The sequence below is a fragment of the Rhamphochromis sp. 'chilingali' genome (assembly GCF_963969265.1).
Source record: "Rhamphochromis sp. 'chilingali' genome assembly, chromosome: 15".
Classification (NCBI taxonomy): Eukaryota; Metazoa; Chordata; class Actinopteri; order Cichliformes; family Cichlidae; genus Rhamphochromis; species Rhamphochromis sp. 'chilingali'.
Window position 1 is genome coordinate 30,131,816 of NC_137942.1, and position 269,824 is coordinate 30,401,639.

At 39.5% G+C, this 269,824-nt stretch overlaps 7 protein-coding genes across 9 annotated transcripts; 3 read left to right on the forward strand and 4 right to left on the reverse strand.

Annotated features, from left to right (window-relative positions):
* Nucleotides 1-52,062: 52,062 nt before the first annotated feature.
* On the reverse strand, nt 52,063-115,083 carry LOC308411803 (uncharacterized protein; the record flags this gene model as incomplete). The annotated part of the gene is made up of 4 exons (XM_080905829.1): nt 52,063-53,000; nt 71,693-71,903; nt 114,590-114,816; nt 114,939-115,083. The coding sequence occupies 4 exons, from the start codon at nt 115,081-115,083 to the stop codon at nt 52,537-52,539; spliced, it is 1,047 nt and encodes a 348-aa protein (XP_080761955.1). The 3' UTR covers nt 52,063-52,536.
* Nucleotides 115,084-129,130: 14,047 nt separating this feature from the next.
* cbx1a (chromobox homolog 1a (HP1 beta homolog Drosophila)) lies at nt 129,131-136,191 on the forward strand. The gene is made up of 5 exons (XM_080905560.1): nt 129,131-129,376; nt 131,412-131,646; nt 131,999-132,170; nt 133,920-134,014; nt 135,760-136,191. The coding sequence occupies exons 3-5, from the start codon at nt 132,060-132,062 to the stop codon at nt 135,908-135,910; spliced, it is 357 nt and encodes a 118-aa protein (XP_080761686.1). The 5' UTR covers nt 129,131-129,376; nt 131,412-131,646; nt 131,999-132,059; the 3' UTR covers nt 135,911-136,191.
* A 1,398-nt stretch (nt 136,192-137,589) lies between these two features.
* On the reverse strand, nt 137,590-152,730 carry nfe2l1a (nfe2 like bZIP transcription factor 1a). Of its 2 annotated transcripts, none has more exons than XM_080905559.1 (8): nt 152,638-152,730; nt 150,584-150,953; nt 149,886-150,068; nt 145,466-145,528; nt 145,230-145,367; nt 144,965-145,109; nt 143,933-144,253; nt 137,590-143,784 (listed from the first exon to the last, which is right to left on the reverse strand). In XM_080905559.1, the coding sequence occupies exons 2-8, from the start codon at nt 150,857-150,859 to the stop codon at nt 142,841-142,843; spliced, it is 2,070 nt and encodes a 689-aa protein (XP_080761685.1). In that variant the 5' UTR covers nt 150,860-150,953; nt 152,638-152,730; the 3' UTR covers nt 137,590-142,840. The 2 variants fall into 2 exon arrangements, with proteins under 2 accessions (XP_080761685.1, XP_080761684.1); XM_080905558.1 differs by having other exon boundaries at nt 143,933-144,565.
* Nucleotides 152,731-153,828: 1,098 nt separating this feature from the next.
* Nucleotides 153,829-159,640, reverse strand: praf2 (PRA1 domain family, member 2). The gene is made up of 3 exons (XM_080905779.1): nt 159,438-159,640; nt 157,604-157,821; nt 153,829-156,326 (listed from the first exon to the last, which is right to left on the reverse strand). Exons 1-3 carry the CDS (start codon nt 159,614-159,616, stop codon nt 156,187-156,189), a joined length of 537 nt encoding a protein of 178 aa, XP_080761905.1. The 5' UTR covers nt 159,617-159,640; the 3' UTR covers nt 153,829-156,186.
* A 3,542-nt stretch (nt 159,641-163,182) lies between these two features.
* Nucleotides 163,183-178,237, forward strand: copz2 (COPI coat complex subunit zeta 2). 2 transcript variants are annotated; one of them, XR_013974552.1, is made up of 10 exons: nt 163,183-163,315; nt 170,582-170,650; nt 171,605-171,689; nt 172,408-172,499; nt 174,211-174,266; nt 174,878-174,955; nt 175,165-175,216; nt 175,465-175,573; nt 176,154-176,192; nt 177,854-178,237. XR_013974552.1 is itself a non-coding variant. In XM_080906530.1 (9 exons), exons 1-9 carry the CDS (start codon nt 163,298-163,300, stop codon nt 177,899-177,901), a joined length of 537 nt encoding a protein of 178 aa, XP_080762656.1. In that variant the 5' UTR covers nt 163,183-163,297; the 3' UTR covers nt 177,902-178,237. The 2 variants fall into 2 exon arrangements, 1 of the variants encoding a protein (XP_080762656.1); XM_080906530.1 differs by lacking the exon at nt 175,465-175,573.
* A 42,450-nt stretch (nt 178,238-220,687) lies between these two features.
* Nucleotides 220,688-222,052, reverse strand: LOC308411560 (uncharacterized protein). The gene is made up of 2 exons (XM_080905498.1): nt 221,587-222,052; nt 220,688-221,465 (listed from the first exon to the last, which is right to left on the reverse strand). Exons 1-2 carry the CDS (start codon nt 221,860-221,862, stop codon nt 221,433-221,435), a joined length of 309 nt encoding a protein of 102 aa, XP_080761624.1. The 5' UTR covers nt 221,863-222,052; the 3' UTR covers nt 220,688-221,432.
* A 46,103-nt stretch (nt 222,053-268,155) lies between these two features.
* On the forward strand, nt 268,156-268,506 carry prr15la (proline rich 15 like a; the record flags this gene model as incomplete). Its single annotated transcript, XM_080905830.1, has 1 exon — nt 268,156-268,506. The coding sequence occupies one exon, from the start codon at nt 268,156-268,158 to the stop codon at nt 268,504-268,506; it is 351 nt and encodes a 116-aa protein (XP_080761956.1).
* Nucleotides 268,507-269,824: the final 1,318 nt, after the last annotated feature.

The window sequence follows — 269,824 nt, forward strand, 5'->3', positions numbered from 1 at the left end:
TGTATGGCAACAACAAAACAGTGGTAGGTTTGTGGTAGGAGTGAGAGAAGAGTTCAAGGTTGGGTGGTATTACATCAGTCAGCTGCTATGACCCCCTTGTTTGCAGAGGTGATAGACAGTTTGATGGATGAGATTTAGCCAGGAGTCTTTTTGGACTATGATATTTCTAGATGACATTGTGATCCGTAGTGAGAGTAGAGAGCACCTGTAGAGGTGGAGGAATGCTCTACGGAAATAAGTAATGAATGCAAGTAGATGCAAAACAGAATACATGTGTGTGAATGAGAGGAGACAGGTGGAAAGCCAAAGATGCAAGGAGTAGAAATAGTGATGGATATATATAAATCTACATATCTCAGGTAGAGCAAAAGAGGAAGACCACCGAGGAGACTCATCGATGTGTTGAAGAAGGACATGTAGAGGGTTGGTGTGACAGAAAAGGTTCAGGCAGATCATATGGTGTAGGGACCCCTAAAGGGAGCAGCACACTTATTGTCAGTGTTGGTCAAGTTACTTGAAAAAAAGTAATTAGTAACTAATTACTGATTACTTCCCCAAAAAAGTAATCCCGTTACTTTACTGATTACTTATTTTCAAAAGTAATTAATTACTTAGTTACTTTTTAAAAACACGATTTACAACCTGAATAGGTAATAAAGCGATAGATCTTTCAGCCCAATTCTACTTTTTCTGCATAATCCATCATACAAAATGTAATCAAATGGAAAAGTCTCTTTTTTTTAACTTGTTTTATCAGTTTTAATCTTTTAACTTTATGCTTCAAGTCACCATTCTCTGACTTGAAGAAATTAGTTTAACATTTAAACCTATTTTCTGCACATTCCAGCACATAAAATAAAATATTTTTTGTGTTTACACTCAGTCTTTCAAATAGATGCAAGTAAAACACAGCAGAAAATAAATAAAGTCGAAGACTAGCGGTCCTGTTGCTCTATTTTCACCTGTAAAGCAGGAGTGGGGTAGGCAGAGGTTTACCCTGGTGCAGGTGAGCCGCAGCGGTCAGTTGAAGAATCCACGAGTTTCTCTGTGAATTTCCCATTAAGTCGTTGCGCACTAGGTGCTTGTTTAGGTTTTTTTTTCCGCTGTAAAAATTTCTTCCCACGCACAATGGACGCTAATGTTTTTGTCACTTTTTATGGAATCAAACTCAAAGTAAGGTCATTCTCCGGTTCCAATACCTTCTTGTTTTTTCTTTGCCGCACAAAAAAGTTATGTACAAAACAAAAGGAGAACAATGCCGGTCCGTGCAAAGACAGGCTCAACGAAAAGACAAAGAAAAGATACGAGGAAAAAATCAAAGGAGTGAAAGAGTCAGACCCTTACGAGCACACAGAGTGGACAAAAGACGTTAGCGTGCTGCCCAACTTTCACCACGCTCATATTTATAATTATACGGTTCTTGGAGTGAGTGCATACACTCGTGAAGTTTGGTAACTTCAGGTCACTGCAACAAGCCCAGGAACAGTTTACCGACGGATGGGTACAGGACCTTGAAATGCACCGTGTAGAACGAAAGACCATCGTACGTATCATAAGTTTACCAGTCTCACAAATCGTCGTCATAAATACACTGTGGGCGATCGTGGCTCAAGAGTTGGGAGCTCGCCTTGTAATCGGAAGGTTGCTGGTTCGAGCCCTGGCTTGGACAGTCTCGGTCGTTGTGTCCTTGGGCAAGACACTTCACCCGTTGCCTACTAGTGGTGGTCAGAGGGCCCGGTGGCGCCAGTGTCCGGCAGCCTCGCCTCTGTCAGTGTGCCCCAGGGTGGCTGTGGCTACAATGTAGCTTGCCATCACCAGTGTGTGAATGGGTGGATGACTGGATATGTAAAGCGCTATATAAATACAGGCCATTTACCATTTACATTCGTTAACCGTTTATTAATATAACCTTTGAGCTCAACGGTAATTAATTAGTAGTGGAAATAATTTCTGGTAGCATCACAGAAATGTAGCAGTGACAATAATACTGTATGCTGTAATCGCACTGGGCAATTAGTGATACAAAACAACTGTTTTATCCTGTGAATAAAAGTATATGTTTTTGTCAATGTACCATGGTAATAACAGAAGCGAAACACAATATTGTGTCAGGACAATTCACTATTTATGCACAATAAACAAAGGAGCATAGCGCGACAATTTCTGTTCAGCGCCAGACTTGCTTGTAACCTATATCACCAATTATGTTAAGAAAAATGACGTATTAACTACTACAAAACTCTGACCTTTGTGGGAATGCTTGGAGCAGACTAACATGTGAGCTGGAGTGTTCTGAGACGTTTATTATTATTAAACGTCTCAGAATTTGGTATATCCAGACCATCTGTCGGCTCTTACTTCAGAAACATGGCTTAAAAAATTTCTCTTCAACGACGTAATCCGATAAAAAAAACTATCTCTTTGCCCGTCGGCTTCCCGTGGCTGTCATGCGACCGGCTATTGAAGTTAATAATACAACAGCTTCTTGCCATTTTTTGTGTTTCTTTTTATCGCTGTGTAACTGAGTTCAATTGAAAGCCTGCGTGCGCTAGTACCTCTTGCCACAAGTTACCAGAATCTTTTGCGGTTTTACCTCTGAATGACGTCACATTTTCAATCTTTATCCTGGTGGGCTGGTCTCTAGTCAAAATGCCCGGGCCGATTTTTTGTCCCAGTCCAGCCTTGTACCTGGCAATTACCTTTTAAGAGCAGAGAGCATACTTGCTTAAAAATATACTGGTGGCAGGGGTGGGGGCCAAAGCCTAAAGACCCTACCCCCAACACCCCTAACCCCGCAAACCCCCTGATCACAAACAATGTAGTAATAGAATATAGAATTTATCATTAAGACGTTTATGATTATAGTGAGTTAACAAACAGTAGACACAATACACACATTGAAATACTGTACTGCTTTAAATTTTAATAAAGTATTACTATTTTCTGCTTCAAGGCATTACTTTTGAGATTATTATACATATTAGAAAATATAGCATAATGATAATACTAGTTATTGTAAACTTTACAAACCACCCAGCAGTATGTAAAGTCAAATTATAAAATACAAGTGTTTTGTTTTTGTTACTCGTCATTGTAACTAGCTGTTAATGTTGTGCTAACAATAACGGTTAGCTATGTTAGATACGTTAGCCGTTGGCGTTAACGCAATTCAGTATCCGGTATACGGAACTGTTTTCCTAACAAAACCACTGTTATAATTAAGTGAAGGTGCTCCCAACTATTTTGAACCTTTGGCCTCTAAAATATGTGGTTCAATTGCGCGCTGGGTACATAACGTAATGTCGGCTAGACCGATATTAAAATTTATAATATTGTTAAAGTCACTAAAATGGCGCCTGAAGCCTGTTGTGACATGAGCTGTGTCTGCTGTAGAAACTCAGAAATTCAGTAGAGCTGAGCCTTACATTAAATACTCACATCAGCCTGTACTTTGAATTCTGTATGAGCTATGCATAAGTGTTTTGAATGAATAGAAATGTGACACATGAGAAGGTGTGTCTTTGACTGTTCCTGTATAACTTATCTTCGGACTAGTTAACAAATTATGCTCCGGTCATTTGATGTTACCAAGATGGATGTCCTTTTGCAATATAGTTACATTTTCTTTGTACATTTCATTTATCCACCATCATACATTAAGCCAGACCTCCCAAAGTGTGGGGCCCGCCCCCTAGGGGGGGCGCAGAGCCATTGCAAGGAGGGAGCGGTATGAAAAGAAAAAAAGAAAAAAAAAGGCTTGGACACTGCTAGCATAATGGACAGGTTTTTGACAGGGCGCCCACACAAATGCAAAGCAGGAGATGAAGCATCGCTGAATATGTTTCCAAACCAACTTCATTCTAAGCCAAAGACTAGAAAATATGGTGAAGCAAATCTTCCCTTTGGTTTCACCTGCACAAGTGCCAAGGTAGGTCTCCCTGCAGGATTGGTTTTCCCTTCGTCGGGAGCACGTGCTGGGCTCTTCAAATCACGGACAAACAGAATCCCACACACTTGTTTTTTAGTTCACAAACACTTCTTGTAATGACTAACTACTGATGACATTTTGGAGATGTTAGCTCTTTATAGAGTAAAGTTACAGTGGGATACAAATAATATCAGGCTGATCCTGCCACAATTTGTTCCCCCGGTTCAAATCCCGGACAAACAGTAATTGTTTATGTTTTTAAACCCATTTTGCACAGAGAGGCATTTTTTGAAAAATGTATTGATAGCAATGTTGAATATTATTACACAGGAAAAAAACAACTACACGTAAAATAATTACACCGTGACGCCTCTGCCTTTGTAAATAGAGGGACATTAACTGCGTGTGTGTATGTAAGTGTGTAAACCTGCAGATAGAGACAAAATACTGTTAATCTGAATATCTGGCATTCTGCAATTCATCTCATGTAAACAATAACGTGGCGCATAGCGTAACGTGAAAAAAGGCACATACCTTTCACGTTGCGTGACCAACTCTGTATTCCTTGTCCACACATAAATGCAAAAAAGGAGTTTTAAAAAATCTCTGTTCTCAGTGATTCGAAACGCCGTTTACATGTGGACGAAAGGTCCAAACACATAGAAACACCTGCGTTTTCAAAAATACCCGTGTAGGTGTGGACGTAGTGTAAAAGAGTTAGTAGTTTATTTTCATACTACCTGTAATTTCTTGCAGATTAATTTATTGTGTGTGTGTGTGGGGGGGGGGGGGGGGGGGGGGCGCGAACATTTTTGTTGTAAAACAAAGGGGGGCCTGGCAAAAAGAGTTTGGGAATCACTGCATTAAGCCAAGAAGAGGTCATTATACTAACAAGAGGTATCAACACTGGGCCAAAGTTCAGCACGTGGTTAAAGTTTGTAATCCAGCCGGGGTGTAAATATCACTCAGCAGCCAGTCGCAGAGATGAAGCAGGTAGCATCAACACATAAATCTACTCTACCCGGCTTAAATCACAAGACCACCTCTGACCGAAAAGCTGTAAATTTTTCTTGTTTGCACAAATTAATTCAGATTCACACTAATTCTTTTCACAGCTCCAACAAAATGAGGAAGAGGAGGGAGAAAACAATTAGATTGAATTACAATTTGATGGAAGTCAAGGACACGGAGAAGGATGCTTAGGATGAGGAGGAAGAGAAGCAGCAGGAGCATCTTTAGGGATCTCTATGATGTCATTGAGGTTTGTTTCATTAATATTGTCCTCTCACAAAGAAAGATGACTTGTTTTAGTTCATCTACTTCCTGTATTAAATAGTGATTTGCAAAATGTTGTGGAAAACCACAGAGCAGGCACATATAGGGCATCTGCAGGTCAATGAACATCAAATCTCTCAGAGTATTATACTTTTAGTCTTAAGAACATATGTTGTATATTTATCATATTTAATTAAACAATACATGTATTAATTGTTGTGTTATCTATAGATATAGTATTTATATATATTTATTTATAGTATAGTAAAATGTTTAATTGTACTGTTTAAATGACTAATATGTGACATGTATGCTGGGCTCGTATTTATTTTACCCTACTCAAATTCAATTTATGTTACATTTTATTTTGAAAGATTTAAAATGGTTCTTTAAAGAACCATTGTTTGAAAAGTTCTTTGTGGCACCAAAAAGGTTCTTCTAAAGAACCACTTTTGGTGCCAGTTGGCACCTTTATTTTTCTGAGTGTATGTAGCACTAGTCAGTAATTTCACCCATGTTATATAATTTAAGTGAGAAACAGTACAAAGAATATTCAGTCCCCAGATACATAAAGGCAACACCATTCACCATTGAAGTGACAAAAAATTTGCACTGAAATAAATCGTTCTGTATTTTGTGTCTGATCTTGGTAAGGTCAGAGGACCTCCTCCACATCACCTGAAATGTTTCCCTAGCAGGCCAAGCAGGTGGGGGAAATAAAACATCTGCAATTGTGACTCCATCCCTGCATTCATCAGCCATTCTCGAGAGTAGTGGCACATGGTTGTAGGGATTGTGTTTATATGCTTTCCAGCACCATGCTGAAAAGAATTCTTCTATTGGAGTTAGAAATGGGAAATATGATGGAGGGGACAGCACTACCAAATATGGCGTGTAGGCGAACGAGTCATAGAAAACAGCAGCCTGGTGGAAACTTCACTCGATTAGAGTTGCACTTGATATGGGATCAAGACATACCTGTTTCGTCCTCAGCTGGTGTTTATGCAGTACAAGGTTGATTTTAGATTTTAGGCTAACACTGTAAAGGTTTTCAGAATGAATAGTGTTTAGTAAACTTCTAGCCTCTGCAGCCTTTCTGTTCTGTGAAAAGTAGGACGCACATTTTACTGTATAGCTGTGTCAATTTAAGACAAAACATTATACATAATAGGGTATGTCCTGAAAACAAAGTTATGGTATGTACTGTAACTACTTTACAGTACATACCATACAGTACTGTACAACTTTTCATATCCTTTTGATATTGTCATATTCTTTTGTCTAAATATTTAGATAACTTAGGCTACTGTGAAGCTGTTCAAATTTGGCTGTACTTACCACCCAGTGTCAGTCATGATTAGGCCAAGACTGATTACATCGTCCACCATGTATTCAGTCCACACAGTGACAGATACTCATTTCACAAGATGTATTTCCTTTTTTTTAAAAAAGCTTGCTTTTGCCTTCCCCTTCCTGTTCCTTCATTCCCTCCTCCTCATCTTTGTCCTGGATGGCGTCACCTCCTGCTGAGCATCCTCTTACACTAAGCATTCACTGCCTGCTCATCCTCCTCCTCTTGTTGTCTAACAATTCTATGAGTCTCTTGAGGCATCTATTATACTCTGGCACATGATTGAATTGTTCTTACAATTGAGTTTGAGGAAGTGCAACATGAGTGAAACTAACTGGTAATCAGTGAGTTGGTTTTTGGAAGCCAGGGTTTCTATAGGTGAATAAAGTGTGCTAAATGATGCAATTTGTGCCTATGTTTTGAAAAAAAAAGTTGTTTAAAATGGCATTCGAATTAAACCAATTACACTGTGCAGCAGATAGAGAGAGAGAGAGAGAGAGAGAGAGAGAGAGAGAGAGAGAGAGAAGAAAACCAACAAAATTTGTTTGTCAGACTCATTTCCATATCATGATTAATATGAGAGGCCACTGTTATGCTCTCAGTAGTTTTCCAGGCACTCTTTTACTGAAAGGCATCTGGTTATCCCACGGTGCACGTTAATGACTCATAGGTTAGAACTGGGTGGAGTACTGTTAACCACAAAGGAGAGCACATGTTTGTGTGTGATTGACAGGTGAATGGAGGTATGAGTTTACCCCCTGCTTAATTTTCCCACTTCTTTTTATACATAACCCATCATGTGCTCCATTTTCTGCCTTTTCCCTCTCCTTATCCTCTATCCATTTATCCACTTCTTTCACGTATCCATCTGTCTCTGGAGTCTCAGATTTAAGCTAAATAAAATATTAGTTCTGTATGCGCTAATTGAGAGTCTGGGCTTATGGAAATAAAAAGAAAAAACATATTACATAGCATTCATAGAAAGTTGGAAGCTTGATTTCCAGCTTTTTGTCCCTTCCACACACACAGTAGAAATGCTAATGTTGACAGACTGATGTTATGTCAGAGATAATAGAGGCATTAATACTTCTCTAAATACTGCTCAACTCTCACTGTTCAAGCAGAATGTGGCAAACCATACTGTTCATCAGATATTATTTCAGTGTCTGATGTATCAGAATAGGACAACTTTTCATGTAGCCTCTCCTGATATACAATTGACTGAAACGTCACTATGAACCTTTCATGACCCTATTTTGACTGTGAAGTGCCCTTGCCTTGATACCCTGGCCACCTCCCCGTTCCCCCTACACAAAACACTCCTCTGAGAGTGGTGATCTGTTATAGCCAACACACATATTTATCTGCAGTTCCAAATGCAGCTCAAATGGGAGAAAAAGGAAATGCTAATATATTGTGTTCATTTCCTCTTTTTCATCATCTATATCCAATCTAGAGACTTTCCTACCCCGAGAATATCTAAATATTCTTCCACAAACAACCTATTTAAAGGACCTACTTGCATGCTGTTGTTTTTATATCTATAAGCTATGTTTTGGTTTGGATGGGACCTCTAGCAATTGTGCAAAAGTCCATGTGAAATGTGCATTGATGTCACTTTTTGTATTACCCATGCAATTTGTTTTAATATATTTCAGAGTGTTTATATTAATATTAACCAAGGTCTATTATACACATTTCCTCCTAATGTGGACTTTTTTCTGCTAAAAACCACTTTTATATCTTGTTACAGGTTTCTATATGTCGAACTGAAGGAAGAAAGAATTTAGTTGCAAGGCTTCCTCTGATCTCTGACTTACACTATTTTGTTAATCAAAAAGTTGATCCACAGTTTGGTTGATTAAATATTTTTATAGGTTTATTTGTAAAGGATCAAACTCAGTTCAGGGTAATTTCCATCTCCAACCCCCTGGCAGTTCACAGTTTAACTATCCACACAGTGACAAATACTCATTACACAAAGTATACAAATAAGATATGACATGTAATGCAAAATTATACAGGACAGCGAGTAATTTGATCTTGAAGGGTAAATCTCAGATGACATGTTTGTTGAGTGGAAAAAACTAAAGTACATGCAGCTTTAAAGGCTGTGCAAATTGATACTGTAGGTACTCTGTAGGTATGATGCTAAGTAAATTCAGATTAAACTGCTGCAAAAATAGCTCAAATAAATGGCTATATGTTTGTCTTCTTCTTTATTTTGAGCAGTTCTAAAAGATTCCTTTTTTTAACATTATCATTAGGTTTTACCTTTACATGTATTTTCTTGGCAATTTAAATATGATACCAGACATCTTTTGTTGCTGATAAAGGTTACACAAAAACAGAAATAAATGCAGAGCCACATTCATCGATGGTTGTTTGCATATTTAATTTCTTGGATTTTTGTTACTTACCAAAACGAAGTATGCCTCAGGCATACTTAGTTTTCAGCTCTTGTCATCTATTATTATTTTGTTATCATTATTTATTATTATATACATTTATTCAGATATAGCAATAGTATCTTTATGATAATTTTTATACCACCACTATCAGAAATTAAATAATCTGATGTCATGATAAACTAAAACAATTCATTATGTAATGTGTGTTAGAGTAATGCATTTGTATTCATTTAAATCTGTAGAACATATAAACATTTTAAGAGGTATTTCTGATAACAATGACCCATATTTTTGCCAAGAAAACAAAACTTTCAAAATGACTGGAGCATGTGATCTGAACTTGCTATGACCTGCTTACATTACCATGACCGTCTTTTGAACCCACTGTGACATGAATGTAACCTCATCTTGTCCCCACTGTGACCTTCTGATCATTTCATAGTGAGATGAAAAGATTATCAAAGGCTCCTTCTTGTAAGAGTTGCACTATTCCCACCCACTATAACCTGCAGTCCAATCAGACATTTGGCAACCTGTGTGACTGAATGCTCTTTGATCCAAGCCCATATCCTGCATTTCCTCCCTCTGGTCACTGCAGGAACTGCCTCCTCTGACTTGTGACCTCTGCCACACCTGGTCTATGAGCTCACAGCTTCCTTAGTCCTTTGATCATGTTCTGATGTTTCATGTGAACACACTCTTGCCTTCAGGCCAGGAAACTAGTGATCCAGGTGTCTATGAGACAGAGATACACATAACTACTGAAAGTGTATATGTCCACATGTGTCTGTTTTTTAAGTTGATCAGTGAGAAGGTAAGCATTGCAACGTTTCACTGACATTTGGGGATATTAACATAGGGTCATTGTTTCTCACTCGTGATTGTGATTTGCCGGGAATTCAGACCAGACTAGTGCAACCAGTCTGCTACTTGCACATGCAAATACCTGTATGCACATGTAAGCTCCACCTATCACCTCTCTTAGAAAGTGTTAGAAAGGCACCAAAAAAATCTTCTCTGTCACACACAGACAATCCACACAAACCAAACACAGACACACACTCTCATAACAGCAAAAAGTGTGCATTTCCATGTATGTGCGCTGCTATTTTTAGGGGGTGTTTGTTCAGCTACAGGTACATAAATGTGGCACGTATGTGTGTATGTATTAGCCATCAGTGTGGTTTCTGTTAGACAGGATTAGCTGTTGCCATGACATTGCTACACATGGATGGATACCTGTCATGATGACATCATCATGCAATGCTCCTCCCTTTGGCACTCTAACATAAGAAACCCAAATAAACTGACCAATTGGATACCTCCTTTTTAAAATTTAATTTAATTTATTTTATTTGTTTTACATTGTTTTCTCTTTTATGTAATTATTCTTTTTGTTGTGTGTGTGTGGGGGTGGGGTGGGGTGGGGGACTCCTCCCACTCCAGCCCCTCCGAGGCCCTCTAGCTTGTCCCAATACTGCCCCCTGGTGTCTCGTCTGTGTGAGAACACACTTTTCAACACTGGTTCTCTGTTCTCTTCTTTTTTCTCTATCACTCGTTGTCTATTTAAATAAGGTTTCTTGTTACAATTACCTAATTTTTCCAGACCATGTTTCTGTCCTGGACCTTTTTTCTTTCTCTCCTTGTATTTTCTCTTCTTTCGACTTTTACCTTGTAATTCTTTTTTTTGTTTGTTTGTTTGTTTCTTCTCCTCAACTCTCTCCACGTTAGTTCACTCATTTCCTCTGTTCTACTAACCTCACCTCTCAAAGGTCACAGGGAGGTTGGAGTTAGAAGGGTTTACTGTGCCTTCCTCTCAGCTAATGACTGATCACTTCCTATTTAGAACACAGACAAAAATGAATGGTGTGTGTGTGTCTGTGTGTGTGTGTGTGTGTGTGTGTGAGAGAGAGAGAGAGAGAGAGAGAGTAAGTGAGCGAGAGAGAGAGACTGCAAGAAGGATGTGTGTTTCCAGGGGCAGACAGGTGTGTGTATGTATGGGGGAAAAAAAGACAAGGCCAGAAAAGGCAAGAACATAAAACAAAGAAATCAAGTAAAACAGAGCAGAACAAAGTAGATTAGAAACATTTGTTAATATTTATTGCCTTTATAGACAATAAAGGCAATAAAGAACCAAAAATACCACAAAAATCAATATCTAATAATTTGTGCATAGGTTTTTTTTTTAAACAACAGACAAAAATATAATTTTAAAAGAGTAGGTTGTTAGATAAAGACGGTAACATCACAATTTTAAAATCTGTTATAAAATCTCTACTTTTCAGCGGGTATGAGAAAAAGAGTTGTATGACTGCATTCTTTTTGAAAAAGCACCTTTAAGGTTTCCACTGTTTTATTTAGAATCTGGAGCCAGAGAATTTTTCCACTCTCATAAAGCTTATTTTTGTAAAGCCAATGTAAACAAATACATAATCTTTAGAGATGCATGTTTTATTGCATGTCAGGAGCTGTATAACATGTCCTAAATGGAGTAAAATATTTCTTACTTTGTCTGTATGTGTCTCGCATTGGATGTGATATTGCACATTCTGTTGGAAGGTGTTTCTATTATTTTCTTCACACATCCTACATTTTCACTGTACTGGAACTAGTCACATTAGTTTTTGTGGTATTTAGATTATTTGGATTGTATTCCTTATGGTTTTCTTTCACATGACTTATTCTATTAATTTTCCCTCATTGTAGTGAAACAAACAATGTTTCCAAAACTGAAGGCAATGAGATAAGCTCCTATCTTCATCCCAGTGTGACTGGAAAAAGATGTGGACAATATGTCCATAAGGCAGGTATACACTCATATGTGTGTGTGTCTGTATGTATGTGAGTGCTGTGTGGTGGTAAGAAAGCTCTGTTGCCCTCATGGTGACCCAGTTGCCTGTTCAAGTTCAGTTCAGGAGTTCATAACCATAATGACCTGTGTGTGTGTGTGTGTGTGTGTGTGTGTGTGTGTGTGTGTGTGTGTGTGTGTGTGTGTGTGTGTGTGTGTGTGTGTGTGTGTGTGTTTATTGCCATAAAATGAAAGGAAGAAGCAATTTTCCGACACTGACTTCAAAGGGAAATACGCACACACACACATACAGAGTTTAGACAAAGAGTGATGAGTGATATATTGTCATAGAGACATGTAGGAATGATGCTGCAGCATTGGAGCTGGATTTTTTATCAACAAAATAAAAATGACAAGCCTTTATGCAGCTGAGGATCAAAATGAAAAGACATAAATATCAGAAACACATTCAAGAAGTTGTATCCACTGAATTTCAAATAGTAATTTGAAAGAGCTCTTTAGTTTCAGTACACATAGGTGGTATAGAATATTTTATAGCTATATAAAAACAAAAATAATTTAAAAATGGAAACTAATTGTATTTCAGATATTTTTTATTTATCTAAATAAGTTTATGTACTAAGAATAATACTGAGAAAATTGAAGATAGAATAGAAGAGTATTAATAACTAGCAAATGTCATGTTATATTTTTACTGATTTTCAGTAATTATTCCAGGATATAAGGGGAATAATTCAATTTCAAATATTAATATTAAAATCAGTTAAAGACTCTTCTAATTGTAGCATTAAATTAGTAAAACCCGCTGCAGCACACTTGTAATATTAATGAAAATACTTATTAGAAGAACATAAGATTGATTAAAAATATAGTTAGAAAATAACAATGACAAATAAATGATAATAAACCATTAAGTACTCTTAACTGTAAATATTTATAACGTGTTAAAATAGTAATACTTGTTTTTATTTTTAGATTAGTTTTGATGGCTTAATTGTAATGAATTTTATGTGTATTAAGACTAACTCACATTTTGGCATGAAAACCAGAATTATTTTATCAACCTTGAGGTAATAGTAATGTCACAGAAGGTTGGGGGGGGGGGGGGGGGGGGGGGGGTGTTGTTTTTTGTTTTTGTTTTTTTTAACCTCAGTAAGATGGAAGCTTATAGGGATGGCGGCTGTAATAAAAAACTGTAAAAATGGTCAGGGAATCTGAGTCAATAAACATTAAAAAAGTAGCAGCAAAAAGTTAACCTTGCCTGTTATGGTAAAATTAATTAATTAATGACTGTTCTTAAAAATAATGTCATTACTGGGGGTTTATTTACTGCATTTTCGGTTTAAGTATTTATACTACTGCATTTATAATATTCTTATGAATGAGTATGAGTATGAGTATGAGCTTTTATCTTAATGTTTTGGTACTTATGTTATTTCAGAGCTTTGGCTTTAGCTGCTTATTATTATTTAAAATGAAAGCTAGACAATACCAGAGTGGTTGACTGGACTTAAATACTAGCAATAAATAAGCTGTTTTAATGTTTGAGCCTGTGGATTTAATTAATAGGCTTAATTGGCTTAAATATGCAATAACAAAAGATAAAAAGAATCCCAATTCTGCAATAACGCAATACTGAACTCACAAATACTGCTCGGCTGATGTCTTACTGAGAGAGAGAGAACGAGAGAGAGAGGGTTAAATCCAGTCTTCAATACAATAGTACAATGCCATAGACTGAGTGTGTATGTGTGTGTGCAGACAGCATGCAGAAGAATGTACACGTGCTTGCAGAGACCTTGGTGGAGATTGGTTTTCATCTGCATGCTTTTTATGTGTGTATACAGTACACACTTTAACCACCCTGGAGGTTGCCAGTCGGGGGGCTTGTGTACTTTATTCTTATAATGAGACCTGTACGTGTGTACGTGTGTGTGTATTGGTTCCATTCGGGCAGGTGACACTAAATTTGCTACTAAGTGATAGTAACAGATGGACCTCCTATTATGGTAATGTACACACAGACACACACATAGGCACAGTGAGCTGTATGGTAATGTGAACTCAGTTTCACCCGAAAATGCAGCATTTGACCCGACCGTGCACACTTCACTTCTCCTCCCTCTCCTTCATCTTCATCTTCGCCTTCTCCTCCTCTTCCTCCCCAAGCCTTTGTTTCTCCTCAGATCCTGCATAAAATGGCAACAAATCTGATGACAAGACATCCTATTGCTTCATTTTCTTCATTTAGACTGAGAACAGAGAGAGTGGGAGCATGCTTTATATTTAAAACTGAAGACAAAGAGTGAATCGGAAAGAAAGAACAAAGAGTCTCTGTCGCAGGTCAAGTTTGCCCTTTATCTTCATTGTCACAGGACCTATAGTTGACAGTCATAGATGTCAGTACAGTTGCTCTGAACTGCATTATCTCTAGTAGTCTTTATTTAATATGTAAGTAAGCTTTTGTAAGTCATTTGATGGATATTTATCTTTAATACTGAATAGTGCCAATAAATTAAATCACATAACTTTTATTTTTATTTTTTCTTTATTAATTGTACCATGGTCATTAGTTTGTTCTTTTCTTAATCATGAAGACAGATTTGTACTTTTCATCCACTTTATTTTACATTGAAGAAAACAATGCTTAAGTCGATCATACGTTAACTTTTCCAGTCGTTTCTCAGACTGAGGAATACAGTGTTAATTTAACACTGGTATCAGATCCATATCTGCAAACATCCATAGACAAGGTACAGGTATTGTATCGGGACTGGAAAAAATGAATTGGATGTACCCCATGAATGGTCATTCTGTAAACTGCTAAGAGTTAGAATTAGGTTCGCATCTTCCCCTTTATACAATATAAGAGAGACAGCAGAAGATTTTTAAGACCAAATTCCATGTAACAGACTATATTTTAAAGGTAACATTCTGTAGCTTCTGAAAGTAAGCTTGTTTAGCTTGAGAGTAAAATTCCACCCTACCCTAAGCGATTCACTGGTGACCTCGTGGATGTTTCAACATGAACAACTGGTAAACATTCATGTATGCAGAAATCCCTGGTTCCTATTAGAGAAAAACTGTTCCAGATTGATAAATGTCAGCACACTGAATTGTAGTTCATAGTTAATAAAATAGCTAACCCAAAGTCCAGTGTTCTCTGAAGTCTGGACTGTTTGGCCAAATTTTGCAGTGCACCATGCTGAATAAATGCACTCACAGAAAAACAAAAAAGAATGAACACATTGACAGTCATGAAATACTGATTAGAGAGGAAGAAACACCATAAACTAGATTTACACTTGACACTACCAGAATCATGCTATACACACATTTTGATTTAATGTTTTGGCATTTACATGGTGAAGCCCCCAACATATATTATACATCATAATGCATGTATATAGAGGGAGTTTAATCCCTCTACCATCACTGAGTGTTTAGTATCCACCAGGTCACTATCAACCTCTGTACTGAGGGGTAGAATTTCAGGTAAGTTAACCTCAGACCCCTTAATTTTGATTTTTCATGTATTTGGAAGTTTTTGACAAAAATATCAAAATTATGTTACTTCAGGTAATTCATTTATGTTTGAATGTGTCACAAAACTATATATAAGTCTATCAGTCCAAACTATGATACTACAGAATGTACTTTCATAATGTATACCGGAAGTTTTTCCAGGTCCAAAATACAGTCCTACAGTCCTACATGTGATTGTAGCTGATTTATATTTGTCTGTTTATAAGACCCTTTGTCTCTCTCTCTCTATCTGTGTGTGTGTGTGTGTGTGTGTGTGTGTGTGTGTGTGTGTGTGTGTGTGTGTGTGTGTGTGTGTGTGTGTGTACTCTATTTGCTTACTAACTTGCAAACTGGGAAATAGGTGGCAGATGCAAACAAACGTCTCTGCTGATTTGACTCCTCAGTCCAAACAGTCACACTGCTGAGAGAAACTTATTTGAATTGTGACAAGTTGTGCACCTGTTGGCGGGGCTCTAATAATAGTTTCTCTCCACATGAGGCACTAAATGTCAAAGTGTGGGAACATGAGGTGCTGACTCTTTTAAGATCTGTGTTAATAATTATGAAGAAAATAAGCAAAAAGAAGCCTCAGTTTCTCCAAAGAACACTGACTGAATAAAATACTGATTTACATTCGTACATTTCCACACATTTTCCCAACAGCTAGTCGCTGGCCAAGCTGCTTTGTTGCAGAAGCTGCAGTGAATCAAATTCACATGTTTGATCCTGTGTCATTATGACACCCACCTACAATTATGAAAGCTCAAAATTCAGGCAGGACCTGTCTGAAGTAAACAGAGAGGTAGGAAGCACTCCCAAAAATGAAAACACAGTTTGTGGGCTGACAAAAAATACAAAGAACTTGTGATGATGAAAATCACAAATTATATTTAACTGACAATGTTTGACAATATGATTAATAACTTAAGCTTAAGCAATAAACAATATACTACTTTGCTACAAATCATAGCAGGTCAAAACGCTTAGTTATTTCATTAAAGTATTAAAATCACCAGAACCAAAATAATAATAAAACAGATAGAGCTGGGTTTAAGGCTCATATAGCCACCAAAGTCCTGGTGCTGTATAATTTTGATCATTTTATTAGATTAGATTACACCAAAATTTTAGTACTTGGCTACATTTAGAAATGTTGCTTAATGTAGAAATTAATGATTAATGATTAAGTTCATGGATGAGCAGTTTCACAGACCAATTTTCAAAAGAGATGCAGTGAGAAGATTGCTGATAAACAAGGACGATCTCGAAGAACATTTGTTTTTTTTAAGGCGGATATTTTTCGAAGTCGCAAAAGTATGACGTCACAAGAAGGTGATTGGTTACTTGTAATGTGGACCCTGGAACAACATTTATTATGATGATGTGGGAACAACACCGACACGAGGATATCAGATCGTGCTGATAAACAATGTCTTCATATTTTTCTAGATTCTTTCCGTTATTAGTTATTAGTTTTTAGTTATTGATAGACTAAAGATGACTGTTTTTATATTTTAATAAACTTTTGCTTCATTGTGAAAAGCACATTATGAATATGTGTGCAGTTTAAATGTTTTAGTTGGTAATGAAAAATCAATTAAGGAAGTCTAAAAGTGTTTGAATGTATGGCACTATGTAAAATTCTTAAGCCGCATTTCATTTCTTTATTTCTTCATTGCAAAGTGCTAGACTTTCTTTTAATTTCTAAAAGTTTACACGTTTTCAGAGGAATGGTTTTGTTTGTTGTTTGTTTGTTGATAAAGTTGGTTAAGTCACTTAACAATGACTATAAATCATTTAATTATGAAAAAGGCACAGAACAGGGGCAGCATGGTGGTGAGCACTGTTACCTCACAGCAAGAAGGTCCTGAGTTCAATTCCATAATCTTTCTGAGTGGAGTTTACATGTTCTCTCCAGGTACTCTGGCTTGCTCCCAAAGTCATGCAGTTAGTGGGATTAGGTTAACTGGAAACTCTAAATTGCCCATAGGTGTGAGTGTGAATGGTTGTCTGTGTCTGTGTGTTAGCCCTGTGACAGACCGGTGACCTGTCCAGGGTATACCCTGCCTCACGCCTTAAGACAGCTGGGATAGGCTCCAGCACCCCTGAAAAGGATAAGCAGAAGAGATTGGATGCAAAGGCACAGAACATATGCATGTTGTACCAACGCGTAACAAACACCTAAGAAAAGAACAAGATTGAAATTGTAGATTTAGGAATTTGGTTACCAGCAACCTGTTGCAAAGCATATCATTTTTGCCAATTTATTAACTATAAAAACTGTAACAATAACCATGGGCGTAACTTTGTGCTGAACATTGGGGCGGTCAAGATCTCTGTCTAAATAAATAAATAAATCTGGGTAAATTCCCAGATGATTAAACATGCAACTATTTTGCTGGTAATACCTGAAATGAGTAAAGAAAATCAACAGCCTATTTATGCAAGATAATTATTGGGGGGGATCATAACCCCCCTAACCCCCCTCGAAATTACGTCCCTGACGATAACACAGTTCATACCAAAATATTGACTTTGAAGCTCATTAGAATTATACAAATGTACTCTGTTTTTGCTTAATGTACTGCATTTCACTGTATTTTTGCATATTCTTCAATAGATGACCTATTTTTCATTCATAATTTTTCATTTTCCTAGCAGACTTTTGTAACTAGTTGAAGTTGAAGTTGGGGACTAAACTACTCTTCTTTGACTACTTCTCATTGTCCAACAACAGACAATAAAGATGCTACTTTTCAAACCCTAAAACTTCTGAATAAATAAATCTTATTAAAACTTTTATTTAGAATTTATTCAAATTGTGTATTTCTCTTTTTGGGTTGTGTTACCTCTGTGGCATACAGTGAACCTCAAAGATAACAGTAGTTTGCATTTACAATTTATACTGAGCTAGTAGTCCGAAGCTTTGAGAATTGTGGTACACCTGTCTCTTGCTTTGAATAAGAATGTATTTACAAGTGAACTGATGGACCGTGACATGCAAAACAAGATGTTTGAATTTCATCAGCATGTTAACATGGTGAGTGATTGCTAATGCCAAGAGTGCTGATTTGATAGTAGTGATTTTAATGATACATGACACTTTAGTCAAAATGACATGGAGGATTTCATTCAACAACAGATAAACAAAAACAATGGGACATATGATATGTGTGTGTGATTTGGGGGGGGGGGGGGGGGGGGGGCATAGTGAACAACAAAACAAAGAAGAGGAACTGAGAGAGAGGAACACCAAGATCAGTCTGCTGACCTCTGGCTGACCTCTGTGCAATTGACCCCGTTCGTCACTGTGGTGATTGTTGCAGGGGTCATGCCGGAGTCAGCGAGACATAATTCTGTTGGAAATCTGTGCACATGTTTCCTCACTCTCTCGTACACTTTCCTTTCTATTGTTTTAGTCTCTGAAAATGTTCACAAGCTGCAGCTTGTTACAATGCATGTGTGTGGTCTTGTGTGAGACTGGCAAATATGGACAAACAGTGAATATGAAGATACCACACATCTTCTCTATTTTTTGTTTCATTTTTTTCTGTATTAAGCCATTTTTCAAACACAGATGTACACCAAAATTATTTTTTGTAATTCTTATTCCATTGTATTAGTTGTATGAAATGTATGTACGTTACATGTGAAACTTTTTAAATCTTCTTAAATTATTTAAATCACTTAACAACAAAAATCAGCTAATGCATATGCATTTTCACAAAAAATGCCAATCTATTTTGACAAAGCTAAATATTGTCACAGCCTCTATAAAAAATCTTAGAAACATGGTGTCTAACCAGATAATTATGCTGGATGGCATTACCTTGACCTCCAGTAACATTGTAAGGAATCTCGCACTGATAAGGGAAACTTTTGACCTGTGAAATGACCCTTTTAATGTGAGTGTGCGCTTGAAACATAAAGAGCATCGCCTAAACTATACAATATAACAGGAAGTAAAGTGAAAGCGCGACTAAAAATAAACTAGCACAAACACAGCAAGAAAGAGACAGCAGGAGCACAGAAACAAAGAACAGAGCCTGAGAATCATTACAAAGACTGTGAAATGGTTTTGAATGTTTCCTCAGAAGTTTATTACTCCAGTCAATTATATGAGTACTCATAACTCATTATATACATGAGTTATGAGTAGTAAGTGATTTAATAATTACCAAAAACTTGATTTATATTCAAAAATTGAAGTCTTTTTTTAAACCACTTATCTAATATCTAGGGTCACGGGTGAGCTAAAGCCTATCCCAGCAGATCTAACGCTCAGTTCATTTTTGCATTTGCACCTACTGCAAATTTATAATCACCTGTTAACCTAACGTGTGTGTGGAAGCCAGAGCAGCTGAGGAGAACCCACCTAGGCACAACAAGAACATGCAAATGCCGAAAGCCCCAGCCGACCAGTAGATCTTAAAACAGAATCTTTCTGCTGTAAGGACAAATGTGTGTATCAATCTAAGACAAACCTTACACTGTTTATGGTTCTGAACTAAACTTTGCTCAGGAAATTTTCACATTCTAGGCTCTTACAGCAATAACACAACACTATTACCATCATAAACATCAATTAGTCCTCATAAATGGCAGTGAGCAACATCCTGCTGACACCTAACGCACACAAGTTATTACCATCCAACGTACCCTGCATGGCTAGGAGTGGTCGAACAGGAGACCTAATTGCATTTAATGGACGATGCCATGCAGACATTCAGCCACTGTCTGATGGATAGCAACGTGTAAATAGAAGAAGAAGAAGCAAACTCCTGCACTAACTACATCCATATATTGAAACACACAAAATAAAATAAGAGCATGGCAAGAACATGAATTTAGGCAGTCATAAGCTTTAACGTGACCCTTGGTGTTTAATAACTTTTTTAAATAATTCTGAATGCGTGTTCTCACATGTGAGTGGTAAATTTAGGGAAGAAATACAACAAATGAAAGAAATAACTACAATGAATCACGCATAGAGAGGGGTGGAGTTGATATTAAACTCTCTCTCAGAATCTTTTCAATATTTTAGATGCCAAACCTACTTTTGTTTTTTATGGAAAATGTAATTATATTATTGTGTATAGTATTATACACTAGGGAACGTGTGTATATGTGTGTCAGGGTTGGAGAAATACAGTCGAGTGAGTTACAAATAATACAACACAAATATTAACTGTAGGCCAAACTTAGTCATGCAAACAACACAAGTTTAAGGTCATTTACCACAATCTAAAATATTAGACAATACAATTACATACTGTGCGCTGATTAAGTTGCATTAAAGTGCAGTATAGCTGTAATATTAACATATACTATGCTGTAAAGTGGAATAGGAAAATGATTTGAATGAACCAGAACACTCACACAGAGGGGGCTGTAAATTATATCGCCCTATGCACAGATGGTGTGTCTGTGTGTCTGCATGTGTGTTTGTATGCCCGTGTCTCCTTGATTTACAGCCTCTGACATGTTAGGAGGAGAAGGAAATTGAAGTCTAAAACCAGAAACCATCAATCCATATGCATACACGTGCACACACACACACAAACACACACATAAACATACAGACAAACACAGAGCAGCTGTTGCTCTAATTAGCTTTGCCCTGCTGAACACACTAATCACCATTACCTGGCTCTGTCTGCTAATTCAAAGATCAATTTAATTTTATGGATTCTTTATTGGAAATATAATTCACAGAATATACCACCTCTGTGCTCTGATTGACAGATTTTACCACCTGTTAGTGGATTACAAATTTCCATGGATTCAATTATATATTTGTCAGTTTTGATTTGTCTCTTATTTCCAAGAGAGGGACTCTTAGTATTTCATTAAAGTTTACATGAAATTTGATATGACATACCTGTGAAACTGGATTTTATAAAGTTTAGAATTTACATTTTTTGTTTGTTTATTTGTTTTTTCAGTACTGTATCAGTCCTAAAAATAATGGAGTCAGTCTTTTTTAAAAAGACTAAGGACTGAAATAAAATGGTATGAATGAACTGAACTGGTACTGGTAATACTACCAATATAGTTAAGAAGATGTAAAGCAGTTCTTGATCTATCAACCACAAATTCCACTTTGTTCGCCAACTGCTATAGACACCCATGGTATAATTCAACAAATTTGAACAATCGAAACTGCATTTCAGCATGATGATTTTTATAAATATCATGCTTCAGCAGTGTAGAATTCTATATAAAGTTTGGAAATGGATTTTTTTTAAACAAGAGCCTTCTTTTAAGGCCCACTTTGAAAGACAGCAAAATGTGAAACTTTATGGACATTAAATACATAAATAAACATAAATCAGCCCTTTATAATGCATCATGTACTGGACCAATTTCCAGGGCTGAAAAATGATTATATTAAAGCTACACTTCTTCTAAGGTAAGTAAATTCAGTAGGAAAAAAAACATACAACTTCAACAAAAACATATTGGCAGGATGCTAGCAAGCAAGGCATATGTGGAGCACTATAACCAAGTGACTGGCATAGTATACAGGAAGATCAGTGACAAGTATGGTCTAGAAGTCCCGACGTCAAAATGGGAGATGCCCCCTAGGGTGGTTGAGAATAACCGAGCTAAGATCTTGTGGGACTTCCGGGTACAGACAGACATACTGTTGATGTTGACACAGTAGTGGTGGACGAGCAGAGGAAGAAGGCCGTAGTGATAGATGTAGCTATATAAAGTGACAGAAATATCAAGAAGAAGGAATATGTAAACCTTACAAATATCCAGGGTTGAGAGAGGAGCTGGAGAAGATCCATATGGTGAACATATTCGGAGCAGTTGTCTCGGTCCACAAGAACTGTCCAGGACCCTCAATCTCCCAGGTCTATGCTAGAGGCCTCCAGTAAAGACCAGCTGCAGGTGAGTGGGGATGTCTGAATAAGCAGGTGTGCTGACATGGGTTTTTGTTTTGATAGCTACCTGATTGCATTACATATTGCTAGATATTCCTTAAGACATTATTGATCATTTTCTTTTTGTATATATCTTAATATATTATTTTTCTGTTTATTTCATTTTTATTATTTTCTTCACAGCAACTTTTCGGACTTACCTGAGAAACTATTGGTTTTAGATAATTTATTTATGAACTCCTTGACCTAAATAAGATGTGGTTGGATGTTACTGTCATGAGTTGTGGTCATGTGGTCAATCACGGGTGACTTAAGATGACACTGCCCTGTGTTTATTGTCTGATGAAGAGCAGGTGTGCTAGAAGCATCACACACCTCTTGCAATAAATAAGGTAAATTGGAGTTCTGCACTCTGCGAACTGTTAGACCCTTTTCAAGAACATTATGATGTCAGAGCAATATCTTTCAAAGATGGGGTGATATAAAACATCAGTCATTTTATTTTATTGGAGATTTGTGTAACATTTTGTAAAATAGTGTGACCTCTGTGTTCAAATTTGGATTAGTTCATCCTATCTAGGTGAAGGTTTCTGCCAGATTTTTAAACTGCCTGCACCAGTCCAAACCCCTTATTTGACATTAAAAAGCTACCGCCTGACTGTCCTGTGTCACATTTGCAACTGCATACAATCTGATTGTGATAGTTGCCACTGAGACAGTTTGATTAATCAGAAATATCTAACTTGTGCAGGTTTGTGATTCAAAGCTTTGAGCATGGTGCAAACGTTCTGGCTCTGTCAAAGTGACATTAAATTTATTAATACAAGGATTAGTCAGAGTTCAGCAGAAATGTTGTCTGCACATAGTGCAGGTTGACTTAACGCACATATTTCAAATTTATACAGTGGAGCAGTTTACACGCCTCCTTTGGATGAATCCTGAGCTTCACCTGAGCCCCAGAGTTTTCCAGAAAACAGCTTTTTCAACCTGCATGACCACACACAATCCTCTGGAATTACTATCTTAGAATGTCTGTCATTATTGAAATTAAATAGCTTTATTTTTGTTTAGAAATTACCATCGTTTTAGTACTCAGCAACATTTTCACTCATGTTGGCGAATTTTTATGATTCCAGCTTCTTTTTTTTAATATCTTGTAGTAAATCTTAACTTTGGTATCATATGAATTTAAAGTGATCCTGACCTTTAGTCCACCTAGATGGCCACTAAACAGGAGAAAACTTGTATAAATAAAAGGACAGTGAACTTCTACCAAGCTTCCTCTAACATTTAGGCAAATTGAATTGAACAGAGCAGGACAGGCCCCACAGATTTGCTGCAATTAATCTCATAAAATCACTTTAAGTAACCACACTTTGGGAGCAGTGCCCAGTGGCTAAGCTGCAAAAACTGCTTGCTGCTTGAGCTATATACATGCAGGTTCACATTTGAGCACAGTGTTGTAAAATGTTGTTCAGCTATAGCAATCGGTTTGGTTATACCTAGAGCACGGAGAAGGAGAAAGCATCTCTTTTTTGAAAAAGCCAAAAAGGTCAGTTGATTTAACGACCAATGATTCACTGTATTAATCGTTGCCAACATTATACTGATTTCTTGAGCTGTATACTCTGTCCGCTCCTGGGTCAGCATCTACAGGGTGGGCCATTTATATGGATACACCGTAATAAAATGGGAATGGTTGGTGATATTAAAGTCCTGTTTGTGGCACATTAGTATATGTGAGGGGGCAAACTCCTCAAGATGGGTGGTGGCCATGGTGGCCATTTAGAAGTCGGCCATCTTGGATACAACTTTTGTTTTTTCAATAGGAAGAGGGCCATGTGACACATCAAACTTATTGGTAATGTCACAAGAAAAACAATGGTGTACTTGGTTTCAATGTTGAGTTATTTACAAGTTTCTCTTTGTTCACAGCCATTGACATGTCGAAGAGATTAACACGTGAGGAGCCGATCGAAATTGTGTTGATATCTGGTGAACGCAGTAACCGGGTCATTGCAACAGATTTCAATGCAAGACACCCTACGAGACCACCCATCTCCCATGCTACAGTTGCTTGCTAAGTTTTGTGAAACTGGTTCAGGGTTGGATCTGCCAAAATGTGGACGCAAGAAAACTGTCACTATTGAAGAAACATCAGTGGCTGTCCTAGCTTCATTCAGCAAGAGCCCACAGCGTAGCACTCGCTGCATGTCGCTGGAGAGTGGCATTAGTCGAACATCCCTTCGGTGGATATTAGCTACTCACAAATGGCACCCTCACAAACTCCAGCTACTGCAGCATCTCAACGAGGATGACCCAGATCGGCGCACAGAATTTGCAGAATGGGCAAAACAAAAATTGGAACAGGACCCTCAGTTCACGCAGAAGATTTTGTTCAATGATGAGGCAAACTTTTATGTGAATGGTGAAGTTAACAAACAAAACCACCGCTACTGGTCTGACACTAACCCACATTGGATGGATCCCTCCAAGACTGTTGGAACAACAAAAGTGATGGTTTGGTGTGGTATATGGGGTACAACGATAGTGGGTCCATTCTTCATCAGACTTTTATCTTTGGGGTCATCTGAAGGCAATTGTCTATGGTGTGAAGATACGAGATGTGCTGCACCTGAAACTATGGATACTGGATGCCTGTGCTGGCATTTCTCCTGTGGTGTTGCTATCAGTGTGTGAAGAGTGGGAGAAGAGGGTTGCATTGACAATCCAACACAATGGGCAGCACTTTGAACACATTTTATAAGTGGTCAGAAACTTGTAAATAACTCATGAAAGAATAAAGTTGCGTTGAAACCAAGCACACCATTGTTTTTCTTGTGACATTACCAATAAGTTTGATGTGTCACATGGCCCTCTTCCTATTGAAAAAACAAAAGTTGTATCCAAGATGGCCGACTTCTAAATGACCACCATGGTCACCACCCATCTTGAGGAGTTTGCCCCCTCACATATACTAATGTGCCACAAACAGGACTTTAATATCACCAACCATTCCCATGTTATTACGGTGTATCCATATAAATGGCCCACCCTGTACTTTTTCATTATTAGTTTTTGGGCTACTCTGCTTTCCCTTTTTTCTTGCTACTCCTGCCAAAAAGTCAGCATCAAAGGAGCCAGAAAAACAATTTGCTGCTGTAAATCTTTGCAGGACCAAGCATTTCAGTAGTAACTGTCAAAAGCTTTGGAAGAACAGTGTTTTTCTAGGCTACCACCATAACTTGAAGTCATATCCATGGCCAGGTTTTAGAAAACGGTGCTCAGGGTTACAGATAATGAGGTCATGTTGTTTTGTCATATGTAGCTCTATAAACTTTCTAGGAAAAGGCCAACCACAGAGAAAGAGAAAGGGTTAAAAAGAAGAAAAAAAAATCAAGAGTTGAAAAGTTCAACTCTCCTCTTGGGCAATAAACGACTGGTACTGACACACATTCTTTATCATATCGTTGTCCGCTCTTTCTCTCTGTATTCATTTTCATCTGAGCTTGACCTTTTTTAACTTTACCCTTAAATTCCTTCAATTATCTCTTTCTCTCTCCTTCTTTCTTTGTGGAAAACACGTCCTTTGTTTCTTCAATCTGTGCAGCAGGCAGCATATTGAAAGGAGCTGGATCCTATTAAATACACATCACCTTCACTGTGTGTGTGTGTGTGTGTGTGTGTGTGTGTGTGTGTGTGTGTGTGTGTGTGTGTGTGTGTGTGTGTGTGTGTGTGTGTGTGTGTGTGTGTGTGTGTTGTCACACATACTATGTATTTATAGCACATACACATCTGTGTATGTGTGTCTGGTTGTGTGCGTCATGTGCTTGTGTTTGCTGCAGAGCAATGATGCATTCAGAGGCTGGTTCATCACGAGGTCAGACACACACACACACACACACACACACACACACACACACACACACACACACACACACACACACTGAGTGGCTACAGAGATAGATGTATGGCAGTCTGAGGCTCCCTGCTGCTTTGATAGGAAAATATATGGTGCTGAAGTAACCATGGTAACACACATGCACGCACACATGCAGAAATGCACACTTGTTCATGTATTAATTCACATAAATATATGTTGCTTTTCATAAAACTCTGATTTATTTAAAATGGTTTAAGACTGTGAATTAACACACACACACATTCAATCACATGTTTTTTGTCTTTTCACACACAACATGTCTGATACTATAAACAGAAATAATAATGAGTGAATCTATATGAAATTTTTTTGTCTGGTGTAAAGCTGGTGTATTTTCTGTTCAGTGGTGTTAATTTGAACGGATAATCTTGTGCTAACGGTGTTGTGAGTGTGTACAGTAGAAGCTCTAATAATGGGGAGGTATATATCTGCAGGCCAGAGGCAATAAAATTCTCTCCTTGATGTATAATGTATATAGTATCTGTATAACAAGGTCTACTGGCATACGTTCATGCATATTTGATTTTCAATAAAATTCAATCATCTATCAATTCAAAATAGTTATAACATATGTGTGTGTTACTAAATCTCTGATGTACATGGTAATATCAGTCTCTAGTTTTAATTTCTATATTTCATTTATAAATTAGGTCATTTGACTTATAATAAACCATAATAAAGATAATAATAATGCCTGAAGATGTGCTTGAACAACAAACTACATATATTATATACTATAGCACCATTTTATACATATACACAAAGTACATGTATGTAAAATAATATATGGAACAGCAAAATATCCTGCAACTTTTTTATCATTAATGCTTGTATGTAATTAGTAGATATTTTTTTCCATTTACCCCTTTCAACAAAACTGTACTTGTAATTTTTAATCTCACCCCTTGAAATATGGATTGTACAATATTTTGTATTCATTTATAAAAAATGCATATCTTTACTTTTGTTTCTTCTTTTTGTTTGTAGCATGAGTCTGTGGAGTGCGGTCCCCCCACTTCCTGAACGTACAGGCAGTAAATACAAAGAATGTATATATGAAGATGTAGTAGATAAGGAAAAAGAGGAGAAAAAATCGGTCATAGCGGACTCGAATCAGCAAAGTATATGGTGTGATAAAAAAAAACAGGAAGAAAATGAAACAGAAGAATCAAGAGAGATGAGCTGGAAATAAAAAAAGAGAGGAGGAATGTGAAAACAAGGTGATGAATTGTCTTCAGAAGAGGGCAGTAAAAGAGGAGAATGAAAAAGGGACATCTGAAATGGCAAGAAGTATTTAAGAGGAAAAAATTATGCAAGAGAAAGATGAATACATTTAATACAAAATATAAACATAAAAAAACTGTTTCATTTTGATTTTAACCTGGGAAGCTTCTTTATAAAAATCGATCAACTGGCACCTTGCAGTCTTAATATAATATTATTATATTTTATAACATATTATTATGATTATTATTGTTATTATTCAAATACATATAAAATATTGATACTATTATAATAAAAAATCAGTTGTTGTTTTTTAAATAAATCTTATATTAGAAAATACTGAATCTCTGTTGAATATCTGTTTTGAGGTAAGCTGTAGTGCAAAGCTTATTACACATAACTAAAATAAAACTTAAAACTGAAGGTGTGATTTGTAAATTGTATGATTCAAACAACATAAACCAATTTAAAAATAATAATAATAATTTTCACTTTGCAACCGTCGTAAAAAGGACAGGCCACAGTTAAACTGAGTTGGTGATTGTAAATGTACCTATCAGTTTCTCAAAAAGGACCTGCTGGTAGCTTTACATTTTTCTGCTCTTTGTGCTAATTAAATTTACCAGTTGCTGACTGTGACTCTTTATTAATCAGACAAGTACAGAACTTGCATGCCTCGTTCTTACCAAGAAAGCCTACAAGTTATATGCCATTACTGAGAAGATTGTAATGACATACATTTTACAATCAAATGTATATTTTGGTATGTTGCACCACATCGATACGTCAGTTCTATGGCAATAGATTAATATATGTTTGTGTGGGATTTTTTGACATTTGACAGTGAATACCAAGCTCAGCTATTTCAACCAACCATACATTGACTTGTACAAATCCCAGCTTCTCTGCTCTCCACCAGCATGTAACCTCTGTCTGACCTTTGCTCTGTGGATGACTGCAGATCAGCATTGACCTCAGGTCGACCTCTGACCCCAACTCCCTCATGACTGTAATCTCTGTACAGCTCCGTGTGTTTGTGTATACAAAGCACACATAGACTTCTACTGATTTCTACTACAGCCATATTAAATAAGACTCTACTGAACTCTACCAATCCAACCTAGAGTATCATGTGTCCCAAAACGCAGCACATTTCCTGTCCAACATCTGCACCCCATAAACACCCCGACGTGTGTGTGTGTGTGTCTCAAAGTCTTTGATTGTGTGAGTGTGTATACACAGGTCTCACTGTGGATTACTCTCAATATATCATCCTGTGTAAGTGTGTGTGTGTGTGTGTGTGTGTGTGTGTGTGTGTGTGTGTGTGTGTGTGTGTGTGTGTGTGTGTGTGTGTGCGTGTGCGTGTGCATGTGTGTGTGTGTGTGTTCTCCTAGTGAATGAATATTCCTCATCTATAGTCTCGGACAAACACTTGAATGATAGGAATATCCAAGCCGCTCTAAATGTATTTTCACAGAGTGTGTGTGTGTGTGTGTGTGTGTGTGTGTGTGTGTGTGTGTGTGTGTGTGTGTGTGTGTGTGTGTGTGTGTGTGTGTGTGTGTGTGTGTGTGTGTGTGTGTGTGCAGCCGTTCACTCATCCTCTCCTTCCACATTCCTGCTGAGCAGAGCAGAGGTCACTGCCAGGACAAGTCAGTGTGTGTGCATGTGGGGCCTCCTCTGTCCAGGATGAAGGATGGAGGGAGGGAGGTGAAGGAGAGGTGAGAGGGTGACATGGAAGGGGTCAGCTTGCAGTCAAATACAAACACCTCCTCTCACTGTCTATTCTTCCTCATCCCCCTCCCTTTTCTTCTGTCTTTTTCTCCTCTTTTCCTTCACTCTTTCCTCTTTTTTCTATAAGCTCACTTTAGCTTTGTCAAATCTATTTCATTTCATTGCTCTTCTTCCTCTGCCAGTTTTTTGGAACATACAACACACTGTCTGAAGGCTATTTTTAGCTGCAGGAAGTTTAGAAGAGACATATTTGCTCGAATGTATCTAATCTGATGATCTGGTTGTGTTTGTTTCACAAAAACACACACTCATGTACGCATACACATATGCCCATGGAGCACCGACCCAGAATGTGACCCTGAAGAGTAATGGATAAAAAATGAGAGTGACCTCTGACCTTCTCCTTCTGTCTCTCTTCCTTCCTTCTCTTCTTTTTCCCTTCCCTCCTCCATCTACAGCAGACCCCATTTCCTCAATCCTTTTAGTTGCCCTTCATCCTTCTCATCTTTTAAAAAGGGCTTTTCTCTTCTAGGCGTTTTACGCTTGTTTTACACTTTGTTTTATTTTATTTATGAAGGTCCTTTCTGCATGTTTATAAACACACAGAAGTATTTTTTCCATATACTGGATAGTCACAGGAGTTTTCAGAGATATTTGTAATATGCAGGTATGACAAAAAGATTTTGATAATAGTCCCTCTATTGTCAGTTTTTAGTTGCTGGTATACATATATTATGCTACATTTGTAAAAAATAAATATATAAATATTATGCAACAACATTATTTAGTCTATAATATTTCTAAATTAATTCCTTGTGGCTGTAGACCTACATTGTTAACAGGTTTCCATGGAACCTTTAACAGCTCTATAGGGCAGAGCTAAACCATAGATCCACAGTTCAGTGATTTATTCACACTTGCAGGAAATACAAGAAACAACTATGATTCAGGACACAGGTAACACAATGTCACAGAGGCACTACCATTAGCCAAACACTCTGAAATCAGACAGGAGGTGATGGGCCAACATGGGCAATTACAAGAGATGACAAGAGGATGATAACTAAATGAAGAAATAAGTCCTCCACAGAGTACAGTCCTTCATTCCAAAGTACTGTGTGAATGTGTAAGCTAACCAAACCACAGATATGTAAAGCATTAGTGGTTTTCACCTGACTTTAGTCAGTTAACCATAGCTCAGAAGGTGGCATGGCTGCTTTTTGATAATCACTAGTAACATGGGCACTGTGGTGAAGAAGGTGAACCTGAAAGGCTTTCATTTATTAGTTAAATACATTTACAAGTAACTGAAATGGTTGGCCCTTTGCTTTTAATACAGTGGATGCTGAAAGCAAAGCCATGTGATCATGTCCAAGCATGGCCAGCTAGTAGGAGACCCTGAACATAAAGAGATTATCAGGAACAACTGAGCTTCATCTTAGAATATGGTTTACCTTTCTCGTCTTTCTGCCACTGTTATCCTCCTCAAGAAAATGTGTACATGGATGGATGAATTTCATTGGTCAGGTTTTCACCTTTGCACACTATATTTCCAAACCAAGCGAAGGTTAAGGATCACCCATACACAAACAGTAGAGTTTCACTCTCTGTCTATCTCTGTGCCCTTCTTTCCTCATCATTTAGATGGAGTCTTGTCTGCTGCTCTGCTTCATTACGCACTCATCAATATTTCAGAGACCCTCTCACACATTCATCACAGGATGAGAACTCGTTAAGGTGGAAACTCCTCCTCTTTATTATTCTACCCTCTAATTAAAGTTTTCTGCCTCCCTCTCTGTTTGTCTTTGTCGCTCTGTCTTCCGTCTCATACTTGAATGTTTTGCCTGAGTGGTAAATTAAAAGTTTGGGCATAGCATGCAGTTGTGAACACAGGAGGCACAATGTCTGTGCTTGTCTCTTCAAGTTCACTCTTCTTCAGAGAGTGAGTGAGCTAACAGCAGGGCCACCTGTTGTTCGACAGCTGAACTGCAGCTTATGTTGGGTTTTTCCTCCCTAGTTAGTAGCCTTCAGCCGCAAAAGGTTGGTGTGGTATTTTTGTCACCATGCTTGGCGGGCAGGCAGGCAGCATGGACACCTAAGTTTGTGAGAACAAGTTTCAAATTGATACCATAGATGTATCTGTGAAAACTCTATGAAAAATCTGAGAGAAGTTCAAGTCACAATGACCTCAGCTTCAAGATCAGGGGTCAGAGGTCAAGTTTTCTGAAAAACCTTTTGAATGTGATCATTCCACAAGGATGTCATCTAAAAAATTTTAAATTGATACCATAGCTGAATCTACTAAAAATACTCAACGACCTTGACCTCAAGGTTAGGTTGGTCAGAGGTCAGGTTTTCTGAAAATCAGAATGCAAATACTTAGGAACAATGGGACATAATTGATACTACAGGTGCATCTACTAGGAGGCTGAGGGATACCACTGGCCACCACCAGGATTTTTTCTTAATGTGTTGGCTCAATTTTTAAATTATTTCACATCTGGAAATCTGGACAAATAAAAAAGTACAACTGTCTACAATTTGAACACATTTTGGTCAATAACAATTTAACTCAAAATATGATAGAACACTAACTTTTTCACCTTTGGACATGAAACTGAAGTCTCTAGTCACTGGATGTCTTCTTAACAATGTAATGTAGCCAGCTAGTTGGCCTTTACTCTAAGGCCACGTGTGACTAAACCCAATATTTGTAATGTTTATTGGCTTTCAGTGCAGAGAAGCAACCTTGTTCAGACCTTCACTGATAGTGCTGACACACAAAAATTGGACTTATGGAGGAGGCGCACTTAGCTGCCCCATTCAGATCGATTATCTTCAGATTATAAGTGGTGGTGCAGTGCAGCTGCAGATCTGGAGCCAGGTTGAAATGAGCTGATTGAGATTCCAGGGAGGGTCCATTGATCCAATCCAGTGCATCAGAGTGAGGTAGCAGGCTGCAAAGCCAAGGTCAGAGGTCACAAGGTAAAGAAGCAAAAATGTTCAGATAGTCAGAAGGCAGTGAGAGAGAAGAAGAAGAGGGCAAAACAGTTGATGGGGCAGTTTTATACAGTTCATTATATTGTATTAACTTTTGATGAGCTTTAAGACAGGCTTATTGGAATTTAGATTTCCTGGAAGTAAATGTATAAACATAGAAACATTAGGTTAAATTAATTCTTTGAATGTTTTGTGTATGTATTGCATGTTATTAGATGTTGTTGTTAGATGGATTTTCTTGAGGTCCTCCTACTTCTTCCAACAATCCTAAGACATTCAATAGAGCAGGACCTGTTACCCTGTTAACCAGGAAAAATGACCCTTTTAAACACAGACTGTGTATAAAAGTATCCCCCATTAGTTTCTAGACTTCTCGTGTTAAAGCTTTGTCAAAACTTGGACCCCTGCTATGTACAAAAAATTTTTAATTGCACAAAAAGACAAGAGTGCCATGGTAAAGTGGAAATTGCATATATGAAAGAAACACCTGATTATGCTGATAACACAACTTCAGTTCCTTGCAAGCATCTGCACAGACAGCATGCTAACGCTAAGTTTAAAGCTGGGTGAATGCTGACCTCAGCCATGTTCATCTTTCAGAAACAGAATCACTGTGGCGATCGCTTTAAAGTATCTTGGTGCTGTCGGCTTTGTATTCTACTAAGAGAGTGTTTGTGAAATACTAAAAGAGAGATAATATTTGTGTTCTGATTAGGATAGGGATTTGTGTTAGTGAGTAGGACTGTAGGCTATAGGTTTACATTATTAAGTGGTAAAGGGACTGGTTTATAGCGTTTTTTCTACTCTACCTTACCACTCAAAGGGCTTTACTTGTCTGCTTAGCTTCCAAGATCAGTCGAGATCGGGCATGCTCCGATTGGTATGGCCCTAAGTTAATTAGACAATGAGTTCTAGGTCATTTTACAGAGTAACATGAAAGTAATGTAACGAGAAAAGTGTTCTGTGTAATATGTGTAATAGTTACTTTTTGTGAGTAATGATCCCCTCACAACAAAGCAGGAAATATACCTCCAACATGCCAAACATTTGACTTACAACACAGAGTTAACCTGCACAAATGTAATGTCTTTGATATGCTGCTTAGAGATGGTGACACTCAGAGCTAAGCCAATGAGAACCCAGTGAGATTTGTAATTGCTTAATCCTGGTCAATTCCAATACCTATGCTATTTTTTTGAAGTCAGAAATGGCCACATATGGATAAGAGGGTGGAGAGTTCATTTTATTTAAATGTTTGCAATCTCAGTTACCATGTCACATGGGTAGTCACAGACAGATAATGTCTCCTAACTGGTGGTAACACAATAAAAAACAATAATAGATTTTCTCTTATTGAAAGTAAAGCACACATTTATTAGCTGGTCGGTAACACAACAGGTAATTCCATGACAAATCCTTGAAAAAAAAAGATCACTTCAGTGGCTGGAGTTAACTACAGCTTTTGATCAAAGCAGTCAGACACCTAATTTTAACCCTTAGGATCACCAAACAAGTGATTTCTGTAGCGGCTGACTTGTGTTTTAAACTAGCTTTAAGCAATGTTGGGGTTGTGAAAGTAATGTGTCACACATTACTTGTTAGTTTTCTTAAAAAGTAATGCATATATTACTCAAGTACAGTAATTAAGCAACATAAGTAATTTGTTACACTACTCATCACATTACTTTCTGGTTACTCTGTAAAATAACCTGAAACACACCAACACAGATCAATATCCTACTAAATAACCCAAATTATAGGCAAGGAGGACAAAACTAATGTGAACACTTTGTGTAAAAATAAAAAAAAAACTTGCAAAACAAGAAGCTTCCAAATTCACACTTCCACTGCACACAGACAAACTGCATAAACATACTCACTCAGAAATAAAAACGATAACAAAATAACGCTGGAAACCGATAAAAACCCTGAAAACCATACATTTCACACCTGAGCCTCAACTCTTGCGGCCCGGTACCAAACGACTCACGGACTGGTACCGGTCCGAGGCCCGGGGATTGGGGACCGCTGCTCTACAGTAATGAAGTAAAATGTGTAAATAGAAGGCTGCAAGTTCAAGAGTGTAAGTGCATACAATGTAAAGCTGAATGGAACAGACTAATTAGAGCTGTTGGAAGACCAGTTCAGTATCTTGAAATATTTTTCAAAATATCTTTATTTAAATCTGAGAATAGCTGACTTGACTTTCTGTGATTTTGCAGCCCCATCCTGAAATAGCATGATTTTCCCTGATAACTGTACTATTACTGAAAAACCTGTGGCCAAAACACTAATGGTGAGCCTTCAAAATCTTTTATTTACAGTCTGTGGTCTGGAAGCACTGTTTACCATCCCAGTGGTAAAACACTGTTGAGACAACATCATGGTAATAAAAGTTTTACTTATATAGCACATGTCATTACATGAACACTCAATGTGCTTAACAAAGAAAATGAAGAAGCATTAAAAAATAAGTGTTGAGCACTTTGGGTGCTCAGTCAGAGTAGAAAAGCACCACATGAGTACCGAGGGGAGCTGTAGCTTAAGAACTTGAGCAGGTCAACTACTAATCAGAAGGCTGGTGGTTGGATCCCTGTCTGCTCCCATGTGCATGCCAAGATACTAACCCCAAACTGCTCTCCAATGAATCCCTTGGAATATAAATGTGCATGAATGTTAGATAGAAAGCACTTAAACACAGAAAAAAGTGCTTGTGTGACGGGGTGACTGAGGCCAGTTGTATAAAGTGCTTTGAGTACTCAAGTAGAGTAAAAAAGCGCTATAGAGGAACCAGTCCGTTAACCATTTGTGTTAATTTGGGTGCTTTTTGTTTGTTTGTTTTTTTTTCAGATGCAGTGACAAGAAAACTGGTCAGATGCAATAAAACTGAATGGAGCTACAGAGTAACTTGAATTTTAAAAAAGACACATCTGGAGAAAAATTAAAGTCCCAATTCAACTGAAGAAGATGAAGAGAATTAGCAGAAAGGTTGGTATTTGAAGAGGTTTGTATAGTTTCTGAATGTGCTGCAGTTGCTAGCTGTTTCTTTGCCATGTTTAGTTGTCCCTGAAGCAAGACAAGTGTTTATCTGCTTGATATTTATGATTTATCAAACCATTCAGTGAGCCTTCACGGTGTCCAGATGAGGACACTGTCAACCTGAAAGAAGACAGACAAAGTCAATCACATTTAAGAAGTCTGTGTAGATTTGCAATGGCTCTTCTCTTTAGTGAAACATGTAGACTTAAGGCCACGTTGTAGGGGTCAAGGGCACTTGCCATAGATAAGATAAGATAACCTTTATTAGTCCCACACGTAGGAAATTTGTTTTGTCACAACAGGAAGTGGACAGTGCAAAAGTTATATAGCAAAAATTTGAATACAATAAGAATAAAATAAAATACTATATACAGTAGAATGAACTAGAATAAAATATACAATAAGATAAAAATAGAATACAAATTCTATATACAACTGAGTAAAAATACAACTTTGTCATTAAAGAGTATTGCAAGAGTTGTTCAAAAAAAAAACCTAGTAAATGAAATTAAGGGAACATTTTGCAATTTCCCCCTAAAAACTCTTCCATCTGAGCAAGTCAAAACCCAAAATTAACTGTCCCGAAATCTTGCTGGATGTTAAGAGAATAAGGATCCAGGTTGGGCTGAGTGTGAGAAATGCAACAACAATGCAAGTGAGGTAATGACACGAGTATTTTAGCTAAATAATCATCAGATTAAATGCTTTAATAAGCCAGCCTTTCAATATTTTCATCCTAGCAAAAAGCATATGACCATCACAGTCATAAAAGTGTCAGAATGCCTATTTTAGGTTCTGAATAAAGCAACTCTCTCTAGAACACTCATTTGTATCTGAATAGTATCAGTCAACTCAGCAAGTTAACTGAAAAAGTAATTGCCCCATACTGATTTTGATGTTTGTTGGAAAACAGTGTTAAATATGAAGTTCAAAGGTACAGGATTTAGGCTAAAGCTTCATGTCCTCTCTAGTTTTTAAGCACTACTAAAGGGAAACTTTAATCATACTAAAAGAAATTCAGATTGTTATCAAGTTATTTAAGGTCCCATGTTTACTAAAATATGCCGTAAGAATAAAATATTAACTAGAAACAATCTAGACAAAGACAAGGTCCAGAACTAAAAACTACTTATGTCCTTTTTTTATAACTTCCACAGTAAATCAACACATTAAGCGAAAAAGGTGAAGGAGACAATTACCAAGACATGTCGTTCCGTAGAGACAGACAGGAGGCTGGAAGCTAATTACTGCTAACATTACTGCTTTTTAAATGTGGCAGAAGCTGCAAGTGCTCACTAACCTTTTATGGCCTCAGCAGAAATTCAAAGTGCCCTGTTTGAGTGTGAAAGAAAGCAGAGAGAGGAGATTTTTAACAAGATGGAGAAAGATCGAGATGGATGTAATTATTGTGGCTGTTACTGCCTTTTAAAAGCGCATTACGCCAAGTGTGATCAACTAAGTGTACACTTTCACTGCAGCCACTGTTGCGGTGTGTGTTTATGTGTATGAATTTTTGAGTTTTATGTGAGACAATACCTGCCTGCTCCCTACTAATCCAGTCACTTTTCTAATCAGTGCCTGTCTTCCTGAGTAAAATCATCAGTAATCTGCTTCTGTTCTGTGTTCCCTCAGGCAGGAACTCTGTAGACACATAAGCCATGGAAACAGACTAACAGTGAAAAGGTTTTTTGATTGTGAAGCTTCCTGAATAAATAAACTGACCTGGAAATATCTAAGGAGGAACACAATAAGAACAAAAGCTCTACTGTTTTCTTTTCTATCTCTCTATCAGACTCTGTGACACAAAAGTAAATGCAGACCATATATTCTCAATGAGGCTTGGAGTTGGACTAAACTAATTTGTATTCTCTCTAACTTACAAGAAACAAACTTGCAAGAATAAATAATTGTGGGCATTTAAGCTTGTGTCCTCTGCTGATTTAAGCCTTGTCCTGTGTATTGCAACTTTTTTTCAGCATTTAGTTTCCTTTTTTGGCAAGGATGATTCTCCTTTTTTTACTCTTTTCGTCAGTTCTCCACATTTCCTCGGTTTCCCCAAGGAACAGGTGTAAATTCTGTCTGTAATGAGCCACGTAGATGTTGCATGCCTTGAGACAGCATCTTCTACATCTACATACAAATAACAGCATCGGTGCACCTGTTGTCTGGATTCTGTGAGGTGCCGAAAGTTTCTGGGAAACGTTTCAGTGTTCCACTGATGTGTCCAAGGTCTTTTTTAAAGAATGGTTCAAACTCATACCTATTCAGATGGAACCCAGAGTTGCCCCAGTCAGTTTCCCAAATGCAATAGGACTGTTCCCAGCTAATGTGTTAACCTGCCAGTCATCCTCTGGTTGACTTAATCTGCTGATCTGGAGATCTCCAGAAGTGTAACCACATGTTTCTACCATGTAGTCCATAACTACTAAAGTAGTATCAGGTCAACAGGTCACCCAAGTGAGTCATGGCATTCAGGGAACCAACAAACAAACAAATAAAAATAAGGCGAAAAAACTACATATTAATTGATAAACATCACAAACTATTTATATCACTTTTTTTTTTTCAGAAACAAGGATAAGAATTACGATTAGACTTCAGCAAAAGAAGACAGAAAGACAACATAATCCACAAAAACAAACAAGTCACTGTATTTTCTATCCCTTTTTCAGCTTATAACCCTGTTACTGAGTCATCTGTTTCTTATGCACACACACACACACAATTTCTCTCTCTCTCTCTCTCTCTCCAAATGCAAATGGAGTAGCATGAGTTTATTTGTAGCCACGGTAACAACAACATCATCGTTAAGGGTCGCCACTGAGACGTTGGAGCTATAATGGCCAACAGTAGTCTGTCGTTGTGTGCTCACACACACACACACACACACACATATGTTGGATGAAAGCAGTGTGTAGTCCTTTCATTCAAATCCACTTTGCATTGATTTTGCAGTTTGAATATAAATGCAACAACTCTGTCTGTACCTCCATGGCTCCATCTAAATAAATCACACAAACACATTGTGTTTTGGACAAGTGGCTTGCCTGAGTGACGCCAGACATTTATGTGGACACACACACACTCAAACACACACACACTTATGGAGTGACGCCAGGCTGGTAGCAGTGTATTGGGTCAGTATTGAACCCAAACACTAAGTACCCTCACTTTGTCTCTTTACAAAGTGTATTCTTTGTGTATATGTGTGGGCATGTATACACGTACTATACGTTCAGTTTTAGTGTACCTATTGTCTGGGCCAGTTTTTCCATCTCATAGATGATATTAAAATTTTAGATTGTAATAGTATTAGCACTGCTTGTCCAACTGTGTGGCTGAAGTATGCTGTGCCTTTATTCTTAATCCTAACCCTGGGCAATCAGGGGACATAAAAAAGGTACAGAAAAAGATAACACTCTTTCTAAAAGCAATGTTCAACCCTAGGTTAGGTAGGGTTAGAAGGTTAGAATTAGAGTGGAAGGGTTAGATTAGAGTCATCATCAGTGATTACTTAGATCGTCAGTGACTCCACCCTAACCATAGGGACAATGTAATGAGCTTTTTATTAGTGTTCATTAGTGTAGCATCATACAGTCATATTAGAAGGCTGAAGAAAAACAGCTTATTTATTTGTGATTATTTATTGCAGAACTGATGTAGTGCTCTAAGTTAAGGGTACCTAATTTGAGGGTTGATCAAAAAGTTCAAGGAAGTAAAAATCAGCTTATATGATTTGCTTGATCTTTTTATTAAAATGTTCAAAGCTTTTTGGTTTTGGTTTGGTTTGTTTGTTGTTTGTTTTTTTCTCTGTCTCTGTCTCTTCCTCTACTTCTGTTCTTCCGACCTTAACCCCAGGAGATGTCATGACAGGCACAGATTTTAGTTGCTATTTGTTTGAACATTTATTTTCAAAACTTTTTTAAGTTATATTTGGGTATACTTAATATTATAAAAATTATAATAAATAATGGTTAAACAGCAAAAAATATTTTTTTAGGATTTTTATAAATGAGAATTTAACTTTATTTCATTCCAAAAAGTTAACATATATTGAATTTGTATTTGTATTTCGTGTAAGGTGCCAATCAATGTAAAGAAAAAAATAAAAACACAAAAACAAGTAAGGAATATACTTTTTTCTCACATGTCCATCACTCCTACTCTCGTCTGGATTATTTTTTGGTCAGCAGCTCACTGCTGAACGACATTTCAGACACTGAGATTCATCCTATAGCTGTCAGCGATCATGGTCCTGTATCTTTAACACTAATGCACAAGAATAATACTACGCCAAGAAAAATCTGGAGATTTAATATATCACTACTTAAAGATGAAGACTTTATTAAATATTTTAAAAAAGAGTGGACTTCATATTTGGACTATAATGACACTCCCGAAACATCAGCTTCTGTTCTATGGGAAGCAGGGAAAGCTGTGATGAGAGGTAAAATAATTTCTTTCTCATCACATAAAAAGAAAAAAGAAAACAAAAATATTCAGGAATTAGAAAAAAACATCAAATCACTAGAAGAAGCCTACGCGTCCCACCAAGATCAGGAAACATTGAACAAAATACGCAAAACAAAACTAGAATTAAATGAGATAATTGATAAAAAAACAAAATTCTTAGTACAAAGACTACGCCTACAAAATTATGAACATGGTAATAAATCCGGTCAATTTCTAGCAAACCAGCTAAAAATAAATAAAGAAAAAACAACTATATGTGCTGTTCAAGATTCATCTGGGAACACAATATATGATCCGATACAAATAAACAACATTTTCAGGGATTTCTATAAAACGTTGTATTCACCACAAATAAACCCATCTAAAAAAGAAATTGATCAGTTTTTGGACAACATAACTCTTCCAAAATTATTGGACACTCAAGCAATGGCACTGGATTCACCACTGACACCAGGTGAACTCCAGGAAGCTCTGATAAGTATGCCCAATAATAAGGCTCCAGGTCCAGACGGCTTTCCTGCAGAATTCTACAAAGAATTCTGGTCGATTCTAGCACCAGTTTTCTACAGAACGTTGTTGGAAATTAAAGAAAAGGGCAGACTTCCATCAAATATGAATTCTGCAAACATTAATCTCCTGCTAAAACCAGGCAAAGACCCTGTATATCCCTCAAGCTATCGTCCAATATCCCTTATAAACGTAGACCTTAAAATAATCTGCAAAGCTCTCTCAAAGAGACTGGAGAAAATAACCCCCCTCTTAATTCATCCTGACCAAACTGGTTTCATAAAAGGTAGGCACTCATCAACAAATACACGTAGATTACTTAATTTGATAGACTACTCATACAGTAAAAACCTAGAAACTACAATATTCTCTTTAGACGCAGAAAAAGCATTCGACAGAGTTAACTGGAAATTTCTATTTGCAACTTTACACAAATTTGGTTTTGGATCCTCTTTCATAAACTGGTTAAAAATATTATATAATTCCCCAACAGCTTGTGTTAGAACAAATGACCAGACATCCTCCAGCTTCTGTCTCTTGAGGGGCACCAGGCAGGGATGCCCACTCTCCCCTTCACTGTTTGCAATTTTTATTGAACCACTAGCAGCAGCAATTAGACAGAATTCAGTAATTAAGGGCATAAAATGCAAGAACGTGGAACATAAAATCAGCCTTTATGCGGATGATGTGTTACTCTTTCTCCAAAATTCACAAACCAATATCTCTGGGGTGATTGAATTGATAAACTCTTTTGCAAGAATATCAGATTACTCAATTAACTGGTCAAAATCTACAGTTCTACCGATTAATTGCTCCCTCCATAATTCCTCTTCTACACCACTGCAATCGGGAAATATAAAATATTTAGGTATTAATGTTTCTCCCAAGCTTGCAGATCTAACTAAATTAAACCATATCCCACTTTTAAAGAAGGTAGAAGATGATCTGGCTAGATGGAAATGTCTACCCATATCACTCATGGGAAGGGTTGCCGCTATAAAAATGATGGTCTTACCAAAAATAAATTATTTATTCTCAATGATCCCAACTAAACCGCCACAAGATTGGTTCAGATCACTAGATTCATGTATGTCCAAATTCCTTTGGAAAAATAAACCCCCACGTATAAGCTTAAAAACACTACAAAAGACCAAGGATAAAGGAGGACTAGAACTGCCTAACTTTCAGCACTACTTCTTAGCCAACAGGCTTCAGTTTATCTCAGGATGGCTAAAACATACCCTCTTAGATGAACCTTGGCTAGATGTAGAACAAGCACTTTGCAATAATCTAGAGATCTCAGACCTACCATTTATCAGCTCAAACATCCAACGACATGAATGCTTTAAAAGCATCAACATCAGCGCTTCTCTGACAGCATGGTGGGAGTTTCTAAAATTGACAGCGTCTTCATTAATCCCATGCAAACGTACACCTATCTGGAACAACCCTGACATATTACAAAACAATAATATGATAAACTTTTCAGATTGGAGTGGTAAAGGAATCAAATATTTAGAACATATACTAGAAGGAACAGAATTTATTTCATTTGACAGACTAGTTACACAATATGGGATCAACAAGAAAAGATTTTTAGAATATCAACAAATTAAATCCATAGTAAAAAAGAAATTTAAACCGGGTCAAGTTGAACTACAAACACCACCAAGTGTGGTTCAATTTCTTACTCTTAAAACCCCCAAATTACTATCCAAAATATACAGAATGCTTTCTAAAACAGATGAATCAATATCACTTCCTATTGCAAAATGGGAAGCGGATTTATCAGTTAACTTAGACCTAAACTTCTGGTCTCAGATTTGCTTAAAAACCTTTCATTTAATTAGAAATCCCAGTCTTCAATTAATTCAATACAAAATATTACATAGAGTGCACTATACAGGTCATCGGATGTTCAAGATGGGCTTTACGTCTACCAACAACTGCTCACACTGCAAACCAATTCACCGGACAATTATATCCACGCTCTTTGGTTCTGTCCACCAGTTCAGAAGTTTTGGCGCGAGATATGTGAAGACTTATCGAAGTGTCTGAAATGTAACATTCCAACTTCCCCCTTAGTGTGTTTGTTGGGCAGCTTAGATAATGTCACTTCAGAAAAGAATATCGCCCATATGGTTTTCACTGCCCTATGCATAGCCAAAAAAACAGTCCTCATGAACTGGAAAAATAAAAATAATCTTAATTCTAACCAATATAGAAATTATCTATTAGATTACATTAGTCTTGATACAGCCTCTGCCACCACATCAGATCAATTGCTCTGGGCTCCTTTGATCAGCTCCATCACCTAGTGGGGGTGGGGGGTCATAGTTTGGTCCCGCCTTCACTGTTGTGATTGGTGTGGGGGTAGGGACAGGCTTAGGGCGTCGGGGGGTTCCCCGGAGGCATTTTCCTTGGGGGGCTCAACCCGGGGTAGCGGTCATGTCCGGTTAGGGGCTCTGTTGGCTCTCAGGTGACGGTTTCCTCGCGGCTGCGTGCAGCGGGACTAGGGGAGGGTCTGTGCTGATGGACGTGGGTTACTGACCTGGTAGCCTGGCTGCCCCTGGGTGGGTCCGGGATGGGCGTGAGGTTCTGGTGGCGCTCCGTCTCTGGGCTGAGGTATTCAAGAAAAACCGGGCCTCGGGGGCTTGGGTCCTGGTTGGTGTGTTGCCGGGGTTGTGGGCGGGTGGGTGCATGGGGGCCCAGCCCTGGAGCAGGGTGCCGCCGGTGCATCGAGCCACCTGGGGGGCTCTTCAACTGGTGGGGAAGATTGTCACATCTTGCAGGAGCTTTCCTCTCCTCAGGGGCTCTCTCTACAGGAGGGGGAGATACAGGAGAGGTGGAGGAAGATCTCAGCCTGGGTGTTTATTGTCTTATGTAGTCTGGAAGAAGAGTGGATGGTGGGGTGGGTGCAGTTTTCTCTGTGGTGGGGTTGGGTGGACTGTCCTGGGCTCTGTGGGGCCGGGAGGTGCTGCTGCGCTGGGCCCCGGTCTGGATGGGCCTGGGCCCCCTTTCCCTGGTGGGTCGCGGAGTATGGGGGTGCCTACTGGGGTCAGCGGGGGAGCTGGCCCCAGGGAGGGGTCACTTGCCCCTCCCTTCCTTCCCTCCCCATCTCCAGCTGCCTCCCTCTTCCCGCTCCACCACAACCACCCACACATGCAGGAAATTTGGAGTAGGGGTATGTCACCAGGGTGCAGAGGAGGCCACCCCCCCCCCCCCCCCCCCCCTCCCCGTCCCCTTCTGGCTGCCTCTGCCTCAATTTTATCCCACAACTTAGACATTCACATTACTCACACTCTCATTACACATACATATAGGATCTTGGGGGTGGGCACGATACACGGGATCCAAAGTACCATCAGGGTGTACACCCCACCCCTGGCGTCGTTGCCCACCTCTCAATGTTAAATACACGTAGACATTGAGGGCCAGCAGGAGGGACCATGCGCTTGCCTGCTGCTCTCTGGCAGGTAGCTCCATGCCCTCCTGGGTTTTAAATGCACCTTAGAACACACATGCATCAACACTACAATGAGCGGGTGGAGGGAGGTTTGGAGTCTTCTCTCACCCCCATTCTTTGCGACCTGCTGGAGCGGGGGGGCTAGGAGGAGGAGTTGGCCGTCCGACTGCGGTCTGGAGTGTGGGGCCTCCCTGCTGCTGCGGAGTCGGGGCGGTCTGCCTCCCCCACCGCAGGGAAAAGGGTAACACCACCTGGGTCTGGGGGCAGTTCCCCCCCTCCAGGGGCAAGGGTACCTAGACCCGGGGCTTAGAGTACGCTTGGGGAGTGTGATTGTGTGTACAGCGTCTCTTTATGTCTGTCTCCACGTTGGTTGAGTGTGGAGTAAGTGTATATGAGAGCATGAGGGTGGGAATGGATGTTTGTATATGTGTGTGCCTGTATTTCTGTGTCTATATGTCAGGTTGGGTGTCAGGCGCCACCTCTCTGGGGACATCTTAGGCCCTCCAAGGTATGGAGGCCTATCTCCCCCTACCACCACTTCCCCTGCCAGTGGCGGACTCCCTCAGACATCGTGCGTTGGAGGTTCTTTGTGTCCGGGGATGGGCGTCCAGGTACACACCGGCTCACTCCTTGGCGGCCGCTTATCGGGGCCTGGAGCCTGGGGCTTGCTCGGGCCACTTCGGAGGTGGGGTGCCCCCGGCCTCTCGGCCTGGGGCTCGGTCACTCAGGCACGGCTGGCTGCCGGCGGAGCTCACGGGCGCGTCACTGCAACTCCCCCTGGTTTCTGCTCCGCGGCTGCTGGGTGAGCCCTCATCTGGGACTCTACTCAGCTCTTTCTGGGACAGTGGCGCGGCTGCCCCTCTGTTGGTCTTCCTTGGTCTCTTGTGTTCTGGGGGCCTCTGGATGTCTGGAGTTTTGATCTCCTCCATACCTGCTTCATGCCCTGGAGGACGGGGCTGTGGCCCCCCCACACCCTCTAGCAGATCATTACATGAAGGAACCTTTTAAAAAACAAAAAACAAACGCGTCCATGCTCACAGGTGTACACACGGGTGATCACACCCACAAACTACACCCTTTTTGGCTCCTACCTCAAAGCACACTGTGTTCTGTTGATCTTATGTGCTGCACAATAATGTTTAATATTTAGTATTTACTGTCATATTCCCATATATCATTGTGATGTTGTTTATTCTATTACTCTTGTTCTCTTCTGCTTGTTTTCTTTTTTCTTTCTCAGCAGGTGACCCAGGTGATTGATGTATGCTTTTTTTTTCTTTTTTTCTTCTTTTTTTTTCTTTTTCTGCTCATTCTGTTGGTTTTTGGTTTTTGCCCTTCTCCCCCGTCCCTCTTCTCAGCTGTTTCTCTTTCCCTCTTTCTTTCTCCCCTTCTTTCCCCCAGTCAAGTCTGTCCCATATTCAGTAAGTGAAAATAAAATAAACAATAAAAGGTGAATCAAATGGACCATTATGGCAAGGCTGGGATGGTCAATTTGGTAAAGTAAATCCGTTTGGCTCTTTTGCCATCAGAATTGTTGTCTAAAGGCAAAGAAAGATGCCCTACGGATTTACTTTACCAAATAGACCATCCCAGCCTTGCCGTAATGGTCTATTTGATTCACCTTTTATTGTTTATTTTATTTTATTTTCACTTGCTAAATACAGGACAGACTTGACTGGGGAAAAGAAAGGGGAGAAAGAAAGAGGGAAAGAAAAACAGCGGGGAAGAGGGACGGGGGATAAAGGGCAAAAAAAAAACCAACAAAATAAGCAGACAAAAAATACATATATCAATCACCTGGATCACCTGTTAAGAAAGAAAAAAGAGAAAACAAGCAATTCAATTTTCAATTCAATTCAATTTTATTTATCTAGCGCCAAATCACAACAAAAGTCACCTCAAGGCGTTTCATAGATAGAGAAAAACCTAACAATCATATGACCCCTTATGAGCAAGCACTTTGGCGACAGTGGGAAGAAAAAACTCCCTTTTAACAGGAAGAAACCTCCGGCCGAACCAGGCTCAGGGAGGGGCGGGGCCATCTGCTGCGACCGGTTGGGGTGAGAGAAGGAAGACAGGATAGAAGACATGCTGTGGAAGAGAGACAGAGGTTAATAACAGATATGATTCAATGCGAGAGGTCTATTAACACACAGTGAGTGAGAAAGGTGACTGGAAAGGAAAAACTCAATGCATCATGGGAATCCCTGGCAGCCAACGTCAGGGACCCTAACCCCTAACCCTAACCCTAACCCCTAAGCAGAAGAAAAAAAAAGAGCAACATAATAAACAACATCACGATGATCTATGGGAATATAACAGTAAATACTAAATATTAAACATTATTGTGCAGCACGTAAGATCGACAGCGCACAGTGTGCTTTGAGGTAGCAGCCAAAAAGGGTGTAGTTTGTGTGTGTGAGCATGAGCGCTTGTATTAAAAGGTTCCTTCATGTAATGATCTGCTAGAGGGTGTGGGGAGCCACAGCCCCATCCTCCAGGGCATGAAGCAGGTATGGAGGAGATCAAAACTCCAGACATCCAGAGGCCCTCAGAACACAAGAGACCAAGGAAGACCAACAGAGGGGCAGCCGTGCCACCATCCCAGAAAGAGCTGAGGAGAGTCCCAGATGAGGGGTCACTCAGCAGCCGCGGAGCAGAAGCCGGGGGGGTTGCAGTGACGTGCCTGTGAGCTCCGCCGGCAGCCAGCTGTGCCAGAGTGACCGAGCCCCAGGCCAAGAGGCTGAGGGCATCCCACCCCCGAAGTGGCCCGAGAGAGCCCCATGCTCCAGGCCCTGACAAGCAGCCACCAAGGAGTGAGCCAGTGTGTGCCTGGACGCCCATCCCCGGACACAAAGAACCACCAACGCACCGATGTCTGAGGGCGTCTGCCACTGGCAGGGGAAGTGGTGGGGGAGATAGGCCTCCATACCTGAGGTAGGCCTGAGATGTCCCTAGAGAGGTGACGTCTGATACCCAACCTGGCATATAGACACAGACAAACAGGCACACACAGATACAGACATCCATTCCCACCCTCATGCTTTCATATGAAAGCATGAATTATTTATTTTGTATTATTTATAACTTAATTTATTTGTAGTATTCTTCCTAGATTATGCATTGCGTTCTGCACAAACAACCTTTGTGATAATTTGTCAAATGCAGCATTTCATCTTTATGCAGATGATACAATTATTTATTGTTCATCCCCTTCAGTAGCACAAACCCTGCAATTTCTGCAGTCTGCCTTTGATGTCGTTCAGTCCCATTTAACTCAACTTAAGTTGGTGTTAAATCCAGAGAAATCCAAGTTCATGTTATTCTCAAATGGCAAAGAGTTGTTACGTCTCCTAAGATTAAAACAATTCAAGGATCTGAAATTGAAACGGTCACATCTTACAAGTATCTAGGGATCATTATATAGATCAGAATTTGTCATTTAAGACTCACATTCAAAGGCTTGTGTCGAAGTTAAAACTAAAACTAGGTTACTTTTTAGAAACCAATCCTGTTTCTCCCTCCAAGTGAGAAAACATTTGATTCGTGCAACCTTTTTACCTTTATTGGATTATGGTGACCTGCTTTTTATGAATGCACCTGCCCACTACCTAAAGAGGTTGGATACTGTGTACCATTGTGCTTTACGTTTTATTACTGGCTATGGAAATCATGTACATCATTGTTCTTTGTATGCTGCTGCTAAATGTCCATCTTTGCATATTCGCAGACTCTCCCATTGGTTGATCTTTATCTATAAATCTCTCCTTGGGCTGGTTCCATCTTATTTATGTGTTTATATGTGTAAAAACCACAACCAATACAACCTTCGTTCGAACAAAATCATACAATTGATTGTCCCAAAAATCAGAACAGAATTGGGGAAAAGCACTTTTAAATACGCTGCCCCTGCTTCCTGGAATAATCTGCAGAAGGAACTGAAATTATTAGAATTGGTTACCTTGGGAGAGTTTAGGTCTGTCTTAAAGGAACAAGAGAACAGCTCTTTTATTCAGTGTGATTGTTTTTAATGTACTCTTAATTTGATCTGTTATTGTATATTTTACACGTTTGTATGGGATATTGTATTTGTTTTAAATGTTATATACCTATGTGGTATGTGACTTTTGTTGCCATGATGCCAGGTCTCTGTTGGAAATGAGATTTTTAATCTCAATGAGATTTTTTACCTGGATAAATAAAGGATTAATAATAAAAATATGCAATTACTCAACACTCACCCAACGCCGAGACAGACATAAAGAGACACTGTACACACAATCACACTCCCTAAGTTTACTCTATACCCCAGGTCTAGGTACCCTTGCCCCTGGAGGGGGAAACTGCACCCAGACCCACGTAGTGTTACCCTTTTCCCTGGGGTGGAGAGAAGCAGGCTGGCCCGACTTGGCAGCAGCAGGGAGGCCACACATTCCAGACCCCAATCGGACGGCCAACTCCTCCTCCCAGCCCCCCCCCCCCCCCCCCCCCAACAGAGAATGGGGGTGTGTGAAGACTCCAAACCTCCCTCCGCCCACTCATATGTAGTGTTGATGCATGTGTGTTCTAAGGTGCAGGAGGGCATGGAGCTACCTGCCAGAGAGCAGCAGGTAAGCGCATAGCCCCTCCTAATAGCTGTCAATGTCTACGTGTATTTAAAATTGAGAGGTGGGCAACGACGCCAGGGGTGAGGTGTACACCCTGATGGTCTTTTGAATTCCGTGTAGCGTGCCCACCCCCAAGGTTATGTGTTATGAGAGTGTGAGTAATGTGAATGTCTAAGTTGTGGGATAAAATTGAGGCACAAGAAGCCAGAAGGGGACAGAGGGGGGGATGCCTCCCCTGCACCCTGGTGACACAATTTTACCCGAAGGCCCTGCATGTGTGGGTGATTGTGGTGGAGCGGGAAGAGGGAGGCAGCTGGAGATGGGGAGGGAAGGAAGGGAAGGGCAAGTGACCCCTCCCTGGGGCCAGCTCCCCCGCTGACCCCAGTAGGCACCCCCATACTCTGCAACCTGCCAGGGAAAGGGGGCCCAGGCCCATCTGGACCAGGGCCCAGTTCGGCAGCCCCGCCTGGTGATGGTGGTGGTAGTGACATTATCTAAGCTGCCCAACAAACACACTAAAGGGGAAGTTGGAATGTTACATTTTAGACACTTCGATAAGTCTTCACATATCTCACGCCAAACGCCAGAACCAAAGAGCGTGGATATATTTGTCCGGTGAATTGGTTTGGCAGTGTGAGCAGTTGTTGGTAGATGTAAAGCTCATCTTGAACATCCGATGACCTGTATAGTGCACTCTATGTAGTATTTTGTATTGAATTAATTGAAGACTGGGATTTCTAATTAAATGAAAGGTTTTTAAGCATATCTGAGACCAGAAGTTTTGGTCTAAGTTAACTGATAAATCCGCTTCCCATTTTGCAATAGGAAGTGATATTGATTCATCTGTTTTAGAAAGCATTCTGTATATTTTGGAAAGTAATTTTGGGGTTTTAAGAGTAAGAAATTGAACCACACTTGGTGGTGTTTGTAGTTCAACTTGACCCGGTTTAAATTTCTTTTTTACTATGGATTTAATTTGTTGATATTCTAAAAATCTTTTCTTGTTGATCCTTTATTGTGTAACTAGTCTGTCAAATGGAATATATTCTGTTCCTTCTAATATATGTTCTAAGTATATGATTCCTTTACCACTCCAATCTGGAAAGTTTATCATATTATTGTTTTGTAATATGTCAGGGTTGTTCCAGATAGGTGTACGTTTGCATGGGATTAATGAAGACTCCGTCAATTTTAGAAACTCCCACCATGCTGTCAGAGAAGAGCTGATGTTGATGCTTTGGAAATTATGGAAGGAGCAATTAATCGGGAGGACTGTAGATTTTGACCAGTTAATTGAGTAATCTGATATTCTGGCAAAAGAGTTTATCAATTCAATCACCCCAGAGATATTGGTTTGTGAGTTTTGGAGAAAAAGTAGCACATCATCCGCATAGAGGCTGATTTTATGTTCCACATTCTTGCATTTTATGCCCTTAGCTACTGAATTCTGTCTAATTGCTGCTGCTAGTGGTTCAATAAAAATTGCAAACAGTGAAGGGGAGAGTGGGCATCCCTGCCTGGTGCACCTCAGGAGAGAGAAGCTGGAGGATGTTTGGTCATTTGTTTTGACACAAGCTGTTGGGGAATTATATAATATTTTTAACCAGTTAATGAAAGAGGTTCCAAAACCAAATTTGTGTAAAGTTGGAGACAGAAATTTCCACTTAACTCTGTCAAATGCTTTTTCTGCGTCTAAAGAAAATATTGTAGTTTTCAAGGTTTGTACTGTATGAGTAGTCTATCAAATTAAGTAATCTACGTGTATTTGTTGATGAGTGCCTACCTTTTATGAAACCAGTTTGGTCAGGATGAATTAAGAGGAGGGTTATTTTCTCTAATCTCTTTGAAAGAGCTTTGCAGATATTTTAAGGTCTACATTTATAAGGGATATTGGATGATAGCTTGAGGGATATACAGGGTCTTTGCCTGGTTTTAGCAGGAGATTAATGTTTGCAGAATTCATATTTGATGGAAGTCTGCCCTTTTATTTGATTTTCAACAACGTTCTGTAAAAAACTGGTGCTAGAATCGTCCAGAATTCTTTGTAGAATTCTGCAGGAAAGCCGTCTGGACCTGGAGCCTTATTATTGGGCATGCTTATCAGGGCTTCCTGGAACTCACCTGGTGTCAGTGGGGAATCCAGTGCCATTGCTTGAGTGTCTGATAATTTTGGAAGAGTAATGTTGTCCAAAAACTGATCAATTTCGTTTTTAGATGGGTTTATTTGTGGTGAATACAACGTTTTATAGAAATCCCTGAAAATGTTGTTTATTTGTTTTGGGTCATATATTGTGTTCCCAGATGAATCTTGAACAGCACATATAGTTGTTTTTTTCTTTATTTATTTTTAGCTGGTTTGCTAGAAATTGACCGGATTTATTACCATGTTCATAATTTCGTAAGCGTAGTCTTTATACTAAGAATTCTGTTTTTTTTTTTATCAATTATCTAGTTTTGTTTTGCGTATTTTGTTCAATGTTTCCTGATCTTGGTGGGACACATAGGCTTCTTCTAGGGATTTGATGTTTTTTTCTAATTCCTGAATATTTTTGTTTTCTTCTTTCTTTTTATGTGATGAGAAAGAAATTATTTTACCTCTCATCACAGCTCTCCCTGCTTCCCGTAGAACAGAAGCTGATGTTCCGGGAGCATCATTATAGTCTAAATATAGACTTCATCTTTAGGCAGTGATGTATTAAATCTCCAGTTTTTACTTGGCATAGTATTATTCTTGTGCATTAGTGTTAGAGATACAGGAGCATGATCGCTGACATCTATAGGGTGAATCTCAGTGTCTGAAATGTCGCTCAGCAGTGAGCTGCTGACCAAAAAATAATCCAGACGAGAGTAGGAGTGATGAACATGTGAGAAAAAAGTATATTCCTGACTGTTGGGGTGAAGGGAGCGCCATGCATCGCAAAGACCAAAGTCGCTCATATACTGTTTGATTATATTTGTGGACTGCCAATTACGCTGAGTTCCTGCTGTATTGAGCCTATCCATGTCTTCATTTAGTCCAAGGTTGAGGTCGCCTCCAAGAACAAGTGTGCCATCTAAGTGTTCAGAGAGTGCACTGAAAAAACCGTGAAAGAATGAGGGATCACCAACATTTGGACCATATACACTTACAATACATAGCTTTTTATCAAGTATAGATAGTTTAATGATTAAGAATCTGCCCTCTGGATCTATAACTGTATCGAGTACTGTGGAATTAATATTTTTACGTATTAAAATTGCTACTCCCCTTTGTCTAGAATTCTAACAGGCTGAGAACACATTAGGAAACTCAGGTGTTTTAAGTTCATTCAAACCTCTAAGAGGTCTGTGGGTCTCTTGTAAAAGGACAACATCTGCCTGTAGTTTTTTGAGTTGGTTAAATATTTTTAACCTCTTTTTTCTGGAGCCAGCTCCATTTATATTCCATGTAACAAACCTTAGTGCGCCCATAGATGTCTGTGTATAACTAGGGATGTATGCTGTGTGTGTCGCTTAGACAGGTGGAGAGAATACGTCACTTGTTCGTAAATAAAGAGAAGGAGAGAGAGAAAAAAAATGTGTGGCGAGATGCTCCCTGAGTTTGACTATGTGTGTGCATATTTACTAATATGAGTATGCTTGGCTTAAGTGTGTGTATCCTGTACGTCTGTGTGCGTTGTCTGACTGATGTAAAGTGCTGCCGTTGAGTGCATGATTGTGCATGATCGTGCTGTGCATATAATGTCGAAATAAAGGATGTTGTTTGTGGATGAGTCTGGAAGCAGGTGATCGAAGCAGTGAAAGAAAGTAAAAAAGAAAGAAACCAAGGACAAGGGTGTGTCAGGGCTCGTGTGCGGAGGCGAGGAAGGGATGACCCACATGCAGGACTCGTGGTGCAGAACGAGGTTTATTGAATATGTAGACAACAGATGATAGGATGGATGGATGGCTGGCTGGACTTAGCGGACTGGTAGACTGGTAGACTGGCTGGCTAACTGACTGACTGACTGGACTGAACACACGACAGAAACAACATCATCAATGACCCGACACTGAATGGGTAGAACAGAGGGCTTAAATACACAGACTGGTGATAATGATGATAATGAGAGACCGGTGAGTACACAGCTGAACATAATGAACTAATGATAATGGGAAGAGGACTGAACATAATACACACAGACCAAGGCTAACACAATAAAACAGGAAGTGGAACAGGCAGTAGGTAAACAGTGAATGTGAACTGAAAACACTGGGTCACCGACCCAGGAACCCTTACAGGGTGAGCAGCATAAAAACAAGAGGGGGGCGAGAAGAAAAAAAAACAGAAACATTCCAATTAAATCACTGACGGAGAGTGACGGTGTTAATTCTGCTATGAAATCACACTTAAGATGCGATTTGATACTGGTAAGTTAAACAGATGTGAATGCAAGTTAGTGTGAGTGGATAGTGAAAGGGTGTAGCGGATTCTTATCTGGTCTGAAGTTAATACAGCCATGGAGTGATGTCGGGGTCGTGGTGAAGCTGTCCATCCACGTACAGCCGGTCCACAGAGGACCGGGAAGAGGACCCTGCATCGTTCCAGGATCTCTTTGGGGAACTGGTCGTTTACGTTGAAGTCCGTTCCTTTTAATTCCCTGCCGCGACTTTTCACCTGTTCCTTTTGTTTGAAGTGGCCGAATTTGGCCACAATAGGACGTGGTCTCCCGGTCGCAGCCCGCATGGGGCTGATGCGATGCACTGTATCAACGGCGATGTTCTTCACCGTGTCCTCCAGCAGCTTCAGGTGGGTTTTGATGAAGCTTTTCACCGTCTCCGCGTCTTCTCCAGCGGCTTCTGGAATACCAGAAAATACAAGATTATCACGCATGCCACGAGCTTGTAGATCAATAACTGTCTTTTATTTTTTTTATTTTCTCTATTTAGCTGGGTAACATTGTCTGTGAGACATTTCACTGACTCCCTTAGCGTGGCATTTTCAGCAGCGAGCGTTTCCACCTGCTGCTGGGTGAACTCCAGGGATTCTCGGAAGGATTTAAATTCCCGGTGAAGAATCTCCACCAAGGACAGCCTTGCATCGAAACTGGACAATCGTTTGTCGATTGACTCCAGTATGTTGGCAATATCTTTGCCGGCTGCCGATGTTGTGCCGGGGGAATCTGCCTGGTGACATCTTTTCGACGACGGCGTCTCAGATTTGGCCGGGGAAGATGCACTCTGAGCCTTTTTCATTACGAGATCCTGGAAGCACTGATCAATGCAATCTTGGAGAGCCTCTAAACCAGGGGTCGGCAGCCCTAGGAACGCGTGCCACAGTTGGCACGCGAAGGGTTAACTGATGGCACGGCCATATAGCTGGACTGGCCATCGGGCATACCAGGCATTTGCTCGGTGGCCCGATGATTTTTATTTTTTTTGTAATGGTATAAACAATGAAAGGTGTTGGATTGGCCAGATGCTGGCCGGTGTGTAAAAATAACTCAGTTGTTTGGTGGTGGCATCGCGGAGCTTCCACAGATTCAGTAAAATTAACAATTGGTGGAGGCCAGCACGTTGATGAGGGAGATCGGAGGCAGGACGAAGAGAGACCCGAGGCGGCCGCCGGTCTGAGCATCAGGTGAACTGAACTTCAGGTAAGAAGTTATAACCTGCAGTCTTTCTGGGTCAGATATAAACCAAGTTTAGGTGGAGTTTATTTTCGTTGTGCTGACTTTTTACAGTCAGTTACAATAACTCGTACTGCTACTAGCTAGCATGAGGGAGTTTCTATACAGCTGGGTGGGTGCTTTGATGTTACTGATGTTGAACTTTATTTAATTCATAAGGTTAGTTAGTAGAGTTGCCAACCGTCCTGTAAAAAGACGGAATCCTCCCGCATTCAGAGAAATTATTACACGTTTTGTGTTGAGCTGAGAGGGGACACAGTTTGTCCCGGACTTCAGCTAGAATGAAAAAGACACAAAGGTGGAGTTATTCTTTTTCTTTGCGGCACAGCTGCCTCTTCTTCTCTCATTCTCTCCCCTCCCTCTCCTGTTGCTACTTTAATCGTAAAACTGATCAATGATCAGCTGATCGGCTTTTCTCTCTTGTTTGTTTATCGCCCACTTTTTTGCGCGAGAAAGAGGAAACCGCACTAAACAACAGCAGCATGTTTAAGTTTGATCAGCTGTTGTTAGAATTTATTTAATATTAATTTCTAGTATCAGCTGAGGTTTGCTGGAGCCACAGCTGTAAAAGCTGCTGGTCATGATGTCGGTTTGGATATGTGGTGAGAAGGAAACATGAAGATGAAACCAGGAGATGTCCTTACTGAATCATCAGAGCTGAACAGGTGATGGTGAAACAGGTTTACCCTTTAGGTGACATGAATGAGTTGAAGGGAAGTTATGAACTGTTTCTGAGAGACTAATATCACCAATATCATTTTCTGGTGGATCTAGCAAAGTTTTGCCAGGGGGGCCAGGTGGGGCATTAACAGGGAAAGGGGGGCACAAAGAAATACTTTCTTATTTGCATTTAAAATGTCTTGTTATTATTAAATAATTATCTGAAGCTTGCAACCAAAGTTTTTATGTGATGTAAAATGTATAGAAATCATACATATACCAACAAGACTGTACATCACTGTCACAACAGCGTTTGTTTTCATTCAAAGGCTTTATGGCTTTAATACCTGGTCGGCCAGTCTTATGCCCAGGCTGTTTTTTTGTCCCAGTCCAGCCCTGGGCACAACACACAGTGAATTAATCTGAGAAGGTGCATCAAAAAATAAATGGCCACGCCAGCGGTGCGCATCGCAAATCAGCTCGCATAGACACATTAGTTGTGCCTCTTCTTAATGATGGTATCTTAACTAACAACCCCAACTACCAGATTCAACTTGTAATTGGCTAAAAATAACTTAGCCTACTGGTGAGAGGGACGTTGTTAGCTTTCCACATTCCGACACTTCAAAAGCTTCAGTCCGCTCAGCACAGCATCAGCACCACGGAGATACATGGATACATCCGTAGACTCGAGACACAATGCATTTTTGGACTTTCAGGTGTATGGAACAATGTTTTATTTTCTGATCAAACCAGAAATCTTTAATGAGCAGCTAGATTTGTCTGGCATTAACTGGCTGAGTTAATGCCAGTTAATGCAACATCGAAGCAGCTGGAATCCACAGCTGTGCGTTTTCATGGAGCTTGCATTTTCACCTGCTGGACATCACTACCTGACAAGTTTAACTGTCTTCAGAACATTGCAGAGGCCTTATTGACAGTATTTGACTCTACATATCTGTGTGAGCAGATTTTCTCTCACATGAGTGTCCTCATTTTCTGTTGTACAGTCCATTTGCCGTTATGGAGTTCTTGTTATGGATAAAAAGTGTATTTTTTTGTTTCAAAATAGCTGATAACTATTCGCTGATAGCTGCCAACATCTGCGAACAAATATAATTCTAGAAAGTGGTTCTATATAGTGTGTAACTGTTAATATAGAGCGTTATAAAATTTATTGCTAATGCAATCATATGGCACACTGACCTCTGAGGAAATTTTAATTGGCACTCGCCATCAGAAAGGTTGCCTACCCCTGCTCTAAACTCTCCCCGTTGTTCTCCAGGGTGTTGGAGATGATTTAAACAAATATTGTTAGTTATAAGACAATTGATAAGTGTATTTGGTAATACTGAAGCTTAAAGGAATTTGTTCAATTCTAAACTACCATTCGCTTTAATTTTCCGCCAAAATCTCCGGGGTCTGACATCAGTTACAACATGAGTCACTTACCTTGTCCGTCACTTCCCATTTTACAGCTTTTCCTAATGATAAAGGCAGTCACAATGGCCATTACCACACCAAAGTAATTAAGTAATAGATAAAAAATTGAATGACAGAAAAGTTTCCTCTATTTACTATAGAAATGTTTGTTTTTACAATGGGTCCACAATTTAAAAAAAAAACTATTATTTTCTTTGAATTATTTAAAGTCTTCTACTTTATAATTACAGAAGAGCCTGGCATTGAGCTACCAGAATCTTTCACGTTATTAAGCACATTTATTTGTTAGAATTTACGCCAAAAGAGTTGTGCTGACAGATATCTTTTTTTTTTTAATATAGCTGCATTTCTTTATCAGATAGAAAAACAATGTAAAATAAATTTGACATCTCTGCACTAAGACATCTGCTCTTCAGTTTCTCTGGTAATTATATTTATTTTAAACCCATTTTTTGTTTAACTAAAATAAAAACCCATTTTTGTCTAACTGAAATAACTAAAATTACCATCTCACTTAGCAAAGTGGTGCAGGATTGCTTGGGAAATATAAGGTGCCTTACCCATTACTATGAACGTTCATTCCCTGTACAACCATGGCAATTTCTTGCCAATATGAAGCTTAGAATTAGCTTAGGAGAAGTTGCTGCTCCAAGTGGAGGAATTTAAGTATCTCGGGGTCTTGTTCATGAGAGATGGAAGCGGGGAACAGAATGACTGATGGATTAGTACCAGGACTGCAGTGATGTGGACACTGCACCAGTCTGTTGTTGTGAAGAGCTCTGGGTAGTTACTGAGATTGCAGATACAACCAAATTGAGTTTTCACTGAAAGGTTGTTGGCCTCTACTTTAGAGATGAGGATGAAGAGTTCAGTCATTTCAAAGGAGCTCAGAGTGAAAGGCATCTGACAAAGATGAATCCTGGGTGCCTCTTGGGTTCCAGGTGGGCATGGATGACTGTAGCTCAGGAGGTAGAGTAGGTCATCTGATAATTAGAAGGTTAGTGGTTTGATCCCAGGCTGCATGCCAAATATCCTTGGGCAAATATCCTCACTTAGTTGCTCTGACACATTCATTCCAGTTTGAATGAGTGTGAATCTTCGGCTACGTCTACACTAGCCCGGATAGATTTGAAAACGGCGTTTTCGTCTAAAAATGCTCCGCATCCACACAAGCGTTTTGAAAGAGTTGCGCGTCCACACTAAAACGGCCAAAAACACTGACGTTGCAGTTCCGCATATGCGTGAAACGCAAAACGACTCGACCTGTGTCATTTCCCTCTGTCGTTTATTTACATTATGAATCTTTGAAACGTGGCAGCGAAATGGCAAGACCAAGCACCGAATTCTTGGTTTAAGTGGTCACATGACTGCATCATATGACCAATACGCGTCATAGTTTTTGAGTGTCCACACTGCGACGGGACAGCTCCGTTTTGAAATGTATGCGTTTTCGAGAGCGTCTTCAAAACGCTGCGTTTTTCCTTGAGGAAAACGCCGTCTCAGTGTGGACGGGAGGCCAAAACGGAGAGAAAACGATGCGTTTTCAAACGAAAATTACAGTGGGGCAAAAAAGTATTTAGTCAGCCACCGATTGTGCAAGTTCCCCCACCTAAAATGATGACAGAGGTCAGTAATTTGCACCAGAGGTACACTTCAACTGTGAGAGACAGAATGTGAAAAAAAAATCCATGAATTCACATGGTAGGATTTGTAAAGAATTTATTCGTAAATTAGGGTGGAAAATAAGTATTTGGTTAATAACAAAAATACAACTCAATACTTTGTAACATAACCTTTGTTGGCAATAACAGAGGTCAAACGTTTACTATAGGTCTTTACCAGGTTTGCACACACAGTAGCTGGTATTTTGGCCCATTCCTCCATGCAGATCTTCTCGAGAGCAGTGATGTTTTGGGGCTGTCGCCGAGCAACACGGACTTTCAACTCCCACCACAGATTTTCTATGGGGTTGAGGTCTGGAGACTGGCTAGGCCACTCCAGGACTTTCAAATGCTTCTTACGGAGCCACTCCTTTGTTGCCCGGGCGGTGTGTTTTGGATCATTGTCATGTTGGAAGACCCAGCCTCGTTTCATCTTCAAAGTTCTCACTGATGGAAGGAGGTTTTGGCTCAAAATCTCACGATACATGGCCCCATTCATTCTGTCCTTAACACAGATCAGTCGTCCTGTCCCTTTGGCAGAAAAACAGCCCCATAGCATGATGTTTCCACCCCCATGCTTCACAGTAGGTATGGTGTTCTTGGAATGCAACTCAGTATTCGTCTTCCTCCAAACACGACGAGTTGAGTTTATACCAAAAAGTTCTACTTTGGTTTCATCTGACCATATGACATTCTCCCAATCCTCTGCTGTATCATCCATGTGCTCTCTGGCAAATTTCAGACGGGCCTGGACATGCACTGGCTTCAGCAGCGGAACACATCTGGCACTGCGGGATTTGATTCCCTGCCGTTGTAGTGTGTTACTGATGGTGACCTTTGTTACTTTGGTCCCAGCTCTCTGCAGGTCATTCACCAGGTCCCCCCGTGTGGTTCTGGGATCTTTGCTCACCGTTCTCATGATCATTTTGACCCCACGGGATGAGATCTTGCGTGGAGCCCCAGATCGAGGGAGATTATCAGTGGTCTTGTATGTCTTCCATTTTCTGATGATTGCTCCCACAGTTGATTTTTTCACACCAAGCTGCTTGCCTATTGTAGATTCACTCTTCCCAGTCTGGTGCAGGTCTACAATACTTTTCCTGGTGTCCTTCGAAAGCTCTTTGGTCTTGGCCATGGCGGAGTTTGGAGTCTGACTGTTTGAGGCTGTGGACAGGTGTCTTTTGTACAGATGACAGGTGCCATTCATACAGGTAACGAGTGGGGGACAGAAAAGCTTCTTACGGAAGACGTTACAGGTCTGTGAGAGCCAGAGATTTTCCTTGTTTGAGGTGACCAAATACTTATTTTCCACCCTGATTTACGAATAAATTCTTTACAAATCCTACCATGTGAATTCATGGATTTTTTTTTCACATTCTGTCTCTCACAGTTGAAGTGTACCTCTGGTGCAAATTACTGACCTCTGTCATCATTTTAAGTGGGGGAACTTGCACAATCGGTGGCTGACTAAATACTTTTATGCCCCACTGTAGTGTGGATGCAGCCTTAGAAAAATATTTAAAAAGTGCTAGTATGAACAGGTGAATGAGCCATGTTTTTTAAAGGCTTTGAGTGCTCATGTAGTGTTGAAAACTGTTATATAGGAACCAGTTCATTAACCATTTAAAGTGTCATGGAGGAGGAGGCCCCATAACAAACACAAGACTTGTTGGAGAGAGGTAGGTCTGTGCTTCTCTGGTTAGCCTGCTGCACTTGCGACCAGATGAGTAGAAGAAAATGGATGGATAGAGTTACAAATCTAACAAATGTTTAAATTTAACAAAGCTAACAAAGTTAGCTAGCCAGTGTTTACTCATAACAGGGCCACCCAATTGTCTAAATATGGTTAGGTTTGTTTAAAAAAGATTACCAAACATCTACAAACCAATCAGTGACAATCTATGTGGTTGACATGAAAACGGTTTGGCTGTTTCCCTTAAGTTAAAAACATCTATACATGTTTATATGTATCTGCTAGTTTTAAGATTGCACTTATACTTCACCATTACTTATTCAGCTGTTTTACCTGCATTAATTATTCAACTCAACTTCATTAATTATTGGATTGTTAAATGTCGTGTTTTTTAATGTCTCCTATTCCCAAGTTATTCCAGGGTCATCACATCAATTTAAAACAGTGTTATAAACCTCTTTGTCTCAAATTGTTAAGCTTTAATTACATAAAAACATCCTAAAACATTTTTAAAATTGATTATTATGACTGATTAGTTTGAAAATGAATAATTGATCTTGTTCACATTAACAGAGGTTGACCTTGCAAAATAACTGTAATATAGGTAGCATACTTTATAATGAGGTAAAACTTCAAAGAACACAAAATAGTACAATAGAACTGCACATTTCACTGCAATTAAAGACGTTGTGCAGGTGACCTCATTGTGAACTTAAGCTGCACACTGATGGAGTGATAGAAGGAGTAAAAGAGAGGGAAACCGACTTAGACTGCAGGACGCCAGTGTCTCCATTCTTCTCACACACTCTGTCTACTGTGTGTGCATCTGTGAGAGTGTGTAGCCGGGTAGATTAAGAGGGTCAGAGGTCAGACATTATCAGACACACTCCTCCTATGTACAGTATATAACTCCTCACCTCCTGAGATTTTTACTTGTCCTCTTTTCCCTTATAACTTTGAATGGCTTCTTTCCATATCTGTATCATCGCCCTTTTATCCAAAGGTAATCATCTGCAGAGAAATGGTTTATTTGAAGAGTTTCAGTCAGGTATCAGAGCTCATCACAGTACAGAAGCAGTTTTAGTGAAGGATACAAATTATCTTCTTATGGCCTCTGACATGGGACTCATCTCTGCACTTGTCTTCCTAGACCTCAGTGCAGTGTTTTATACTGTTGACCATAATATTTTATTACAGCAATTAGAGCATTCTGCAGGTATTAAAGGTCCTACATGGCAGTGGTTTGAATCATATCTTCCAATAGACTCCAGTTTGCTCATATAAATAGAGAGTCCTCTTAATGCACTGAGGTTATTTATGGAGTTCCACAGGGTTCTGTACTAGGACCAGTTCTGTTATACATGCTTCCCTTAGACAGTATCAGTATCCCTTAGACCCTCGAGCTGTGGGTGGACAATAAACTGGACTGGTCATGCAACACAGAGCACCTGTATAAAAAAGCCCTGAGCCGACTGTACTTCCTCAGGAGGCTGAGGTCTTTTAACATCTGCAGGAAGCTCCTGAGGATGTTTTACCAGTCAGTGGTTGCTGGAGTACTTTTCTATGCTGTGGTGTGCTGGGGGAGCAGCATAGCAAAGAAGGACTCATCCAGGCTGGAGAAACTGATCAGGAAGGCTAGCTCTGTGGTCGGCATGAAGCTGGACACTCTGGTGACAGTGGCAGAGAAAAGGACACTAAAAAATCTGCTGGACATTATGAACAATGCTGGGCATCCTCTGCACACGGCCATTAACAACCAGAAGAGTCTGTTCAGTGACAGGTTGCTTCTCCCCAAGACAAGAACCAACAGACTTAAAAACTCCTTTGTCCCACACGCCATCAAACTGTTTAACTCCTCTCTGGAGGAGAGGGAGGGGAAACAGGTGGACAAAGGAGGGGGGAACAACTAAGCTGTAGTGCCTCTTCACTTCACTGTGCAATACCTTTTGTGCAATACTTTTGTTAATAGTCAACGGTGCAATAGACTCCATACTTGAAATGTGCAATTCACTTGTATTTTTATTTTTATTCCTATTTATTCTATTTATCCCCTTCGTATATTTTATTTATATATGTCTCTGCATTTATGTGTGTGTGTGTGTGTGTGTGTGTGTGTGTGTGTGTGTGTGTGTGTGTGTGTGTGTGTGTGTGTGTGTGTGTGTGTGTGTATAATATTCTGTAACTGTAACTTCTGTCGGTGCTGTGCTTTTGGAAACCGAATTTCCCAGAGGAACCCACCTGAGGGATTAATAAAGTTTTATCTTATCTTATCTTATCTTATCATTAGAAGGTTTAGCATACATTGTCAGCTGATTTCCAACTTTATCTATACATGAAGCCAAATGACACAAACCCATTTGGGTTTTCTTTTGTGCTTTTCTGCTTCTAAGGTTCATATAAAACTGAGGTTTTTGTTCTCGGCACTAAAAATCATGGAAATGTGGAGTCTAACCAGACGCTTACTTTGGATGTTGTGAGGGGCCTGACAGCAGTGACAGGAGAACTGTGTCATCAGCATATTTAACCAGGTGACAGTTGGGCTGTGTGGATCTGCAGTCATCAGTGTAGAGGATGAAGAGCAGGGGGGAGAGCACACAGCCCTGGGGGTAGCCAGTGGAGGTGGAACGGAGACCGGAAAGAGTATACTTATAGTACTTATAGTACTGTATCGCCCAATTAGAGCCAACATGTTCTCATCCCAAAACGTAACATACCCACCCTATGTGACAAATCGTCAGTATGTTAAGCTTTCAAAAACATGAAAACCATTTGGAATGAATCTAGTCATCTACATTTATTTTATTTTCTCATCTCATCATCATTGCTTTGGAAAACACTATCTAAATACGGCTGTGGTTAAGGTTAAGGTTATGGTTATGGTTAGCATTAAGGTTAGGGTTAGGACTGGAATACACAGCTGGAATGTGTGTTACCGCCAGGAGTGTCATTCTATTGGATTATATCCACAATCCAGCGAGTATCATAGGGACATGGAAGGCTACCTTTTGCTTTACTATGAGACACCTCAGGACGTGACAAATCTTTGGTATGTTACGTGTTGGGAATTAGAATGGTCTGATTAGAGCACTTCACTCTGAGATTGCAGGCTTACATTTGGTTACAGCTTCAAGGGCCCTCTTCTGTGGAACCAGCTCCCAGTTTGGATTTGGAAGACAGACACTATCTCTACTTTTAAGATTATTCTCAAAACCTTCTTTGTTGATAAAACATATAGTTGGGGCTGGATCAGGTTTCCCTGAATCCTCCCTTAGTTACTCTGCACTAGGTCTAGGCTGATGGTACTTCCTAAGATGCACGATTGTCTCTTTTTCACTCACTGTGTTTATATGCAACTCCGCAATTAATCATTATTTATTATTCATCTCTGGCTCTCTCATCGCAAGCAACCAGCATATGTCACAAATCAGCTAATGTGATTGTGTTCGTCACGGGGTATGGCACTAATAAGCTGATGCCACAAGTTTTCAATGGGGTTGAGGTCAGAACTACAGTCAGCCCATTTCATCCTCTCCACTGACAAATTCTGAAGGTAGTCTCTGATAAACACTACTCTGTGGGGGTGAGCGTTGTCGTCTTGGAAGATACAGTTCGGTCCCAGAATATGCAGATATAGGATTGCCACTGGTTGCAGAATCATATCGATATTTCTCCATTGAGATTGCCTCCAACGATGGCAACCATTGGCTGTGTGAAGTCTGTTTCGGATTGCCTGGGTAGAGAGCCATCAGCCATGTTGTCTTGCAAACCTTGACTTCAAATCTGTAAATGATAGTTTTTTCTGGTGTTGTCTTCTTGGGATGCCCACTTTGCAGCCCCTTTATATTTGGGGTGGCTGTAGCTCAGGTGGCAGAGCAGGTCAGCCACTAATCAGAAGGTCGGTGGTTCGATCCCAGGCTGCCTCCTGGCTGCATGCCAAATATCCTTGGGCAAGATACTAACCCCATGTTTGCCTACTGGTGGTGGTCAGAGGGCCCGGTGGCGCCAGTGTCCGGCAGCCTCGCCTCTGTCAGTGCGCCCCAGGGCAGCTGTGGCTACAATGTAGCTTGCCATTGCCAGTGTGTGAATGTGTGTGTGAATGGGTGAATGACTGAATGTAGTGTAAAGCGCTTTGGGGTCCTTAGGGACTAGAAAAGCGCTATAAAAATGCAGGCCATTTACCATTTATATGGAACTTGGCCTTCAGTTTAGAGGTGATACCTGGGCATAATGCTGCAACATGGTTTTACAAAACACCTGCTTGAAGTTGTCCTGTGAAACTTTTCTTCACTCAAAATAATTTTCTCCTCAAAATGCAACATTTGCACTTGCAGTTTTTTTATTTGTGCTCAGAATAGAGACACAAAAATAATGCCATATGAAACAGGCTCAGATCAGTCAAATGTGGCATGCTTAGAACAGACACCAACTGACCACTGTAACAGGCTTCATGCTCACAGGTGCTGCTAATCAGGCACCAGTCAGGCACCTGATTGTGAGCAGCGAGGATACAAGAATTAGCTGAAAAAGAGTTTACCATTGGCAGAGAAGATTTTCATTTTTCACTGAAGTGCCAACATGCAGAGTTAGGTTTTTCATTATGTATGTGGGCACAACTCTCATACTCCACTCTGCTGCTCAACCCCAAAATCTGTGACCATTTAAGAGGTAATAAATAGGCTTTTAAACTGCATGACATTTACTGACAACAAAGAAATAATCAACACAAAAAATGCCTTAATTTTTTGTGCTAAGTTTACATAACATAATGGGTACTAAGTATTTGCCAACCCAAGACATCCTGTTTAGTAAGCGTCTTGTATAACTGTACATGTGTAATGTACAGACCTACCTATGTGCTAATAAGTAGCAGACAAATCAAATGCTATAATTTTACTCATCATTTGTTAACGCCAGTATTGGGCAAGTTACTTTGAAAAAGTAATTAATTATAGTTCCTGGTTACTTCTTCAAAAAAGTAACTGAGTTAGTAACTGAGTTACCAGATTCTAAAAGTAATTACTTTGCATTAAATAAAATGATTAACCCTCTGGGGTCCAGAGTATAATTGGCCATTTTTAACTACTTTTGATTTTACCTCTACGTTTCACCTTTAAAAACTATTTAATTTGCCTTGTATCATCCTTTCCTGCACAACCTCACCAGTCTGAATTTACAGTTATGTTTTCATTTTGACATACTGTATTAACACAATTGATTTAAAATCAGACAAAAAACATAAAATCAGAGTAGAAAAAGTTATATTTTTTACTGTAACAACCACAAACATGTTTATTGAATCATATTTCATAACTTTAAATGCAAATATAAATTGTCAATTTTAAAATCATATGCACAAGTTTTGCAAACAACAGAGTTATTTGGAGCCATTTACCTTTTACCCTTTTACCAGATCCCTCAGGTCATCTGGATCCGGTCTTTTATCAGTTCCCAGAGTCAGAACCAGACACGGAGAAGCTGCATTCAGCTTTTATGCTCCTTATATCTGGAACAAACTCCCAGAAAGCCTCAGATCAGCTGAAACGCTCAGTTTATTTAGATCCAGGTTGAAGACTCACCTGTTCTCAGCTGCATTTGAATAAAGCACCAAATCCACACTTTTAAGCTTAAATTTCAAAACTTACATTTAACTACTGATTTTATCTATTGTTCTGATTTTATCTGTTTTGATTTTATATACTGTTTTGTTTGTTTGTTTGTTTGTTAATTAGTTAGTTTGTTTGTTTGCTTGTTTTAAATCGGGCTTTTTATTTGTTTTTGTTTCTAATGTCTCTGTAAAGCACTTTGAATCACCTTGTTGTTGAATTGTGCTATACAAATAAACTTGCCTTGCCTTGCCTTGCCTTTAAAAAAAAAAACAACATTTCAAACTATTTACATAACAATCCGGTGTTCTGCATTGAACACTCAAAAAGTAATTTCTGTCCGGTATAAAGGAGAACATCACAAGCCTGATACCTGCAGGTCTGACAGCAGGAGGTGTATCATTTTTCCACCAACACGAAAGGGGTGTTTTTTGTTTTGTTTTTTCATTTCTTGGTCATAAGCAGAGAGTGCTTGCTAGCGCTATCCTTAGACAATAAACGTGACGAAACTATTCAGGAAAAAAAAACGCCTGTTTGCTGAAAAATAGTAACGCGACCGCACTGCATTTTATTGTTAGTAACGGTAACGGCGTTGTAACGATAGAAATAGTAATTAGTTAGATTACTCGTTACTGAAAAAAGTAACGCCATTAGTAACGCCGTTATTCCCATCACTGGTTAGCACAAACATTGTCACAATGTAAAGCTACCAAAGGTACGAAATATTATGTTCCAAATGCATAAACACGGTCATGAAATCCAAATAAGAGAGAGACCCATCAGACAGGTGTCCAAAACTGCCAGTCAGCAAACCTTTTGACAACAGTGGCCACATCCCACTAACACTATGCAAACAGATTATTTTGTTTGTTTGTGTGTTTGTTATTTAGTTGTTATAATAAATTGAAACGGTCAATATAAATCTTTCCTCTTCTCTCTTTAAACTTGTTCTAAAATATCTTAGCTTTTTTCATCTTGAAACAGGTAAAATTCTGACATAAATATTACAACAAAATGCTTAAAACTATTACAGTTTCTACAGCATATGATTTCTAAATTAAAAATATAAGTCAAAGTCCTCAGTCCTGCAAATGAAGACAGGATCTAACACTGGAGCACCTCAAATATTTACAAAAATATCTACAAGAATCAAGTGTCAATTGCAAGACAATAAACTGCTTTAATCCAGGATTTAAAAAAGGAAAGGACCAGTGAGCTTTTAAAATGAACTACAAAAAAAGTATCAGGAATTTACTGTTATGAGCCCATATCAGTGAATTCCTTCTAGCTGTTATTTATTTAATCACATTCTATAATAGCTTGTTATTGTAAAAGAATGCATTTGTGTGCCTGTGCATGTGCATGTGTGTGTGTGTGTGCATGTGTGTGTGTGCTAATGCTCAGCCATATTCACATTATAAACACATACAATTTTACATCTCTTCAAATATTTTGGGATCCCTTAAAGGTCCCTAAGATGCAGGCTGCCAGGGACATCCAGAAATACACCCGCTTGAAACACCCTAAAATATTGAGGCTTAGTTTTTAATGGAGCGTACAGCACTGTATATGATAGAGAGAGAGTGGAGGGATGAATCTGGTGATTTTACGATGGAGGACTATAAATGTGTCAGCTGTAAATTGTTTTGGAGATGCTCCCGATCTCAAAGGCAGCTACAGAAGAGATAAATCTACACACACACACACACACACACACACACACACACACACACACACACACACACACACACACACCACACACACACATACACACACACACAAATGTACACCCAAATACAAACAGAAACTATTATGACCTTTTACCTTCCTTGGAAATACTGATATTTTTCCATGACTTTTTCAAGAGCATGCTTCTCTCAAGCACTTTCTTTCTAGTTTACATGAACATTTCCTCTGTTGTTAAATAACTGGCTTGTCAGTCAGAGTGAGATCAGTTTCTCCTCTGCCCTGCTTACGGTTGTAGGTATCTATCTTTACTTACCACCCATTCTTAATTTTGATTAGGTAACTAGAGATAAGTGACATATACTGTATGAAGGCAGTGAAAAAAAATAGTGAAAAAAAAATAGTTTTTACTTTTAGAGGTGGAATGCTATATCCATGTACAAAGCACGTGTACCTTTGTAGTTTGTACCTTACAGAAACGTAAGCCCCTCATGACGAATTTGCACCTTAGTTTTATAGTATTAAAGTTCATATTTTATCTCACTTCTTTTTGTATTCTTCTGAACATAGTGTACTGAGTTTTGTTGCTTAAACTCTAGACGAAACAGTCTGGATATGAACCATTCACTCATTAGTAAGATATTAAGCTTTTTAATCTTTTCAAGGGCGCACTATCTTGAGATCCAATAATTAGCCCTAAGAGACAGATTTGTGTCGACTGTAGCTGGTACAGGTATGGACCTTTAGTGTACGCCTGTGTGTGTGATATTGAATATCCACAGAAATAATCTGAAGCAATTACCTGATTTTAACTGACTGCTGTTGAATAAGACATTCTAAAAATTCCCGCAGACATTATTTCTTATATTTATATCGTGGTATATGCAGACATGGATGCTCCAAAATTAGCAGTACTTTCCTTTTCTCCACTGCTATTCATCAGTGCAAGCAATATAATGGTGGTTGGCTGGTGTAATTGTCCCTGGGTAAAAAGTGACAAGTATACATTTATTCAAAATTGCTCAAATGTCTGTCAACTCTCATCAACCTTGAAAAGAAATGCCAAGAACTGAATAGATTCGCTTTTATGCTGAAATTTAAAGCTGTGTTACTGGAACTTTGGCTGTAGCTGGGACTTAAAACAAAATGCATACATCATTTATAAAGATAAAAAATATACACATTCTTTTTATACCACATGGCTCAGATTATTCAAACTATGTTTGAATAACAAATTAAAGTTTAAAATTTAAAAATACTATGAAAGGAGATATTTTTTTCTGTTATTTTCCTGCACAAGTAACAAAATGCTAATTGTTTTTGTTTACAACTGGGGTCTTCTACAGTTGAAGACCCCAGTTGTAGAGAATGTCTCTTACTTGGGTAAACCTCAGTTTCCTCTCTTAGGAGCTGAAAATAGTGATCAACCTCACACATGTCAACGTGTAGATGAATATGCAGGATGATTAGGTCAGGTTTCAAGTTAATCCACCTTAAGTGCCATTCCAGGTGGTTATTGTGCTTGTCTTCAGCAAACATATAATGTGCAATCGTCACCAGGTTTGCAACAAGCCTGTCATGCTACAAAAAATGGCCTATACAGCTAGATTTTTAAAGTTAAGCGACATCTAGTGGTCATATAAATGTGTGTGTACAAAAGTGTGACGAAATCTGTTCTGTCATAATGGAAAAATACCGTCTCATGGTAGTTAGTGAAATACAACATTTTAGGAAGAAAGGGAATATCTTTTGGAAGAAAGGTGTTTATCCCTTCAAAATTTAGAACTGGAGAAATGAAACAAAGGACAATGGAAGCTGTTGTTTTGGCCGGACATATTAATTTCACTCTTCATGATGGTAAATTAGACTGACAGACACTCTGTAATGACAGAGACTGAGTTTCATTACATGAAGGTATAACAAGAATACAGCTCACGTGTAACAAATGAGATTCAAGCTGGTGGGTGTAGACCCAAAGTCGGTAAGGTTTGATGACCACGGGAAAAATATAAAATTAAATTAAGCTAATTGAAAATGAGGTTTCATGGAAACTTAACAATAGTTTACTGATCCTTCTGTGCTGATCTTTCTTAAACAGAAGTTCAGCTTTGATAAATTTGGTTATGACTGTGGGGTGTGGGACATGAATTTCTTATGGCTTCCGAAGTGAGGCATAGCAAAAAAGACTGAGAAAGAATCACTAATGGCAGTTTTAAGGGATTGATAGTAGTTAATTTGGTAAATACGACTGCTTTGAAAGTTGCTTGTGTTCTCCATATGCTATTGTACCAGATCAGGTGTTTGTTGTTCATTTGCCTATACTGAATGCCAATTATAGTTGTTTCTTTTCTGATCCTATATTTGCAACCTAAATTAGATCCTATTCTCCTAAAATTAAAATGATGCTAAGCATTTCTAATGTATTATAGGTTCAAAAAACCCCTACCAATTTTACCCAATTGGTAGGGGGTTGCTAGGCGATATGATGATGCCATAATATCTGAAATAGATAAAAACCTATAAGGACCTAATGTGCACCTATGTGCCCGCTTTTTGTTTTTGTTTTTTTGTTGTTGTTTTTTTTTTTTGGGGGGGGGGGGGGGGGGGTGCTTGTGTTTTGTTGACAGAAATTTCCATTATTAGCCACATTACAAATGCTCTACAATATACTTGTAAATGATATGAGATACAAATAATTTTATAAAAATTACTGAATATTACTGCAGATGCAGAAGACAGTATTTCACTACTGGTAGCTATATTTACAACTAGAATTTGAAAATGAATTTGTTCTGAAAGCACACATTAGTTTTGATGTATTTACTGCACTGTTTGCTGCACAAGGCAACAAATTGCCCATAGAAAAACATATTTTTTCTCCTGTATGGAGTCAAATGTAGGAAATGGAGTCAAATTTTGGAGATTGTTGTACTGTAAGTGTGACCGAAAAGCTCTTAGAGTGCTTCAGCTGATCTACAATAATCCCAAGAACTCATTGCTGCACTGCTGATTTAATCACCGCTATTGTCACCATAGAATTAGCAGTGGACAACAACATGGGATGGTAGGATGACATAATGCTTCTCCTGACCTGTTCTGTAACATATCTAGCACTCCTGAATTTGTTTTGTCTCTTTGGATAAACGAGTATAATAGATAGATAGATAGATAGATAGATAGATAGATAGATAGATAGATAGATAGATAGATAGATAGATAGATAGATAGATAGATAGATAGATAGATAGATAGATAGATAGATAGATAGATAGATAGATAGATAGATAGATAGATAGATAGATAGATAGATAGATAGATAGATATTGCAGGTAAAAGGGGTAGGATCGTGTGTGAGTGAAAGCAACCATGATGGCCATAGTGTACATGGGTGATGTCAGAGTGCCTCCAAGTGGCCATACAGGAGGCTGTATGAGTGTTGGCCTTCTACCCTTTACATCACAGGATGTTTGTCTTTTTTTGTTTTTGTCCCTAATAGTTTTCTTTACTATATTACTACCACTTCTAATACTTTTATACTGCACTAATAATAATAATAATATCAAGAATCATAATAATAGTGAATCTGTATGATATTTAATGAATTTACTAGACACACTGATCATTTTGTCTTTTTTGTCTTGATGAGAAATATTTTATCCAGATTTATGTTACATTAACTTTTTATCTGGTTAATGTTATTGATATAACAATTTTAGGGAAAAATTTTACTGTTGCTATTATAAGTTATCCAACTCAGTTTTCTGTGTGTAACATGCATTTCTATTGTGCACATTTGTTTACATTTGATAGTGGTATTACACATTATGATCTACACACATATTATCATATATATAGCTTTACATTTTGTGCTAATATGTAGCGATCTATATTTATTATAAAATGAGAAAAAAATTTGTTACATGGTAATATTCAGTGATATAAGGGGTTTTTTCACAGGTTCATTAAAGGTAATATGTGTAGTGGAGTGGCAAATTATTATTATTTCTGAAAGAGTAGAGGAGGAAAAAGTAAAGCATAAGAAAAAAAAAGTCAAATTACCTACATAAATATATTATTTCATATTATTTAGAGTAATGGCAATTGCTAATGGTACTTTTAATTGTTTTTAACATTTTTATTTCCTTAACGCACTTAATTGCAATACAGTTCCACTTTTTATCACATTTCTGTAAAATTATTATGCATTTCAAGCATGAAATAATGCAAAATTACAAAAATGCTTTATAATAATTACCAATTGAAATAGCAAGGTACCTACTGTTATTTTAGCTTCATTTATTTGGATATTTAAACATTAAACTTTTAGGAATATAATTACAACACTATTAATATATGTAATATTTCTGTAATTACAATATTGAGTCCCTTGAGATTATGAATTTAGGCCCCTATGATTTGTTTTAATATATAAATGGTACTTTTTCATTTTAGATTATATATATTTTATATTATATGTTTATTCTATAATGTATTAGTATGAATCAGTGTAAATCATGAAAAAAAGAAAAAAGTCCTGTCCTAAAAAGAAATACTTCTTATGAAGAACTCATGTTGGAAAAAACTATATGTGACATACAGAAATATAATGTCACAAAAAATGTATAAATATAATAAGTAATACTGTCATGATCCTGGGTCCTTTTGACCCAGCGTTTTGTGTTTTCTCTTCGCGATTTTGGTTCTGTTCTTCCTCTGGTTAGTGTTTACTCTGTTCTGCCCGTGTGTTCCTGTATCTAGTCCGCGTTTCTTAGTTTGTGTCCTTTCATGTGTAAGTTCCTGTTTTATTGTGAAGGTCGGTGTCTTATGTGAGTGTTTTCAGTTTGCCTCCCTAGTCTCGTCATGTTAATTACTCCCAGCTGTGTTCCCACCTGTATGTAATCCCCCTGTGTTCTCTGAGTGTATTTAAGTTGTGTCTTCTGTCATAGTAGTTGCTGGTTCGTCTGTGTTGTTTCCCCTCGGTCTCCCTGTATGTATTTCCCCGGACCTCCCTGCACCGTCATTCCTGGTTTGTGTTGTTAGTTTACCCAGTTTAGGTTTCGGTTTCATGTTCACACCCCGTTGCTGTTTGTACCCACTGCTGTAAATAAACACTCACCTGCACCAGAGCTGCCGCCTTTTGGGTCCTTACTACAAATCCACACGGCTTGCCCCGCAGACCGTGACAGAACGAACCAGCCACCATGGACCCAGCGGCAGTCAATCCGTCCGAGGAGCTCCAGGATGACATCGGCTACAATGTGGAGATGCTCCTCGGGCTGTGGCTGGAGAATCCTCCGTACGAGCTTCGCCGCGCCGTGGAAGGTCGGCTACAACGTCTCTTTTCCGGCCTGCCATGGCTACTGAATTCACTTCCTCCGACCATACAGGCTTTTCTCCGGCACACACCTCACCTTCTCTCAGCCACTCCTGCCTCGCTGCCCGACTCGCCGGATGTGATCTTGCCCGGCCCGTCGGAGCCGTCTGCGGGGAGGAAACGCCGATCGCGCCGCAAGCGCGCCACCCCACAGCCGGACGTTCGGGCTTCTAAATCGCCGGCTGTGGTGAGTGAGGACTCTTTTTCATTTTCAGACTGCATGACTGTTCATTCAGGGGCTGCGTTTTGTGTGGCGGATGTCAACGCGAGCTGCTTATCGCCTGTGCAGCTACCGGCAGCCCGGTTAGCTCCCCCGCAGCCATTCTCAGCTCAGTTAGCTCCCCCGCAGCCAGTGCTCCTCTCAGCTCAGTCTCCTGTGCCTCCTTCAGCTCAGTCTCCTGTGCCTCCTTCAGCTCAGTCTCCTGTGCCTCCTTCAGCTCAGTCTCCTGTGCCTCCTTCAGCTCAGTCTCCTGTGCCTCCTTCAGCTCAGTCTCCTGTGCCTCCTTCAGCTCAGTCTCCTGTGCCTCCTTCAGTTCAGTCTCCTGTGCCTCCTTCAGTTCAGTCTCCTGTGCCTCCTTCAGTTCAGTCTCCTGTGCCTCCTTCAGTTCAGTCTCCTGTGCCTCCTTCAGTTCAGTCTCCTGTGCCTCCTTCAGTTCAGTCTCCTGTGCCTCCTTCAGTTCAGTCTCCTGTGCCTCCTTCAGTTCAGTCTCCTGTGCCTCCTTCAGTTCAGTCTCCTGTGCCTCCTTCAGTTCAGTCTCCTGTGCCTCCTTCAGTTCAGTCTCCAGTGCCACCCTCAGTTCAGTCTCCAGTAGCTCCAGTGCCGCCTGTAGCGCAGGCCCCAGTAGCTCCAGTGCCGCCTGTAGCGCAGGCCCCAGTAGCTCCAGTGCCGCCTGTAGCGCAGGCCCCAGTATCTCCAGTGCCCCCGCTACCCGTAGCTCTGGCTCCAGCAGTACCGGTTCCACTCATTCACTCCATGCAGGGAGAAAATTTAAGGTCCAGTCAGGGAGTTTCTCGCGCTTTAGCTGCTTCAGGCACCGTTCTGCACTCCAGGGCTTCCCCAGAGGCTAGGTCTCAGTCCCCAGCTGATTCTGGACCCCTGAAGATTAAGCAGCCCTCAGAGAACAACTCCATGTCAGTGCTGTCTGAGCAGGGCCAGTGCTCAGCACAGCACCCATTGCCTTCATGTCTGCCAGAGGACTCCATGCCTGTTGGCTTTGTGATGGCTTCTGCTGGAGGGTCCAAGGGGCCCGTCCAGCCTTCGTCTCGTGTCTCCGCTGGAGGGTCCGAGGGACCGCTCCGGCCTTCGTCCCGTGTCTCTGCTGGAGGGTCCGAGGGACCGCTCCGGCCTTTGTTTCCTGTTTCCGCTGGAGGGTCCGAGGGACCGCTCCGGCCTTTGTTTCCTGTTTCCGCTGGAGAGTCCGAGGGACCGCTCCGGCCGTTGTCTCCAGTCTCCGCTGGGGGGCCCGAGGAGCCCGTTCAGCCACCTGTCTCAGCTGGAGGGCCCGAGGAGCCCGTCCAGCCACCTGCTGCAGCTTCATCATCATCCTCGCCAGCTGCAGCATCATCATCATCCTCACCGGCTGCAGCAGCATCATCATCCTCGCCGGCTGCAGCATCATCATCAGCCTCGTCTGGTCCAGCCTCAGAGCCTTCAGCCTCGTCTGGTCCAGCCTCAGAGCCTTCATCCTCGTCTGGTCCAGCTTCATCCGAGTCTTCATCCTCGCCTGGTCCAGCTTCATCCGAGTCTTCATCCTCGCCTGGTCCAGCCTCATCCGAGTCTTCATCCTCGCCTGGTCCAGCCTCATCCGAGTCTTCATCCTCGCCTGGTCCAGCCTCTGCAACCTCGCCTGGTCCGGATCACCATCGCCTGAGTGGCCGCCGTTGCCTTCCGCACGGCCGGCCCCCGGACCGCCATCGCCTGAGTGGCCGCCGTTGCCTTCCGCACGGCCGGCCCCCTGAACTGTTTGGACTCCTGTGCTGTCGGCCCCCTGGCCGGCCCCCTGAACTGTTTTGGACTCCTGTGCTGTCGGCCCCCTGAACTCTTCTGTTTTGGACTCTGTTTTTTCCTGTGTTCTGGTGTGCTTCGTTTCTTTTGGTTTTGGGCTCGTTTTTTGTTTTTGTCTTTTGGCCTTCTGGTGCTCCGGTTTTGTTTTGCTTCGTGCCCTCCTTCCTGGGCCCCCGCCGCCCGCCCTGGTCGGGTTGTTTTCTGTTTTTTATGGCTGTTTTGTTTCTTGTTGGGCTGTCTGGGGCCAGCCTTTGAGGGGGGGGTACTGTCATGATCCTGGGTCCTTTTGACCCAGCGTTTTGTATTTTCTCTTCGCGATTTTGGTTCTGTTCTTCCTCTGGTTAGTGTTTACTCTGTTCTGCCCGTGTGTTCCTGTATCTAGTCCGCGTTTCTTAGTTTGTGTCCTTTCATGTGTAAGTTCCTGTTTTATTGTGAAGGTCGGTGTCTTATGTGAGTGTTTTCAGTTTGCCTCCCTAGTCTCGTCATGTTAATTACTCCCAGCTGTGTTCCCACCTGTATGTAATCCCCCTGTGTTCTCTGAGTGTATTTAAGTTGTGTCTTCTGTCATAGTAGTTGCTGGTTCGTCTGTGTTGTTTCCCCTCGGTCTCCCTGTATGTATTTCCCTGGACCTCCCTGCACCGTCATTCCTGGTTTGTGTTGTTAGTTTACCCAGTTTCGGTTTCATGTTCACACCCCGTTGCTGTTTGTACCCACTGCTGTAAATAAACACTCACCTGCACCAGAGCTGCCGCCTTTTGGGTCCTTACTACAAATCCACACGGCTTGCCCCGCAGACCGTGACAAATACAATGACACAGTCAAAGAGAAACTGCATTGAAAGCGCATGCTAAGGTGGTTTTCCACACTGGAATCTCCACGGTGCTGCTGGAACTCAGCTTTATCTTGTCTCTTTTTTTAAAGATTTTGAACCTTGCCTTATTTTTCATTCTTGTATTTATTCACCTACATCTACTAACACCATTTTGAAAGCCTACAGTCAGAGGTTCTTCTCTTCAGTACAGCATATTAGTAATAAGACCTGGACGTAATATTGCACTGACAGCGGTGGCAAGCAGTATGAATAAGAGATTCTTGTGAATTTAATATGCACACCATATTATTATTGATGTTGTTCTTGTCTGCACTATATTTCTTCCTTTCTGTATTTTAACTGGTGGAGGTTACAAGCATTACTTTGACTTTAGCTCCATACAAAACATGTGTTTGACATGTGTATATTTGTAAGATTTTTTTGTGTGTTGTCATACTTCTACTGTGGTTTCTTGTATGTTTTACATAACTTTTCAGCTCCTGATTTGGTCAAATGACAAACATAACAAGCAACAAAATAACTCGTAAGTTGAGGCTGTAGTTCAGTGGTTTGAGATGTTACAAACCTCACACATTAAAATACTGCAATCAGTAGATACCTTGAGTCTTTGGTAAGAACCCACAAGATGGACGCAAATTTGGTACATGTAAAAACGTTTTGAGACCTTTTGATCACATATAGAACCCAAAACCTATATATAGGCCCCGATAGATTTGACACATTTCTCATATAATGAACTGATATAATAAATATATTTATATTTTGTACTGAAGCTCAATTAATGTCATATTTATAACTTGTCTCAAAACTAAAGATAGTCAATAACAAAGACAGTCAGTTATTTAAAGAACAGGGATTCTCAGACAAGTTCCAGACACTCAGTCAGTGTAAGTCACTCAGCCTTAATACAGGTTAAACTCTTTGTCAAACATTTCCTCTGTAGAACATCTCTGCAAAGGCTTAAAGCTTTCATTTTCTCACCACATAGTGTTTCCTTTTTTCACATTTCCATATCTATCCCATCAGAAAAGAGGAGGAAAGCCATCCATTAGTGGACAAGTTGTAATTGTCATGAGGCTTACTGTACAGAGAGATGGGCCTTTTGGAAATAAAATAAAATCCTGCTTAATTAATGGTGACATTAATCATGGTTTAGCCCAACTGGCTAAGAGGTGCTTCATTCCCTGTCTGATTTATGGGCAGGACATGAGAGAGGGACGGAAGTTAAAGTGATGACACAGTAAGAGAAGGAGACTAAGAGAAAGTAATAAGAGATATTAATAGGAATTACAGTTGTTGCCTTTAGAAGGTTATATTTTGCTATGCCTTGTTTTTGTTTTGGGGCTTTTGAATCAATAAAAACAAAAATTATGTCATGGTTTATCAAATAGATTTGCCAATTTTTAAACATCCCTTGGCTGTCAAGTTACCATGTAATAATTTATGTTTAGGGAGGCTTTATCACACTGGGGCTTGTGTTTTTAATATGAAGACCTAAAAATGGCTTATTGCTGCATAACTAAGGGAGGATTCAGGGTCACCAGATCCAGTCCTAACTATATGCTTTATTGAAAAGGAAAGTTTGAGGTCTAATCTTAAAAGTAGAGAACGTGTCTGTCTTCCAATTCCAAACTTGACTTAGAAGCCAGTATGGGAGAAATATGCTCTTTCTTATTAGTCCCTGTTAGCACTCTTACTGTAGCATTTTTCAAGGAGTTTTGAGGAAATCCTGATAGTAATGAATTACAAAAGTCCAGCCTAGAAGTAAGGCAAGGCAAGGCAAGGCAAGGCAAATTTATTTGTATAGCACAATTCAACAACAAGGTGATTCAAAGTGCTTTACAGAGACATTAGAAACAAAAACATATAAAAAGCATGATTTAAAATTGATTAATTCAAGCAAACAAACAAACTAACTAAACACACACATTTCACACCTGTTCGCGCGATCTGAACCCTTATCGTAAGGGGAGCTACCAGTCCTTCTGTGGACGAGCTACTTTCTATTTTAAATTCCCTGAATTTAAAATAGAGTAATAAAGTATACTCTATTTAACTCTATAATAATAAGTAATAAATACATGAACTAGTTCTTCAGCATCACTCTGAGACAGGAGGTTTCTAATTATAGAAAAAAATGGAAGAAAGCAATACAACATTTTTTTTGCACATTGAAGGATATATCCTTTTCAAAAACAACTCCAAAATTCCTCACAGTGTTACTAGCAGCCAAGGTATGCCATTCAGAGTAAGCATCTGGTTAGACACCATAATTCTAAGAATTTTAAGACTGCAAGATTTTGAAGTTTTATTTGAATTTAGAAGCAGAAAATTAGTGGTCATCCAGGTCTTTTCACTTTAAGAGATTCCTGCAACTAAAGTGTGTTATCTGGCTTCATGGATATATAAAGTTGGGTATCATCCGTATAGCAGTGAAAATGTGCTCAGGCCTTCTAATGATACTACCAAAGGAAAGCATGTATAATGTAAACAGAATTGGTCCTAGCACGCAACCCTGTGGAACTCCATAATTAACCTTAGTGCTCCATTAGTCTCCTTAAACTCTCTATTTACATAAAAAAGTTGGAGTCTATTGGACAAATATGATTCAAGCTGCTGCACAGCAGTACCTTTAAGACTTATTGCATGCTCTAATTGCTGTAATAAAATATTATGGTCAACAGTATAAAATGCTGCACTGAGGTCTAGGAGGACAAGCACAGAGATGAGTCCACTGTCAGAGGCCATAAGAAGATCATTTGTAACCTTCACTAAAGCTGTACTAGTGTAGTGAGTTCTGAAACCTGACTCTTCAAATAAAGCATCCTATAATTAATTGATTCATAACCACAACATAATTCATCTCATCTCTTTTATTGGTGAAGAAATTCATGAAGTCATTATTGGTTAAGGTTAAGGGAAGGCTTGTTTTTTTTTGTCAGCTTGGAGTGCTGTTCAGCAACTTAGAGTTGTTTTTATTTTCTACAGTCAGTGGTGAATATTAAGATGTTCTATGTTTTGGGGGCGGGGGGGGGGGGGGGGGTTCAAGCAACAAACTGTTTTTCCAGGCTAAGTGAAGATCTTCTAAATTAGTGAGACACCATTTCCTCTCCAGCTTACGAGTTACCTGCTTTAGAGTGCGTGTTTGAGAATTTTACCAGTGAGTCAAGTACATCTGATTTAAGGCTTTCTTTTTCAAAGGAGCCACAGTAACCACGTAGTCATACGCAGTGAAGATGTAATAATATTAACAAGATAATTGATGTATGTGGGAGTAGAGTTAAGGCAGCTGCTCTGCTCTGCAGTGGACCAGTGCCAATGTCAGTTCAATTTTGACTTTGTTAAAAACAAAATGTTGCCATCACACAGCAGCAGTAATTCTCAACTTGTCATTTTGATCTTACATCAGCTTAGACCCATCAATGCTTAGTGTGTCTGTGTCTCCCCAACAAGTTCAAATGGCAATCATGTGTGTGTGTGTGTGTGTGTGTGTGTGTGTGTGTGTGTGTGTTGTTTTTGTATAAAAGCTTTACTGCATAGACACTGTGATCACAATATGCAGTAGTGGCATTGGGAAAACATACGAAAAACATACGATTGCACATAGCCAATTAAATAGAAATAAAGCAACAGAGGCAAAAAAAAATGAAATAGAATTTACTAAATTTAGCACACAAGTTATTAGACACAATAAAATCGGTAACGCAGATTTATGAAAGATAATTTTCTTGTCACTGCAATGTGTTTTGATATAGGTCAACATCTTCTGGACCAGAACTTCAGAGTCTTTTTATTTATTTATTTATTTAGGACAGTGCATGTTAATGAACATAAATGTAAAAAAAAAAATGACATGAATGTAAACATGCCAGATTATAGCCAAAGGCTAATTTCCATCTGTTGTCCTTAAACATAACGTCTTCTGTATTGTTTTACTTTACACTGAGAGAGAAAGAGCAGGACAGAGCCAAGTCTGGACATGACATTCCCATTCCTCATGTACATATTGTGTAATATCTAATTTTTAAAATTCCACAGCACACAGGAGAATTGGTTAAGTGTATTTATCTCATTAGTAAACTCATTAAACTCATTAAAACTTTTTTAAACACTTTTTTAAGACTTCAAGACTTCTTTTCTGTACAAACTTTTCTGTGTATTGCGAAAACACAGTAGCCTTGATCAAGTTAATTTGAAGCTATAAATGTTATCTGTTGTTTCTTTAATAATATTGAAACATGAAATATAACTTTGTGTTTACAATTGTAAAGAAATAGCAGCAGCCACAGCTGCATGTCCTTTGAAGCCAGAGTGTCTATGATTGTCCTTTTCTGGAAGACAGCAAAGGTCAGAGGTTACACGTCTATAAGGAAAGACTAGGTTTTTTTTTTCACTTTAAGAGACTAAAAGACTTAATGTAACTTAAAATGCTGCTTAACATGATTTAATCTGCTGGGATGCTCTGTAAATACTAAATAAAAACAGAAAAAAATGATGAACAAATCTCATAAACCTACATATTATACACAATAGACCATGATTATGTTATTGGCAGCATAATGTGACAAATAATGAGCCTGCCAACCACAAAAAAAATGACATGATGCATTTTTGGCGATTGTGTCTCAAGAGTTGGCAGTTTGTCTTGTAATCAGAAGGTTGCTGGTTCGAGCCCCGGCTCGGACAGTCTCGGTCACTGTGTCCTTGGGCAAGACACTTCACCCGTTGCCTACTGGTGGTGGTCAGAGGGCCTGGTGGCGCCAGTGTCCGGCAGCCTCGCTTCTGTCAGTGCGCCCCAGGGTGGCTGTGGCTACAATGTAGCTTGCCATCACCAGTGTGTGAATGTGTGTGTGAATTGGTGGATGACTGAATGCAGTGTAAAGCGCTTTGGGGTCCTTAGGGACTAAGTAAAGCGCTATACAAATACAGGCCATTTTTACCATTTTGTAAGTACATGGATTTTAACATCAAATGAAACACTGCTCCATCAAAATCAAAGTGTTATTATTATTATTATTATTATTATTATTATTATTATATTAAAATAAACGTTTTGATGTATGCTCAATCATCCAGGTAAGTAAATCCCCAAAGTTTGATTATGTTCTGCGTTTTCAGTGGGAGAAACGTTTCGTCACTCATCCAAGTGACTTCTTCAGTCTCAGCTGACTGCAGGTTTCCCCAATCTTATAAACAGTACATTTGCATAATGACTGAAACTAGCACCACTGAAGGAACAATGGGCTGGGAGGTCAGTTCCTTGATCATTAATATGCAAATTCTCATGACCATTGATCAACAACCACTGATCAAAGCTCACTGGTTTCACTTTACAGGTGTGCCTGTCAGGGTTCATTTGTGGAACTTCTTGCCTTCTTAATGGGGTTGAGACCATCAGTTGTGTTGTGCAGAAGTCAGGTTAGTGCACAGCTAACAGACCTATTTGACAACTGTTAGAATTCATATTATGGCAAAAACCATTAGCTAAAGAGAAACAACAGTCCATCACTACGACTGAAGGTCAGTCAGTCCGGAACATCGCTAACTTTGATTGTGTCCCCAAAAACCATGAAGCGCTACGATGAAAATGGCTCACATGAGGACCGCCCCAGGAAAGTAAGACCAGGAGTCAACTCTGTTGCTGAGGATAAATTCATCCGAGTCACCAGCCTCAGAAATCTCAAGTTAACAGATTAGAGCCCAGATAAATGGCACACAGAGTTCCAGCAGCAGTTACATCTCTACATCAACTGATCAGAGGACACTGTGTGAATCAGGCCTTTATGGTTGAATAGCTGCTAAGAAACCACGACTAAGGAAAAGCAACAAGCAGAAGAGATTTGTTTAGGCTGAGAAACACAAGGAATGGACATTAGACCAGTGGAAATCTGTGCTTTGGTCTGATGAGTCCAAATTTGAGATTTTTGGTTCTACCCACCATTGTCTTCATGTCATGCCTTAAGGAAACATTGCAGACACTGAGGACAGCTAAAAGTACCTGGGAATTCCACAGGCAAATGAAGAGGCTACCCACTATCAGCAAATATGGGAAAAACAAGATCCGGGAAATCAGTATCTTCACCCTGCTGGTGATCAGGTACCTTGCTTGGATAATAAGCTGGCAAAAGGAGAAGATAGAAGCCATAGACATCAAGAAATAAAAGCTCCTTACCATGCATGGGGGGTTTCACCAGTCAAGCACCCTGAGAATGTACATTAAGCAGAAGGAAGAAGGCCAAAGACTAATGAGTGTCAGAACCACTATCCAGGAATAAACAATAAATATCCACGAATAAGATTGCCATCAGGTAGATAGCTACAACTGGTCATTTGCTCAGTGAATACCTCAGGCAGCACAAACCTAAGAAAGAAGAGTAGCAAGAAAAGGAACCATTATCGAAGGACAGGCCACTGCATGGCGTCTGCCACCAGAAAAGAGAAGTGGCTGACACTGAGAAATCCTGCCAGTGGTTGGACAAAGCTGGACTGAAATACAGCACAAAAGTGCTAATCATGGCAGCACAGGAATAAGTGGCTCCAGCAGATCCCAGGACAATATCAGAGATCTCTGTCCAGAAGAACGTAATCCAAGGAACAGGACCTCAAATCTCACTACCATTTTGGGGTAGAGAGTTTAGAGATTTAGAGATTTAAAAGGTGACATCATCAAAATTTGAATTAAGTTATATAGTATCTTGTACTATTGTATTTTATACTCAGATTTGGCCTGGAAGTACTTAAAAGACTCATTAAGTCATATGAAGATGAAAGCAAAGACTTGTGATCTTCTTCTAATAAAATTCATTATATGACCTTTTTATATGTGAGTGGTTCAGGTGCAGTCTGTAGTCTGAACTGATGTGTATTTGAAAGAGAGGCACACAGAGACAGACATGTTTGTGGTAGGAAGAAAATCAAATTACATAAAGACGTTTACACACATACACACACACACACACACACACACACACACACACACACACACACGCAGACTTAGCAGATGTCAGTTGTATCTCCCATCCCGCAGGCAGAGATGAAGTGCTGTTTCTGTGGATGCATGAATGTGTATGATCATTTGTCTCCCTCCAGCTAGTGAGCAAGCCGTCCAAAACACAACCTGCTGTTTGGACAATACACCCTGATGGCTGGCTGTAAAAGTGTGTGTGTGTGTGTGTGTGTGCGTGCGTGCGTGCGTGCGTGCGTGCGTGCGTGTGTGTGTGTGTGTGTGTGTGTGTGTTTAATTGTCTCTGAGTTTGAGGTTTACAAAACCATAGCTCTTCTTGTTTCATCTGTCCAAACAGTCATTTTTGCCATAGATTGCTGATAGTGTGTTTTCTTGAATTTCAGAGTTTCTGATTCACATAAATTCATGTTTGTATGAGGAGAGAGGTTTGAATATTGTGTTAGATGTGTTGTGTACATGAAAAAAATGCACTTTTTGGTGAATTCTGGGCTGGCACACAACAGCAAACACACCACAGTTCCAACTGTTTCTGCTGAACAGAAGAACAGACCAGAACCGGTCGCAGTGCAGAACTGTATTAACAGTTTTGCACTGAGGAATTAACTTTTTGGTACATAACCCTCTGATTGTTGAAAAATGGTTAGCATGTTCCTGGTCTTGGTCCTCACCTGACCTGCTACCTTTGGGTCACCGAAAAAGAAGACAAGCATTTTTGTTTTCTGCAATTTTGAGGTTTATGGAGAAATCATAGAGCACACAATTGGATTAGTGTATGATATCAAAGACATATCATACACTTTATACTTTAAACAGTTCAGACTACTTCATACTAAAAAGCATGCATAAGGTATTAAATAATATTTCATATCTCAAGCATTTTTTTATTTGATTGACTTTTTCCAACTAACTTATGGCATCAAGCACAAAACCAAAGTTAAGAAATTTAGAAGCTGCTGATGATTAATTGCATCATTTACAAAGTCTAAGTAAATGATTAACATGTCTTTAGATACATATTTATGCATATACAGAATAAGAGATTATTTTTGTGAGTGTGTTAACAGGTCTTATAATTCATGTTTAATTCTGGCAGTGACTAGTTTTTAATTAAGTACTTCATCTATACCTTAAAAAGTATTTATAATTGACAGATGTGTAGACATGATTCAGCTTAGACCTTGGCAGATTAGTGTCTTTGTGGTGCAGGTTCTCTTCAGGTACTCTTTCTTCCTCCCACATTTAAAAGATATGCCGTTAGTGGGCTAACAGGTTAATTGGTGATTCTAAATTCTCCATAGGTATAAAAGTGAGTGTGAATGGTTGTTTGTCTCTGTGTTAAGCTGTCAATATACCAGTCATTTAAACCTCAGCTTTAGCTGCTGCAGTATTCTCCTGAGCAATAGATGTCGCCATTCAGACAATAACACATGAAACACGCTGAGGAGAATGAGGAGAAGAAGCCAAACCAGAAGCCAAAACTTTGTCAAGGGTTTTTTGTTTTTGTTTTGTTTTTTTGCAAAATTCTTTCCACAAACTTGAATTTTCAAAAATAAAAGAAACTGGTGTTTAGGGACTGGTGTCTTTAACCCAGCCACGGTGGCCACAGACTCTAAGGAGCTACTAATCGAAATCTGAATCTCTGATGATTTTAAAAATAAGCTTAAGCTTTAACAAATACACAGTTATGAGGAGAAAAAACTGAGAAAAAAGTATTGCTATGTAATTGAGTTAAAAAGAGATCATGATGGAATCATAAATAGTCACATTTATGTGATTGAGCTAATGATAAATCCTGTAGAAGTAAAATAGCACAAACTGAATGAAACATGAAGGAAAATATACTGATATTTAACTGAATATTCATATGTGATGGAGTTTGTGATAAATCCTATTAAAATACAAAATAGAAAAGAAGTTTGAATTTAGTTTTAAATCATGTTGAAATAAGGGAGAGAGAGAAATGATGAGAACCTGGGTGACTGGGTGTCAAAATAGGTGAGGCCAAATGTCATCTCAAAAGATGTGAAATCAAGAAAGATAAAAAGAGGAACCAGATGTAAAGATTTTGTGCAAACGAGATAAGTTGTTCATGCCTTTTTCGCCTGCGAGTACAGAGAATTGGATCTAAGCTGGGCTGCAGCAATCTATTATTTTAGTAATAGAGTAATCTAATCTATCTAACTCAAAGAATACCATCCCTGCAGTCAAGCACGGAGGAAGAAACATTATTCTATGTGTTGTTTTTCTGCTAAAGGTACAGGATGACCTGACTGCATTGAGAGGTCAATTGACAGGGCCATGTATGTTAAAATCTTGTGTGAGAACCCTCTTCACTGAGCCAGAGCTCTGAAGATGGGTTCTCTATGGGTGTTTCATCATGACTATAATCAAAAACATACAGACAAGGCATTATAGGAGTGGCTAAAGAAGAGTCAGACTAAGGTCATGGAGAATCCTAGCCACTATCAAGACCTCAATACTATTTTTCTAAAGAGCTTTCTTTCTAATGCTGATATTCCAATAAATGGATCAGAGAGCAACTTGGGGTTCAGTATGTTGCCCAAAGATACTGTAGCAGCCAGTAACTGAGCCACAAACCCAAACAAAAGCATAAATGAGTACAAGTATGTAAAATTAGTATGTTTATGTAAAATAAGTATGTAAAAACAAAGATACAGTAAATAAACAATCTTTCATAACTTTATATTGGATTATATATTGTAATTTCTGCTGTCACACAGTCTCCCAAAACACATGGCACTGACTCAAGGCATAGCATTTGAGATCCACTGTTCTAGTCACATTTACAGGATTACAAAATCTAACTTTCCTTGAGCACCATATATATTCTATATTGAGTTTACTCGCAAACTGATAAAATGGCAATTTTATCTATTTAGAAAGGCATTTATGACAGGTGGAATGATGAATCACTTATGAAGTAACTGTATTTTTTTCTAACAATTGTTAATTATTGCACACTCATCTTTCAGCGCTACCTGGATATACTTAATATTCCTCTACCATTGCTACTGTTTAACATACATTTTAATTCTTTTATTAATTTCTGATTGGACAAAACAGAACCAGCCAATGTTTTGGATGACAACTTTTCTTTTTTTTACATTTGTCCTTGTTTTTTTCTGCCTCTCCTTCTTTCTGGTAATAAATAGTCTCTGCTGGTACCTTTGTCACTGTTATCTCTCCACTTCATCCACTACTCAGTGGGACCTCAGTCACTCGTTGCTCTCTCTCTCTCACTTTGTTTCCCTTCCGTGTAGTTTTGTTTGTTCATGCAGTCCTCCTCAGACTTAACCTCAGTTTTAACCTTTTGCTATCATCTGTATTATTTTTTTGGCATTCTTTTAGTTTTTTCTTTTGCTTCCATGTTTTAATCTCCTTTAAACTTACAATTTTTGACCACTGATTTTTTATTTGTATGTGTGCCTTACTTTCCTATTACCCTTTCTGTATTTCTTACTCATTTGTCAATTCTCTGCTTTTCTACCCATCCTTTCCCTGCCCATGTTAATGTCAGCTCAGAGGCGCAGTCTGGAACAGATAGCATCTCTATTGAATCTCCCTCCAAAGTGGCCTTGTCACACTTTTCTCTTTTATTCTCTCCTTTAATTGCATTTTTGTGTGTTTTCTTTGGCTTATGTTCTGTCTCCTGTACCCCCATCTTGTCTGAGTTCCACACCCTGTCACTATAAAACTGTCATGATGCTCATAGGGTGGCAGGGTGGGCCTCTCTTATTTCCTTTACCCCCTAAAAAACACACACTCAAATGACTAGAAAAATACTTTAGCCAACAGAAAACTAAACCAAGCATCAGGCCACCCAGAAAAGTTCAGCTTCACATTTAAATGTTTCTGTAATGTTCACAAGCAGCAAAACGGACTGCCTGTAGCGTAGTGTAACAGCAGCTTCGTGGAAAGTTCGAAGAAGCATTTTTCAAGGTATTAATATAAAATGGATATTACAAGCAAAGCAGTAGTCAAGACTGTTGCCTCACACCATGAAGTTCCTGGGGCCATCTGGCCAGGGCCTTTCTGTGGAGAGTTTACATTTCCAAGCTTTAAAGGTTTTTAATGGCATCCTCCAGGCTACAGATTCAGAGGCCTATTTGATCCTTTTTTTCTTAGACTTAACTGGTGTCTTTTCACACAGAGGACCATAATATTTTCTGTACATGGCTACACATGAAATGGTTCAGATCCTACTTGGCTTAGAGAACTATTTATGTTGGTGTCAATGATTTCAGATCTTTCTCAGCTCCAGTTTTTATTGTGGAGTTCTGCAGAGCTCAATACTTGGGCCTCTGCTATTTTTGTTGTATATGCTGCCCCTCAGTTCCATTCTTAGAAATCACAAACTTGCTTTTCATTGTTATGCAGATAATACTCACGTTTATGTGCCACTAAAACAGAAGAGGCTCAGGCTCATTTATTTTTATTCCTATATTCCACTGGTCAGTGGTTGCCGTTTTTAGAGTACTTTATAAATAAAGTTGGCACCCTTGGCTTGGCTTCTTATTTAAATCATAAGTCTTATTTAGATCTGCACACACACAGATAAGTGTTCTTTTCTATGCCATAGCATTTGTAACATAATATTCATACACATTGTTTTGTTTTGGGTTTTTGTTGTTGTTGATGTTTGTCATACAGTCACTCAATGAATCCCATCCCATGCAAAGAATCTACATAATGTGATCTATAGGGAATATCATTTTTGTGCTCTATATTCTACAAATATATGAAGTTAATAATAAGTTTTGTGGTCTGTTGAGACACTACGTAAATGATATTGTTAAATGTCTGTCTTTCTATATCTTTCTTTGCTACTGTGCTCAAAACCTCCATTTTCCCTAATCCCTTTGAGATTAAATCAGTCTGTCAATAAAGCAGATTTGAACAGAGCAGTTTAAAAAAGAGCAAAGAAAAAAAGCAATACTCAATCACTCAATGACCTAAGGTACCTGAAAGAGTCTCTTCCATTTCCTGCACACACATTGCATTGCACAGTTCCCAGAAAAGAGGTCACTCCTCAGTTAACACACTTCTTGACACATACAAACACAGACAACCTTTTGTGGCATCTTAACAAAACAGTTGTTGACTTTGTCTCACCTATTCTGAAAACACACATGAAAACAGATACACACACGCACACTGTTGAAGGAAATATAGCGAGCCCATGACAGAGAGAAAGAGAAAGATTTTTTTTCTTCCAGGAAATATAGATGTGTTTTCAATCTGATTGCTCATTCCTCCTGTCTCCTTTTCTCCCACCTTCACTCTACTTATCTCCTTGTCTCCTGCTCTCTGACAATATTTACTGATTTACTGCTTGTTTGCTCGGGTGTGTGCGTTTGTCGACCTGTGTGCATACCTCAATGAATTTGCAGTGTTGTGCACAATGAATAAAAATGTTTGGCAACAGAATGTAATAACTATGCACAAACACACTTCTGGACATGTTTGTGCGTGTGTGAATGTTCACTAGAGCAGTGCTGTTGCCCAGAGGTGCACCGTCACCTCTTAGATAGCCAACCAAGAAATTCATTTGCGTTTGTGTGTTAGCTTTGGGGTTAGTCATTAGCATTACATTGCCAAAGAGGAGGCACTGAAGCAAAGTAGCACACCTATATACGCATACACAAACACACACTTACACAAAGGTTTGCCCCCACCCTGCTTGATTTTCAACCCTGTCTTATTCCATTGTTGGTAAGACATTATGTAGCACAGACACCAAAACACAGATTAACCAAGGAGAGGCAGGTAGATATGGGTTTGGTTTAAGTTTATGTTACTATAATGATCACTCTATATTAAATACATAGTTGATATATTTTTATTTTACATTTTGATCGTACATTGTTAAAAGTGCATGCGGTATAGTTGTTTTACAGGTAAAACAATCTGATTAATGCATTCAAACAGAGAACTAAACCTTTTCATGATATCACAGTTTTAGTACATTACTATTATGACTTCTGCTGTTACTTTGTGCTTTGTAATGTTTTATACCACTTATTGTCTTTGTGGTCAGACTAGATTCCTCTGACTGTTTTGGGTTTTTTGTTTGTAAACAGGCAGACTGATAGCCATATTAATATAAAGTGATGCTCAATTGGCTGAAGTAATGTTGCATGGACAGCAACACTTTAAGTGATTGGACAATCAGTCATCCACTTCCAGCCTGGGGGGTGACAGTCTGTCTCCTCCCTCACACTGAAGGAAACGGGATTACATCATATTCTGTCCATCTGTCTGTTACTGTCCACTTATACATTCTGCTGACCTGACTCTAACTCTCAAGGTCAGTATGCACACAGAAAGGAGATGAAATTCCAGTACAGGTAAGCACAGATCACCAATCACATACCATCTACTGCTGGGTGTATTATGCACCCAAAAGTGTTGGTTTCACTAATCAGAGAAGAGAAAACTAAGTCAGAGAGGAATGTCAAGTCGTGTGTGTGTGTGTGTGTGTGTGTGTGTGTGTGTGTGTGTGTGTGTGTGTGTGTGTGTGTGTGTGTGTGTGTGTGTGTGTGCGCGCGTTGGGGGGGGGGCATTTCTGTAATGACCCAAGATTCACTTGGTTTTTATCATAACCCAGAAAAAGACATCGTTTGGTGTACACTACAAATGTTATGGATAGTGATTCATGACTGATGCCTGATGTTGGAATATTACTTTAAAATTTCCTGTCACTTTGTACAGTGTACATTTCTAAAATTCTGGCTTCAGCCTTGACTGCCTTTGTAGTAGAGACCAGTACAACTAAATAAAGTTCTCTTTGCATCATTCCACACTACTTCACCATTGCCACATCAAACTCTAACAAGTTAATTAATGAATTTGTCACTCATCATTACTGTAATGACTTTGCACTTGAAGAACTAAAGTGATGTGTGAATGTCCATGACAGGGTTACTTTTGGGATCAAGTTTCATGTCAGGATGCATGTATAAGCAAACACATAGGTCTAATATACATGAAAAAACACATAAATAGACATAAGACATAATCTTTATCCAAATAAACACACCAAGTAAATCCTTATACAAACAAAGTTGTGTCATGCAAATTAATTTGCCAGCTATCTCATATCAGACTGTTGGAGAGAGAGGGGGCGAGAGTGATGGCTGGAAAGCCCAAGGGAAGAAAACACACCATTTTCCAGCTGATTAATTTTTCCAATTTCATCGAGATACGGCCATAACCTGCTTCAATTAAAACACCACTCTGGAGACAGACACTGTGTGTGTGTGTGTGTGTGTGTGTGTGTGTGTGTGTGTGTGTGTGTGTGTGTGTGTGTGTGTGTGTGTGTGTGTGTGTGTGTGTGTGTAGAGCTGATGGTTGTATTTTATTGAGTGGAAAATTGAATCAAATTGTTTCTTTCAAACAGTCTGTTATCCTCTTCTCAGTCTTTTCTCCTTCCCATCTTCTATTCCTCTTTCTGTTCCTCCTTCCTTCCTACTTTCCTGTATGACTTTATATTGTTCCATGTTTTTGTATCTTCATTTCTGGCTCTGATTGGTTCTTTCTTTCTGCAGAATAAAAACAATTTCTAAACAATAAATGCTGGAAGGCTGCGTCAGGTTAGCACAGCACAGATTTTTAGAGTATATCTCCAAAATGACTGTCAGTAATTTTAAATGTGAAAGAACCAACTGATTTTATTTTTTAATCAGTCAGTTCACGAAGAAGAATCCTGTTGCATGGTTTTCAGGTATTTGGAAAAAATGTGAATGATCCATATAATTAGAATATTATATCCATTCTAGGAGTGTGAAAACTATTGGTTTCCCCACATCTAAAACCACCTGGCTTCTGCACTGTCCTTTCAAACAGTTTGGCCAGAGTGCAGTTGTTTTGTTTTCATTTGTTTGTTTGTTATTAAACAGGCATCTGTGGATATCTGTACCAAATATTGTGGCAATCCAGCCATGTCTGTACAAATTTCACAGTAGCTGAGCAGCAGAGATATCAAACACAGATTTACTAAGGACCACACTGTACATGAGATTCGCTGTGGCATGACATATATGTGTATAAGTATATCACTATCACATAGTATTCTCCAATAAAGGATATACTGTAAATCTGTAATGTTGTTCTCTTCTACTAGATATATTTCACAGACTACAGTAAGATATTTTTTCTATATAATTTGTGAAGTGCTAAGTTATCCAGGTTATCTATGTTTCAAGGGACAAGAAATCGTTCCAGTTGTTGTTGGACCAGACGACCCACCATGATCGGTCAAAACAGCACAGATGGCCCACTTAAATATGTGCACATATGCATGCATTTAAAACAATGGCAATTCTGAATAGTACATGCAAAAAAAGAAGAGGAAAAAGAAGAATTACTCACATTATTTTCTGTTTAAAAATGCATTTCTAAGATTAATTATTTTTGTTGTTGGTGTTTTTGTTGGAATGGTATTTTTTTAAAAGCATGTATGCGAGCAGGACTTACAGGTGAGTAAGTAAGTTTTCTATGTCTTTCTCCTCTAATTCTACCCAAACAATCTGGCCCAACTAGCAGAAGTTTATAAAAAATGTTATACAACATCATCTTTGTAGGACATCTTAGTTGTGCAGCATGTGCAGAACATGATTAGGAGTAGCTAAGTACCATTAGCTTGGTTCAAAGCTGCATTTACAAACGCTACAGGTGCAACACACAGACACAGACATTTATCTGCTAATTAGTACTAAGTAGAAAACTGATAAACTAGAATTTCATTCACTAAAACTAAAGCTCTATATAAGTAAAATCCATTTAACAGTAAACACAGTATCTTGCGTTTATAATGCCTGCATCCAAGCAAGACACAGTCCTCAGTCTCCTCTCTCTCTCTCTCTCTCTCTCTCTCTCTCTCTCTCTCTCTCTCTCTTCTCTCTCATACCTCCTCACTGACAGCATCGTGAATCTTCATTAGGATATGAATAAAGGCATTCACACATTCATCCATACACCAAAGTAACTTTGAAGAAAGAGTAGTAGGACAGAAGGGAACTGAGGAACAGGAGAAGAAGGAAAAGAAGCAGGAAAGCTTAAACATGTTCCACAGATTAGGAATGAAGAGAAGATGGGGAAAGGAAGAATGAGAAAGGAGAGAGAGGAGGACTGTGGTTATGGAAGTTCATCATTTCCAGCACAGTAACATGTGTTTTCTACTTAAAAGACATTTTAACATTTAAACTGTTTCCTAAATTTAAAGTAATTTTACATCCAAAATATTTGTCATAATTGCTATATTGGACTTTTTTCTTAATTTTATTTGAAATAACATGTGAAACTAGACTTTTAAAAATATCTGAGTTGGTTGATCAAATCTCTTTCCCATATCCACTTCCCTCTCCCATGCTGAATTCCTGACTCCAATAAGAGAAAGTCCAGAAATATGGGAATTATTCTAATGTTATAAGTGGGTTTGGTTTCTTTATGGGATTTTGTTCTTTTCCCTGTGTCTTTTATTCCCTCAGTTTTTCTGCATTGTACAAGAACAAAATAATGGGACAAAAACAAGAATGGCAATATTGCACTACAAGATAAAAGATGTGACTTTTTCATTTTTGGAGGCCCAAAATTCTTGGCCTTCAGTTTTGATAACTGAAAAGCACGTTCTACTGTGTTGAGATCAAGTGACTGATTTGGCAATAAATTAAGACCGATAAATTTTCTTTCTAAAATTGAGCAGGGAGTATATCCCTGTAAATTTTAGAATTCACTCTGGTCTTGCTAGCAGCAGTCACTTTATCAATAAAAACTAGTGACCCAATTCCATTGGTAGTAACATGGCCTGCACTGTGTTTATGGTGGAGCCAATATCATCAACAAATGATGATCACAAGCTGTTTCTCACCACTAAATTCAGTTGGTTTAATTTGTCCACAGATTGTTTTCTTTACCAGAATTGAATGTTTTTTTGTGGTAAAATCTAATCTGACTTTCCTGTTCTTGAGCATGCCAATGGCTTGTACCTGGTTGTAAATCTTCAGTATTTGCATTCAATTACGTGTCTCTTGATTATAGACTTAGACAATGGCGCACCTACATCCTCAAGAGTGTACTTCATCCACTTTAGTTGTCTTCTAGGTCTTTTTCTCTTTGTCTTTATTTGAGTTTTCAGCGTAATGATTGTCTTTTTCATTTGTATCAACATCTCTGAACCTCATGTTGAGAGTGCAAGTGAACAACTACCAAATATTACTTCAACACTTAGAATAATCCATCCATCCATCCATCCATCCATCCATCCATTTTCTTCCGCTTATCCGGGTCCGGGTTGCGGGGGCAGCAGCCGAAGCAGAGAAGCCCAGACCTCCCTCTCCCCAGCCACCTCCTCCAGCTTATCCGGGGGAACACCAAGGCGTTCCCAAGCCAGCCGAGAGACATAATCTCTCCAGCGTGTCCTGGGTCTGCCCTGGGGCCTCCTCCCGGTGGAACATGCCCAGAAAACCTCACCCAGGAGGCGCCCAGGGGGCATCCTTGTCAGATGCCCGAACCACCTCAACTGGCTCCTTTCGATGTGGAGAAGCATCGAACTCCACTCTGAACCCCTCCCAAATGGCCGAACTTCTCACCCTATCTCAGAAGACCCCTATGAAAAGACCATAGAGGAAACAGTTCACCCTGCCCGGGATAGGGTTATCAGGGCCCCACCCTGGAGCCAGGTCCGGGGAGGGTGCCCGAGGGCGAGCATCTGGTGGTTGGGCCTTAATTCATGGGGCCCAGCGGGGCACAGACAAAAAAGGGACATGGGCCCATCTTCCTGCAGGCCCACCACCCACAGGAGGCACTGTAGGGGTTGGGTGCAATGTGAGTTGGGCAGTGGCCAGGAGCGGAGGCCCTGGCGTACCAATCCCTGACTACCAAAACTGAAAATTGGGGCATGGAATGTCACCTCTCTGGTGGGGAAGGAGCCTGAGCTAGTGCATGAGGTTGAGAGATACCGGCTAGATATAGTCGTGGCTCACCTCAACGCATGGCCTGTGCTCTGGAACCAGTCTCCTGGAGAGGGGCTGGACTCTGTCTCAGTCTGGAATTGCCCCTGGTGAGAGACGTCGGGCTGGGGTGGGTATCTTGGTATCCCCTCGGCTTGCTGCTGGTATGTTGGGGTTTCTCCAAGTGGACGAGAGGGTTTGTTCCCTTCGCCTTCGGGTCAGGGAACAGGTCCTGACTGTCATCTGTGCTTATGTGCCGAGTGGCAGTTCAGAGTACCCAGCCTTCTTTGAGTCCCTGAGTGGGGCACTGGAGGGTGCTCCTCCTGGGGACTCTGTTGTCCTACTGGGAGACTTCAATGCTCATATGGGCAACGACAGTGAGACCTGGAAGGGCGTGATTGGGAGGAACGGCCTCCTGGATCTGAACCCGAGCGGTGTTTTGTTATTGGACTTCTGTGCAAACCACAGTTTGGCTATAACGAACACCATGTTCAAACACAAGAGTGTCCATAATGCCACTTGCATGTGGCACCAGGACACTCTAGGCCACAGGTCGATGATCGATGTTGTAATTGTATCACCAGACCTGAGGCCATATGTTTTGGACACTCGGGTAAAGAGAGGGGTTGAGCTGTCAACTGATCACCACCTGGTGTTGAGTTGGATCAGGTGGCGAGGGAGGACGCTGGACACCCAAATGTACAGTGAGGGCGTGCTGGAAATGTCTAGCAGAGGCCCCGGTCCGCGAGTTCTTCAACGCACAGCTCCGGCAGAGCTTCAATAGCATTCTGGGGACTGGGGACATTGGACCATGTTCAGCACCTCCATTGCCGAAGCCGCTGCACGGAGCCGCGCCTCAAGGTAGTTGGTGCCTGTCATGGTGGTAACCCCCGAACCAAATTGTGGACACCTGAGGTGAGGGGAGCCACCAAGCTGAAGAAGGAGTCCCACCCGGCTTGGTTAGCCTGTGGGACTCCGGAGGCAGCTGATAGATGCCGACAGTCCAAGCACAATGCGGCGCGGGCGGTGGCTGAAGCAAAAACTTGGGTGTGGGAGGAGTTGGAGAGGCCATGGAAAAAGACTTTCGGACTGCCTCAAAGAGATTCTGGCAAACCGTCAGGCGACTCAGAGGGGAAAGCGGTAGAGCAGCACTCTACCTGCACTATACACAGTGCAGGTAGAGTGCTGCTGACTTCGACTGAGAAAATTGTCGGGCAGTGGAAGGAATACTTCGAGGACCTCCTCAATCCCACTGGCACGTCTTCCGTGGCGGAAGCAGAGTCTGGGGACGAAGGGGTTGACCCGCCAATCTCTGGGGGCAAGGTCACTGAGGCAGTTAAACACCTCGTCCGAGGTCCAAGAGAACAACTGGTCCCTGAATGCTATTGACACCCTTTTCTCAACGAGAAGTCTGGGCTCAGGTGAGCCTGAGTGTCCAGGTGGTACTTTCCCTGCCGGATACACGATGGACGGGTGGCAGAAATGGAGAATTGTGTGCCTGGCAGGGCTGTTGATCGAAGACGCTGAAGATATCTACCTATTCGGAACCTATCTACCTATTCAGAACCAATATAACAGGGTTCTTGCTGATCGGAGCTGGCTTGGCCCTGGCTTATCAAAGAATTAAGAAAGCGGAACTGGCTGTTCAAACCCCCACAAGGCTGCCCGCTGGGATTGAAATGATGGGACGAGGCATGAGTTCTCAGAATGGGCTTATTGAGTGCAGCATGGATAAGATCTTGGAGAAGCTCACGGCTGCCGTGAATACTCAGAATAAGACCTCTGAGCGCAAGTTGGATCACATCTTGGAGCAGCTCACTGCGGTCGTGAGTTCTCAGAATCTGCTCTTTGGGTACAAGAATGACAAGACCACAGAGCGCAAGTTTGATAACATCATGGTTCGCGGCTCTCCAACGGGAGATTGAGAGACCAGTGTCGGACTGTTAAGAACAGCTTTGAAATTCTCATCAGTGGTTCGCACTAAAGAAAAAACCACCATTATAATGCGGCTATCCCTTCGGCGCCAGCTGCGGGCTCAAGGCTGGAGCTTAACTAAAACACCCTGATAACGACTGTGTTTAGACTGTTCTTCCCATTCTATGCAAGGTCACCTGGGTTGGCTGTAAGACTGTTTACTTAGCCTGACAGGGCGAAGGACTCTGTCTCAGCTGAACTCTGGACATGCACACACATACACATACAGACATATATATATGCACATGCTGATGTACACTCATCCCCCCCTCCCCCTCCAAACGCCTTTGACGCTTATTCCCTTCCGATGCTGACGGTGGATCAAGGAAACCAGCGCATAGGCTGCAGGCCCGGATGTACTGTCTCTCACCCTTTACCCATCCCTGTTGCTTGTCGTGTGTTTCTCTGGTGTATTAAGATTTTTTTTTTTCATGTGCTATGTGCAGAGGTGTTTTTTTTTTTCTGTTCTCAAACTGATCCCCCTATTGGAGCTCAGTCTGGGGGGAGGTTTTTTTTTCTCCTTATCTTTCATCATGTGGTGCATTTTCCATTGTTATACCTCTCTGACCTGTCTTCCCCATTTGATGTTTTTGTGTAATGTATGTATGGTCGAGGGTAAGATGGCGCCGCCATTGCGTGCAATAGGTCGGCAGCCTTAACATGAAATTTCCCCTTGTGGGACTAATAAAGGTATCTTATCTTATCTTATCTTATCCCTGGTGAAAACTTAAGGATAATCTTTGACTAAAATTTGAAATATGACAAACAAACCCATGTTGTAGTCAAGAGCAGGTTATCCCAACTGAGAACAATCTCCAAACTAAAACATTTGTTTAAATCTATCAGATCCAGAAGGTGTTGTGCTTGTTTTTGGTACATCTAGACTGCACTACTATAATGCACTGTAGACTGAAGTTATTAAATCTTGTCTTGCTCATTTACAGTTAGTCTAAATTGCTGCAACCTGATTACTGAATGGGACAAAACAGAAAAGACAGTTTGTGTTACTACAGCTGTGCACTGGCTCCCTATGCATTACAGTATCCAGTATAAAGTGAAGCTATTTGTATTTAAACCACAAATGGCCTTGCACCTGCATATAGACACGCTGCATCCACACACTATCATTAAGGTCTGCTTCCCAATCACTCTTGATCGTACCTGAAAGAGTGTCATGCTTTTGTTGTCACTCTGGAATGATCTCTCAACTGACTAAAGAGTGGTGATTGTCTTTAAATCTAAATACTCATACCATTTTGTCAGGCTTTTTGAGGTAGCTGATCCCTGGAACTGTGGCTTGTTGTGTGTGAATAGTGTAAATATGTTTAGTATGAACTGCTGTGAATTGTGATTTTTTTATTATTATTATTAATTCATTTTTAATGCGCTATATAAATAAAATTTATTTAGTTACTCACCTTGCTAAAAAAAACTCAATCGTTGTTGCATGGAAATCAGGGGAGATCAGGGGCATCAATCGTGCAATTATTTTCATCCTCTGAAAATAGGATATGTATAAAAATGGTCATAATTTCTGAAAACATTAAAGGAATACTTTTGTTAAACTCCTTGAATTAAAGCTGAGCATCGGTACCTCAATTGCATCTTGATTGGTTGACCTTACTTGGTTGTGTCACTATCCAAGCAATCCAGACATCTTCTCCTTCTTATGGCTACTTTCTCCAGCTTTAATATTTGAAGCAGCCCTAATCATTACTGTTATAGACCGTATTGCTCTGAGGCTAGGCTATTTTAACAACAAACACACAGTAAGGCAGCAAAGGGAAATAAGTCAATTTTTCATTTTTGTTCCTGCAGCAGTTCCCAGGATTGTTGATACTGTAAAAAAAAATACTATGTGTTTTCATATGGACTATGTATCTGTATTTATGCTCACAAAGCTATTTAATGGTATTTTCCTTGTGTGTGTGTGTGAGAGAGAGAGAGAGAGAGAGAGAGAGAGAGAGAGAGAGAGAGAGAGAGAGAGAGTATTTTTGCCTCCTGCTGTGCTGTAACTGTCTTTCTGGGAACAGGCTTATCCGGCATAGTCCCCCCTCTCAGGGTTCACAGCAGAGGTCAAAGGTGAAGTGTCAGAAAGGTCATTTCCTTCGTGATAATTCTCCGATTCAGACACAAGGGACATTTTTCACACTGTGAGAATCATGCAAAATCGTACACACCAGTGACTTGGCACAGTATGGGGGCAAGTAAGTATACATATCTATCTGTCTCCAGATACATATTTTCTTTGCTTTTGCTGCAGCAAGAACACTGACAGAGACTAGAAAGAGAGAGCATATGTCTACTGACTTCTCTTCATTGGATTCCTGTTAAATCCAGAATCAAATTTAAAATACATTTTGTCACATACGATCACTTAAATAACTGATTTCATAGCACAAAATCCACCCATTACTCACTCACTATGTATATATGTACCACTCTGCATTTATTCATTTGTTTTTTATTTAATCATTATTTAATAATAATAATACATATACATAAACATACACGTATACATTTATACATAATCAGGCTCTCTTCCAGCACATCTTTGTCCAGTCTTGCTTCCCTCACCCACAACCAATTGTGGTAGATGGCTGGCCCTCCTTGATCCTGGTTTTGCTCCTTGAGAGGTTTCTTCCTGTTAAAAGGGAGTTTTTCCTTCCCACTTATTTACATTATTTAATACCTTAATTAAGATTTAGTGTCTCTAATCACTTCTTCAAAATATCTTGATAAAGAAAATGCAAGCTGTCCTTCAAGTATGTTTTAAGTAAGTTTTAGTAGTTATAGTTTCATAGTTGTTGTTATTTTGTACTTTTGTTTTTGTTTTATTGTTCCTTTGTGAAACTTATTAGTGGTAGCCAACCATTGGAACCACAGTGACATTCGCTGGCTAAAAAAACAACAGTGGACGAGAGTGAGCAGGATATTCTACGAGCATAAATAGCAAAAAAAAACTTAAGGGAGGGAAAAAAATTAATCAACATACTAAGTTGGGACTAGATGCATTTTTATTTGAAATCTTTGAGGGTGATAGTGTCCAATTTTCAGCCTTTGCAGATAAAATATGTTTTGCTCGACTAAAATGAGGATTTGGTGAGTCAAATTGTTTTTTGTTGCTGTTAGATAGCATGCTATTCCCTTGTGTTCTTTACTAAATAAGCTGTTGAACACACTAATAGCTAAGATGACAGTAAGTGTATTTTATATTGGGTCATTTATTTTAGTCGACTCATGTTGATCAGAGATAGAGAACAGCAGCTATAATAAATCCAGGTTAACCCCTTAAGGAACTAATATAGGTTAACTTGTAGTTTAAACAAATCAGAATTTCAAACCTAAACTGGAAAGTGAGAGATTTTGTTTTATTTTCTTTTGTGTGTTTGTCTTCGTGTTTAATTTATTTCCTTCTGGGTTCTGGATACAACAACTAAGGTCCACTCAAAATTGTGTATTTCTGTGTCTTCCATTTTCCTTTCCATTGAATACAGCTTTAGCAGTGAATTTCATAGTGTCTGCCAACAACCTTCTGTTAGAGTTTTCGGTTTTACATTATTATTGAACTTTGTTTTTTTATATTATTTATCATTTCTAGTCTTTTGGTTTCTTTGTTAGAGTTCTCGGTCTATTGGTTTATGTCTCTGTGTTCCATAGTTGCTCTGTCTCCCCTGTCAGCTGTATCTCCTTGTGAAGTCCGCGTCTCTGTGTTATGTTTCCTGTTTTACTTTGAAAGTCCGTGTCTCATGTTAATGTATCTGGTTTTGCTTCCTTTCTCTCGTTAGCCCTGATTTGTCCCAGCTGTGTTTCCTTCCTGTCTCCCATTCCCTGATTGCTCCCTCTGTTTATTTAAGGCCTGTGTTTTCCTTTGTCAGTGTTGTGATTTCCCTCAGCCTATGCTGTGTGTTCTGTCTGGCTGCATGTGTAAGTTTATTTTGGTATTCTCAGTTTAGGTATGTTTGAGTTCACGTTTTTGCTTCTGCACATGGGGTCCACCATTCCTGCCTGCACACAGCTCATGACACCTTCAGCAAGCACTCAGATGGTTGACAGCTGGTTGTCAAATGGACATTAACTAGCCAAGGAATGTGTGGCCTGGGGTTATCAAGATTAATTATTTGATCCTTTGCTGAATTTGTAAGTTTTCGCACTTACAAAGAAATAAACAACCTCTAATATTATGGTAGTTTCATATTAATGGAAAGAGACAATAAAATCAGCTAAAAATTCTCCCACAGCAGCCTAGACTTATTGTAGAACAAGTAAACAAGGATTCATATGCTTTATCAAAGGGGAAACTTTTAACCCTTATCTTAAAAGTAGAGAGGGTTTCTGTCTCCCAAATCCAAACTGGAAGCTGGTTCCACAGAAGAGAAGCCTAAAAACTGAAAGGTCTGCCTCTCGTTCCACTTTGAAATACTCTAACAACCACAAGTAAGCCTGCAGTGTGAGAGCGAAGTGCTATATTTGGGTGATATGGTACTATGAGGCCTGTAAGATAAGATGGGCCTGATAATGTGTTTTGGTTGTTGTTGTTTTTTGGTTTGTTTGTTTTGCCAGTTAAGCATCCAATTTAGATTTGTCTGACCACAGAACAGGTTTCCACCTTTCCTCAGTCCTTTTTATGAGCTTGTTTCACCTTCACATACAGCTGCTTCTTTGTGCCTGGTTACAACTCATTCAGTGCTGATGGCACAATGACTTGCACTCACAGGCATGATTTCTGGAAGCATTTCTGACCTATGCAGTGAATTTTTTTTTTTTTTTTTTTTTTTTTTTTTTAACTACATACACAGCAATTTCTCCACATTCTCATAGTCTTTTGATGGTATTAAATACTGCAGATAATGAACTATTCAGTCTCCACAGCTGCTTCACAAATATTATAGAATAGTTAACTGTTCACTGGTAATTTTGAGACGATCCACAAAATCTAAACAAAAACAGATATTTATGAGACAGAGCTCTAAGGTAGCCACAGTATACATTTTAGAAAAGAGAACTTGTTTAAGAAAAGAGCTACACATGTGACTTTTCTATTCATTTGAGTACATAAGTAAATTTAGGCTTTGTGTTTTTGTCATATCTTGTTAAATGTGTTCCCAAGTTCCTAAACATTCATGCACACACACACAGAGCGCGAGACGGGCAGAAACGGACACACTCACACAGGGTCTGATTTATTCCTCATCTTGTTCCTATATTCCTTCACCTCCTTCCACTTTTCCTCCCTTTCAACCTTCTCTCCATGTGATCCACCCATCGATCCTCCTCCACAAAAATTCCTCCTCCACTGCCCCAACATCTTCTACCCATTCCTTCTGTGTGACCCTTTGACCAGAACCACACAGACAAGCATTTATGCAGCAAAAGCAACATTCATATTCTGATGATTAAGCTAAAGCTAGACTCCAACTGTACCTTATTTCCTTCCACAGAACAGAATTTAGTACTTGAGCTTGAATGTAATGTTTTAACATGATTTAATGGTCTTCATTTGTACATGAGTCTGTTTAATGTGGATGTGAAATTGGGGACTCTCCTCAGGGTGAGGGATGGACTCCTGGAGCTGGTTACATTGAATTACACTGAAACTATGCACTATATTGTTGTACTTTTTGTGCAAACACTAAAAAGGTTTAAGTGTTTACATTTTAAAAGTTCAAGCAATTACATGGCCACTTATATTGTGCAAAAAGTGATAATACTACAAAATGGGTAATGTTATTAAACTAATATTATTAATTACACTTCTTTACACTAAAAAGGAGCAGCATTGCCAGTAGCAGCATTCTGGTTAATCTAAGTCTACAGGAAGTGAAAGTAAGTCTATATGATGTCCTCTGAACTAATGGAAACATTACTATGTGTAGTGTTAATAGGCTCGCTGTTTGAGGTCTCATGGTGTTAGTGATATTAAGAGGCATAATTGAGTTGCTCAACAGACCGAGGACCAATCGGCATTCTGTGTGTCACCCTGCAGAGAGACAGGGAGACTGAGCGCCACACACAACGCACTCACACACACTAAGCCAATACATCAGGGTTAAACTGGCCTAACTCATTTTTCTGAAAAGGTCGTTGTTAAACCCTCAAGTCTCACCGAGATATTACTCTTATCATTTCTACTTGTCACATTTCTCTCTGCATGCAAGGCCTTTTATTTATTTATTTATTTATTTTTTTGTCCTCATTGTTTTTCTTTTGCAAAATATCTGTAATGTCAGTAACTGTGTGTGTGTGTGTGTGTGTGTGTGTGTGTGTGTGTGTTTATAAAAGTTGGTTACCAGTGCTGTGTGTTACACAAAATACATACCATGATAAATGTATTTAAATCTAAAGGGTTTAAATGAGTGAAATGAATGCCAGAATGATTTAAAAAAAGAAACACACAGGGGAGAGAGGAAAAGGGGGTTGAGCAGACAGGGATGGAGTAAAAGCAGGGGGGATGAGCTCAGCTGTGTTCTCATCTCATTTTCAATCTCAAACCAATTAATTGGGCTGAATTACTCTCACAGCGGACACACACACTACGTTCAGATTTTGTAACCTAAGGATAACGCGTGTGCTCGCTCTCCCACATGCACATGTACCATTTCCCATTTGAAGCACAAGATAAGCAAGTACACATGCACACACCCTGCTGTGAGCGCAGCAGCAGTCAGCACAGTCGGACATGAAATACTGTCCAGTAGCATCATCCATCTGCTGTGCTTACACCTCCTTCACCCTTTCTTCTTTTTCCCTCTCCCCTTCTCTATTTTTCTCTTCTCCATCATTACTCTCTTCTTCCTCTCATCACCACTGCTGTCAGTAAATTACATATTCCCTTTAAAAAATTGTCTTTGTAAAGTGGTGAACACAGATGGAAAAGACAAGAATAAAATTACACCATTACACTGAGCTCACATGTGAATTTTTCTCATTTTGAGGGAGGGAAATGTGACAGCAAAACAAAGTCTATCATCTTGTTTCCATAACAACACACTTAATTTGCCAAACTTGTTGGCTTTTTGTTGCCGAGTTTAAAACAAAAAAAAAAAAAGAAAAGAAAAGAAAAAGGGGTGCCTGTGGTCCCTCATAGCTATTACAGTTAAATTTGATTTGGATTTGCAGTCGGTATTTATTTTAAAAACAATCTTGAAGCAACTGTTGTCATTTGGCACTATATAAATAAAGTACAGGTAATATGTAGGTAACGCCATATTATCAGAAGAACATAATGAAAACCTTAATGGTTAGAAACCTTCTGTTAGTTATGTTGTGAAATCCTGAAATGTAATTTAAAAACAACGCATCTAATTCTTGTTCAAAAAAGAATAGCGCAACAAGATTTGCTGGAAATCCAAAAACTTGTTAGCCACAAAATATATTTTTTGTTTTCAGTATATGCAGTAATAATCTTAAATATCTAATAATGAATACATTAAATGTGCTTTTTATCATAACTTATTGTCATGTAGTTGCAACAACAACCTCTTTATAGTGTGTCATGGATTAAGTCAACCAGTGAGACAACCAACCAGATATTAGCTTGTTTCCTTTCTGTCAGAGGTGCAAGAATTCATCTTATTCATTGTACTTTTTTGAACCACCACAAATGGTTCTTATGAGGCATTGTGCTGCTAACAGAACTTCAGCTCTTTGCAAGCACCTGCACTAATAGCAATAACTAATAGCTAATGCAAAACTAGCCAAAACCCCAGAATACTACATGATATTGATATTATGATATTTTACTACCACTCACAAAAAAGAAAATACATCTGTAACACACGTCAGTGTTAATTCGCCAAGTAACATGTGGACACAGCTGTTAAATGTTCTACAGTGCGTATATTTCCATGTTGCCTTTTCAGGCTAGCTCACAACATTTCTTTATCACAACTGATCTTTGCACAGCTGTCTGCTCTCTCTAATAATAAATCCATAAACAACATAAGTGAACAAACAAGAAATGCTCAGTTCCTAATGGAAAGCTCCCAGCAGTCTCGGCCCATTCAAGCATAACTAAAAGTTTTAAACCTCATCTTAAAAGTACAGAGAGTGTCTGAATCCAACCTGAGAGCTGGTTCCACAAAAGAGGGGTCTGAAAGCTAAACCTCTACCTCCTGTTCTACTTTTAAATACCCTCTGACCCACAAATATAAGCCTGCAGTCTAAAAGCGAAGTGCTCTATTGTGGTGATATGGTACTATGAGGAGCTAGCTGGAGTCAGTCCCAGCTGTCACAGAAAGTTGGTAGCCAGAACAGTTTAATGGTCTATTACAAGGCCAACTTAGAGACACCATCATTCACACTCACATTCACCACTTTGAAAAATTTAGAATCACCAATTAACCTACTATGGTGGATGTCCTTGGAAGGAGGCCAGATTCTGCCAACCTGTCCAAAATCTGGCAGGTTATGAGCCAAACCTGCCTGCCTGCTGGGAGGTTTAGCACCAGCTGGGGCAGTTGTGGCTCAGGTGGTAAAGCGGGTCATCTGTAAATCGGAAGGTCCTTGGTTCCTCTTGTCGATGTGTCAAAGAATTGTTGGTCTGCTCAAAGCTGCCACAATGTATCCATCAGCATGTGAATGTCTGGAAATGTTGGATAAAAGTGCTTAGGTATAGCTAAAAGCACTCTGTGAATTTGAGAGTGTAAATGGGAACCCCCTTAACGCCTGGTGTGTCATATTTCATACACAAAATTTTTGTGGGGTTGTTTTTAGACTTTTACATCAGCATTGTGACTTTCCCCCTATAAAAACTAAATAAATTGCACAATACATTGTAAAATTGCACAGAAATATGCTAAATGTAGCGAATATGACACAATTCAAATATATATACATATTTTAGATTGTCAGAAGATTCAAAAAACATTTCATTTTCAAAAAAATTTAATTTTCAGGCAATTGTTTTAGGCTTTAAAGGGTTCGATGTTAAAATTGAATAAAAATGCACAATGTAGGTACCAGTCCATTTTACCAGCCAGCCCCTGCTGGTTTCTGGAATCAGAAGTCTCAGCATTAGTGTTTTGAAAACTGCCACTTGGTTCCTCTGAGTCAGAAGTGACCATATTTAGACTAAATAATGTTGTTAAGCTTTCCAGTAGTGCTAGCACACTTAAATAAAACTGTGCCCATATAATGCATGGGTGCAATGCACAGACACTTACATGCATCAGCTATTGAGAAAACAAATGAAGTTAAACTGAAGATACTTGAACGTGTTTGTGTTATTTCCTGATCCCATCTGGTGACAGAATAACTGACTAATCATTTAGTTTAGTTTTTTTTATTCAAAATTCATCAGCAACAGTGGGAAAGACATATAGAGTCACTGACCAAGTCCATATTGACTCAATGTGTATTTAGTCACTCTCTCTATTAGAGAGAGAAGTCCAGAGGGCAAAGGTGCCAGGCCACACTCCTCCTTAACATATATACACATAAAGAGGCTCTTCTCTGACCTCTGACCTGCTGACTTCCCGTTTGTCTCACTATCTCTGTTTGACCTTCTCTGTTCATTTTGCTCCCACACTTCCCACACTTCCACATCCTACAGTTCCACTTTTTATATCAAGACATGCTTCCACAAAGACAACGAAATAGGATCAGTCTTTTTATCTTGAAGCAAGCTGCCTGTTTCCTTAACATTCATATACTGAAAAAGTTAAATGGCTCCTGCTGTGGTTGTGCTGTTGCTTTAGAGATTGAATTTAAGTCTCTTGATCCTATAGAGTGAGCCTATGGATACTTCTACTCCGCTTAACAGAGCAGACATCTTGGCAACAACAAATAGGTGGAAATGACAAATAATCTGTATTTGAAGGCACTGATTTAATCTCCGTGTATTCAAGCTTTTACTGCATCAGTGGTACTTGTTTCCTTATCTGTTCCCTCACATACACACATTGACCAGCAAAATGGTAGTTACCGGTGGACATCTGACACACACGCGCACACACACTCTCTCTCTCTCTTCTGGCCCTGAGAAAAGTAACAGCAGCTACAGTGACCAGTCCAAGGGTCAGTCTGGGGTCACTATGTTACCAAGGTAACAGAGACAAGAGTTTCTCAGCAGTCAAACATCAGCAAGGTCAGTAAATGGTCAAATACCAAGACTGGATTAAATGTATGCACACACACAATATTAAAATATACTATTATCACAATATGAAACCTTAAACAAAAAAGTCTAACAAGTGTTAATTCATATAAAACCAGCCGGACAAATGGATGGATGATGGCTGAGCTCATTAACTCTAATGATTGTACCAAAATAAAATGTTAAAAGATTTGTAGAACTGGGACCTGGACGTGAGGTGTTCCAGACATGGCCCAATGGATGGACACCCCAGACCAAGAACACGCTGGATAAGTTACACAGAGGAGTCAAAAACAGGATGGATGGATGGTCTTAACTTCAAAGCAGAAACTCAAAACAGCAAAGACATGCTGTAAATAACTAAAGAAATGACTGCTGCTCAACAAAATGACTTCCAGTCTGAAACTAGTCCAGATTAACTAAAGTAAAATTTGGGATTTTTATGGGCAGCGTCTATAATTGCAAAACTTTAACTTGAAAAATAAATAAGTAAATGTACATAACGAAAAAAGTTTTACATTTTTAAATTACCTTTATTTAACAGATCAAACCCAGACCTATCTAACACCCAGTGGTATTGTATTTTTTTACATCCCATTACAATTTTCCTTAACCCTGTGAAGCCTGAACCATAAATTTTTGCTAGAAAATTTGGAACATTTCTTCTTTTTTAAATTTAATTGTGCAATTTATTCAGGTTTTTCAAGAAAACAAATATTCCACTGCTGATATGGAGGTCTTAAAAGCTCAAAGTATATTTGTATTAAATACACTTGGTGTTAATCAACAAGCACATACCAGTTCTACAGTCAGCCTGCTGATGTTGATATTAAAATCAGTTGCTCTAAAACAAAAATTACCCATATTGAGTTTCTACATATAACCAATGAAAGAACAGTAAATCCTGGAATAAGCCACAATTCTAGTGTTTTTAATGTATTTATTTATTTATCTGTATAATTCTATTGATTGATATATATTTTTAATTGTATTTCTTTCTTATTTCCAAAAATTGTTTGTTGTAATTACAAATACAACCAGGTGGTAAAACAAATTACCACCTGGTAAACAGCATTACCAATAATTTTACTATGCAGCCATGGGGGTCTTTTCTTTTTTCCTTGTTCCTCCCAACAAATCCCATCCTGATTGCAAAGATAATTTTTTTTAACAATATATTTAATGATATAGTCGTCAGGTAGTAACAGTAAAAATATTTGTAAGCATATATTTGGAGATTTAGAATATACTAAAATCACTTGTTCTTTTGAATCAAATTCTAAGCAATATTTTGCTCAATAAAGATAATAATAAACATTATAACCAGATATGATTACAGACTAACAGAAGTAAAGAATGTTGCAGTCATTTTTGTCCAGCAGGAGGCTCTGCCCACACATATAATGAATACTCAACAGTGACCTGGCCTTCAACTCTATGCCTCTGCAGAGGCATAGAGGGACCTGGCATTCAACCCTGACCTTTGCTCCTACCCCCTACCAACTAGTTCAGCCTGGGGTCAGCTTTCCTACACAAAACAGGTTCAGAGAGTGGGCAGTGGGCAGGTACTGTTGATCAGCTGCTGCTCTTGTTACAACTACTTTAGGCACTGGCAATTTATTTCCATCACATTAAGCCTAACACTTTAATAAGATAAAATACTGTTAAAGAGCACTACTACTGTATCTACCAAATACAGTAAAACTTCTTCTGACTGTCACTGTATAAATAGGAGAAACATTTAAAGATGAAGATGATGTCGGCCAAAAAGTCCCATCTCATTGATCTCATTTTTTTTGTGTAAATAAAGTTTGCATTTCCGAAGTCTATCACAGCTAGTCACTAGCTTCCAGTGAATATCAATTAGTAATTTTGTCAGGAACATTAGCCGTCATTTGGAGCTCTGTTTTTGGCCACTTTGCAAGTAAGCCATTCACTCATTTTAAGCCTGTTTTAGTTTTTACCCGACTGCTGATAAAAATATAATTTTAAGCATCACAGAAGAAAAAATAAATAAATATCAGATGTACTCTTCTGATGCCTAACCTTACAAACCATACTTTTAATCTTAAATAGCTGCAAAAATAGATTTTTTTTGTGTCCTTTTTTCCACATTTATGTGTGCATCTGCAGACTGCAAGTTTTCAGTTTCTGCTGCAAGAGTTTTAAAGCAGCCAAAATAAAACACTGCTGAAATATCACAATTCTACTTAATGAAAGTGAATTTATATAAAGACACTTTCTGTATCCCTTCTGTTATATAGAATATCTTAGGCCCAATTATTGTATTGGTCTCTATAACTATGGAAACGGTGTGTGTGTGTGTGTGTGTGTGTGTGTGTGTGTGTGTGTGTGTGTGTGTGTGTGTGTGTGTGTGTGTGTGTGTGTGTGTGTGTGTGTGTGTGTGTGTATAATTGAAAGTAAACTAAATCAAATTTTATCTTTTGGTTCACTGTTGAAAAACAAAAATGTAAATAAAAGCAAATGTTTGGTTACTCAGTAATAGCAGAAATAAAGCTGAATTTTAAGGAGGCTATTATTGGGATTCTGTGTGTATATCTCAATCTGCATATGTGTATTTCAGCCTGAGTGGAGGGTTGTTGTGAAAATTGGTCAATAGATTTGTGAATCTATACAGAGATTTGTGAATTTGTAGAGGAATCTGCAAATGTGTAGCCAAAGTTTCTGATCAGATTTGTGACTGTGTAAATAAATGTGTAAGCATGCATAGATAATAATGGCTGAAAAGTCTTTTTGCATGTGTGATTTTTGCTAAAAAAAAAAAAAAAAAAAAAAAAAAAAAACAGTACAATGCTTTGAATCCACTCTGAAATACGTTTTAAATTTCCATCTGAATATATACAATGATGGTATGATGTTTGTGGCATTACCTTTGATTATATAGAGTCATATAATGTCATAATGGCTCTGTGGAAATAAAGTTTTCATAATTTTCCCCTAAACATTTCTTTAACTTCTTCAAAAGTTAATTCTATTCACCTGAACGTTTTCAGTGGAAGAAACATTTCATCACTCATCCAAGTGACTTCTTTAGTCTCAGCTGACTGCAGGTTTCACCAACCTTATAAACAATACATTTTTATAATGACTGAAACCAGCCCACTGAAGGAACAATGGGCTGGGAGGTCAGTTCCTTCATCATAATTATGCAAATTCTCATGACCACTGATCAACAACCACTGATCAGAGACCACTGATCAATGGTCATGAGTACCATTCACAGAAATTTTGGGAATGGCTGCAATCACAGCATTGTAAGATGGCGAAAGGGTACATCTTTCTTTCACTTATGTGAGCATACATTTTTCATTTTGCATGGTAGGATACAGTTTATGAAGGACACTATATGGGGATCCAGAGATGTGCAGGCTCAATGCTAATCCAAATTACCTTTAATATCCGGGATTAGTTAGATATCAAATTCTCCAGTAGCTCCTATATAGTGAGGGGTTTTTTTGTTTGGTTTTGTTTGTTTGTTTGTTTTTTGTAGCTAACTACTTCAGCTAGCTCCTTTCTGGTAGTGGGTGCTGCTAGGTGAATCATGAACTATTCCCAGTTTCACATAACATTTTGTTTGGATTTTTATTTTCGGCGGGGGGGGGGGTTTGTTTGTTTGTTTATTACAAAGCTTTAATATAAGGTACTTATAGCTATAGTTCTTATAGGCCTGAGTACTTCAAGCATAATTACTGGTGGCATGTACTGAGCTTAAAGGACAGTATGAACCTGTGAGTGTGAGCTCATAGTTAATGAACCCTTGACTTACAGACAACTCTCCACACACATGGTGGCATACATTTACAGATCAATGCACTGAAGAAGGAATTAACTGAAAGCGTGGCTTTATTTGCAGCAGAGAAAAATATAAACAAAAGCAGAAAGCAATAAAGATTAAACTAACCAAACCTAAACTGGGAAGCAACTAAAAAACAAGTACAAAGAAACTAAAGACCTGAATACCTGAAACATGAAACCTAGAAGATGGAAACCTGGACCACGGAACCACAAGTGGAGATACGCAGATGATCCAACGACAGGCAAAGAAAGACAGAGGATTAAATACACCAAGGATAACAAGGGACAGCTGGAATTACTCAAACACAATGAGACAGGGAGGAAGTAAAACTAAACACACTGAACACTAGGGGAGGGACTATCAAAATAAAAGAAGAAACATGAGACATTCACAAAGATGCAGACTTGGCACTGTGACATGGAGACATGACTGACTATAAAGAGAGGGAATACGAAATACAGAGACAAGAGTAACTAAACGTGGAACACGGGGAAGGCACAGTGACAGAAAACTAAAGAACTATAAATATAACACGAACAGACAACAATAAAGATATCCAACAAATCCAAGAATATAACTTAAACAGAATTATACATACTGGGTCACAGACACAGTACCGTGACAAATACATGATTGAGACACACACGCACACACGCACGGACAAATGGTTTTGCTGCAATTATAGCCTCATAAATTTCAAGCTTTGAACATTGGGAGGGTCTGAATGGCTTCTAAATGGGGTCAAACTGAGTTCAAAAGGTTGCATTTTTATGTACATAGACATATAAGTGAAGTGTGCATGTAAAAACAAAAATTGTCCTTTTTCTTTCTATCATGTGAGATGGTTGTGTGTTTCTGTCTGTTTGCTTTTTTGTTTTGTTTTTTTGTTGTTGCTTTTTTTAAAGAGAGAAAAAGCACTGCTTTAAAAATTTTATTGATATGTAATGACATTTGGAGTATGAACTGACATGATGAAAACTGATACCATAGTGATAACATATATGTTATGGTTAAAACTGTGGAAAGTTTGTAGTCCCGAGTGTTAAAAACATGCATTTACATTTTCATATTTAATCAAATACCCATTTCTCTAATGAGATTCAGCTAAAAGCACTGTGCTAAACAATCTTGTTTATATCACATTTTGTCAGATGAATCCACTTTACTTTTGGTAGATATTTTTAGTTGGTGATAGTCTTGTTAAATAAAATTTACATTGTTGTATGCTTCCTATGAGTAGTTAAACTGTCAAAAAATATTGCCAGCATTTTGCTCTCATCTTTGTTTGTTTCCATCTCTGTTTTTTCTTCTTTCACTGATCTTAAATAGTTCATTTTCTATGTTAATAATTTGAAGCATTATAGATTGGTTTTGTATTATTTTTGTTTTCAAAATATGTTATAGAGTCATTTATTGGTACAGAATGTAATTTAAATGTAGGTTTATGTCTCACCATTTTGAACAAAGGTTGTCTGTGAGTATTTGGGTACACACAAACAAATGTGCAGTTGCCCCAATTTTTCCTCATATAATTAATTCCAAACTTCATAGTGGGTAAAATTTCTGACCTTCATGATTAAAGATCTGTACTATAAACAGCAAAGTACCACAATTCCACACTCAAAGGACTGGGAAATTTTCCTGTTTATCATAATACAAGGAATAATTAAATGTCACTAAAGTAAAGGGGGTATTAAAGTGGAGTAACCCCTGCAAGTTGAACTTGTTTGTTCACAGAAATATGCTAACTGGTTTCTATTGTGTAGTGTAACGCAGGTCAACAACGGTTCAAATCTAGGTCAGATTGAGTCATAAAAGCCATACAAAGTTCATCTGCTGATTAGTCTGGTCAACTATATCACCACAATTGAATTTGTCTGCTTCCTAATTTTTTGTGCTCTTATAGTATGCTTGTTTTTTCCACTGAGAACAAGTTCATTCTCATCCAGAAGTGTATATAAAAATTAATAAATACACATTTCACAACTGTATTCTTGTTCAAATTATTGATGGTTACAGTGGATATTTGTGATACAAGGTATTCTATCCACAATTGTTATTATTCATCTCTAGCTCTCTACTACAGCTTGTCTCTTGTCCTGTCTCGGTCGCAGCAGATGGCCGCCCCTCCCTGAGCCTGGTTCTGCTGGAGGTTTCTTCCTGTTAAAAGAGAGTTTATCCTTTCCACTGTTGCCAAAGTGCTTGTTCATAAGGGGTCATCTGATTGTTCGGGTTTCTCTGTATTATTGTCGGGTCTTTACTTTACAATATCAAGCGCCTTGATGTGACTGTTGTTGTGATTTAGCACTATGAATGAAACTGAAAATAACTTCCTGGTGTGATTGCCCTGAGTGGCATATTGGCAGTGGTTACATACTGAAAGATCCTAGATAGATGCATGGATTTCCCAATGGGATTCTGGCTTCCTCCTGTGGTCCTAACATACATGGTAGGTTATTTGGGTGAGTGAACATCTTACCCAATGTAGCTAATGAGAAAATCAAAAGTGCTTGTAGGTTCTGTGTGTCACTTCTATAGAGCCTCATCCAATAGTTGGTTTAAGTCTGAAAAGTGGTTTCTATAGAAACCACTTTCCAGACTGAACATACTAACAACTATATAATAACCATATAATAACTATATAATAACTATATAATAATAATAACTATAACTACATAATTAATAACTATACACTGAACATACTAGCAACAGTATGTTACTGTTGTTAAACACAGAGTTACTGAAATACCAACTATAGTTGGTATTTCAGTAACTCTGTGTTTGCATGCATTTAGCTTCTCATAAGTAGTGTGTTTAATTGCTAGCCAGGTTTAAACCTATGAGGTCATCAGTGATGACCCCAAGGTGTGGGGGTGTGTGTGGGTGCGTGGGGGTGGGGGTGTGTGAGTGTGCATGTGCACTTCCTACAAGGTGTTTAATTCATTAATTCTGTAAATTCCTTTAGTTTGTTCTGTTGCTTTGGAAATGAAGATGGACAGGAACGGTTTCAGGCTTGCTATCATTGCACTGCATATGTCACACATGGGAAGGTGATGGAAGAGAAGAGAACCATAGTGGGTTCATCAGTAGGGCAATGACTTTCTTCCTATTCTCCATCACACACATACACCCTGGGGACATGCGACACAGCATGCTGCCATGCATTAAGGAGTGTGTATGTGTGCTTGTGAGTGTGCAGATATACCAAATGAGCACCTTCTGGTTGCTCCGGCTCAATGAGTGACTGTGAAGGGAAAGGTGTAAATAATAGAAAGAGAAGGAGACAGTAGAGTGGCTCCACTTACAATCCACAGACCAAATAGGTTCTTTTGAGATTAACCTCTTAACCAGGTCACTAGCGAAGACATAAAATTATGATTTGTAATTTAGCCACATGCTAAACAGGCATGCTTAGTTTTTTCTGGTTTGAGAAACTAGCAGATTTAACATTTCTAATTAACTGTCGTTCAACCATTTTGCCCATATGCATCTTCTATCAAGATATCACTTCATTCAATTCACTATGCCTTAACTACTTTACAGTTTCTTCAGTTAACTGAGGTTTGTGAGAATTATTTATGCATATGTGTCGTTTGGAGCCTGCCAAGGCATTTAAAAAATATTGAGCATCTTGAGCTTTTACATTTTCAGCCATTCTGTTGTTTGCTGGTGCACTTGACATTATTGTCCTGTTGCATGACCCAATTTTTGGTCTGGTTTTAGCAGTTACATGACCTCACATTGACTCTAAAATATTTTACTATACTGAGGAATTTATAGTCAGCTCAGTGACTGCAAAGGGCTCAGGTCCTGTTTACAAGACAAGCCCAAATTATTACCCCTAAACCACCATTATTGACAGTGGTATGAGTATGATGTGTATGGTTACATTCCCTAACTGTCAAAACTTGAGGGACTTGAGGCTAATAAAAAATGACTTTGAAAAAACAGATGCTTAGAGCAAACACTTGCAAACTTTTAAGGACTCCAATTTTTCAAAGTTTTTTTTTTTTTTTTTTTGCTGGCATCATCCCATTTTGATTAGAGGAGCTTTAATCAGAGTTTTCCATTCCAACATTACTGAAGTCAACAGTATTTCTTCTGTCTGGTTCATCTCAGTAAAGGAAGGTAAAGTGGTGAAGAACTAACTAACTGCTCTCCCTGTGCAGAGATTAGTAGGTTGGCAGGATATGATGACAGTTAGGATGTAGTGTGGAGGGACGTATGTAGTTGGTAGGCTGACATCAGTCACCAAAATTGAAAATTACAACCACAAGAAACAAGCTAAACTAAGGACTTCCAGTGAAGATGTTCCCAGGACTGCTTTAGATAGACAAAACTAATTTGTCTGCTGTTGAATAACTGTTATTTAAAGCCTTAACATATTTACCCTTATTTACAAAATATTTTTTCACAATTTTTTACTTTTACGATCTACATTTTAACAAATATTACTACTTCCTTCTTACTTACATATTCTAAGCAGGCTCATTACTTCGAAAATATTTCAACATTTAGAGGGAGAAAACATAACAGACAGGCAAATCCTATTGCAGTCAGAGATTATTCATAGCACTGTGCTCAGATTCAAATCACCTGCATCAATGTCCACAGTTTGTGGAAGCAACTGTAAATATGGGGAAGTTCACAGTAATGCACTGTGTTTGACTGAAAGCGGTTGTGGCATTCATTGTAATTAATATTAATTAATAGCTTGTCTATAGTGTTTGGCATCAGCAAAGGTGGCAGGACAACACAAGAGGCTTGGTCAGAGGCCAACAGGAGTGACACAGACCCTGTGGTGGGACCCAATGCAGACTTTTGTAGCAACCTGGATAAACAAAAGATCAGACTTTATTCTGGTGGAATACGGAGTCCTTGAAAAAGTCCAAAAGTCTCCAAAACACACACTCACAAAGCTGAACAAAACAGGGAGAACTGAACAGACTGAAATCACTGAATATTACAGATGATCTGACAATAAAGAAAGGAAGACAGTGTGATTGGGGCAGAGCGAAAACACTAATTTGTCTGCTGTTGAATAACTGTTAGTTTTCAGTTTGCAGTTTTCAGTTTTATTTGTCATATGCAAGTTAGCACAGGGTCAACATTGCAATGAAATGTGTTTGACGAGCAGCAGTCACTCAGCAGCATGATACAGTAGGAGAAAATATAATAAAAGAAAAGAAAATATTAAAGAAAATAGAAAAATAGTAAGGAGCCAAATATTAGAGAGACATGGTAAAAGAGAAAAGATGACTAAATATATATGTATCTATAAATATAAATATATGTACACTAGTGATTAAATAAGAAAATCTTGAAAAGAAATATGACGGGAGGGCAGATGGGATATTGCACAGGAATGAGCAGCAGAAAATTACAGTATTGCACTTTTTTAAATATAAATATCAATGACAATAAAGTGGAGTGACCAGTGCAGATTAAACAGAGTACTTGTGAAGCTGCAGGGTAGCTTCTGAGTGCTGTGTTGTGTGTGTTTAAGTGTTGTGGTTGAGGTGTTCTATGGCTTGGTGGTAAAAACTGTTTTTAAGTCTTGTAGTCCAAGCAGACAGGCTACTGTAACGTCTGCCAGATGGTAACAAGGAGAAGAGCTGATGTGCTGGGTGGCTGTGGTCCTTGATGATGCTGTGTGCTTTACGGAGGCATCGCTGGAGATAAATGTCCTGAATGGCAGGAAGCCTCGTGCCAGTGATGTGCTCTGCTGCCTTCACCACCCTCTGTAGTGATTTACGGCTGCTGGCAGAGCAGCGTCCGTACCAAACTGTGATGCAGCTCGTCAGCAAGCTCTCAATTGCACATCTGTAAAAATTTGAGGTGATGTTGGCATTCATGCTAAACTTCCTCAGCCTCCTCAGGAAGTAAAGCCGCTGGCGAGCTTTCCTGATAGCAGTGTCTGTGTGAAGGGTCCAGGAGAAGTCCTCAGTGATGTTGACTCCAAGGAATTTGAAGCTGCTGACCCTTTCGACCTTGACACCGTTGATGTGGATGGGCTGGTGTTCTCTGACTGGTCGTTTCCGGTAGTCCACTATCATCTCTCTAGTTTTGCTGATGTTGAGAGTCAGGTTATTTTCCAGGCACCACTCGTACAGCGCCATCACCTCCTCTCTATAGGCCGTCTCATCGTTGTCTGTGATGAGGCCTATGATGGTTGTGTCATCCGCAAACTTGATGATGATGTTGGACTCTTGTTTAGCAACACAGTCGTGTGTGAACAGGGAATATAGGAGGGGGCTAAGCACACAACCCTGTGGCGTACCTGTGTTTAGGATGAGTGATGATCCTAAACACAGGACCAGGTGTGCTTACCAACTCTCACCACTTGGGGCCTGTTTGTGAGGAAGTTTAGAATCCATCTGCAGATCGGTGTTCCCAGCCCAAGGTTGACGAGCTTCGTGGCAAGTTTTGAGGGGATGATGGTGTTAAATGCCGAGCTGTAGTCGATGAAGAGCATCCTTGCATATGTATTCCCTTTCTCCAGGTGAGTGAGGGTGGTGTGCGTTGCCAGGGCGATGGCATCCTCTGTGGCTCTGTTTGTCCGATAGGCAAACTGAAGAGGGTCCAGTGTGTCAGGGAGGGAGGAGCAGATACGACCTTTGACCAGCCGCTCCAGGCACTTCATGATGACGGATGTCAGTGCAACAGGACGGTAGTCATTCAGACAGGAGACCACTGATTTTTTGGGAACGGGAATGATGGTGGATGCTTTGAGGGACGTGGGGACCACTGACTGCCTCAGGGAGAGGTTGAAGATGTTGGTGAACACCTCTGCCAGCTCGTCTGCACACACTCTGAGTAGCCGGCCTGGGATGCCGTCTGGTCCTGGAGCTTTGTGAGGATTTACCTTTTTAAAGGTCCATCTCACAGCTTCTGTTTTCAGAGTTAGAGTTGCAGCCTCACTGTCCTCCTGAGGGTAGAGGATCTGCTATTATTATTATTTAAAGCCTTAACATATTTACCCTTATTTACAAAATATTTTTTCACAATTTTTTACTTTTACAATCTACATTTTAACAAATATTACTACTTCCTTCTTACTTACATATTCTAACCAGGCTCATTATTTTTAAAATATTTCAACATTTAGAGGGAGAAAACATAACAGACAGGCAGATCCTATTGCAGTCAGAGATTATTTATAGCACTGTGCTCAGATTCAAATCACCTGCATCAATGTCCACAGTTTGTGGAAGCAACTGTAAATATGGGGAAGTATAAGTCTTCTATGTAGAGAAGATGGAGTGGGAAAAGTTTGTTAATAACTCCTTTAGTACATCAGCAAGAAAACTTGGGATTGTCTTTGTTTGCCTTTCTGTATAAGTCACTGCTTGAGCCTAACATCTTAATCTTATTAATATTAGCATATAACCAGCTGTTGTTGTTTACCTGGGTTCTTGTCAGCTGTCTGGAGATGGGATGGGAATCTGCTGACAATAAGTAATTATAATTATATCTGTAATAATCAATGTTTTAATGTGTTAAGGTTAGGGTCGTCACCTTTGATGACTTAGACCTCGGAAGGTTTGTTGTCGTATATATGTGACTTTGGTTGGTTTGACTTCTTTTTTATTTAATGTCTAGAACTACCATGCACCATGCAAAAAAAAAGCTTTTGCTTTCCAAAACCTTTCAATGACCTCACTACCCTTTCTGCAAGAATTTGAGTAAGTCACACTCAAACAAAAATACCTTCTCCTAAAGCTAAACACATGGTGGCAAGCGTTTTGTCATGGTAATTTGAAAGACAGACACACACTTGGTTTCTTCTTTTCTCTGCCATTCTGAAAGCAATGAATGTCTTCACTAGATTGGAATCGGTGTGTGTGAGTATGTTCATTTTCTCTCTCTCTACAATTCCATTAGCTACTCTCTACTTATCTGTTTTTTTCCTGTATCTCCATCCATCCACTCTCAGGTCATTTTAAGGTTGGAAGGAAAACTGAGCTGCCTGCTTGCCACTGATGAAAATCTCTCATCCTCCCATCACTTGCTGTGTTTTCATCTTCACATGTATTTCCTGTGTTTCCTCTCCTCTTTGATCTCTGCACTTGTCAAAGCTTGATAAATGCATATGTACTGAATCTTCTCTTGCAGAGCTTACGCCATTCCAAAAGAGCTGCATTCAATATTTTTACTGGATTTTGCAAGTACAAATGTAAAAATAAAGACTGGTCTAGAAACACAGGCCCCAGAGAAAGCCTAAAAGCAAAACTGTTACGTTTATATATACATGGATCAAGCTTTTCCACTTATGAGCATTACAAAATATCAGATTCTTTGATTAAAAAGTCAGAGGCGCAAAATTATGTGCAAGGACAGGAAATCAGTTTAGTACAAAACTGAAGCTATATTTTAAGATTGAGTCTTGGTTAAATATTTGCTTATTTTAAAGATGTAAGTATTAATGTATTTCAGAATTTATGTATCGACTGCAATAATAAAGCTCGTTGAAAGATAACTCCCATTTCAGCCTCCACCTGGATTCTTGTCCATAGAAACTAACGCTAGGTTTGAATGTTTAAGTATTTTTCCTGGGGTTTTTTTAAGTATTACTTTCCTTGTCTTTCCAAATTGTTTTCCACCCTTGTGCTTGTCACTGATTGTGTTTATATCTTTTTACTCTTGTTTATAAGATGGTCTTTGTGTTTTGTCCACATGTCACCAGTACTAGTACTAGTATTCACTGGTGTGCTCCTCATTTGGGTTTTTGCCATTGCTGCTTTTAGTTTGCTTATCTAAAAAAACTAAACTAGCAAAGGCTGCTTGTATCTGAATTATTTTTCACCCTTAAGAATTGACTTTTATATTGTCACTTTTGCTTAGCCTTTTTACATAGACCAGTATGCAGGATAAAACAAAAACTTTTCCTAATGGGAAAAGTAGTGTCGGTGTGCTCGTAAAGTGGTGCCTTACCTTTATTATGTTCTAAAGGTTGAGTGTGGCTAAGGGGTTATAACAGGTTGACCTGCATGATAGCCAATTCAATGCTGTAGTCTCTTAGGAATGATAGATAAACAAATGGTTCCTTCAGCTGCCACCTTACATCTAAAAATTATGTGCAGTCAGCTGCAGGGTCGGGGTTCAGGAATTTCACAGTGTTGATTATTGAGATTTGCTTCATATCACCACTGCACCAGTCAGTATCAACTCTCTCTATCTCATGCTCGCACAGCATGTTAAGTGTTGCGGTGAACTGATGGTGCAGCTGATGTTTAGATGTATAACTCACCATTAATATTGATCATTTCTTTAGATGGTGCATATGTTCAGCTGAGTGTGTGCGTGCGTGTGTGTGCGCGCACGTGCGTGTGTGTGTGTGTGTGTGTGTGTGTGTGTGTGTGTGTGTGTGTGTGTGTGTGTGTGTGTGTGTGTGTGTGTGTGTAAGAATTCCAAGCGGTAGATTTGAAGAAAAGCAGCAGTGAAGTTTTGGTTTCCATGAAACTTGGGTTTATGATGTAGGCCGGTGAAGGTCAATCCTATGTCTAATTTTACTGTTATTAAATTATTAATTCTTGGTATTACTTTTTTTATCCTATTAAATAGGCTCTATGTGGGGAGTATACACAGTATCTATTCTTATCTAGTTGTATAAAGAGCTTTGAGTGCTCATGTACAGTAGAAAAGCAAGTCCATTAAGCTGTTTTCATTCTTCAACTCCCACCTCTGTCAGGATATTCAGACTAGGATACTGTCCCAAGTTTGCTCTTTCTCATGTGAAGCAAGAGCATGCAGGAGGCAGAACACAGACAGGTAACTCATTAGTTGACTACTTCTCACACCAAGAAGGTAGGTGAAAGGTCTTTTTTGTTTTGTTTTTTAATTGACAGAAACAGAAAATCTAATCTTATTTTATCAGACAAATCTGCCTACAGTCCCTTGACCTGAAATCCTGGACTGCAGCACTGCGCCCTCTGCTGCTTGAAAATAATATTTAACGGAAACTAGTCCCTTTTATTAGGTTTGGAGTGGTGCACAAGAATGTTGAATACAATTTTATTTTTTAAACATAATTACAATTATAATTACTGTTTTTGCTTTCATAACATTGTCAATAATAATAATAATAATAATAAATGTGTCCGTCTTCTAATTTTTGTATATTTGTACAGCAAAAAAATGAATTTAAAAGAACTGAAGACATACTTGCGTCAGTTGCTCTTGAATATTGTTATATTATAATGTGTACAAGCACATGTAAAAGGTGCGTGTGTGTGTGTGTGTGTGTGTGTGTGTGTGTGTGTGTGTGTGTGTGTGTGTGTGTGTGTGTGCATCTTATTTGTATATTTTTATATTATTTATATATATTTATATTCATTACAAGTAACCCTGAAATATTAAAAATAGCATTATTTTAATAATTAAAATAACATTCATATTCAAATGAATATCATGAATTATAAAATTAAAATACTTGTTTTTAAATATATTCTAATGAAAAGGTGTGTGCAGTAATTGCATAACATAATGGTAAATTAATAACAGAAAAACAAATAATTTAGGCAATTTATTTAGAGATGTAGGTTTTCTGGCATAGAATGAGTTGGTAACAGAAAATACAGAAAATAGTGAAAGATCGATGTTTCAGACGGAAGATTAAAATAAATAAATAAATAAATACATTCAGAATAGAAATAAATCTTTCTCCTGTAGCCAGGTTGCATATTTAAAATTATATCATATTGTGTTCACCAAATGACATTATATTTATGTATTTCCACACCATTTAGAGAGGTATTATATTACTTCATTTGGGTTCTTTTATGGTGTTGAAATCCCCTGCTGATGCTCTAGTGCTCTTACACACCAGCAGTCTGTGGTGTTCAACAGTTCCTGCAGTTATTTAGTGTTCAGCATTCTCCTTGACTTTATTACCTCAGAGCAGAGCTTCCCACGCATTCACTTATGTGTCACTACAGTTTTTCACTTCTACATTCAAACACACAAAGAGTAAACAGCTGTTGTATATTTGTAATGTTAATAAGGATCACTGCGGCTTGTGATATCTAACAAAAAGTTTCGCTTTCACGCTGGAGATCATTTACGCGAAGCCTCACAATGCCGACATCTGGTTGTTAGTACTGGCACTGCAGTCATAAAACATGACGAACATTATCTTTCAGTATAATTAAAATTAAATACATATTTTTTAAAGGACATGGGGAGAAATGAAATGAAATGTGTAATGAAATTATGTCTGTCCAAACTTCATATATATTTATATTCTTCCTATTGCTACATTTTTTTTCTTTACATTTTTTCAATTTTTACTCTTCTTAGCCTGTCTGAGACTAATTTGTTTCCTAGTCCAACAGTCAATGATATTTTAAGGAAGACCTCCTCCTTTTGGTTTTCTTTTTATATGACTGTGGGGATTTGTTTTGGGGGGGTTTCTTTTTTACTTTTTTGTTTGTTTTCATGCTTACCCCATCACTGTTTTGTATTGCTATTTTTAATTTTAGATTTTAATATGTTTCTAGATGTTTATCCTGTGACAAGATGTTTCCTCTAAAAGGCTTTAAATGTTTGTTAAAATGTTCATTTTAATAATAGTAGTAGTTGTTCTTCTTCTTCAAAACAAATACTAAAAGCTGCACCTTCATTGTTTTGCCACTAGATGTGGTAATTGTATAAGTTTAGCCAAATTTTAAACGTCAGGACTTTTATAAATACTTTTTGCAGCCACCAGTTGTCGTTTTCTGATGGAACTACAGTCATTATATGGCTGTTTCCATTTTTCTTATACTCAACAGAAGAACTGTGATATAAAGATGAACAGGCTCTTTATATTATTTGTCCTTCCGCTCTCTTCCACTTATTCAATTCAGGTTCGAGGTGGGTGAAGGGTGGGTGGAGCCTATTCCGGCTGCCATAGGGAGGGAGGGTGCGTCCTTGATAGCTTGCCAGTCATTCTGTTTCTCTGTGTTAACCCTGTGACAGACTGGCAACCCATCCAGGATTCACCATGGTCTGAGTTACTGGTACAAGAGCCAAGAGAGCAGCCTCACCCTAAAATCAGCAAGCTCTTTTAACTCCGGTCCTGCTCTTTCAGACTGGATTATGGGCTAAGAACGACAAAAATGCTTCATAGGACATGAGAGCTGGAAGGCAAGTTAATTCAAGAGAAATTGTAACGCACGTTAGTGTTCATTTTTGCCCAGCGTAACACGCACATTTCAGTGCTCACAGTCCTTTTATTTATACTATAACTTATTTGTACTGTCTGCTCCAAGCTTTCAGTTCTCCTGTAGACAACATTTTAACACATAGCTTTCTATGAATTGCCATCTTATTGCAGTGGAGGAGTTTGTGTCTCCCAGTGATCCCAGGAGCTATGTTGTTCCATGGCAGATTGATCCCAGGTGAAGGGCAAGACTGCAGTCGATTTACACTAACCTCCTGATAGAGTCTCTAGGGCGAGCATCTGGTGGGCCAAAAACACGACATGGGAACGTCTTCCTGTGAGTCCACCACCCACAGAAGTGGCCGTAAGGGGTTAAGTGCTTAGTGGATTGGGTGGCACTCAGAGGTGCAGGTCCTGATCCAGTTTGCAAAACAAGCTTGTAGTACACAGAATTTAACCTCACTGGTGGGGAAGGAGCCTGAGCTGGGAATGTGCAATGTTGACTTGGAGAAGGCATTCAACCAGGTTCCTCGGGGTATCTTGTGAAAAATGCATACATTTACCTTCATCCTGAGAACCAGGGATAGAAGACTAAAGAAGAACTACTTGTACCTGTAGAATGGAAAAGCTCCTGGGTTCTTTGAAGTCTCCAATATCTGGTGCACTCTGCAGGAGAAACATGTAGCTATATAAAGAGAAAGGAAACAGTCAGAGAAACTCTCCTTTTCAAATAATAACAGGAATACAGAAGGGAACGTTATTACGTTGTGTTTACTTAGTGCAAGCCAAGTGGGAACTTCTGGAGTTGAAAAATGATGCCTGCAAAGAAATACCAGAAACTGCAGTTTCTGTAAGCGAGTCAATCTCCATACACAAGTTACTGTTACTGCCATTACTACTTATGTCCTCTAAATCTTTTGTTTGTGCTGTTGGTACCATTTTGCATTAGATCACTTTTTTTTTTCTTTTTTTGTGAAAATAGCTTTATCCATCATCCATCCATCTTCTGCTGCTTTTCCGGGTCTGGATCGTGGGGCATACCCAAGCCACAAAGGAATGTAGTCCCTCCAGCCTGTCCTAGGTCTGCCCCAGGGCCTCACACCTGAATGACCAAACTCTTCACCCAAAACTCTTTACTAAGCTGCCAGAAATCTATTTACAGGCAGCTCATTATAACCACAAGGCTGGTCACATGGGATGTATTTAAACTCTGCATCGAATTCTAACCCAATTCTATTAGCCAGGTATCCAAGGAGATATGCATCACTGATGTAACTAGGCTTACCTTTGCATCCTTTACCATTAATGGAGGTTCTATTTAAACCTCATTGGACCATTTTACCATTATGTAACATGATATCCAGAAGCACTGCTTTTGCATTTCATCTCTGCCAAGAGCATGGCCAGGGATTGTTTGTTTTAGATAATCTCCAGAGTCAGCATCCTGAAAGAAACTGGTTTTGACCAGGGTTAACATTATGTCTTTGTCTTATGGCATCTGTCTATTATACACTGAGTAGCTGTACAAAAGAATGATAAATAATCAAAGTAGTCAACAAATAATTAATAAATATGTATGACTTATCACGTATAGGTATGGTTCTTAATGGTATGGCAAATGTTTTCCTAAAGTGAGGAGTGCTAACTAAGGGTAAATGTGCCCAGAAAAGCATCCATTGTTACCTAAAACAAAGAATTCAATTACTCTCAGCAAGCAAGGAAACACCTTCATTACAACATAGAACAGGATAAAGGACATAATAAATAAAACTGAACTGAATTAATGGTGGGACACACTACAATAAAACAGAGGAAAACCCCAACAATCAGACAACCCCCCATGAGCAAGCATTTGGTGACAGTGGGAAGGGAAAACTCCCTTTTAACAGGAGGAAACCTCCAGCAGAGCCAGGCACAGGGAGAGGCGGCCATTTGCCTCGACCGGTTGGGGGTGAGAGGAGGGAGACAGAAAAAAAGACACCAGGGTCACCTGATACAGCCCTAAGCTGTAACAAAAGGAAAAGTCTTAAGCCTAATATTCAAAGTAGAGAGGGTGTCTGTCTCCCAAATCCAAACTGCAGAAGAGCTTCCTGAAAGCTGAAAGCTCTGCCTCCCTTTATACTTTTAAACACCCAAGAAACTAAAAATAAGTCTGTAATCTGAAAGAAAAGTGCTCTGTTGGGGTCATATGGTGCGCATTAGATCTTTAAGTTAGGACAGGGCCTGATTATTCAAAATCTTGCATGTAAGAACAAGGATTTTGAATTCAATTCTTGATTTATAAGGCAGTCCTACATATTTGTTTAATATGCCAACGTGTTGAATGTGCACATTGAAGGACATAAGGTGGTCAAAAAGGACTCCAGGATTTCTCACAGTGTCATAGGTGAAAATTTCTCCATATTACTGTAAGCAAAAATAATACCATTCAGCATAAGTATGTATTTAGAAAGTGTCTGTTTCCTTATTTAACATCTTGCATTTATGCACCATGCATCAATAATACCTAGTGATGACCAGATGACACCACAGGAAGTCGTGAAGTTTCCTGTGTAATTGGTTCAGAAAAAGTGTAATTTCATGAGGCTTCAGACCCCCCCCCCCCCAGTCATAATCTTTGCTGTCATTTCAGCTGTTTATAGTGGCCTCTTGGGTGTCTTATAACAGTAACACTTGAACCACCTTCTATAACAGCGAGGCCTCAGACATGATCAGTGACATCACTCACCCTGAAAGAAACAGGCCACGATATGTGCTTTATAAAAACTTCCTGGATTTCTTGATACATGCTCCAAAGCTTCGGCACAGTACATCCCATCACTAATGATATCTAGTGATGGGTTAGAGGACACCTCACGGAGTGTGTGACACAGTTTCCCTTAATATTTTGACATTGTAGTGACATTGTTTTGATGTGTTTCTCGTAGCTAGATTTAAGAATCATTGTAGCAACCCAGATAAAGAGTGTGGAGAGGGTCAGAACTTCGTTCATTCATTCTGGCATCTGCACACCAAATGAGTGATGAATGATCCTGTTTACATAATCAGCTGATGATGAAGTGCTAACTGAATAAAAGAGAAAAATATTTATTTCAGATAATTTGATTATAACAAAAAAATAATAGGATTAAAAAATACAGTGTCCAATGCAAAATTTACAAAAATATGTTTTGCAAGCAAGTATAAGTGAAAAATTGAGATCAAAGTCAAAGTTTTGTTCAGGAAATGGGTGCTTGTGACAGTGGGAGTGCTTGTGTACTTGTGTGTGAGGGGAGAAAGTACGGTTTACACATTTTATTAATAATGAGAATTTTTTTGTAGCGTATTGTCACTGAGGCAATTTCAACTCTTAAAAAAAATTAAAGCCAATTTGTAGAAGTGTAGTAAGTGTGTTTTTGATTCTGTCAGTATTCTAAGGTATCCTGCCCTGTGACGGATATCACTGGATTCAATTATCGCAGTTGTATTAGAATTCATTCTGTTTTCCAAAACTTCCATATATACCTGCTGCCATAGATTAACTAAGAAAGAAGATGTCTGAAATGGGTGCTAATGGTAAATGTTGTGATGAAGGTCCAGGTTGTGCTTTTTCCAATCTTCTCCCAATAGCAATTGATGGGGTCAGCTCAGGGCTAACACATTTTATTGCTTCATTGACTTTAGATGAACTTAGAAAGAAAAGACTCTTGTATCTGGGGTCCAGCCAGGGCTGGACTGGGACAAAAAATTGGCCCGGGCATTTTGACTAGAGACCTGCCCACCAGGTATTATAGGAAAAACCATAAAGCCTTTGAATGAAAACAAACGCTGTTATCACAGTGATGTACACTGTCTTGTTGGTACATATGTATCAATCTAATAAACTTAAACCTACACCATCCTCCCTATTCTGGTATTCTAAACAGTACCCGAAAGTAGACTGCTTGGTCGAGTTAACCTCCTGAACTATCTACAACACATGGTGAAAACCTGAAATTAAGACAGAGAAGACTAGAGGTGAGACATGATAATTACTGATTACTGATGACAGATTGAGATATATTTTGATAAACCATTCATTTGCCACATCAATATGGCAGGGCAAAATATTTTTTCTAACATGGCAACCTTTAAAAAGTGAAAGGAGATAGAAAGACAGCTGAGAAAGAATAAAACTTAATTGACTTTTTGATGGCATTGTACACACAGTACTGGTACAGTATCTAGAAAATGTGGGAAAATACTGGCATCATATACAGTACTTACTTCTGAAGAAATTATGATGGGACCCTAAAAAAAATTACTATGTACAATAATGGATTTCTATATATTTTCGATCAGATGAAATCGTTTGTTGTAAGATTCAGATAATTATTTATTAAAAGTGAGACATTTCAAATGAGAATAAGAAAGAAAAGTATTTTATTTGTGCCCCCCTTTCTGTGTTAATGCCCTACCTGGGCCCCTGGCAAAACTTTGCTAGACCCGCCCCTGCACAGTTACCAGCTGTCAGCTACTTAGAAAAGGATCCTGGTGTTATTTCTCAGAAACAGTTCATAACTTCTCCATCACCTGTTCAGCTCTGATGATTCAGTAAGGACATCTCCTGGTTTCATCTTCATGTTTCCTTCTCACCAGATAACCAAACCGATATCATGACCAGCAGCTTTTACAGCTGTGGCTCCAGCAAACATCAGCTGATACTAGAAATTAATATTAAATAAATTCTAACAACAGCTGATCAAGCTTAAACATGCTGCTGCTGTTTAGCGCGACATCCACTGGTTTCTGGGCGATAAACAAACAAGAGAGAGAAACACTGATCAGCTGATCATTGATCAGTTTCATGATTGAAGAAGAAACAGGAGAGGGGGGGGGGGGGTGAGAATGAGAGGAGAAGAGGCAGCTGTGCAACAAAGACACAGAATAACTCCAGCTTTGTGTCTTTTTCATTGTAGCTGAAGTCTGGGACAAACTGTGTTCCTTTTCACCTCAATACGAAATGCACAATATTTTCTCTGAATACGAGACGATTCCGTTTTTTACGGGACGGTTGGCAACTCTAATAACTAACCTTATAAATAAAATAAGATAAAAACAAGTTCAACATCAATAATATCATAGCACCCGCCCAGCAGTATATAAACTCCGTCATGCTAGCTAGTACGCAGTACGAGTTATTGTAACTGACTGTAAAAAGTCAGCATAACGAAAATAAACTACACCTAAACTTGGTTTATATCTGACCCAGATAGACTGCAGGTCATAACTTCTTACCTGAAGTTCAGTTCACCGCCTCGGGTCTCTGCTCCTCCTGCCATTCCGTCATCCACCTGCCAGTGTGTTGCATCTGCAGGCTTCCACCACTTGCTAATGTTACTGAATCTGTGGAAGCTCCGCCATAGCCACTACCAAACAACTGAGTTATTTTTACACATCTCCCTTCATCTGGCCAATCCACCACCTTTCAGTGTTTATACCGTTACGGAAAAAAACGAAAGAAAAAGACCATCAGCCCATAAAAATGAAAAATCAACAAATGCCCGGTGGGCCGATGGCCAGTCCAGCTATGGGTCCAGCAGTGTTTCAAGTCCCGTCAAGCTGAATGGTTCCAGACTGCACAGTGTATCTGTGACTCTTCTATGAGTTTGTCATTGAGCTGTGTTGCAGTTTGTGTGAATACAGGTGAGGCATTTCGCTGAAATGCATTGTCCAGCATTTGTAGTATGGGAATGATCCATGAATCCTAAGGGTTTTTTTTTCTTAAGAGAACTCCACTGTAGCTTGATTTATAGGAGTGAGTATGCTGAGTGTTTTCCTCTAGGCAGTTCTGCAGGATTTTTTTTTTTTTTTTTACCATAGCTGCATCTCTCACAAACCTGCTCACAAACCTGCTCAACTCTAAGGATAAATTCTAGTAGACTCGCAGGTGTCAAAAGGCCCAAAAGCAATGATGAAATTATCAAATCAATTCAACTACTCGATTATTGAGAAAGAAAAAACACACACACACACACACACACACATATATATAAATTAGTGATGTGCGAATCATGAACGAATCATTCAATTTGAAAATCACTTTACTGACTCGTGAATCATGATTCACAAGCCCAACTGACTCACTGACTCATCCCTGTTGCTGTTAGCAAACTAATTTCATTAGTAGAAATATATCTAGCTGCTCTGAACTGGAAGAAAAACCCTGAGTAGAAAGCTCACATCAATATAATAGCTCCTCGGTTCACAGTAGCATCGCTCTGCAAACATGCTAACAGCACATTTGAGTTACTCACCCGCTCCCTTCCTGTGCTGAATCGTAGCCAGTGTTGGGGAGTAACGGAATACATGTACCGGCGTTACGTATTTAAAATACAAAATATGAGTAACTGTATTCTGTTACAGTTATCGTTTAAAAAGGTGATATTCAGAATACATTTACTTGTCGAATTAAAAAAGGATTACATGGCGGTCTTTTCCTGCTTCATATGTTAGGCTATGCCCTCTTTATTTTTGGTAATTCCACGCCAGTGGAAACCCAAACAAAACATGCAATAACAGGCTCTAATGCCTGGGTCTCAATCTTGCGGCCCAAGTCACCCCTACTTGTGGCCTGCATAAATGATGTGAAGAAATATTTTTTTTAATTATTATTAAAAAAATTATTTTAATGGGAAGGCAATAGGCAGAGTGTTGGCCCTAAGGAATGTAGCCTCATGGGCAGTGTAGTTTGTGGGGAGAATGGACTGCCATACCCGTTTATGTGTCTGTGAGAGTGAGGGAGGGAGAAAAAGGAGAGCCAAACAGTACGAGTTGTCACCAACCAGAAACGGGAGATGGAATCATGTAGATATAATAATAACCAGTGCAGCCAAAAAGAGTGCCTGACGAGCCCATTTGTAAGTAAGCTATTGAGACTCGACTGTACACTGTGTTCGTGTTTTCCTCCGAAACAATAAGTTCAGTTGGAGCAGCCTTTCAATGCCTCTCTCTGTCTCTCGTTAGCAAAGTTGACCAAGACAACAAAGTAAAGCTATTTTTTGGCTACGAGCCCAACACGAACCCGACGTATTAGCCAGAGGTCCCTTTACTACGTTTTGGAGCCGCGGACCTGTTTTATATACGCGCGCAATAGTTTTCTATATGAGATGACTGCAAAAAGTTCAATCTTTACCTAATGTCCATCCTATTGTTACTCATTTTATATTAAGATTTAAAAATCTTGTTGATATTTGTATGGCGAGTAACCTTCAATAATAGTAATAAATCACACAGCAATAGTACATCCATGTACTTGTAAAAAGCATGATAACATATTAAGTAATGAAAAGTATTCAGAATATGTTACTCTCATTGAGTAACGTAACAGAATAATTTACAAAATACATTTTGGGGCATGTATTCTGTAATCTGTAGTGGAATACATTTCAAAAGTAACCTTCCCAACACTGATCGTAGCATAAGCAAATCACTCACTCACTCCCCCCCCCCTCACAGCTTCTTCTTCTTCTTGGTTGGCAACCAATGTTAAGGAGCATTACCGCCCCCCTGGCACACAGCTCAGTGGACATTTAGATGAGAAAATATATATTTGACACATTTAAGGAAAATACTAATAAAATTAAATAAAGATAAATAAAATAAATGTTCCCTTTAGAAATATTTTTTTGCTCTTTTATGCTCTATAAAAATAGTTGTTTTTTCTTTTTCAATCACTCATCTTAGCAGTAGGATTTACATGAAAAGAGAAATAAATTAAGTTTGAGGGAAAATGTAAATTTTTTGCACTCTCTGGTCAACTGACTCAGTGACTCAAATGACTCAAAAAAACGATTCACTTTGGTGAGTGACTCATTCAAAGTCAGTAAAAATTTACCATCACTAATATATATACAGAGATGTGAAGAAGATAGATAGATAGATAGATAGATAGATAGATAGATAGATAGATAGATAGATAGATAGATAGATAGATAGATAGATAGATAGATAGATAGATAGATAGATAGATTCTTCACATCTCTGTAATAAATAACTTTACTGTGTCACCGATTACTCTGCAAAGGAAAGTTAGTCAACATCCAACGACACGTGTTATAAACGGGGAAGCTATCCATAGAAGCAAAAACATTTTTGTATGCTCTGCAAAGTCCAAGGGCATTGGCTCATTTTCGAAGCCTGTCTGAAGCGGATATGAGAGGAAATGCAGGTTTTAGCGTCACCACATTACATTCATTTTTATCTCCTTTGGGTTGCTTGGGTTGGTTATCGATAGTTTAGGCTGCATCAAAATGTTACTTAATCCACTGTGGTACTGTTCTGAACAAACGGTTTAAAAGAAGGCCAAGCTCTTATTTCAACTCCCATGCCTTGCTTGTAACGTTACCTACTGACGTAACATCCGGTGGTGCTGTTGGCGGGCAGAAGGTGGTCGTGCGGATTGTTAGCATCGAGGCAGAGGCTATTGTGTGACTCAGTAAGAAAGCACGTTGCAAATATCGTTCTCGAGCACGCTGCAAAGCCAGCTCATATTCTTGTGTTGCCACTGCCGTGCATCCAGTTTCTTTACTCGTCTGTTGGATACGGCTAAATCTCCCTCGGGCCTGCCATTAAGCCATACAACCGCCGCGAAGCTTTCTTTTCAAAGGTAAGGCTCGTGTTCGTTAGCATTTTGAGGCAAAACGTGCCCGCGATCTGCCTCCTGCCCTTCGCTTGCAGGAGGCAGATCGTCTGGCTAGTCTCCGTGCTCATGTTGTGAACTTTACATTTCTGGCGAGTCCAGTTCAAGTAAACCCAACTAGTCTGGAAATTATATTAGCATTCGTCCATTATTAAGCTAGTGCTGCGCAAGGAGCTCACGTCATGTGCATGCATAAGGGACAAACTGCGAGCCACACTCGTTGTCTTTGGCACTTGAAAATAGATTGGAAACACTGGTATTGTTGTATGTGTGATTACAAATTCATCATTGAATTTGTGTGTACAGGTTGTCGCAGTTTGCGTTTGCAGGTGGTGGCATGCTGCAAACTGCATTCATGGTGATACAGGCAACATGGAGGCGGGCGCTTTTCTTCGCTACCAAACCACCAGACTCGAGAAATTTAAACGGCGTATCATTTAGGATTTCGCGCTAGAAATTTGCTGCCGACTGAGGCTCATCTCATATCATTAGTCTTTTAAAGAGTGAATAGGAAAAACGTATTAGTTGACACGTATGTAGGCAGTGTGGTCATCGGCGTTTTACCGCCTCGGTGCATTCATCTTTGATGCTCGAAATCGCAGGGAAAGTTTAGCCTGCAGTATAGGCGAACAACCATTTGTTGCTTCAGCTGGAACCCCTGCATGCCATTAAACAGTGATTTGGTCAAGCCATTAAGCCATCAGCACCGTCCTCTCTTCCTGGCTAGTATTTACTGTATTATCCTATTTAGTATTTTCCTATTTGCCTATGTTGATTCCACAAAATTGGCCAACTAACACTCTCCAAACTTTATACCGTTTTCATAATTTGCATAATTCTTACGATCCCCCACTTTCTGTGTGCACATTGTGGAAGCAAGAATACTGGCAAAGTTCTGAGAACCCAGTTTTTAGTTTTATTTTGTTTTGGGAGTTTTTGTTTGTTTGTTTTTGCTCCAATGCATGCATTAAGAGCAGAACAATCCTTAAATGATCATGAACTAGGGTTAGGGAAGCTATACTTTAAACAGAAACATGTCAATGCACAAACAGGGCTAAGTAACATTTGAAAAGCTGGATGGAAACCTGCAGATGCAGTTAGTAGTGTTCCAGCTTATGGTACTGTCTAAGAATGCTGTCAATGTAGAAAAAAAACAGACTGAGTGATTGTCTGCAGTTTGGAAATGGACCAGTTCCGAAAAGTCCTGTAGCTGGTCATGTTTTAATGACCTGGGTGCTTGGAGGAATTTGTTTCTTGAGGGGGCTGGGATGAGAAGAAAAGAGAGGGGATCACATTCCTAACAAAGACTGTTTTCACCATTTGAGTTCACCTGTGACGCAAACTGGCTGAAAGAGACCTTGACTTTTTTTTTTTTTTTTTTTTCCTTTACCGTCAGTAAGGTTTAAATGAGAATGATCTAAATGTATTTTAGATAAGACATTTAGATGCAGGTAACCCCAACCTTTTAAACAGTACATTTGAATAATGAATGAAACTAGCACCACTGACCAGCAATGGGTCATATGTTTAATTTTTATGATTGTTAATGTGCAACTTGTTTAAGGTTGGAGAAACCTGCAGAATCAACTTCTTGGGATTTCCTTGCCTGGATGATTGAGCATGCATCAAGACAGTATGCAACATATAAGTGTAATCTATTGACCTGTAGAACGAGTTGTGGGGAAAAATAATTTGGTAGTGTAGAAGCATCATGCATTTTAACTGAGAATCATCTGCATGAACATTTGTTTTACCTGGAGACGGCCCTCTCACGCAAATTCTAGATGTTCAGTCTCTGCTAAACACATAGACCCACTTTTGTCATCTACAGGCTGACCAATTGCTGCTGATCAGATATGCGCTGTCAACATTTCATAGTTTTTGATCAAGGAGATAATGCAGACCACAAAGTAATATTTTGATGTCTTTTAATTGCAATGATACTTTTAACTTTCTAACCAGTTCATTATAACCTGTGCACTTTTCCTCCTGGGACCTTCAGAGGTTATCTTATCAGACGTCAAGCTGGCGACCCAAGCAGGAAAGAAGCCCAAGAAGGCAGAGGAGGAGGAGCAGCCTGCAGCAGCTCCACCACCAGCTGCAGGAGCAACAGCAGCCCCTGTAGCAGGAGCAGCTGAGGAGGAGGAAGAAGAGGAGTATGTGGTGGAAAAGGTTTTGGACCGCCGAGTGGTGAAGGGCAAAGTGGAGTTTCTGCTCAAATGGAAGGGCTTCTCAGAGTGAGTGCAAATGTATCTTTCATATTTTAGTTAGATTCTTTATTCTGACACATCTTTATCAAATGTAGTGACTAGTTGTGTTTAACTGTGTTCAATTGAAAAGTGAACTTTACAAAACTTTAACTTTTTAAAATTAAATGTCTGAGGTTTTGTTTTTTTAGCTTAACCAAATTTCAGCTTTTTTTTGTAGCTTTTATATTTGTCATGGTGACGTGCTCATTGAACAAGGCAATGGACTGAAAAATGTAAAAGAACTAGGGAATACAATTAGGAATTTTAGATTAAAGATTGATTTAATTTGAGCTAGAATATCTGCAAATCACATCTTTCCATCTGCACTCATGTTATCTAGTGAGGACAATACATGGGAGCCAGAAGAAAACTTGGACTGCCCCGACCTTATTGCTGAGTACATGCAGAAACACAAAGAGAAGGAAGAGAAAAAGAAGGAGAGCAAACGGAAAGCAGCCAGTGAAACCTCGGGAGATGGAGAAGAGCGAGGAAGCAAAAGAAAGAAGGAGGAGGTGAGAACCTCAGTAAAGAATCTGAGCAGTCAAGCTCCCCCCGCAAAAGTTGTTTGTGTTGTAAATCTCCCCACAGTTGCTTTAACCCTCCTGTTATGTCTGGGTCAAACTGACCCATTTTTAAAATCTTTAAAAAAATAGTTAAAAGGGTTTTTTGAGTATGGAACTTCTTGTACTTGGCTTAATGAGGGTAATCAACAAATAAAATAAAAATGGTTCATTTACGTATGTGCACCCCGAAGGCCCATTAGGCCCTAATGTCACAGTGGATGAAAGACTAGTGGCATTTCGAGCTCGCTGCCCATTCAGGCAATATATGCCTACCAAACCAGCCAAATATGGCATAAAAATCTGGGCAGCATGTGATGCAAACACTAGCTATGCATTGAACATGCATGCTGAAAAGCTGGGTGGAGGAGTCCCAGAGAAGAATCGGGGCACAAGGTCTCAGGGAGCACAGCATAACATGTGACAGTTTTTTCACAAGCTACAACTTGGGTCAGGAGCTTCTAAAGAGAAAGACTACAGTGCCACCTAAGGGGGGGTGGACAACTTGGACAAAGTCACAGTGTCCTACAGGACCAAGCGAATGACTGCACGCTGGCCACTGGTCATCTTTTACAACATGATTGATTGTCCGCCTATGACGCATTTGTCCTTTGGACGGAGATCTTTCCTGAGTGGTACATGTCAAAGCTGTACAAGAGGCGCATCTTTCTTGAGGAGCTGGGGAAGGCACTTGTGGTACCGCATATACAATGGAGGCAGCACATGCCAAGGACCCCACCTGCTGCAGCTACAGTGAGGGAGAGGGCTTCACCCATTACACCAGTGCTTGAGGTAAGTGTGTGTCTCTGTGAGAGTATGTTGTGTGTGTCTTGAGATCAGCAAAAAACATAGTAATCATCATCCTCTTCTTTCTAGATTGCTGCTGGTGGGAAGAAGCAGAGATGCCAGTTCTGCAAGCCATCTGATGATGTCAAGACAAGCATGACCTCTGTAAAAAGTGCAAAATTCATTTGCACAAAACATTCAGTGATGACATGTCCCTCATGTGCTGTGTAGACACATGCACCTGTTTCAGTTCCACCTATTAATTTTTGTGTATTTCTAGTTCTAAACATTGCATAGTGTTGCTGTCACAACATTGATGGTCTGTCACTAGTGTACTGTGGCGACTCAGACACACACACTGTCTTCATATTGCTAATCTCGTATTTTGATCCTTTCTGGATCTAAAACAGTGCTTAAATAAAGTTTACTTTCACTACAAATCCTTTTGAGTCATTAGTTTTGATTTTAAGTCAGCGGGTCAATTTAACCCAGAAGACATGTCACATGTTACTTTTTCTGCATCACTGCATAAAAAAGAGAAAAATAGAAATTGTAAAATAACTTTAAAATAATCAATTTCATGTAAAACTATTGATATATGTTGATCTTTCCAACATACATTAAGTTTTAAAATGTTTTTTATGAAAAACGAGTGAATTATCCTAATTGAACCGTGATCTGTGAGGGGTATACACCATTACACCAAATATTGATTGAAATGGTTAGTAATGGAGTTTATAATGAGATATAATCAATGTTTATTGGGAATTTTTTGTTTTCTGAGACTTTTGGATAAGTAAACATGCCCCAAACATCATTGGTAATCCTGAGAAACGGTTGCTTTAATGTCTATGGAGTGATGTCCCCTGCCTGCTTGTTTTCCTTACCTTTTGTCAAATGCCTTCCTGTGTCTAGGGTGAGAAGGCCAGAGGTTTTGGCAGAGGACTGCAGCCTGAGAGGATTATTGGAGCGACAGACTCGAGTGGAGAGCTGATGTTCCTTATGAAGTGGTAAGTTTTCATTGTCACAAACGTATCATAATGAATCCGTTATTTCTCCGCTCTGTCATTTGGAAGTTAGAAGTTATCCAAATTCAGCGAAAGGTCTTATAAATTCATAGATGCAAGTTATTTTTTCCTCTCACTCTGGATTCCAGAGTTTATTGTACTGTGTAACTGAGCACTTTATTAGGGAAACTGTGAGTTTTAATCAATTTAACTCAAAGAGCTTTTGGTAAAGCTCTTTTATGGGTTTTTTGTTACTCAAGGTTATTCATTTTACATTTTTGTTAATGATTAGAAAAGTGATTACCGTATTTCCCGGACTACAAAGCGCACCTAAATATTAGCCGCACAAGCTAAAATCAGGGGAAAATCCTGTTTTGTACATACATTAGCCGCACCTGACCAAAAGCCGCAGGTGTTTCAATGTTGACTTATCATATGTAAGAGAATATGCACAAAGGGAATTGTCAGGAAAGAGATGGCTGTTTGGAGACATCACTTTTATTAATATTTTGAAAAACAAGTTATGGGTACATATTTGCACATGTAGTACATAACAGTAGCCTACAGCACACCAGAAAAATAGATTCGGACTACCTTTTAGGCTCAGGTGCAGTGACACAGCTTTAACAAGAAGAAAAGTCAGTCATTCACCACCATCTTTCTCTTCTTCCTGCGCACTAAAACCACCAAAGTCCTCTTCTCCAGTGTCGGATACAAACAGGCTCAGGATGGCTTCGTCATCCACTCTTCTTCTCTCCTTCGTTGTCACTTTCAAAACCAAAGAAATCCTCATTGTCAGTGTCAGAGTCGAACACCCTCAGAAGGGCCGTGGCGGTGTCCTCCTCTCCATCATGCAGCAGTCCAGCCCTTCAAAATCCGTTGGTGATCGTGGATGTTTTCACACTTTTCCACGCTGTCAGAATCCACCGGTGGAGTTGGGCATAACTTGCTTTTTGGGCATAACTTGCAAGTTTATCGCCGCTCATCATCCACGCCTCCCGCTGAATGCGTAGCGCTACTTTGAAGTTTGTTTTTCGCGCTACTTCGTACGGCACTACGTTGCCTGGCGGACGGACATGTGACTAACATACCACTCTTGAACCCCGATCCTTCCGCCAGGCAACGTAGTGCCGTACAACAGCGGAACACACAAAACAAATCGTCTTACGATATGACAAAAATCATGGACAATCCATAGAAAAGCCGCACCTGACTAAAAGCCGCAGGGTTCAAAGCTTGTGCAAAAAGTAGCGGCTTATAGCCCGACATTTACGGTATTTGTTTGGAAATTCCAGGAAGTACAAATAAGCCTGCAGACTGAGAGGGAAGTGTTGTGAGGTCTAAGATATATTGGGTCCTGATCATTCAGGGCTGTTGAATGATTTTAGATTAAGAGAAGGATTTTAAGTGACAATATCCCATCTAGGTTATCTGTGTCTGGTGTGACTGGGTTGTTCCTGAGATTTTACAGCCAAATAAAATCATTTTGTTTTGCATGGATATGGACATTTACAAGAAAAGATCTGGCATTTTTGTCAATATTTAAGAAGTGTCTGTAGTGTAACCACATCTACAGAATAATATACAATGTATTTTCAGCACAGCATGCATGTACGCACCAGCTGTCAGAATATAGCTGAACAGGTGGGCCTATTAAAAAGGCCAGTGAGTCCATTGGCTATGGCTTCAAAATAAGAAGTTTGGTTCTTGACATTAATGAGATTTCTCTCTTCAATAAAACTCAACAGGAAAAACTCAGATGAGGCTGACCTTGTCCCAGCTAAGGAAGCAAACGTCAAATGTCCACAAGTGGTCATCTCTTTCTATGAGGAACGCCTCACATGGCACTCCTACCCCACAGAAGAAGAGGAGAAGAAAGAGGAAGACAAAAAAGACTAGATTTTTTGGGGGGTGCAAAGAAAAAAGGGAGGTGCAGGGCAGGAAATCAATTGTGCCCTGGTGAGGTGTCATCCAGGTTGGTCAGCTCTACCAGCAACTTTGGCAGCAAAAGCAATGAAAAATATCTGCCAATGTGGCTGACAGAGGGGGAATAAGAATTGTTTTCCTGCCCTGCAAGGAATTCTCAAAAGATGGTCCCACCTGTATCTTGGCTGAAAAATTTTTAATTATTTATTTTTACCATCTTTTTTTTTTTTTTTTTTTTTAAACAAGTATGCTTAACCCCCCCACTATGTTTACCAATATTCAACTGAAAACAGTGGAAATTATGAAATTTTCTCCTACACTTAGTGAAAAGTGGCAGCCAGCTGTCAGCTTACCTCTTTGCCTTGAAGCAAGCTCAAAATTTGGCTGTGATTTGTAAGTTTTTCTCCTCCAGTCACTGTTCCTTATTTCAGATATCTGTTTGAAGAGGGGGGAGGAGGGGAAAAAGAAGAGGGGGGGAGGTTGTAAAAGAAGATCACAAATTGTGACAGACAGGACAAAGTTTACTTCCTGCTTTGTCAGGATACAAAGGTGGGAAATTCTTTTGAATGGGGATGAAGTGAGGAGTGAAAGAATGGACAAACAATGTCCTTTCAGTGTCTGTTCTTTGTGCCACCCATTTTCTCATTATTGTTGATGTGGTCATTTTAATCTCATGCATCATTGACTGTTCATAGTGATAGGTTAGACTACATGAGGGGCCTTAATCATCCTACCAGCCAGCGTGGCAGCTACGGATGTCACAGTACAAGTGGACCAGGGAATTTCCACTATTCTGAGATGTGGATTTAATACCAGTCAATGTATTTTCACCAAAAAAAATGCAGTATAGTTGGACATTTTGACACTCAACTACTATGACAGTAGCTTCATGTTATAAGCTATGTGTTGGGATAAACAGGCTCTTGTTAGCCGCTAGTTTACAGACATTTCAAGTGGTAAAGGTTGTGTTAAATGTGAAGAGTGGAGTATGTTACCTGCTGTTAGTCGCTGGTTTTGAGTCCCAAACTGCAGCCAGTATTACCATGTTATACTTGGTTGTTTGGTTACCTAGTACTGTCTGGTGTGGTTATTATTTTAAACGAGCTGCTTGTGAACATTGTATGCAGTGTTTCCTGAAAGTTACTCTCTCCACTCTGTCTGTACTCAAAACTATTTTAGTGATACTAAAGCCCCTTTCAGATACATTCTGTCAAAGTTGTTACATTGTTACTAAAACATGGGTCACTGATACATACAGTTTCCAAGAGCCTTGTGTCTTGTATGCTAAGACTTCATGTTTTTTGACAATGTGCATAGACTTGAAGTGCTGCCAGGGTTGGAACATGTAACCTCTGCTGCGCACACTTGGTGAGTCGGATCTTTCTTCTGAATTTGTAAAAGGCGAAAGAGACTGAGACATGGGGGGACATTTTGGTCCCATCTATTCATGTGATCTTCAGACCTGTGCCCTGTTAGTCTCAGTCTGGTAATAGATAGGATTTTTTTTTTTTTTTCAGGAAAAAAGTGCATGTCTGGAAGGGGCCTAAGTTGAAAAAACTCACATCTTGAGCTCTCCTAAGAAGCTGTTCTGATTGGGCAAAACATTTAAGTGAACTAAGTCCACTGAAGGTCAGCTGCTTCTGTAGTCTTGGAAAGAACAGGAAAACGGCCATATGAACTGCTGAACTATAAAGGCAGCTTGTTAAGTTTGCTGCCACTTTGGCTGGTAGGTGGCGGTGTCTTCTGACTTGATAACAAACAAGTGGGTTTCACTGCTGTGGCAGATGGCTGAAAGTTTGTCAGATGATCTTTATTTCCACTAATTTGTTTTTATATCTTCACACACATTTACCTGTGTTTTGTAGGCTGTATTATTTGAGCTTGCACTGCCCGGGCAACACTTAACATACAGTATTCTTTCACATTCTTTGCTTGACACTTATTTTGGTGAATAAATTAGGATGTATCTTTAAAACTTTAGCATGCTGAGCAGAATCAGTTTAAAAATACTTGTCAAGTGTTCTGTGTTGAATGTAGCCCGGTTGTGTACATGTATGTATACTGTATTAAAGTTAGAACAGTAGCTGGCATATCTGGGTAAGCTGGTTCAAAACGGTTCATACTTCAGGTGGCGTTTTGCTGTGCCTGTTTTGTTTTTCGCTCCTTTTATTAGCCTTAGCCCTGACTGTCACATATGGAAGCCGTACAAGAGTACTTCATGCATACACAGACTGGGTAAAGGTTGCAACAGTTTCTTGCCTTTTAAATCAAACACAAGAGGCTAAACTAGTCTGGTTTAAGTTTTTACTGTGAAGTCCTGACACGTCCTGCATCCTGACTACTTCACCACTGACTGGAAGGAACTGAACTATTTGCACCCAGGTCTGCTACTTAGGTTTTCTCATCTTGTGTCAAACTTTTGTTGTTGTGTTTTTGTTTGTTTTTAGTGGATTAGCTTGTGTTGTCTTGTTGCATGTTCATTTTCCTTTGCTATGTTGGCATCATGGCTGATCTACTTTTAGCTGTTTTGAAAAAAATAAAAGGTTTTTGTTTTCTAATTATTTTGGGCTTTGGACTCTCAATTACTTTTTAAAGGTGCACACAAAGATGTATTACTCTGACCAGAAAAACTGCAAAAGCAGAATCTCCATACAGTTACCAACCAAGACACTTAAAATGTGTTCTTTTCTAGTAGCCACTTTTCTCAGTATTAGCAGATGCAGAATAAGAAAAGTAGTGGAGATGCTGAAATAAATATCCTGAGTTGTTAAGTGCAGATTAAGATTCTAGATTCTGTATAATCTAAGATAGGGATGTGTCTGTCTGCCATAACAAAACAAAAAGGTTTAAAAAAAAAAAAAAAAAAAAGCCTTTCAGGCAGGGTGTAGGCCAAAGCAACAGCTTATCTGCACCTAGCCTTCAACGCCTAAATACAGAGTTTAACCAACCACATTTGTTGAACTACTTCTAATGGCCGAATACTCAGGGGTTGCCACAATAGATCTTCTACCTCCATCTCACCCTAGCCGTAGCATCCTATGTCGATGTAGCATCTGCATGTCCTTCAACACATATTAAATCTTCTGTGTGGTTTTCCTCTGTCTGGCAGCTTCATATTCAACATAATTTGTTGAATATATTCACTATTCCTTTTCTACATGTGTCCAAGCCACTCAACCCTCTGACATACTCAATTCTAATCCTGTCCATCCGGGTATCTAACAATGAAAACCCTAGCATCCACTCTCCAGCTCTGCTTCCTGTCTTTTTATTTTGACCGGCACCAAACGATACCTTATAGCAAGTTTCACAACTGTCTTGTAAAGCTTCTTTTTCACGCTTGTTGTTGAAATAATTGAGATGAATGACATTAGATCATCAGAATTTTATCATCTGTTTATAATGTCTTAGAGGTCACATGCATGGAACAAAGAGCAGACAGATTAAAATTATTCCAGACATGTACTTAATGCATTGTGACGAAAGGAACAATATTTCACTTTTGGGAAAAAAGATTCTTTAAAAATTAATTCCATCCATCCATCTTCTTCCGCTTCATCCGGGGCCGGTCGTGGGGGCAGCAGCCTAAGCAGAGAAGCCCAGACCACATCCTCCCCAGCTACCTCCTCTAGCTTATCCAGGCGTTCCCAGGCCAGTCGAGAGATATAATCTCTCCAGCGTGTCCTGGGTCTGCCCCAGGGCCTCCTCCCGGTGGGACGTGCCCGGAACACCTCACCCAGGAGGCATCCTTGTGAAATGCCTGAACCACCTCAGCTGGCTCCTTTCGATGTGGAGGAGCAGCGACTCTACTCTGAGCCCCTCCCGGATGGCTGAACTTCTCACCCTATCTCTAAGGGAGAGGCCAGCCACCCTTCGGAGGAAGCTCATTTCCGCTGCTTGTATCCGCGATCTCGTTCTTTCGGTCACTACCCACAGCTCTTGGCCATAGGTAAGGGTAGGGATGTAGATCGACCAGTAAATTGAGAGCTTCGCTTTTACACTCAGCTCTCTCTTCACCACAACGGACCCGTGCAGCGTCGGCATCACTGCAACTCCAGCACCAATCCGTCTGTCGCTCTCCAGCTCCCTTCTCCCATCACTTGCAAACAAGACCCCGAGATACTCCCCACTTGGGGCAGGAACTCATCCCCGACCCGGAGTGGGCACTCCACCCTTTTCCGGCTGAGAACCATGGCCTCAGATTTGGAGGTGCTGATCCTCATTCCCGCTGCGAACCGTTCCAGTGAGAGCTGGAGGCCATCACCCGATGAAGCCAGCAGAACCACATCATCTGCGAAAAGCAGAGATGAGATTCTGAGGCCACCAAAGTGAAATTGAAAGCCCTTCGTCACCATTAATTCCACTATGCTTAAAGATATTTTTTTTTTATTTAAATCAGAAAACAGTAACAGTACATGTACACCGATTAGCTTGAAGTTCAAGTGTTCTAAAAGTCACACTGTTTCTCTGATAAACAGTTTACATTCGCCCATTCACAGTGTCTGAGTCCAGCAATGTTAGATCCACAAGTTTCACTAAGGATTGCCACTGCTTACTGATGGAAAACATCAGGATATCATGTAGTATTTAGATTTTACACTGTGTTTCTAAGTTTGAATTTGGAATAAAACCTGTTCTATACCTTTGTGCTACTAATTGTTTAGGGTCAATACACATTTCTTACAAACTCTATCCTTATTGTTACATATCATTGTGAATATACTATTAATATACCGGTACTAGAACCAAAAAGGATACATCTGGCAAAGGCTATATTTTCAGCATAACCAATAAATCAGTCCACTTCCTATATATTCATTTGGCGCAATTTGTGTAAATTTAGCAGTAGCCAGCTGTCTGCCTTTTCAAATTATGACTGCTCTAACACTCAACATTTTTAAAACATGTTTACTCCCTAGCTTTTAATTGTGACTGAGCTGTTTGGCTTTTGAGTCTTGTTTTCTATTTTTCTATATTCATTTATAGTTTTTTGTTTTTTGTTTTTTTTTTAGTTTGTACAGCACTTTAGTCAACTTGTGTTGTTGTTCAAATGTGCTCATAAATAAATTGATAAACAACTGTTTATCAGCAAGAAACTTTGGTTTGAACGGTGTGGTGATCTGGAGCCTTTCTGTGTGGAGCATTTTCTCTATCATATCAAGACTATCTCTCCACTCTATTACATATTCCATATGCACGGAGTGGAGAGATAGTCTCTCACTCAGAGAACCTTAAACTCAAAACTAGAAAAATGTAGAAGGACAAGTTATAACAGCAGATGATGCCACCTCTGAGAGTGCACGGATTCTTTAGTCTGCTTGGATAAAATTCAGTAGTGATAACATGACATTGCATTGTTCTGCAGAATTTAAAAGATAGTTTCCACTAAGAGCTTTCAATGAAATGGTGTTTATTAATATTGCTAGCATAATGTCAGCCATCCTCACCATTATTGCATTATCCTTCCATTTTAAGTGTTTGATTTTGGGGCGCACTAGCTGTAATGCAAGATTGCATCCTCTCAGCAATTTTTTTTCCTTAATAGTTGCCTGACATATATAACTGTAACAGCAGGGGAAAAAATACAGAATGAAACGTATACAGGTTATATATTCCAAATTCAATATTTCAGCATCAATGGCCAGAAACACAACACTGCTAGGCGCAAAGTAAAACTTTTATTTTTATTTTTTCATGTTTTTTATATTACAAAAAGTTAAGTTCCCATGTCCTTGAATACCAGCAAGCACATTGGGAATTAATAGAATACAAACAAGGCTTGTATGCAGGTTGGAAATTTCACCCTTTTTTTAAAATCAATTTCAAAAACAGGATTCTGATTATGTAGTTGTCTTACTGCATTTCTTTGACTTACAGGGATCACAGACAATGATTCTTTACATTGTGTGAAGCACTGAACGCCTGCCATGATAGTTGTATTTCCCAGTGTTTTAGACAATAGTATCAGCCAGCATGTCCATCTGGTTGCGTTAACAACTGAGCAAATCTCTGTTCATTTTCCTGGTTGTTTACATAGCAGTCCATCCGAATTGACACACATTCTGAACCAACAGTCCTGAAACATCAACAATATACAGTGCTGCTACCAGAATTTGTTCTCACATATAATTCTAAATCATGACACATGATGTTGCTAATATTTAATCTTTTTTTTGTTGGATATGTCCTATGAAATGCTACAACCTACTGATATAGCTTATTTAGCCAAAAAAAAAAGGTATATGCAATACCACAAAGCTTCCAATGTGCCTAGATCTGAAAATATACATCTGAATATTCTACCCTATGTCTTCAAGTTTTGGGAAATTAACTATGTTGTCCTGAGGGTACTGTGTGGGTACAGTGCAGTCTAGGAACTGAATATACCCAGGTTTGAGCCCCACAAATCCAAGTCTTCCCTGTGCAGGTTTCCTGTATCACTATAAACAACTCGTGTACGCTGGCTCATAGTCAGTGTAGTGTCAACGACTTTTGGGGTCTATTAGCTGATAGCAAGGATCAGGCCTTCTATCCGTTTTCTATACACTGGCTGTTGAACACAATATTTTTAAGCATAAGAAATTCTTAGGCATTAAACTAGCATTCTAGAATGCTGGTCCCGGGTTCGCTACCCACTTAAATAAAAACTCAAATTGCCCTGAAGCTTAACACAAGCCAGAATCAAGTCTTTTTCCATTTACTGCTCAACTTCCATTTTCCCAATCCATCAATCATGCCAACAAGTAAGGACCCTTAGGGAAACATGCTTGGTTCTTTGAGGTTTTGGACACTCAGGACTATTTGTTTAAAAATGACCCTGGGTTCCTTCCTCACCAACCTACCACCTTCATTTTTGTGGTCACACTTCCTTTTAAAGAACCTCTTTACATTTTTGATATCTCTTCACTTCTTCTTGTCCCTTTGACTCTGTTTTTTACTGTTTCTTCCATTAGGTTTAAAATGAAGCATGTACTCTGTAGCATCCATGGGACTCCCTTCCTCCCTTGTCAACCTGGAAAATACTTCCTTGTATAGCCTTTCCATATGGCGTCTAATTTCCTGCAGATTCCTTAGGGTTTCCCGTTTTTCTCTTAGTAGACGTGAACGGTGCCGCCTTAAAGAGGACACATCGTCCTCCAGGCCCAACAGCACATCTTGTTTCCTCTTCCTGCAGTTCTGGGCAGCTATCTTGTTCTTACCACGACGTCGTATGTCCTTGATAAGGGTAAGTTGCTCCTCACTGAGCTGGTAATTGGACAGTAGGCTATTAAACTCCTCCACTGGCAGATTAACAATTAGCTCATTGGAGAAAGGGATCTTCAGGGTTCGTGCACGGCACTCATCCTGACTCCAAATTTTGTTCTCTGAGATGGATCTAGAAAAGGACTGTGGGTAAGGTTTGACACTATCGTGTTGTCGAGTCGATTTAGCGTGTTTGGTAGGCATCTTGCCGAGGGGGATAGAACAGGCGGAGGACGAGGGCATGTTATACGTGTGATCATGGCCAATATGCTCCAGCCAGGAAAACCCATGAAACAGACTATGATCAGAATAGTCGACAGGAACAAGCTTATTTTCATGATTCTCTCCTCCTACTGCCCCCATGTCTTCCTCTTCAAGCTCTTCCTGCTTTATCATCATTACTGCTTCCACATCTGAACCAGCTAAGTCTTCCTCAGAATCTTCATCATCATCTTTGGAGAAGGAACTTCCCGTAGCTGAGACATAAAATGAAGAGGACGTTGACGAAGAGGAACAAGAGGAGGCCTCAGAAGTACATGGAGAAGCAAGGCTGTGGCTGAAGTCCAAGGATAGACCGGAGTCTGAATCTAGCTCACCCTCACAATCTAGGAAGATTAAGATAAAAGTAAGATCAAAGTAAGTTTCACAGTTTCATTATCTGCACTTTTTTTTATTTATCATGCTCTTCAAAGAACTGTACTGAACTGTAAGTGTTACAGATTTTGTAAATAAAATAGTTATGGTATTGCCTACCTGTGGAATTGCCATGATGATGTGTTGATGGTCGACCATGAGTTTCTATGACTGCAATCTTAGAGCCTAAGTGGTCATCATCACTGCCAATTTCCTGTTCTGCTAGTTCATGGTTGAAGCAGCTTTCATCTTCCAATCTGGCTGCCATCTCAGGACTGAATCCTTCCTCCAGAGCCTGGTCCAACAATCTAATTTCATCCAAAATGGCAGCATCCTCTAAAAGATCACTAAGTGGAACAGGAAGATCATCTTCATTGTCTTCATACCCCAGTAGGTGACTGGAAGGAGACCCCACAAGGTCTTGGGTCATAACATTTCCATCTAAAGGTAGGGTGGAATTGGAAGATTGAAAGTTAACATCAATGCCAGGACGATGTTCTGGTTCCATCCTACCCACATCAACTTGTGATAAAAAACTGATAATGTTATCTTCTTCCATTAGTTCCATGCTGAAGTCTTCTATAGGTTCTTCTGCAAGCAGATCTGTTTGGTCTGGAGGACTATTCAAGGGATGTCCATTAATGTTATTCATAGTGTCCCGTGTGTTTAATGCTGAGTTGTGGTCATCCAATTCTGCAGTAGGGGTTAATGGAAGCAGGACTGGCACAGACTCAGATTGAGGCTCTAATAAACCTGGAAAGATGGTGTGGGCATGGTGGCAAAAATATACATATATTATTTACAACAGGTTGTGGGTTTGGAACAAACATTCACAGAATTGTCTGTAAACAAGAAAAGCAAATTATGCCATATATTTAGAAAATGTCCGGATCTTATATAGTTTCTCTAGAGTTTTCTTAAGGGTTTTCCAAAGTTATTAGAACTTACAAATTCCTATCTGTAATCTTGACTATGAAAGTGATCAGTGTTTTGTATTATTTTTAAAAACCCAGACAAAATTTTGTTAAGTTGGGCTCAGTGTCCTAATTATTTTTTCTAAGCATCTACTGAAAAAGGTCCCAAGATATTTTTAAAAGCTGTGGAAACATAGACATAACATAAACAGCTATGGTTTATTATGAAATTAATTACCATGTTGCAAATGAGTCTCCTGATCAGCTTCTGTAACAGGATTGTCACAGCAGTTAGACATTGTTCCAGACACATTTCCTCGAAAGGTTCCAGATGGTCCTGAACTTAGATTGTGGTCTGATGATGCCATGTCCATGTCTGTGTTCTGGAGGGCAGAAATGAGAATTGTATCTAAATTTACTGTATCTTGATTTTTTAATTTTATCCCATAATTTTATCTCACTCTATTTAGTAAATATATTTTCATTTTTTTTCTCCTAGTCACCTCAGGTTCCATGATATTTAGCAAATCCTGCCAATGGAGCTCAAAATCCATGGAGGGATTATCAGTGGGGAACAGTAGAGAGTCTCTGTCTGAGGGCTGCCTCTCCAGGTCCCCCATTCCACCAACAACATCATTTAGCTGAGGTCAAAGCAACCAAAAGAAATTCTGAGCACTGTTAAACGTAAGGAAAGGATTAAAAACAAATGAGAAGAGAACAGACTATGGTGGCAACCTACCCATTGTTCCTCTGTGGAGGGGAAGGTCTCCTCCAATAACCTGAAACACTCCTGGAGGGAAGTCTAAAAAAAAAAAAAAAAAAAAGTGAGTTTAACCTATCGTTAATCTTTGCTGGATGACTAAGAAATCAGATACATCTTTATCTATAAATCTCTTCTTGGGCTGATTCCTGCTTATTTATGTGTTTATATGCGTAAAAACCACAACCAATACAGCCTTCATTTTCACAATATCATACAATTGATTGTCCCAAAAATCAGAGCAGAATTGGGGAAAAGGCTTTTAAATATGCTGCCCCTGCTTCCTGGAATAATCTGCAGAAGGAACTGAAATTATCAGAACTGGTTACCTTGGGGGAGTTTAAGTCCATCTTGAAGAACGAGAGAATAACTCTTTTACTCAATGTGATTGTTTTTAATATCGCTCTTAATTTGATCTGTTATTGTATATTTTTCACATGTTCGTACAGGATATTGTATTTGTTTTAATGTTATATACATATGTAGTACATGTATTTTGACATTTGTTACCATGATGCCAGGTCTCTCTTGGAAATGAGATTTTTAATCTCAATGAGATTTTACCTGGATAAATAAAGGACTAATAAAAAATAACCACATGGGTGCTTATTTTAGCTGACCTTCAGGGGTGGTCTGGATAGTGGTGTCTGTAGTTTATTAATCATGGTTAGCAAGAGATTGTGCACTTTCTGGATTGGTTACAAGATGCCCCACACCTGGATCCAGGAAAGCCTAGAACTGTACATCAGGACCTTCAGTTGTTTCATCAGGAACTCATGTGGCGAACCAACTTCAAGTCACTATCATGTGAGATCTACCAAGGAGATGCTCTGCATAGGCCTCAACCCCCTCAGTGAGATAAAGACTGGCTATGGATACTGACTACAGAATGGAGCAATTGTCAGCAGCCTCCTCTACATGGATGACATCAATCTGTATGCCAAGAGCAAACAAGACATTGATTCACTGACATACAGCCGTGACATTGGAATATCGTTCAGATGGTAAAGAGGAGAGGAAAGGCTGAGGGGATATATATATAAAACAAGATTTATTTTCACAGTCAAACCAGCAGTTTAGCAAACAATGTACATTAAACCAGGGGTGGGGAACTCCAGGCCTCAAGGGCCAGAAGTCTTGCAGGTTTTAGATGTCACCCGGGGTCAACACACCTGAATCAAATGATTAGTTCATCACCAGTCCTCTGGAGAACTTCAAGACATGTTGAGGAGGTAATTTAGCCATTTAAATCCGCAGTGCTGGATCAAGGATACATCTCAAACTTGCAGGACATCGGCCCTTGAAGCCTGAAGTTCCGCACCCCTGCATTAAATGAATATCTATCTCCCTGGTTGCCCACTTATATTCATTTCCAAAGATGGTAAACATTTTGTAAGAATTTACCACAAAAGTCAAACAGTAACATTTAATAAAAGATACATTATTTAATTACAATTACAAATCCAGCAACTACTGCTCACCAAAGGTTTCACACGTGTGCCAGTTATACTGGGTAATTTCCATACTGAAATCTGTCAGATGCATTTTCTGTTTTACCAGGCAACAAACAGACAGACTGGCTCAAAATATCTTCGACCTTCCTGACCTGGTTGGGGACTTTCGAGACAAACACAAGACCCCCAGCAGCTGGTCAGCTGAGACAAATATGTGGCTTTCAACATACAGAATATAAATCAAAGCTAGATTGCTGCTGCATGACAGGAGTTCAGCTTAGTGTCTCATTTTGCGCCCATATCATTCCATTCATCATAACTGCTAAATTGTTTTAGTTGTGACTATAGCAATGTAACTGATTTATTTACTTATTTATATGATCAGTTTCATCACTGCTCGCTACTCCTGTTTACTTCCTACCACAAGTGCAAGTTAAAACCTCATGCAATAATGTGCGTTTGTTTACAAGCATGACGGCTCATTGCTTGTGAATGTCTGAACTGCTGCTGTAAACAGGAGGGATTGCAAAACGGAGTAATGCCGATGTGTGTCAGTAAGCAATAAGTTAGTGATCAGGTTTCAAAACAAGCCAGACAGTCACAAGGCTGAAGGACACTAATAAGGCTTTCATTCTGTATGAGTGTGACTGTGTTTGTGTGTACGCTGGCTAGTTGATTCTGATAGCTGACATTATATTTGTTTTCATTTTGATGACGAGGGGATAGCTGTGTGTGTGTGTGTGTGTGTGTGTGTGTGTGTGTGTGTGTGTGTGTGTGTGTGTGTGTGTGTGTGTGTGTGTGTGTGTGTGTTTGTCCTGACTGGACATGCTGGCCAGCATGTGGGTTATTTTTATACTGTACATTCTGTTTGTTGGCATCGGTCACAGTGTTTTGTTTAGTCATAATTTAGTGTGTGTAACCCCGTCTATAGTGATGATTATTTAATCATACACTCATGGTGATCTTTCTATGTATTTTTCAAGAAACCCTTAACACTGTAAGCTGAGAGAGATGTGGTTGCCCTTTTACTGTTACAGTACTCAGATACTAAGACAGGTTATGTGAGTGTTTAATTCTGGTCAAAGCTTGACCAGGCATGTGAGAGCTGTTGCCATTATTAAATGGAACTAGCAGCAAGCAGTAACATGGAGTGAACTGTTCATCAGCACATTCGCTTACCTAAAATTAAAGTTAACATTTTGACACTACTACTATTATTTATGGCTCTGTTTCAATGTGGGATATTCATCCTTAGTTCACCTGCCTTGTTTCCCCAGTGGATTTGTAGATATGAACTGGAAGTAAACTATCAACATGGATTCAACAAGTCACACTGTGGAGCACCACACAGACCTATAGAGCCGCTTGTTTGTTTTTTCTTTTTTAAGATGTGACTATATTTGAACTACTAAATTATCCGTTAACGCTAGTAAGCTTAGTTAGCAAGCTTCATCCATAAATTGTAGGGGTGCAAAGCACAGACTCAGATCCCTCCATTTAGTCCTCAGTAACTGAGTCTATATCACACAACAAGTTATATTGTTTGCCATTAGCAAAAGGTACCAAAACAACAGAGACACTGGAGAAGTCCAATCAGCAGCTGCCTGGGTCTACACACCTGTCAATGAGGCCAGGCCCTAACTTCAAGCTTCAACAAATTCTCAAGGGGGAAATTCACTAGGAAAATATCTGAATAAATTAAGATTAAAATATAAATAAAACTCAAACTGTACAACTTGCAGTTATTCAGTATCTAGTACCATTAGTTGAACCAGTCGGTGGGCATTAAAAGAGTAGTGAGCAGTGTGCGTGACCCCAAAGACTCAAACAGTGTACTACAAGAAAAGAAGAAAAGCTACAGCTAACAGCAGGCTCTTGCTTTTATTCTTTCATGTGTTGCAACTGTACTGATTTTATTACTTCAGCTTCCTAGTGAGGTCATGTGCGGTGAGGTGAGGTTTCCTAGTGACTCATCAATCTCTGACTCATTCTCTCTCATGACATCAAGCTCAGTTTGGGTGACAGTCAACAAACAAAAACAGCTCTTTAGTCGACATCACTCGTTCATATAGTATATATGTAAATAATGGCCAGCGGTTTCTATTCATTCCAACATATCTACACTGATACTTCAGTGATAATATGGGTGGACCTACAGACTTGTAAAAATCTGTTGATATTTGACAAGAAGCAGCATTTTTATTTTCAGTGCAACCTAATGATTTGGTGGTCCCCTGTGGTTTGACATTTGTGGTTTTAAATCAAACTATTGAATGGATTGGACATATAAGCACGCTCACTCCGTTCTTCCTCCGCCTCAGTGCATATTGAGGTGTAAGACAGTGGTTATCGGGCATATGGTATCCTTTCACTTTCATGAACCAAAAATGGAACTTTCAGGGCCGTTTAACACAGCAGCTTGGCAGGTGTTATACACAGATGTTCTCTTGGTCTGCTCTCTTTCTTCACAAGAAAAAATTATTGACTCATCATCTCCACTCAGTTCACATCTATTTCTCCCTACTCCCAGCCCTATGAGTGCCAATATACCAATTAGAAAAGGCTTTAAACAGACAGAGCCAATTGTCAAGAAACAATTTCACAAACAGCTGTAAAAGCTGCATGTGAACAGGATTTTATCCTCTAGATAACACATTGTTATCTCAAGGATAAAGGTCAACCCTTGTAACTTAATTCTCTTTGGCCTAGTGTTAACTATTACAGCATAGACATCCCTGTATAAAGGCTGTGTGTTCTCTTATGGGACTGTTTATTGATGATTTTATCAGAGAACATGTAATAAACCTTTGCACACACTTGCACTTAACCTAGTTCAGACATAAGTCAAAATGGTTTTAGAGGAGCATGGCACATGAAGATGAAAATAAACAGAAGAAAAACCTATATTTGAATGTTGCAAATCACTCCATATAAAACTGCTGTACCTCTGTATCCTCTTTCTCCTCTTCATCCTCAAGTTCAGCTTGTGGCTCCGCAGGCAGAGCAGTCAACTCTCTCTCTATTTCAGCAGGAGTTCTTTCCAGCAAGGATGCCTGGTCTGGAGATCTTATGGGGAGGGGTTCTGGCTCCCGCTGGACCAGCCATGTCTCTAGTTCTGCATGTGGAACCTGTGGAGAAAGGTTCACAATTATATGAACTTTTCTCACAAGATCACAGGAGTCTTACCAAAAGCATTCATTTTGCTGTCCTACAATAAGCTGTATAGGATTAGAGTTAGGTGCACCGCTACTACTTTATGTAGAATTCTTTATATAGCATGCCCAAACAGAAATCTTACAATAGAAGATCAGATATGTGTAAAACACTCTGATTTGATCTGATCTTGTAGTTTCTGAAACTATGTTTGTTTAACGTGTGGGTAAAAATACACTTAAGCCTACTCCTGTGGTGACCTGGTGGATTTTAAGAGGTAAATGTTTCAGGTTTTTGTGCTAAGTCAGCGAAATCTGCTGCCCGCTGTAACTTGTTACTGAACAAACTCACATGACAGTTCTATCTATAATCATATCTAAGCATACTTTTAAACTGCTCCTTTAATCCTTAAAATTGCATGAACTTATAATTGGAATGCAAAGTATTGATGACTAAAGAGATAACGATTAAAACGAAAAACTTTTTTTACGTGTAGTCTGTCCAAAGAGCGCACCCAGCCCAGCAGCCTTTGTGCTGTGGAGAACCCATCTAGTTCTACATTTTTGGGGTGCAAGCCTTCCTCCAGGTGATTGCGGAGGTTGTGGAACTGTGTTTGGGTGAGGGCTGAGGTTGGACCCAGGATCATGTCATGCAAAGAGGAAGGCAGGTAGGGCTCCAGTTCCACGTCCACCCTCACGCCACAGAGACTCAGCAGGATGGCCATCTGGATAAGGCCTTCTGTAAAGTATTTCTTGAGGTGCAGCATTGTTTTGGCAGATGACAGTAGTTTTAGAAAAGCAGACTATAAAGCTTGATGTTGGTCACCACCGCTGTGGTGTCTCTTCTTTTGCGTGGTTCTCCTGCAAGAAGCAAAAAGAAGCTCTTTTAGGTTCTATTCTATATCGTGGCTCAATGGGAAAGTAAAGAAGATAGGAAAATACACCAATTCTCCATTGATCAGGGCCTAATCCGAAAAAGGCAATCTGGCAAATTTTAGATGTTGTTTCTTATTTAATCATTGCAAATAAATATATTAAATATATTTTAGTCCCTTCCATATGAAAATGTGTTGTAATTTGAGTGCAAAGCCCTGCAAAACTGTGATGCCCAGACAGTTTCTGTCCCATTTACAACTTCACAAAGTCTGATTCATTTTAACAGCTGTAACAAAGTTAGAACTTTCTTACTGCTACGCTCTAACCACTAGAATTACCCTTCGATTAGCCTATAATTGATGCTAGTACTACACCCCCCACCATTATGATGTTGATATTAACTCCAGCTATCAAATGTAATCTTCCACTGTCAGTGTAGCCTGCTTTAGAGCAGTTGAGCTCTGACAGTTAGTATGAGGAGATAAGGCAGGCACAGGGCAGGGCTGGCCTGTATCACTGCTCTCAGTAACTTTGACCTACTTCTAGAAAGTCTTTGGTAACCACCTGCCTGGCACACAACGCCTGTGTTACTCACTGCAGCCACATGATGTAACTACCAATGTTTGCCTGGAAAACCCCTCTCCATGTACTCCATCCAAGAATTGAGTTTACTTTTACTTCTGTGGTGATCTGTTTAGAGAAGGTGGTGTAGAACTCCTGACTGAGACAGTCATCTGGCATTGTACTTGGTACCTGGCAAACTAATACAGCCCTGCAAACTTCTCATTGTGGGAAGTATGATTAATAAACTCAGGGTTTCCTACGGAAAAGTTGTTAGCGCCCACAACTGTGAAAAAAGTGTGAACGCAAAGGAATTCAGTACTCTCTCTTACACACAGAAGAGCAGTAGCTAACTTTGATTTGTGGTCATAAGTGAGTGGATTTTAAATGAACAGGTAAAACAATATTAAATCATAACATTTTAGCCCCTTCTCAGTTTATCAAACAATTCTGTGTAATGTAAAAAGCAATTAGCGGAAAAAGAATGAAAAGCTAGAATTGAGGAATGTTGTTGTTATCTGATCAGTCTTCTCATCTTATGATCATAACCATAAGAATCAATTAAAGCGTATTAGGCTATTACCAAGTATCAAGTAATCATAATTCAGAAAAATGTTTCTCTGCTACTGGATTAATGTGTGTCTTTACTGGTCCGGCTGGCTCTTGTATATGTCAAATGTTAAATCTTACTTTGTAAAATACGATTGCATTTTACATGTATTATGTAACATTGCCTCTTGAAATTAGGCTTGGTTATAAATATGACGGGAATCTAGTCGGAGAGCCTGAGCAGCAGGTTGCACAGTGTTTTTATCCCCGATCATCCAGAACATCCTGATAACTGTGTTATCGCGGAGAAGCCGTTTATACATACACATGCATTTTATTTGTACCCTACAAAAAGAAACATAACACAACGAGAGCCTAACAGTGTAAGCACGTTAGTAGCGTACATTATACAGCATTACCGGGATACTGCTGTGACTCCACTGGCGACTCCCAAACACACCCTCACACAGAAGTATACAGACACAAAATAATATACAAAAGCACATCAAAGTAATTAATATATCGATAATAAGTGTGGGCATAAAAGATGCTGTCTTACCAGTCAGGTTTAGTGTGTGCTCAGGGTGTTTGTTGATCTCTCCTACACTACCGCAGCTTATGTTTCTGTTCACTAGAACTGCCCTGGAGGGTGGGACCTTTTTAAAGTAGCACCCTCGTGGTGACGTGTAATAAGCCCTCCCTAGGAAAAAAAAAACCCACTGGCGTGTGTGTTAGCATTTCCCTACTTAAGCTGGGGACTTCTTTTAAAAGAAATAAACAAAATATTGCTCACCAAGTAATGCCTGCGACAACAATAATACAGGCCGTGAAGTTTCCTCTCCGTTCACGCAAAGCTGACGGCAGATTTTGAAGACGTGTTACTTCGGTCTGTCGCAAACAGTTTACTATAATTTATTAGTGAATGTGAAATATAAGAACAGGCTGCTGGTCTCGTGATTTGTGTCTTTCTCCCAGCAATCAAAATAAGAATACAGGGACTAATAAGTAATTTTACTAACATATTTCTAAATATGATATTTTGAATATCACCAGCAGAGCATATCATATGGCTACATCCCTAACACCGAAAAATTTCCACTGTGTTTGTCTAGAATTAACACTGTAAAGTTAACAAGCGCAAAGAAACAGACCTGAAACTGAGCATTCAGGTTGTGCTCACTCTCTCGAGAAGGGTCACCAGAAATGCACAAAGAAATAAGAATTACATAAGTAAGAAAATATATAGATCATAAATCTCTGTCTGTTCTAAGGTGAATCACATTGTTTTCCATCATCTTGCAGCAAACAAGGAGTTTCCCCTGACCTATACAATGTCAAAGTGCCTCATAGTAGAGGCTCCCTACCTTCAGATGCTGCTCACAGGCCAAAAACACACAACTGCTACAGTGATTTCCCTGGGTGTCATGTCAGCTCTATAACCACAGCCGAGCACATTAAAGCCACAGATACAATGTAAGGACAGACCTAGGTTAAAATCTGCCTCTTTTTATAACATTTGGTGAAGTAAGATAGATTGATATAATTTCTTCTGTATTCTAACCTGCCAACTAGTTGACTGTGACCTCTGTCTGGCGTTCGCTGTCATACTTTTACTGTAAGATATTTACTTGGTACATCATTCTGACAAACCAAAGGTTCTTTGAAAATCTCTATATCATGTTTTTTTGCACATTAATTTAGTTGAATTTATTCCATTTTTGGCATTGCTTACTAGAAAATCAGCACAAACTGCAGTTTGACATTCTTTTTTATTTATAAAAAAATGCTATAAACATTCCAGGACATTGTTCAAGAAACACAATTCAAACATTAAGCTGATTTGAAGGCAACACTTCAGGATTTGTTACATTTTTATCGTCATTCAACAAACTTCTTTCAATTTACATTCTTGCAGCTCGGATTTAAGTGTCCAAAGTTATGTTGTGAAGCAGGGTCAGACCAACCATTAAGAGGTTTGGCTGATGGTTAAAAAAAAAGATTAGCAGAAGCATGACTTGTTCAGGATCTATAAGAATCACGATTGCTGTGTTTACCTGTACTAACAGAGATTTTCAAATCTGTAATGGCACATATACAACAGGGTAACAAGTTCTTTAAACATTAAAAAGTGCACACATAAACAAAATCTTATATTGTTTACTTCATAATGACTGGTTTAAAGAGAACAGTACTGGAGGAACCTTTTTGAAGCATTATTTGCAAACTTGCATTGAAATGAACAGAAGAAAAGTCACAAATAGGATTAAAATAATATATTCAGTCACAAGCGAGATCACTAAAGTCTATCAACATTTTCTCTACAGTCCAGAAAAATAGTGAAGAAGATTTTCAGACAGTCTGTGCTGAGACACATCAGTGTGGCTAGGAGAAAAGTGTACTGTTACCACAAATGCTCTTAAAGCAGGCAATGCATTTTATTTATGGTAACAAAACTTTATTAAGAAATTCTAAGAAAATTTTACTTTACTGATCTCCTCCTGAAATGGTTTAATCAGCTGTCAGCACTGAGAGACTGGGCAATCCCAGTGATAAGAAGATGTGGAATGTAATGGGGAGCTATGTGAGTAAAGCTTATTCTTCTTGAGAAAATAGATATAATAATTATTTTTAAATATTAATTTGTTTCTTTCATACACCTATTCTGCACTTACTGGTCCTCAAAGATTTCTACAATCAATCAGATTTATCCTGACCTCATTCTTCATATCACACCAAGATTTTCTTGTAGCACAACCCCATTTTTAGCACCAAAAACAGGAAACTGACTTATAAAAAATTTGGTTAATACAGGTTGGGTTACTACAATACCAAGGGTGTTTCAAGATTTTGGCTCTGCTTGTTGTATTAATACAAAATATCCATCTTATAAAGTCAATTTCTGTTGCTGCTTCCACAAAACCATATTAGCTTAAATGCTATAATGTTTATAGGTTACACTACATTTATTGCCTTGTTACAAATGGATTGATAGATAGTTTGTAATTTTGACTTCTAATGTCCCGTATTGGCAGGACAGTCAGATTTATTTGGACGTTACACTTCAGCTCTACCAAAGAATTGACATAAAATATGGAAGTAGCCACTCTAAAGTCGCTGATTGAATACACAAGTTCCACTGCGAAGCCTTAAGTTGAGGTTTTTGCCTGTGCAACCTAGATGTTTTAGTTTTTAGTACTAATAATACTATTATGTCAACGGGGAAAAGAAATAACTGAAAACAGTAGAGTACTAAAAATCAGGGAAAAATATATTTGAAGACATTTTTGAAGTTAACATTATACAATTGATTTGTAATTGTATGAGGAAAACATGGTTGGATTGATACTTGGGCGGTTAGATTCATTATTCAAAGTAAACAGGCTGGGCTGGTTTAACATGAATTCTGCTAATAATCTCATATGACAGCTTTTAGGAATAAGCTTTGTCATACTTTAGGATATGGAAATAAAAAGGATTACTTGGTATTCAGTGTGAGACAGGATGCAGCACAGTTTTTGTTCTGGTTCAGACGGTTGATTTGAAGAGTGCAGAGGACAAAATTAAATTGTGGCATCAGATCTCACAACAGAATAAAACCCACAAATCATGGTTTTGTTTCTTTCTTTTTTTTCTTTTCAAAATACATATTTTGATGTAAAAATAAATTTTCTAGATATTACACACTGGACGGATATAAATAAGCCACTTTGAGAGTGTATGTGTTTTTCTTTTTAAGTAATTTCCAGAAATATTTAGAGTTTATCAAGCTCTATGGAAATATCATCCACAGAAAGCTAAATACATGGTTACATCACTTCACATGTAGTGAATTGACAGACTTTGCAAAACAATGTGCTTAAAGTGCAAAGACAGACCAGAAATGACTTCATATCTGTTGACTTCTGAGACTATCACCTGTCAGTCATGCTGTTACTTCTGATTTTGATCAGTTAACAAACCAAATCACAACTTGACATTTTTTGGCTGACTCCCCCTCTCTCGCTATGGTAATGTTGTGATGCTCTGTTTTCTCTCCCTGCTATCGCCCACCTACATCTTCACCTTCATCTCTCCCCCCAATTGTCCACCATCATCTTCTTCATTCTGTTTAGGATCCTGCCTCCTGCTCCTGTCCCAAGGCCTCTAAAAGAATTCCCATTGGAGTCCTCTTCAAACCAATGCTTTCGAGTTTGTTTTCCAGCTTGTTCTTCAGACTGCGGAGCCTCACTGATGCATGGATGAGAACCACTGGAAAGAAGAGAGACAAGACTTTCTGTACAACAGAACTTTTCTGCTTCTTGTTTGAATAAGACCCACACACACTGCATTCAGACACACAATAAGTCCTCAACAAGTTCTGCAAACTATTTGCTTTCCTTCTTCTAGCTTCTGCTCAAATTCAGCAGCTGTCCATATTGACACCAAAAAACAATCATGTTATCTTTGGATGACCAGGCAGCTATTTTCTTATCTGTAACACATTACCTAATAATAAAGGCCTTTATTTTATAATAATATTTATAATTTTTCATGCTTCGATTTATGTTTGAACCTTATCTGTGTTTTCCCCAAACAAGCTGCTTTTTTGCAAATTTGTGCAAAAAAAGTTGATAACTTTGTGGTTCTGGCTAGAATTTTAAGTCTTTTTCTAGAGCGACAACCCAAAAATATGATGGCTCTACCCACAGCATAATTTCATAAGTTTGATTTTAGAACTTAAACTAACTTCCTAACAAACAAACCTATGGCCTGAGTTATAATTGCTATGAAAACCCAAGGACAAAGCAATAAGTGGTTCAGGAGAATCCAACAGAAACGTGAGGCTGTCATCTGCAAGAAGCCTTTACACGTCATACTATTTCCCTTTAATGCAATGAGAGAATTGTACAACCCAATAATGAATAACCATTAATTTACAACGTGTCCTTTTAATGTCTCATCTCTCTTTTTTTTTTATCCAGAATGCTCACCTGCAACTCCTCATTTATCCTATTTTGTATCAAAGCACAGGTACAAAAACTCAGTATATGTATAACTTCTCTCAATTTAAATATGAGCAAGAGACAGAGTCAAAACATCAACGTTTTTTACATTGCAACACCAAGACTGATCGGCAAACACCATATACAGAAGTAAAGATGGGGCTGTTATGCAGGCTATGATGCTATCTGCTCTACCACCTAGCTGTGGCTCAGTAGGTAGAGCTGGTCATCATGCATCAGGACTTTAATGCCTGGCTACTCCAGAAATGTCTTTTAAAAAGCAACTTGATAAACAACAATGAAGACAAATTTACTGATCGGTCAGACTAACTCACAAGTGTTGACTCCAGTGCTAATAAAGCAAACCAATGTATCACATGGCAGTGGTTTGGAAAGTCTTTAGAGATGTTGATTTATCAAAACCAAGCCCATGCACTTGTGAAAAGAATGCCTGCTTCACAGGTTCCCAAAACAGCCAAACTTTGTTTTCATAATCTGGTCAAATTTGCAGCATACGATTTAGTGTGTATTTTTCTGTCTTACTGAATATAGGGAAGGCTATCCCAAACAGAAATACGGCCACTCCTCCCAGCACTGATATGAAGAGGTAGCTAGCCACAAGAATGGCCAACATAGAGACTGTTGGGTGGTTTCTACGGAAACGGCGAATAGGAGCTTGGTTCTCTGCAGCCCAGACAAAGCCAGTGAACAACAAGGTGACCACCGTCATGCCAGTGAAAAGCTGGAAGGGCTCGAAATACCTGAGAGGAGACAGGAATAACTGTAAGTAATGGATATACATAATGAGACTAGCATCTTGACCTCCAAAGACCCGAACTCTTTCATGTCATGCATTTTCAATTTCTCTTTGCTATTTGGGCTGATTGGGACCTGATGACTGTAAAAATAAAGAATTACGTGATTTTTTTTTTTACCTGATTTTTGGTTCTGAAAAAAATGACATCCACATATGAAGAAATTAGTTTTAAATTTCGATAGAACAGTGGCAGTATAATATCCTCGTAAGTGGATATCAGGTCCTTGTAGAGCAAAATTTAGTATTTTGGTCCAGACAACCCAAAATGTGATGTCCACATATGTGGACGCCAGGTCCTAGGAGCTTAATGCTTAATAAGGAAAAAACAAGTATTACTGAGAGATTCTCTGTTGGTTCTGCCAGTCACTGAGAAATCAGCTGCTTAAACCCCGTTCACTCAGACCAAGAAACTGGTCAGTGATCCTGCTTTCTGGTACAGACCCCTGATCTGTCGTCTGCCTTTGTTATTTGGACTAACTGTAATGAACGTTGTCCTGATTCACTCTCTATGTTATTGTCATATACAGACTTTGGATATTACTAAGTGTACTATATAAAGTAACTCTACATGAATTCATTGAATATGTTAGCAGTCCTGTTGGAAACTAAATTCAAAGTTCAACAAAAACGTGGGTCTGAAAAACTGTCTACAGCAGATGAACAGTGTGTGCATTCAATGTCCTAAAGAAAGTAATTTGAGTTTCTTGAGGAAAAAAAAACAAAAACACAAACAGTGCTTTTCTTACATTCAGTGTAAATAATCTAAATTGTGGTGCATACCAGCAAGCCATATTGTGCCAGAAGAGAAACTACTACAAACTTCTTTCATCACCTTATGTACTTGTCACATAAGAAGATGATCTTGATTAGTCAAATTGAAACTGGATGATATGCCTCCAAGTCATCTGCGCCACTCCTTAAAGTTACAACTTGCATTTGAATCTTTTGGTTCAGTGTGGTCCAGAAGATTCTCCTAGTGCACGTTTATGGAGGCAGGAGGTCTGTCCACAATTAAAGTAATTAAACTTGAACCAATGTGGAGGTTGTTTGGTTTGATGTTTATTTCTAATACGCTTTTCATCCTTCCTATGAGCTCACTGTCCGGTCTCTAAAACTTGTTTGTTCCCAATTTGCTACTCTATAAAAACAAACAAAACAACACACACTCTTGGTGCACAACCTCAAATTTTGGGTTTAAGGATAGAACTGGAAGGAAATATGTTAGTTCTCGGACTGTGTGGCATTTCCTTTAACGTGCTGTAACAGATCGTTGAGATCAGCTGCCTTCTTCCATTCCCACGAGAAATGGAGGTTGGCAGATCTGACTAAGATGTTCATTACTCCAAATCTGTGTCTCGCTCTCGTGTGTGAAACTGTATGGCCAAGAGACGATGTCATGATCATGGAGCCTGTTCGTTTTGGCTGTTGCTGAAATGCAAGTCACTAAAAGGAGTTCAGCACAACCCTGCAAATTCATAAACTTTGCTGCTTACTAGAATGAGAGAGAGAATGGTCAGTGTGAGATGGGGGTGCTGACCACGTCAGAACAACGAAACCTACCCCACTATGAGCAGGAAGCCAAGCACGCACAGGAAATAATTGCTCTGGTAGTAAAGCAGGTTGTTAATGATGCGGTTATTCCAGCGGTCCAAGTTACGCACATCTGGCGTGGCGAACCGGGTCGAACACAGGAGGAAATCATCCAGACTCCGGAGGGGTGGCGGCTGCACGCCTGCCATCTTTTCTAAGCGATAAATACACGAGCTTTCCCAGAGTGCAACGGGGGACGAAGAAATGGGGAAGAACGCTCCAGAGCCGAACTGGCTCGAGCGCGCAATCCCTAATAGCGAGAATGCGCGCTCGTCCACGCAGTAGTTTGGGAACACTGAAGTATCCTTACTAATACCTCTTATTACCACTCACTTGTAGCCCGTTGTGTTTTGTACTCAGTCAATAAGTGGAGCATATTTTAGGATGTTAAAATGTTTTACATTAGTTAAACTGCCACGTTTGCCATTTTTATCAATTAGCACCTAGTTTCGACTGTATTCAGTAAAATCGATTATATTACACAGAGTCCACGCGTGGCACAGGAAAAAAAGTTTTGTTTTTTTTTTGAAAGGCACCCATAGTTGCTTTGTGATTTAATCTATTTAATATTTTTATTTTGTTTTCTCAATTTTATATAGTTACTGAAACTATAAAAATAAATTTGAGTATTCAGAAGAAGGGAATGGTTTTGGGGTTACCTATTCATGTTTTCAATCTTAATTTGTAAAACTAAACTTATGAAATAGATGTACCGTAAAATAAAATGTTTCTGTCCCTCCAGGTGTTGTCTTCAAAAATACTAACAAGTGATAATTATTTGACTTCAAGGTACAAACCTCTGGATACGTCCTATGATTTCTTTGAATGATACCTTTTGGACAGAGGATTTAGATAGTTCCACATATCAACAATAATATGGTAAATGGTAAATGGACTGGTTCTTATACAGCGCTTTTCTATATCTGAGCCCTCAAAGCGCTTTATGGTTCTGCCTCATCATTAATCTGAAAACACTATTTTCTCTCTTCCATTAATGCCGTTACAATTAATTTTATACTAGTGTTTCATCTCTCAACCAGCATCTAATTCTTTCAAACCTTTCCAAATAAATAGTCCCACTGGATCAAACCAAATTTGATCCAGTACAAATTAACCACAACAATTTTACAGATATTCTATTCTTTGTTGTTTTAAATTTCCAGGAGAGACCTTTGTCAGACCTTTGTCATTGATAGTGAGATTTGCTGGCTGAGGCAGCTGAAAAACTGACCACAAGCTATGACATTTTACAAAGTGAGACCTCTGTGGGAGGTGGATATGAAACAGTATACTTACATACCTTGCTCATACATACTGATCACTCTAGACCAGAAATGAATTTGAGATATGGTTGGAGTAATTCATATCTTTGCATTTATCACTCTTTACAAAGCGTGATAAATGCAGAGGAGGAGAGCATAATCTTTATTCTTTTCATGGCATTCTGAAGGAAGCATTGTGCTGCAAGCCATCACGAAAAAAGCTCGTAATTCTTCAAAGCCAGTCATAACAGACAAAGTGCTGTGCCAGTAATCGCCTTTTATTTAAAACATTCATGTATCAATGTGCAAAAACTAAGACATAACTGTTGAAATGGCTCTTTGGGTTGTTCTTCCTTTGTTTTGTATGTTCATCAAATGTGATTGTTTTTGTGTCAAATTTGGACTTTTTTTATATATCTATTTATTTATTTTAGTGTGTTGTGCGGTGCCGTTAATTGTACAGCTTGCTTAACCTCTTCACATCTACCAGGTCACCAGTGACCGATTTAGGTCTAAGATTACATCCTGCTGTGAGTATTCTGCGACCCTCTTATGGTCCTCCGTCCATCCTGCTTAGCTCCTTCCAGCTGTCTCAGGATCTCCTTAGGGTTGCAGTGGAGGGCTACAGAATGTGTGACCACTACTTCAAATGATGGGTCTGCCTTCATCACCTCAGGGTTGCTGCTTCACCATCTTCAGTTAGATACAGTCACATTCCCCACCATGTTCTCTACCAGTGAAAATTTCCTTTACTGGACAGCACCCAGACCTTGTCCACAGTGACATTGCCACCCCCACTACCCAATGCAGTTGAATGAGAACATGGATAGGACTAGTGGTAGTAACTTTTCCAAAAAGTACTTTATTGAAGTACAGTTTCAGTGTGCTTTTTCTATATATTTTTTCTGTATCTTACTCTACTTCTGTATCACTATATTCTTGATTCAAATGCTATACTTTGTGCTCCATACCATTATTTCTTTTAGTTAGTAATTTTTTATTTTGCTTGGTTATGAAGAATAATGCACAGATTAATTGAATCTTAAACAAATAAATAAATAAAACAACAAAACTTTCCTGCAGCAGACTGGAAGCCAGTCCAGAGTGAACAACGTCAGCTGGGATAGATTTGGGAAGTTAAAGTTGCATAAAATGTCATGTACAGGACATTTGTCTTCTACAGAACATAAAATAGATATTTGGGGCAAGCACAGAAGCAGCCAATATCAGGTCAACTGACAATCTGTGTGGATATTCATTCTTCACGCTCTGTATTTATTTTTATTCTAATGTGCAGATAAGTGTCAGGAATGAAAATCATGCATATTTTGAGCATTTAGAGGTTGAATCCTCGAATCTCTGCAATACAGGTATTGATAGCAACATTAGCACAGCTACTAGACATAATAGCTACTTTTATGGAGAAATACAGCAGGTTACAAAGTACCAGATTTCTGTAAAAATCAGTCCTTACATAATCCACAATAACAAACACTTGTTGCATTTTTATGTCATTGACAAAAAAAGAAATGTAGAACCTACATGGGGTTATTTGACCAAATCTGCAAAAGTATGGGGGATCAAACAAGAGACAGCAACACAGTGGTGACAACAAAGGCATGAGCTTGTGAACAGTATAGGCTGGTGGGATGCAAATGAAGTGACTATGGCTATATGCACTGCAGGATCCTAAGGTTGAGATGTCTCTGCAGGTAAGATCTGGGTACATAGCACTATATGAGAGAGGTTTGACTACCGTATAGATTTGACAGTATTTAATATAATCACCTACCCCCACTTAACATGATCAGTGCACTTCACATTTCAGCTGAATCATTCAAACAAAGAATTTGATTTTAGTAATGAATACGTTTTTCTAATAGAACACAAAAGAATAACCAATTACCTCTATAAAAGGTTTACAGTGTTTTTATTTGTGATCTTTCTCATTTTACAGGGAGAGCGGAACATGTAAAGCCTTGACTGTGATTTTCTTACACTGTAAAAATACAATGTTTGCTTTTCCAAATTCACCAGTCAGCTGTCATTATATTTCTACATCATAGCAGAAATGCACAAAGAACAGTTTCCACATCTAACTTGTTAAGATCTAAAAATACTTTCCACCAATCCCCCCCCCCCCCCCCGTGGAATATTCGTGACATCACCACACTAGGATTAGGAAAAGTATTGCAGTAAATAACTGGATCAAGGAATGATTTTACTGTAGATGTGGATCGAACTAGCATGTGCGGGGTGGTGTGTTTGACTGCCGCCTGCTACATGTGGCACATGAACTGCTCTTATCCAGAGTAGACTCCTTAAGAGCATCTCGACTTTTATCGTGAAAGGCTCAGACAGACAAGAAGTGGGAGGAGGGCGAAGCGTCGGGATCGCGCTTCACTCCTATGGTTCTATCCGGTTGGCTGCTGCGAGCGCGTGAGCGCGCCCGGGCGGCTCCGTAAAGAAGAGAAAGAAAAAAAATAAAAGCGCTGATCTCGGCGTGACAGCTCAGAGCTGTCCACGTCAACACACCGAGCAAGCGGAGCGACGGCAGCAGCAGCAGCAATGGATTCCACGTCTCCGGTGAGCCTCTCCGCCGTTTCACCAACTAGAACGGGAACCAGTGTGCTTTCATTTCCAGGTGGATGGGATATTAATGTGCTCGGCGGTTTATATATTTTGGTTAGCAGTGTGCGGGACATTTGTTGCACTATAGCAGTTAAGGTGTTCGGCAAGAAGGGGGGTGGTAGACAGGCGGGAGGGAGGCTGGGAGGGGGGCTTGGGTGCAGATTGTCCATAAAGCAGAAACAGCTTTTATTTTTAAGTTAATGCTAGTGGACTCGGACTGGAGCTGACTGTGGACACGCAGGCCTGGTAACTGTTTGTCACGAAGCTAAAGTCACACTTTTTCTTTCTATGTGTATGTCATATGTACAAATATTATTGCTGATGGTGCTGACAGCGCGACAACTTCTTACGTTGTGAAGTAAATTCCATTACCGTGGAGCGGCTGACCCACAGCTGTTACACACTTATCCACACAGAGTCCAGCGTGGAGCGCAACAGGATGGCGCTACACGGTAATCAAGCAAAGCTTCGGTTCCTGCACGGATCACGCGTGTAAAGCGGACACTGTAGTGTTTAATGGAACAAGCGGTATGGTTAAAGCCGGTCTGCGTATTTAAATGCCTGCGTGTGTTGAGCATATGTGGACTGACGTGTAGACCAGAGCAGGTGCCACGTCCACTGTTCTCTCTCTCGCTCGCTCGCTCCTCTTTTGCCCTGCGCACCATTTATTCACTCCCTCTCGCCCTCTCTCTCTCTCTGCGTGTGTGAGTGTAAGTTTCTCTTTCTCTCTCATCCGTGCTTCTCCAGAATACCTCTATCTGTCCTAATTCTTTCTTCTTGGTTTACTCTTTCTCGGCTCTTAAAAGTATGATCTTAGCCTGCTTATCATCGTTTTCCTTATAAAGGACCGTAAATTGCATCATTTTGCATACAAAACTAGTGATACTCCTACACAATGTTTTGCTTTGTTATATATTGTTGAACAATATGCAGCAAAGGCAAAAAGTAGCTTTCTTATGTAATTTTACTAAAGTATTTTAAAGAAACTTTGCATTTTACTGCATGTTACTGTAGAACTTTGGCATTTTTTACATACAAAATCCTTTATTGTCCCAACAGCCCCAACTCGAATATCTATAACAGGAGAAATCTACTTGATAATGAATGAATATCATATAATATAAGGGCTGTTACTTTCAATATACTTATCTATTTACACTTTTCTAGTCAGTAGTTTCTGTGTAAGTAGTCTGTGAGTGTTGAGTATTTTTACATTGTGGCTTTGCTACTCAAGTAATCACCATGTGTACTACAACAAAGTAACTTAATCTAAGTGAAAGATTCACATTTTCCATTCCTTTCTTTCAGCTCTAAATTGGCTGGAACAGCCACAGCACCAAATTGCTGCTTACATGTTTATAAGAGGAATACATTCATATATAGGACAGAAAGCAGGGATAATGTGTTTATTGATATCAGTGTACTATTTTTAGTTGTGTTACAACCATTTTCCACTGGCTAAATGTTCAGAGATCGTGGTTTATATTGATATTGATGTTTAAAGTAAGAATCTTCTACAATTAACTGGCTGATTTACAACTAAAAGTGAGCAATGGAAAAGTAATAGCAAAAGTCAAATATAAAAACATGTATCTCATGTATAAGGTAGGTCATGTAAAAATGCAACTCTTTAAAATACTACAGATGCCACTGGTTACTGCCCAAATGTTACTGGTATAGATGTTGGCCTACTGCATCCCCATCCATGCACTGATGGATATTTATCCAAATACTTTTGGATAAATGTAACTGTAACTACAATTCTAAATTGACATCCTAAATAAAGTAATATAAGTACATTATTCTGATAATACTCAGAACTGCATCGTCAGCGTATGATTCTTACAATGCCAGCTGTATAATTTGATTTACGTCTAGCTAATGTAAATTATCTGAGTAATTCTTTTACTTTTCTCTTACTTCTTCTCACCATCTTGCTCTTTCACTTCCGTTGAGATTTTTGATTATGCGTCTTTCTCAGACTCATTCTTTCTTTTTCCTGCCTCCCTGGTTTCATCTCTGCCCCTTCTTTCTTGTATGTGTCTTGCTCCTTTCTCATGCATTTGCATCTTAATAATAGGGTTACACCCCCTATTTACTATTGCATGTCTGTGAAATTAAAGTTACATTTACATGATCTGTTTTTAATCTGGCCTTTTCTGGTTCTTTTCTTTTGGATCACTGTTATTAAGTGGAGTCATTTAAAACAACTGATCCTTCAGAAAAAAAACCCCCACTATAAGTTGCACATTTAAAACACTGGGGGACATGGTTAACTCTCAATATCTACACAGGGGATTAAAAATATTAATTAAAAAAAAGGTCAAGTGAAATATTCAGCCAACAAATTCATTTCACATAGATGCTAAACCAGCTAAGTCTGTACTTGGTTAGCTAGCCCAATTTACTGGCCCAGACATGGTGAGAGCTGCTGTTGCTTCTCCATCTCCATCATCATTAGAGCTTTGCTTGTCAATGTACTAAAGGAGTTATTAATAACTCATGTTATCTTCTCAACATGTTGGCCAAGGTGGTTAGCAAGAGGAGACTAATCTATTACAATGATAAATCACTAAACCCCGTTTATTTGTTCATGCTAACTGTGCTTCCACACAAAGCGCAAGTTTTGCAGCTCAAAACTGATCTCAGAGATTTGAGACTGACATTGTAGTCCAAAAGGTGTAGATGAGCCACAAAATATTTTCAAAAGTTTAACATTATAACAGTGTACCAGAACAATTAAATTAAGAGGACAATAAAAGTATCAGCCACAGGGGTAAAATTTATAATCAGTATTGAACATCCGACAACCCTTCAGCAAAAAAGAAACATAATAGATCACCAAACTACGGAGCCCCTCTGATGACATGGTCCAAAAAATAAATAAATTGTGGCCACAAAATACTATTTCGTGGGCACAAAATGGGTATAACGTGCGCACGAAATGCTAATTTGTGGGCACAAAACACTTGACCGATAACCGTGATCCTTCCCAGGCCCTTGCAGTTGGTTGGCAATAAAATCTATCCCGGCGTCCAGGTCGTACTTACGTCTGTAAAGCAACTGGGCTCTCAATAATAATAATTGCTATATAACTTTTGCACTGTCCACTTCCTGCTGTGACAAAACAAATTTCCCACGTGTGGGACTAATAAAGGTTATCTTATCTTAATATCCTGTTTAAATGTCTCTCCGTAATAATGGTTCCTTGCAATGCCAGGATTTTCAAAATGCATTTGTAGCTCATTCCCAGCCTAAAATAAAACTCAATCATACTGTCTCTGTCCATGGTGTATAGGTTTAGCCTACTCTTATGCTTATGTCTCTACACAGCTGTCCAGGAATTGTATCAATATGATGTGCGCACGTTATCTATTTTGTTGCCACAAACGCATAATTCGTTGCCACGTTATACTCAATTCGTGCCCACAAATTAGCATTTCGTGCGTGCGTTATACCTATTTCGTGCCCTCGAAATAGTATTTTGTGGCCACAATTTATTTATATTTTGGACCATGTCATCAGAGGGGCTCCGTACCAAACAGCAAAGAGGTCATTGATAAAGTACAGTTCATTTTTTTTTATTAAAATCAATGTTTGACTTTAAAATGAGCCACATTTAGCATTTCCTTTATTACAGCATCAGCTAAAAATATCCTTTATTTTGCAAATTGTGTTCCTACCATGCAATCGCATGGCAAGATGCTGTAAATGGACCAAACTTCAGTCAGGAGAACTGAGATAACCCATCCACAATACGAGGTTAGTCATTAATTTACTGTTGCATGGGCTGGGCTGTAGTTACATCATAAGGTTTTAAAAACTGAGCTTTAAAATGTATAGTGGTAATAAAAACAGAGGCTGACAGTGATCACTGCCTTTTTTTAGGGGCTTGTTCAGATTAAATAGAACAAGATACAAAACATTAAAACATGTTAAAAACACAACAGCCTTAATAAACGCAGAGTAGTTTGGACCCAGAAGCAGGGTTGATACGTCATCACTTAAAGACCGGATACTTAGGGAGACAGTATTTGTCAAAGTAACATCCACATGAATGGCAGAACCCAATAGAACATTGAACAAAGCATCACACTGCCTTTGCCAGCTTGTCTTCTTCCCATAGTGCATCTTGGTTCCAGGTGTTCTTCAGGTAAGTGACATACATGCCATCCACTTGATGTGAAAAAAATTCAAAGATTTGGCAGACCAAGCTACCTTCATCCATCGCTCAAAGGTCCAATTCTGATATTCACATTCCAATTGTTGCCACATTCCACGGTGAATAGGGGTCAGCATGGCATCCTGAGTGTTCTGCGGCCATGATGCTCCAACTGTGTATTCTGAAACCTTTCTATCGGAATCTGCATTACATTTTTCAGCAGTTTGAGCTACAACAGCTTGTCTCTTGAATCCGACCACACAGACCAGCCTTCATTCCCCATGTGCATCAATGAGCCTTGGCCACCCATGACGTTGGTTCACCACTGTTCCTTCCTTGGACCACTTTTGAGTAGGGATGGGTATTGATAAGATTTTCACGATTCCGATTCCATTTTCGATTCTGTTTAACGATTCGATTCTTTATCAATTCTCTTATTGATTCTTTTTTAAAAAAGGAGAACACTAAAGTCAATTAGCTTAGAACTTTGTTTTATATCTTCCCTTTGAACAAGATAGAAATTTAGGAGTAGCATGGCCTTACAAACCCAACAGTGAGATCTTAAGAGATCCAGCCTATGGCTCTTCAATGGGGTGTCACAGGGTCCCCGGGGGAAAAAAAAACTGTAAAATAATAAAATAAATATTCTTCTGTAGGAATAACAAAGTATAACATAAATTATTCTGTAGCAATTACACAAGAATATCCAGTAATGTCCCTGCCTACAATTAAATACATTCACTTACCGAAAATCGGGGCATCTGCTGTGGCAAATGGGTGCAAGCCTTTTACCACAAACTTAGTCACTGCTCAAACTTAGTCACATTCGTCTATCCTGGCCTGAAAGGAGACGCTACCGGTAGACTGCAGCGAGAACTGCCAGCATCTGAGCCAGCCAGACTCTGTCTCATCATGGTCACTAAATGCACAGTAATAGCAGGTTTTGTAATAAGGCGGATCGCGCTAACATAATATGCACTGTTAGTTGATTATTTACCTGCCGCATTAACGGGAGAGGACGTGCAAACGTTACCGCTGCTGCTGGGTTGAGATTCACGAGTCCGGAGCGGAATTAAAATCACGACATTCATTTAAGGTCATCGCGTGTTTTGTGAGCAAATGCTTTTGCATATTCGCAGTGTTTCCTCCCTCAAATGAAATATCTACTTTGCAAGTATTGCAAGTTGCCCTGTTGTCATCCGTTCTCATAAAGTATAACCAAACTTTTGAGCGTTTAAGCCGCTTAGGCGCCGTTTCCTGCCAGGTAAATGACGCTCCACAACGTGGTGACGTCATTCGGGGCGACTGGAATCGATAAGGGAATCGTTTGCAAAAATGGCAAACAATTCCAAGGAATTGAAACAGTGGGAACCGGTTCTCAACAAGAACCGGTTTTCGATACCCATCCCTACTTTTGATACATATTGAAAACTATACACTGGGAACATCCAAGAAAGAGCTGCAGTATTGGAGATGCTCTGACAGTCATCTAGCCACCACAATTTGGCCCTTGCCAGACTCTCTGGTGGAACAGAGGCCATGATGAAGAGTTAATCAGTGTTATTCATATCACCAGTCAGTGATCATAATGTTATGCAATGTGGATATGAAAGACAGGGTCAGAGGCAGATTGCACCAGAAGTTTCAGTATTCAAATCTCTTTCCAAAATATGATTCTTCAGCTTGATATCTGTTAATGAGTTTAAGTTTGCTGTTTATCTAAACATAGACTGCACAATACTTAATAATGGCTGACATATTGCACCTGGACCCTTCAGCACTTAATAAAACTTACTAACTAGGTGACTGCTGAATGTACTCGTGCTTGTAGCCATTAGCAAACTAGCTAAGAACAGAGACATAAGCATATAGGATCTGTTCTCATGCCTGAAACTCATATTTGTTTAATTGGACAGTGGTACATTTGTCTCCTAGTAACTAATTCATAATTCAGTGGCATCTTTACCGGCTAAAACATGTTCTGAAGACCCAATGAAAACTATTTGATGTAACATTTTTTAATATAATATGTATTGGGCTATAGGTTGACATAACCTACACTCCATGATCAAAGATATTCTTTTTATACTTTAGAGTTTCTGGTTTCCTGGAAAAATATTGAGAACTCCTTCTGCACTTGGTAGCAAATAATAGTCTTTATTTTTATGGCCTTGCCTTGTGACTTGAGCTAGCTGCTAGCTTTCCTTCAGTCAGTTGTCAGCATACACCTCACGTGCACTTTGCTAATCAGAATGTTGTTAAGAGTAGGTATTTCTGCTGCATCTTCACCTGCTTCCAGGGTGTATGGAGAAAGGAAAAGAAAGGAGTAAAAAATAGTATTAAGAATGACCTCGTTACATGACAAATTAAAGTAAAAGACTTGCAGTACTTGTCATTGGTTATGTAGTGTTTACCTACAAATGCTATATGCTATAACTACAGTATGTTGGAGTATGTCCGTGTATGTTTACTCATCACTTAAAGTTCAGTCAGCATCAACATAACAAGAAACACGTTTGATCAAATGAAGGATAGACTGAGCCATCTACAGCTTTAGGACTCTGGTTATGTGAGCCTGGAATACTGGACTTTGGATGAGCTAAGTGTCTGGTCTAAGTTCTGTGATACACTCTGACTGTGAATCTGTGCTAGTCAGTGCATAACAGAACTTTGTCCCGGGTCTGAAAAATCATCGCAGGGATGGACAGATAGCTGTCTAGATGTGGATGCAGGAGAATGGAAAATGTATTAAGTAGAAATATGTGATAATTCCCAGAACTGGAAAACTGTAAAACAAACCAGGATAAACAACAAAGATTAAAACACTGAATAAACTGCAGCATAAATTGTAGAAACTGGTTGGACTGGGCAGCTTCAGTGTGTGTAAGTAGATGAGAGAGTATTTAAAAGAGGCTGCTGCTGCAATGCTCTTTTAAGTGTTATCCAGGTATGAGAGGAACAGATGTGACTGAAGCTATGCTATTATGTTCAAGATGTTTCCCCAAGATGACTCAGCGAAGCTAAAATATTTTCAATGTTCTTTCTGTTTATCGCTGCAGGAACCGTCCCTCTACACAGTTAAAGCAGTTTTTATTCTCGACAATGATGGAAACAGACTTTTGTCAAAGGTGAGTTCAATGTGGTCTTTACACAAGGGAAAAAATGGAAGCGCTTTAATATAAACTTTGTTTTGTATGACAAAAATATGAAAGGGAGTACTTTCATGAATAAGTCACAATATGGGACATAAGTTTTATATGACTTAAACATGAAATTTACATTGCACAATAAACAATAACCATTTACTACTGAGGGTAATTTAAATTTACTTCAAAGCCCTGTATCTGAATTTTTTGTACTTTTTTCTTGTAGAAAATGTAAACAGTATTTTGAGGAACACATTAATATATTTGTTAAGATGTGCCTTGATCAGCCTTATTGTTGTCTTATACATCTGCAATGTTTATTTCCGAACTGTTCCAAATAATTATTGCTGTACAATATTAGAAAGAGACCTCTGATGATTAAGAGCAGCACTTAGTGAGAGTAGGGTAGAAGAACGTCCTTTCTTCAAAGCACCTCAATCAGGACCACGATCAGTGAGAGACAGTCACCTGCTGTGTGTGTGTGTGTGTGGGGGGGGGAATGAAAAGCGAAGACAGAAAATAGGACAAGCGATGTCTGTAGAGTAAATATGAAACCAGTCAGTTAGCTTACCAACTAGCTTGGAAATTTCCAAACAAAACAAAATCTGAGTTTTCAGTGACTGATTCACAAATAACGACTGCCCTGATTATCACCAGCTGAGTTGTCTACCTACAGTCAGAAATAATAAGTGGCTATGGCCGAAGTAGATAAACCTGAGAAAAGATTTCTCAGCTTCAACTTGATTAAAGTAACTAACAGTGAGTGCAAAGGATGCCGCTGATATGTTTGTGTGGGTTAGGGGTGCATTTGATTGAGTTGATTTCATTGTTTGTAACAGTAAATACTAACTGGTAAAGTTTAACTATCAAGTTTAGAATTTATTAGCAACGCACTATGTAAGTAAACTGAGTCACTCATAAAAGTTCCTGTTTTAGTACTATGACCCAGAACTTTACCCCTCCATGAAGGAGCAGAAAACCTTTGAAAGGAATGTTTTTAACAAGACACACAAAGCAGACAGTAAGTTCCACTCTCTTCTGTTTTATGTAGATCTGTTCTGGTGTGTGATGCATGCGCCCCCACCCCCACCCGTCGCTCCCTCCCTTTGTATTGTGCTGAATGTTCACAGACGTCTCCAGTGTCCAGACTGTTACACACTCTCTTGTCACTTGTAACCTAAATCACTTTTTACATTGACCTGGTTTCCACCCGCCAAACCATGCTAGACCATTATTTGTGGCAGAACGCTGTAGTTGGTATTACCCTTGTAAAACTTTTGGGTTTTCATTCATTTGGATGAAAAACCTGACCTACCCATAAGCTTTTTTGTAGGATTCCAAGTTTCACCCAACTGATACCTGAGTCTCTACCCCTGGCCTCTTTAACACGTTGCCATTATCTCTCCTTTTGTCCTAATCTTCATTCCTTATTTTCTCCACTTCTGCTTTGTCTTTCTTCTCCCCTTTTATGTTTTATCTATCAGTTCCACTCCTTCCCAACATTCATTTGTATCATTTGTTTCTCCGACTCATCTCCTTCCTCTCTTTATATCAAGTTTCTGTCTAATTGCTTTTCTGTCACTCGTCTCTGCCTTCTTTCCCTCTCACCCCTTTGCTTGCCTGTCACTATATATTTGGCAGTTGTGTCACTGAATAAACTTTATTTTACACTTCTATATAGAAGCAAATTAATAAAGTCATGCTTATGCTAACCCTGTCACGTCTCATTCTCTATCTAGATGAAATAGCTTTTCTGGAAGGCATGACCATCGTGTACAAGAGCAGTATAGATCTTTTCTTCTACGTTGTGGGAAGTGCTCAGGAAAATGAGGTGAATTAAATTTTGTCTGCCAATAAAGTACATCTGCAGTAATAAAATTAAAATTCATTGTGAATATGTTACGTCAAGTTTATCTGCATATGTTTTAAAAGGAGCTCAGTCATTTTTGTTCAAATGTTTACTCACATAAGCGTGCTTTTATTTTTTTATTTATTTTTTTAAATTTTATTCTGCTTTGTATTCTGAAGGCAGAATGGCATGTGTTCCATGTCACCTGACGGTTTCTTGTTTCTTCTCAGCTCTTAAACAACAAATTCATCCAATATTATTTTTCACACAAATCACATAAGTTACAGTAGTAACCTCTTAACAAGAGTTAGGCTCATATCAATATTTTTTTATGGAATTCTCAGCTGTAGGCACACAAGACAGTTTAAAGGTAATTACTTGTTGTTTCTAAATTCAGTTGCCTGCTCTGGTGTCACAGAAAGGTTGCATTTCTTATGCAGCATTCTCAGAGTCAGATTAATGTTTCACTGACATTAAGACAAACAGGCAAAGAAAGCAAAAAGCAAAAAACCTTGAATAGGTCAGCATGTCCACTGGACACTGAGCCAAAGTAAGAATGAACATTTTAGGAATATAAGAAACAAAGACAGTGCTGGGGTTTTCTTTGCTCTGTTAGAACGTTGTTGGGGGTTATTTGAACTTTAATAATTCAGTGTTAGAAGTAAAATACTCCTTAAAGTTAATCAAATGAAGTCAATTGTCCAAATTTCTAGAAGACTATAAAATATTATATTATATTATACATATTATAATATTACATATATATTAATATTATATTATATTAATATTACTATATAATATAAAATAAGACTATAAAATATATTGTATTTTGTCTACAATATATTGTAGACAAAATACAATATATTTTATTGTATTATGTATTATAGAAATACATAAATATAATATCTATGTGTTTCTATAAATACTCTTTGGTGCAATGCAAAAAAAAAAAGTAAAGACGGAAAAAACTTGGAAAAAGTTGTGTGTTTATACACTACAATTGAAAACTTGGCGATACCTTCACATAATAATGATTTCTATTGTAAAATGCTAAAGATTATTTTCAAGGAAAAATAAGATACTCCATGAAATCTACTTAATTAGTCTAGTAATTGCTCTTCAAATTGAGGTGCTTCAGGGCAGTAACATTTACCATAAAGGTTCAGTTAGCTACAGTCTCTTTCATTTGTACAGCCTGTGGGATTTATGGATTTTTTTAAGCTATTTTCAGGGATTGTTCTATATGTTGCAGTTGTGTGGAGATTATTTTGGGTTACAGCTTGGTTGGAAAGTTTTAAACCTATAATGATTAATAAAAGAACACTTCTCATGAGCAGCATATTCACCGATATCACAGGTGTCGAAATCCAGGGCTCGAGGGCCGGTATCCTGCAGGTTAAATGGCTAAATGACCTCCTCAACATGTCTTGAAGTTCTCCAGAAGCCTGATAATGAACTAATCATTTGATTCAGGTGTGTTGACCCAGATTGAGATCTAAAACCTGCAGGACACCGGCCCTCGAGGCCTGGAGTTCGACACCTCTGACCTATATACTTTGCTAAGCTGGTATATGTTGAATGTGCAGTATTTAGCTTATTTAGGCCATGAAATCTAATTGATTCTGCTTTAACATCAATTTGCATTGATTTATATCTTTGTATCTCATATACTGACTTTTCTTTTTCTTGGTAGCTCATGCTGATGTCAGTACTTAACTGCCTGTTTGATTCCACCAGTCACATCCTCAGGTACCGTCTTCAAAAAAAAGTTTTTTGTTTTCAAGAAAAAACAAAAACTGCATAAGTGAGTGGTTTCATTGATATTTTGTAATGATGTTTAGAACAATACAGAGGTAATCAGAGCCCAAATAGAGAAATTCACAATCTTCTTTTTCAGACTTTTCTTCATGCAAATGAATTAGAGCTTTTGTCCTCCATGTAGCCTCAGTAGCATCAAAGTGTTATAATAAATAATGTGAAATATAAATAATTATATTTAATAAATAAATTAAACTAAATGACAAATAGTACTCCTTTTTCATTTTAACCTGTTAAAGCTCATATCAGAGTCCCTCACTGTTTATTGCAACATTAGTCAAACAATGATGGGTATGGTTACTATGGGAACCAATGCAATAGTAATGCAGTGTGTGAGTAACTGAGACTAAGGAGAGATTGAGCTATTGTGAGGGCAAAAAATAAAAATAAAGCAATAATGGGTTTTTAAAAAGCCAGAAATGTGAATACTTTAAGTTACTTAAGTTAGAGGAATAAAAACTTTAACTTAAAATGATGATGATCATATGAGATCCTAAGTAACGTGTCTAATGACGCGTGTAATTTTTTTATTTATCCTGCAGGAAAAATGTGGAGCGGAGGTGTTTATTGGAAAACATGGAAGGAGTGTTTCTTGTTGTGGATGAAATCATTGATGGGGGGTGAGAGAAAGAAAAGTTTATCCAACTAGAATAGTCAATATGAGTTCCTTTTGATCATTTTGCCTGATATTTATAGGCAAAATGATGATAGGTATTTCTATTATTAAAATAAAAAAATGTTTAGTATGTAAAATGCCATGATCCCATAAGCAATCCCAGTCCTGCTTATACAGAACTCTACCCTTATTGGTTGTTTTTCCTGTTGCCAGGGTGATTCTGGAGAGTGATCCACAGCAGGTCCTACAGAAAGTCAACTACAGGGTAAGATTTCTGTCAGTTATTCCCCAAAACCTATTGTATCAGTATAACCATTGGAAATTCAAACAGAAAACAAGTGTGTTAGATTGTAGAAATACAAATCAATGCAGGTGTTTGGTCTGATTAGAACAGCTACATCAAGATTTGCTGTAGCTCCCTTTAGCTTTTTTGACTTGCTTCTTGCCTTCTCTTCCCTGTTTTACTTTTCTTCCTGTCCTTCTCCCTCTCTCTCTTCTTCTGATTGGTGTCAGCTAATGTCAGAGCCAGCCTATGGCTTCGTCCTCTTTGATTACATCACCGGTAACCTAGAGGCACAAACAGACAGGAGCCAGCTGCTGTAGACAGACAGACAGACCGAGGGTGAGAGAGGAAGAAGGCCAATGTGAAAGATAGTGACGTGGAGAGAGAGAGAAAGAGTGAGTGAGTGAGAGAGTAAGAATGAATGGATGAGAAGGAGTAAGACTCAGTGAAGGGAGGAAGGAGGAATGGGCAAAACAGAAAAGGTAAATGCATGGTGGGAGAGCATGTGGACTAACATGTTATTTTTCTATACTTGATAACTATGACCTGCTGGTGGCGCTAGAGTAACACTGAAGACGTCATCCAAGTGAAAAGAGTTATTCTCTGGGAACTGTGTCAGTCAGATAATTAAAGTGAATGATTGCATACCAGATGGTGCTTGCCTTGAAGCTACACCACAAGCATGGCTACAAGCTCCACTATGAATTGTGACTGGTTGAACTGTTAACTAGCACTGTTTGAATGTCACTGGGTTATAGTGTGCTATTCTTTGTTCCACAGATCTAATGCACTGTGCGTGTGTGTGTGTGTGTGTGTGTGTGTGTGTGTGTGTGTGTGTGTGTGTGTGTGTGTGTGTGTGTGTGTGTGTGTGTGTGTGTGTGTGTGTATTTGACTTTTTTTCATGTCATTTTGATTACAGGCGGATGAGAACCCATTAACTGAACAAAGCGTGGCTCAGGTAATACACAAGCAAACAGACTCTGTGAATATCATTGCCAAAGCTATACACACAAACATGAAGGCATCACATGCATACACAAATGCAGTTCAATTCAGTTCAGTTTTATTTATATAGCACCAATTTGCAACAACAGTCTTTTCAAGGCAGTTTTAATTGTAAAGTCAATCCTTCAGTGGGTCGGAGCTGTTTTAGAGGCACTGGAAGGACATAAAGGCATTTAATAATGTCACCCCCAAAAAAGCTAATGCTCTATAACTGACACACCACAATGAAGAAAAGGAGGATAACCATTAGTGGCAGAAGAGGAGATTCTCTAGTTGACGTATCAATTGCTTACTGAGCAATTACAATTATGTTTTGAGCTATAACAGACAATGCCTGACCTCACATATTTCCAAAGTTTTAGTCACATGGTAAATGGACTGGTTCTTATATAGTGCTTTTCTGCAACTTGCCTCATTCACCCATTCATACAAGCATTTTAATGCTTTTTCTGCTAAAGTGCTTTATATCTGACATTCATTCATGCGCCGATTGATGCATCGGAGAGCAACTTGCGGTTAGTTTTTTGGCCGAGAATATTTGGCATGCACATTTATTATTTATCTTGATTGATGGACAGATGGAGGAGAGCTGAATACTAAACTCAGAGATCATGTCCACTCGTGTGTTTTCCCCATTTACTCAAATTAAAAGAGTTTTTGAAAAGATTATAAGCTATGAACGTTCATACCTTGGTTGACATTCTCATCTCATTTCCATTAGTTTCTAATTATGCTGCCTGTACATGATGATAGAAATTTGACAGCTTGTAGATCTTGACCAATGCAATGCTACTGACTAAACACAACTTGCGGTATATCTTGACTCTAACGTGCATCTAACGTTTTTACGTGATCAACACAATAGACGCGCTGCACATTAGGCTGCCTTTAAATGCCATACTGAATCAAGGGCCTTTAAATTTGAGCTTAGTGCGCCACCTGCTGGCCGATTTCTCACTGCTGTAATTTAACCTCTTCTAAGGACTGAAAAACAGTTAAAAGATAAACCAGTAAAGAACATACAAGAACAAGCTGTTGAAACATGTAGATTTTGAAAACATTAACCCACTGTATTTATTTAGTGGCAGTAGAACAAAGATGTGTTTTGTATTACGATTTTGTTGCGCTTTAACATGGTGGCATGACTTCACATGGTTGTGAGCATAAGCTCAGCCTGCCCTCTAGTGTTTAAACAGTCGTACTGTAGCACCATGCTTTACTGTGCAGGAGTTCTCAGTTATGTAAAGCATTAGAACCACTCTACCTTTACTAAACAGACTTGTATTCTACGGTAAGATACTTTTTGACATTATATTGTAATGTAAAGGGTAATACTGGACTGTGCTAAGGTTTCAAAAACTTCTGTAACACATATATGAGAGCAACAGAACGAGCAGTGTTATAACTAAGTTACTATAGTCTAAACCCAATCTTTTCCTAAAACGAACTATTTCTGATGCCTAAACCAAATACATATCAGAAGTTAGAATAAACACATTAAATGATATATGTGCATACTACACAAAGGTTGCATTTTCTGTTTGTTTATAAAGCAGTTGTCATTCATGTTTTGTTATTATATAACTTTCTTTCATTTTTTTTTTACTTTTGCAGGTTTTGCAGTCAGCCAAGGAGCAGATCAAATGGTCTATACTGAAATGACTGAAAACAAATCTGATTTTCCAAAAAGAATGTTTCCAGTCCCAAAGCTATTTTACAGGGCCAAACTGAAGGGATGGATGTTACATTTTTTTTCTATTGTGTGTGACAAGTATTTAATTCATTTGGGAGTAAACATAGCCCATATGTGGAGGTGCCATTTAGCAAGCCAAATGACACTTCTTATTTTATTATCATAAGTAATATGCAGGCAGCTATCCAGTACCTGAATTATCAAAAGAAGTGCAAGAGATTGGTGGAACAACATTGTTCTCAGTCCCACCGAACTGATCGTGGCTTCTGGGTTTCTTTGAAGAGTTATGCTCCCCCCCCCCCCCCCCCCCCTTTCACATTGTGTGTGTGTGTGTGTGTGTGTGTGTGTGTGTGTGTGTGTGTGTGTGTGTGTTTGACTGTGTCAACAATATTACAAAGCCAAATTAATTTCTATTACAACACTACAAGAATACAGAAGGTAATACTAAAAGTTTGTTGTATTGAGTTTCAATTGACTCGTTACACTCATGATTTCCATAATGCTTCTTTGAAGCCCAAAAGCAAATGCAGTTATGTTTTATGACACTAAGAAGGCACTGTGGTACAGATGCAGGAAATCTAATTTAAGGAAAGTCTGCACATGTGAATGAATTTTAGAACCAATGGGAGCTTAAAAAAGATAAAAATAAATAAATAAAAAAGTGCACAGGATCCTGTGGCCAGAGTTACAAAGAATATTGTCTATTCTACTGTTGTGATGATAATTAAAGATTTTAAAAGACATTACATGTTTTGTTAGTGGAGAGAAATATGGCCAAAGAGAAACTAATTATTATTTTTACATATGAATGTTGTTTTCTCTGTCTGCAAGAGAGATAATAAAACTATATTTGTCCTGGTTTCAGATGGTCTGCTTAGCCATTATATATTCTTGTACTTTTATTTTTACTTTCAATTAGTTCATCCCCGTGGATGCCGCATTTATTTGCGTTCAAAAGTGTCTAACATAATGAATATTAATAAGCACTCTAAAGGACTTTGTTTGTGTGGGCGTGGTCTGGAAAATTATTTGCAGAAATCAGGTGACGTCAGTTGGCACGTGGTTAAACTCACCGAGCCAATGGTTCGTTATGGGTTTATTTTCCGATATTATTGGCTGGCTGCCGCACACGCCTGCAACTCATTGGAGGGCACAAGAAATCAGACGAAAGCCTTAAATTTAAGGTACAAAGAGAAAATTAATGTTTTTATGTTATTACCAGATTATTTATTATTTTGGCTGAAATTGAATTATTATTGATATCCTGAAATAAAACTGAATAATACTTTTGAAATGAAGGTTGTCTTTTCTTGATTTTCACCAGTGTTTAATCGTAATATTTGATCGTAGACCTATTTGATGTATTACTTCATAGTTAATTATATTTAATGGTTTAAAGAGTAACAATGTATTTAAATAAGTCATGAAAAATATATTTCCATGCATTGTATTGTTATTTTTTGATTATTTATTAATTTAGTCGAAGAAAGAGGTAAATCCTTTATAACAGCATCAGTAAGATTCAGCGTGATAGCAGCTACTCTTATTTAATTGATCCTTGGTGAAGGTGCAGCCTGAAAATAGGTGGAATAAAAGTGCATGCAATCAAAAAAAATATTAGTATGGATGAAATATTAGTAGGAATTCGACCGAAAAATGTTTTCACCATATTGATCTTGGTCTGGCTGACATAGAGCGACAGAGAGCCATTGACTTTCACACCTACAGCCCATCTAGAATCGCCAAGTTACCTAATACATCTGACACGTCTGAATACTAGTTAAGAATGATTATTAATATCCATTGTACCACATGTGTAGAAACGAACATGGGGTCATAGAGATGAATTTTGGAATAGAACAGAAAAGCCCTTTATGGTTATTGTACATGTACAACGAAATTATGGGTGCTCCAGGCCAACTGTGCTTGAGTAAAAAATATGAATACTAAAGACATAAAGAATAAATAGGAAACAGAAAAATATATATACAGTCAAGAGGAATATATACAAAACAAGAGAAAGACAAAAAAAATGATAGAATGACAGCTTCTGACTCAGTTTTATTAATAATTAATTGTCCTCTCTTTATTGTCAAAATTGATGCGTTTAGCATGACATTGCTCTTCTATGGTTTGTTTCTGAAATATGGCAAAAGTGGGCATTAAAGGTCTGACTGAAATAGTGTCAGTCAAACAGATGTACATTATTGGACATATCAACAGATGTACGATAATATAGTATATATTATAACACAATATGGTACTTATTCTCTTTCACGAATGAATTTGAATGAGCCCCCATCCTTCTTTCCACAGATTGTAGTTTCTATATCACCTTGTTACATTATCCCACTTTAAATATTTTCTTTTTCTTTCTTTCTTTAACTTTCAGTGGGTCTTTCAGATCACTGTGGAGGAATTCTGGTCCATTCTTCTTTTCAGAATGTTTGTAATTCAGCCACACTGAAGGGTTTTCCAGCATCGGAAGTAAACTGTTTTTCACGCACTGTACATATATGAATAAAAATACAGTTAGAGGCATGAAAACTCACTTCTTGTCTATTTAGACAAGAAGTGAGTTTTTCATGCCAAATAACCCATTAACCATTTGGTTAATGGGTTATTTGGCATGCTGATACTCTTCTAACCTCATGAAGAATAAAAGGGGATCCGTTGAGTCATCTGCAGGTGCAAGATCAAATGGACCCATGACGCTTGCACTTCAGGCTAGGTAATTTATTATGATTAGGCAGATGACCCTGGCTAATAGTTCATTTTGTTCAAAAACTCTTTAACAATTTAGATTTCTGCTAATGTTCAAACCATGTTACACATGTCTGTGTCTCAAACAGATTTTCAGAAATCAGTTGTTGTATGAAATCATAATTCATATTTTGGAAACAGATACGTATCTCTTAACTTTGAAGCTTCAAGGATTTAAGATAGTGAAGGTAGCTAATTTTAAATACCTGAGGTCAAACATCCAAAGCAAAAGATTTTTCACAAGAGCGGTGAAGAAGAGAGTGCAGGTAGGCAGGAATGGGTGGAGACAAATGCCGGGTGAGATTGGAAATAGGCAGAGGGGAACAGGATGACATGACAATGAGCTAAGAACAACTGAGGGAGTAAATATAAATTGGGATGTGGCCAAAGTGGAAACACCTGTAAAAAACACAGAGCTGAACTAAATCTAATAATGAGACATAGGAAGTAAGTATAAACAAAGCACAAGCACAGATGACTAACAAAATAACTCATGAAGAACTAAACAAGGGGACATCACTGACAGATACTAAAGCATAGACGGGGAACACTTGGCGAGACGGTTTAAACTGAAAGAAGAAATATAATAAGCTCAATAAGTGGAACAAAAGCACAAAGCACAATTAATAAGAACGAGGACTATAACCACTTCACCAAATTCAAAAAGAAAAAGGAAATGACAAAACTCAAAACAGCAGGTCAACAACCCAGGGACCATCACGCACCATTTCCCATTCTCATACAGTTCCTGCAGCAGCTTAAGTTTGCCTGTTTGACAGAAGTGGGAAGTACAAATACTCTACAATATTACTGTACTTTAGTAGAATTTTCAGGTATTTTACTTGAGTATTTCTTTTTCTGACAACTTTTTACTTTTACTCCCTACATTTTTAAACAAATATCTGTACTTTCTACTCTTTGCATTTTCAAAACAGACTCATTAGTTTAGGTTCAGCAGTATCATCTATAGCGTTTATACACAGGAGTTAAAGTGACCGGAAGGAGTACTTCAAAACTCTAGCTAGTGCAAAAGAATAGGAGGAAGCATGAAAAGAATGACGATTTTTAAGTGTCAGGTAATTTCAAATTCAATGTCAGCTCAACAAACATCAGCAAACACACAAACTGTTTGTGTGCAGTTTGTCTCACAGTGTGTTGCAGCTAAAGATCCAGCTGTTGTATTTCACATCGAGAGAAAAGAGAGAGAGCTAACTTCACTCAGAGATGGAGAAAGATAAGAAAAACAGGAAGACGAGAGGTTAGATTTAAAGGTAAGGGCTGCTCAGGGGTGTTTGATGAACTGCAAATTTAAAGCCTACTTGTAATGTCTTAATTTTGATCACATATTGCATGTGTATATGATATGTGTCGAGGAATTATATATTTTCATGTTGTGAAGTATTCTGCAAAGCAAAGCTATACAAACTTTGTGTTATTCAGATGTTGCCTGAAAATACTGGGTAGTTTTGTTCAGGATAAACAGGTTAGTTTGCAGTACTGTGGTGAATTCACAGTAAAGTTCTGTGTTGGACTTGTGCACAGTGGCTTTGGTGCTCATGGTAAGATTTAGGTTATATTAAATGCAGAAATAAATTTGCATTTACAATGATGAATTCAGACTCAATCACTGAATTCCAGCTTTATACCAACCGCATACTGTATAGTATAAAGACTTTCAGTGCAGAGGATGGACATGAACCATCAAAGCTAGTGAAACTGCAGACATCTTGTTAAGTTTAGCTGTGTAAATCCACAAAGAGCAGCAGGTCAGTTGATCATAACGTGTACACTAAGAAAACCCACTGAAGCTCACATTAGAAATTATTGTAAGTTGTGATTCTTTTCTCCATGCTGAACCACTACACTGACCTTCGGGTTTCCCAACCTGCTGAATTCCACTTCAACGCCTGACTGATCTTATTTTACTGTTTATGTGTGGAGGTAAAGTCACCCTCTACAAATCAGGGGAAGATAAATATATATATATATAAAATATTTTTCACTGCATGTGTCCTAGACAACACACTTCAAGCTAAGTAAATTCATTAGAATTAGACTTTAAATTTGAACAATTTTTGTATTATCATGTACTAATATTATTTTATTATCATATTAACATATCCCAAGGTTCAGCTACCTTTGCACAAAAGCTGTTAGTAGAATTATCCATTAAGGAGCTACCTTTTACTTTCTTAATCTAAGTACATTTGAAAGCCTGTACTTTTTCCCTTTTACTTAAATAAAAACGTTGCTGCAGTACTTCAGCTTTTTATTGTTGAAGTACTGCAGCTATCTGTACATCTAGGTAAGTAAAGAAAGTCTGTGCTTTTGCCACCTCAGCTGCTGACAACACAAAATGAAGATGCGTTTTTCCAGAACCGAAAGCACTTTTGCATATAGGATCTGGCGACCCCTAAAGGCAGCAGTCACAAAAAAAAGATAGTGAAGTCTTCAAACTATTTACGCAGATGTGTTTTACAGATTGAAAAATATACTCAGAATACAGACAAATACACATATTTACAATACAAATTTATGAGTATCTATAGTGTCTATACACAGAGACTGGAACTCTTAGACTTTACACAAGTGTGCTCCTTTTATCTCATGTGATTCCTAACACAGGTGGCTGCAGGAGGGGTGATTACTTACAAGGGGTCTACAAAAGGTTTTTGCTAAGTTTTTACTAAGCTGTAAAAACACTATTACTATATACATTACTATATACAGTTTCATAGATAGATTGATTGATCTATGGGGGAACAGATTGATGATAAGAGCGGTCTGTGTGGGGTGTCTGTAGCTCAGGTAGGAGAGCAGGTCGCCTACTAACCGGAAGGTTGGTGGTTTGATCCCAGTCTCCTCCAGTCTGCATACCAAGATACTAACCCCATTAATGTTGAATGTTAGATAGATGCAGGTTGGTGAATGTACAATTTGTGTGAAGTTCAGATAGAGCAGAAAAGCTATATAAAAACTGGTCTATTTATTAAAAAAAAAAAGACAATGGAGAAGACTGTGAAAGAGTAAGTAGGGTGTTAAGGAGAGAAATGCAGAAGTATGGATGCTAACAGATTTTGCACAACACCGGGCATAAACCGGTCCGTGGCGCAAAAAAGGTTGGGGACCGCTAGATTACATCTTCTGCAGAAGGTGCAATCTGAAAGAGACAGAAGACTTCAAAGTTGCATCAGGGGAAAATATAGCTGTCTAACGTTGGATGGTAGTCTGTAATAAGACTTTAGAAATCAGAGAAAGCAAGTGAAGGCAGAGGCAAGAATTAAATAGTGAGAGTTCAACAAAGAAGAATGTTGCACAACATACAGATGCCGAAGCATGCTCTGGGAGTAGGGGGGGGGGGGGGGGGGGGGGACTGGAACAGTACAGATGTAGAAGGTGTTTGGTGTGTCCTCTGCACAGAGCAAAAATTCAGATGAAACTAACATTACTTTACTTGACCTTAAAAATCTTAGAAACTAGTTGTCTAACCAGATACTTACCCTGGATGGCATTACTTTTGTTCAGGATATGGCCGTCAGTGTGTATATTAAACAAATATGTATATATGTATGTAGCTGCTCTTCACACTCACATATGAGGTCTTGAATAATCAGGCCCCATCTCATCTTAAAGACCTCATAGTACCGTATCTCTACAACAGAGTGCTTTGCTCTCTTTGTTCTTTATATAGCACCAAATCAAAGCAACAGTTGCCTTAAGGTGCTTTATATGGTAATATATTTGACAAAGGATGGTGAATATGTCGCTGCCCAGCAGTTGGAAATGAGGAGCACCCCAGAGGAGATTCATGGATGTAGCGAAGGAGGACATACAGAGAGATGGTGTCACAGAACAGGATTCTAGCGATAGGATGAGATGGAGTCAAATGATATGCTGTCGTGACCCCTAAAGGGAACAGTCAAAAGACAAAGAAGACTTTTATCTAAACATAGTTGCAGTTTCAGAATGTGGAGGGATTTGTCCATCTCTTACCATCTCTTACTTACCATCTATCAATGTCTTGAGCCACTCCTTATTTCTTGATATTTTGTCAGGAAGGCAGCACGGTGGCACGGTGGTTAGCACTGTTGCCGCACAGCAAGAAGGTCCTCAGTTCAATTCCACCATCAGGCCGGGGTCTTTCTGTGTGGAGTTTGCATGTTCTCCCCGTGTTTGCGTGGGTTCTCTCCGGGTACTCCGGCTTCCTCCCACCGTCCAAAGACATGCAACTTGTGGGGATAGGTTAATTGGATAATCCAAATTGCCACTAGGTGTGAATGGTTGTCTGTCCCTGTGTGTTGGCCCCGCGACAGACTGGCGACCTGTCCAGGGTGTACCCTGCCTCTTGCCCTATGACAGCTGGGATAGGCTCCAGCGCCCCCCGCGACCCTGAAAAGGATAAGCGAATGGATGGATGGATGGATTTTGTCAGGAAACTAGGAAACAGGTTTATTGAAACATGGGCTAATATACTTAAAGGAGTAAGGCAAAACAGAGTTTGTACAATTCTGACAACCTTGAAAGTCAATATTTGGTATGATCATCTTTATTCTTTAACACAGCCTAAACAGTTTTATTTAAGCTTTCTTAGAATTTCTGTCAGTAGTTTTCTGGAATAGTTTTCCAGGGTTCTTTTCCATTTTCTCTTAGGACACACTACTTCAATAATATTGAGGTCTCTGCTGTGGGGAGGCAGATAATGATAATGTTCTATTGTGTGTTTTTCTACCCGTTAGGGATCACTGTCATACTGACAAATGAAGCTGTCACCAATCAGATGCTTTCCTGATGATATCGCATTATTGATCAAAATCTGATGGCACTTTTCTACATTGATATTTCCATCAATTTTGGCATGATCACCAACACCATTCACTGATAATTTGAATAATAATTTGAGTAATAGTCCCCTTGCCTAAGAAGCCCCACATCACCGGCCTGAATGACTACAGACCGGTGGCACTCACCCCAGTGGTAATGAAATGCTTTGAGAAGCTGCCCCGCAGCCTGGATCCACACCAGTTTGCCTACAGAGCAAACCGATCCACGGAAGACGCTGTAGCCACAGCACTCCATGCTGCATTAACTCACCTGGAAGAGCATGGTAGCTATGTGCGGATGCTCTTCGTGGATTACTGCTCAGCTTTTAACACCATCCTTCCACACAAACTGGTGGCCAAGCTACAAGACCTGGGGCTTCCATACAGCACCTGCATGTGGATCAATAGCTTCCTCTCGGGCCGTAGACAGAGAGTCAGAGTTGGCCATCACACATCCTCAGCCCTGAGTCTCAGCACTGGCTCACCCCAGGGCTGTGTGCTCAGTCCACTGCTCTACTCTCTCTACACACACGACTGCACTCCTCGCCACCACAGCAACATCTTTGTGAAATTTGCAGATGACACCACAGTGGTGGGGCTCATTTCCAAGGGAGACGAGTCTACGTACAGAGACGAGGTGGAGCAGCTGACGTCATGGTGTAAGGCCAATAACCTCCTCCTCAACACTTCAAAAACCAAAGAACTCATAATAGACTTCAGAAGGAAAAAGGCAGAGATCCAACCACTATTCATAAATGGGGACTGTGTAGAAAGGGTGGCAAGCTTCCGCTTCCTGGGAGTCAATATAGAGGAGAACCTTTCCTGGAGTGTGAACACCTCCGAGCTGCTGAAAAAGGCCCAACAGAGACTGTACTTCCTGAGAATTCTCAGGAGGAATAACATCACACAGAGACTGCTGGTGTCCTTCTACAGAGCCACCATTGAGAGTGTTCTAACTTACTGCATATGCATCTGGTACACTAGCTGCACAGGGGCTCAGAGGAAAGCACTCCAAGGGATCATTAACACCGCCCAAAAGATCACTGGCTGCCCTCTCCCCACACTGGAAGTTCTACACAACGCCCACTGTTTTAAAAAGGCCCAAAACATCATAAAAGACACCTCACATCCTGGCCACTCCCTGTTCGAACTGTTGCCCTCAGGCAGACGGTACAGGGCAATCAGAGCAAGGACTAATAGACTCAAACACAGCTGTTATCCAACTGCAATAACACATCTGAATACTACAAAAAAATGTCCATCACGCCACTCTTGTGTTAATCTATGCACGGTCTGAAGCATGTGTGTGGGAATGTATGTGAATGTTTTACTGTTATATCTTATTAGTATTTTAAGTATTCTATCTATTTTATTTATTGAATTTTATTGTTTTATTTATATTTTGATATTGCTAGGGATGATGCAATGATCGGGGACCATTCTTAATTTCGTTGTTCTCATGACAATGACAATAAAGTTTCTGATTCTGATTCTGAGTAAAAAATTTCCAATTTGGATTCATCACTCCACGAGATCCATTGCCACTGATTTTCATTTCAGTTCTTGTGTAATTTGCGTAACTTTTACTTGTTTACTGTCATTTTAACTTCCACTAAGGCGATTTCTAGCAACGCTTCAGTAACCAATAAATGAATAGTAGATGGAAGGCCCTAATGCATCTCTCAGGCCCTGTGTCAGGCTATTGCTGGAGTTTTTCCTGTTTCTTAAGGACATGTCTTTCAGATACCTTTCATTTGCTGTATATATTTTTATAGGTGTGCCACTTCTTGTTTTGCCCTCCACTTTTTAAGGACACGCTACACATCATGCTGAGATATAGTTTTTAGCTAATAGCTCTTTGGGAGTCACCTTGCTGATACAAAAACACAATTTTATGCCTGTCAAACTGTGTTAACTTTGAAACCTTTTGTAGAGTCAATTGAAGAAATTAGAACAAATTAAGTGTTTTTTGACAGGTTGCTAGTAACAAAGTGGCAAAAAATACAATTTAAAATTGGTTATCTGCTGCGTTGTCTGGTATAATATGTGTAGACACCAGATCACTTCATCCTTTAGGTTACGTTACGTTTGTTTTATGTCTGAATGATTCTATATAAGCAAAAAAAAAACATTCCTCTGAAAAAGCTGAACACAAGGATTGGACCGAAAATGAGTGGAAAAGTACCCAATGTCCAAAGAAAACCTTCTGAAAGCTGGAGAACTGTTGTTCAATATCACTTTAAAAATGATAAGAAGGTCTGGCTCCTTGGAAATAAAATGCAAAGAAATAAGGGGGTGGCTCAAGGCTTTTGCACAGCACTGTGTATCCAGTATGTAGTTTTCACTGTGACATTAAAGGTTCTTTAGCTGTTGATCAGTGTGAAAAAGGCCACATTAAAGTAAATGTGAATGACCTTTTATGTGCTTATGCATGCATAAACACATAAAAGTCATTCACATTTGCTCTAGAGAGCCAGTTTTGTGACAGCTGACACTGAGATGAGATGCAGTGCACTTCAGCAATACAAAGAGATGGAAAATATACTCTACTGTTAAAGGGTGAGAAGGCTGTAATGTAATGAATGTGTTCTGAATTTATTCTAACTTGACAGGGAAAAAAAACATGATCAACATCATCATCCTGTCTCTCAGGATGGTCTGGCTCTTATTACAGCAGGTGTTTACATACAGAAGGGGAGCTGCCTTTTACTGACATAAAATTTTTAAAATTAGTCACTTTGTTTGATTTGGCACTGATGTGTGTGTCTAAGTGTGTGGTAGAGGAAAATATATGTATGTATATCTATACACACACATGCACAGAGAGAGAGAGACAGGGACTACTTGTCAAACATGGACCAGATTTTCCCACCTCCCCATATTGTTTGAGTACCTTCCTTTATTCATGAAAGCACATCATGCTGTCCTAATATGTGTACTGCATGTAAGCAGATTAGACTCTTTTTCCTTGTTTTACAACAAACCAACCGAGGCAGGCTCGCTGCGATTGGCTTGTGGAGAATTTGAATGTGGCAAATGATTGGCCAAGTGTGTGACATTGATGGACTGGCTTCCTGGTGATTGGTTAATTAAGCTCTGACATCACCAGTGAGGGTTGTTGACAGAAGGGGAGAGAGACATAGTGTGCATGAAGGGGAGAGAGAGAGCACGACAAAGAGAGAGAGAGAGTGGGAGGGATGAAAATTGATAAAGAGACCTAGTTTTAACATTGGTGAGAGAGGTGGGCGGTCAAAACTCTCTCTCTCTCTCTCTCTCTCTCTCTCTCTCTCTCTCTCTCTGTGTGTGTGTGTGTGTGTGTGTGTGTGTGTGTGTGTGTGTGTGTGTGTGTGTGTGTGTGTGTGTGTGTGTGTGTTTGTGTTTGTGTGTGTGTGTGTGTGTGTGTGTGTGTCTTCCCAGTCATCCATTTCCTTCATTTAATCATTTTCATTTTGATTAAAGCAAACTAAACAGAATAAAGTCAGCAAATAGACTTCTAGAGGAAAAGTTTACATTACATTTATTGTTAAAGTTCTGCTGCACTTCCAGTCTTATTTAGGAGCAGCGTTGGGAAGTTATTCGCTTTTTCCAAAAGAAAAAGAAAAAGAAAAAGCGAATACATTTCCACTAGTTCGTGCAAATGCAAAAATATCTTAATTACAAGCCATCTTTGCCTGACTGGTGAAAGGCGGGTGACAGTGGACAGTGAGAGATCTCAACAATTTCACTAATAGAACTTCTAACTAGGTCACTGTGAAGCTGGCTAATAGCTGAAGTTACAATTTATTGTGTGATTACAAAAGTAATGACAGTTCCATTTGATCAACTCCCCAACCCTAACTGTGCTACTTGATATACAAGGAAAACCTGAATGGTAAGTCTTTGGGAGACTGTAAGGTCAAAAGAAGCTTATATCTGTATCTTTCTGTACAGTAAATAGACAAAATATATGTATGTATAGAAACCTTTCAACTTTCCATGAATTCTTTTTCTGTCTGACTTAATTTTTTGGCTGGAGGTCCAGTGAGTCAAGGTAACTTTAGACAACATTATTTTAGACTACAAGTAGGCTGCCGGGACTGATAAATTACTTTAGGAACTCTTGTGGCCAATAGTTATGTCTCTTTTTTCTTTGGCATCGTAATGTCTCGCCATGACATAACCCTGTTCCTAAAGAAACAGAGTAGATGACGTCTCAGGTTTCGATTGGGTTTGTCTGAGCATGGCCAAATGTTCTGTCTGCAAACCCTCATCTTTAGGTGATGTGGAAATGTAATTACGTTACTTTTCTACAGTGCTTTCCAGCTGGGACCCTGGCTGTAAAAATTAATTAGCACTTTCAAAACGCCAAGCCTGTGACACCATAATGAGTAAAGTGACAGGCAAAGAGTCACTGCCAACAACAGCAGGCAGGCACAGTTTCCAGAAACCTCCAGAGATCTCCAGAGCAACTAAGAGAGAACCCAGCTGAATGCCTGGAGACTGCTAGGTGTTTCCACTAAAAACTTGCCAAAAGCACCAGTGAAACATTTTAACAAAGTGGCTGAGAATTTAAACAAAAAGATCAATACATTTTTCATATCTAAAAAATAAATAGATACCTGGAGGGACCCATGACTGAAAAGTTAAAGAGTAGAGGTTAAACGATCACAGAAGGTCTGGTGTCCATGCAGGTACAACAGAGATCTTTTTGGAGATCTTTGGACTGTGTTGTTTAACCTGCTTTCATAGTCTGTATCAGATGTGTCAGGACTATTTAAACATATTAAATCAAGTTCTGTGTTTATAGTAATAGACATGGTGAGTTTTGATCAGCACCAGAAGCAGTTAAAAACATAATCTTCTCAGAGTATAGTGATCCAGACCTGTGCCCACCAAAACTGGCCCCACAACAGGACCATAAACAGCCTCATCATCGAACTTCCATCATTCCTTAATGAGAGGCAAAAAGAGAACCTTTATACTGCTGGGCGGCTGTATTCCATCTTTTTCACTAAATACAAACTAAACAAAATCTAACCCAGTCTTGGCTGGAAGAAACAGAGCAGCCTGTTATGCCACCATCTGGCCAAAGATGAAGATGAATCAGTGAATATAAACAACAACAAAAAACATCCCACCCTCGAATGAAACACTCTTGTTTGTCATTGGCTTCTTACAGCTACACGCCCACTTCTTGGTACTCATCAGTTATTACTTTAATATACTTTTTTTTTTTTACCAACCTCGTCATGAAATTAGGATTCTGGAGTTTAAACATTACCTTAAACCTGTATCTGTGGCATATTCCTAAAATGAAATGTAATTGGATACAGAGCTGTAAATTCTAAGTATCTTTTGAATCTGGGGGCACGTTTTAGGCCCATGAGATAGCAAAAACTGGGTCACACAGACAAACACATTCACACACATTCACACACAATATAAATGATGCCCCTGTGCTTGAAAAAACAAGCAGGTTCCATGCAGGATCTCAGAGCTCTGATTGGAGAAACACAAAACCAGCCAACAGAAAAACACACAGCCGCAATTAGCAACAGAAAAACCATTTATCCCAGTGTGAATGTAAACATATAGAGACAGGCTGCTGATAAATAGAGGGAGCGGGAATGAGAAGAAGGATTGGAGGTGAAAGAGCCAGGAAGCAGAAAAATGATCTGAATTAAATAAACCGAAGAATCTTTGGTTATATATGTGTGTAAGCATGTGTGTACATATGTGTTTGTTTGTTTTTGTTTTTCAGTTTCACAAAAAAAAACAAGTAAAAGGCCTACAGTGCCATCTAATTTAATTTTTTCATATTTATTTATTTATTTATTATTTGGTCTAAAACCATAGTTGAGTCCAGGTGTTTGTTTGTTTTTTTTGCTGACCATAAATATTACATTGTTTTAAAATCTAATTTTCACAGTTTAAATTATAAATATTACAAGGAATTAGTATGCTAGTTTTTTTTTGTTATATTTTTGCTATTCACTTATTTAACCACTAGGTGATGCAAAAACCTAAAGACAAATAAATGACATTTCCCAGGCCAGACATTAACAGTACGTTATTCAGTGTTCTTTTCTATAAGTATTGGGCTTCCAAAAATGAGTCTTACCACTCTTAAAATTACTCCAGACACTTACTTGGGCACTCCGCTATAAGTCATACTTGGCTTAAAAAAAATAATTAATTTCAGGATCCTGTCTGGAGAAACGATGGTGAAAGGTGCCATTTCTCTCTATTGTATGAAGTCTGTGTAATAAGCATATTAATAGCATATTAATTGTGTGAAATTTGGATTAGAATAGTAAAGTCACACCAAAGCACAGCTCTGCGTCTCACCATTAGGTAAGCAGAGCTTCCAAAATTGTGTCCTGTAAGGCTTAGCCTTGTGCCTTATGCCCTGGACATGAATACACAAAATAGCTGATTTATTTATTTATTTTGCTCCATTAGTAAATTCTATAGAAAATACACAAATTGTACACGTCAAAGGTTGCAGTTACTAGTACGAAGGATAAACAAAAATTGTGACCGGGAGGAGGGGGGTTGGAACATTTCCTTGTGTGGAGAAATGCCAGACGCCAGAACTCACTAAAAGAAAAAAGAAAAGAGATCTGTCTGGAGAAACGATGGTGAAAGCTACCTGTCAAGGCTTCAGCAGGACCCAGAAAGTAAACAGCTATCAGCTCAAGTTTGTCATTCATTGGGAGGGGTTGGTTAATTATATCATGTTGCCATGGAAGCTGAAGAAACGCTTGGAAACCAAACCTCCCTTTTATCTTAAAAATATTTGGCCCGATTCAAATGACTGCTGAATTTAAACCAGAGGTAGCAAGACTGTTTGTTCCACTGTGTGAAAATGCAGAGTTAATTATAAAAAAATAAATAAATCTTATGTCAGATGACAAAAGAAATGATTGAATAGACGTGAACAGAGGTTTGGTTTGAAATTTTGGCCTTGCTTTTGGTGTGCTGCTAAAGAAAGTTCTGGTACGTGGTAACTGCAAGACTGTGAACTGTGCAAAGTATAATTGTGAGTATAAGTTGAAATCCTATATAACCTTACACAAGCATTTCAGTGTGTCTGTATGTGTTGAAAAGAGTGTTTTATGGAAAAGTAGTAAAAAAGTCTTGTGATGTTGTTACCATGACATTGCTACATGGTGCCTCAGTCTGCTTTGATCCAGTGGTTGCCAGAGCTTCTCAATGATTGTCACAGTGGCATTCACACTCATATTTTCACACATACACACACGCACACAGTTGTGTGAATGGCTGTCTGTTCTGCTTGTCTAAACAATAACCATAGGGTATCCAGGACAAAAGGGAAGTGACAGGCCTTTCTGATTGGTCATGGCAGACTTTGACTGACGTGTGATGGCAGCTTGGTGTTGGAGTGTTTGTGGGAGCTGTGCTACCTCACAGTGAAGTTGTGTGTGTGTGTGTGTGTGTGTGTGTGTGTGTGTGCGTGCGTGCGTGCGTGCGTGCGTGCATGCGTGCGTGTGTGTGTGTTTGAAGAACATTGCAATGACTTTTTATCTGAACTATCTAACTACTGTGTTGAAGAGGTATCAGCACACTTTGGGGTATGATTTGTTGTGGGGAATGGGGGAGGGGATTTCCTGGGGGATTTCCCAAGATATCCTGATGGTGCAGCTGCTGTAATGGGTTGGAGAGACAGGAACAGTGCTTACTGAGAGATCAACCCTAACCTTACCATCATTCACTGCATCATTTACAAGTTAGAGCTTGCAGTCAGTGATGCTGTAGAACGAGTTCGTTCACAGCTTTATTATATCTCACACTCCCCGACTTTGCTGATGAGCTCAATAAATGTAACAGAGTTCCCTCCTTCTCTGTATGGACTTAGCAGATGTGGGTAATAGAGGAGACACACTATGCAAGGCACTCCAAGCAACAACAACAACAACAGTTTAAAAACAGGGTTGGAAACTGTTCCATAAACTGGAAGCTGTTGTAACAATAGTTGAATGTCTGACTTTGATCACAGAACTTAAGTTAACTCTTTTTTTGGCATGTCATTCAGTTAAAACAAAATCAGTATGTGGCATTTATCTCACTGTGCCACACTGTTAACTGGGGAAGCTCAGGTTAAGTATTGATTTTTGTCTGACAGGGGTGGAAACGCTTTCTTAAACAACTCGTGGAAGAAAACATTTTACATGAATTTTCCAGGGGGTAATTATAAAAAGTACACTTGATTGAAAATACACCACATCATAAATACTTCTACTCAGGAGGGCAAACTGATCCCAGCTGAATGAGGAAAAATAATCTGGCTCTGATATGCAGTCATGTCCACAGCTGTTTGTGTTCACAAGCAAGAATAATATTGGGTTGTCTAACTTTTCAAATTTGTCTTTTGCCCTCCTCCAGCCACCTTGACTGGTGGTTGGAGGAGGGAAATCAAGTATACACAATCCTGAGGGTTGGTGTGGTGTGTATGTCTTCTTCTCCAAACTCATCTCTTCTACCAGAGGCCTGAGAGGATGAGGGCTCTGTGCAGTATCCACTCGTATGACTGTTCAGAATTTAACACGTAATCTTGACATAACAAAAGGATGAAGAGGATGATGATGTACAATCAAGATAAAATAATAACTTTATTTACATAGTACTTTTCCAAACAAAGTACAATTAAAAACATTTGAAAACATTTGACATGTAAGAATATTATAAACTATACAGAAACAGAAACAGAAACCTGAGCATGCCCACACAATGATAATGATGATGATGATGATGATGATAATAGTGTGTGTGTGTGTGTGTGTGTGTGTGTGTGTGTGTGTGTGTGTGTGTGTGTGTGTGTGTGTGTGTGTGTGTGTGTGTGCATGTGTAATTTATGTGGGTAATACAGCTAATTACAACCACTTGTTAATGGCTGAGGTCTGCATCTCATCTCATGCAGTTTTACACACTTGCACACTTGCACACACACACACACACACACACACACACACACACACACACACACACACACACACACACACACACCACTGCAATTCATTATTCTCTTCATAAATGTGAAGCCAATCAACCTACAAAACACAGAAGTATACGTCGCTTACACACCCACACAAAGACACACACAAACATGCACCATCGTGTTCAAGCTAATCATGAGCCAGTGTTCATTTATAATCAATCTCAGTCACCTGACATTAGCTGTAAATAAAACGAACTGTGTGTGTTTGTGTTATTTCCTATCCATCAATTTGACTGTGTTGCAGTCCACATACCTTGATTTACCCACTCGATCCACATGAGCGTTTGTGCATTTGTGTGTTACACCCTCTGATTGGTTGTAATGTTTAACACATGGCTGTAATGGTGAAGTGCACCCCTTCAACACTCACACACACAAACTCACACAGTTTTGTTAAATGCCTTGCATAATATGTTTGAAAAACTTACCAAGGGCATTTTCAATTCAATAAAACTTTATTGATCCTGAAGGTTGACCCCGAAGGAAATTGGGTGACATAGAGTTTGACAGAACCCATTGAATGATGGTTAAAGAAAGTCACTATATTCTTAGGATTTTGTAGTTAACAACAGATGCCAGTTCTGCCCCTCTTTTATCCATATAAAGTTAAACTTGAAAATAGAAATCTAAAAATCATGCAGATATGTATTCATAACTGTTGCAATGCCAGCTAAAATACAATCTTCAAAAATATCTTTCGAGATCATTCCAGACGACACTTGTCCTCACCCCACAAACAGCATATTGCTGCCCTCCCTGAGCCTGTTGTATGGTCTTTTCCTTACAATATAAAGCACCTTCAGGCAACTGTTGTAACCACCTATACATTAAATTACATTTTCTACAAATAACCATTGATATTCAAAAATAAATAAAACTTAATTGAATTGGATTAATGACTCATAGATACCCTGCGAATATGGTATGTGCGCTCTGCTCATGATTTACATTTTATTTATTCTCTTGTTACTCTCTTCTTCACTTTAAGAAGTGTCACATGGTCGCTAGTCTTCATTGGATTGCATCAATGTGGCCACTATCTCTCATGTGAAGTTGCATCTTTCTGATACACGAATGTCTTTTTTTATATTTATATATAAATAGTTACATATTATATACATTCTATCTAACACAGTATAGATGTTGGAGGTCTTTGGAACAAATGTATAAATTATGACAAAGATAACCACAACTGGTACTCATTATTTACTGCTACATTACTAACTTAAAAAGAGGATTTTTTTTCCTTCTTTCTTCGTGCCTACAATTTCTCCTCCATCTATTCATTCCCAGATGGACAGATTGTCTGTGCGCTTACCCTCAGATCACCTTTGATCTGGAAGTGCTGTGATTGGTCCAAAGGTCATTTAGCTTTCTTCTCATTGGTTTAGAGGTTATTCAATTGCCCTTTGTAGGTCCCACCCCCATCCATCACTATCACCACAGCTTCTGTTGACACCATTATTAAACGTCAGTGTGTGTATGTATGTATGTGTGTATCATGTTTCCTGAATGTCTTTATGTTTGATAATTTGCTTATGTTTTATGTGGGTAAAAACAATGTGCTGTCTTTCTAAATGCAGTCCAATCTGTACTAGTGTAGCCCAGATGACCTACCTGTTTTTATAAAAGTCAGTGAATCAGGACACTGTCAAAATTTCACATTTTTCCTTTAATTCTAAATGAGTAAGTAAATTACATAACTTGCAGATAAATAGCTTTTCCATAACAGGACATTTTGAATATTCACAACAACATGCATGTGTTTACATGTGTACAGTTATTTTGTTAAATCTCATTTATGTCAGGAAACATTTGAGTAAAATACTGTTTTTCATAATTTTGGAAAAGATAGTGCATAGTGGTTTTTGCCCATCTAGATATTTTCACATGCGGATGGTTTGACCAGGCACAGTATGGTGCTCAGTCTTGATACAAATATAGCAGTTCTACATTTAAAAATGTTCTTTTATAAAACCGTTGGTAATAATTACCCAACGCTGTTAGGTTAAGAGGTATTCTATGTTTCTGTATAGGTGAAGCATTAGCCGAGTGCAAGCACGAGCTAGCATAAGCCAAAACAGTGATGAAATATGACTGTCCTGTTTTATTATGTTGTTCTGTTGTATGTATTGTATGTCATATATGGTATACAAAACGGAGGGACCAGCATGCTGTATGACTGAGTATAAAGCAAATGTCACTATAATGGCAAAGCTGTCTTGGACATGACAAAGTAACTCCAACTCAAAGTACATGTTGCATAGGTGAATTATAGCTAGCTATATAGCCGCCACCCCGCACCCACAGGATATAGTGATAAAACTGATGCTAATTTTGAGGTTTGAAAAGAGAACTTTAGAAACCAACAGATGACTGTGGTAGCTATGTCTGTCTTTTATACTCTCTGTGGCTGACTCAGTTTCCGTATTCTGTATTGATATATCAATTGTCTCAAAGCTAACTAACTCTATTTTCTTTTTTTGTTTTATCTGAGCACATACGTGTGTGTATTTACATATATATTCGTATTTGTAAATGCAAGTATGTGTACTTGTGTATATATTATATTGTTTTTTTTCTGTATATGTCTGAAATAAAGATACAATACAATACAATACAATACTCTAACTAACTCCACTTTGCAACACTAGCATCATTTCACCTGCTACAAGTAATAATAATAATAAGTAATAAAACTTCTTTTTCCTTTTTTTAGGTAAGGTTAGATCCAATTCAGGAAATTGCTTAAAACATTAAAAAATGGCATAATTCATATTGAGCTGAAGAGTCATTTCTCCAGTCAAGTTCAGCAGCGCCGTTTTAGTTAGGACTGTCGTTTCAGCCAGCTGTGAAATACTGTATACTCTCCACTCCAGTTCACTCAATAAATTGTGGGCAAATTGCAGCTTCATGTCACCATCAGCCTTAACTTCATGAAATCAGATAGCAGAGCAAACATATACTGCTGAGAGAGGAAAGAAGCAGCCTGATCTCTCTGCTTCCAGACTGGGCTGCATTCTGGGAATTAACAGCTAATTAAACTGGCGACCTTCTGTCTGTGTGTACGATCATTTTGCACGTGGGTGTGAATACATACAGAAATGACTGTACGCCCTTTTTGCTTGCATGTGTTCTAGAACATATCGTCTTAGACTGTGTATTTGTTTGTGTTTATTGTGACTACTATAGAAAAACAGGTAATTTTTCACCTGTGGCTGAGTTAACTCAAGGGGTGCAAAGATATAATAAATATGAATAGAGTCTTTAAACTTTAAAGCTTTTCATATTTGCTATGCTCCAAACACATCTTAATAAGGATTCAATCCATCCTTTTTTTTAACCTACTCACACTGGCAAAGGAATTATTTTTAATGTTTAATAATATTTGTAAGATTTTTTTTAAAGAAGAAGCTGAATTCTCCCACTCACATACTGCCTAGGGGAAGTATGTATAAATAGTATAATATAAATCGAAATAGTTGCAGCACAGAACCCTGAGGAACTCCATAATTAACCTTAGTGTTTGACGAAGACTCCCCATTTACAAGGAAAAAATGTATTTTAGTTTATTAGATAGATCTCAGCCTTTGAGACACTTCACTTGAGTCTATTGGGCTTTTATATAAAATAACAATCAACTGTCAGAAGGAAAATCTAATCAATGGGTCGAAAGAATTTCCTGTCCCCTGGGGAAATGACGATGTTGTGACTGTGTCGAGGCATAGATCTAGGAAAGGCTAGATAAATATTCTGAAGCAGTGAAAATCTATAATTTTTGAAATGGGGGAAGTATAGAAGCACCCACAGTTTTCCTACCAGCCGAACTGCTGGGAATGAAGTGCTTTGTTCAGAAGGGAAATAAAGCACTTCATTCCCAGCAGTTTAGTTCAGTTCAGTTTTATTTATATAGTGTCAAATCATAAGAACAGTTGTCGCAAGGTGCTTTACAATATAAAGCACTTTGAGGCAACTATTCTATCTACCATTATAGAGAAAAAAACCTAACAATCAGATAACCAGCCAGGAGCAAGTAAACTCTAAACAGTGCAGAAAACTCTCTTTTAATCTCCATCAGAACTAAGGGAGGGTTTGAAAATATGCTCTTTCTTTCTGGTCCCTTTCAGCATTTTGGATCAACTGAAAGCTTGTCAGGATGTTTTTAGGACATCCTAATAACAATTAATTACAGTAGTCCAGCCTAGAAGTAATAAATGCATGAACTAATTTTTCAGCATCACACTGAGACAGGATGTTTCTAATTTTAGAGAAATTGCACAAATGGAAGAAGGCAGTCCTGCCAATTTGTTTAATATGTGCATAGAAGGACATATTCGGCTAAAACAAAGATTCCTCGTAATGTTACCAATGCCAAGGTGATTATATCAAAGTATCTGCTGAGACACCATATTTCTACGATTTGGTAGGACAGCGTACAATAACCTCAGCTTTATCTGAATTTAGAAGCAGCGAATTAGATGTCATTCAGCCCTGTATGCCTTTAAGATGTTCCTGCAAAATAACTAATTAGTGTATGTCATCTGGCCTCATGGATAAATAAAGCTGGGTAATACTGCCTAAGGGAAGCATGTATGATATAAATAGAAATGGTCGCAGCACAGAACCCTGACAAATTCCATAATGTTTGAAGAAGACTCCTCGTTTCCAAGAAAAAAATGTCTGGTAGATAGATCTGATTCAAACCACTGCAGTGCAGTACCTTTAATGTCTATGGCATGTTCTGATCTTTGTAATAAAATATTGTGTTCAACAGTATCGAACGTTTCACTGAAATCTAGTAAGGCAAACACAGAGAGGAGTCCACTGTCAGAGGCCATAAGAAGATCAGTTCTAACTTCACTAAAGCTGTTTCTGTGCTGTGATGAGCTCTAAAATCTGGCTGAAAACCATAAAACATTCCTTTGCAGCTGATTAGTTAGGTGTTTTACAACTACTCTTTGAAACAGACGGGCTTATAATTGGCTAAGACAACTCGGTCAAGTGACGGCTTTTTAAACAATGTTATAATTGCTACTAAAAAGGAATCATGCAGATGGACCTGCAAATTTAATTTAATTTAATTTAATTTAATTTAATTTAATTTAATTTAATTTAATTTAATTTAATTTAATTTTATTTTATTTTATTTTAAGTAGAAAAAAGGAAAAAATCTGAAGAAAAAAAAAGATGCCCTTAGTCTGTCATTACTGCCAAAATATAAAGTGAAGGATCGGACTATTCAGATTGTATTTGGAAGAATAAAGGATTAAACAAATCTAAACAGGACCAATATTAGAACATTAGAAAGGATCTGAAACTTTAAAAATGCAAAGTATAATGTATGGGGTAGCAAAGTTTCAGAGAAAAAGGAGGCAACGGGGAGCCTGGGAGAGGGGATCAGATGAATAGAAGAAAACAAAAAACTATCATCTTTTAACCTTTGATGTGACCAAAAGCCTAACGAGTTTGAGTTGTAGAGGACGTAGCTGGAATGTGTTTAAATGAACAAATAGTAAATTTCTGGTTGGAATCAAAATTATGTATAAAAGATGGATTTTTTTATCCACCATGATGCCACCCACAGTTTTGGACTCTGTTTGAAACCATCACATGACACACATTTCTGCTTATTAGTCTGCTAATACTAGTAAAAGTATTAGCAGACTATTGCTTAGGCAAGGCCATTAGGCATTAAGCGTATAGCTGATAATACTTAATTTAAAATATTATGACCAAGATTTATAAAATAGCCTTAATTCTTTATTCAATATGACTTTAAATGAGTGACTGAACATAGAAGTGTTTATAGAGCTTAAGTCAGGGAGCTGCTGCCCAAAGACTTATAGGACCAGACGTCTTTAATAGCCACACCCACAGTTATAACCATTTGATGGCCATTAAAAGAATTCCAGGTTTATGACACTTTACTTTTCAGACCTGGATGTTTTTTCTATATGTTATACTGTCTCTGGGACAGACAGCTGAATATAGCTGCAAAGATGTCATTTTAGAATATGTCAGTGACACAACTTCATTTAATACATTGTTGCTATAAAATAGTTCACTGAAGCTAGAGGTCTAAAGAGCAGAGCTTTAAACAGCCATGGTGCTCTTTTCTAAAACAAAGCAATGGGCGCACATGCTCAAAAGGATGTTGCATAGTAGTACAGAATCAATACGTCCATTGAATCTGCTTATCACACTCACACACCCACGCCACCCTATCATTGTCACCATAACATGAAGCTAATCCATTAACGTGTCACTATCAGAACTGATAACTTTGTGTTAGAAAGCGTGAGAGCATGTGTGTTCGTGTGTGTTTATCAGCAGTAACTATCACCTTAAATTCTACAACCTGATTTAGATCCCATAAATTTAATTTCTATTCTTTTCATCAGTAGCCCCATCAACTGGGGTTTGGTGTGTGGAAATATGCCAAAAGAGATCAAGAATAAACCCAACCCTGAGGTAACATGTCATCAGTGCATAGGTGCTATCAGTGATTATCTGTCCAGTCCACATTGTTTCTGGCTTCAACACATTCTGACTGGCAGCTTGTTTTGGTAGAGATGTGGTGCTGAACAGTGAGGCAGCACCCAACCTCTTCTTAGTATACAGCTATAAATGACTTTTGAGGCATATACTATGTAATGTTGAGATATTTTAAGTGAAATACCTATTTGACTTAAGTGGACATTTTGCTTTATAATGAGTGGACACTGTCAGATTCATTAATAATCACCTACTTTTCATTGTCTCTCATCAGTTGCAGTAATTAATGTTCCTTTTAGAAAGGTAAAGGGAATCCCTTCAGGTGGTGAAGTTCGACCGAACTGTAGTCATTCATAAACTGTGGTGTCACATGTAGCCTTATTTAAAAACAGATTGTACTGCTGATGTTTGTTAGTGTTAATGAATTTTCCCCACGGCCACTCTGAAACTGCGTCGTACATAAATGTGATATACAGTACAAAGACGTCAAATTTCAGTAAAAAAAATTATGCCAAAGTAGATTTTCTTCTAATGGACACTTCAGACTGGCTCCATAACACATGTTAAACTACTCAACTGCTCATTTGTATCCATTTGTACACTGGATACTTTTGGTATACTTTTGGTTTTGGTGAAGAAATAGATATGAATCAATGGGCTAAATATTTATTATTTAATACATCATCTGAATATAAGTCTACAGGTAACTAGTCTGCTAACACTTTGAAAATGAACATTAACTAAGGCTCATGACATGAGTCATGACTGAAGCATAACTTTCAGCACTATAAAGAAACCTGAATATTCTTTACCTCTCTGAACTCTGACAGTGACCTCGGTCTCTGAGACTGGGGTCTGGGTCTGCCTGAAGGATTTCCATCCTCCTTTCTTTGTTTCTTTTGCTGCGTACTTTTGTTTTTCATCATATTTCATGTGTTTGTATAAATTGGTGGTGTTGCCATAATAGAGAATTTCCATTCTAGTTTGCCATAAAATATCTCCATGGGATGCTCCTCTTTCTTCTCGGCCAATCATGCTCTCATTCAATGCAGCCAATATATGTGATTGTGAAACAAAACACCAAGCAGAGAAGGGGGAGTTAGCCAACCTGAACAATCTGAAATTTTGTCACACATTGTTATGAAACCCCCTTTTTATATATATTATGTTCATTTTACCTCCCCATGAATGGGACATTCTCCATTTTTGCTTGTTTCACATGTTATGTCCATTGATGTCAACCATACGTAACTTCACCAAAATTTGTATCTGTGATGGAATTTTGTAAATATTGAATGAGGAATTTGAAAAAATAAATGACTCAGGCCTGGCAAAAAACCACCATTAGGATAGTGACTTTATACAAATAATTTTATTTGCACTGCACTTTTTACTACATAGCTAATTATTTAATGAGGTGTAAATATTCCAGCGTACACAGAAAAAGAAAGAGTCATGTGTGAGCGCTGCTAGTTTATTTAGTAGAGTAAATAACTGAAGATGGGCTGAGAAAGGGTTTGGCAGAATAGTCCAAGGACAGTCTCTTTCATCGAACTGACCAGTTGTAATTGTGGACCAAATTAGTTATATGGTTAGCTGTAAATACACATGTATTAATGTCCTAGATTTCCTGTTATATTTTTTTTACAAAGAAAGCCGTGACTAAGACTTTTGTCACTGCTTTCCCAGTCAATACAAGCAATTGAAGCATTGAAAGGAAAAACAAGAAGTACTGGAGGTCTTAGTAGATTTTGATTAGTTAAACACTGGACTTTTAACATAGAGAAACAAATTACTGTCTGCCGACCATGTGGTATGTTCAGCTCCTCTGCTCCATAATTAACAGATGTAACATCAACTATAGAAGCCCACTTTAGTGAGTAAAAGACATGAATATGTCCATTCTGTCAGAGTGTGTTATTTCACACCACTTCTCTTTCTCTGACCCTTTTCTTTTCTACTCTCCGGCTACTCTTAGTATGTCACCAGCTTCCCACAATACTGGAGCTAGAGGGGGTGTATGATGACTGCAGTGCATTACTTTCACGGCTCCACGCATCATTTTAGTGTCACATTCATCTATTTGTTGTGTGTGTGTTTGTGTCAGGTGGTACCTAGCCAGAACAGACCCTACTGGCCCTATGTCCCCTGACACACAGAGACACACACAGAGCTGTGCCAGCTGCTCTCCTCTTCTACAGGGAATTGAATACACTTCTACCACCAGCTGAGCTCACAGAGAGAGAGAGAGCGAGAGAGAGAGAGAGAGAGAGGGCATCTGTTCTTGAAGAGGGAAACTTAGGGTCTGTAATGTGTATGTGTGTGTTTCTGTGTGCACGTGCACTTGTGGTCATTGTTATTCGCAGGACTGTTCTTATGTCCATGTGCATGGACCTGTGCATTTAAGTGTGTGTGTAGGTGTGCGTGTGTGTCTCTGCGTTAGTGTGAGGCTGTTCCAAAGGGTTACTTTGATTAATGCCCACCCTGCTTTCATTCCACTTTGCCTCAGAACAGAGAAAAAGCAAAACACAAAGAAAAACAGAGAGAGAGAGAGGGTTGGTGGGGTGGGGGTGGGGTGGGGTTAACAGCTCCTTATGCTGTGTTTCCCCCTCTTCCCCCACCCTTTCTTCTTTTCATGCGATCCTCACTTTCTGTCAGAGCTGATTGATAGTCGAGACAATGATTGGACAGACGTACAGAGAGAAAGAGAGAGGAAGGGGAAAGGGGTGGATAAAAATAGAGAAGAAAGACGGGAGGTGGAGTTAAAGTGAGATAGAGAGAGAAAGAGTGAGAAATTCAGTCAACCAATCACGTTCCAGGAAAAGGGTTGCTTTACCAATGGTGGTGAAGAGAGAATGGTCGAGCAAGAATAGGGCGGACCTTGATCGCCCTCTGATAGACAAAGAATCGAAGCGAGAGAGGAGGGAGGGGGAGAGGAGAGATTTTGTTATTAAGCTTGTCACATATTTAACATCAGTAAATCTCTCACTGTGTTTTGATTGTTTCACTGTGTGTGTGTGCGTGTGTGTGCGTGTGTGTGTGTGTGTGTGTGTGTGTGTGTGTGTGTGTGTGTGTGTGTGTGTGTGTGTGCATGTGTGTGTGTGTAATAATCTTATTCAAATGGCATATTATGTTTGTAACAGTAGTATGCTATTACAATGAGCATGCATCATCTTAAGGTGGTAAACACAGATGCACATGCTTTAGTCGTGGTTACAGAGCTGTACTGTGACTGAAACACTGCCCGTGTTACGTCTGCTGACATCCACCTGTACACAGACTGATAATGTTTTACATTATAAATGCCGTTATCAATTCTAAATAAATAATACAAATATTATATATTAATAAATAATATAAATAATTAAAGGAATTGCAGATTATGGGTACTTTTTATGATCAGAATTAAATAAATGAGTTATTTTAACATATAAATAAAGAATTAATTACACTTCAGATCATGTTCATTATGAATATATAAGATATGAATTATAATTATATGTAAATTATAATTTTATAATTAGAAATAATTACAAGTATAAATATTAATAATTTGCTTATGCATATAAGTCTGTATGGGCAGAATATTGGTGTAATAATAACTTGATGATAAAACTAACAGCACACAAATAATAAACAGATAATTAACTAAATTAAAATAAAATGAATTACATTTTCACTTTTTAAACAAAGACATGTTATTTTTTTACCTACCAATGTGCTAGAAGTATGACTTCATACAGAACTTGGACAGATTTAGATGTAGAAAAAATATTTTAGAAATAAGAAAAGCAATTATTAGATTTAGATTTTTTCCCTTTTTTTAGTTTTAAAGACAAAAAATTATAATTACCACAAATTCGGGTCAAATGAAATACAAGTCATTTTTATATGTGTTTAAAATAAACAACATTTTTTGTGCGGTAAAGTTGCTCAAAAAATTCTATTTGGTCAAATTTTTTCTTCTTGACTTGTTTTGGAGCAGATTAAATGGCTCTTTGACCCTGTGTAAAATACACAAACACACACACACAACTGCACACACTTCCCAGTGTGTTGTCCTTATTGAATTAGAGAACACATGCAGAGTGGCTTGGCTGAGTGGGAGCAGGAGGGTTGGTGCAGTGACGGCGCCATGCTGCCTGTCTCCCTAACCCTTCCTCTTCTCTGTCTGTCTCACTCTCTCTCACACACTCAAAGATGCTAACTCTCTTAGTGTTATAAATACACAGAGACACACACTGGCCAAGCACTGGGGTATATCGAGTTGGCTTTGCTTGGTTAATGTAATTTGGAGGACCAGTTCTGTGTGGAAAGCAGGGATCAAACAGGGGTTGACGACTGCCTGGGTACATCTACCAGACTCCAACAACCACACATAATGTCAGCAGCTGCTTCTGCCCTTCGATTCATCAACTGAACTGCAAGAAAAATTTGCAAAAACAATTGTATTTTATTGAACTAAAAACAAAAAAGCTCATAATCATGAAACAAATGTCTGTATTGTAAGTCCATACTGAATGCTAGCACAAGGATTAAAAATAATGTTATATAAATGTGAGAATATTACATTATAGAGTGTTTTAATTAAGTCCTTAACCAAAGAGTGCTGTATTATATACACTTTAAGTGCCTGTTAAGCCAGAGTACCCAGAGGAAACTAATGTTGGCCTGGTGAGAAAACTCCACTCAGTAATTTTAATTTTTGCTGTGAGACAAAAGTGCTAACCACATGACCACTGTTATAGTAGTTATGTGGTTAGCGCTTTTAGTACAATTTGCCCATGACACTGCAGTGACAGAGGCAATCTAGAAACACATACAAACAATGATCTAAAGTAACCTCTCAGTCCTCTGAAAAGGCTGAGAGAAAACATTATTTGATACTTTGAACTGAAAGATGGACAATACTATTGTTTGCTAATTCATCATAACCAAGTAAGCGCCATCTTCAAGCCAAAATCAGAAGTGTTTGCCGCTAACTTATTTTTAAATATTAATATTTTTACAGTTTACCTTGTTGTTTCATAGTACGTGTTACAGGGAATCCTCCAGAGATGGCGATACCTTACTCACAACTATGGATGGACCCATCATACAGTAATTCTTTCATTTCCAATATGATGCAGATACGTTGGTTTGGGGTTTCTTCCAATACCAAGTAACTGATCAAGTATTAGTGTTAAACAAACCTAGCATTTACCCACTCAAATCCTTTTTGTCAGTGCCACTATCTCCAAACATAGTGGGTCTTGCTATTGTCTCATAAACCTTCCCTGTCACTCTTGCTGCTATCCTTCTGTCACAAATCACACCTGACACTCGTCACTACCCACTGCACGCTCTCTGCATTTTCTTCTTTATCTCTCTTGTGCAGTATCCATTGCTTTAGATGGTTGACCTCAGGTATTTAAACCTCTTCGACTTCTTGTATTTTCACTTTTACACCTTGCAGCCTCATTCTCTGCGAACCACCTTGCAAATCTTCTGTCTGTTTCAGCTTGGATCTAATGCATAAGATGTCATCCACCTGTGTGCACCATCCTCCACTCTTATACGTTACACTGTTCACACCTCTGTGTTCACCACAGCCATTTCCATCCTTTTTGCTAAATCTGCTATCATTTGTCATTTTCTGTTTAACACCATACCTACTCGACACCTCCTCATTACTTTTGTGTATCACTTCATTCAGGTTACTCCAGAATTCCTTTCTCTCTTCTAACTGACATCCAACCTACATACTGACAACATTCAACATGATTCCTTCGATTTCCAACTTTAGACTCATGATCCTGTCTGACACTCTATTCACTTCTACAATGCTATTCATATACTCTTCCTTCAGAATTGCCCCTCCTCCATTTATCTTCCTATCTAGACTATGAAAGAACATCTTGAATCCACCTCCAATTCTCCTGTTTCCTTTCGTCCTGGTCTCCTGCACACACAGTTAATCTACATTCTCTCTATCATATCAGTCAGCTCTCCCTCTTTGCCAGTCATAGTCTCTGCATTTAAAGTCCCTACTCTCACCACCAACTTTTGCTCCCACTCTCTATTGCTAACACACCTTGCCCTTCTCCTCTTTCAGTTACAAACTGGACAGCCAACAGTACTGGAGCCAGATGCTGATAACCCATGCCGGAACTGATCTGCTATATAATATTCATTCATTATGATCTGTATGTTTGATTTGGTCAAGGTTTTATACCAGATGCATTTCCTGATGCAACACTCCTAATTTATCTGGGCTTCAGGCTGGCACTAGGACCACACAGTCTTGTGCACCAACCCCTGAGATACTGGGGTTCAGTAACCTGCCAAAAGACTGAAGACTGAAGGAGCCCAGAACTGGATCACCAACTTTCCAGCTGTTAGACCTCATGAACTACAACCACCATAAAGATTTTAATCACTGAACTATATTTGGACAGCTGTGTTGACTGTGATATGATTTTAACTGTACTATTAGGGCTTCTAAATTCACATACACTTTATCTTTAAATCATATTTCTGTGTAACATGTGGAAACATTCTTACCTACAGTTCATGTAAGAAAGGTGTTTATGATGTTTAATGTTTAATATACGTAGCAAACAACTTCCACTGTATTACCACCTTCTGGAGTAATACCAAGATTTTTGTCTAAAGCCCATGAAAACAAAGGCAGAGGGCAAGCAAAATTATTACTGGGACCACAGAAGGACATGCACTGCAGCACTGAACTGCTTCAGACTAACCAGCAAGGCTGCGTGTAAGAATGCTAATGTCAAATCTGACATTAAGCAGACTTTCACTCTGCCAACTTGCTAGAACAGAGCATGTGTAATGTCCGCTGAGAAGACTGGAGGTAGTTTGTCATGTGTTCTGTTTCCTGCACCCTTCTCTAAACCAGCAGAAAACACATATGGCACTGTTACGTGCTGCAAGTGAGAGAAGAGAAAGAACAACTTCAAACAATCCTGCACAGGATTCTCCAAACACTAGACCCTATTAACAGTGTGAATGCACAAATCTGTGAAAAGCTTTTCTTCAGACACAGCATGGTCCATAATATCTAAAGCAAATCTCTTATCACTTTTCAATAAGTCTGCAGAAACCAAATATTTCAAGAAGTCAGTCCAAGATGGAAGAAAGAATGTAAATATTTTATTGGTATTAGAACAGGGCAGGAGGAACAAAAAGCCTGCAGCATTCTCTTCCCTCCTGCTTTTCATGACATGTTTTCCATCTCTGTTTTTCAATAAACAAGAAAAAAGAAAGTTTTTTGTCTGTGAAACTTTCTCACTTACACACATGCACACACATATTCTCAAGCCAAATCAATTATTCCCTAATTAATGAATATCCTGTCTTCCTGGAACACACCCACTCATCCAGCACAGCACAAATACAACATACACACACACACACAAAGAGAGAGAGACCACACTGTGCTTTGGTGCTGTCTGTTTGACTTATTTCGCCTGGTTTAATGAGAAATATTACATTATCACAGCAGTGAAGGCTGAATAGAAACCAGGCTGGAGAACATATGAAACAGTAAACCCAGAAATGCAATCTCACCATGTTTTTTCGAACATTATTAAAATTCCAACTTTGCATGTCCCAAATATGAGCAACAGTGGTGCACAGACGGTGGTAGAATGTATAATTTAATGTAAGTGTTCCACTAGTAACAATTTGTATAGAATTTGTAACAGTATTTGTACTTTTTGTGTTTTATATATATAAGGCAGACAGTTTTAAAAAGTACAGACTAAAGTGGTTATTTTGCAGTATCGCGGCTAGGTGCACAGTAAGAATCTATATTAGAGGAGTGCTGAGCAGGTTGTTAATGATTACGATTAGGACAGGTCAGTAAGCTCAATTTATGCTGGTGACGCTCTTTAGCAGAGCTTGACAAATTCTGGCTGGGATTGGAAAGTAGCTATAATATGCCATGTAACCTTTGTTTATATACAGTTAAAGTTTTTCCGTGATTGGAAAAACGTGCTACATTACTTGTGTATTAACCACTGCAACAACTTCATTGTTTTTCTTTCAGATGCATGACCTCATATTTAATTCTAGAATACTTTGGTATACAGAATAGTTCATGATTGACTCAATGACTGCAAGGATGCCCGGGTTATAGGGTTCTTAAACAAACCTAAACTGATCAATGGTATGAGGTGTATGCCACATTTGCATTATGCTCAGACATCTCCACTATGATGTCACCATCTGTCCAAAGGGCATTGTTCCAGAAGTCTTACAGTTTGTTGAAAAGCAGCTTTTGAGAAATAAGCAATGCTTCTATTTTTAAAGAGAAGAGGGTTTCTCATGGTAACCCTTACAAACAAGCCATACTTGTTCATTCTTTTTGTAATTGTACTCTCATGATCTTTGTCATGCTAATTAAGGTGTGTAGAGTCTGTTGCAATTTTCTGAGTGTGTTGCACTACTACAGTCTGTCCGTGTGGTGAATTTGCTGGGGCATCCCGGGAAGATTGTGGCATTTTGTTAAAAACCTGAATGCTTCAGACCAGCAAACTGCTAAAGCTTCTGCTTTCAAAGAAGTCATTTAATAATCAGCTATTCAAGTGCATTAGATTAGCAGTATCTAGCTGCAAATTACCCTCTTAAGTTCTATTGAAGCATTAACTTTTTCATAGGACTGCATCAGCAAACTTTAGTTTTCACTATGCCGATGCGCCCATGAGTGTGCTCCAATATGTTATACCGTATTTTTAGGGCTTATAAGGCGCACTTAAAATCACACGGCTCTCGAAAATCTGTCAAAAAATGTTTTAGTACAACTTTGCTAAGCTACAAAGCTGCACCGCTTGATGGATTGTCGGAGCATTACGCCTACCGTAGTTAGGAGCCTCACAGACTCTGCGAACACTGCGGCGTCACTAAGAGTTAAAAACTGTCTGAATTCTTTCATCTTTAATAAAATGATCAGTGTTGCTGCTTTACCAGGTGTAACAATAAAGTTTAACATCCAGGCATCCATGAAAACAGGATTTATGAAGTTTAACAGAGTTAGAAGCTAGAAGGAAGTTAGCTCGCTAGTTTTTAACTAAACATGATATAGCATGTTCTGACTGAGAGATTTCTTAAAAACTAAAATGTATAGCTCTGCTATCACTTCCAACATAAATTGAGACAGAAAACTAAACAGTAGTGACTTTTGTAGGTTACTGAAGTTGGACTAGCTGGTATACGTGGTGGCTAGTAACACAGCTATGTTAGCATAAGATAAAAACAGTGAAGCTGGAGGATGAATGCTAACTTTTTTCCACTTGATAAAAGTTAACATGAGGGTTCCTGATGGTTAGGGACAAATGCAATCACATGGCAGGATGCTGTAAACGGACCAAACTTCAATCAGAAGAATAACTGAGATAATACATCCACAATACGAGGTTAGTCATTTATATACTGTAAAAACATGGGAATAGAGCAGCTGCAAGAGAATTAAACACTAATGAAGCAAGAAGAAGCAAGAAGAATGAGTTGAGTAAAGTTTGACATATCTGACTGTTTCGTTTTGCTTAATGCGCCTTATAATCCAGTGCGCCTTATGTATGAAAACAGACCCATTCATCGACAGTGCGCCTTATGGTCCGAAAAATACGGTAGTAGAGGCCAAAGCCTGTGTTACATGTTTAAGTTAGAGACGTTATTTTTGGTATCTTGTACTAAGGTAGTGCCATTCCAAGTAAGTAAGTATGTAATGCTGCTGAACATGTATGAATTGTGAAAGCATTAATTTCATGACAAAATGCAAGCTCTTACTTAACAATACCCCAAATCGGACTCGCAACCCTGACCCTTACATAATCTTAGTGACAACCAGAAAACTCGATCCTTAAAAATCTTAACCCTCACAAGGATCTTTAAAAAAATTAAAATGTCAAATTGGTCCTCGCAACGATAGATGTACCAGAAGACACACACCCTAACCTGGGAGCTTGTGTTGCAAGAGGACCCCTCTGGTTCTGTTAAGTGAGTTATGAGTGAGACTGATGGGGGTCAAGACCTGCCAACACACTCAAACGGACTGACACACATACACACAATGATATACAAACTCACACTGCTGTGTTAATCATTTAAAGCATGTACACACATGTACACACACCACCAGACTTAACCCTGAGGCAGTACAGTTACAGATCCCCCATCAACCAGAGCTGCAGCTGTGCCAACTTTACACATACACATTTACCCACTAGACATGTCATGCTGTGTGTATCCACGCATAAGCATGTTACCGATTGTGCACATATATGTGCCTATATGGTGTGTTTGTCTACACTGTGCAAAAATAAAATCTATGCAAATTTGAGTGTGTAATGTCTGTGCATGCCTTTATTTGCATGTGTGTATCTATAAAGTTTCAAGGAGGAACAAAAAGCCTGCAGCGTTCTCCTCCCTCCTGCTTTTCATGTCATGTTTTCATCTCTGTTATTGTCTCTTTTCAAACATTTTAAGCCTTTTTTATCTTCTTCAGCTACAAACATGAGGACAGAATGAGTGTCTACAGACATGCAGACAAGAAGAGATGCAAATGTGTTTTTATTCAGCACTTTTCTACGCCACTGCAACGTAATTCTGTTTGTATTTTACACTCCAAATATCTATTGTAAAATATATGCATAACGTCAGAAAACCACTCATATTAGTGGCGCCCACTCCTATTAACACTTTCCTTACCAAATTATTATTTTGAACTGATTCAAGATTCAGTAATCATCCAGGACTCTTTTTATTTTTATATATATATACAGTGGGGCAAAAAAGTATTTAGTCAGCCACCGATTGTGCAAGTTCCCCCACCTAAAATGATGACAGAGGTCAGTAATTTGCACCAGAGGTACACTTCAACTGTGAGAGACAGAATGTGAAAAAAAAATCCATGAATCCACATGGTAGGATTTGTAAAGAATTTATTGGTAAATCAGGGTGGAAAATAAGTATTTGGTCAATAACAAAAATACAACTCAATACTTTGTAACATAACCTTTGTTGGCAATAACAGAGGTCAAACGTTTACTATAGGTCTTTACCAGGTTTGCACACACAGTAGCTGGTATTTTGGCCCATTCCTCCATGCAGATCTTCTCGAGAGCAGTGATGTTTTGGGGCTGTCGCCGAGCAACACGGACTTTCAACTCCCGCCACAGATTTTCTATGGGGTTGAGGTCTGGAGACTGGCTAGGCCACTCCAGGACTTTCAAATGCTTCTTACGGAGCCACTCCTTTGTTGCCCGGGCGGTGTGTTTTGGATCATTGTCATGTTGGAAGACCCAGCCTCGTTTCATCTTCAAAGTTCTCACTGATGGAAGGAGGTTTTGGCTCAAAATCTCACGATACATGGCCCCATTCATTCTGTCCTTAACACGGATCAGTCGTCCTGTCCCCTTGGCAGAAAAACAGCCCCATAGCATGATGTTTCCACCCCCATGCTTCACAGTAGGTATGGTGTTCTTGGGATGCAACTCAGTATTCTTCTTCCTCCAAACACGACGAGTTGAGTTTATACCAAAAAGTTCTACTTTGGTTTCATCTGACCACATGACATTCTCCCAATCCTCTGCTGTATCATCCATGTGCTCTCTGGCAAACTTCAGACGGGCCTGGACATGCACTGGCTTCAGCAGCGGAACACGTCTGGCACTGCGGGATTTGATTCCCTGCCGTTGTAGTGTGTTACTGATGGTGACCTTTGTTACTTTGGTCCCAGCTCTCTGCAGGTCATTCACCAGGTCCCCCCGTGTGGTTCTGGGATCTTTGCTCACCGTTCTCATGATCATTTTGACCCCACGGGATGAGATCTTGCGTGGAGCCCCAGATCGAGGGAGATTATCAGTGGTCTTGTATGTCTTCCATTTTCTGATGATTGCTCCCACAGTTGATTTTTTCACACCAAGCTGCTTGCCTATTGTAGATTCACTCTTCCCAGTCTGGTGCAGGTCTACAATACTTTTCCTGGTGTCCTTCGAAAGCTCTTTGGTCTTGGCCATGGCGGAGTTTGGAGTCTGACTGTTTGAGGCTGTGGACAGGTGTCTTTTATACAGATTATGAGTTCAAACAGGTGCCATTCATACAGGTAACGAGTGGGGGACAGAAAAGCTTCTTACAGAAGACGTTACAGGTCTGTGAGAGCCAGAGATTTTCCTTGTTTGAGGTGACCAAATACTTATTTTCCACCCTGATTTACCAATAAATTCTTTACAAATCCTACCATGTGAATTCATGGATTTTTTTTTCACATTCTGTCTCTCACAGTTGAAGTGTACCTCTGGTGCAAATTACTGACCTCTGTCATCATTTTAGGTGGGGGAACTTGCACAATCGGTGGCTGACTAAATACTTTTTTGCCCCACTGTGTATATATATATATATATATATATATATATATATATACAGAGACAATCACACCTACACGACTACTGTCTGTTCAGCACTATTACAGTGCAGTATTGCCTGCACTACCATGTATAACCCAAGTTCTAAAAAAAAAATGGACATTGTGTGAAATGTGAATAAAAATACAATGATTTGCAAATCAAAAATCCATGTTTGATTAACAATAGAATATGTAGAACAAGGCAAATGTTTAGAATCAGACATTTTATGGTTCAGTTTGAGCATTTTGAATTTGATCAGCAATACTTGAAATGGTTGAAAAAGGAGGGTTAGGGTTAGGGTACTAAAAAGAAACAACTGGAGGAACACTTTGCTATTTAGGTTAACAGGTCAGGTGTCACGGTTTCTAGATTTTACAGATTCAGATGGAAGACAGACCTTCAGTAGCAGATAAATAGTTTTTAAAAAATCCAAAAACCTGTCCGGTTTGGCTCTTTTGCCATCAGAATTGTTGTCTAAAGGCAAAGAAAGATGCCCAACAGATTTACTTTACCAAATTGACCATCCCAGCCTTGCCGTAATGGTCCATTTGATTCACCTTTTATTGTTTATTTTATTTTCACTTACTGAATACGGGACAGACTTGACTGGGGGAAAGAAGGGGAGAAAGAAAGAGGGAAAGAGAAACAGCTGAGAAGAGGGACGGGGGAGAAGGGCAAAAGACAAAAACCAACAGAACGGGCAGAGAAAAAAAATGCATATATCAATCACCTGGGTCACCTGCTGAGAAAGAAAAAAGAAAACAAGCAGAAGAGAACAAGAGTAATAGAATAAACAACATCACAATGATATATGGGAATATGACAGTAAATACTAAATATTAAACATTATTGTGCAGCACATAAGATCAACAGAACACAGTGTGCTTTGAGGTAGGAGCCAAAAAGGGTGTAGTTTGTGGGTGTGATCACCCATGTGTACACCTGTGAGCATGGACACGCTTGTTTTGTTTTTTTTAAAAGGTTCCTTCATGTAATAATCTGCTAGAGGGTGTGGGGGGGCCACAGCCCCGTCCTCCAGGGCATGAAGCAGGTATGGAGGAGATCAAAACTCCAGACATCCAGAGGCCCCCAGAACACAAGAGACCAAGGAAGACCAACAGAGGGGCAGCCGCGCCACTGTCCCAGAAAGAGCTGAGGAGAGTCCCAGATGAGGGCTCACTCAGCAGCCGCGGAGCAGAAGCCAGGGGGAGTTGCAGTGACGCGCCCGTGAGCTCCGCCGGCAGCCAGCCGCGCCTGAGTGACCGAGCCCCAGGCCGAGAGGCCGGGGGCAACCCTCCTCCGAAGTGGCCCGAGCGAGCCCCAGGCTCCAGGCCCCGATAAGCGGCCGCCAAGGAGTGAGCCGGTGTGTACCTGGACGCCCATCCCCGGACACAAAGAACCACCAACGCACCGATGTCTGAGGGGGTCCGCCACTGGCAGGGGAAGTGGTGGTAGGGGGAGATAGGCCTCCAAACCTTGGAGGGCCTAAGATGTCCCCAGAGAGGTGGCGCCTGACACCCAACCTGACATATAGACACAGACATACAGGCACACACAGATACAAACATCCATTCCCACCCTCATGCTCTCATATGCACTTACTCCACACTCAACCAACGTGGAGACAGACATAAAGAGACGCTGTACACACGATCACACTCCCCAAGCGTACTCTACAAACCGGGTCTAGGTGCCCTTGCCCCTGGAGGGGGGAACTGCACCCAGACCCAGGTGGTGTTACCCTTTTCCCTGCGGTGGGGGGAGGCAGACCGCCCCGACTCCGCAGCAGCAGGAAGGCCCCACACTCCAGACCCCAGTCGGACGGCCAACTCCTCCTCCGAGCCCCCCCGCTCCAGCAGGTCGCAGAGAATGGGGGTGAGAGAAGACTCCAAACCTCCCTCCACCCGCTCATTGTAGTGTTGATGCATGTGTGTTCTAAGGTGCATTTAAAACCCAGGAGGGCTTGGAGCTACCTGCCAGAGAGCAGCAGGTAAGCGCGTGGTCCCTCCTGCTAGCCCTCAATGTCTACGTGTATTTAAAATTGAGAGGTGGGCAACGACGCCAGGGGTGGGGTGTACACCCTGATGGTACTTTGGACTCCGTGTATCGTGCCCACCCCCAAGATCCTATATGTATGTGTAATGAGAGTGTGAGTAATGTGAATGTCTAAGTTGTGGGATAAAATTGAGGCAGAGGCAGCCAGAAGGGGACAGGGGGGGGGGGGGGGGGTAGCCTCCTCTGCACCCTGGTGACATACCCCTACTCCAAGGTCCTGCATGTGTGGGTGGTTGTGGTGGAGCGGGAAGAGGGAGGCAGCTGGAGATGGGGAGGGAAGGAAGGGAGGGGCAAGTGACCCCTCCCTGGGGCCAGCTCCCCCGCTGACCCCAGTAGGCACCCCCATACTCCGCGACCCGCCAGGGAAAGGGGGCCCAGGCCCATCCAGACCGGGGCCCAGTGCAGCAGCGCCTCCCGGCCCCACAGAGCCCGGGACAGTCCACCCAACCCCACCACAGAGAAAACTGCACCCACCCCACCATCCACTCATCTTCCAGACTACATAAGACAATAAACACCCAGGCTGAGATCTTCCTCCACCTCTCCTGTATCTCCCCCTCCTGCAGAGAGAGCCCCTGAGGAGAGGAAAGCTCCTGCAAGATGTGACAATCTTCCCCACCAGTTGAAGAGCCCCCCAGGTGGCTCGATGCACCGGCGGCACCCTGCTCCAGGGCTGGGCCCCCATGCACCCACCCGCCCACAACCCCGGCAACACACCAACCAGGACCCAAGCCCCCGAGGCCCGGTCCGGGTCCCAGCCCAGAGACGGAGCGCCCCCAGAACCTCACGCCCATCCCGGACCCACCCAGGGGCAGCCAGGCTACCAGGTCAGTAACCCACGTCCGTCAGCACAGACCCTCCCCTAGCCCCGCTGCACGCAGCCGCGAGGAAACAGTCACCGGAGAGCCAACAGAGCCCCTAACCGGACATGACCGCTACCCCGGGTTGAGCCCCCCAAGGAAGATGCCTCCGGGGAACCCCCCGACGCCCTAAGCCTGTCCCTACCCCCACACCAATCACAACAGTGAAGGTGGGACCAAACTATGACCCCCCACCCCCACTAGGTGATGGAGCTGATCAAAGGAGCCCAGAGCAATTGATCTGATGTGGTGGCAGAGGCTGTATCAAGACTAATGTAATCTAATAGATAATTTCTATATTGGTTAGAATTAAGATTATTTTTATTTTTCCAGTTCATGAGGACTGTTTTCTTGGCTATGCATAGGGCAGTGAAAACCATATGGGCGATATTCTTTTCTGAAGTGACATTATCTAAGCTGCCCAACAAACACACTAAGGGGGAAGTTGGAATGTTACATTTCAGACACTTCGATAAGTCTTCACATATCTCGCGCCAAAACTTCTGAACTGGTGGACAGAACCAAAGAGCGTGGATATAATTGTCCGGTGAATTGGTTTGGCAGTGTGAGCAGTTGTTGGTAGACGTAAAGCCCATCTTGAACATCCGATGACCTGTATAGTGCACTCTATGTAATATTTTGTATTGAATTAATTGAAGACTGGGATTTCTAATTAGATGAAAGGTTTTTAAGCAAATCTGAGACCAGAAGTTTAGGTCTAAGTTAACTGATAAATCCGCTTCCCATTTTGCAATAGGAAGTGATATTGATTCATCTGTTTTAGAAAGCATTCTGTATATTTTGGATAGTAATTTGGGGGTTTTAAGAGTAAGAAATTGAACCACACTTGGTGGTGTTTGTAGTTCAACTTGACCCGGTTTAAATTTCTTTTTTACTATGGATTTAATTTGTTGATATTCTAAAAATCTTTTCTTGTTGATCCCATATTGTGTAACTAGTCCGTCAAATGAAATAAATTCTGTTCCTTCTAGTATATGTTCTAAATATTTGATTCCTTTACCACTCCAATCTGAAAACTTTATTATATTATTGTTTTTAATATGTCAGGGTTGTTCCAGATAGGTGTACGTTTGCATGGGATTAATGAAGACGCCGTCAATTTTAGAAACTCCCACCATGCTGTCAGAGAAGAGCTGATGTTGATGCTTTTAAAGCATTCATGTCGTTGGATGTTTGAGCTGATAAATGGTAGGTCTGAGATCTCTAGATTATTGCAAAGTGCTTGTTCTACATCTAGCCAAGGTTCATCTAAGAGGGTATGTTTTAGCCATCCTGAGATAAACTGAAGCCTGTTGGCTAAGAAGTAGTGCTGAAAGTTAGGCAGTTCTAGTCCTCCTTTATCCTTGGTCTTTTGTAGTGTTTTTAAGCTTATACGTGGGGGTTTATTTTTCCAAAGGAATTTGGACATACATGAATCTAGAGATCTGAACCAATCTTGTGGCGGTTTAGTTGGGATCATTGAGAATAAATAATTTATTTTTGGTAAGACCGTCATTTTTATAGCGGCAACCCTTCCCATGAGTGATATGGGTAGACATTTCCATCTAGCCAGATCACCTTCTACCTTCTTTAAAAAGTGGGATATGGTTTAATGTAGTTAGATCTGCAAGCTTGGGAGAAACATTAATACCTAAATATTTTATATTTCCCGATTGCAGTGGTGTAGAAGAGGAATTACGGAAGGAGCAATTAATCGGTAGGACTGTAGATTTTGACCAGTTAATTGAGTAATCTGATATTCTTGCAAAAGAGTTTATCAATTCAATCACCCCAGAGATATTGGTTTGTGAATTTTGGAGAAAGAGTAACACAGGGGCAGGGATAGCTCAGTAGGTAGAGTGGTAGCCCCATGATCGGAAGGTCGGGGGTTCGACTCCACTGAACGGCTACCCTGAGGTACCCCCGAGCAAGGTACCGTCCCTACACACTGCTCCCCGGGCGCTGCACTGGCGGCTGCCCACTGCTTCACTGGGTGAATGGGTTAAATGCAGAGGAACTATTTCCCTATGGGGACTAACACGCACACTTTACACACTTTTTACTTTTTACTTTATCATCCGCATAAAGGCTGATTTTATGTTCCACGTTCTTGCATTTTATGCCCTTAATTACTGAATTCTGTCTAATTGCTGCTGCTAGTGGTTCAATAAAAATTGCAAACAGTGAAGGGGAGAGTGGGCATCCCTGCCTGGTGCCCCTCAAGAGACAGAAGCTGGAGGATGTCTGGTCATTTGTTCTGACACAAGCTGTTGGGGAATTATATAATATTTTTAACCAGTTTATGAAAGAGGATCCAAAACCAAATTTGTGTAAAGTTGCAAATAGAAATTTCCAGTTAACTCTGTCAAATGCTTTTTCTGCGTCTAAAGAGAATATTGTAGTTTCTAGGTTTTTACTGTATGAGTAGTCTATCAAATTAAGTAATCTACGTGTATTTGTTGATGAGTGCCTACCTTTTATGAAACCAGTTTGGTCAGGATGAATTAAGAGGGGGGTTATTTTCTCCAGTCTCTTTGAGAGAGCTTTGCAGATTATTTTAAGGTCTACATTTATAAGGGATATTGGACGATAGCTTGAGGGATATACAGGGTCTTTGCCTGGTTTTAGCAGGAGATTAATGTTTGCAGAATTCATATTTGATGGAAGTCTGCCCTTTTCTTTAATTTCCAACAATGTTCTGTCGAAAACTGGTGCTAGAATCGACCAGAATTCTTTGTAGAATTCTGCAGGAAAGCCGTCTGGACCTGGAGCCTTATTATTGGGCAAACTTATCAGGGCTTCCTGGAGTTCACCTGGTGTCAGTGGTGAATCCAGTGCCATTGCTTGAGTGTCCAATAATTTTGGAAGAGTTATGTTGTCCAAAAACTGATCAATTTCTTTTTTAGATGGGTTTATTTGTGGTGAATACAACGTTTTATAGAAATCCCTGAAAATGTTGTTTATTTGTATCGGATCATATATTGTGTTCCCAGATGAATCTTGAACAGCACATATAGTTGTTTTTTCTTTATTTATTTTTAGCTGGTTTGCTAGAAATTGACCGGATTTATTACCATGTTCATAATTTTGTAGGCGTAGTCTTTGTACTAAGAATTTTGTTTTTTTATCAATTATCTCATCTAATTCTAGTTTTGTTTTGCATATTTTGTTCAATGTTTCCTGATCTTGGTGGGACGCATAGGCTTCTTCTAGTGATTTGATGTTTTTTTCTAATTCCTGAATATTTTTGTTTTCTTTTTTCTTTTTATGTGATGAGAAAGAAATTATTTTACCTCTCATCACAGCTTTCCCTGCTTCCCATAGAACAGAAGCTGATGTTTCGGGAGTGTCATTATAGTCCAAATATGAAGTCCACTCTTTTTTAAAATATTTAATAAAGTCTTCATCTTTAAGTAGTGATATATTAAATCTCCAGTTTTTTCTTGGCGTAGTATTATTCTTGTGCATTAGTGTTAAAGATACAGGACCATGATCGCTGACAGCTATAGGGTGAATCTCAGTGTCTGAAATGTCGTTCAGCAGTGAGCTGCTGACCAAAAAATAATCCAGACGAGAGTAGGAGTGATGGACATGTGAGAAAAAAGTATATTCCTTACTGGTGGGGTGAAGGGAGCGCCATGCATCGCAAAGACCAAAGTCGCTCATATACTGTTTGATTATATTTGTGGACTGCCAATTACGCTGAGTTCCCGCTGTATTGAGCCTATCCATGTCTTCATTTAGTCCAAGGTTGAGGTCGCCTCCAAGAACAAGTGTGCCATCTAAGTGTTCAGAGAGTGCACTGAAAAAACCGTGAAAGAATGAGGGATCATCAACATTTGGACCATATACACTTGCAATACATAGCTTTTTATCACGTATAGATAGTTTAATGATTAAGAATCTACCCTCTGGATCTATAACTGTATCGAGTACTGTGAAATTTATATTTTTATGTATTAAAATTGCTACTCCCCTTTGTCTAGAATTATAACAAGCTGAGAACACATTAGGAAACTCAGGTGTTTTAAGTTCATTCGAACCTCTAAGAGGTCTGTGGGTCTCTTGTAATAGGACAACATCCGCCTGTAGTTTTTTGAGTTGGTTAAATATTTTTAACCTCTTTACTCTGGAGCCAGCTCCATTTATATTCCATGTAATGAACCTCAGTGTACCCATAGATGTTTGTGTATAACTAGGGATGTATGCTGTGTGCGTCGCTTAGACAGGTGGAGAGAATACGTCACTTGTTCATAAATAAAGAGAAGGAGAGAGAGAAAAAATGTGTGGCGAGATGCTCCCTGAGTCTGACTATGTGTTTGCATATTTACTAATATGAGTAGGCTTGGCTTAAGTGTGTGTATCCTAAACGACTGTGTGCGCTGTCTGACTGATGTAAATGTGCTGCCGTTGAGCGCATGGTGCGTATGTGTCGAAATAAAGGATGTTTGTGGATGAGTGTCGAAGCAGGTGATCGAGGCAGTGAAAGGAATAAAGAAAGAAACCAAGGACAGGGGTGAGCAGCATAAAACCAAGAGGGGGAAAAGAGAGGGAAAAAAAACGAGAAGAAAAAAAAAACAGAAACAAAACGTAAACATTCCAATTAAATCACTGACGGAGAGTGACGGTGTTAATTCTGCTATGAAATCACACTTTAAGATGCGATTTGATACTGGTAAGTTAAACAGATGTTAATGCAAGTTAGTGTGAGTGGATAGGGAAATGGTGTAGCTGATTCTTATCTGGTGTGAGGTTAATACAGCCACGGAGTGATGTTGGGGTCGCGGTGGAGCTGTCCGTCCACGTACAGCCGGTCCACAGCGATGACAGCGCGGGAGCCCTTCTGGATGAAGCCGCGTCGGATTGGGAAGAGGACCCTGCGTCGTTCCAAGATCTCTTTGGGGAACTGGTCGTTCACGCTGAAGTCCGTTCCTTTTAATTCCCTGCCGCGGCTTTTCACATGTTGCTTTTGTTTGAAGTGGCCACGATAGGACGTGGTCTCCCGGCCGTAGCCCGAATGGGGCCGAGGCGATGTACCCGATCGAAGACGATGTTCTTCACAGTGTCCTCCGGCAGCTTCAGGTGGGTTTTGATGAAGCTTTTTACCGTGGTCTCCACGTCCTCTCCAGCGGCTTCTGGAATACCAGAAAATACCAGATTATCACGCATGCTACGAGCTTGTAGATCGATAACTGTTTCTTTTATTTTTTTATTTTCTCTATTGAGCTGGGTAACATTATCTGTGAGACATTTCACCGACTCCCTTAGCGTGGCATTTTCAGCAGCAAGCGTTTCCACCTGCTGCTGGCTGTACTCCAGGGATTCTCGCAAGCATTTAAATTCTCGGTGAAGAATCTCCACCAAGGACAGCCTTGCGTCGAAACTGGACAATCGCTTGTCGATTGACTCCAGTATGTCGGCAATATCTTTGCCGGCTGGCGATGTTGAGCCGGGGGAATCTGCCGGGCGTTGTCTTTTCGATGACGGCGTCTCAGGTTTGGCCGGGGAAGCTGCACACTGGGTCTTCTTCATCACGAGATCCTGAAAGCACTGATCAATATAATCTTGGAGAGCCTCTAAACTCTCCTCGTTGTTCTCCAGGGTGTTGGAGATTATTTAGACAAATAGTGTTAGTTATAAGACAATTGATAAGTGTATTTGGTAATACTGAAGCTTAAATAAATTTGTTCAAATCTAAACTACCATTTGCTTTAATTTTCCGCCAAAATCTCCGGCGTCTGACGTCAGTTACAACATGAGTCACTTACCTTGTCCGTCACTTCCGTCACTTACCTCTCACTTCCGTCACTTACCTTACCTTCCCCAAAGTAACCTAACCAGAACAAGCAGGAGGAACACTAGGAAAATACACTAGGGAGGTGGACAGACACTCTGACAAAGACTAAGAGGAAGACAGTGCTACATATGTATACAAAAGGCAATCATATGGAGACAGCTGGGGGAAACAAGACACAACTGAAAAGAATAAGATGACAAAATAAGGGGACAAATAACAATTAAATCTAAAAAATTAAGACAAGACAAGACAAAATAAGGAACACTGAAGGAAGAATTAAATTCTAATACAAACTGGAACTATAAACTTGAGACTGAATGCAAAGAAAATACATAAAGAAAATATGAACAAAAGTATAACTAAGAACTAAGAACTCGGGAATAAATAACACTGAGGGATAAAAGAATCCAACAGAAAACATTTAAGTAAATAAAACTAGAAAGTCCAAAAACTCCAAAACAGTTGATCAACAATGCAGGAGGTGACACTCACGAGCACGATTGAGTATAAAAGAAGACCTTAGAGAGGCAGAGTCTCTCAAATCTGCAAAAAGAAAACATTGTATTTACAAATTGTATTTTTATGCAAATTGTTGGACAATAATATTCATCAATGTAACATTATGAAGACTGAGTATCTCATCTTCTACAGTAGATAATAACATCAAATAATTATAATTACCAAAATCTGGAGAAATCTCTGTGAGCAAGGAACAATGCAGAAAATCAGTAGTGTTCTCAGGGCGCACTGCATTAAAAACAAGCATGTGGTGGTTCGCGGTGTCCAGGGCTGGGTGCTCGGGTGTGTACTGGCTCACTCCCAGTGGTTGCTGGCCCCCGAACTCTGTCGGGCCCTCGGGTCTTGGTCTGCTCTAGCATAGCCAGCTGCCGACAGAGACTCCAGGCTTGTCGTTGCAACCCACTGTGGCTACTGCACCGTGGCTGCTGGGTGACCCACATCTGGGGCTCACCTCAGCTCTTTTCCAGGTGGGTGGCCTGATTGCGCTTGCAGTGGTCCTCTTTGGGCTCTCGTGCTCTGGGGGGCCTACGGATGTCTGGGGCCTGGATCGCCTCCATGCCTACTTCATGTCCTTGGTGTCATGGTCCAGGTGAGTGGCTGTTTCTCTAACAGGTTTCCTCCCCTGGGTGGAGCCTCATATGCCTGTCTATTCTCCACACCTGTTGAAATTCAGCTGGCAGTATTTAAAACTGATGCTCTCAACGAGTCGTCACCAGAACATCTGCTAACCTTAGTTTAAGTTGTGCTCCTTTTGTAGTTTACTCTCGTCGTGCTAATTCTCTTCTCTTATGTCATAGTACCTCCCGGACCATTACTCATCTGTGCAGTGTGTCTCCACCAGTCACTCACCATTCTGGTTACCTGCTCCACCTGCCTGCCCTCCTGCCATCCCCTCTGGACTTGGAACTCCCTGGAACCCTGGATCATAGCCATAAGGTCCCTCACCCAGAACCCGCCGGCAGTTTCCCCCCCCCCCCCATTTCCTCCAACCTGCTCACAAGTAAGACAGAGACTCAATACCACCTGTTCACTTGTCCTCCCTCCTGAAACCACCTGACACTTGTCTCCTCTGTTTCAGAACCTCAAAGCCCAACACATCGTATCCAGATCAGCTGCCTGTGCAGTACCATAGTTACTGTCACTGAACTCATTTATAGCTAAGTTTCGTAGTTGCCTGTTTTTGTGTGACTCCTCACACCTACTATTAGACACTTGCTCACACGCACAGGTGTATACACAGGTACTCACAGACACACACTATCTTCGTTGGCTGCTGCCTCTAAACATATCATGCATTATTAGTACTGGATGCTGCTCAGTAACATTCTATATTTATTATTTACTGTTACTTACACATATTTTGGTTGTTGCATCTCTGATGCTATGGGCAAGTGTCAGTGCCTGTGGAATGGGCAGCTTCCAAAGGCACCATCAATGCTGCAACACATGGTCCCATCCAGATGAGAGTCAATAGACAGTGTATGTTATAACTATATACTACATCCATTAACTGTACGGGTGCAAAGCACGCACACATACACAGTGTCGGTGTTATGGATGGACCTTGAGGGGTTCAGGTCCTTACAAAAAGGTTACTTTTCCTACTCAGCTGAATTCTGCTGACACACTTCTACAACTATTAAATTAAGTTAGTTTGGTAATGAATAACATAAACACCCACATCACTGATTAGTCATTGCAGCACAAGCTCAAGTTAATTTTTCAGCTGATAGTAATTTAGTCCTTCTAGGACCACTGTGAGGTATACCGACTTTGGATAGGATGAGCCTATGCAAATCAGACTTTGGGAGCCAACACTTCTAAAACTGTTGTTACATTTGTCTGTGTGTATACAAACAAAACACAGTCCCGTGTATGATTGTAATTATAGCTACTGTTCATGAAATAATTTAAAATGGCTTTATTATTCTTAAATTGGATTTGTAGCCTATAACAGTGGCTAAGTGCAGTGCAGTTTAGTTTCTTGTTTGATAGAAAGTATAGAGAAAAAAGTGTTTGTATGAATGGTTGTGAATGAGGGAAGTTGTAAAAAGTGCTGTGAGTGTCAGGTAGAGTAGAAAAGCAGTCCATTTACTATAGGATGTGTAAGCGCACAAGCACAATTGCACATAAGTGACAGTATGAATGTTTATTTTGCAATTTACTTGCAGAATTTATTTATTAATTTATTTTGTTTCATTTCTTTCAGCTTAACTGGAAGTGCCACAAGACCTTGACAGATAAGAACAACAGAGATTTGGGGGCTTCTCATCCATATGCAGGACAGATGTTTCTGTAAACTAGCCCATCTACTTATCTTATCTTCAAATATTTGCAATTCATTTCAGTTTTATTTTTACAGCGCTAAATTACACAGTCGCCTCAAGGCAGCATCTTTGTAATGTATTTGTGGGTGCTCCATAAATACACTCACTAAGCCTCATCCTCCCTCTCTCTGCTGCTCATAGAGCCTCATAGTAGACCAAATGTATTGAATCTTGTACCTACCATTCATCTGGTTTCTCAGCATCCAGTTTACCTTCTGGAGGCATTTGGCTGTGAGTGAGCTTTGTGCATCTTGGCCTGTGGGATATCCAGGTCCTTCAGTCCATATCACCTTACCTGTCTTTGCAACCATTTGGCCAAACTTATCCAGTCCAAACAACATCCTGATATCCTCACTGAAGATCCTGGTGACGTGGATCAGTAAGTTGATGCCCACACACTTTCGGCATACAGCTTGATGCCATCCATGTACAGGAAGTGGCTGATCGTCACTCCACACTTGAAACTATATCTGTATCTGTTGTTAGTGATCAGCTGGCTAAGTGGATTGGGGCCTATCCCAACTAGCATCTTGGCCTTGCTCTACACACGATGGTGACTTGTGCTATTGCCTTGGTTTTGGCCTCCAATGTTGTCATTTAATTCCTGATGATTGTTATCAAAGCTATTGGCTTTGATACAGTGCCAAGCACTCCAGTGTCCATTTGTGGGACATTTCTTATAGTCAATCCAGGTGGTCCTCAGGTTGGTCTGCCTGGTACAAGAGTCCTGGTGTACAGTGTTGTCAACTAGGAGCTGGTGCTTCAGTCTTCTGGTGTTATTTCCATTGCCTTTCTGTACTGTGTTCATGTATTAACTCATGTGCCTAATCGGCTTGATTGTTTTAGCCTGTTCTCCAAAGGACTTAGCCTGTACTTCTCTGATATATGATATATGTAGCAATACCAAGTGATAGCAACATAAAGGATGAATGGGGATAACCTCACTTAAATATACACTCACTTAAATCATTTAATAAGTGCTGGTACAGTAAAGTTAAAGGTAAAGGTAAGTAATTTTTTAAAGGTTTTTACTATAAAAAAGAATGTTGCACATATACATTTTTCAACATTGTATATGTGCAACGTCTTTCAACAAGTTGATGCATTCTCATAAATGTAGAGTTAATCCATTGAAAAAAGTAAATTTGAGCAGGCGCTGGTCTGTGGTCTTGTTTTAGTTTTTTAATCATTGAAGTCATTTGCTGTACAATTATTCCACCCTGTAAAAACAACAATACAATGCCTGTTCCAGACAGTTAGCTATATTATTTCATAGATTATTCTAACAACATTTCCAGAAATCACCAAGTCAGCAAATCTGATGTCAACATCAGTGAAATTAACTAACTAACAGACAGCTTTCAGCTGCAGCTGATTGCACCAAATGCCACCTGTCAAAAAACATGGCTACACATGTAATTTGTGGCCAAACGAGTTATAAATTGCCCCTCCATAGAGTGATGAAGGAGTAAACTGTCTATAGATGCCAAAACCATCTTTCTATGAGACCAATGACAGGCTTTTTAATGCTGGACAAGCTTGGTTTTTAATACGGGAGTCTGCAGGGATTGATTTGCTTTTGGTGCTCAGGTGACGGTTTAAGGACTGCAGTTCACTGCACTTGGATTTACATTTCAGTCCCAAAGGTTGCAAGTTGTCTAACATTAGCCACCATTTATAGCAGGTTTGAGGGATGTGAAACATGATTATGAATAATGAAAGCAGCAGAACGTGAAGAAGTCACTTGGATGAGTGACAAAACGTTTCTCCCACAAAACGCTACGTCCAGATGAACAGAATCAACTTTTGGAGAAAGCAGCAGAAGTGTATCCATCACTTTGTGTGCAGCATCAAGATTAGCAGTTTTGAATCCATATATAATGAGCATAAAAGTCAAGTCATCAAGGCTTGTGACTATCTGTTTAATTTATCTGTTTAGCTTTATGCATTTATTATATATACCCTGCTACACAGGAATAAAAATTCCTGCTTAGTGTTGCATAATATTCAACATACGGTAGTTTGAAAGATATTCAGTGTAGTGTCCTTTAAATAATGGTCAAATAAGTTGACTCAGGTCAACAAACACACCCTTCAGATTGTAAATATTTTGTTATTCGTCTTCTCCACTGTACGTCCAAGTCTTCCCTGACTAATGTCCATTCATCTTCTTTGTTTCTCCGTCCCCATCTCTCTTCAGGAAGCAGAGGGTGTGTTAGGTAGCTAATGGCTGGAAGCTTTTCATTCCTCCCAGCCTCTAATGTGTTACATACACACACACATACAGATGGACACCTACACACCCGAATCCCACTGTGACATCATGATGAAGTGTCAGGTGCTGCTGGCTAATTTCTGCCTCAATGTGTGCATGGAGGAGAGGTAGCGTGGACTGGTATGAATACTAAACAGCCAGCTAATGATCTCTATTTTCAGTGTGTGTGTGTGTGTGTGTGTGTGTGTGTGTGTGTGTGTGTGTGTGTGCAGCAGCTAGCTAATGATATCTATTTTCTTAGTGAACAAGCCCACTGTTTATCTCTGCAGAGGCAACTGCTCTTTTCCACTTCTGCTGCCGACTGTTACAGGATTATGTGTATGCAAACACTGTCACACAGGGTAGGATACATATCACCATAAACGTGAGTGATGTTCCTGTAAATTCATTTAGGAAGCATAATAAAGTTGCTGCACAATGAATGAGTGCTGATGAGATTCACTACTTTGAGTAAAAGTCGCAGAATTGTGTGCTTGTTTTTTTTTTTCTTCCCAAATATTCGAAGAACCACTACAGCAAAAAAGCAAAAACGAGTCTCCATGTTTGACTAAATAATGGTGAAATATTGTGGGGGAATGTTTTTGAAAAGATGAATAAAAAATGGATGTAGCCACCATCCATCTTTTCTAGCGTGTGGCCAGTAAATATGTTTTTAATGCTGTAAAGTTGGACAGCTTGACATGTGAGTCTGCAGATACTGAGTTCCTTTTGGAGCCAGACCCAAGTGGCACCTAGAGGAATTGTAGCTTTTACCCCTTGGTGAAAATACAGACAATATCACATTGTCTGTATTGGCTTTAGCTGTTGGCTGTCTGCTCGACCCCACCTCTCCTCTCTCCCTATACTGGTTTTTCTTCACCATTTCTGTGACTTTAGGGCAATTTGAAGCAGTTTTAATCTGACAAATAATATCAGATAATTCACTATAATTCACTTTTGATGACTGAAATTATTATTCTGTTAGTGTCTGTGTCTACGTGCTGCACGGGTTTATGAAATTTATGAAATTTATGAAAAAAATTTCCCATCCAAGCTTTCTAGCTTAAACTAATAATTTAGCACTCCCAGTTAACCCAGTTATTCAAATACAGTCACTTCAGGCACCAAAAGGCCGTGTTGGCAGCCAAAACACTAACATTAAAGCTTCAGAATGCACAATCCAAACCTAATGGTTAATGCCAAAATGCGTCCAACTATTGCATCACCTCTGGGTCATTCTAGGTAGGTGCAGTGAACACTGTGTTACAACTATTTCATAACCTAATCCAAAACCAAACGTTCTTGCTCAATGGCAAATATATACATCACAGTTTTCCATCCAGTTGTGTATTACACAGAAATACACCACTTCTACTCCTGGTGTCATGAGTGCTGACCTCGCTACCGATTTCATTTCCGTTGCCTGATGGCAAGTGATCCCTGAGGACAGAGGGATACAGGCAAACCTCTGTTGATGAGTGTGTATCTGCCTCACACATGTACACTGTGTTCTGGAGGTCTATATGTGCATGTGTGTGTGTGTGTGTGTGTGTATTGTCATAGCTCAGTGGGTGGCCTGTTTACACAAAGAACCTTCTTCTGAACCACAGATTTTAATCTTTCCTAATGAAATTATCAGAATTCTACTCCAGACCATGCAGTCTCTCTCTCTCTCTGTCACTCTCACAAAGACACGCACACAATGGTATGCTCCATCCCTACCCATTACTCTTAAATCTATGTAGTGTGAAGCTCATAAACAAATGCATGTTCAGAGGTTCTGGCAGATAAATACTCACAATTTCACAATACACACACATTCACACAGACTTCTCAGGATGCCATTCATCACTGTGGCAACAGCAGCAGGCTGGAATGTTGACCTCTGACCCCTCAGAGGTCAGTTCCCAGGGGTCAGCATAGCTGTTTGAAAAAAAGGAGACATGCGGGCATCTGGTTTGAAACAACGATGGTCTGTCTACACTGGTTGGTGTGTGTGTGTTGTGTGTGTGTGTGTGTGTGTCATGTATGCATTTTTTTGTTTGCACTTTGTGCTGAAAGTTACACAGACAGAAAACAGAAAATAATCATGCAGTGTTTCATATTCAAATAAATTTAATTTACCTATGCAACAAAATCATATTAAAGAGCACCACTAAAAATAGCAACACACTGAAGTGGGCAAAGAAAAACCCTCTTTTATGCTTTTTAAAATATTTTTAAATGTTGAGAAAGGCTCGCCGATTTTTTGTACAGTAAAAATCACTGATTTGATAAGTGTAAAGTTTAAGATAAATGTGCACATCTGGAATTATCCACTCATTCTTGAGTCTTTTCTGCTGCTAAATGAACAGCTCCACTTGAAGCATAGTTTTCAGAATGGGAGGGGTGACTCTTCATATGGAAACACAACAAGCCAAAAGTCTACTTCTCTACTATTGTAGCGCAGATCAATATAAAAGATGAATGCCAAATGAAAAGGGAGGAGCCCTTGTGGGATGTGGAATAGCCTTAAATGCTTTCATTTTTTTTCAGTGGCCAGCAGGAAGTGACTTCGCTGGCTGCAAAAAGAATTTTAGTTGTGTCGATGTTTATACAAAAAAAACATCACAGATCACAGCTGGTGTACTCTTGCTGTTGAAAATACGAGCACTGGTTATAGAACAAACATGCTTAACAAAAGTGTGTGTGTGTGTGTGTGTGTGTGTGTGTGTGTGTGTGTGTGTGTGTGTGTGTGTGTGTGTGTGTGTGTGTGTGTGTGTGTGTGTGTGTGTTAGAGTGGATAATTAGAGGTGCTCTAAAATTGATTGGTTGACAGTTTTTAACAGTTTTAATATGTTTTGTCATCTCTGATAATTTTGTGAGAGTATTGTCTTTACTTTTGAAGTAATGAGGGATCACAAATACAAGAACAAATAATGCAAAAGTGCAAGAAACCCACCCTTCAGTAAGTTTTCATAGTAGAGCGATAAAATTTTATACGCCTTCATTACATATACTAACATTAGTAGGTCACTACTTCCACACTGATAGCTGGTATCATAGATATGATAGCTTGTGTGATCAATGGCAACTAAAATACATAGATTAAAAGGTAATCACCTACTGCATGTTAAGCCTGAATGCTGACTCAGCAGCAATTAGGGTTACTGCAGTTTAAATATCTTTATCACCAGTTGTATGTCTAGACTTGAGACCAATGTCCAAAGCAAAGGCAGAATTTATCTGTTTTAGGCAAACTACTGATTAGGATCCATACATTTTGGGAACATCTTATAGACACACATACTTAGTGACAAGTAACAGACTAATAAAACATAATATTTTTCACATAATTCCATTAAAATTCTCCAAAAGGCTCTAACAGCACATATACAGTCAAGGGGACCAGAACAGCTGTGGTTGAAAGCAGTAAGCTTACAGTGGCTTGCAAAAGTATTCGGCCCCCTTGAACTTGATCAATTTTATTGGAATTCCACGTGAAAGACCAAAACAAAGTGGTGTGCACGTGAGAAGTGGAACGAAAATCATACATGATTCCAAACATTTTTTGCAAAATAACTTCAAAGTGGGGTGTGCGTAATTATTCAGCCCCCTTTGGTCTGAGTGCAGTCAGTTGCCCATTGACATTGCCTGATGAGTGCTGATGACTAAATAGAGTGCACCTGTGTGTAATCTAATGTCAGTACAAATACAGCTGCTCTGTGACGGCCTCAGAGGTTGTCTAAGAGAATATTGGGAGCAACAACACCATGAAGTCCAAAGGACACACCACACAGGTCAGGGATAAAGTTAATGAGAAATTTAAAGCAGGCTTAGGCTACAAAAAGATTTCCCAAGCCTTGAACATCCCACGGAGCACTGTTCAAGCGATCATTCAGAAATAGAAGGAGTATGGCACAACTGTAAACCTACCAAGACAAGGCCGTCCACCTAAACTCACAGGCCGAACAAGGAGAGCGCTGATCAGAAATGCAGCCAAGAGGCCCATGGTGACTCTGGACGAGCTGTAGAGATCTACAGCTCAGGTGGGGGAATCTGTCCATAGGACAACTATTAGTCATGCACTGCACAAAGTTGGCCTTTGTGGAAGAGTGGCAAGAAGAAAGCCATTGTTAACAGAAAACCATAGGAAGTCCTGTTTGCAGTTTGCCACAAGCCATGTGGGGGACACAGCAAATGTGGAAGAAGGTGCTCTGGTCAGATGAGACCAAAATGGAACTTTTTGGCCAAAATGCAAAACGCTATGTGTGGCGGAAAACTAACACTGCACATCACTCTGAACACACCATCCCCACTGTCAAATATGGTGGTGGCAGCATCATGCTCTGGGGGTGCTTCTCTTCAGCAGGGACAGGGAAGCTGGTCAGAGTTGATGGGAAGATGGATGGAGCCAAATACAGGGCAGTCTTGGAAGAAAACCTCTTGGAGTCTGCAAAAGACTTGAGACTGGGGCGGAGGTTCACCTTCCAGCAGAACAACGACCCTAAACATAAAGCCAGGGCAACAATGGGATGGTTTAAAACAAAACATATCCATGTGTTAGACTGGCCCAGTCAAAGTCCAGATCTAAATCCAATCGAGAATCTGTGGCAAGATCTGAAAACTGATGTTCACAAACGCTGTCCATCTAATCTGACTGAGCTGGAGCTGTTTTACAAAGAAGAATGGGAAAAGATTTCAGTCTCTAGATATGCAAAGCTGGTAGAGACAGACCCTAAAAGACGGGCAGCTGTAACTGCAGCAAAAGGTGGTTCTACAAAGTATTGACTCAGGGGGCTGAATAGTTACGCACACCCCACTTTGAAGTTATTTATTTGTAAAAAAATGTTTGGAATCATGTATGATTTTCATTCCACTTCTCACGTGTACACCACTTTGTGTTTGTCTTTCATGTGGAATTCCAATAAAATTGATTCATGTTTGTGGCTGTTATGTGACAAAATGTGGAAAAGTTCAAGAGGGCCGAATACTTTTGCAAGCCACTGTATGTACACCATCAGTCAGTCATAATTCCCTAGTTTTTATGTATAAGTTATTATTAAAACTCTTCCCATGCCGTTAGATAGGTGTCACTACATAGTGTTCATTCGTTGAGACCAAATCCAAACTGGGTACCGGTATTTATGCAGCACTATTACATACATAGCCTAAACTCTGATTTGAAAAACTGAAAAAACAGAGTCATTACTTTATAAGATAAGAATCTCCCATAGACTATGGATTTGACTGACACAACTCGAAAATGGAGTGCAAGCCAGAGACTTAAAATTATTATTATTATTTTTTTAAAGGCAACTTCTGGTTAAAAAAGGAAAAAAAAGAGAAAAAAAGTGAAAGCATTGGACGGCCTGGTAAGCTCTGAAAATGTGTTCCTGTAACTTGTAATTTGGTTGTACTCTTCCTCCTGTCACAAGCTGTCATTACCAAATATTTGCGTTTTTGCAAAAACACTTTAGTGACTTTATTTGCAAGATTACCTTGAAATGAAATGGTGCTTTGCATTTGGCCTGAGCAGAGCTTGTCACTTTCCCGGGGAATTTCTGCAAATGAAAACTCTATCCATAGACAAAATCGATGTTGCACAGTTCTGGAATAGTTACAGTGATAAATCAATTCAGTAAAGAGGTAATGCAACAAAACCCACCACAGCACCCCTGTGTCTGTCAGGTCTGACTCGCAAAATCAAGTTATACATTTGATTCCGTAATACAAATTCCCATGTTACCACAATACAAGCATCAACCACTTCTTAGTGTGTGTGTGTGTGTGTGTGTGTGTGTGTGTGTGTGTGTGTGTGTGTGTGTGTGTGTGTGTGTGTGTGTGTGTGTGTGTGTGTGATATAAATTGAATTGACAGCACTTTTTCACCCCTTTCCAGCTCAAGCACCCTATGTGTTCTGCCAGCTGTCCATCACATCATTTCCCAGTGATGACCCTTTCCCATAACCTCTTCCCCAACTAGACACACACACACACACACACACACACACAAAGAGAGAAGGAGAGAGAAAGGAGAGAAATGGTGTCAGTGTTAAAAGTATCAATCACAATGACAGAAAGACTGACAGGACACAAATAACTATACACACACACACACACACACACACACACACACACACACACACACACACACAGACACACACACAGACACAAAAAATACACACACAGCTACTCTCACTCCCTCTATGTCATGCACCCATGCAGCCATATAATCACTCCCACCACCACCAAATACACAAACACACGCACGCGCACACACCTTTTTCTCGGGCTCTTATATACACGGGTGTGCGCAGGCAGCCAGTGTGAGTATGAGTGATGGTTTCAGCTTGTGTCTATCCATTACAGCGGTCTGGCTGAAGACAGGTGAGCAGGCTGATACATGAGCAGGGTTTTATCTGCACCCACCGACTCCCCGCGTCGTTTCATTCAGCGGCTCGCAGTGTTAACAGCCCCCCTCCACCGCTACCACACACCCTCCCACACCACCTTCATCACCACAAAGAAGGCAGGAAGGAAAGAAATATCTTCAGCTACCATTAAATATAAATTCATTATTAGAATATTATATTAATAGCTGGCAAGTATGAAACATGAGGTGGTTGTTATCTACGCTTCACCGGTAATATCACTCACTGTTTTATTTAATTGGCATTCACACACTTAACATACAGCAAGTGAAGTGCTTATTTCTCAAAAATATATTTCTGTGTGCGTTTTGAAAAAAAATAATTAGAGAGCGTCATTATGTCAAGCTCATAATTCAAGTTAAAGTATAGAGCACTCTCAAAAACTGTAGTTGCAGGCAGAATGAAAGAGCAGTAATATTTGCTGGGTGTCACCTTTTTTAAATGACCTGTGTGCTGTTCTGAGACAAACCTTTTTTATACTCAAATGTAATCATTTACAAGCTTTCACATTAAAAGAAAATCCTTTTCACAAAAGAAAGTGCTGTAGCATCCTGTCATCACATACTGATGCTTGATAGGCTTCACAATGTGGCACATTGGGTGGTATGATAGAGTTCAAGCTATAGTTCAAAAAGAGAAAATTTGAACCCAAACCTGATGTTATTCCTAAACCTAATCAGGTTTTGTGCCTAACATCAACTACACATGTATGGAACAAAAACAAAAAACAAAAGAAAGTACCGGTAATCAAAAAAGTGTGAAAATAAGAAGTTTTATGATTGCTCCAACCAACCTCCAACTTCTAAACATGGACTTTGGTTGGTTGTTAGTTTTCTTCAAGTCAAAAAAAATTGTATCCTGATGCTGAAAAATCCAACTAAGGTGAAAACCTTTAGTCGGTATGACTAAAGGTTTTCATTAGGCCATGAACTGGGAATGAGAAGGTGTTGGCAGAAAGATCTTTCAAGGCAGGACAGAAAAGTTGGTGTGTATATGAAGACAGATTAAAACAAAAGTTGACCAATTACCACCCAAAACTACTACTTCTCTACGTACTGAGCTGTAGCTCATAAAGTTCTTCTACTTATTGGAAGGTTGGTGGTTCAGTCCCTGAATGCTCCACATCTCCTCTTAACATCCTTACCATACTAAGCACAAATTGCTCTCTGATTCATTGTCTCTGTTGGGAAGGTTACTTTTAAAATGTATTCCACTACAGATTACAGAACACATGCCCCAAAATGTATTTTGTAACGTATTCCATTACGTTACTCAATGAGAGTAACGTATTCTGAATACTTTGGATTACTAAACCCTTGTGTTGTCCTCAGGTCAAAAATGATCCCCAGGTGTATGGCAAACAAGTGTATGGGAATCCCGAGGACAACACAAGTTAATATATTATCATGCTTTTTACAACTGCATGAACTATTGCTGTGTGGTTTTTCGCTATTACTGAAGGTTATTCACCATACCAATACCAACAAGATTTTTAAATCTTAATATAAAATAAGCAACAGTAGGATGGACATTAGGTAAGGCTGCACTTTTTGCAGCGATTTCATATAGAAAACTATTGCGCGCGTATATAAAACAGGTCTGCGGCTCCGAACCGTAGTAAAGGGACCTCTGGCTAATATGTTGGGTTCCATGTCGGACTCGTAGCTGAAAACTAGCTTTACTTTGTTGTCTTGGTCAATTTTGCTAGCGAGAGACAGAGACAGGCGTTGAAAGGCTGCTCCAACTGAACTTATTGTTTCAGAGGAAAACACGAACACAGTGTACAGTCGAGTCGTAATAGCTTACTTACAACTGGGCTCGTCAGGCACTCTGTTTGGCTGCAGTGGTTATTATTATATTTACATGCTTCCAGCTCCCGTTTCTGCTCGGTGACAACTCGTACTTTTCCACTCTCCTTTTTCCTCCCTCCCTGGTGCTCACAGACACATACAGTGGGGCAAAAAAGTATTTAGTCAGCCACCGATTATGCAAGTTCCCCCACTTAAAATGATGACAGAGGTCAGTAATTTGCACCAGAGGTACACTTCAACTGTGAGAGACAGAATGTGAAAAAAAAATCCATGAATCCACATGGTAGGATTTGTAAAGAATTTATTCGTAAATCAGGGTGGAAAATAAGTATTTGGTCAATAACAAAAATACAACTCAATACTTTGTAACATAACCTTTGTTGGCAATAACAGAGGTCAAACGTTTACTATATGTCTTTACCAGGTTTGCACACACAGTAGCTGGTATTTTTGGCCCATTCCTCCATGCAGATCTTCTCGAGAGCAGTGATGTTTTGGGGCTGTCACCGAGCAACACGGACTTTCAACTCCCGCCACAGATTTTCTATGGGGTTGAGGTCTGGAGACTGGCTAGGCCACTCCAGGACTTTCAAATGCTTCTTACGGAGCCACTCCTTTGTTGCCCGGGCGGTGTGTTTTGGATCATTGTCATGTTGAAAGACCCAGCCTCGTTTCATCTTCAAAGTTCTCACTGATGGAAGGAGGTTTTGGCTCAAAATCTCACGATACATGGCCCCATTCATTCTGTCCTTAACACGGATCAGTCGTCCTGTCCCCTTGGCAGAAAAACAGCCCCATAGCATGATGTTTCCACCCCCATGCTTCACAGTAGGTATGGTGTTCTTGGGATGCAACTCAGTATTCTTCTTCCTCCAAACACGACGAGTTGAGTTTATACCAAAAAGTTCTACTTTGGTTTCATCTGACCACATGACATTCTCCCAATCCTCTGCTGTATCATCCATGTGCTCTCTGGCAAACTTCAGACGGGCCTGGACATGCACTGGCTTCAGCAGCGGAACACGTCTGGCACTGCGGGATTTGATTCCCTGCCGTTGTAGTGTGTTACTGATGGTGACCTTTGTTACTTTGGTCCCAGCTCTCTGCAGGTCATTCACCAGGTCCCCCCGTGTGGTTCTGGGATCTTTGCTCACCGTTCTCATGATCATTTTGACCCCACGGGATGAGATCTTGCGTGGAGCCCCAGATCGAGGGAGATTATCAGTGGTCTTGTATGTCTTCCATTTTCTGATGATTGCTCCCACAGTTGATTTTTTCACACCAAGCTGCTTGCCTATTGTAGATTCACTCTTCCCAGTCTGGTGCAGGTCTACAATACTTTTCCTGGTGTCCTTCCAAAGCTCTTTGGTCTTGGCCATGGCGGAGTTTGGAGTCTGACTGTTTGAGGCTGTGGACAGGTGTCTTTTATACAGATGATGAGTTCAAACAGGTGCCATTCATACAGGTAACGAGTGGGGGACAGAAAAGCTTCTTACAGAAGACGTTACAGGTCTGTGAGAGCCAGAGATTTTCCTTGTTTGAGGTGACCAAATACTTATTTTCCACCCTAATTTACGAATAAATTCTTTACAAATCCTACCATGTGAATTCATGGATTTTTTTTTCACATTCTGTCTCTCACAGTTGAAGTGTACCTCTGGTGCAAATTACTGACCTCTGTCATCATTTTAAGTGGGGGAACTTGCATAATCGGTGGCTGACTAAATACTTTTTTGCCCCACTGTAACGGGTATGGCAGTCCATTCTCCCTGCAGCACGGACTACACTGCCCATGAGGCTACATTCTTTAGGCCTATGCCTGTAACGCTCTGCTTATTACCGTATTCCGCTACTCCCCAACACTGTTCATTGTCAGAACGTGAATGTTAAATAGAAAGCACTTAAGCATATAAAATTATTCTTGTGTGAATGGGTGAATGAGGCATGTTGTACAATGTGCTGTAATGAAGTAGACATGAGCTAGTGTCACATACTAATGTCAGCATTGTGAGTGTTGCTTGTTTTCACTGTGAAGGGCACTGCTCTAGTTGTTGGGTTGATGTGACACAACTGGTTTGCTCACCGGGTGGCTCAAAAATGAAGCCAAAATCATGATTTGGGTTTCAGACGAAGTCTAAAAATACAGTTAAAATTGTTACATATTATTAGTCTGTTATTGAGGACTAAGTAGCAGATATGTGTCTGTGCATTGCAATTAGTGTTAGCTAGCAAGTTAGCTGTCCACCTTCTCACGTTTGGTAGTGTCCAAGTGCTACTTTTAAAGCTTTAAATGCAGCGTGGACAGTCACAGTGACTATATTTCTCTTTCATACGAAGTCTATGATGCAATCAGATCATTTCAAACCAAAAGACAGGGCTTTTGGTCCCATCAGTTTTCAGGCCCCTCTTCTGTGGAACCAGCTTCCAGTTTGGATTTGGCAGACAGACACTATCTCTACTTTTAAGATTAGGCTTCAAACTTTCCTTTATTCTAAAGCAAATAGTTAGGGCTGGATCAGGTGACCCTAAATCCCCCGTAGTTATGTTGCTGGGGGGATTGAGTTTTTGATTGAGTATTTCTTCTTCAGTCACCTTTCTCACTCACTATGTGTTAATAGACCTCTCTGCATTGAATCCTACTTGTTATTGGTCTCTGGCTGTATCCCAATTCAGGGTCTGCAGCCTTAAAGGCAGCATTCTAAGGCCGATTACGTCACCGCGACGCGACGAAGGCTGTCCCAATTCGAAGGCTCCTCGAAATGCGGCCCTCAAATGTGTCTTTCATTTCCCTGAATTTTAAGGATGTGGCGGTGTAGACTTCGTGGCCCAATATATCCCAGAATGCATAGCGCAGCGGTGGGTGTGGATAATTTTGCCGAAAAAAACGGCGGATGAGGGGCGCCCAAAGAGTAAACTTTAAGTACTGAATATTATGTCACTTATTTATGTGCAAATGTTTAATAACGAAGAACACTAAAACATTACTGTTGGCCACATGTCGGCAAAGTTATGTGACATCAGTGACGTTTGTACTAACTTGGTTTTAAAGCCTTTACTTTAAAATATACGCCGTTCAATAGCTGAGCTTAATCTTACAGAGAATGATCAAGGCTCATGTAGAAACAAACAAACAAATGAACAAAAGATTTTCTCCTTCATTTCTGTTAAACAAAGCTGTATGAAACGTTTCCAGCTGTTAGTATCATGGTTGCTAGTCCCATTTCACAAGCCTCGCACTTCCGGCCTTAGCGGTCTTTAAGTACGCGGCCCTTGAGGATCGTTGAGGCTGCGTACTTTAAGGCTGCAGACCCTGAATTGGGATACAGCCTCTGTCTCTCTTCCACAGCATGTCTTTATCCTGTCTTCCTTCTCTCACCCCAACCGGTCGCAGCAGATGGCCCCGCCCCTCCCTGAGCCTGGTTCTGCCGGAGGTTTCTTCCTGTTAAAAGGGAGTTTTTCCTTCCCACTGTCGAGTGCTCGCTCATAGGGGGTCATATGATTGTCGGGTTTCTCTGTAGTATTATTGTAGGGTCTGCCTTACACAATACAAAGTATCTTGAGGTGACTGTTGTGGTGATTTGGTGTTGTATAAATAAAACTGAATTGAACTAAATTGAATCTGGTGCCACTGTTTTAATGCTTCCAGTTTAGACTTTTAATTTTCTTGTTTCTCTTTGTTTATGTTTAGCTTTAGGTTAGGATCACTGTGAAGGTTAAAAAACTTCCTTTCAGAATATTAATCACATGTTTCAAGGCAAACATTTGCCATCTACATGTCTTTGGTTTCCAAGCTTCTTGACAACACTAGCACAGCACAGTTGGCTGCCCGTTTCAGTTATTCAGGGACTTGGTGGACTCAAACTACCATACATGCTGAAAATTATACTAGGGTCCACAATGCTTTAAACACCTCTGGGTCCTGATCAAGTGTCAGTATGAAACAAGCTTTGAGTGAGAATGTTGCCTGGTCCTGGCTTTAACTCCACTGGTCAGCTGCTTCGAGTTTCTCTCTGGGTGCTCCTGCTTCCTCCCACAGTCCAAAGATATGCAAGTTTAAATCTAAGACATCACAGATTTTAACCCTACCCTAAAAATAGTCTTTATAATTATATACTATAAAGATATATATATATATATATATATATATATATATATATATACTATAAAGATATATATATATATATATATATATATATATATATATATATATATATATATATATATATATATATATATATATATATATATATATATATATATATATATATATATATATATATATAATTTATTTGTCTCAGACTTGAGAGAATAATGGGTAAAGATTAAGGATAAGATTGATTTGTCTCTGATGTTGACTTAGACCTCAAATAGATAAAGGATTACGATCAGCATTTTGTTTGTATGCTTGAATTTTGTGCCTGGCAGTAGTCAAACTGAGCTGAGTTTGTGACAGACGATAATGTTCAACCTTTATTGTCCATTTTTGCAAAGAATGACATTCGGAGGAAATTCAGCAGGGTCAATTTATTTAAACTTCCCAAGGCCTTTTCCCTGTTGTGAGAGAACAATCCATCCCCATCCCATAATGTCATGCCTAATGCCATTTAGTCAGGTGCATCTTCTCATTACATGCATGTTGTCCTGTGGAGTCAGCTTCCTGGTGCACCAGCCATAGCACCCGGATAACAATCCACTTTTTTAGAGGTTTGCTAAATCCAGTAGGAGGTTGGAAGGATGGTGATGGAATACAATGGTTTTGCTTCTTCTTTGTGTTTTGCATTTTATTTGGATATAAGGTAACAATGTATCTTTTTTCACTGAGTGAATAAATACTGTAACTGTTTAACATGATGATTTAACAGCTGAGCGTCTCACTCCTATCTCACTCTCTACAAGAAAGGATACGAGAGAGTTTGTAGTTGAGCAGTTGCTAAGAACGTATCAAATTTCAGTAGCATGTAAACACATTCTATATGGAAACAATGAATTCTTTTTCATATTTTGAAGTTTTAATGTATAATTGGAGTGAGTCCTGGTCTTCATGATGGATTGTTCCCTTTTCGTCACGTTTCAAAATCATGTATAATATCTGCTACTTTTACATATTGGAGATTGAAAGATAGACAGTGAAAACAATCAATAAACAAAGTAGATGACTCAAAGAAAGAAGTAAAGAAGGAGAGCAAAGTATTAAAAAAAAGAGAAAGACCAATGTTTTTTTCTTGATTTGAGAAATTAAAGACTGGGTGAAAAGGTAAAAGTGAGGCAGAGAGCAAGTGGAATGAAAAAAAACTACACATGGCACATGAAAAGACACACACAAGACACACTCATACACACAGACACACTCGCAGACTTCACTAGTTTTCACCACTCATGTTAAGGCACACACATACATTCAGTCACTGTTACTGTGGTGAAGTTAAACAGTGCTTAGTATGTGACACCACCATCTATTACACTAAAACAGGAGAGTGTGCGCCAAAACCTGAAACTGCACAGACCGTGTGTGTGTGTGTGTGTGTGTGTGTGTGTGTGTGTGTGTGTGTGTGTGTGTGTGTGTGTGTGTGTGTGTGTGTGTGTGTGTGTATGAGAGAGTGAGAGAGTGAGTGAGAGATCCATCCATCACACCTGAATAACTGCTGATCTGACAGGAAGTGCCTGTGGCCCTCCTGCTTCCTGATTGGGCTGTCTCTCTGGGGTAGCACAATAAACAGGGGTTAAATGTTACATGATGGTGAATTTGAACAGCACTTTCAAACTCTAATGGTATCGCTTACTTGTTCGGTCCTTGAAAAATGCCTGCCACTGGAGGGCACCAATGTGAAGATAACTGATGGATTTTAAGTTTCTTTTAAATCTAATGAAATTTTGGCATTACATGTTCTTGGTATATATGAGATGGGTCAACTGTGGTCATAAAAGGATGACATGGTCAGGTACGCTGGGATTAAACAAGGCAGAAATCAGAATTCATCAGATCAGACAACTTTTTCCAACCATCTATTTCCTGTTCTCAGGTCACAGGAGTGACATCCGGTGTGGCCTAATACGGCTGTAACCCATTGAAGGATCAACACGTGTGTTTAAAGATGATCTTCTGCATACTTTGATTGTAACAAGTAGTTGCATTATTGTTGCCTACCTATCAGCTTAAAGCCAATCATTCTCTTCTATCCTCTGACACCAAAAAGGAATTTCTGCCCAGAGAACGGACACACGGGATATTTTCTCCTTTTCAGAACATTCTCTGTAAATCCCAGAAAATGTGCAGAGATGTCAGCCTTAGTGAGAAGTATCTCTGAATGCTTCACTATCATTTCTATTATGAGATTTTTATTATGATTCCTGAAAGATAACATTATTGGTGGGATGATTTAAAGTAAACAATCATAAATACACTACCGGTCAAATGTTTGGACACACCTTCTCATTTAATTTTTTTTTTAATTATTATTATTTTTACTACTTTCTACATTGTAGATACATACTGAAGACATCAAATATATGAAGCAAGATATGTGGAATGATGTAACAAAGAAAAAAGATACATAACTCTAAATAGGTCTAATATTTCAGATTCCTCAAAGTAACCACCCCTTTGCTTTGTTGACAGGGCTGCAAACCCTTGGCCTTCTCTCAGTGAGCTTCATGATGTAGTCACCTGAAATGGTTTCACTTCACAGGTGTGTTGTGTCAGGGTTCATTTGTGGAATTTCTTTCCTTCTTATTTGGGTTGGGAACATCAGTTGTGTTGTCCAGAAGTCATGTTAGTACACAGCTGACAACTGTTAGAATTTGTATTCTGACAAGAACCAATCAGCTAAGTAAAGAGAAACAACAGCCCATTATTACTTTAAGAACTGAAGGTCAGTCAGTCCGGAACATTGCTAACTTTGAATGTGTCCCCAAGTGCAGTCGCAAAAACCATCAAGTGCTTCGACGAAACTGGCTCACCTCTGCTGCTCAGGATTAATTCATCTGAGTCAACAGCCTCAGAAATCTCAAGTTAACAGCACCTCAGATTAGAGCCCAGATAAATGTCACACAGAGTTCCAGTAGCAGACTCATCTCTACAACAACTGTTCAGAGGACACTGTGTGAATCCGGCCTTTATGGTCAAATAGCTGCTAAGAAACCACGACTAAGAAAAATCAACAATCAGAAGAGATTTGTTTTGGGCAGAGAAACACATGGAATGAGACCAGTGGAAATCTGTGCTTTGGTCTGATGAGTCCAAATTAGAGATCTCTGGTTCCACCCAATGTGTCTTTGTGCGACGCAGAAAAGGTGGTCTCTACATGCATGCTTCCCACTGTGAAGCATGGAGGAGGAGGTGTGATGGTGTGGGGGTGCTTTGCTGTTGGGGATTTGTTCAAAACTGACGGCACACTGAACCAGCATGGCTACCACAGCATCCTGCAGTGGCATGCCATCTCATCAGGACTGGGTTTCATTGGACCATCATTTATTCTTCAACAAGACAATGACCCCGAACACACCTCCAGGCTGTGTGAGGGCTATTTGACCAAGAAAGAGAGTGATGGAGGCCTGGCCTGCACAGTCACCTGACCTAAACCCAGTCAAGATAGTTTGGGATGAGATGGACCGCAGCATGAAGGCAAAAGGGCCAACAAGTGCTCAGGATCTCTGGGAACTCCTTCATGACTGTTGGAAAACCATTTCAGGAGACTACCTCAAGAAGCTCATCCAGAGAATTTCAAGAGTGTACAAAGCAGTAATCAAAGCAAAGGGTGGATTTGTACACATATGACTGTGTGGCCACTACCAGCTCCACCACCATCATCAAGTTTGCTGACGACACCGTCGTGGTGGGCCTGATCTCTGATAACAACGAGACGGCCTACCTGAAGGAGATTAGGAATCTGGAGAACTGGTGCCAGAGGAACAACCTCCTTCTAAATGTCAGTAAGACAAAGGAGCTGATAGTGGACTTCAGCACTAAGCAGGAGAGGAACTACCAGACCCCCGTCATCAACGAGTGCCCAGTGGAGAGAGTGGACAGCTTCAAATACCTCGGAGTTCACATCACGCGGGACCTGTCATGGTCCTGTCACATCAACACCGTGGTGAAAAAGGCCCGACAGCGTCTCTACCACCTCAGACGCTTGAGAGACTTCCAACTGCCCTCCAAGGTGCTCAGGAACTTTTACTCGTGCACCATAGAGAGCATCCTGGCGGGAAACATCTTAACCTGGTTCGGGAACAGCACCATGCAGGACAGACGAGCTCTACAGAGGGTTGTGCGGTCAGCTGAGCGCACCATCCGCTCCGAGCTCCCTGACCTGCACTCAATCTACAGCAGGCGGTGCTGGACCAAGGCCAGGAAGATCGTGACGGACCTCAGCCATCCCAACAACAGACTGTTCTCTCTGTTGAGGTCAGGAAAGCGATTCCGCTCCCTGAAGACCAACACAGAGAGACTGAGGAGGAGCTTCTTCCCGCAGGCGATACGGTCTCTCAATCACACCACCACACAGTACTGACCCACACATATGGTTCTTACACACACACTGGACTTTCTGGACTTTGGTTTTGCACAACACTGGTCACTATATTCTTCATTTCCGGTTAATACTTGTACAGCTGCTGTTATTGTGTATATATTTATTTATATTTAGATTTCTTCATACATTCTTATATAGTTCTATATTGTGTATTGTGTATTTTGTTGTACAGTTATTTTATTTTCAACTTTAATTTATATATTTATCTTTATCTTATTCTTCCCAGTTAAATTTACCCTTCATTCTAATTTGTGTTGTACAGTTATTTCATTTTTAACCTTAATTTATATTTTATTCCTTCCTAGTTAAATTTACCCTTTTTAATTTTTCATATTTATTTCCTATCTTATTCATAGCCTTTTCCTTTTTTGTTCTCTTTAGGTCACGAGCAGTTGTCCAAGCATTTCACTACATATCGTACTGTGTATGACTGTGTACGTGACAAATAAAATTTGAATTTGAATTTGAATTTAAATTTGGATACTTTCAAGAATCTAAAATATAAAACATGTTTTGAGTTATTTCACACTTTTTTGTTTCCTGCATGATTCCATATGTGCTCATTCATAGTTTTGATGCCTTCAGTGAGAATCTACAATGTTAAAAGTCATGACAATAAAGAAAAACCATTAAATGAGAAGGTGTGTCCAAACTTTTGACTGGTGGTGTATGTCACTGTAAACAAATAAATCTGTTTATCAAAATCATCATTATTTTTAGGGGTGGAAATCAAGAACCACTTCTTGTTGATATTGAGTATCAATCCCATTTATCCGTTCCAGTTAAACTTGAATTACAATCAGCTGATTCCAGTTCATGGATTCAGCAGCTAATTTACAGAGTAACTCTGCATTAACTTGCAGAAAAGTGCTCTGTGTAAATTTGTAATAATTACTTTTTTTGAGTAACAGCCTGAACACACAAAACAACAAAGAGGGTTATGCTGCCTATTGATGGTGGTGAACCTCAAAGCGAAGCCAGTGAGAACCCAGTGAGCGTCACTAAGTGACTTAATAAGGAATCAAATCGATAATGGAATGAGAATCATTGAATTCTTATTCTTCTTATTATTAGTATTAGTATTAGTAATATTACTAGTAGTAGTAGCATTAATAATATTATCACCTAGTAAAGTGTAAAATTTTGCACCTTACTAGTCTTGCACCATTTGTCATACAAATGGTTCTTCAGATTTGCTGCCTCTGTAGACATGTAGGCACATTTTGACATGTTGATACGATTTACTGTTTTGATGTTATAAGCCATTTTTTAGGCTGGATGCCACACACAGACTGAATGCTGTTACCATGGTAACTCAGTGGCTTTTCCTCTGACACAGCTGCAAGCTAATGACTGTTGATGTGTGGATTTATTTGAATATTACCATTTCATTGGGTTGAATCTCTTTTGTTCCATCACCTTTCTCTATTAGTATGCTGTACTGTAGTGGGGGTTTCAGAATTCAGGCCATAACATGGTTCATGTAGATTTCAAAATGTCTCCAAAAGTGCTTAGAGGGCAATTTGAATGTATGAATAGCCACAAAACTGCCTTTTTTGGTGATTAATAATCAGAAAAAATCCGTAGATCTATAGTTTGCATGCCACAGCATGTTAACAGCATGTTGTTAAATCTTTGAATATTTATTTATGAGTCAAATACTGAAGGATTTTTTGAAATATCCTGTCTCAGAGTGACACTAAAAAACTAGCTCTTGCATTTATTACTTCTAGGCTGGACTACTGTGATTCATTATTATCAGGATGTCCTAAAACTAGAAAGAGAGAGAATATTTCTCCTGTATTGGCTTCCCTTCATTGGCTCCCTGTTAAATCCAGAATTGAATTCAAAATCTTGCTCCTCATATTCAAGGTCTTAAATAATCAGGCCCCATCTTATCTTAATGACTTTGTAGTACCATATCACCCTATCAGAGTTTGGATTGAATTTGGGAGACACACTCACTATGTGTTAACAGACCTCTCTGCATTGAATCATTACTGTTATTAATCTCTGTCTCTCTTCCACAGCATGTCTTTCATCCTGTCTTCCTTCTCTCACCCCAACCGGTCGCAGCAGATGGCCCCGCCCCTCCCTGAGCCTGGTTCTGCTGGAGGTTTCTTCCTGTTAAAAGGGAGTTTTTCCTTCCCACTGTCGCCAAAGTGCTTGCCCGTAGGGGGTCATATAATTGTTGGATTTTTCTCTGTACTCTGTAGTATTATTGTAGGGTCTACCTTACAATATCATAAAATGCAACTTAGAACACACATGCGTCAACACTACATATGAGCGGGCGGAGGGAGGTTTGGAGTCTTCACACACCCCCGTTCTCTGTTGGGAGGAGGAGTTGGCCATCCAATTGGGGTCTGGAATGTGGGGCCTCCCTGCTGCCGCTGAGCGGGCGGTCTGCTTCTCTCCACCCCAGAGAAAAGGGTAACACTACCTGGGTCTGGGTGCAGTTTCCCCCTCCAGGGGCAAGGGTACCTGGACCTGGGGCTTAGAGTATGCTTGGGGAGTGTGATTGTGTGTACAGTGTCTCTCTATGTCTGTCTCCACGTTGGTTGAGTGTTGAGTAATTGCATATGAGAGCATGAGGGTGGGAATCTGTGTGTGCCTGTTTGTCTGTGTCCATATGTCAGGTTGGGTATCAGATGCCAGCTCTCTGGGGACATCTCAGGCCCTCCAAGGTATGGAGGTCGATCTCCCCCACCACTTCCCCTGCCAGTGGCAGACACCCTCAGACATCCGTGCGTTGGTGGTTCTTTGTATCCGGGGATGGGCGTCCAGGTACACACCAGCTCACTCCTGGTGGCTGCTTGTCGGGGCCTGGAGCCTGGGGCTCGCTCGGGCCACTTCGGGGGTGGGGTGCCCTCGGCCTGGGGCTCGGTCACTCTGGCGCAGCTGGCTGCCGGCGGAGCTCATGGGCACGTCACTGCAACCCCCCCTGGCTTCTGCTCCGCAGCTGCTGAGTGAGCCCTCATCTGGGGCTTCCTCAGCTCTTTCTGGGATGTGGTGCAGCTGCCCCTCTGTTGGTCTTCCTTGGTCTCTTGTGTTCTGGGGGCCTCTGGATGTCTGGAGTCTTGATCTCCTCAAAGTCAAAGTCCTCTAGTCGTCTTGTGCTGGCTTATCATTTTAAACCACTCTCTCTCTCTCTTCTGCCAGTGTGTGAGTGTATGTGTGAATGGGTTAACATCAGTTCTTGTGTTTCAGGGGTGGGACCTATCCGGGGATCCCACATTCTAGCTCTATTCAGCTCCAAAGGAGCCAGAGCTAACTTGTTAGCAACCTGCTGCTGTTTAAAATATATTTCGTCAACATCCAGACAAGAAAAAACATGGTTCTAGTTTACTGCATGGACATGACACCATTTAATCTGTCACAGCGAGGGACAGATTCACACTCACTGACATCACTCATTGTATCCTGTATTCACTACAGCTGGGATTATTTTCATTGTTATTATTACGAGTTAATCTGGGGAGTTTTTGGTTTAAGTTTCACGTGTCATGATCGACATGTTTACAAATCATAGGAACTCAAAATTACTGATGGACAAGTGAAGCTTTCTTTAGTATCAAAGCTTGTATCTAAAAAGGGTTCATCACTCAGAGCTTTTCAACACCGACCTCCTTGGTGACATCTGGTGGTCAAAAGTATGAAGAGCAGCTCAGATCTGCAACTTGAACTTTTGCTTATTTATTTAATAAATAATTTTGATTAAAAAAAAGTTTCCCCTGTTTAAACGTGTCATGGTGTGGTTTCTTTGCTTGTGACTTATTGACATTTCAAGATAAGAGGATAATAAATATTTTTTTAAAAATAAAGCAAAAAGACAACATCACCACCAAAACACACCAGAAATCAAACCTCTGATTTACTTCCTTACAAACCACTGAATCGGGTACAGAGGAAGTGACGTACTGATTGAAGCTTCTGATGTCATTCATCACGTCACTCTGGTCAGAAAAAATCAAGCCTTACTGCATGTCTCTGAAGCACTGTTTTTATTTATTTATTTTGACTTGTGCTTCAGCTTCAAATAGACCATCACTACCCAGAATTTATGCTGAGTCTGTCCGGTACTTTCCTTCACATTTGAGCCAGACTACTCTACAAATGGTGGCAGTGGTGGCTGAAGGCCAGTAGGTGGCAGTAATGCACAATGTAGATATAAGTATCCAGATGTCAACTAGCTGCTACTACTGTAGCTAATGAGTAATCTACTGAACCACATAACATTGCTGAACTTTCTAACTTCTTGCATAGCCTGAGCCAGCAGCAAATTAACTAAGAGGCTGGATGGGAACTGGATAAGCAATGGCAGAAGGAGCATTGGTGAAAAAATGGACACCAATTCACTCAGTTCCAGAAGTAAGTGCAGTCAGAAGTGCAGTTCAGTTATAAAGGTAAAGAAGGACATTCTTGAAAAAACTGAAATATGTGCAGAGTCTTATAGGCTCAGATTTCGCCCCAGTATACTGGAGGATGATTAGACACCTAAAGAGTTGTGTACATGCTTGAGAGATAGGGCCAAAAGAAAAAAAAATACTAGAAAATAATACTAGGAAATAGAAGATGCCATTGTTTTGGAGCAGTTTCTGAGAGTCCTAAATGCTGACTTGCATACTTGGATAAAGGAACAATGCTTAAGTGCATCTAAGTAGCATAGAGGCCTGACGCTTTCTTTGCAGCCCAACTCCCAATAAAGGACTATACAAATCCCAAACCATCAGCCCCTGCAATCGTAAGGAAGATTGTGTGTGAGAATGGTCACAAAATTAGAAATTTAAGGCAACAGCCTTAGATAAGCACCAACTTAGATAAGCACCACTCAGAAGGACTTTAAGTTGGAGTGAGTTTCTGTTTGAAGAAAGCAAAGTTCTTGGCCCATCAGATTGCAAACTGTTTAATGCAAATGTTCTTGGGGGTGGTGATGCCCAAGAATTTGATACTGACCAAGGGTCCAATTTTACCTCTAACTGCATAAGAATCAGTTCAGCAGATTTAAATGAATAGATGATGTAGTAGTAATCTATGTAGTAATAGATTATGTAGTATCTATTAGAGAGAATTACTACTATGTTTTTCACTTAGCCGTTGCCTCCCTTCTTCCATAGATGAGCAAGAAGGCCCCATGCTATCTTACTTTCTACAATGGCCCAGCGTGTGTGTGTGTGTAGAACACATGTGATAGAGCATAAGACACATTTGTGATGCTATTCTACGTGTAAATAACTAAGTGAGAAAGTGATATTGTTAAAATATATGATCATTTGCCATCACACAACATTTACAGTGGCTTGCAAAAGTATTTGGCCCCCTTGAACTTTTCCACATTTTGTCACATTACAGCCACCAACATGAATTCCATGGCAGTTTCCCTGAGTACTTCAGCTGTCCTTTCCTAGACATCTTAAGCCCTTACTATTTTTTGCAAATTTATATCTTCTTTAATTTCCACAACTTAGTCCTTGTCTCCGCTTCCACTTGTTTCCTTCTTTTGATGTCCATAGTAAATCTACAGATTACCATATGATGCTGCATACGCACATTGTCACCTGCCACCTCAGTGTCCTATCTCTTTGAGATCACACCTTCTGGCTGAGATGTAGTCCGCCTGTGCACACCTTCCTCCACTCTCATACATCACCTTCCATTCCTCCATACCAACACCTCCTTGCCACCTCTATTCTTTTCACCTGTAAGTCCACTGAAATCTGCTAAAATGACCAGTCTCTCAGTCCCTACATTTGGAATCCCTCCTCCCACAGTCCTGCCTTTTTTTTCTCTCTTGCTGCCTCCTACCATCCCCTCCCCCTCTTTTCTTCCTTTGTCTATGGGTAACGGATGCACAGTTTCCACTGGCTTCCAGGTGGCCAACAGGACTCCAGGTACTCATTGTTAAACTCATGTCAAAAAATTCCAGTACGGAAATCTTATTGTTTATGATCCCCAAGTTGCACTGATGCAACCCTCAACATTTATCCAGGGTGCTAGAAGTAGAAGTAGAAGGCTTGTGGCCCCCTGGTGGCTGAGTTATTTAATTAATCGGATATTGTTTATTGTAATTTTAAATGGCTCAGTCTCTAACTTGAGTAATTTCATTTTTTATAGTAGTATGTGTTTACTTAACTAAAGATTCTTTTGTGAAGTTTATCTTACCACCTAAATATATTTTATGTGTTTTCATAAAAAAAAAAACATTAGCACAGACCTGCACGTGGTGCCACACATTTTGAAACATTCATATTATATTCTTGTAATACTTATAATTACAGTCCATGTCATATTTAAGGACAGAGCCAAACTGTGGCTGTTGCTATTCAAATCATATTATGTGTGTATGTATGTTTAGCATGTGTGTGTGTCGCCAAGTAATGAACTCATTATCCCAGATTTAATAACTGCTCATCTGCATAGCAGCATAAAGACAAAGCTGAACAGCCAACAGAGACTGAATTCACATGTAATGAATCACATGCATGATAATGGGGGCAGGGGGCATGATTTAATGCATGCTCTTTGGTGATGTGTGCGCACATGACAAACAAAGAGAAGAGAAACAAATTTAAAGAAGACAAATATTCCAAAAATCTAAATTTGCGCCGCTTCCTTCACATGGTCTGGGTTTTTTGGGTGAATGTGAATGTGTGAATGTGTGTTGGTGTGTGAGTACATGTTTGGCCAAGATAAATGTAGTGTGCAGATGAGCCTACCCACTATCTAGGCAGCTACATATCCCTCGAATAATGAATGTATGTGAAAACCTGCATATAAACCTGTTATTTGCATTTTATTTTTTTTATTTATTCAATATTACAAAGATTACAAATTAAGTAATCTACATATTCCAAGGCTGACACTATATCATGTGGCATTTGCCAAAGAAATAAATTCATTCAAGCAAAGCTAGATACAAAGTAGTCGGTGTACAATTTAAAGAGCAGACAGCTACACAATATGGGGACCAGATTAAAAATTCCATCTTCTGGTGCAAGTTCCCCTGAACTGGGCGTCTCAGATGTTCAGAAAAGGACAACTTTTCTCTAGTCCAGTCAGGGTGCACTCTGACCCTCGAGTATCGTTTGTACTGTGAGCACATGAGTGATGGCTTTCAAGGAACCCTATTCTCTATACTTCCGAATGCGTGAAGGCTTTCCGTTGGATAACATCCTGCATTAAAACCCTGCAGGCTCAGAATGGGACAATAATAATCAAAGTTTTTAAGCCAGTCAGGAAGTTAATTTCTCTCTCCTCCACTCATAACAGTAAAAGTATGTGAATGGTAAACTGGGGCGTGTAGTGTAAAGGTTCTATGAGTGGTCAATGGAAAATGGACTGCCATTTTTATAACACTTCGGTACTCTTATTGATGAGTCAAACTGGATTAATGCAAGCAGCTTTACCATTAGGCTTTTAGCTGCTCCTCTGTTGCTCTTTGCTCAGCGCCATCATCTGATTATTCTGCACTTTTTCCTCTTTCAGTGAACCCATGCTGGCTTTCTCTTCTTGAAGATGGCCTCTTAACTTCTTAAAGTTACTTCTCCTCTATGTCTGTTGAGGGTAGACTATAGGCTGATTAATTTAGCATCTCCTTAACATGGTTTTTAAGCTTTCGTCTTCTCTTTGGGGGATTTAAAACGCTCACCAATTTTCCTAGTTGTTGCAACTTGAAGGGGTAAACCAAGGCCAAAATAATAAAGAGAACTGGCAGTCCTAAAAGGCAGTTCAACCTTTCTAACTTCTAACTAACTCTTGATAAACAAGCTACATACAAATAGGCTGATGTCCACAGCAACACTAACGCCTCACTACAGAAAACTCGAGGCTTGGAGTTTTGGAGGGGCTTGGAGGCCAAGGAGAGGACCAGAATGCTGCTGCTGTCAGTTGTTGCTGGGAGTGCTGCTGGAACTTGTTTTTTTAAAATGTAAGTATTTGACACCAGACTCACTATTACCCTGACCAGAGTGTCAGCACACTGATGCCAAAGGACAGTATCACTAAGACGCCAGCAGATATCTGAAAATGGAAATGAGAACTTTCTCAGTTATCTCAGCTATTTGTTCATGTAAATTCAACATTAATAAATGTCAAAATAACAGCAGCATATCAGTCAAGATGCAAATTCCCAGTGATTAGTAAATGGACTGGTTCTTATATAGCGCTTTTCTACTCTGTCTGAGCACTCAAAGCACTTTATACAACTAATTAATTCACCCAATCACTTCTAAGCTTAAGTATCTAACATTCATACACATTCACACTCCGATGGATGCATCGGAGAGCAACAACTTGCCCAAGGATATTTGGCATGCAGACTGGAGCAGCCTGGGATCGAACCACCAACCTTCTGGTTAGTGGCTGATCTGCTCTGCCACCTGAGCTACTAGTAAACTGAACTATACGACTCAAACTGTACTAAACTATTACTGAGCAAACTACAGTGTTTATTCTATCAAGAACAGTGAATGAGTCATCAAAGAGGTGATTTTGAAACATTCTGGGAAAAATTCTTCCATCTTTCCTGCAATACCTGAACATGTAAAGTTTATATATCAACTTCCAACATAAGTGTCACAATATGATTCATAAGAAAAAAGCTCAAAAAAATGGACTGGTTCTTATTTAGGACTTTACTATTCTGCTTGAACACGTTCTCACAAGCCTCTTACACAAATTAATACTCAATCATTTTTCTATATCTAAGTAGCTCATATCTGACATTCAAACTACGACGAATCCATCGGGAGCATCTCAGAGCTCAGTATCCTAACAAAGGGTACTTTGGCATGCAGACTGGAGGAGCCAGGGATTGGCCTGCTCCACCTCCTGAGCCACCCCAAGGGAACAAAAAGGGTTGGTTGGTGTGGTTTTTTTTTTACATTATGTTTTTTATGCATTTTTAAACTTTTTGGGCTTTTGGGTAAATTTTTAAAAAATGGATCTCAGAACTTGTTTAGTTTAATGTCAACATTCAGCAGGTATCCAGCAGCACATTTAGGTTCAAGGCTATGATTCAGTTGCATTTTAGTGAAATACTTAATAACAACAAGTTATTTGTCATATTAAGTGTCATAGTCCAAATATTCCCAAATCCCAAATATTCAAAAATGTAATGAAAGTAAGGCTAACCTCATTATGCCATCCCTAAATTAGGATTAACATCTACCGGTAATCTGGTGGATGTTATTAAACTGAGGCATATTGAACGTGTGCTTAAAGCTAGTAGGAAGTGCTGAAAGCAACATGAAATTCAGCAGTCCAGCCCAGACGGAGAAGAAAGGGTTAAGATAAACAGGGAGTCTTCACTTTAATCTTCATAATGGAAGCTAAAGAGAACTAATGATGCTTCCTCTCTCCTCCTCCCTCTACTCCTTTATCCTTCCTTTTTTCCACACCTCCATTCTTAACCTCAGGACCCTATCATCCTTATTGCTTCTCTGACTTCCATCCTTCACCACTCCATCATTCCTTACTCACCTCCCTGTCTTGTCTCTGCCACGTTTCCATTTGCATCCCTCTCTTTTTTCCCTCCTCAGACACAGTCAGGCATTACCACAGTGACAAATGTATCCTCCTACAGCACAGTACTGCCCACTGTATGTGTGTGTATGTGCGTGTGCATGTGTGTCTAGGTGTGTCTAGGTGTGTGTGTGTGATAGAATACAAGGATGGAATTTGGATTAAGACCAACATTTAACTTGTCTTAAAGTGTTAATGACGAAAGTGTGTGTGTGTGTGTGTGTGTGTGTGTGTGTGTGTGTGTGTGTGTGTGTGTGTGTGTGTGTGTGTGTGTGTGTAAAACTTTCTGTAGTAGGAGATAGAAGTGTTTTTTAAAAATCTTGCCTTGCGAATAAATATGCGAGAATGCAATGGGTGGAGAACAATGGAGGTGTTAAGACAGTGTGAAAGAAATTATAATGATGAAGAGAGGTACATAAGTAAAAATGGGGAGTTTAGAAAGCTGCAAGGCATTCTTATCCAAATGCATCATGAAATGTTGCTTTGTCAGATGCCACCTGCTTCCACCCGTAAACATAAGTTATTTCATGGTATTGGTTCCTTGATGCTGGTTTTTCAGAAAGGAGACACTGGTCTGGTTTGTTTTTATTTTCACTTTTTTATGTTTATAAAAACAGGCCTGGCTCAGGATATTGGGTCTGATTAATTTTGACTTACTTAGAGTGTGTGAATAGTGTTGTGTAAGTAGACAGGATGAAGAATCTGAAGCAGGCAATTGAAGGAGGGAATTTGAATGTTGTCAACATGTATGTGCCACAGTCACACATTTAGAGGAGAGAGAGGAATTCTGGAATAAATCAGACAAAGTGGTAGAGAGTGTTCTTGAGAGCAGATTGGATCAGACATCGATCAACATACAGGTGAAGGGAACCGTGAAGCCGTCTTTAAGAAATGTGTTTAAAGTTTTTAGAGCATGTTTAGTGCCACCTTGTGCCATTACAGAACATGACATCACTGGGTTGGTTTATGGTTGGTTTATGATTACTCAAACGACTGGAGAACTGGGCAGGTCTTTCAGGAACTGTACTAAACTGGTTCAAAACATACTTAGAAAACAGGAAATACTTTGTATCAATAGGTAACTTCACATCCGAGCAGACAAGTATCACATGTGGAGTTCCCCAAGGTTCCATCTTGGGACCCCCTCTGTTTAACATTTACATGCTCCCACTGGCACAGATTATAAAGAACAACAAAATAAACTACCACAGCTATGCAGATGACACACAAATATATATCACAATGTCACCAGGAGACCGAGGCCCTGTACAGGCTCTTGGTAAATGCATTGAGGAAATTAATGACTGGTTGTGCCACAATTTTCTCCAACTAAACAAAAACAAAACTGAAGTAATAGTCTTTGGCGCCAAAGAAAAACGATTACAGGTCACCAGAGAACTTCAATCTATACATCTAAAAACCACAAACCAGGCGAGAAATTTGGGTGTAGTGATGGATGCAGACCTAAACTTAGAAAAACACATTAAGACAATAACAAAGTCAGCTTACTATCACCTCAAGAATATTTCAAGGATAAAAGATCTGATGTCTCAACAGGACCTGGAAAAACTAGTCCATGCATTCATCTTTAGTAGGCTTGATTACTGTAACAGCATCTTTACAGGTCTACCTAAAAAATCAGTCAGACAACTACAGCTCATTCAGAACTCTGCTGCTCGAGTCCTCACTAAGACCAAAAAAGTGGACCACATCAGTCCAGCTCTGAGGTCTTTACACTGGCTGCCTGTCCATCAGAGGATAGACTTTAGTTCTGATGCTGGCCTATAAAGCTCTGAATGGTTTAGGACCAAAATACATCAATGACCTCCTGACCCAGTATGAACCTTCCAGATCCCTCAGGTCATCTGGATCCGGTCTTTTATCAGTTCCCAGAGTCAGAACCAGACACGGAGAAGCTGCATTCAGCTTTTATGCTCCTTATATCTGGAACAAACTCCCAGAAAGCCTCAGATCAGCTGAAACACTCAGTTTATTTAAATCCAGGTTGAAGACTCACCTGTTCTCAGCTGCATTTGAATGAAGCACCAAATCCACACTTTTAAGCTTAAATTTCAAAATTTACACTAATTACTGATCTTATCTATTTCTGATTTTATCTGTTTTGATTTTATATACTGTTTTGTTTGTTTGTTAAGCTTAAATTTCAAAACTTACATTAACTACTGATTTTATCTACTGTTCTGATTTTATCTGTTTTGATTTTATATACTGTTTTGTTTGTTTGTTTGTTTGTTTGTTTGTTAAGTGGGTTTAGAGCTCTGGGTAGCTCCCCAGCTGGGTCTAGACTGGGTCTAGAGAGTATTTTAAATTCAGGGAATTTAAAATAGAAAGTAGCTCGTCCACAGAAGGACTGGTAGCTCCCCTTACGATAAGGGTTCAGATCGCGCGAACAGGTGTGAAATGTGTGTGTTTAGTTAGTTTGTTTGTTTGCTTGTTTTAATCAATTTTAAATCATGCTTTTTATTTGTTTTTGTTTCTAATGTCTCTGTAAAGCACTTTGAATCACCTTGTTGTTGAATTGTGCTATACAAATAAATTTGCCTTGCCTTGCCTTGCCTTGCCTAACTCAGTGGAAAACAAGGAAACTAAAACTGAAAAGCAGTCAATTACTTTTTTATGGTAAAAATCAAGGATACTGTCCACTTTTACTCTTAAGCTCTTAAGCAGTAAGATGTTCTCCACCACTGATTTGTGGTGATGATACAGGAAAACCCAGCTATTAGCCTTAATGTTAAGGTTTGTGCAGCACTTTTGGACTGAGGACAGTTTGGAGAATAGCTTCTTTGAGTCAGGTGCAATACTGCTTCACCAGATTGTGAAGCTGGAGTCAGACACTCTGTTTGATATCATATAGATTAAGTCTTATCTGAAATTGAATCATCCATTTCACATGTTTGTTTTCAGCTGAGTTTAGTCAGTCTGTCTCTCATGTTCTTTTCATCCTGTTCTCATAATAAACATCGTCCACATCCTCAACCAGCCTGCGAGTCCCATGTTTGGGTCCCCTCTTCTCCACATCCACACAGCAACTGTGACATTTATTACTTGTTTTTCTTAAATACATAACTGATAATAAAATAAAGGGTCCATTTTGTATCACTTTTGAAACCTAAATTATCGTCCAAGTGTAGAATGACCCAGCCCTTATCACTGACCTCGTCCACTCACCACTTTCAAACAAAAATAAAAGGTTTGTATGAGTCGAGAGGTTACATAAGTTCCATTTTTGCACCTAAACAAATATGAATAAGTAATAATGACTCAGTACTATAGACTGGTAACACTATAGTTTAATGATTTACACATCTGCCTAACAAGTGAAAGATTTCCCCATTGTATTCCAGGAGGAGATACAAATCTTTGGGGCTGTGTCAGGAAGGCCATCTGTTGTGATGACCCCTCCCTTTAAATAAGGGAGCAGCTGAAAGTAGCTGTCATACTCAATATAACAGCCTGAGCCACCAACACATTGCACTGGACTCCTTTTTATTTTTCTGAAAATGTTTGTTGAAGATCATCAGTCTTACGCTGTCTCTGACAAACGTTCCCCGGAGTCCATGTGGGAGTTCAGCAGGTTGTGTAGATGCACTTTACAAAACTCACCACAGGATGGCAATGTTCAACCAAAATATGTGCACAACACCACCCAGGGCTTCCTCACCAGGGCAGGTAAACATGGTTTTTGTTGTTTTTTAAAGCTGGTGTGTTAATATATGTAAGAGAAATGTATCAGTTACAAAAGAGTATTATTACTCTGTACTGTCTGTGAAATGGAGAATCCCATTACATACAGTATTCACACAGAAATGTCACATATCAACTCCTCTCTTTTAAGTCTGTTTAAAAACAAAATTCATTTGAGACTTAAAAACACCACTGATTAGATATGCACCAGTCAGCTACCATGAACACACTTAAAAGCAGTTTGCATATAAGGTGTAAGAAAATGTGTTCTTTTATAAGCCTTAAAATACTACATCTGAACACAGAAGCAACTAGACTGAGCTGTTTGCTCATCATAGCTCTTATTGAAGTGGCACTGATCAAGAAAAGACAGGTTGAGCTGAAAAGATTCAACCTTTTTGGTCTGCTAGTTCAACGGACGCAGTGAACGAGTGTGTAGGTGGTGGTACTTCTTCACTTCCTGCCACCATAGACTCATTTCAGTTTGCTTACCGGACTAATTGTTCCACAGACGATGCCATATCTCACCTGCTCCACACATCCCTGAGTCACCTGGACACTGGCAGAGGGAATTATGTTAGGATGCTGTTCGTGGACTACAGTTCAGCATTCAACACAATAATTCCCTCTAAGCTTTTCACCAAGTTGACGGATCTAGGACTCAGCTCATCACTGTGTCAGTGGATCCTCAACTTCCTCACAGACAGACCCCAATCAGTGAGGGTGGGAAAACAAGTCTCTCCCCCCATCTCACTCAGCACTGAGGTACCTCAGGGCTGTGTGTTTAAGCCCCCTGCTGTATTCACTGTACACTTATGACTGTGTAGCCACATCAGACACCACCTCCATTGTCAAGTTTGCTGACGACACTGCTGTTGTGGGCCTGATCTCCGACAGCATCGAGACGGCCTACCTGGAGGAGATTAGGAACCTGGAGACCTGGTGCCAGGAGAATAACCTCCTCCTAAACATCAGCAAGACTAAGGAGCTGATCGTGGACTTCACTACAAAGCAGGCGAGGAATTACAAACCCCTCATCATCAGTGGCACGCCAGTGGAGAGAGTGGACAGTTTCCGATACCTGGGTGTCCACCTCACTCAGGACCTGTCATGGTCCTGCCACATCAACACCCTGGTTAAGAAAGCCCGTCAGCGTCTCTTCTTCCTCAGAAGACTTAGAGACTTCCATCTGCCACTGAAGGTGCTCAAGAACTTCTACTCCTGCACCATCGAGAGCGTCCTGACGGCAAACATCTGCACCTGGTTTGGGAACAGCACCAAGCAGGACAGACGAGATCTGCAAAGAGTGGTGCGCTCGGCCGAACGCATCATTCAATCAGAGCTCCCTGACCTGCTGTCCATCTACACCAAGCGGTGCAAGACCAAAGCTAGGAAGATTATGATGGACCTCTCCATCCTCATCCCAACAATGGACTCTTCTCACTGTTGAGGTCTGGGAAGCGCTTCCGCTCCCTTAAGGCCAAAACAGAGAGAATGAGGAGGAGCTTCTTCCCCCAGGCTATTCGGGGCCTGAACCAGGTGTAGGACTGGACTCTCCCAAACACGTCACTATAAGACTGGACTCTCACACACATCACATCACCACACGCACCTATAATCCTATAATTCCTATAATTTATAATCTTTATAATCTCTTCAGCTATTTGCACATTCTTTACTGTAAATTCCTAAGTTAATTTGTAAATTTTGTAGTAAACTGTAAATTGTAAATATTGTAAAACTTTTTTTTCTGTCATTTAATGGTTGGGCATTGTACAGCTACAAGCATTTCACCCCCATGTCATACTGTGTATGGTTGTGTGTGTGTGACAAATAAAATTTGAATTTGAATTTGGTACTAAACTGGAATTCACCGAGCTCCTGAGTCTTTTTGGTGCTTGATTTTATACAATCATGGAAGTGATTGGAACACGTGAATTCAATGAAATGAATTTGCTTGGGTGAGTCAACACTTTTGGCAGGAACACAAACCTCAGGGAGTGGTATGTATGTCTTCCTCAAGCAGGCCCTCTACCATAGGCCTGGGTGTTTGAGAGAGAACGTCCAGGAATGGTGATGCTATTTTCTGGGGGATTGAGGAGGTTGGTCAGTAGTTGGTGATTTCATATCTCTAATATGGAACCTGACCTCCCCCGGAGCAGGTTAGTCTACAGGATAAATTACCACAGCGATGTAATTTATGTGCATTTTTACTCATTACTTCTTATACTGACGTTTTGCAACTTATTTTTACATTCATTATACTATAAGAATGGACAACCAGTCATCTTGGTGGGAGGGGACCTTGGGGCTTTTACCTACTTTGACAGGATGGATGCTGGGTGGATAGTGTGTAATAATATATAATTCTATATAAATATAGAATTATATTCTAAAAGCCTGTGTCACCTATGAATAAATTGCACATCCTTATTGCACATCTAGAACATACCGCATGTGTTCTGGGATGATTTTTATTATATACAGCTAACTTAAAAAGCAGCGCCACATTTTTATAACAATAATAAAGTCAGAAAAGAAGGTCAGCCATGCTTCATTAAAGCTGTTTAATCTTAATGTGTCAGCATGTCAGAGAAATTCTGCTTTAGTTTAATAAAGATCTGACAGCTTTAGTTTCCACCATGTGATCTATTTTAAAATGCATTTAGAGAATACTTACCTTCTGCTAAAGGCTGCATTATAACAGGTGTTTTAACATGTACATATCACTATTTTTTCATATCGATGCATCTACTGTTAACTATACCACCATAGCCTGGATAAAGAGATTAGGACATGCTGATTAGGCTCACAGGGCTGCTATTGTTCTTGATTTGCATGAGTCAGTGCTGACAGAGAAGATACAGTTTTCTGTCACCATGTTCAACAGCTACGTGTCCAATAGAGACAAGTGTGCGTGTGACAGGTACTTGAGTATTGTACTTCCATAAAGTCTCAAACAAGTAAAACAAAGAAAAGTACTAGAGTAGGAGGTAACAACAGAAAACCTTGTGTTAACTGTGTAGATTTTTTCATGTACTGAACTAGTCAACAAAGAAATATGCAGTTTCAATGACTATGAAAGATAACCACGTAAACATTTCTTCTGTTGTTAGCAAGTTCACTTTCTTTCCCCAACATTTGTTTCCTGAAGATTTTGTGAGAACAAAATACTACGTTCAGTTGCTCCATTGTTACCCACTGAACATTATAATGACTTCAGCTGACATCTTAAAATTCACCAGCTGACAGGCGAACCGCTTAGGGGCAAGGTTAGGTTGCATTGTAACCACACATTAAACAAACACAGAATCTAACCTACTACCTCTACACAGGTACCAAGCCACCTGGTGCATGTTAAGAGATAGTGTATGGTTAAGGTTGGATCCACATCTATTTTTTTATTAAAAAAATAACTATTAGGCCAAGATGCATGTAAAAGATTTAACTTGAAAGGTAACATCTTCCAGTTTCTGATAATATGCTTGTTTATTATGTGGCTAAAGTGCAATCTAACCATAACATTACCCCTAAGTGGTTTGCCAGTGACCTGACCTGTGTTCAGAGGTAAACGCATACAGCCCAGTTTGATCTTAAGTGGAGCAGACCAGTGAAATTCTCCTTTCTATTGTTGTACAGAAGTTTAACTAAATCCTCACTATATAAGAAAAAGAAGTGCAATTTCAACATTACGTCTCAGTTTTGTTTTTTGTTTTTTGAAATGATAAAGAAATGTTGCTTGTCGTAAAATAAAAGAAATCTTTCAGTCTAACTCTTTTGGCTTAAATTGTTAGAATTTAATTTATAAGATTACAGAAAAAGTTCTGGTAGGTCATTCCTCAGACTGTGCTGTAATTGTAAAACAGAAAGCTTTTGTTAATTTGGTCCTTTTCTTGTTTTGTTTTTACTTTAGATCACCTAGTAGAAGGTCCAAAATTGATTCCTTCCTTCTCATTTCCAAAAACCATCCAGTGGGCCGGATTGGAGTTGTTGCCAGGTTGATTCTGGCTTTATGTTTCAGTATAGGTGATGATACTTACCATAACCCTACCCTTGCTTCTGTATTTGGAGATAATCAAAAGCCTTTAGGAGAGCACCTGTGTCTTTTATGTGTAGTACTCTGTCCTTTGACTCTGTGGCCTCCACAGTCCTCCTGGGAAATACTTGAGGGGCTCACTGAGAATAGTGAGCACACTGGCTCCAAAACTACTGCACCAAAATCAAAAGAAGCGGATGTCATATATTTTCTTTTAGTTTTGCACTGCATTCTTCTCCATCCAACATTGAGGGAGAATTGCATGCGTTTCAAGGACAACTATCTGCACACTTGTGACATCGAGTGATTTCCAAGTTCCTCCTCTTTCTTTTCATTTTCATTTACTTCATTATTAATCCTCAGGGGATGGTTCAGCTCCATCAGGGTTGTAAAAGGCACAGTTCCAAATTACACACTGAACTTTAGTCTAGGCAGTAAATACCTCGCTGGAGAAAGAATGTGAATGCATTATCTTGAAGAAACCAAGTCATAAATGCGAGACAGAGGTCTGGCTTTGAGATTTATTTGCTCATAATTCTACATTTTAAAAAAAACGGTATCAGTTTGTGTGAAATAAAGATAACATTAAACTTGCACAGAATGATCACATAATTGGTGCTGAATTTCCAGTCAGAGTAATAAGGAAATGTTGATAATTAACATATAAGTATCTGATACAGACTGATTATTGTGTACAGATATGACACCCATGCAGAGGCGTCTGCAATATCTTAGATTTTGCTCAAAGTACAGGTTACAAAATACTGTCATCTGGTTGATTACAGAAATATAATGTAGCATTGGTCTGTCACATTATGTCAGAATGTCCATTGGCTCAAAGCTAGTGTGAAGGAGTAAATACTACAATGAACCTTGGGAACTCACTTAACAGCAGTTCCTACTGACCATGTAAATAAAACTATCAACTGTCTAGGAACAGCTCAACAAACTAAACATTATAGCAACCAAGTACTAACTACAGGGATCCAAAGCTACTATGACTTCTGCATATGTTGTGAGAAACAAGGGTACAGTATGAATAGCCAGCTTTGTTATGTTTGAGTCAGTCTAGCTTTCAGTTTGACATTATAGGTATTATTGTTAATAAATAATAATTACACTGATTGCTAGACTACGGTAATCAAAATATATGTTTTGCATGAAAGTTATCAGTAAATTTGGATCATTATTTGCTGACATACTTTGGCAGTTTTAAAGTTTTCTATGAAACCTGAAGAGAAAGATGTAGGCTGAGATAAAGTGAAGGTTAGTTTAAGGTCAGGAAGTGAAATGTGGTTAATATTGTACACACACAGTGCAGTCTGTGTGTGTCAGTGGGAGGGGCCAACTGCAGCACCTGTAATGCACCACCTGAGAAGAGACAGACAGAGCAGTGAACAGAAAAAAAGGAGGAAATACAGAGATGAACACAAAGACATGACTGAACGAGTGAGTTAGCTCTCGTTCTTGTATCGTCTGTGAGTTGGAGCCTTTTAGAGAGACCTTCAGCGGGGTGGATGATGTCAGACGTCCTCATTTAACCACACGGCCTCCTGATGCAGGTGTAATCTTTCTTAGGGTAGTTGTGCGGGAACAAAATGGATTGCGGACACTCTTGTATGAAGAAACGAGGATTGAAAACTGTCAAGTGAAACATTAGATTCCATGTTTCTGCCAGATTGCCAAGACAGCTTATGATTAACTTGGGCCTTGTAAACTCAGACCCACTTTCTGTCTGAGAGAGCGGTGAAACAAAGGTCAGCAGGACAGTGAACGCTGAACTTTTGTGCCTGGAAGCCTAAATTCTGGAGTAAAGAGGCTGGAAAGTGATTGGGAACCTTGCTAAACACAACTACAGCAGGTGAGTCCAGAATCATCTCTGCCTTTAATAAAATATCTAAACTGAGATTTGAAAAAATGACAGCTGCAGCGCATTGTTGCCATGTACGCGTTGCCTTCTGAAGACTTAAAAAATAGAAGTGGCCGTTGTCATGTGGGTGTTAGCAGCTCTAAAGTCCTTGCGTTGTTAAAGTAATACATTTTATCAAATGTCATTACAGTAGTTAATGTTTGACAAACAGGATAAAGATTAGAAAACAAAAAAGAAGTAGAAAAAGATTTTTCTTCAAATATTTTTTTCTATTTTTCATCTAATTCCAAGCAAGGCTTGGCTACATTGTTAATGCTTAATTTTTTATTTAAATTAGCACCGTATCAGATTCTCACTTAATGATCAAATATTGTCATTTTTCTCAACACTGCCAAAATACGTTTTGACTTAACTTTTACACAAACAAACCCAACAATGTGAGAAAACGTTGGCATTGTAGGTTTTCCACAGGCAGAAGAGTGTGAGCTCAGACCACGCATTTGTTTTTCCCCTGCTATCCCAAAGCTATTTAACACTGATAATTGCAGGAACATCGTTTTTTGTTAGTAAGCATTTAGGCATTAATCAGGAAATGTTTCTGAGCTTCGGACATTTTCTCACCCTGCATTCAATCTTTGACTATTAAAAGTTCCAGTTGGATTAATTCAATACATTAAAAAAAGCGTTACATTCATCAGTGATCTGTGGGTTTTTGGTTTCTTAGGTACGTCTGCCTTTCAGGCTGGCTATCAATTTCATCCACACACATAAAGTCCAGTTGTCATTGAATTTGCCAACGTTTACTGGACATATATAACGTGTGCATCTATAAATCTGCTCATTGATTGTACAAAACATTTGCGTTCTTGGATTGTAGAGATGTGCTCCTTAGAGCTGTTAAACTACAGTGTGGCTGTAAGCACATGCATTTTAATGTCTGCTTTGTGTGATCATCTGACAGCACTACTCTGGTCTAGTACCTGCCAGGTACAATACTCTCTCGCACACACACTCACATATCGTAAACATTATGGCTATTAATGCAGAGACTACACCCAGAGCACCATCATATCTGCAGTGACAGTAGTGATCCAATCTGTTCAAAAAATCTTCTAAAAATGTATGATTTTGTTATTTAACAGGACAGTTGCTCTTCCTACAACACAACAGCCAACACAACAGACACCAAGCCAAACTGAATAGAGCATTGTGGAGCATCAGTAAAGGAAGAACCCATTCAATCTTAATTTTCCTTTTCTTTCAATTTGAAACTCACAGCATTGAGCTTGGCAGAGGATCCCTTCTAGATGAACTGTTTTACCTCAAGGTTCCTTTGTGGACTTTGACCATTTGGTGCCACGAAGTTGCTTTTAAATGCATGAATCTCTACTTTGTGTGTACATTACAGGGCAGAGAATCCTCACAATCACGGGTCTTTGGACTCCTGTTTTAAGGCCTCAAGTTGGACTTTGGCCGCCATTATCTTAGTCAGCAACATTTATTGGTTAACAATGTGCATCTGTGACATCAGTTCACTAATCTCATCAGCTAGCTTGATAAATTACCCCCATTTTTTCAGGACCAGTGGATTTTCAGGTCAAGATTTATTCAGCCAGTTATTCCTTAAAGACAGAGGTGCTGCATGAAAATAAGCAGGCAGACAAACTGCAGCAGTGGCTGTGTGAAGCTTACAGTTGGAGAGACCTGATCAGGGCCCACCTGACTGATTTAACAAAACTAAACCTCTCAGTGTGTCCACCACTGCAGGCTGTGACCCGATGATTATCAAACAACCAACGCTGGCCCCTCTGACCAGCATTCATCAGACAATGGTGATAAATTCTTGGAGGGGCCCCTGTTACTTTTTGCCTAGGGCCCCAACAGACTCTAGAATTGCCACAAATGCAGATAAATGGAAAAGCCTTGAATTTAACATTACCACGCTTACCATCCTCTTTCAGCATCTCAGTATTTGTTATTTAGCATAAATTACAGATGACAGTTTTAAAATATGTGAATAATTAGGGATGTGATCTGATGATCACACTAGAGCAAAAGTCAGAGGCTCACCAAGCTTACTGCAATTTATCCTGATGAGAAGAATAACCTAAATTCGGAGCTACCGGTTGTGAGGACGCATCGAGGAATTGTGTGACAAATACGTGTTTAAGCCGACAAAAAAAAGAGAGAAGATTTAAATTTAAACAACAAGCAGGAAATTGGCTGCCGCAGTTAAAAGGTGTTCAAAGACGGTGGTTCAGACGTCGATGCTCGCTATCACTTCAAAGCTGAATAGAACCTACATCAAAAGAGACAAAAGAAGCTCCACAACAGTCAGTTAGCTGAGCGTATCATATGCTCCTGAAACAGAGAGAGGGCATGTGTGTGAGCGAGTAGAAAAGAAACGGAACACAAAATAAAACAATGTGGTCAGTTTCTATTTGCTCAGCTGAGAGAAAAACTTGCCTCAGGCCACAAGGCGATCAGGAGCTGGCCTGCAGCCAGTTTGCATGCCAGCTGGGAGAGTTAGGTGATCTTTAGTTGATAGGTCATTTTAAAGCCGAAATAATAGAACATTATTTTTTTTAAAAGGGGCCTCAATGTGAATCAAGCTGGGTGATTTCCTGTTTTTCCCCTTTTACCTATATTAAATTTAATAGTATTTTGCCCCGCCCAGTACGCCCATCATTATGCTCACTGGAACCATTTGATCATGTAGGAGACTTTAACACTATATCGCCTGTACTGTCCACATATTGTTGCATAGTTTTAATCAGAGTCTACTGAAGCCAAAGAATAGTTTGGATTTATTTCTTGCTTTGCTGAGAATTGGATAAATGATCTGTACCAATCTCAAATCTGTATGCAAAACACAGAATAAAGTCACAGATAAAAGAAAATTAGCTTAGTTTTGCATAAACACTGAGTGCCATGGGAAGGAGTTAGCTTCTCTCTGTCTAAAGTTACACATGAGAGTATTAGCGTGCTAATTTTCAGCAGGTATAACAGTAAAGATTAAATGATAAGAAAATGCCATGTCAGGTTTATTGCAGGGCAACACTGTTGGCTTCACAGCAGGATGGTCAAACTTCACAGCAAGTTCAATTCCTCCATCTAGTTATTAAGTATAAACACAAGGCTGACAATGCACAGCAAGCTGCAAACCAACCAAAGTGACTGCAACTGCAATTATACTGTAAAAACATGAGCAGGTAGAAATAGAGACGACAATGCAACAAGCTTGCTGTCACACTGTTTTTTTACACACACACACACAAAGGAAGAAGAATCTTTTAAAGTATTGAGAGTTGGCTATCCTGCTCGCCTGGGGTCACTTAGCTTTGTCATCCCTCTGAGCTCCTGACTAGCTTTCTGTTAGCTTTCTGTTAGCATGTTATCGATGTAGATGCTTATAGAGAGCGCTTGTTGTGTTTTTCGTTAAACCCTTCATCATGCAAAGAATTGAAAAGCTTTGTAATGCAGCTATCAACACAATTGTTATACAGTAATGCATTATATTACTGTATTACCCAATAAGGTGCAGTAATTAAATTAACTTGTTAGTTTTCTTTTTGAAATATGAAGTGACCATATTTTCAACCAAGTTTAGTTAAAAAGATACATTAATAAACTGTATGGGTGCAACACACAGGCCCATATAGGGATTATTGCACTAAAAACACACAAGTGGTCAAGGGGTTCACCTCAGCGAGTACAGTTAGTGGAGGTAACATCTATCAAACAACTATTAGATACAGCTGCCAATCAGATTCATAGATACATTATAAAAATGTTCGTGCATGTTGGAGGTTTACCGGGATCAGTGTTGGGGTTATTTCTTCCCTAATGAGGACACACACATGATCTTAGTATTTGGGTATTAACACAATGTGGACGACACAAAACACAGATGAAAACAAGCCCACTGAGACTTCCAGTGATTCTACTGCAGAAACTTGAACAGATAGAAATGGAGGCTGCTACCTGACTGGTTATCGGTTTGTTAGCTGTTGAAGTCCAGTGCATGGCTGCTAGGCTGGGGTTGGTCACTTTTAATATCACTCTGGGTTCTTGGCTAGCGTTAGCATGCTGTGTGGTGCAGATCTTTGCAAAGAGCCAGAGTTTTCTGTTATGGACAGATCACCCTGTAACTCGTGCTTCTGTGCAATAAAAATAAAATGTCCAATGTCCAAATCCACTCTGTAGACTGAGAGACTGAACTGAAATCAGCTGATTGCAGCGCAAAGTGCAAGTAGATCTGATAAGCAGGCAGACTAACAATTCCAAGGAACTGAACTGCTGGGAACCAAAGCTCTATAAGAACTGGTTCTCAATTCCCATCCTTAAGTATATCAATTGTAACTTTAACAGCAAATCCAATCAGTCATTATTATAGGTAAATATTTCAATCTGGGCCAGAATGGTTATTTACTAACAGTAAAGTATAGTAAGATTTACTATAGACCTGCACTCTGTTTAGTATTACTGTTATTATTAATATTATTGTGATTGTTACTGTTTAATCTACTAGTGCCATAATTCATGGATTAATCACACTGTATGTATGAAGTTTACAGCGCACATGTCACGTTTGTCAGCTCATCATGACTCCAAAAATCACACTGAACAAACAGCCAGGAACACGATAAAGCTGTAACATATCATTTGACATCAGACATGCACACACCCCACACACACCCACTGGGGATTAATCACAATGACTTCCTATATGTTTGCCTTCTTATTCAGCTTTTTTTACACAGACATGCAGGCACACGCACATATAGTAATATGAGTATATCCGTATCCACGAAATGTGGAAACTATTGGATTACACTGAAATATTAACAATGCCATGGGCAGAAAGTGTTTAGATACACAGTCAAACACACATATAAACAGAAATTATTACCCACACATGCACATTATTCTTATTAAATACAATTATTTATAACAAATTAACGAGTCTCTAGTTTTCTTATAGCCATCCTAATTAATTTTTTTTCTTCTCTTAAGGTTTATTCCACCCCACATTTTATTCATCATGGCAGAGTCATCGACAGGCTGGTGGAAGCTCACTTTTATGAGGAGAAAAAAATCCCAACCAAAGGTTTTGTATGAAATCTCTCCAGAATTTGTGTCCAACTCACCCAGCAGTCAGCATCGTTCAAGTGCAGCCTCAGGAGCTGCTGCCCAAACAGAAGATGCCCAGCTGGAAGCCCGACTGGGGAAGATCGTGGACAAGACGACAGCCAGTAAGGGGCGTCACGTCAAAGTGTCACATTCTGGGAGGTTTAAGGAGAAGAAAAGAGTGAGAGCCACACTGGCGGAAAACCCAGAGATGTTTCCTGGGAGTGGCCCTGCCAGGGATGAGAACCAGAAGGCTGAGAAGTGAACATTACACAGATGAAGATTCACAAACATGTAAAGACTAACGCAGACGCATTTATGAGAGAAAAAAATACATACCCTGTTCAAACGGTCCAATCAGTCAACAAGAAGGAAAGGAAAACAACACAAAATCCAGCCAAGGATCTCTGGTAGATCTGTATCTTGAGGCACTTTCAGTCTGTTTTCAGCTTTGGTGATTGTCAAACACATGCTGCTGATAGTAGGACAAAAAGTGTTTGCAGGGATTTGAACAACTGTTTAGTCCATTAGTCTAGTCTCTGTTTTTAGTCGAAACCCTGCCTCATCACCTTATAAACACCACTGGATCACCTGGACTACAGTTCAGCTCAGACACACACATGGACTGTATCTACACAGCAATGTGTCTTTAACTCAGGCTCCAAGCAGAAACTGGATAGAACACGAGCTATGACAGCGTAAATGTGTCATATAGCATATTTAGTTCAATGCTTTAACAAACCAGACCCACTGAGTGGTGATACTAGTAGTGCAATAAATAGTTTTTCAAATTAATATCATTTCAGGTCCCGGTGATCAAATATCCATGAAAAGTTTTCTCTCTTTTTTCCTTCATGTGTTGCATTGAATGCATTTAATTATAGTTGAACTTTTGCACTATGATAATGGGCACAAAGAAACACTTCATCAAATGACTGGTTCAAATAAGAATTCCCAGACTGGCTTTAAAGAATTTCTTTTTCTCTTTTACCACCACGTTATAGTTTATCAGCAGATATTTCAGATTTCAACAAACTAAAACAATATGTGGATATTACTTCTTTCCAATAGAAATGTGGAACCACATTGTTTTGTTTCTGTTTTTCAAACAAAATTATCAATTTTTTGTTTGTTTGTTTGTTTGTATGGTTTTATTGACATAAAACAAAACAAATTCTACTAGAATCAAAATGTGGCACCATTAAAGCACAACAGAACTACTGGGTCAAACAATGGAACCAGTAAAGTTAGTGGCTACAGGACTGAAATCCACCATGGTTTCTTTAAAAAGAAATGACCCCACACTCTTCAGACTTCAGACTCTTCACACTGAGTTAAATGTTGGGGAACGTTCACCTCTGAATTTCCACAACTGACCATATCAACCAGAAGTTTGAAGGCAGATGTTAGAAGTCACTGATGCTAATGTCTATAAAAATGAAATGCAGGAACTTGTAAATTATGGGGGGGTTAACTAGTAATTAGTAACAATTTATGAAGCTTTTTCACTTAAATTGTTTACCCTTTTCATAAAGCTCTTTAAGTGAAACCAGCGTACTCTTTCCCAGATCTAACACTGAGGG

Excerpts from the sequence above, each read along its gene's own strand:
- praf2 (XM_080905779.1), bottom strand. The coding sequence starts at position 159,616 with ATGGCAGGCGTGCAGCCGCCACCCCTCCGGAGTCTGGATGATTTCCTC. Across the intron at positions 157,822-159,437 it reads GGCTTCCTGCTCATAGTGGG|GTATTTCGAGCCCTTCCAGC; the intron begins GTAGGTTTCGTT and ends GTCTCCTCTCAG. Across the intron at positions 156,327-157,603 it reads GATAGCCTTCCCTATATTCA|TGGTTCTCATCCATGCATCA; the intron begins GTAAGACAGAAA and ends TCTTCTTTCCAG.
- LOC308411560 (XM_080905498.1), bottom strand. The coding sequence starts at position 221,862 with ATGAAGAAGACCCAGTGTGCAGCTTCCCCGGCCAAACCTGAGACGCCG. Across the intron at positions 221,466-221,586 it reads ATGCCACGCTAAGGGAGTCG|AAGCCGCTGGAGAGGACGTG; the intron begins GTGAAATGTCTC and ends CTGGTATTCCAG.
- nfe2l1a (XM_080905558.1), bottom strand. The coding sequence starts at position 150,859 with ATGCTGCACCTCAAGAAATACTTTACAGAAGGCCTTATCCAGATGGCC. Across the intron at positions 145,368-145,465 it reads CCTCCACAGAGGAACAATGG|CTAAATGATGTTGTTGGTGG; the intron begins GTAGGTTGCCAC and ends CTTTGACCTCAG. Across the intron at positions 143,785-143,932 it reads TCATCATGGCAATTCCACAG|ATTGTGAGGGTGAGCTAGAT; the intron begins GTAGGCAATACC and ends TAATCTTCCTAG.
- cbx1a (XM_080905560.1), top strand. The coding sequence starts at position 132,060 with ATGCAGAAACACAAAGAGAAGGAAGAGAAAAAGAAGGAGAGCAAACGG. Across the intron at positions 132,171-133,919 it reads GCAAAAGAAAGAAGGAGGAG|GGTGAGAAGGCCAGAGGTTT; the intron begins GTGAGAACCTCA and ends TCCTGTGTCTAG. Across the intron at positions 134,015-135,759 it reads CTGATGTTCCTTATGAAGTG|GAAAAACTCAGATGAGGCTG; the intron begins GTAAGTTTTCAT and ends AAAACTCAACAG.
- copz2 (XM_080906530.1), top strand. Across the intron at positions 170,651-171,604 it reads GAAACAGACTTTTGTCAAAG|TACTATGACCCAGAACTTTA; the intron begins GTGAGTTCAATG and ends TTCCTGTTTTAG. Across the intron at positions 175,217-176,153 it reads TACAGAAAGTCAACTACAGG|GCGGATGAGAACCCATTAAC; the intron begins GTAAGATTTCTG and ends TTTTGATTACAG.